At 39.4% G+C, this 274,385-nt stretch overlaps 5 protein-coding genes across 14 annotated transcripts; 4 read left to right on the top strand and 1 right to left on the bottom strand.

The window, feature by feature from the left end:
• Positions 1–17,587: 17,587 nt before the first annotated feature.
• On the top strand, positions 17,588–21,759 carry HCAR1 (hydroxycarboxylic acid receptor 1). Its single transcript, XM_001374185.4, has one exon. It carries the CDS (start codon positions 20,554–20,556, stop codon positions 21,580–21,582), a length of 1,029 nt encoding a protein of 342 aa, XP_001374222.2. The 5' UTR covers positions 17,588–20,553; the 3' UTR covers positions 21,583–21,759.
• Positions 21,760–41,579: 19,820 nt separating this feature from the next.
• HCAR2 (hydroxycarboxylic acid receptor 2) lies at positions 41,580–43,775 on the top strand. The gene has a single exon (XM_001374136.4). The coding sequence runs from the start codon at positions 41,716–41,718 to the stop codon at positions 42,799–42,801; it is 1,086 nt and encodes a 361-aa protein (XP_001374173.1). The 5' UTR covers positions 41,580–41,715; the 3' UTR covers positions 42,802–43,775.
• A 32,874-nt stretch (positions 43,776–76,649) lies between these two features.
• On the bottom strand, positions 76,650–194,489 carry KNTC1 (kinetochore associated 1). 5 transcript variants are annotated; one of them, XM_007489898.3, is made up of 64 exons: positions 194,118–194,489; positions 191,308–191,454; positions 185,616–185,736; positions 179,686–179,801; positions 179,220–179,298; positions 177,540–177,617; positions 173,874–173,908; positions 173,458–173,568; positions 170,855–170,948; positions 167,658–167,710; positions 167,299–167,414; positions 165,154–165,205; positions 164,336–164,434; positions 163,051–163,094; positions 162,887–162,952; positions 162,711–162,786; positions 161,658–161,783; positions 161,471–161,560; positions 161,175–161,228; positions 159,821–159,882; positions 159,055–159,166; positions 155,564–155,707; positions 155,310–155,366; positions 155,111–155,212; positions 152,674–152,790; positions 152,437–152,580; positions 152,071–152,169; positions 150,264–150,367; positions 149,828–149,927; positions 149,245–149,379; positions 148,647–148,766; positions 144,621–144,693; positions 141,046–141,113; positions 137,611–137,891; positions 136,469–136,641; positions 135,256–135,353; positions 132,259–132,397; positions 132,042–132,098; positions 130,471–130,634; positions 128,788–128,892; positions 125,328–125,456; positions 122,617–122,733; positions 121,021–121,130; positions 119,236–119,446; positions 115,687–115,776; positions 113,232–113,403; positions 113,083–113,141; positions 112,755–112,971; positions 110,802–110,875; positions 109,838–110,048; positions 109,403–109,512; positions 107,303–107,349; positions 103,561–103,639; positions 102,708–102,826; positions 101,642–101,777; positions 100,759–100,854; positions 98,586–98,642; positions 97,936–97,990; positions 97,763–97,826; positions 95,437–95,566; positions 90,167–90,256; positions 89,466–89,611; positions 88,325–88,415; positions 76,650–78,223 (listed from the first exon to the last, which is right to left on the bottom strand). In XM_007489898.3, the coding sequence occupies exons 2-64, from the start codon at positions 191,434–191,436 to the stop codon at positions 78,200–78,202; spliced, it is 6,627 nt and encodes a 2,208-aa protein (XP_007489960.2). In that variant the 5' UTR covers positions 191,437–191,454; positions 194,118–194,489; the 3' UTR covers positions 76,650–78,199. The 5 variants fall into 5 exon arrangements, with proteins under 5 accessions (XP_007489960.2, XP_007489958.2, XP_007489959.2 ...); XM_007489896.3 differs by having other exon boundaries at positions 152,674–152,793; positions 194,118–194,488; XM_007489897.3 differs by having other exon boundaries at positions 152,674–152,793; positions 194,231–194,488.
• Positions 194,490–194,620: 131 nt separating this feature from the next.
• RSRC2 (arginine and serine rich coiled-coil 2) lies at positions 194,621–214,327 on the top strand. 6 transcript variants are annotated; one of them, XM_056821834.1, is made up of 11 exons: positions 194,643–194,792; positions 195,943–196,093; positions 200,461–200,617; positions 201,633–201,676; positions 204,143–204,355; positions 205,186–205,359; positions 206,290–206,412; positions 209,704–209,783; positions 211,337–211,569; positions 211,883–211,972; positions 213,069–214,327. In XM_056821834.1, exons 3-11 carry the CDS (start codon positions 200,537–200,539, stop codon positions 213,246–213,248), a joined length of 1,218 nt encoding a protein of 405 aa, XP_056677812.1. In that variant the 5' UTR covers positions 194,643–194,792; positions 195,943–196,093; positions 200,461–200,536; the 3' UTR covers positions 213,249–214,327. The 6 variants fall into 6 exon arrangements, with proteins under 6 accessions (XP_007489955.1, XP_007489956.1, XP_016287909.1 ...); XM_007489893.3 differs by lacking the exon at positions 195,943–196,093 and having other exon boundaries at positions 194,621–194,792; positions 204,165–204,355; XM_007489894.3 differs by lacking the exon at positions 195,943–196,093 and having other exon boundaries at positions 194,635–194,792; positions 204,165–204,355; positions 211,340–211,569.
• Positions 214,328–220,565: 6,238 nt separating this feature from the next.
• On the top strand, positions 220,566–248,055 carry ZCCHC8 (zinc finger CCHC-type containing 8). The gene is made up of 14 exons (XM_056821833.1): positions 220,566–221,221; positions 229,217–229,257; positions 230,791–230,865; positions 231,305–231,410; positions 233,249–233,326; positions 235,041–235,144; positions 235,274–235,339; positions 236,289–236,349; positions 236,760–236,902; positions 237,085–237,227; positions 238,457–238,575; positions 241,201–241,287; positions 242,200–242,320; positions 246,589–248,055. The coding sequence occupies exons 1-14, from the start codon at positions 220,976–220,978 to the stop codon at positions 247,398–247,400; spliced, it is 2,202 nt and encodes a 733-aa protein (XP_056677811.1). The 5' UTR covers positions 220,566–220,975; the 3' UTR covers positions 247,401–248,055.
• Positions 248,056–274,385: the final 26,330 nt, after the last annotated feature.

Here is a 274,385-nt window from a genome sequence, read left to right as displayed (position 1 = left end):
TATTCATGATGAGATGGATTGGTACTAACTAGGCTAACAATAATAATGAGCATTTATTAAGCACCTGCTGTATGCTAGGAATTGGGGAATTTTTTTAAAAACCAGAAATGGAATAATATCTGTGCCTATCTGATGGAATCCAGCTCACCACTGACAGGGTTCCAATCTCCAGCCAGAGGTCTGCAAAAGTCTCTTCAGCAGGTCACCAACACTAGAATCTGAATCCCGATGCAAATCGGAATGGGAATGGGAATGTCCTCCAGACCCCTGGTCTCACCTTTATAAACAGATTTTGCCACCCATTATCCCTTCCGCATCACATCGCAGGAACCAATCACAGTTCCTTAATTTGCCTGGCACTGCCCAGAGGGAGGGGCAATGCTTGTGGGATCAATTTCTTGTCTTGTTGGTTTCAACTTCCTTTCAATGTGGGCGTGTGCATCCCTGCACATCTCAATGGTAAAGAACCTCCAGTTGCCTGATCCATTAAATTAAAACAAAAGGAGGGAATTCCAAGTCTCGAAACAAGGGGAGGTGAATTCCTTTCTCACGTATTGCGTCTAAATAGTAAATGTCAGGCCATAGAAAAGTACAGAACTTGATCTAAAGTAAACCAAAGATAGAAACGATCACCCAAAAGGAAAATAAAATGGATCATTTCAAGTATATGGACAAGAAATACTTTTTTCATGGATAAAACCAGTGCAACTGGGAGAAGAAGGAAAGCTGTTGATGGGAGAGGGGGGGGCATCTTTGAATTAAATGTCTCTGATAAGGGTTTGCTATCCAAGACATAAAAGGAACTCATGCAGAAATATAATGAAGACTCAGTTCTGATCCCTGGTTTCTTGCTATCACTGTCAATCTAACATTGGATAATAGTAGTAATAGTAGCACTAGTAGTAATCATTGTTATCCCTGTGACCAAGGATTTTACATTCTTACAGGGATGATAACAGGGTTACTTGCTATCACTGTCAATCACCCACGGAATCAGTCAGTTACCACATCCATTCATCTCTGGTGTCAAGTCCACTTCTGTCTGCTATCACAGCCATCCCCCTTGTTCAGGTCCTTAGATTTCTCACCTGGACAATTGCAACTGGTCTCCCGTCTCTCCCTGCCTCTGTCTCCCCATTGCAATCCTTCCTACACACAGCAGCCAACGTGATCTCCCTAAAACAGGTCTGACCATGTCGCCTTTCTCTTGATCTCCATTTCTTTGGGGATCAGATAGAAGATCCTCACTTGCACCTTTAAGCTCTTTCCAGCTTGATCTCTTCCTGTCTTTCCAGTTTTCTATGTCACTCTCCTCCTTGGAGTGGCAGCCCGGCCGTAGTGGCCTGTGCACTCTTCCTACATGTCCTATGCTAGTTCCCACCTCCGTACCTTTGCACCAGCTTTCCTCCATGCCACCGATGTTCTCTGTTCCTGTGTTGGTCTCTCAGAATTGATGGGTTCTATCAAGAAGCAAAAGGCAGCTTCTTGGGGAAAGAAATTTCCTTTCCCACCCTGTGGCTATTGCCTTCCCCTCTACAGTTGTCTTGTATCTATATACTTTGCATGTATCTTGTATATCACTACTTGTTTCCATGTTATCATCTATCCCCTATCAAATGTAAACTCTTTGATCACAGGGGGTCCTCTTCCATATTTATATAGCACCTACTATGTGCCATATACCATGCTAAGTGTTTTATAAATACCACCCCCTATTAGAATGTAAAATCCTTGGTCACAGGGATAACAATGACTACTACTAGCACTACTATTAGTACTACTATCCAATGTTTATATAGCACCTACTATGTGCCAGGCAGTGTGCTAAGTGTTTTATAAATATTATCCCCTGTTAAAATGTAACAATCTTGATCACAGGGATAATGAGGACTACTACTACTACTACTACTACTACTACTACTACTACTACTACTACTACTATTACTACTACTACTACTACTACTACTACTACTACTACTATACTACTATTACCACTAACCACCATTTATAAAGCACCTACTATGTGCCAGAAACTGTGCTAAATGTTTTATAAATATCATCTCCTGTTAGAATGTAAAATCCTTGGTCACAGGATAACAATGACTACTACTAGTTTTACTATTACTACTATTATCCAATGTTTATATAGTACCTACTATGTGCCAGCAGTGTGCTAAGTGTTTTATAAATATTATCCCCTGTTAAAATGTAACAATCTTGATCACAGGATAATGAGGACTACTACTACTACTACTACTACTATTACTACTACTACTACTACTACTACTACTACTACTACTACTACTACTACTACTATTACTACTACTACTACTACTACTACTACTACTACTATACTACTATTACCACTAACCACCATTTATAAAGCACCTACTATGTGCAGAAACTGTGCTAAGTGTTTTATAAATATCATCTCCTGTTAGAATATAAAATCCTTGATCATAGGGATAACAATGACAACAATGACAATAATGATGACTACTGACACTACCCACCATTTATAAAGCACATACTATATGCCAGAAACTATTCTAAGTGTTTTATAAATATCATCTCCTGTTAGAATGTAAAATCCTTGGTCACAGGGATAACAATGACTACTACTAGTTTTACTATTACTACTATTATCCAATGTTTATATAGTACCTACTATGTGCCAGGCACTGTGCTAAATGTTTTATAAATATCATCCCCTGTTAGAATGTAAAATCCTTGATCACAGGAATTACAATGATTACTAATGGTACTACTTCTACCACTACCACTACTCAATATTTATATAGTACCTACTATGTGCTAGACACTGTGCTAAATGTTTTATAAATATCATCTCCTCTTAGAATATAAACTCCTTGACGATAGATTCTACTACTATTAATAATAATAATTTTCAAAAAAATTAAGCTCTTACTATGTACCAGGCACTGTGCTAAATGCTTTACAAATATTATCTCATTTGATTCTCGTGTCAGTCCTGGGAGATGGGCATTATTATTATTAAGCTCATTTTACAGATGAGAAAACTTTCATTTTTGTCTAGTTCAACCATGGAACATAGTAGGCACTCAGTAAATTCTTGTTGATTGTTTTACCAATCAACAAACAGTGAAAGAATATAAACTAACAGCCCTTAAAAGGATTGTAAACTATTTATAATCACATGAAAGATTGTTCCAAATCATTAATAACAAGAGAAATCAATGGGTGAGAATTCTGCGGTACCACTCCACTCAGTATATAGCCAATGACAAAGATGAGAAAAGATAGGATGGGTCACACGTGGGGGTGCTGTAGAAGATGGAATGCCATTCATTGGTGGAACAGTGAAGTACTAAAAATAGCATCCATGGGGTAGCCCCTAGAAGCCTGAAAGAAGTAACAGGTCCCCATGCCCCGAGACCCAATATACTGGTGCAATTTGGTGGAGTAAGCAGGTGTTTATGTCTTCTCCTCAAAGGAAATGGAAAAGGTTTTTCCACTGAGAACTAGGCAAAGACTTCATTCAGAAATCCATCATATTACTTTTTTAGTTTTCCTAGAAGAAGCAGAGGCTTCCTCAACACTCTCTAGAATAGGAGCATCCTTTCTAAAATGCAGTTCTCAGGAAAGAATCATATTCCCAGATGTAGTCTGTCTAGAGCAGCATCCAGAGGAACTATCACCTACTAGAGTGTCTCTTTAGCCACAAATAATGGTTAAGGTTTATCTGGCCACCCCACACCAGGAGCTCAAAGCACAGACTTCCTGTTCTTCTCACGCATAGTGTCCAAAGAGAAATCATAAATAGTCCCCAAGACTATTGTATTCAGCCATTACTATTTGTTGAGAGCTAGATCAGCATTGCTGATATCTTTAAAAAAAACAAACCTTTTAAAGTATCCCTTCCTTTTTTAAAACCTTTTAAAAACTCTCATCTTAGACTTAATACTGTGTACTGGCTCCAAGGTAGAAGAGTGGTCAGGACTAGGCAGTGGGGGTGAAGTGACTTATCCAGGGCCACACAGATAGGAAAGGTATGAGGCCAGATTTGAACCCAGGATCTTCCATCTTTTGGTCTGGCTCTCCATCCACCGACCAACCTAGCTGCTCCCTTCTATTCCGAAAAACATCTCACAAATGAGTACATAGTGTTTGTCATTTTCAGGACTCTGAAGGAATTTGGTATGCATTTAATTTTCATAGCATCATTAGTTTCCCCATGGTCTTGTTCTTTTCTTTCATAAAAAACTCTTACCAGGGACAGCTAGGTGCCTTAGTGGATAGATCAGCAGGCCTAGAGATGGGAGGTCCTCAGACACTTCCCAGTTTATATTGTACTTCTGCCTTAGAATGAAAACTTAGTATCTATTTTCAAGACAGAAGGTAAGAGTTAAAGAGAGACAGAGAGAGAGAGAGAGAGAGACAAAGAGATAGACAGAGACAGAGACAGAGAGAGACAAAGAGAGAGAGAGAGAGAGGGAGAGACAGACAGACAGACAGACAGACAGAGAGACAGAGAGACAGACAGACAGACAGACAGACAGACAGACAGACAGAGACAGAGACAGAGAGAGACAAAGAGAGAGAGAGAGAGGGAGAGACAGACAGACAGACAGACAGACAGACAGACAGACAGACAGAGAGAATGGGGGACAGCTAGGTGGCTCAGTGATTGAGAGCCAGGCCTTGAGACAAGGCCCTGGATTCCAAACTGGTCTTGATACTTCCTAGCTGTCTGATCCTGGAAAGTCACTTGATCCTCATTGCCCAGCCCTTTCTGCTCTTCTGCCTTAGAACCAATACTGAGTCTAAGACAAAAAGTAGGATTAAAAAATATATATATCTTTTGAAGCTTATCTCTATTTCTTAAAACATATATTTTAAATATGCATATTGTAATAACAAACATATTTTAAAATGAATAAAAGTTAAATTTAAATGTATTTTAATTTAATTTTGTTTATTTTATTATTAATTTATTTAAATTAATTTAAATGTATACAACATAAATTATATTTTTCATATGTATTTTATTTATATATATACTTTAAAAAATATTGCTATTCAAGTTTCTAAAACCAGGGATTAAGCTAAATTATAGTTGAGGGCAACTAGGTGGTTCAGTGGATTGAGAGTGAGGTGCAGAGATGGGAGGTCCTGGCTTCAAATCTGGCTTCAGACACTTCCTAGCTGTGTGACCCTGGGTAAGTCACTTTACCCCATTGCCTACCTTACTACTCTTCTATCTTGGAATTGGTGCACAGTATTGATTCTAAAGAGTATGGTAAGGGTTAAAAAAAAAAAGATAAAATTACAGTTAATCCAATGAAATGTTGATCTGTATATATTTCATTTGCTCAAGGGTAGTTGTGAGGGGGGTTATGATTGACCACCAACAGAGAAAGAAGGAAACTTTCTCTCTGAATTACTGAGTTTGCCCATTTGGGGGCTCAAAACAAACCAAAGATATTTTATTTCATTTTATTTATTCATCCATTTATTTATTTATTTAAATATAAGAATATATAATATAAAATAGACATCAACAAATACGATTTATTAATTATTTATTCTAATTCCCCCAAAGAAAGGAAAAGATTAAATCACATGAACTTGGACAATCAGGGGTTTCCCATGACCCCCCTGGGTCGCCAGTTGTGTTAGAGGATCTGAGGTTTGGTTAGGAGATACATTTTCTCAGTGCTTAGGTTGGTTGCTTTAGAGGAAGTTACCCTTGAAGGGAGGAAGTGGGGGAAAGGGTGCAAATGGGCCCCAAGAGAAGTAACTGGCTCTTCCATTCCCCAGGGAAGGAAAGGCTCATTTCAGTCAGAGATGAGTGAAATGGAAGATGTTATTTTCCCACCCAAATTTGCAGATGCCCTGAAATCTATCCAAGAACTTTTGGTGAGGGGAGAGGCAGTTTGTGGAGCCCAAGTGAAGCATTCTTCAGACAAAGAAGGAAATGGGGTTGGGGGCTTCCTGGGTTGCTCATTTGCTAGAGAGCTGGGCTTGGAGACTAGAGGGCCTGGTTTAAAATCTGGCTTAATATTTCCAAGCTGTATGATACTGGGCAAATTCACTTAACCCTCATTGCCTAACTTTTACCACTCTTCCACCTTAGAATCAATACTTAATATCAATCCTAAGACAGAAGGTAAGGATTTTTTTGGTTTTGTTTTTTAAAGAAGGTAATGAGAGATGACAAGAGTAAGGAGGGAGAGCATTCCAGGAATAGGACAAAGCCAATATAAAGGCATGGACTATCTGCATAAGCAAATATTCAATCAATAAGCATTTTTTTAAAACTCTTACCTTCTGTCTTGGAGTCAATACTGTGTATTGGCTCCAAGGCAGAAGAGTGGTAAGGGCTAGGCAAGGGGGTCAAGTGACTTGCCCAGGGTCACACAGCTGGGAAGCGTCTGAGGCCAGATTTGAACCTAGGACCTCCTGTCTCTAGGCCTGGCTCTCAATTCACTGAGCTACCCAGCTGCCCCCTCATTAAGCATTTATTAAGCATCTCTGGTGTGCCAGACACTGTGTTTGCTGTAGTTCAGTCATTTCAGTCATGTCTGACTCTTTGTAATGCCTTTTGGGGTTTTGTTGGCAAAGATACTGGAGTGGTTGCTATTTCCTTCTCCAGCTCATTTGAAAGATGAGAAAACTGAGGCAACCACAGTGAAGTGACTTGTCCAGGGTCACACAGCTGGTTTGCTATTTCTTTCTTCAGCTCATTTTACAGATGAGAAAACTAAGGCAACCACAGTGACTTGTCCAGAGTCACACAGCTGGTTTGCCATTTCCTTCACCAGCTCATTTGACAGATGAAGAAACTGAGGCCAACAGAGTTAAGTGACCTGCCCAGGGTCACACAGTTAGTTGGTGTCTGAGGCCAGATTCGAACTGAGGAAGAGGAGTCTTCTTGATTCCAAGCCCTGCACTCTATTTACTGCACCCAGCGGTGGCCCAATCAGTGTCTAATGGAGGAAGACAGTGTACAAAACTGTACATTTTGTTTGTAAGACTGAAGTCTAATTGCTACACTAAAAAAAACAAAATCACTAATTCTTGAAGTGCTGGATGTAATCATATGTGGGAGGGGATCCGTGTGTTTTTGTGTATATGTGCATTTGTGTGTATATTTGTATGCACGTGTGTGCATGTGACGGGGTGTATGTGTGTGTGTATCTGAAGCAGGCTTCATCATAGGGAGGGTCTGGGCCTCCCAAGAAGGGGCACAAGAGGAAGGAAGGAAGCGTTTGCCAAATCGGAGGTAAGAGTGATGGGAATGACGTGGAAAAATGAGAGGCGGGAATGGTTAGACAAAGGATAGACAGGTGAGATATTTAGACGAATGATTTTTAATTTGGGACAGAAAGCAAGAGTGAGCCAGAGAATAATTTTGTCTTGCAGTCTGACCAGCTACAGGAATGATGATGATCATTCCACAGAACCCGAGATTTAGAAGTGGAAAGGACTTCGGAGATGAGGGAGTCCAACAGGTTCATTTTACTGGGGAGGAAACAGAGGCGAGAGAAGTGAAATGATTTGCTCGGTGTCTAAACCAGGTTTTCCAGCTCCCAAGCCCACCAAACTGCCTCATTAACACAGGATGGACCATCATCCTTAGAGCCAGGACAATTTGGAGGCAAGTCACTGTCTGTCTCCGAGCAAATGGGAACAGTTAGTGGTCTACAGTTTCCTGCTAGAGAACTTGGTACACCAAGGAAATCACAGACCCGGAACAATTTCATGCTGTGATAAGAGTTTTAAGGTTTGCAATTCATTTTCTGGCAGGAGCCCTGGGGAAGAAAGCAATCTGTGTGTTTCATAATCATTATAAAATTAGAGAATTTGAGGCAGAGGTTAAATGACCTATAAGAGCTACTAGAGGGTACCATATTGCATAGGTCATTGGACCTAGAGTAGAAAAGACTCGAGTTCAAATTTGACCTCAAATACTTACTATATGTGTGCCCCTGGTCTGGCATCAGGAAGAACTATTTTCATGAGTTCAAATCCAGCCATAGACACTTACTAGCTGTGTGACCCTGGGCAAGTCACTTCACCCTGTATACCTCAGTTTCCTCATCTATAAAATGAACTGGAGAAGGAAATGGAAAACCAGCTGTGTGACCTTGGGCAAGTCACTTAACCCCATTTGCCTCAGTTTCCTCATCTATAAAATGAGCTGGAGAAGGAAATTGAAAACCAGCTGTGTGACCCTGGACAAGTCACTTAACCCCATTTGCCTCAGTTTCCTCATCTATAAAATGAACTGGAGAAGGAAATGGAAAACCAGCTGTGTGACCTTGGGCAAGTCACTTAACCCATTTGCCTCAGTTTCCTCATCTATAAAATGAGCTGGAGAAGGAAATTGAAAACCAGCTGTGTGACCCTGGACAAGTCACTTAACCCCATTTGCCTCAATTTCCTCATCTATAAAATGAGCTGGAGAAGGAAATGGAAAACCACTCTAGTATCTTTGCCCAGAAAACTCTTGGTCACAGAGATGGGCATCACTGAAATGATTCAACAACAATAATAATATCCACTATTGCAATGTCCCTCTCACAATCACAGTGTGGTAGAAAAACTATTGAATTTGGAGTTCAAGGGCATGGTTCAAATCTCAATTACGGCACTGATTTCTCATGTGATCTCTTTATCTCTTCATCTGTGAAGGAGGTTGAACTAGTTGACCTCCAAGGTCCCTTGTCTCCGGCTATGCCCTTATGGCATCCCCTTCTGTAATCTACAGCTTTTGTAAAGTGTGTTAGTTTGTGAGAAGCATCAGAGTGGGCAAAATGACTCATTTGAAAGAAAGAAAGAAACATTTGGCTTCATTTTCCTCAAACCTTGGCTCCTGGCCAGAATGGCGGCAGAAGAGATGGGAGGAAGTATCGGAGCAGACCGTAGTAAAACAGAGAAGAGGCTTGGGGAAGAAGGGCAGGTGCTATTTGTGTAGGAAAAGGGAAGCCCTTGTAGCTACAAGAATCATTCTGGGAATTGCAACGCCAGACGACAATATTCTAAAAAGAGGCCATCACTTGCGGTTTGCCTTCTCTCCTTCGGATGAACTTCTATTTCTTCTTCTGTTTAGAGGTGAGATTCTGCATTCCAGGCTCCATCCCTGGATTGTAACTCTTTGAGGACGGGGACGCGTTCATGTTTCTCTCTGAATCGCTACCCTCTGCTCAGAGCCTAGCCTCCTCATTACTTGCTTGTTGTGGCTCAGATCTTTGGAAGCAGGGCTCCAGGTGCCGCCACTCAAAATCGCCAAGTAGGACCAGGGATGGGCACCTGAAGCCTTGTTGCCCTTCCAACGTCTTGTCCAGAGATTGAGAGCAAGCTGACGTTACTGTTGCTACCATGTTACTGTTGCTACATCAATCTTCCTTCCAAAAGCTCCATTCAAAATACCCATGATTTAGAGGCCTGAGCAACCTAGACCAAGTGGAGAGCTCACTAGCGAGGGCTCATAACCATTCCTGCTCTCTTAGATCCATTTTTGTCCTTTCCGGGTCCTAATCCCTCTCTATCCTATCCTTCCATCCTGCCTTCTAGAAGCCCTTTTCTTTTATTAACAAATTGCCTTTCTCTAAATAAAGGAACAGATCTGTGGCCTCCCCTTGGAAATTATTTCGAGCAGTTCAGCATAAATAAATTCCTTTCCATCGTGACCCTCATGGTCCACGCCAATCATCCTGACAGCCTCACTTACCAAGACTGAAAATCATCAATGGGTCTAATGACCTTTGCCCCACTTTCCTACAGCAGTGAAGTTGCTGTCCTCTCCCTACATACCAATGATGACTTGAGCATGAGAAGTGGCTGAAAAACACATCATGTATGACATGTGTGACCAAAAAAGGAGATAGACTAGGCCTGTCAAGACAGCAAAGGATAAAAAATGATTAGATAATATCAAAAAGATATTCAAAGAACTACGGGAGGGGCAGCTGGATGGCTCAGTGGATTGAGATCCAGGACTAGAGATAGGAATTCTAGGCTAAAATCTGGCCTCAGATACTTGCCAGCTATGTGACCCTGGGCAAGTCACTTAACCTCCATTGCCTAGCCCTTATTGCTCTTCTGCTTTGGAACCAGTGTTTAGTATTGATTTTAAAACTTAAGGTAGGAGAGAAGAAGAAAGAAAGAAAGAAAGAAAGAAAGAAAGAAAGAAAGAAAGAAAGAAAGAAAGAAAGAAAGAAAGAAAGAAAGAAAGAAAGAAAAGAAAGAAAGAAAGAAAGAAAGAAAGAAAGAAGAAAGAAAGAAAGAAAGAAAGAAAGAAAGAAAGAAAGAAAGAAAGAAAGAAAGAAAGAAAGAAAGAAAGAAAGAAAGAAAGAAAGAAAGAAAGAAATCAAAGAAGAAAGGAAGGAAGGAAGGAAGGAAGGAAGGAAGAAGGAAGGAAGGAAGGAAGGAAGGAAGGAAGGAAGGAAGGAAGGAAGGAAGGAAGGAAGAAGGAAGGAGGGAGGGAAGGAAGGAAGGAAGGAAGGAAGGAAGGAAAGAAAGAAAGAAAGAAAGAAAGAAAGAAAGAAAGAAAGAAAGAAAGAAAGAAGAAAGAAAGAAAGAGAAAGAAAGAAAGAAAGAAAAGAAAGAAAGAAAGAAAGAAAGAAAGAAAGAAAGAAAGAAAGAAGAAAGAAAGAAAGGAAGGAAGGAAGGAAGAAAGAAAGAAAGAAAGAAAGAAAGAAAGAAAGAAAGAAAGAAAGAAAGAAAGAAAGAAAGAAAGAAAGAAAGAAAGAAAGAAAGAAAGAAAGAAAGAAAGAAAGAAAGAAAGAAAGAAAGAAGAAGAAAGAAAGAAAGAAAGAAAGAAAGAAAGAAAGAAAGAAAGAAAGAATTATAGTATTTGAATACCTCTGGAATTCTCTACAAGATTCCAGACTCTAGAAGTTCATCTAGAAGGTATGTATTCAAGTACCATGGACAAGAACTACTCATAGTAAGAAGACAGATGAGCCTTTAGATTATACACATCCATTTAAGTATTGAAGTAAAATGAAGGGGCTGGACTATGGAATTTCCAGGGTCCATTCTATTTGTTGTAATACATCCACTGGGCTCACTCCCTCAACTTGCTCTTATATTGTCAGGCCAGGTCTTCTAGAGATACTGCTTCCTGTAGGATGCTAGGTGCTACTGTGGGAGAGATGGAATTTTCTAGCATTGTTGCTCATGAGCCTCCACCAAATGTGCTCCCCACTGATTATCAGTGAAATTAATTTTAGAAAGGGCATTTACTAAGCACATATATAGCAAGGACAGTTATTGCAGGAACATTCTTTCCAAAGTGAAGGTACAATCTCATGTTGTACATGCCAGGTTCTTGGAGAAAGTGGGTTCAGACAGAAAGCATATGCGGCCCAAGAATGTCTGGTTACTAGAAGACCTTTTTTTCTGTTCATAAAGTCCTTGTGATGAAAAAGTGCTCTAAATCTCTTATAATCAGAGAGATGCAAATCAAAACAACTCTGAGGCATCACCTCACACCTAGCAGATTGGCTAACATGACAGCAAAAGAAAGTAATGAATGCTGGAGGGGATGTGGCAAAGTAGGGACATTAATTCATTGCTGGTGGAATTGTGAATTGATCCAGCCATTCTGGAGGGCAATCTGGAACTATGCCCAAAGGGCAATAAAAGACTGTCTGCCCTTTGATCCAGCCATAGCACTGCTGGGTTTGTACCCCAAAGAGATAATAAGGAAAAATACTTGTACAAGAATATTCATAGCTGCGCTCTTTGTGGTGGCAAAAAAATTGGAAATAAGGGGATGCCCTTCAGTTGGGGAATGGCTGAACACATTGTGGTATTGTTGGTGATGGAACACTATTGTGCTAAAGAAATAATGAACTGGAGGGATTCCATGTGACCTGGAATGACCTCCAGGAACTAATGCAGAGGGAAAGGAGCAGAACCAGGAGAACGTTGTACACAGAGACTGAAACACTGTGGCATAATCAAATGTGATGGACTTCTCTACTAGCAGCAATGCAATGATCCAGGACAATTCTGAGGGACTTATGAGAAAGATGCTATCCACATCCAGAGGAAGAACTGTGGGAGCGGAAACACAGAAGAAAAACAACTGCTTGATCACATGGATCAGTGGGGCTATGATTGGGGATGTAGACTCTAAGTGATCACCCCAGTGCAAATACCAATAATATGGAAATAGGGTCTGGATCAATGACACATGTAAAAGCCAGTGGAATTGTTTGTCAGCTATGGAGGGGGTGGAAAGAACATGAATCTTGTAACCAAGGTAAAATATTCTAAATTAATTAATTGAATAAAAATTTCCAAATTAAAAAAACAACAAATAAACCTAAAGTCCTTGTGAAATTCCTTTAGGTATATCTTTCTTCCTGGCTCTCCAGATCAATGTCCTTGTAGAGTCCTAAGGCTACCTTTCCTTGTTGTATCTAGTTTATCTGTGGTGCGACTCTTGGCTCCCAAATGCAGATGTTGCTGCCACTTTCTACTGTTGTAGAAACAATCCTACCATATGTGATAGGATTCCAGATTTTCTAACCTTTCAAAGTTAACTAGGTCATCCCAAGATCATCACCTGGTCAATGTAAGAGAAGGGGTAGAGAAATTCATTATTTTTTAAAATAACCCTTACTTTCTGTCTTAGAATCAATAATATATATCAGTTCTAAGGCAGAAGAGTGATAAGGGGTCAGTAATGGGGGTCAAGTGACTTGTCCAGGGTCACCCAGCTAGGAAATGTCTGAGGCCAGATTTGAACCCAGGACCTCCCATTTCTGGGCCTGGCTCTCAATCCCCTCAGCCACTCAGCTGCCCCTGAGAAATTCATTATCCCTCAACTTGAATTGCATCACCACTGGATTTGATGACTATAGATCTGGGATGTGAGATTTTTTTTTAATTTTTAAATATTATTTTATTTGGTCGTTTTCATACATTATTCACTGGAAACAAAGATCATTTTCTTTCCTCCCCCCCCCCCCTCCCCGCCTTTCCCTCTCCCATAGCCGGCACATGATTCCACTGCGATGTGAGATTTTTAACTTTCTCACTGTGTTGTCCAGGCTGGGAGAGGTATTTGATTCTTTCAACCAATCACAAGACATTCCCAGTGCTGCTGTTTCCTATCTTCATCCAATGATCATAATATTTCCGCTCTTCTCCAATTAAGGATTTGGCTTTTTAATTAAATTTTATTTTTTCAATTACATGTAAAAACAATTTTTTGACAATTGTTTTCTGATATTTTGTGATTCAGATTCCTTTCTTTCATATCTTCCCCCCTTCCTGAAGTGGTAAATAGACTGATATAATTTATACCAGTCCTTTTATACAATACATTTACCCATATTCCCCCTGTCTTTATATCACACATACAATAAAATTAAGAAGGAAATAAAGTGAAGGATGGCATGCTTTGATCTGCAATCAGATTCTAGGAATTCCTTCTTTGGCTATGGATGGTTTTTTTTTTTTAATCTCAAGTCCCTTGGAGTCTTGGAACCTTATTTGCTGATAATAGTTTAGTCCCTCACAGTTGATCATGGTACATTATTTCTATTATTATTTACATTATTTTCTGGATTCTGCTTCTTTTATTTCGCATCAGTTCATGTAAGTCTTTCCAGGTTTTTCTGAATTCACCCCTTTCATCATTTCTTACAGCCCAATAGTTTCCCATTACAACCATATACCATAGCTTGTTCAGCCATTCTAAAATTGATGGACACTTCATGTTCCAGTTCTTTGCCAATACAAAAAGAGACACTAAAAATATTTTTGTACAAGTGGGTCCTTTCCCCTTCTCTCTCATCTCTTTGGGATACAGACCTGGTAGAGGAATTGCGAGGTCAAAGGGTATGAATAACTTTATGTGCCTTTGAACCTGGTTCCATATTGCTCTCCATAATGGTTGTACCAATTCACAGTTCCACCAACAGAGCATTAGTGTCCCAATTTTCCCACATCCTCTCCAATATTGACCATTTTCCTTTCTGGCCATGTTAGTCACTCTGATAGGTATGAGGTGATGCTCAAAGTTGTTTTAATTTGCATTTCTCTAATCACTAGTGATTTTGGAACATTTTCTCATATGACTTCTTTACATTTTTTATTGATGGATTTAATCAAGAAGTTTGAGTCTTCCAAGATTCCATGAATTGGGGTTGGGGTGGAAACATCTACCCTTATACTCTGATTCTATGGCTATTTACGGCATTTTGTATTCAGATACACAAAGAGAGGTCTTAAGGAATAGAAGCAGTGTAGCAAATTCACAGGGTAAGGAGCAATTGGAAAAAGAAATCATAGCATCCATCCAAAGAGTCTGGATCCCATATAAGATTCTGCCCAAACCTCTAATCTTTCAATCTGTAGTGATTTAGAATCCTTCCTATTATTTACATTTGGTCCAATAAGACAGATGATTGAGTTTAGGATCATAGAATTTGTAGTTAGAAGGGATATCAAAGACACTTTAGTACAACTCTCTAATTTTATAGATGATGAGGCCCGGAAATGTTAAATGACTTGCCCAAGGTCACTTGTAAGTGGTAGAGAAGGTATTTGAACCAGGTCTTCTGACTCTAAACTATAAAGGATAATTTTAGTGTTGTGACCTAAATAAACTATATTAATTATTGGCTGCCATGGATATCCCAAATAACAAAAAAAAAATTTACCCAAGTCAGTCTGGAAATTTATGGTGATTTAATTAATACAGTGGAAAGAAATTTAAGAAGAAGGGAGAAGGAAAAGGGTGTAGATTAGAGGCTCTAGAAGGTAAGATTTTGGAGAGAAAAAGAGGAAGTAATCAGCCTAAACTCCAAGAGAGTTGCCAAGATGCCTGAACCTGAATTAGCTCAAGGGCAAACTCACTGCCAAAACCCAGACAAAATAGCTGCCACCACGCCAAGATGTCAGAACGCTTAGCACACTGCCAGCCAGAGACACCTCTCCGGGAAGAGGCCGAAGAGAACAAGTGACTTGCCCTATACAGACGGTTTTATGTCACTTTCCTGCATTTTATCTGTACCAATGTTAGCTTAACTTGACTTAGGATAGCCCAGGGGTCTGTCTGCTGTTTCTGCACATGTCTGTTGAAGGCCATTTTCTCAAATACTTAATCCTTGAGTATGGTGCAGACATTCCTGACCTTGTTAAACTAAGTAGGGTGGAGAAATGTAGAGTTCCCAAGACTTGATTCTGTTAAACCAAGTATCTCCATTGTTACTAATCAGGAGATAGCTAAATCAGATCTTCTAAAGTGCGGGTTGAGTAGGGTAGAGTAGTTTTAAAATTCACACAATCTCAAAGCCCTCTACCCAGAAGTCCTAGGTTCAAATCTTGGTTTTATCCCTGAATAGTTTTGTGGCCTTGGATCAAATGAAAAAAAGATTTGTAAAGTTATTAGCACATGCCTGGCACATAGTAGGTGCTTAATAAATGCTTGTTATCTCCCTCTCTCCTTTAGGACAGTATTTAATCTCTCTCAGCCTCAGTTTCCTTATCTAGAACCCAGAAAAGCCCATCAATCTCCTAGATAAGTGGCACAATGGCTAAAGCAGTGGCTAAATCCAACCTCAAATAATTTAGCTGTGTGTCCTAGGGCTTAGTCATTTAACCACCATCTGCCTAAGTTACCTCATCTATAAAATTCAGATAAAAATAGAACTTTCCAGAGGCAAGTAGGTGGCTTAGTGGATAAAGACCCAGACCTGGGTTCAAATCTGACCTCAGGTACTTCCTATTTGTATGACCCTGGGCAAGTCACTTAACTGTGCCTAGCCCTTACCACTCTTCTGCCTTGGAACCAATACACAGTTATTGATTATGAGCGGGAAGGTAAGGGTTTGTTGTTGTTGTTATTGTTGTTGTTGTTGTTGTTGTTGTTTTGTTTTGTTTTATTTTGTTTTTAAGTAGCACCCAGATGGAATACTATTGTGCTAAAAGAAATAATGAACTGGAGGGATTCCATGTGAACTGGAACGACCTCCAGGAATTGATGCAGAGTGAAAGGAGCAGAATCAGGAAAATGTTGTACACAGAGACTGATACACTGTGGCACAATCATATGTAATGGACTTCTCTACTAGCAGCAATGCAATGGCCCAGGACAATTCTGAGGGACTGATGACAAAGATGCTATCCACATCCAGAGGAAGAACTGTGGGAGCAGAAACACAGAAGAAAAACAACTGCTTGATCACATGGGTCGATGGGGATATGATTGGGGATGTAGACTTTAGATGATCACCTTAGTGCAAATATCAATAATATGGAAATGGTTCTGGATCAATGACACATGTAAAACCCAGTGGAATTGCTCAATGGCTATGAGGGAGGGGAGGGAAAGAACATGAATCATGTAACCATGGAAAAATATTCTAAATTAATTAAATAAAAATTTTCAATCAGCTGGAAAAAAAAGAAAGAAAATTGAACAATGCTTGTTATAACTGAAAAAAAAGAATTACTCCTCCACACAAACATTTGGCATTTTTGAACATTGTCCACAAAACTTGCACATAGCTGCCTCTGCCAGGTGCTTCTGGAGGAAGTCTCTTGATGCTGAGGGTTGCTTCCATTGATTGAATTGGTTCTTCCTTTCAGGCTATATGCAAGCACACGTCTTTGGATGCCATATGCTCTACAGAAGACAATATACAAGCATAGTTTTCCCTACTCGCCCCCTTACCCGCATCTCAGAAAACAGGTGCCCTCTCTGGGTGCTGGTCTCTTTTTTAAAATAGAAAGAGAATGAGATGGGCTGTTCGCTTGATTTTATAAATAGGTCCATAGCTTGCTTGCACATAGGTGTTTGCATGCTGTCTCCTCCATTAGACTGAGAGCTCCTTAATTAAGGGCAGGAACTATCTTTTGGCCGTCTTTGTATCCTCAGCATTTAGCAAAGAGGTAGCACACAGTAGGTATTTAAGAATGTTTGGTGACGGACTGACAAAACCTAGAAAAAGTTCACATCTCACCTCAGACACTAGATGCGTGGCCCTGGGTAAATCATTCAACTTCTTTGCATCTCACTCATCAGTAAAATGAGGACATTGGAGCCAAATGTCTTTACTATTCCTTTCAATTGAAGTCTATGATTCTATGATCTCGTGAAATACTATGGTCGTTTCTGATTTAGAATGGAACCAGGAGGTTGACTGACCATATTTGAAAAGGAGGAAGCTTTTGCTTATGGAGGAAGGAATGAGCAGAGGTGTAATTTGGTGGAAACTATCCACAATCTGGAGAATTTGCCAAATCTCTTGTATGATAGATATTCAACTCTTTTTAAAGAGTTTAAAGAATTTAAAGAGGCAGCAAGGTGTCATGGAAAGACTCCTGGATTTGGAGTCAGACAACCTGGATTCAAATACTGTCTCGGTTTTTTACTGCCCGTGTGACCTTAGACAAGTCATCTCTCCTCTTGTGCTATTTGGTTTTCTCATCTGTAAAAGGAAAGAGTTGGACAAGATGCCCTACAATCACATCCAAGCTGAGTCTATGATCTCCCTAGTCTGTGATCTTGTGTCCTATTTCACATTGGTTGAGTTCTTTCCCATACTCTCATACTTTCTCAGGGTATACATTTTTTTTGTAGTTTAAGTTTATTTATTTAATTAATTTGGAATATTTTTCCATGGTTACATGATTCATGTTCTTTCCCTCCCCTCTTTCACCCCCCTCCCATAGCCAATGAACTATTCCACTGGGTTTTACATGTGTCTTTGATATTATTGATATTTGCCCTAGGGTGAACGTTTAGAGTCTACATCCCTGATCATATCCTCATTGACCCATGTGATTGAGCAGCTGTTTTTCTTCTGTGTTTCTGCTCCCACAGTTCTTTCTCTGAATGTGGATAGCATCTTTTTCACAAATCCCTCAGAATTGTCCTGGGTCATTGCATTGCTGCTAGTAGAGGAGTCCATTACATTTGATGGTACCACAGTGTATCTGTCTCTTTGGACAATGTTCTCCTAGTTCTGCTCCTCTCACTCTGCATCACTTCCTGGAGGTCGTTCCAGATCACATGGAATTTGGAGGAAGGATTCTTAATTCTCTAAGAAGCAGGAGTCTGCAATCTAAACTCCTAGCCAGAGAAGGGAGATGTCCTGGGCAGTACCAGCTTTGAGAGAAGACAAAATTTGTGAGGTTCTAAGTTCAAGAGTTGGGAGACTGGGGCAGCTAGCTAGGCACAGACCTGGGCTCAAATTTTGCTTCAGGAACTTCCTAGTTGGGTGACCCTGGGTAATTCACTTAACCCCAGTTATCTAGTCCTTGCTGCTCCTTCTCTCTTAGAACTGATATTAAGCCAAAAGGTAAGTTTAAAATAATAAAAAGAGTTTGGAGACTGAACCTTCTGGAGAGAGAAGGGGATTTCCTGATGTTGTGCGGTGCTGCCTGTGAAGACTGCCCACGTAGCTCCTGAACAGTGTACTATCTGGAGAGTAAATCCAGTGAGTTACTCAAATAGCAAAGATCAAATGAAAAAAAAAAAAGTGGTTCAGAACCCATTGCATTTACTTTCCAGGGGAATCAAGAAATAAACATAAAGCTCCTATTATGTGGCAGGCACTGACCTAAGCTCTGGGGCTATAAGAACAGGGCAAAAGACAACCCCCACCTTCCAGGAGCTTATAATCTAACAGGAAAGACAATGTGCAAACAAATATAATCTAAAGCAATAATAGATATAGGCATATAATGTAATAGATAATAATAACAGATAAAGAGTAAATAGGAAATAATGAACAGAGAAAGCACTAGGATTGATGGGATAGCTAGGTGACTCAGTGGATAATCAGATCTAGAGATGAGGAGGTCCTCAGACCCTTTCTGTGTGACCCTGGGCAAGTCACTTAACTCTTGTTATCTAGCCCTTACCTAAGCTCTTCTGCCTTGGAATGGATACCTAGTATGAATTCTAAGACAGAAGGTAAGGCTTTTAAAATAAAAATTCTTATTTGGGGGGGAGTATGGGGGCACCTGGGTGGCTCAGTGGATTGAGAGTCAGGGCTAGAGATGGGAGGTCCTGGGTTCCAATCTGGTCTCAGACACTTCCTAGCTGTGTGACCCTGGATAAGTCACTTAACCCCCATTGCCTAGCCCCCTTACTGCTCTTCTGCCTTGGAACCAAAATACAGTATTGCTTCTAAGATGGAAGGTGAGAGGTTAAAAAAAAATTACCCTGAGATCATCTCTAAGTCCATTCTGTTCTGAGGGGATCAGTTTTGCCCTTTGAGAACTTCAAGCAATTTGTGTGTCTATCTGTAGCCTCCTGTGAGTCCTTCGTCCCTTCTGCCTCTTCTCTGAAGGAGATGAAAGGCTGTCCCATGCCCAGCATGCACTTATTACCCTGACTGTTTGTATGGGAGCGAGGTGATGCCGTCCCCCATTTGGAGCTGGACATGAGCTAGACGTTGGGAACACGAGATTTTCCCCGGAACAGCCCGAGGTGGGCACGACGCGCTGCAAGGCGAGGTTGCCCTTCTTGGGTCAGACTCCCAGGATCTGGCGAGGTCCGCGTGCGCCTGGCATGTTTGGAGTAGGGCCTCTCCGGGTTACACTGTGGTTAACATTTGTGTCTGGTCATTCGAGTACCCAGACCAGCTGGCCACATCCCTCAGGCCCCCCCTCCTCTGCCAACAGAGTGGAATCCAGAAGCAAAATATTTTTCGGCCTCGGTCACTGTGGCACGCTGGGTGCCAACCCGCCAGGCCCTGCTTCCTGCTAGCGTGGGGGGCTTGGGCTCCCCAGGACAAATGTTTCCATTTCATGTCTTTAGCACATTGCCCAATCCAGGGGGCGGAGGAAGGCTGTGTGGCTGGGGGAGGGGGCCCAAGTGGTCCCGGTGGCTTCCCCCAGCACTGCCAGCCCCTGGAATTCTCCAGAATCTTCTCAGAATGTGCCTCGGGCCTCTTCTCCTCCCTTGCGCCCCTGTGCCGAGATGTGAACACGGGCAGACGTCCACGGGATTGCAGAGCTGGCCCTCTCTTGGGCCACCCCCTGGGGTTGGAGGAGAGAACTGGGCAGTCAGTCAGAGGTTAGGGGGAGGATCACAAGCAAAGAGGCAGGGAGCAGCTCCAGGAAATGTTTGCCTTTCCCCGCCAGGAGGGATGGCAAACAAGCCTTCGGTGCCTTTCGGGCAGTTTGCGCTAGCCAGACGAGAGGGATTCCAGAGAGGAACGGCCGGCCCAGAAGGAACAGTTTTCCAACCACTCTTCGGGAGAGAAAAAAGAAGGCGTTGCGAGTGGGACCAAGGGATGCCTGGGATCTGTGTGCTGCTGCTGCCCGGGAAAGGACCGCTGAGCCGGCAAGCTCGTCGCGTGCCCTCTGGGCACTCCCGTGCCACTTTTCTCCCAGGGACGCCACCTGCTTGTGAGGCCCCTGGGTCTGGGCCATTTCCTGATTGCTGTGTCCGCTCTTGGGCGGGAGAGAGCAGCCCGGCTGTGATGTGGGACCCCTGCAGCCCAGGGTGGTGAGGCCGATGCCAGCCTACTGCCAAGGGAGGTTCGGATAGCCGGCGGACTGGCAGAGCGCCCCGGCTCTCTCTCCACCATGAACGGAACGTGCTGCCTCATCCAGGGGGACACCATCGCCCAGGTGATGCCTCCCTTGCTGGTCCTGGCATTCGTGCTTGGAGCCCTGGGCAACGGGCTTGCTCTGTGCGGCTTCTGCTTTCACATGAAGTCGTGGAAGCCGAGCACCATCTACCTCTTCAACCTGGCCGTGGCCGACTTCCTTCTGATGGTGTGCCTCCCCTTCCGGACCGATTACTACCGCAAGAATCGCAAGTGGGGGTTTGGGGACGCCCCCTGTCGGCTGGTGCTGTTCATGCTGGCCACCAACCGGGCCGGCAGCATCGTGTTTCTCACCGTGGTGGCCATAGATCGCTACTTCAAGGTGGTCCACCCGCATCACACCTTGAACGCCATCTCCAACCGGACGGCGGCTGGCCTCGCCTGTGCCCTCTGGGTCCTGGTCATCGCGGGGACGCTCTACCTGCTCACCGAGACCCACCTGTGCGTGCAGGGCCACACGGTGTCCTGTGAGAGCTTCATCATGGAGTCTGCCAACGGCTGGCACGACATCATGTTCCAGCTGGAGTTCTTCCTGCCGCTGGCCATCATCTCCTTCTGCACCTTCAACATCATCGGCAGCCTGAGGCAGAGGCAGCAGCTGACCAGGCAGAGGCGGGTGAAGAAGGCTACCCGGTTCATCGTCGCGGTGGCTGCCGTCTTTGTCACGTGCTACCTGCCCAGCGTCTCGGCCAGGCTGTATTTTCTCTGGACGATCCCTTCGAGTGCCTGCAACGGGTCTGTGCACGTGGCGCTTCACGTCACCCTCAGCTTCACCTACATGAACAGCATGCTGGACCCGCTGGTGTACTATTTTTCCAGCCCTTCGTTCCCCAAAGTCTATACCAAATTCAAGATCTGGGGCCCGAGACCCAAGCCCGCAGGAGAGTCAAAGGCGCAGAACCCCAGGGGGACGCCGGCGTCCAAACTCTGCCCCGAGAGCTGCATCGGGGTGGAGAATCACTCCAGAAGCTGTCCAGAAGTGCAGTGGGACCTCCAAATATTCTGAATTCATGAGGACGGGAAAGACAAAAGATAGGGGATAGGGAAGCCATTTGTGGGGAGTCAATGGGGGCAGCAGGGAGGGGAGAAGAGGAGGTTGCCTTGGAAAATACAGCCTTCCCTGGGGAGCTCCTCAAGAAATGGATGGAATCCCCACTATTAAACCTCTTTGCCACGTTCCAGATGCCTGACGTGAGTGTCTGTGGTCTCTTTTATATTTCCTAATAATGACAAGAGAGTGCATCCATGAGCATGGGGGGGGTGGTGGCAGAGAGCCTGGCAGTCCTGGGAGCAGAGATGCCAGCAGGATCAGATGCCCGGCTCAGTGGAGAAACAGAATAGCTGAGGACAAAGAATAGGACTCGTCTCTGATCTCCCCCCTCCCCCCCCCCCCCCCCCCCCCGTAACATAGACTGGAAAGCCTAGTGGGCTTGGAATGAGCTTCATCCCACCTCTGGAGCCCTGGGCACGCCAGGTTCCTCCTCTGTGAAATGGGGATAATCCCCTGGCACCGCTGGCCTCAGCAGGCTGGCGGCACGGGGATCCAACCAGATGATCCACGGCAGAGCTTTGCAGACTCTCCGGTCAGTGACCAAGCTGGCTCTTGTTGCCGTTTACCAGCATCCCCAGATTCGTCCTTGGAGAGGAGGTGAAAGGCTGCTGCCACGTTTGAACTGACGCCCAGCGTGGCTGTTCTGGGACTGCTCGGCCCCAGCTGCCCCGTTCTGGTTCGCTGGGGCTTCTCGTGTCCTGGGGAGAACAAGGCTGAAACAATCTGTTCTGAGTCAATACCGGCTGCGTGTTTTGCCACAAACCTTTGTATTTCACATCGGCTGGTGGCCCTGGTGTTTTCTCGGGGCAAGCCCAGCCCTTATTCTCCAGTCCTACCTGGATGTCAAGATTTGTTGGCGTGACCTGGAAGGTGACTGGATGGGGGGGGGGGGGGGGGGCTGGGAAGCCCCCTAAGAAAACAGGGGCCCGGGAGCTTAAGTGAATGTCCCCAGGTTGGAGGGTCAGTGGGAGAGAGCTAGAAGCATCCTCAAGGCCACGGACTCCAGACCGTCCAGGGTAAACGCTTTTGGTGGGGGGTGTCAGATAATAGCATCAGTTATAACTAACCAGAGTGCATTAGTGATTAGAGAGCTGGCATTTGAACTGGCCTCAAGATGGGTGGGATAGGGAGCAGCTGGGTAGCTCAGTGGATAGAGAGCCAAGCCCAGAGATGGGAGGTCCCAGGTTCAAATGTGGCCTCAGACACTTCCTATCTGGGTGACCCTGGACAAGTCACTTAACCCCCATTGTCTAGCCCTTACCACTCTTCTACCTTGGAGCTAATACATAGTATTGATTCTAAGATGGAAAGTGAAGGTTTAAAAAAAAAAAAGATGGGTGGGATATCAGAAGGGGATGATACTGTAGGAGATTTAATAATAATAATAAGAACAACAACAACAGGAGCAGCAATTGATTTGCCAAGTGTTTTACATCCATGATCTCATGTGATCTTCACAACAATCCTGGGAGGTAGTTGCTATTATTTTGATTGATTGATTGATTTCAGAAACCCTTACATTCTGTCTTAGAATCAATACTAAGTATTGGTGCCAAGGCTGAGGAGCAGGAAGGGCGAGGTCATGGGGGTTAGGGGACTTATCTAGGGACATACAGTTAGAAAGTGAACCCAGGACCTCCTGTCTTCAGTGGCTCTTTATCTACTGAGCCACCTAGCTGCCCCAAGGAAAGTACTATTATCATTAAACTTATTTTATGGAGGAAGAAACTGAGGCTGAGAGAAAGGCTCAGTGATTTATCCAAGGTCACACAGCTAAGAAGTATCTGTGTCCAGATTTGAACTCTACATCTAGCACTTAAGGGAATAATAGTAATAATAGTAATAGCCAACATTTACATTGTACTTGAAGGTATGCAAAGCACTTCATATATATTTTCTCATTTGGTCCTCACAATCATTCTTGGAAGTAGATGCTGTTATTATTTTTATTTTAAAGAGGAAGAAACTGAGGTACACAGGGATTAAGGTGACTTGCTCACAGTCGTATAGCCGGTAAGTGTCTGAGGCTGGATTTGAACTCTAATCTTCCTGACTCTAGGCTCAGTGTTCTAACCAGTGAACCACCTCTCTGCTTCAATCCAGGATTTCAAAAGTTGTAATAGCTTCCCTTGGCAATCAAGTATCTTTCTAATAAGTAAAATACACTCTAAGTATTGATTACTTTTGTGCATAGACTTATGGGAGAAAAACTTGACAATTGCTGTAAAAAGATTTTGGATTTGGAGTCAGAAGTAGAGTTCATTTTCCAGGTCTATCATGTCCTCTACATGATGTTGGATAAGTCATTGCTCCTCTGGGGAACTCGGCTTCCTCATTTGTAAAGTGAGGTAGGTTGGAAAGTCATAATGGTAAATTGGGATAGAATAGTGCACTGAGAGTCAGGAAGATGTGGGTTTATATCCCTCCTTAGATCTTTCCTACCTGTGTGACCCTGGGCAAATCATCTAACCACTGTCTGCCTCAGTTTCCCACTTATGGATAAAGAGGTTAGATTCATAAGTATATATTTTGAATCAAAAGATACCCTTGTTGTTATTTAGTCATTTTTAGTCACGTCTGCTTCTTCATGACCCCATTTGGGGGTTTCTTGGGAAAGATACTGGAGTATCTTTTTTTCTTTGCCATTTCCTTCTCTGGCTCATTTGATAGATGAGGAAACCGAGGCAAACAGGGATAAGTGACCTGCCCAGGGTCACACAGCCAGTAAGTGTCCGAGGCCAGATTTGAACCCACAAAGATGAGTCTTCCTGATTTCAGGTCCAGCCTTCCATTCACTGCTCCACTTACCTTACCTGTCCATGGAAGGTACCGTCGAGGTCACCAATCCTCACCATTTTACTTAACAGAGAAGGAAGTAGAAGCTGCAGGAGATTCAAGGACTTTCCCAGGCTCATGCATTTAATGAATGTCTGAGGAAGGATTTGAATTCAGGTCTTCTTGATTCCAAGTTCCATTCTGACAGCTCCCATAACACTTAGCTACATTTTTTTTTTGATGGCCCCTAAGTTATCTCGCTTGGCTTCTAAGGTCCCTTCTAAGGTCTTCTCTATGCTTGAAGCCTACGCATCAGAGCTGTCCCAAAGTAGGAAGAGTGCTTTGGCCATTAAAGGACCGGTTTCCCTTTGCTGGAGGTCTTCGAGCAGAGACTGGAAGACCTCTTCTTTGGGACGTTTAGGTCTGGGTTGGATGGTTGGCCCTCTGATGTCTCTTCCAAACCTGAGATATTATGATGAGATCAATCAAGCCACAAGCATTTATTAAGTGCCTTCTATATGCCAAGGACTGGGCTAAGCCCTGGGAATACAAGCCCAGTAGTGAAACTTCTCCTGCCCTCCAAGAGCTTCCATTCTCCTGGGGAGTTATATTAGGTGTGGCAGCTGGGCAAACCACATCTGATTTGGAGGCAAGAAGACCTGAATTTGAATCCTTCCTCCAACAAATACTAACATGTGACTAGTCGCTTAACCTCTGTTGGCCTCAGTCTCCTCATCCATAAAGTGGGGGTAACAATAGTCTTGGAGCAACTAACTAGATGGCACAGTTGATAGAGCACTGGACTTGGAGTCAGGAAGACTCATCTTCCTGAGTTCAAATACTGTCTCAGTCACTTACTAGCTATGTGACCCTGGACAAGTCATTTATCCCTGTGTGCCTCAGTTTCCTTATCTGTAAAATGAGCTGGAGAAGGAAATGGCAAACCACATCAGTATCTCTGCCCAAAAAACCCCCAAACGGAGTCATGAAGAGTTAGATATGATTGAAATGCCTGAACGATAACCAAAAATAATAGTCCGTACCTCCCGAGGCTATTGTGAGATTTAAATGAGAGACAATTTGTCAAGCTTTAAAACGCTATATAAATATGAGCTATTTTTAGGCAGCTTGGTCAAGACAGAGCAATAAGGTTAGAAGCTGTTGGAGTTGTCCAGAGAGGGTGAGCCGTTTCCCTCCACGCCTCAACCACATCTATTTACTGGCTAGGTTTACTAGCCATGATGCCTGCCAACATTAAGACTTTTCCTTGAGTGGGAGCAGGACCCAGATTGATCCTGGGGAATCTGATAAGTGTGGGAAAGGGTGAGAGTCGCTCTCTCTGGGGAAGACCCAGCTGTGCACAAAGGGTCCCAGAGCCTGCTGGGGCTCTTCGGAAGGGGACAGAAGCTTCTCTCCAGTGGTATCATGTGGTGCCTTCCCAAGAGGAAGTCAACTTTAGCTCCATTTCTCACAGACGTGAGGTCCATCATTTTTAATGTACGAGTTGCAAAGCTGTAGAAAAAAGGATTTTCTCCAAAACAAACCCTCCTGTTATGAAAGAGAATAGGATGCTAGAACCCAAACCTGGAGCTAGAAGGGAACGTAAACGACATTTAGCCCAACCCTCTCATTTTATAGATCAGCATACTGAGGTGTAGGTTGGGGAAGAAACTTGGGATAGTAGACTTGGAGCTGGGAGAGACCTTAGAGGCCATCAGATTCAAGTTGTCCATTTTACAAATGAGGAAACTAAGGCACAGAGTGGGAAAGAGACTTAATATCTAATATTTAGACTGAGAGGGACCTCAAAGATCAGCAAATTCAAGTTGTCCATTTTGTAAATGAGGAAACTAAGGCACAGGATAGGACAGAGCTTTAGGATCTTGGATTTAGAGCTGAGAGGGACCTTAGAGGCCGTCAAATTCAAGTTGGTCATTTTACAAATGAGGAAACTAAGGTACAGAGTGGGAAAGAGACTTAAGATCTTAGATTTAGAGCTGAGAGGGACCTTAGAGGCCATCAAATTCAATTTGTCCATTTTGCAAATGAGGAAACTAAGGCACAGAGTGGGAAAGAGGGATCTCAGATTGAGAGCTGAGAGGGACCTCAAAGGCCATCAAATTCAAGTTGTCCATTTTGTAAATAAGGAAACTAAGGCACAGGGTGGGAACGAGACTTAAGATCTTAGATTTAGAGCTGAGAGGGACCTTAGAGGCCATCAAATTCAAGTTGTCCATTTTGCAAATGAGGAAACTAAGGCACAGAGTGGGAAAGAGACTTAGGATCTCAGATTGAGAGCTGAGAGGGACCTCAAAGGCCATCAAATTCAAGTTGTCCGTTTTGTAAATGAGGAAACTAAGGCACAGGGTGGGAAAGAGACTTAGGATCTTAGATTGAGAGCTGAGAGGGATCTTAGAGGCCGTCAAATTCAAGTCGTTCATTTTACAAATAAGGAAACTAAGACACAGAGTGGGAAAGAGACTTAGGATCTTAGATTTAGAGCTGAGAGAGACTTTAAAGTCCAACCAAGAAGCTGAGTGGCTAAAGCACTGGGCTTGGAATTAGGAAATCTTGAGTTCAAATTTGACCTTGGATATGTACTAGGTGTGTGACCTTGGGCAAGTCACTTAACCTATGGCTACCTCAGCTTCCTCATCTATAAAGTGAGAATAATAATAGCATCTACCTCCCAGAGTCGTTGTGGGGATCACAAGAGATAATAATTATAAAGTCCTTAGCATAGTGCTTGGCATAAAGAAGCTCTATGTATAGAAAAAAATAAACAACAACCAAAAATTCCTTTTCATGTTATAGATGAAGAAACTGAGGTCCAGGACTGGGAAGAGATTTGTCCAACATCACCCAAGAAGTATATATTAAAGCAATCAAGTCCTCTGACTCTCTTCACTTGCCCAAAGAATATTTTTTTAACCCCTTATCTTTTGTCTTAGAATTGATACTAAATATTGGTTCCAAGGCAGAAAAGCAGTAAAGTCTAGGCAGTGGAAAGTGAGGTGACTTGCCCAGGGTCACAAAGTCAGGAAGTGTCCGAGTTCAGATCTGGACCCGCTCTAGATCTGTTTCTCTATCCACTGAGCTATCTGGCTGCTCCTACTAAGAAAAATTTGATTATTATTCTTTAACCTTCCCAAAACTCCTTCTATCCTGCCCCACCAAAGAAGACTTCTGCTTTCTTAATCTTCATTCCTCACAAAATTCCACTATTGTAAAGTAGGATCCCTCATCCAACTGACTTGCACTTGGAGAAACTGAGGCATGGAAGCACCTGGCTTAGAGCTTCCAGTTCTTGAGTAGCTGGTTCCTCCTCTGACCTCTGAGTCACACTGAGTTTGAGAAAATGGATATCCTTAAGATACCAATCTGTGAAAACCCTTACTTCTGTTTTTAGTTCTATTTTTAGATGCCGTCCTTTTCTGGGTTATTCCTCCATTGCTCCAGCTTAATAAATACCAGTTCTGGTTCAGAATCTCGTGTCCGATGTGTGGTAATTACTATAAAAAGGTCCATTGACTTGATTCAGCTCTGGCCCCTCACTTAGCATCATGGCTGAGCACAGGATCCTGGCACGACTCGACTCTGGTGGTAAGAAATTCCTTCATTTCCCAGAAGCTCCTTCTCTTTGAGGGACCAAGAGGTTCTTACCAGGGGACAACAAAACCAAAATGTGACACATAATGGATCTATCCAGAAATAAATTTTTGAAAGGATTCGGGTCACTCTAGAGGGAAGGGGCCGATTAACCTAGCCTATTGGTCACCAAGCACTTATTAGTTAATAATAATAGTAGCTAGCATTTATATCAACACACTTTAAAATGGAGTATTATTTCATCTGATCCTCACGATAAACCGTAGAAAGTCATGTGGTCCAATCCTCTAATTTTACAGATGGGGAAACTGAGGCACAGGAAGGAGAAGAAACTTAGGATCCTAGATTTAGAGCTGGAAGGGATTTTAGATACCATCAAGTGCAACCCACTCATTTTAAAGATGAGGAAACTGAGGCAACAAAAAGGAGAAGAGACAGGATCATAGATTTGTTGTTGCTCAGTTGTGTCCAGACACTTCATGACCCCATTTGGAGTTTTCTTGGCAAAGATACTAGATTGATTTGTCATTTCCTTCTCCAGCTCATTTTATAGATGAGGATCTGAGGCAAACAGGGTTAAGTGACTTGCCCAGAGTCACACAGCTAGGAATTGTGTGAGACCAGATTTGAACTCAGAAAGATGAATCTCCTTGCCCTTAGATTTGGTACTCTATCACCTAGATTTAGAGCTTAAAAAATTTAGAGCACCAAATGCAACCCATTCATTTTTTTAAACTCTTACTTTCTGTCTTAGTAAATAAACTATACAGCAGAAGGGCAAGGATTAGGTAATTGAGGTTAAGTTACTTGACCAAGGTCACATAGCTGGGAAGTATCTGAGACTGGATTTGAACCCAGGTATTCCCAACTCCAGGCTTGGCACTCTATCCACTGTGCCACTTAGCTGCCCCTCAACCCATTCATTTTACAGATGAAGAAACTGAGACTAAGAGGTTAACTGACTTGCCCAGGACCACACAGTCAGTATGTATCTGAGGTAGAATTTGAATTCCGGTCTTTGTAACTCTTGAGCAACCCTCTCTCCATCAGGCTACCCAACTACCTAGCCAAGAGAAGAGTATTTCTGTCCATTTCCCAAGTATCTAAGTGCTTGGGGAAAAAAAAAAGTAAAATTCAGACTCTATTTACTGTAGAAGGAATGAACTCTTCCAAATAACAGGGGCTTGGTGGCCGAGAAGTTGATGAGAAACAACGATCACAACCCCAATGGTGTAAAGAAAAACCTTATCAAAGGGCTTGAGATTTCAGATCAACACAATAACCATCCTTGACATCCTGCCCCAAGTACAAAAGTTGGGTGTGCACTGGCGGCTCAAAGAAGGATGGAGCTTAAACAATGGCACCAACTGGCTGCCTTGACGCATCCAAAAGAAGAACGAATTCCTGTGAGTTTGGGACGAGGTGGGGGAAGCCCCAGGAACCACAGAGAAGTCTACTGTTGGATCTCATTTGCTTAGGCTGGAAGTTGAGGGAGCAAAATTAAAGCACTTCCCATTTCAGCACCTGCTCAAGCGTCTTGGAACCACAGGGAAGGAAGACCCTGGGAGGAAGCCTCCATGGCGAGGACCTACCATTCTTGTTTACTCCTCTGGAGACTTCAGGGAACTTCCCCTTGGGTGAAATCGGGGCCTCTCTCGTGGTCAAGCCAGAATGAGTTCACTCTCCATTGGAGAACTCCTTCACCCTGTGTCATCTAGCATATTTCCATATCAACACCTTCTCTGATTTCTATTTTGTGATCCACCCAGGTAAATGGGTTTATTCACTAAAAAAACCCCAACAGATTGGATAGATAACTTGGAAAAGCAGAGAAAAGAGCAATAACCTATAAAGCAATCATCTCACCCAGCTAGGCGTCAGAGAGCAAGATCTATTGAGTGCATGGATTGCAAAGAAATGTATGCAAGCTTAAAAGTATGTTACATGTGCATTTTTTGGACTGTTGATTGTTAAACATTTACCAGCACCTCCCTAAAACTCAGAGACCCCAATGGACTTGCCTGAGATTACCAGCAAGTATCTGAGGCAGGATTTGAATCCACACCTCTTCTAACTACAAGCCCAAAGTTCCTTCCTTACTTCTCTTATACCAGGCTGCCTTCAGGCTAATTGGGTGGCATTGACTCAAATGAGAGTCTGGAGAGTCCTGGGGCATAAAGGGCTGAAAGTTAATGAGTCAATGTCTGGATTGGCCAAGACTGTGGCCCACGGCCTCCGCCCTCTTGCCTATTTAGCTTTCTGAAATAGTCTTTCAACATGACTCAGGCAGGATTGCAATGGAGGCCTGAATGATTAGCACCAAAAATAGCCTTAATAATCACCATTGTTTTGGACCATCTACAGAAGACCCCCAGAGCCCACCTTTGGTACCCTTGATCCTACCCTGCCATCTTGGCAAGGAACCTGCCTCTTTCCACCTCTAACTCTAAGAACATTAAACAAATCAATACCAAACAAATCCAAAATTCCTGGAAAGGAGAAGTCAATTAATTAGCCCATGACCCCAGTCACCATTCCTTTCTGAATTCCTGGTCAGAACCCAACCCTTTATTTAAAAAAGATAAAAGAGGGAAGTTGGTACCCCGAGGGAAATTTGGACTTTCAGTATGGAGAGGAGGAAAGAGAGGAGACCCCTTTTCTCAAAGCGGGGTTCAGGGGAGATAGTAGATGTAACGAGTTGGCTCAGAGAGAGAAGAGGGGATTTGGAGAAAGTCTTTTTTCCAACTTCTCTCTTTGGCTTCTCAAGACTGAGAGACCTCACTGCTCTCCCAGCCAGAGTCTTCTCCTCCTCCAGATTCTACTCCTGGGGCCCCTCCCCTGTCAAGGTGATCAATTTCACGTACTTTTCAGCCTGGCACTTTTCTCTAGTGCCTCTGTCACAACCCCAACCTAACATCATTTACTTTTATGTTTGTTGTCTTTCTACAGTTCCAATCATGCAGGTGATCCATTAGCTTCTGCCTCAATCTCCCCAGAAGTGATTATAAAGACCCCTGCTCACCCACCCATCCAGCTTATTCTGCCTCTTTCTAAATATTGTTATATGATAAATTTCATGTAAAATGCTCATCATCTCACCAATTAGAATTTTTTTGTACATAGATTATGTTCTAAGACATTTGATTTAAAATACATTGGTCAATATGGAAATAGGTCTTGATCAATGACACAAGTAAAACCCAGTGGAATTGCTCGATGGCTACAGGAAGGGGATGGGAGGAGGGGAGGGAAAGAACATGAATCATATAACCATGGAAAAATATTCTAAATTAAATTCATTAAATAACATTTTTCAATTCAAAAAATAAATAAATAAAATAAAAGACTCTGGTGAAAACCCAGCAGAATAGCTTGTTAGCTATAGGTGGGGAGGAAGTGAACAGGAATCATGTAACCATGGAAAAATATTCTAGATTAATTAAATAAATAAACTTAATTTTTAAGAAAGGCAAATAAAATAAAATAAAATACATTGGTGGGGCAGTTAGTTAGCACAGTGGAGAGGATGCCAGGCCTGGAGCTGGTAGGACTTGGGTTCAAATCTGGCCTCAGATAATTCTTAGCTGGGTGACTTTTAAAAGGATGATCTCATATAAGAAAGAAGAAATATGCTTACACCTGAAATTTCTTGGGGAGGGGCTTAGTATTGATATTATGAGGGGTATATGTTGTCCTACACCACAGGAACTCATTCTCTTGCCCAGCGGCTCACGTTTGGTTCAGGTCTGTTTTGCCCTACTCATCCTCCTTGGGTCTCTTTGGATTATGGAGAGAGTCTACTGGCTAATTTTTTTGAGCACCTGACTAATACACACGCACTTGAAAAATAAGAAATACTTATTCTTGAGAGTATCTTTTAAACCCTTACCTTCCATCTTAGAATCAATACATCACATTGGTTCTAAGGCAGAAAAACAGTATGGCCTTAGAGCATGCGGGTTAAGTGACTTGCCCAGGGTCACACAGCTGGAAAGTGACTGAGGCCAGATTTGAACCCAGGACTTCCTATCTCTAGACCTGGCTCTGAATTCACTGAGTCACCCAGCTAACTCCCATTATAATGTGTTTTGTCATCCATTAAAATGTAAGATCTTTGAGGTTAGACTTGCCCTACTTACTTGTATCCTCAGTATTTAGCGCAGGGCTTGGAATATTGGTGTTCAGTGGTTTTAGTCAGGTCTAACTTTGTGACCTCATTCAGCGTTTTCTTGGCAGAGATACTGGAGAGAATTTCCATTTCCTTCTCTGGCTCATTTTGCAGATGAGAAAACTGAGGCAAACAGGATAGAGAGTTTCTGAGGTTGGATTTGAACTCAGGAAGAGGAGTCTTCAGGACTTTAGTCACCTAACTTGGCACATGGTCAATGTTTACAAATTATTTTTCACTCATTTACTAAACTTCACCCTGGAATTTAAAGCCCTCCATAATCTGGCTTCTAGATTTTTTGTCCTAATTCGCATTCCTCTCCTTCATATACTCTCTATTCCAGCCACACTGGATTACCAGATGCTCCCCTAATCTTATGCATTTGCACAGACCATTGCCCCACAGCCATAATCCTTCCCTTCTTCCTGGCTTTTTAGGATTCTTCTCTCCCTTCAAGGCTCAGAAGAAGGGCTTCCTCCCTTTAAGGCTCCCTCAGTTTCCCTGGCTGAGAGTTTTCTATCCCACTTCACTTTGGGGCACTGTCTGGATTTCTACATTTCTTGCCTTAGTTCCTGCCTTCTATCTATTGGGGTAGGAGGCCTAGCTTGTGTACATATATCCAACCCTTCCTCTTTCCATAGTAAAAGTTAGCATTTACATGATACTTTAAGTTCTGCGAAGCACTTGATGAGTCTTCTCAAAGTTTAACCTCCCCAAGTACCCTAGAAGGTGTTGCTACCATCCTCAACTTACAGATGAGAAATCTGAGGCTAAGAAAGATTAGGTCATTTGTCAGGATCACACTGCAAATGTCTGAGGCAGGATTCAAACTCAGATCTCCAGCCTTTAAGTCCTATATTCTACCCAGCATATCATTGTGCTGCCCCACCTCCCACAGATATTTTCTGTGACTTTATGGATTGCATCATACTTTGTCCTAATATCCCCCACTTCACTGCCTCAGCCTGGCTTGGAAGTGAACTTGGGTTCTCAGAGGCTATGCCAGGATCCTACCAAACTGGAAAGTATCTGAGAATGTAAGGGGGCAGATCTGTCCTGCCCTGACTCTGCCAGCTACTGTCGGATGGCATATCCTCCAAGAGAATGCCAAGCTATGGAAGAAAGAGGGGCTTGTGCCAGTTTAGTTTATTAATAGATTTTTTAGGGTTAACTAGAAGAGCTTACTCAGAAGGGGCCAGTGGTCCTTGGAGGCAGAAGAACAAAAGCAGATCCCACCCATACTCAGGACAGGCAAGGTATTATGTAGAAACAGAATTGTACCTTTGCTCTTTTTATGGTGGTGAAGAATCAGAAATCGAGGGGATGCCCATCAAGTTGGGGAATGGCTGAACAAAGTGTGGTCTATGATGGTGATGGAATACTATTGTGCTAGAAGGAATGATGAAAAAATGAAGGACAGAAAGAGCTGAAAAGATCTGCATGAACTGATGCAAAGTGAAATAAGCAGAACCAGGAGGACACTGTACACAGTAACGGCAATACTGTAGAATGGTCAAACGTAATAGACTTTGCTACTCTCAGCAATACAACAATCCAGGACAACTCTGAGGGACTTGGGACAAAGAAGGCTCTCCACCGCCAGAGAAAGAACTGTGGGAGTCAGAATGCAGATGAAAGCATACAATTTATCACTTGTTTATTTGGGGGTTTGGTTTTACAAGATTATTCACTTACAAAAAAAACAACAACAGGGAAATGTGTTTTACATGATAATAATACATGTATAATCCAGATTGAATTGCCTGCCAGCACCAGGAAGGGGAAGGAAAGGGAGGGAGGGAAGGAAATAAGTTGTCACATAACTTAGGAAAACTTGTGTAGACATTTGTTATAATGTGTAATTGGTAATAAATATATAAAAGAAACAGAATTATATAGAAATGGAACAAAGGGCAGCAGCAAGGTGGTTCAGTGGATTGAAAGCCAAGTCTAGAGATTGAAGGTTCTGGGTTCAAATGAGACCTCAGACACTGTGTAATAGGAAATCTTGTGCCTTTGAACTACATTTTCCAGGAGCCTACTGACTCCCTGTTGTTATGTGCTGACGTAGACAGGAGATAAATAGGGTGGTCTTCTGTGGCTAGAACTCTTTTCTTCCTGGGTTGTGACTTTGATGGAGCAGGCTATTTGAACAGGTAGATTAGTCATGGGCATGTGGTTTTATTTTCTTACCTTTTTATTTTTATTACTTCTAGTGATTACTAATAAATCTTATATAATATAATATTTGAAGTCATTGTATATTAAATTTAGTTTTTTATTTTTAATTTTTACAAAATTAATTTACAAAACAATAAATTTACAAAAATTTAATTTTAATTTTTAATTTTTACAACACTTCCTAGATATGTGACTCTGGGCAAGTTACTTAGCCCCCATTGTCTAGCCCTTACTGTTCTTCTTCCTTGGAACCAGTATTGATTCTAAGACAGAAGGGAAGGGCTTAAAATACAAAGAAAAGAAACAGAACAAAGAAGGCGTAGTGCCAGGGACAGTCTAAGGTTACGTACAAGTTTTCTCACGGGATAATTGAACTTCTTTTGCTGTTTACATTTACTCAAGGTGGTTTACTTTCTCTGTGAAGTCCTAAACCACATTCCTAATCTCTGGTTCCTACCGTACAGAGAATAAGCCTAATAGTTTCATCCATAAAATGAGATTAGACTCAATGGCCTTCCAGCTCTAGATTTATGGCCATGTGATATTATGCTCTCTCTGTACCTTAGTTTCTTCATCTGTAAAATGAAGGGATTGGACTAGATGGCCTCTGAGGTCCCTTCTAGCTCTTCAAACCTGTATGAGAAGCCATTCTGCCCATTCCAATCTAACTTTCCAGTTTATGACCCATAATCAAATCAATTGTGTTATTGTTCCTGGAGAGGCTGTGTCAATTACTCCCCAAGGACCCTTCCCGTCATTATATGTATCGGATCCCGCTAGGACTCCAATCACCATTCCCTCTCCAGAGCTTCCAGAGCCGAAACAGAAATCCAGTGAGAAGAAAGTGAAAAATGTTTTCCCTTTGTCTCTTGGCCATTACTGGAAAACGTTCTGTTGGCTTCGTGCCGAAGAGCATCTGTCCACTGGAAATCACGCCCATCCTGATCAGTCCCTCAAGGATGGCGGCTAAAACACACATCTTCTCCCCGACTCTTGACAGAAGGACTCCTAGTCAAGTCACTTTCTCAAATGGCTTTTTCAATAGCCAACTGTTTGGCCACTTAATTGGCCATAAATTGCAAAAGGGTTTTATCTTAACACGAGTATGCAAGTGCTTAAAAGGAATGGTAATGGGTTCTAAAGCCTCCGCTTTTCTTCCTAGGATGGATTCTGCCTGCATGTCTGCTAAGGATTGGTCTTAAGTTTGGAGCTGTTTATCATCAAATTGGACACAGAGAGCTGAATTTAGTGATGAGGAAGAAGGGAAGGAAATAAGCATTTATATTGTACCTACTATGTGCGAGGCCTTATACTAAGTATTATACAAATATTATCTCATCTGAGGCTCACCACAACCCCTTCAAGGGAGGTGATGTTATTATCCCCATTTTGTAGTTAAGAAAAACAAGACTCCTAGTGGTGAATGACTTGCCCAGGGTCACAGCGAAATTATTCACTCTAGTTCAGGGTGAATAGATTTCAGGGAATCTGTGAACTTGGCTGGGGGGGGGGGGGGTGGTTGACATCTTAATTTTCTTTGACCTTTTACTGAAATTTAGTCTTCGTTTAAATTTCTTTTTTTTCTTTTTTTTAAATATATATTTTATTTGATCATTTCCAAGCATTATTCATTAAAGACATAGGTCATTTTCTTTTCCTCCCCCCTACCCTCCATAGCCGACGCGTAAGTCCACTGGGCATTACATGTTTTCTTGATTTGAACCCATTGCTTTGTTGATAGTATTTGCATTAGAGTGTTCGTTTAGAGTCTCTCCTCTGTCATGTCCCCTCAACCGCTGTATTCAGGCAGTTGCTTTTCCTCGGTGTTTCCACTCCCACAGTTTATCCTTTGCTTATGAATAGTGTTTTTTTTCTCCTAGATCCCTGCAGATTGTTCAGGGACATTACACTGCCACTAATGGAGAAGTCCATTACGTTCGATTATACCACAGTGTATCAGTCTCTGTGTACAATGTTCTCCTGGTTCTGCTCCTCTCGCTCTGCATCACTTCCTGGAGGTTGTTCCAGTTCGCTTGAATTTCTTAAAAGCCTTCTTTTGAGAATGGGGTCCATGAGCTTCTCCAGACTGCCAAGGATTTGCACAGGACGCTAAAAGTTTAAGAGCCTCTGCTCTGGTGAGATCTGGAGATGAAGAATAGATGTGAGCATCCCTGGGGAGGATGACAAAAATCTTAAATGGGCAATTGGTCTGCTTCCAGGAAATGAGCTAGGTTTCCAGGCCCTCGTTCTTCCCCTTTCCTTCTATGGGTTCTTGCTAAGTCTGTTTCAAGATAACCAGCTTCCTCCCAACACATCAAATTCTCTTCTTCCACTAACACACATGCTCTGCTTTCATTTTCCAAATCAGATCAATTCCACAAATATTCATGAAAAGTCAGCTAGGGGCAGGGGACTGGGAGCCTAAAGATGAAAATGACCCAGGTCCTTGGGGCCGGGGTGGAGAGGAATGGGACTGCACCTCTGTTGTTCTTTGAATGTGGCAGTGTTCATGTTTGCTGATTTTTGCCAAGTTAATAGTTGTAAAATTTTAAAATTCTAACTTAAAAACATGTAAACTTAAAGTTAATTTAAATTTAAAAAATTTTAAATTTAAATTTAAATAGTTTAAATTGAAAAATTAAATTGAAATTGAAAATTGAAACTGAAATTGAAAAAATGAATTAAACTTAGTTTAAGTTTTACATTTAAATTTATTTGTTTGTTTTTTTAAACCTTTACCTTCCATCTTAGAATCAATACTGGGTATTGGTTCCAAGGCAGAAGAGTGGTAAGGGCTACGCAATGGGGGTGAAGTGACTTGCCCAGGGTCACACCGCTAGGGAGTGTCTAAGATCAGATTTGAACCCAGAACCACTTATCTCTGGAACTGATTCTCAATCCACTGAGCCATCTAGCTGCCCCCTTATATTTAAATTTAAACTTAATTTAAGTTTTAAAATTAAATTTAAACAATTAAAATTCTTTAAATGTAAAGTAATATAAAATGTTGAAAAAATAAATAGTTATTATATACTTAAAAATACTTAAATTGAAAGTAACAGGCTCATTGTTTCCCATATTGTCCATTTGTTTCAGTCACATCCCATTCTTTGTGATCCCATTTGGGGTTTTCTTGGCACAGATTCTGGAATGGTCTGCCATTTCCTTCTCCAGCTCACCTGACAGATGAGGAAACTGAGGCAAACAGTTAAGAGACTTGTCTAGGGTCACACAGCTAGTAAGTATTTGAGGCTGGATTTGAATTCATGAAGATGAATCTTTCTGAACTTTGGCCTGGCACTCATCTAGCTGCTCAGAGTTTCACATGGAATCCTTTTAATTTTCAGGTCTCTGTATAAAATGAAATCTTCACATTTGTTCTTTCCGATAAACAAGTTCATATTTTAAAATTCTTAAGGAAATAAAGACAAAGTGGAGTTTCCAGCATACTCTAACTGGACCGTCTCTGAAACATCAACCAAGTCACTCATGATTAATGGCCTGACTTCAAGCTAACCTGAGATCTTGGATGAGCTCAGCGACTTCAGGCGCCCTGAACATGCTCAGCTTTCCACGGGCTTTCCATCGGTTTTGTTTTTGCCTTATAAAATGATTCACTGTGACAAGCTTCCTGAGCCCTCTAATTGGAAGGAAGACCCAAACAAGACTAAACAAGCCCACAGTACTCGCTTTAACGCAAGAATCAGCCCCCAAAATCCAAGGAGAAAAGGAATCATTTGCTACCTGAGAGTTTGGATCTTTTGCTGAGGACCTTCGCAATCTAGTCCCGTCCCCTTGTTTTTACTGATGAGGAAACCAAACCCCAAGGAGGAGGATGAAGTTGCCCCAGAAACACAGATAATAAGTATCGCAACGGAGGCTAGAACCAACCTAAAAGTAATGGTGTAACCCTCAGAGCATCCTAGGTTTACAGTTGGAAGGGGACCTCAATGGCCATCTCTTCCAACCCCTTTATTTACAGATGGGAAAACTGAGAGCCATAGAGATTGCATGCTTGCCCAAGAGGATGGTGGCAAGCATCAGAGGTGGGATTTGACCCTAGTTCCTCTCACTCCAGAGTCAAGGTTCTTTCTAACCTAGAACCTCTAGACTGGGGGTCTCCAAAGGCCCTTCTGTATTTTCTCTCCCACACCCCCAACATGGGAAAATTAGTCCCCTCAATTTTGAGACTCGCTCTATCTTGGGTCGAATCTAGCCTCACTTTAGACTCATATCTAACGGTCCCCCGTTCCATCCAAACCATCCAGCAACATGTCACAGCATCAGTGTCTACCCACCTTCCCTGCTGTCACTTGTGCCTCACCTCCTTACCTTTTCATCTCTTGTTTAGGGAATAATAAATTAATAAATTGTCATTGAGAAAGTTGAGACAATTTACTGCCCTCTTCCTCTATTTATAATTGCCATGTCTGCCAAGATCAGAGCTCCCTTCCCTGGCCATCTATCCTAGATATGTGTTATTTCCCCCTCATAATAATAATCTAATACCTCTTAGGTGAGGGGCATCTGGGTGGTGCAGTGGATAGAATAGTGGGTCTGGGGTCAGAAGACCTGAGTTCAAATCCAGCTTCATATACTTAATAGATGTATGACTCTGACAAGTCACTTTGCCTTGGTTTCTTCATCTCTCAAATGAGTCAGAGAAGAAAATAAAAAACTACTCGAGTATCTCCACCAAGAAAACCCCGAATGAGGTCACAAAGAGTGATACTCTTTCTAGTTGGGTGATCCTGGGGCAAGTCACTCACCCCTGTTTGCCTCAGTTTCCTCATCTGTCAAATAGGGGTGGAGAAGAAATGGCAGACCATTTCCGTTATCCCTGCCAGCAAAACCCCAGATGGAATCACAAAGAGTAGGACATGATTGAGAGGACTCAGTAACCACAAAATCTCCCAAGTGTTAGACATTCTATATAGCTTTTGAACAACCCTGTAAGGTAGGTGCTATAATCATCTTTATTTTATAGATGAAGAAATTGAAGTAGACACAGAGAGGTTAATTGACTTTGTCAGGGGCCACACAGCTTAATAGCTCTTAGCTTAGTAGCACTTAATAAGTGTCTCATACTGGATTTGAACTCAGGTCTCCCTAACTTCAGGTCCCTCTGTCTATCCATTCAGAGCACCATCTAGTCCGTGGCCCTGATGTTCTTTCTGTGACATTCTATGAAATGTTACTGACTTGTGCTATTAATATAGGATGTTGTCTATACAAAATGAAATTCCCTCAGAATGGGAAACCTTCAGAAACTGCTGACTTGTGTTTGGGCCTTTCTTTGTAACCCAGGGGCTTAAAAAAATGCCCAGAGTAGGCATGTGAAAGATGCTACTTCTCCTTGTTGGAAAAACCAAGACAAGCTTACTTTAATTCGGGTTTCCTGTAACAAAATGACAGGCAAACAGCACAACTCACAAAAAGGAGGGTTTTAGATTTGGGGAGAGGGTCAAAGGGAACAGTAAGGGAAGATCCAAGACATTTGCCCTTCCAAAGGGTCCTTTACCTCTTTTCCCAGGCTTCCCAAAAAGTGATCTGTGTGTTGGGGGGAGTATGGCATAATTTAAAGAGGTTTTCTTTCTTCTTTCCTCCCTCCCGCCTCTCTTTCTTTCTCTTAATTTCTTTCTCTTCTTCTTTCTTTCTTTCTTCTTTCTTTTCTTTCTTGTCTTTCTTTCTTCTTTCTTTTTCTTTCTTCTTTCTTTCTTTCTCTTCTTTCTTTCTTTTCTTCTTTCTTTCTTTTCTTTCTTTCTTCTTCTCTTTTCTCTCTTTCTCCTCTTTCCCTCATCTTCATCTTCTTTCTCTTCTTTCTCTCTTTCTCTCTTTCTCTCTTCTCTTTCCTTTCTCTCTTTCTTCTCTTTCTTCTCTCTTTCTCTCTTTCTCTCTTTCCTCTTTCTCTCTTTCTCTCTTCTCTCTCTTCCTCTCTCTCTCTTTCTTTCTTTCTCTTCTTTCTCACTTTCTCTCTTCTCTCTCTCTCTCTCTTATTCTTTCTTTCTCTCTTTCTCTCTTTCTCTCTCTCTCTCTCTTTCTTTCTTTCTTTCTTTTCTTTCTTTCTTTCTTTCTTTCTTTCTTTCTCTCTTTCTTTCTTCTTTCTTTCTTTCTCTCTTTCTCTCTCTCTCTCTTTCTTTCCTCTTTCTCTCTTTCTCTCTCTTCTTTCTTTCTTCTTTCTTTCTTTCTTTCTTTCTTCTTTCTTTCTTTCTTTCTTTCTTTCTTTCTTTCTTTCTTTCTTTCTTTCTTTCTTTCTTCTTTTCTTTCTTTCTTTCTTTCTTTCTTTCTTTCTTTCTTTCCTTCCTTCCTTCCTTCCTTCCTTCCTTCCTTCCTTCCTTCCTTCCTTCCTTCCTTCCTTCCTTCCTTCAAACAGAAGGACAAGGACTAGGCAAACAGGGTTGAGTGACTTGCCCAGAGTCACACAACTAGGAAGTGTCTAAGATCAAATTAGAATCCAGGACCTCCTGACTCTGGGCCTGGCATTCTATTCACTAGCTGTTTTCTTTTTTCTTGTTTAAATTATATTGTTGGAGACAGATAGGTGGCTCAATGAATTGAGAGTCAGACCTAAGGATGGGAGGTCCTGGGTTCAAATTTGGACTCAGACACTTCCTCACTGTGTGACCCTGGGCAAGTCATTAAACCCCCATTGCCTACTCCTCACTGCTCTTCTGCCTTAGAACCAATGCATAGGATTGATTCTAAGACAGAAAATAAGGGTTTAAAAAAATTATTGTTTAGTCTGACAGATGTGTTTTTGCCAATGGCATAAATAAGCTGATTATCCCTAATAATTTCCATAGCTGGAATGGACTTGTAAAGGCCACATATTCAGTTTACAGATGGGTAAACCAAGTCCCAGAGGGGTTAACTGTGGCCAAATTAATACAGGGTGCAAGTGACAGAGGTGGGATTTGAGCCTTTGACCCCACACTCCTGAACTGGCTGAACTGAACTAGACTCTAGCTTTCCATAAAGAATGTCCTTCACATTCTTAGTAATCAAATGGCAATCAATGGGGCTAGATTTACCCTTCACATTTTCACCAAATATTGTGGATTCTGTTAACTGTGGGGATTTTTATTATTTGTTTATGCAAACAGCTGCCACAAGGTTGCATAAGCTCTCTCTGCTCTCTGTCACTCTCTCTGCTCTCTCTTTTTTTAAAGCTGTTTCGTAGCTTCCTGGTAACCATTCAGTCATCTATTTCGACACTTCTGACATAACATAAAGGCAGGCCCACAACTACTCACCCTCACACACACCTCTTTCCTTGAGTGCTCATTAGGAGAAGCAGTCAGCCAGTTGTAGAGAGGAAACTCCTCGGTGGAGGGCTCTGCTTCACAGCCAAAGCCATGAACAGCAAAAACTGCTGTGTCTTTCGTGATGAATTTATTCCTCGGGTGTTGCCGCCTGTGCTGGGCTTGGAGTTCGTGTTTGGAGCCCTTGGCAATGGTCTGGCTCTGTGGGCTTTTTGCTTTTCCCTGAAGTCCTGGAAATCCAGCCGGATCTTCCTTTTCAACCTGGCCGTGGCTGACTTCCTTCTGATCTTTTGTCTTCCCTTTCTGACAGATAACTATGTCAGAAAATGGGACTGGAAGTTTGGTGACATCCCTTGCCGGATGATGCTCTTCATGTTGGCCATGAACAGGCAGGGCAGCATCATCTTCCTCACAGTGGTGGCTGTGGACCGATACTTTAGAGTGGTTCATCCCCATCATGCTCTGAACAAGATATCCAATAGGACAGCAGCCGTCATCAGTTGCCTTCTATGGGGTGTCACCATTGCCCTTACTGGCCACCTCCTCATCACTTCCCATGTGAAAAAGATGGGAGACTCACAGTTCTGCAGCAGCTTTGCCATCTGTCCAACCTTTGGCTGGCACGATGCCATGTTTCTACTGGAGTTCTTCCTGCCCCTCGGCATCATCATATTCTGTTCCACCAGCATCATCTGGAGCCTTCGGAGGAGGCAATTGGACAAGCAGGCTAAGATCAAGCGGGCCATCCGATTCATCATGGTGGTCGCCATCGTCTTTGTGATCTGCTTTTTGCCCAGTGTGGCTGTGCGTATCCGTATCTTCTGGCTCCTCTACTCACAGGGCACCAGTAGCTGCAAGATCTACCGCTCAGCAGACCTGGCCTTTTATATAACCCTCAGCTTCACCTACATGAATAGCATGCTGGACCCCCTGGTATACTACTTCTCCAGCCCATCTTTCCCCAACTTCTTCTCCAAGCTGATCACTTGCCGTCTTAGGCAAAAGTCAACAGGAGAGTCTGATAACAACCGGAGCACCAGTGGAGACCCCACAGGGGACTTGTGCCTGACCAATTCCAGTTGTGCAAACACCATCACCCGACAGAATTTGCCAGATGCATTAATGACCAATTCTAGTGTGGCATGGAACTCCACAAGGATAGACCCAACGTCTCCTTAAACTATCCAGGTGTTGGCAGAGAAAAGAGAATGAGGCTACTAGAATCAAGATCTCTGGAAATGGGGTCTTGCTGTTCTGTGGACCAATACCAGTGGACTGGCTCATAGACACCTGTTGTCTTCGGTGCGATCACTCGAATGGAATAAAAGGATCTATTCTGATCTGCTGCCACAGATCCTTTAGGGAAAAGGATGGAAGCAATGCTAATCTTCTGGAATGCTTGGCTTAATTTATGGATCTCAAAACATGGTCTAGATGCAAACCTAACAACAGTGGAATCGAAGGCAGAAGAGGCCATAAATTTTTGCCAGCTCTCTCCCAGCCATAGAGGTGCTGATCAGAGCTCGAATTTTGTTCCTCTTCTCTTTCTGCATGCGGAAGGAGTGGTGGGTGGGGAAGGAAGCATCCTGCATTTCAGGAGCAATGTCCAACAAGACTGTGTTCTCCTTGGTTCAAGCAGATCCAAGTGAAAGGAGGGGAGCCCTGTCCTTCCAGAGGCAGGTCAGACCACCAAAAACCTGGGTTTAAGGTGGGGTCGGTTCATCTGGGATCAAAGAGACACCCTACTTTCATTGAATAATATCTGTATTTTCCAGTGGGGAAAGGAAGAGAATGAACACAAGGAAATGTCGAGCCCATTAGATGGTGGGGAATTGAACAGTGATACTAAATGGCATTTTCAGTACTGCTAATGGGTTACTAATCCATTCAAGGCTTGTTTACACTTGAGGGTTGAGTAGCTAAAGGAAAAAAAAAAACTCTGGACTCAGAAGAAAACTGCCTCTTGTTTGCTTTTGTCTTTAAAAGGGAAAATGCTACTACCTGGGGTTGGAAGGGAGGTGGTTTTGTGGTGTGTATGTGCTCTTTGCCACTTCTGTTGTACAAAAGTTACCATCTTTTCATTGCTCTAATAAACTTAGGAAAGATCCCAGCCTGTGTTTGCATGTGTCTGGGTGATGGGTCACAGCAATGGACCTCTGTTCTTTGGGCTGAGTTATTCTGAGTTATTGAATGTGTATGGTGGGTCAAAAAAACAAAAACAAAACTCAGATGAGCATCTGAGTGAAAATAAAATTCACTGGGGAAAAGAGAGCTCCTGGTTTAATAGTTTCAGCTCTTCATCAAGGAAAAGTACTGGTTTGTGGGGGTTAGTCACCTGGGTTTCTGCTAAACTCTTTTCTGGCTCTCGGGCACTCCTGGATTCCTTGGCAAGTAGAAGCTTGTCCCTGACCTCCTTAGATCCTGATAGGAAACTTACAGATGGTCCCACCCTATTCTGGCTAAACAGAGATAAATAAATAATGAGAATAATCCCCATATTTCAAGGCTCCCTTGGACAGGCTCACCGTAGAACAGGTCCGAGAATCACAGAGCTGGAATCGAACTTTGAAGCCTTCAAGTCCAACCACAGAAGGAATCTGAGCCTACCTCACTTAAAATCATGGCCAAGGTTATTGGGTGTAAATTGGGTGTAAATAGCCATTTTAAAAAAGCCATATCTTCTTAGCATCAATTCTTTTTTTTTTTAATTTTTAATCCTTGCTTTCTATCTTAGAATCAGTACTGTGCATTGGTTCCGAGACAGAAGAGCAGTAAGGGCTAGGCAGTGGGGGTTAAGTGACTTGCCCAGGGTCACACAGCTAGGAAGTATCTGAGGTCACATTTGAACCCAATCCTGGCTCTCAATTCATTAAGCCACCTTGCTGCCCCTTTGAATTATTTTATAGTGGTTGTTTTTTGTTTTTTGTTTTTTTTAAAAACCCTTACCTTCCGTCTTGGAGTCAATACTGTGTATTGGCTCCAAGGCAGAAGAGTGGTAAAGGCTAGGCAATGGGGGTCAAGTGACTTGCCCAGGGTCACACAGCTAGGAAGTGGCTGAGGCCGGATTTGAACATAGGACCCAGTGGTTGTTTTTTTAGCTTTATATTATTGACCTAAATCTTGAAGGAAGCCTGGAATTCTAAGAGGTGGAAGGGGTTCAGGGAAAGCATTCCTGTGAGAAGGCATAGATCATCTCCTTTACAAAGAGGAAGAGCCTACTAACTAGAAAAAGACCAGGGACTTCCCCTAACCTGAAATCCATGACTCAGTGGTGGATTCAAGATCAAAAACCTCTAATTCTTGAAACAGCATGATTCTGCAAGTGTCTGCCAAACCATCTCTCATGCAAGGAGGAGGATTGTTTCCCTTGAGCAAAAGAAATAGGTAGGGCAGAAAAGAAGTCTTTTCTCTTTCTTTCTATCATCCACTTCAAGGGATCCAGCTGGATAAATTTGTCCATTCCTGGACAAGTCCTAAAGTCTTAAAAAAAAAAAGGCCATCCTTAAACTGAAAAAAAAAAAAGCCTTTGCAACTCTTCTGTTTTAGAACTAAAACAAAGCTTCCTAGCTGGGTGACCCTGGGCAAGTCACTTAACCCCCTTTACCTAGCCCTTATCACTCTTCTGCCTTGGAACCTATACCCAATATTAATTCCAAGAAGGAAGATAAGGGTTAAAAAAAAAAGAATTAATACTAAGACAGAAGGTAAAGATTAAAAACAAAACAACCAAAAATGAAAATCCTGAAATTACCCAGAATAACCTTAGCCCCAAAGAAGGGATATGAGAAGATACCCTCGCTCCATCATTCCTTTGCAGAGATAAAGGTAGGAGTGGGGTCCATAGATGTAGAACATTGCAAAGAATGCCAGGTTTTTCCAACATATTGATTGGTTTTGCTGAATTTTTGGTTCACTGCTGCCTCATTCAAAAAGTCTCCCGCAGTAATACCAAAGCCTATTTTGAGAGATGGCTTGATTGGTTCTGCTCTATGACAACAACTTCAAATAATCATGATATCCCTCTAATGTCCTTCGCTCCCTTTAATAAAGTTGTGAGTCAATTATCCATAGAGGTCTTGAAATGATCTCCCCTTTGGGATAGCCTCTCTTCGTGTAATGAGATCCATGGTTCAGTGAAATAGACTCTCCTCTGTATGAAATAAGACTTTTATGTGTTCTAAACATCCTTTTTCCAAGAGCAGGTCTAGTATTCCAAACACTGGAGGAAAAATGTTTACCTATCATGATTTTCTAAATTTTAATCAATAAATTTAAACTGTTTTTTTAGAGACTTCATCTTGCCTATTTCCCTTGATCATACGGGTAATATTTCTCTGGACCTTCTCTAGGCAGCATAGGGCTTGGGCACTGAACTTGGAGTCAGGAAGACCTGGGTTCAAATCATACCTCAGATGTGTGACCTTGTGCAAGTCATTGAATCTCATTCTTTGTCAGTTTCCTCATGTGTAAAATGAGAGGGTTGTACTCAGCAGCTTATGATCTTGTAAATCTAGGACCCTCAGGACTTTGTGTTCTTCTTCAGGTGGGGTGAAATTCCCAGAAATACTTGATGCTTTAGGCAGTGATGCGGTAATTGTATTCAAAGCTAGGGAGAAATGACATTTACACAGTGCTTTGAAGTTTGCAAAACACTATGTACATTATCTTATTTAAGGTCTATAATGACTACAAGATAGAAACTGCAGGTATCATCAACCCCACTTAATAGGTAAAGGAACTGAGGCTCAGAGAGGGCCAAGAAGCACCTTAAGAATGGATATTAGGGGCAGCACAGCAGCTAGAGTACCTGACCTGTGAGATCCTGGATTCAAATCCAACCTTGGAACCTTCCTAGCTGTGTGACCCTGGGCAAATCATTTAACCCCAAATGCCTAGCCCTTATGACTCTTGTCTTAGAACTGATACTGGTAGAAGGTAAGGCTTTTGGGGGACAAAAAAGGATAATTATTGCTTTATTCACTAGCTACCAGAGCAGCAAATGATAGACAGAGGGTACTTAATAAATGCTTGCTGAATTAAATTGAGTGACTTACCAAAGGTCTACCAGGTGTTGAATGTTCTGACATTTGCTTTCAAACCCAAGCTTTCCTGACTCCAAGTCTTCTTATTAGTTCAGCCAAACTGTCTTTGGAAAATGTCAAAGCAAGAGGACATAACATCAGGTTTGTGATCAGGGAGATCTGAGTTCATATCCAGCCTCAGTGCTTACTAGCTGTGTGGCCCTGGGAAAGTGACTTAACCCCTGTCTGCCTCAGTTTCCTCTACTATAAAACTGGGATAATCACAGAGTTGTCAAGTTCAAATGAGATATTTGTAAAGTGCCTAGTATATGGTAGGTACTTAATAAATGCTTGTTGCCTGCTTTTTTTTCTAACACTTTTCCCAGTGATGCTGGGCAGTTAGATGACATTTCTGGATGCAGCAGATAAATAGGATATATCCTCACAGATTAACTTAGAACATTATTTCTCTAAGTACTATCTCTAGTCCCTTGAGAGTCCCTGAAACTCCTTTATTCATTCATTTATTCATTCATTCATCTATTTATTTATTTATTCATTCATTCATTCACTCATCTATTTATTTATTCCTTTCTTCCTTTATTTATTTATACCGTTAAATTGAAGGGATTAAAGTAGGTAATGAGGAAACTAAACTATCATTTTTGTGGTTGATATGATGGTATTCTTAGAGAATTCTAGCAAATCAACTAAAATGCTGGTAAAAATAATTATTAACTTTAGCAAAGTTGCAGGTTACAAAATAAACCCACATAAATCATCAGTATTTCTGTATATTTCCAACACATCTCAGCAGCAAGAATTAGAAAACAAAGCTCCATTTAAAATCACTCTAGATTGGAACGACCTCCAGGAATTGATGCAGAGTGAAAGGAGCAGAACCAGGAGAACATTATACACAGAGACTGATACACTGTGGCACAATCAAATGTAATAGACTTCTCTCCTTGCAGCAATGCAATAATCCAAGACAACTCTGAGGGACTTATGAAAAAGATGCTATCCACATCCAGAGAAAGAACTGTGGGAGTGGAAATGCAGAAGAAAAACAACTGCTTGATCACATGGATCAGTGGGGATATGATTGGGGTAGATAGACTCTAAATTATCACCCTGGTGCAAATATCAATAATATGGAAATAGGTCTTGATCAATGACACCTATAAAACCCAGTGGAACTGAGTGTTGGCTATGAGAGGGAGGTAGGAGGAGGGCAGGGAAAAGAACATGAATCTTGTAACCATGGAAAAATATTCTAAATTAACTAATTAAATAAAAATTTCCAAAAAATAAAATAAAATGAAAATAAAATCACTCTAGACAATATAAACATTTGGGAATCTATCTGCCAAGACAAACACAAGGAATCATATGAACACAACTACAAAACACTTTCCACACAAATAAAACAAGATCTAAACAAATGGAAAAACATTAATTGCTCATGAGTAGGACAAGCTAATATAACTATAAAAGTTAAACATCCTTTTGTGGTTGCCATCACTGTAAAAATTAAAATTAAATCTCAAATAATAAAATATTATATTTTAAGGGATTTATTAATAATCATTAGAAATTAGGGAATAAAGAGCATACAAAATAAAGACCATGTGCCCATGGCTGATTAGCCATTTCAAAATTCCTGCACTTAGCTTACCACCTCCACCATGTTGACTGAAAGCCCAAGAAAGAGGCTAAAGAGGACCACCCACTTGCTAATATCCTCTGTCTACAGGAAGTACCTAATGACAGGATATCAGTGGGCTCCCAGGAAATGTAGTTCTTTTTTAGAGTAACAGATTCTCAATTATACATAATAAAAATGACAATCCTACATAAACTAATTTAATTATTCAGTGCCATACCTACCAAACTATCAAGAAACTTTTTTTTTTTAATAGAATTAAACCCTTACCTTCTGTCTTAGACTCACTATTGTGTATTGGTTCCAGGGTAGAAGACCAGTAGGGGCTAGGCAATGGGGGTTAAGTGACTTGTCCAGGGACACACAGCTAGGAAATGTCTGAGGCCAGATTTGAATCCAGGACCTTCCATCTCTAGGCCTGACTCTCAATCCACTGAACTCCCCGCTCCCCACCCCGAAACCCTTTTAGAAGGATCTGCAGAATTAAAATTATTTTTCTAATAATACTAAAATGTCATTTGCCTATTAAAATACTCCTCTTTCCCAGCTACATATCTGTGTGAAGCTAAATTTTCTTAAACAGCAGATTGAATGCAGAAGCAGACAGGAGCCAGACATTAAACAGATTAGTAAAAATATGTAAAACAATGTTATTCTTCTCATTGTTTTTGTTTTGAAAAAGATGATTCTTTCTAAATCTCAGTTATTCATGTTAAATATAATAGGTTGATTATTATTTTAAATGAATACATATTTTAAATTTTATCAGTTTTAATTTCCAACATGGCAAATGTTGGATAGATTTTTTTTTTAAATCCCCACATAGATTTTAAAAAATCTTTAGGGTCCTCAATCTTTTTTTTAAACCCTTACCTTCCATCTTAGAGTCAATACTATGTATTGGTTCCAAGGCAGAAGAGAAGGGATAGGCAATGAGAGAGTGAAGTGACTTGTCCAGACACACACCAGGAACTTTCTGAAGTCAGATTTGAACCCAGGACCTCCTATCTCCAGGTCTGATTCTCTATCCACTGAGCCACATACGTTTCCCTTCAACCATTTTTAAGTGTGTAAAAAAAGTTCTGAGACCAAAAAGTTTGCTAATTGATGACAAAATACCACATGGATTCTCTCCCAGACTGTCTTGCCTGATACTCAAAAATAAGTCAGCAATGCTTGAGGTTTATGACAACAGTGCTCAGAGCCTTAGGCAACGGATACTCATGGACAAGTCAGCAATACTTGAGACTGGATTTGAACTCAGGAAGATGAGTCTTCCTGGCTTGAGGTCCAGAGTTCCATTCACACCTGGAACTGTTGAAATGGAGCGGGCTTCCTGGAGAGGCAGTGATTTGCTCTCCTCAGTGACCCTGGAGTTGGTTTGTTAGGTGGAGATGCCTTTCATGCCTGAGTTAGAATGGACAGTTGTTGAGTCCTTCCTTCCCTTAGGTCCTGCTGCGTGGATTGGTAATGACCTTAGTCCTCCATTTTATCCAGAACCAGCAGCAGCTATTTTCTTCACACCTTCCACCCTTTAGCTGTCACCTCATCAGCCATCTCCCCCTGACCTAGCCACTCACTTGTGACCCACCCAGCTGTCCAGTTATGGAATCAGAATGAAATCAGTCCACTCATTACTCCTGGAAAGGTGGTGTGTGTTGATTAACTTTCCTATGGCTCCACTGGCCATCCTTGCAACTTTCTAAATGAAATATCTTTTTTCTGGTCACTCTTCCTCTCTAGATCTATTAGGATGTAAACTCATGGACTTGTGAGAAGAACGCTATCCACATTCAGAGAAAGAACTGTGGGAGCGGAAACATAGAAGAAAAACAACTGCTTGATCACATGGTCTGATGGGGATATGACTGGGGATGTAGACTCCAAATGATCACCCTGGTACAATTATCAATAATGTGGAAATAGACCTTGATCAATGATGCATGTAAAACCGTGGAATTGTACATCGAATGGGAGGGAGGAAAAGAACATGAATCGTGGAACCATGGAAAAATATTCTAAATTAATTAAATAAATAAAAATTTCCAAAACTTGAAAAAAAAAAAGAACGTAAACTCATGGAGGCAGCTTGGTTGCTCAGTGGACAGAGAACAAGACCTAGAGACTGAAGGTCCTGGGTTCAAATCTGATCTCAGGTACTTCCTAACTGTTTGACTTAACCCCCATTGCCTAGCTCTTTTCTGCCTTGGAACCAATACTTGGTAATGATTCTAAGATGAAAAAAGGGTTACAAGACAAAAGAATGTAATCCCCTTTGAGGGCAGGGACTGGCTATGTAAGTCCTATACTTGGTACATGGTGAACTTAAGCCTATAGCTTTTCATTCATTCTCAAATTCAGTGATTTTTTAAAATGACATCTAATTCACTATAACATATTTCTACTTTATAAAAATCAGTAAAGTCCAAGAAAATCTGGGATAGTGGAATTGCTCGTTGGCTCCAGGAGGAGAGGGAAAGAACACTAATCATGTGACCGTGGAAAAATATTCTGGATTAATTAATTAAATAAGTAAATTCTAAAAAAAAAATCTGGGATAACAGCTGACTTTAGATAACATTTTAAGGTCTTTTCATACTTCTCATTTGACCAACCCATAGCCCTGTGGGTACATACACATATACTTATCCCCATTTTACAGGTGAGAAAACCAAGGGCCAAACTAAATAGTTTGCTCATGGTCACATACCTTGTGAGTGAGAATGTGGGATTCCCACCCAGGTGGCTTTCCTGGCTCCAACTTCTCTAGTACACAACTGAGTAAACAGTGGAAAGAGGAGACAGAAGGGTAGATGGTACAGAGAAAAGAAGTCAGAGGATCTGGGTACCAGTCAGAGTTCTATCTCTTCCTAGGTATCTGTGTGACCCTGGTGCAGTCATTTCATTTCTCTAGGCTTCGGTTCTGTCTGTAATTTTAAGGATGGTTAAATTAGGTTTCCTCTAGGGTCCTTTGAGGCATCCTTCAATGAGTCTATGAACACCCTGAGGCCATTAGACAGCACAGTGCATGGAAAGATGGACCCAGATTTGGGAAGACCTGAATTCAAATCCTACCTCAGACACTAGCTGTGTGACTCAGACACATACTGGCTGTGTGGCTAATAATGATGCTTCCATCTCAGAGTTGTTGTAAGAGTCAGATATGTTAATAAATGTAAAGTGATCCATGGTTGCCTCTAATAGGGCCAAGTTGATGCCCATTCATCCAGCTTTGGTTTTACAGCATTGGATCACACCTGCTTTGAAATCAGAGCAACTAGCTTTAATTCCTACCTCTGATATTTGCTACCTGTGTGACCTTGGACAAGTCACTTATTCTCTAAATCTTATTTTCCTCAACTATAAGTGAAGAAATTGAGCTAGATGGCCTTTGAGGTTCCTTTCAGCTATAGATCAATAATCTAATGATCTAACCTACTCCCCCCACTTTAGAGATGAAGAAAGGAAGACTGGGGAAGGTTAAAGACACTTTCTCAGGGTCATACAGGTAGCAAGTAACAGGACTGGGATTAGAACTCAGGTCCTCTGCCTAGCAATATCATATCTCAAACTATATTACAAAGTGGTAATCATCAAAATAATCTGGTACTGGCTCAGATATAATGAGGTAGCTCAGTGGATTGAGAACCAGGCTTGCAAATGAGAGGTCCTGGGTTCAAATTTAGCCTCAGAGACTTCTGAGCGATGTGATCCCTTTTGCTTAACCCTTAATGCTCTTCTACCTTGGAACCAATATACTGTATTGATTCTAAGATAGAAGGTAAAGATTTTTCTTTGAACCCTTACCTTTCATCTTACTGTGTATTGGTTCTAAGGCAGAAGAGTGGTAAGGGCTGGGCAATGGGGATCAAGTGACTTGCCCAGGGTCACACAGCTAGGAAGTGGCTGAAGCCAGATTTGAAAAGAACTCATTATTTGAGAAAAAATGCTGGGGAAACTGGAAAACAGTACAGTAGAGACTGGGGATGGCCTAACACCTCACACCATATGCCAAGATAAGATCGACATGGGTACAGAAGTTAAAACATAAAGGGTGCTATCGTAAGCAAATCCAGGGAGCATGGAACAGTTTACCTGTCGGACCTATAGCTAAAGGAAGAATTCAGGACCAAACAAGAGACAGAAAGGATTATAGAATGGAAAATGGAAAAGATTTGCATAAACTGATGCACAGTGAAGTGAGCAGAACCAGAAGGACACTGTATACAGTAACAGCCACATTCCTTAATGAATCAATGTGAATGACATCCAAGACTATCCCAGAGACTAATGCTAAAAAATGCCATCTGCCTCCAGAGGAAGAAGTGATGGAGTCTGAACGTAAACCAAGATATGCTATATTTTACTTTCTTCTCCATTTTTTTTTGAGATCTCTTTCACAAAATGACTAATGTGGAAAAATGTCTCAGATGGCTTACTGTCTCAATGGGGGGAAGTGGAGGTGGGTGGGAGGGAGAGAATTTGGAACTCAAAAAAATGTTTAAGTGAAAGTTAAAAATTGTTTTTAAGGGGTCAACTAGGTGGCTCAGTGGATTGAGAGCCAAGCCTAAAGATGGGAGGTCCTGGGTTCAAATCCGACCTCAGACACTTCCCAGCAGGGTGACCCTGGGCAAGTCACTTGACCCCTATTGCCTAACCCTTACTGCTCTTCTGCCTTGGAACCAATACCTAGTATTGATTATAAGAGAGAAGGTAAGGGTTTAAGGAAAAATCAAAGCAGGTAAGTGGTTCAGTAGATTCTGAAGTCAGGAGTTCAAATCCAACATAGTACTTGGAAAGCATAGTTGGGCTGCAATTGGAGGCTGTATCTCCACAGAGGCTTCCCTGGAGGGTGGCAGGAGCCAGAAGAAAGGGTAGTGGGCTGTGGGGTGTTGTTCTTTCTGAGCTCTCATCCCTTCACCATATGATAAAACCAACTTGGTCAACTGTTTCCTACGACCCCATGGAGATGAGATGGTGCGCCGTGTACCATCCTTCGGTCCATTGGGCCAACACGTCTTACCTGGGTTTCCCAATCAGCTTTCAGAGCATGCCAAATCTATTTATTTAAAACCACTTATCAACTCCAAATCGGAGCAGAGCTTCAGGTGAACCGCACAGCAGAGAAATTCGACTTCAGGAAGAGGAGGAGGACAGCGTTAATAACAGCTTGGTTTTTCCATAGGCAAACAATGTCCAAATGCTCTCTCCTCCCCTCCACCTGCCTTTTATTTTAGTGAGGGAAATTAATCACAGAGCTATGTAGGATGCAAATTAATGGATCACAGAGAAACTACTTTTATTGGCTACCTTTCATGATAAAGAAATCTCTCAACCTCTTCGGTTCCCATGGTAGCTGAACATTAGCGTGGTTAATACTTATTAATTTTTTCTTACATTTAAGGAAATAAAGCAAGACTGCTATAAATAATAGAGCGGATCCAGAAAAAAAATCAAACTCCTCTCAACCTCAATATATCCAGCTGCCTCCTCCTCCTCCTTCTTTCTTACCTTATGCCTTATAATCAATACTGTGTATTGGTTCCAAGATAGAAGAGCGGTAAGGGCTAGGCAACGGGGGTCAAGTGACTTGCCCAGGGTCACACAGCTGGGAAGTGTCTGAGGCCAGATTTGAACCTAGGAGCTCCCATCTCTAGACCTGGCTCTCAGTCCACTGAGCAACCCAGCTGGCCCCTATTATTATTTATAATAAAATGTTCCAATCTGTTTTTTATTTTAAAAGCATAGTATTAAATGAACACTCTAATGCAAATACTATCAACAAAGCAATGGGTTCAAATCAAGAAAACATCTAATGCCCAGTGGACTTACGTGTCGGCTATGGGGGGTGGGGGGGAGGAAAAGAAAATGATCTTTAATGAATAATGCTTGGAAATGATCAAATAAAATATAATTTAAAAAAAGCATAGTATTAGATCTGCTATTTTATCTGTGCAGGGGACTCCTGGATAGAGACATTTTTCTCACTATAGGTCAATACCTTCTCTGAAACTTGTATTAACCTATCACAATGAGAAGTTAAGTGACTTGTCCATAGTTACACAGTAGGTATCAAAGGCAAGACTTGAATCCGGGGCTTCCTGGCTTTTAGACCAGCTCTCTCCCGACTTTGGCACATTGCCTTCCTTTTATAAAAGATGTGATCAATCTAGGAACTGTTTGTTTTTGTCTTGGTTACCTCAATGGGCAAATGCACAGTAGGATTTTAGAAATAAATTCTTGTTGAACTGAATAGAATATTTAACATCACAAATATCTAATAAACTTTCTTTTTTTCTTAGAAGACGTAGATTCTAGAATCAGAGGTGCCGGGGAAATGGAAGAAGAGAATTCTGAGAACCTTTGGTGGAATACATAACAACAGAAATATTCTTTGAATAATAATTGTGAATGTCCACTGTCAGAGAAAGAACTGATAAATAGAAATGGGCATGACAGTTTTATATATAAATGCATATATCGTTATCAAAGGATGCTTTCTCTAGAGTGCGGTAGGGAGGAAAGGAGACACCTGGGAACTTTAATGTAACAAAGAAATAAATAAATTTAACTAAAAAGAGGGGAGGGAGAGAGACAGAGACAGAGAGAGACAGAGACAGAGAGCACCTTTGGGGGACCAGCCCTTAAGTTCATTACTGATGACAGTCTTGTTTCTAGGTTTGTTATCTCCTATATTACACAGGAAGTTTCTTAAGGATGTGACTTAGCCTACTCTTTCATAGGATGTATAGCTAGAAGGGAGCCACTCCTCTCATTTAAGCATTTTTCTTTACTACTATGAGTCTCTGTTTCCCTATTCCCAAGGTGAAAGTATTGGACTAGAATAGTAGGGTCAAACTCAAATAGAACAGAATATGTGCTACATATTGACTGAGAAAACCACAAATTAACATTATCTATGTTGTATTCTCAGAGCAAGTTGGTTGTGTAGGGGACAGAGTGCTATTTCTGGTGTCAGGAGGCTGAGCTCAAATCTACCCTCAGACGCTTACTAATTCTATGAGCCTGGGCATATTGCTTAGCCCCATTTGCCTCAGTTTCCCCATCTGTCAAATGAGTTGGAGAAGGAAATGTTAAATTGTTCCAGTATCTCTGCCAAGAAAACCTCAATGGGGTCACGAAGAATCAGACAGAACTGAAAAAACAACATTCTATTTTTATTTATTTATGCCTTTTATTTATATATTCTATATATTTGGGTTATCCATTGTATTCTTATTTATTTTGCTAAACATTTTCCAATTACTTTTGAATCTGGTTCCTGCCCAACCTAGAGCTTTCCTGGTCCCATAGAGGTGGCTCAGGAGTTTGACACCTCAGGACTAAATGACCTTTTAACTCCTTTCTGACTCTAGATGTATGATTTTAAGCAAGAAGTAGAGTGATTTGAACCCAAAGTTTCTCACTCCAAAGCCAAAACTCTTTTTCTTTTGTAGTGCCCAGTATATGTCTCTAAGGGAAAAAATATATTTTATTTTTTGGATAGCATATTTAAAAAATATTTTCCCCTTCAGTTGTGTGAAAAAACAACTTTTAACTTTCAATTTTATTCCTTAATTTTGAACTGACTTCTCGCCCTCCTTTCCTTTTTCCCTTCCCCACTCCCTGAGATGGGAGGCAATCTGATATAGGTTTTTTGCGTGTAATAATATAAAATCTTTCCATATTAGTGGAAGAGAACTTGAATGCAAAAGAGAAAAGGGAAGAAATAAAGTGAAATCTAGCATGCCTTGGTCTGCATTCAGACTCCAACAGTACTTTCTCTGGAGGCCGGTGGCAGTTTTCCTCCAGAATCCTTGAGGATTTCCTTGGATCGTTGTATTGCTAAATAATTGATCAATGTTCATGACACATCACATTGCTGTTTTCGTGTACCATGTTCTCCTGCTTCTGCTCACTTCACGCTGCATCAGTTCATGTAGGATGTGGAAAATGTACCTTTTTTGGCACCCCCAAACAACCTTTGGATTTTGAAGGGGAAAAAGATGCTCCATCTTAAGACTGAAGCTATAAACTTGCTTTTCCCCCCTGGTTGTTCTTTGTTTATCTGTAAACAAACTTCTTGGGTGGTACAGTGATTAAATGAGCTAGGCAGAGCCATGTGGACAAGCCGTACTATGTGGCCATTCTAAACACAGGTGGTGGCTCCTGGCCTCAGGAAGCTTACTTCTTGTCTGGCCTGAGGTCAGAGTCCTCCAATCAAAGAAGCTTGGGAAAGAAGCATAAATTGGTGGAGAGGAAAGGAAATCACTCTCTCCCCCCTTGGAATCTCAGATTGAGGAAGCATTCTGTTTGGCACCAGGCCAGCACAGCCTACTGAGGAAGAAGGTGGCTAAGAGAGTGGCTGGCCACACGTGGCTGATGCTTTTTCTTTCTCTGCCTTGCTTTTTATTATTATAGGAGTAAAAATGAACAAATACTCCTAGTATTTAAAAATATGTAGGATTTTAATAATAAATCAAAAGAGAGGGAAAGAAAAAGGATTCTTTCGGTTAAGTGAGCAGAGCAAAGAGAGCCAGAGACTCACACCTGCAGCACTTTACCAAAAGCACCAGCTTCAAAGAAAGAGCCCTGCGGTGTGGATCTCAGCCAAATTTATCTCCTGAGCATCCTCACGTAAAATGAGACGTAACTTAAAAGGATGCTGGGAATGTAGCTCAGGTGTGGCAAATTTTCCACCTGCACATTATGTGGTAAATAATTATAAATTATAAATTAAGATCATACATCTAGAGCCAGAAGGGAGTTTAAAGGTCATCTAGTCCAGGGGTGTCAAATTCCTGAGCCACCTACATGTGTCCAGGAAAGCACTAGAGTGGGCAGGAACTAGACTCAGATGTAATTGGGAAATATTTAACAAAATAAATAAAAATACAGTGAATAACATAAATATAAGACATCCACAAAATATCTATAGGTAAAATGCATAAGTGAAGTATCTCTCCAGAGAATTTTAATCATAACAAGGTCTATCCAAGTTTTTCTTAAATCATTCTGATTGTTTCTTGCAGCCCAATAGTATTTCATTTCAATCACTTACCACAATTTGTTCAGTCATTTCCCAAGAGCTGCTATAAATAAAAAATACATATATATTAAAGAATTTGCTGATCTCTTTTGTTTTCATTCCCAAGAGATCCCTCCTCCCTTGCTATTTAGAGTACTAGCCTTTCACACAAAGAATAAAACAGCAATAAAAAGAAAGCCACAACAGCAAAATTAACTAATGGCTCCCCAACGCCTCCATCACTGATTGCATTGAGGGCTCCACACGCTTGTCTCCCACCTCTGCAAAGAAAGGAGAATGGAGTGTTTTCTCTCTCCTTAGCGATCAAGCTCAGTCATTTTAATTTCATATTTCATTTTGATTGTGTTATTGTTGTCGTTGTCCTTATTATACTTTGAGCCACAAAAATTAGACCAGAAAGTGGTTAACCTTGTCCACAAAATCTGCATAAACCTCATCATAAAAACTTCTAGAGAAGCCAAGCCAACTGAACTTGAAATCTGATAACCAGACAGCCAGGCTTAAGGGACCGCTGTGTCTATAAAACGACCTCTTGTGAAAACATTCCAAGGCTGAGGCAAAGGCAAAACTTAGCCAAGCTGAGCTGAATAAAAGTGGCTGAGCTCCCTTCCTGAGGTTTCAATAAATATATATTTTTATGAGTTATCCATTTGTGAGTCGTGAATTCTTACGGGATTTCCGTTATCCTCAATTTCCCTCGTGAACTGGGAAGGGACCAACATGTACACAGATAATACAGAAAAATTGGGAAAAGCAGATTTCACAAGGTTCATAGGAAACATAGGTAGGAATCTAAGAATTAGAATGCTGGGGCAAGGGTGGGGGGTGATTAGGAAAAGGTAGGTGGCTCAGTGCATAGAGAGCCAGACCTAGAGATTGGAATCCTGGGGTTCAAATTTGGCCCCAAGACACTTTCTGGGTGGCTGAACTTAGTTGAGCCGAGGAGCTGATTTCAGAGGCCTTTTCTGACCTCCTTTTAAAGAGAATTTTCTCCTATGTCACCTCCCCTAAGTTCTCACATCTACCAATCACAGTAGACGTTTTCACAGGACTGACCATTCTTAATTCTCTGGGTAGACTAAAACTTCTGAGTAAGTTCACACCTCTTTGCCCCTTGCAAGTTTGCAAGTTGCCTGACCTTTATAGGTACTTAGCACCTTTTTGTGTTAGATCTAAAAATAGATTTAGCTTAAGGCTTTTGCCTCACTATAAATATGAGTTAAGTACTTTTCCACTGTTCAGTAAGGAGTTCACAACTTGATCTTCCCCTAAAGTATGCTTAAGTATGGGTGGAGTAATGTTAGAGTTCTCACATTCCTGATCAAGTACCTTCATTGTTTAAAATGGGGAATGGTCTTAACTAAATGTTCTAAGGTAGAGTCTGAGAATTTTTAACATTCACAAGTCTGAGAAATTTTAAGATTCACATTAGGTGACCCTGGCCAAGTCACTTAACCCTCATTGCCTCGTCCTCACCACTCTTCTGCTTAGGAGTCAATACTTAATGTCAATTCTAAGACAGAAGGTATGGGTTTTAAAAAAAAATACTTCAGGGGAAATCAGCTCAGCAGAAACAGTGGCTACTCAAAAATGAAATTCTGAAGATGAGAAGAGCGACCATTCCACTGAAGGGGACAAATGGAATGAGACCAATGTGGATGTGCAGGGAGCTCTCTAGTCAATTTAGATTTTAAAAAATTAAAGAGATTAGCCTTGGTAAGGAATAAGGCCACTTTATCATGTGAGCCAGGAGAAAAAAATAATAGATGCAGAAGGAGAAAATAATAGATGAAGGAGAAAATGATAGATGAGGATGAGAGGAGAAGAGGGAGCTCACAGCAAATGGCTTCCATTTTGGGGGGTAAAATATAAGGCAAGGTTCTTTGCTGTGCGAGAAGGGGGAGGTGAGCCATAAGTGGTTTGAGGAAGAATTGAAAGGTTTGGAAGGGCCACTGTGGAAAGTGGGATGGTGAGTTGACAAAGCAGCTAGGTGGCTCAGTGGAGAGAGTGCTAGACCTGAAGTCAGAAAGAACTCATCTTCTAGCCTCATATATTTATTTATTAGCTATGTGACTCTGGAAGAGTGACAACTCCATTTGCCGCAGTTTCCTCATCTGTCAAATGAGCTGGAGAAGGAAATGGCTAACCACTCCAGGATCTTAGCCAAGAAAACCACAAAAGGGGTCAGGAAGAGTCAAACACAACTGAAACAACAGAACAACAAACAAGATAAGTATTGCTAGATTATATAAAGTGGAAGAGAGTAACATGTAAGAAAAACCTATCTAAAATTGAACTCATTTGCTCCATCTATCTCCTGCATGTGCCTCATTACTTACACGTTGTCTCCATTATCTAAATGGAAGCTCCCTTAATAGAGAAAAAAACTTGTACAAGAATATTCATAGCTGCACTTTTTGTGGTGACAGAAAATTGGAAAATGAGGGGATGCCCTTCAATTGGGGAATGAACAAATTGTGGTATCGGTTGGTGATGGAATACTATTGTGCTCAAAGGAATAATAAAGTGTAGGAATTCCATGGAGACTGGAACAACCTCCAGGAAGTGATGCAGAGCAAAAGGAGCAGAACTAGGAAAACATTGTACACAGAGACTGATACATTGTGGTACAATCAAATGTAATGGACTCCTCTACCAGCAGCAATGCAATGACCCAGGACAATTCTGAGGGACTTATGAGAAAGATGCTGTCCACATGAGCGGAAACACAGAAGAAAAACACCTGCTTGATCACATGGGTGGATGGGGATATGATTGGGGATGTAGACTCTAACTGATCACTCTGGTGCAAATATCAATAATATGGAAATAGGTCTTGATCAATAACACATGTAATAGCCAGTGGAACTGTTTGTTGGCTACAGGAGGGGGTTGGGAGGAGGGGAGAGAAAGAACATGAATCATGGAATAATGGAATCATGGGAAAATATTCTAAGTTAATTAAATTATTTTTTCAATTAAAAACAAATAAATGGAAGCTCCTTGAGGACAAGGGTTGCATGAATTATCTCATTTAATAAGTGCTGTTATCTTTATTTTAAAGAGGAGGAACCTGATCCTCAGAGAAGTTAAGTGACTTGCCCAGGGTCATATAGTCACTGTCTGAGGCATGATTCAAACTCAGGTTTTCCTGACTTCAAGATCCATATTTTAGCTACTAGAACACATCTAACACAGTCATAATAATAACTTGAATTTACATAGAACTTTAAGGATTTTCAAAAATGTGATCCTCACAAACCTTTGAGGGATTTAGGGTCAAGTGTTGTCACTTCTTGACCATTTCCAAATAATGTCACAGATACCTAAGCTCCCCCACCCTTAGCAGCAGTAGATCTCAGATCAGGAAGACATGGGTCCAAATCTAGCCTTGGACACTTACTAGCTGTGTGACCCTGAGCAAGTCATATCACCACTCTCTGCCTCCATTTCCTCATCTATAAAATGGAGATAATAATAGCACCTAGTTCCTAGGACTGTTATGAGGATCAGTTTAGAATATTTGCAAAGCACTTTACAAGCCTCTAAGTTCTACAGACATGCTGGCTAAATATTGTTATTATTCTGGTGATATTCTATTTCTTCATCTTCACTTCTTTTCTCTTGTTTTTTTGAAACGTTTATCTTCTCTCTTAGAATTGATATAAGTATCAGTTCCAAGCCAGAAAAGCTGTGAGGGCTAGGCAATGGGGGTTAAGTGTTTTGTCCAGGGTCACACATTCAAGAAGTGTCCAAGACTAGATTTGAACCCAGAACTTCCTATCTCCAGGCCTGGCTCTCTATCCACTGAGTCACCTAGCTGCTCCTAATACATCCATTTTATTTTATTTTATTATTTTATTTTATTTTATTTAAACCCTCATCTTCCATCTTAGAATTCATATTGTGTATTGGTTCCAAGGCAGAAGAGTGGTAAGGGCTAGGCGAACAGGGTTAAGTGACTTGCTCAGGGTCACCCAGCTAGGAAGTATCTGAGGCCAGATTTGAACCAAGGACCTTCTGTCTCCTGGTCTGACTCTATCCATTGAGCCACCTAGTTGTCCCCAGTCTAGCCTTTACCCCCAGAAATAGACAAATATTACAAACCAGGGCTTGGTTGATTGCTTTTTGTTGATTGTCTAGAATTAAGAAAGTGATGGAGAAAAATGTGGATAGTGGGGTTTAAACTTAAAAGTGTGACATGGGTTTCTGGAGAGCTGGTTGTTAAACATTTATCAGCATAGCCCTGCTCAGAGTCTGGAAGTCCCTGTTTGTTTCTGTTACCACTCTTCTCCCGCACCTCTCAGCCGTTTTTGGAAATGGAACCATTTTAGCAAGTTCTTATTGTGGGGGCCGGGTGAGATGGGGTAAAGGGGTCAAGAGATGAATTATGAGTGTTCTTTGGTTTGTTGTTCTTTGACACTGTTTTTAATAGATTTCTCCACTTCAGTAAACACTGGCACTTAACTCCTAAGTCACTGTGTAACCTGTAAACTTGGAAACCAAATGACTGAGTCACTTGCAGCCTAAACCTGTGTCAAAGTCAACCGATTAGGAGAAACGGATCCCTTCTTTACAATGGCTGCCAATGGGGTCAGTGACATTTTTGGAAAATGGAAGGTGATTAATAAAGGCTGGGAATGAAGCGATTTAAGGAATTAGGTGTGACTCATTGGAATTGGAGCTGAAGCCACGGAGGACTCCGTCCCAAGGGGAAGAGGGACAAGGCGTGTAAATTCCACGTGGGCCTCCCATTTGGGTACTTTTTTCACACCCTGCAGGAAATTCCGAATCTTCCATGTGGATGGTCTAGAAAGAGGCGGTTTGCTTATTCAAGGGGCCCTCAATTGGTTGGAATGTGAATTGTTTCCAAAACAACCAACAAGGGCCATTAAAAGGAGGGGGAAAAATCCCATAGCAAAACATGAAATCCTGCTGACTTTGAGTGGGAAACAGAGGCAAGGAACCTCAGCTGAATCTAAATGACAAAGCCCAGCGTGAGTTATCAAGCCTGAGGGTGGTATGAGGGCTGTCCACACATGTAAAACCCAGTGGAATTGCAGGTCGACTATGGGAAGGGGTGGGGGAAGTGAGGGAAAGAATGGGATTCTTGTAACCAAGGAATAATGTTCTAAATTGACTAATTAAATAAAAATTTTTTTTAAAAATGAGGGCTGTTCACTTGCCAGTGATGAGTCCAGCCAGAGGATGGGAGGAAGGAGAAATCGTCTTTGCAAACCGGCTTCTCAGACACTGGTTCTTTTTGTCTTCCCATCCACATAACCTGAGATGGGGTGAGTTCACCGCCATGTCTAATCTTTTTATCTGGGACCAGAGAAGACAGAATCTGTGATTTCACTGGTGAAGAGAATGCTCCGTGACAAAATGCCTTCTTCCAATGCAGATCTAGACCTACTATCGTGGAGAATAATAATAATTGCTAGTATTTATATACTACTGCTTTCTTAGATAATAGAAATAGCTAGCATTTATACACTGCCTACTGTGTGCCAGGCACCATGCTAAGTGCTTTACAAATATCTCAGGTGATGCTTATGACCCTGGCTATTATTATTCCTATTTTACAGTTGAGGAAACTGAGGCAGGCCGGTGAAAGGATTTGCCCAGGGTCATGAAGCTAAGTGTCTGAGACTGGTCTTTCTGATCCCAGGTCCAGAGCTCTATCCAATGCATGAGCCAGCTATGTCTAGGGGGGTAAAGCCCTCTACCTTTGCCTATTAATATTTAAGCATAAAGTCTGGGGTGTTTAAAAGGAAGATCAAGTTCCCTGCTCCAAAGTCCTCCTCTGATGTCTCATCCTGAAATGACTAAGCCCCCTGCTTTCCCAAAGGCCATGTACCACAGGAAAACAGTGCCCTGCAGGCCCCACAGGGAGCTGGAAGGCAGCCAGGCTGGAGGACAACAGTCTAAATACTGGAGGAGACCCCGCTGAGTTAGGGCTGGCTCGTGCACAGGTTGGCTGCACAGTGATAAAGGTTTTGGTCCCAACATCTCTCAAAGACCATTTGCTAAGTTCTGGACAAATTTGCATTCTATGTCAGTTCAGGGAATTCACTAAAGGTAGAAATGACAGGCCTTCAGAGAATGGACCCACAAAAGGCAGAAACAGAATGCATACAATGAATGAATGAATGAATGAATGAATGAATGAATGAATGAATGAAAAAAAATATTTCATTACTGTCAGGCAGCTAGATGGGACAGTGGATAGAGTGCTGGGCCTTGAGTCAGGAAGACCTGAGTTCAAATCGAGATTCTTCTTTTTTTAGCTCTGTGACCCTGGGCAAGTCACTTCACCTCTGGCTGCCTCAGTTTCTTCAACTATAAATGAGGGATAATAATAGCACCTACCTCCCAGGGTTGTTGTGAGAGTCGAATGAGATAATATTTGTAAAAACACTTAACAAAATGCTTGGCACAATGTATATGCCTTGTAAATGCTAGCTATTGTTGTTATTATTACTCTTTTAAACACTTACTTTCTTAAAATTGATACTGAACATCAGAGGCATGGCAGAAGAGTGGTAAGGGCTAGGCAATGGGGATTAAGTGACTTGCTCAGGATCACATAGCTAGAATGTATCAGAGATCAGATTTGAACCCCAGACCTCTGGTCTCCAAGGAGGCTCTATCTACTGAGCCACCTAGTTGCTTTTATTTATTTATTGGATTTTTATTATTTATTTGATTTTTATTATTTATTTTATTATTATTAATAAGTTTTATACTTTATTATTATTATTAATGTTTTTACAGGGGCAGCTAGGTAGCTTAGTGGATTGAGAATCAGGCCTAGAGACGGGAGGTCCTGGGTTCAAATTTGATCTCAGACATTTCTTACCACTCTTCTGCCTTGGAGCCAATACTGAATATTAATTTTAAGACAGAAAGTAAGGGTTTATTATACTATTACTTACTGTATTATTTTTAAAAATAATAAGTGTTTATTATGTACCAGCGACTATGCTAAATGCTGGGGATATAAATATAAGTGAGGACAAGTCTCCACCTTCAAGGAGCTTACACTCTATTAGAGGAAAACAATCCATGGAGGGAGAAGTTGGAGGTGGGAAGGAGGAATTCCAGGCCTGCGCTGGGCTATGTGGTTTGGATGTTTCCAGGAAGAATCATGGTGGTCTGATTCTGGGCAAGCTAAGATGAAAATTCACCATCAGAATGCGGGGTCCAGGGTGGGCGGAGGAAGATGGCCAGAGTACAGACAGCCGGTTTGGAAATGGAGGACATGGCATGAATCTTGTGGCTGGTGGGAAATGAATCCTCTCCCTTGTGACATTCTTTCCACTGCCCTTATAGACGCTGCCATGCCCCTTCCAACTCCTGGGACTGGCAGACGAGGTAGAAGGAACGTTCATGAAAGAGGAGTATCATGGCCTGACCGTGGAATCAAGAAGATGCGGGCTCAGTTCCAGCTTTGACTAATTATGGTTGTATGACTCTGGGAAAGTCACTTTACAGGACCCAGACAAAGCTTTAAAGTGACAAGGGGCAGCTAGGGGGATCAGTGAATACAGCACCAGGCCTGGAGAGGGGAGGTCCTGGTGTAACATTTAAAATGATTGAGAGCCTTAAACTGTAGTTGAAGGCCATAAACTGTAGCAGTTAAAATGGTGGAAGATACAAATTATGCTAGATATAAGAGAGGGTGAGTAAATTGTGACCACAGAAAATATGTTTCACTACAGTGTCTTGGTTTTTAAATCAAATATAAGGTGGTCGCCAGGGAAATATTCCCAATTATTCAATATGCCCAAGTCAACTGGGTTTTATAGAGAATTTAATTAATAATACAATGAGTAATCAAAGAAAGAGAGAGAGAGAGAAAGGAAATAAGTATGAAGGGTTTTAAGCCAACATGACCTAGACCTGAGTCTTAAGAGAGAGATCAGTCAGTTAGTCTTTTATCACTCACCACAAGGTCTGTCTAAGCAAGGATTCTAGGGACACCAGGCCAGCTCCATCTCAGCTGATTTCACCAAAGAGAGTTCCAGCCAGAGTCCTCCTCAAAGAGAGATCCAGCCAGAGACTGTTTCAAAGGGCCTCTCTCCAGAGCCTCCAGAAGGACAGAGTCCCCTCAGAGGAGCTCCAGCAAGACCTCCTTAGAGATTGTCCTCCAAGAGTTTCCCTTCTCCAGAGACTCTCTCAAGAGATTCTTCCCAAGTGATCCTCATAAGAGCTTTCTCCAAAAGGATTCTCCCCTCAAGAGATTCTGCTTTTTCTTATATAGGGGTTTTTCTCCTATGTCACCTCCCCTAAGTCCTTACATCTACCAATCACTGTAGACATTTTCCAAAGGACTGCCCATCTGAATTCCTGCTAATTCGACTAATCTCCTCAGTAAGTCTGAACCAGAGAAAATGCTGCTGTGTGGACTAATCCCCTCAGTAAATCTGAACCAGAGAAAACACAGCTGAGTCGACTAATCTCATTAAGAGAAAACCTGCCCGACCTTTATAGGTACCTAGCATCCCATTGTATCAATTCTAAAAACAGGCATGGCTCAAAGAACTCCTTGCCTCATCATAAGCATGGGTCCAAGTACTTTCATTGTTTAGCAAGGAGTTTCCTCCCCTAAAGCAGTCTTAAGTACGGGTGGAGTAGAGGTCCTCCCATTTCTGATCCTGGCGAGTTCTCACATCAAAATGGGGAATGTTTCCAGTAGGGAATTTGTTCCAATGGAGGATTCCTCAATGTGGAAATTTTTAACATTCACAAGTCTGAGAAATTTCAAGATTTACACTGGGTTCAAATCTGATATCAGACTTTTTCTAGCTATGTAAGCCTGGGTCACTTAACCCTCATTGCCCAGCCTTTGCTGCTCAATATAATACTTAGTATTGATTCCAAGATAGAAGGCAAGGGTTAAAAAAAGACTTATGGATTGCTAATCTTTTTCAGCTGGAGGGAGTTTCCTCCTGGGGAGATCCCCACATGGGTTAAGTCAGAGACCTCAATTCCCCAGAATGAGCATCTTCCTCCACAGTTAGACAACTCTCTCTTCCCCTTTACATTTCAACCATCTTCTCTCCTTCCTTTTGTCTGCTATCTTCTTCCCTCCTCATTAACACTCGCCTCCTAACTTCCCCTTTGCTAGCTTGCTTCCCTTTTTCAAACAGCCCAAAGTAAAAATCAAAACAGGTTTTAAAAATGAACCTTCCAAACAACTCAACTCCACTGATCAAGCCAAAGAGAAAAGAGACAGACCTCACTTGGTTCCCAGAAAAATGTCCCTTACCGGGGTGAATGGAGATGAAATTAGGTGATAAGGACTGGATGGAAGGAAAGGGTTTCTATTATTTTTATTGCAAGGTTCTAGAGTCTAGTCTGATGGGGTTTAGTCTATGGATCTGTTTTTTTTTTTAATTGTGCTTTTACTATCTTGCAAAACACATTTCCATATTGGCCATGAATGTGTTTGAAAAATAGGGGTCCAAAGACTTTGACTGTCATTAACTGTGGTCTAAGACACACTCCCTGATCTTGTCCATCTTTTTTATTGATTGTATACTACATCCTATTCACTATGAACTGATCAAAGGTCAGGAGAAAACACACAGTGTACTGATAAGATGTGTAGCTCCATTGTCATCCAATATATAACAATAAACCAATTTAAAAAATGAACAAACCCTTATCTTATGACAGTATAAACTCTGAGACAGAAGAGCTGTAAGGGCTAGCCAATTAGGGTTAAGTGACTTGCCCAGGGTCACACAGCTAGAAAGTGTCTGAGGCCAAATTTAAATCCAAATCCTCCTGACTCTAGGTCCATCACTTTATCCATTGGGTTACCTAGCTACCACAATAAATCCATCATTAAATGGTCCGTGACCATATAGGGGATGGGATGGCTTGTGTGTTGTAATTTCTTCATTTGACTTCATGGAAAAATGATATGAGTTATGAGTGACATCCCTTAAAGGCTAAAAATAGTGAGTCTATAAAAAGAATGTTGGACAAAATGAGTTGGTGCTAATCATTCTTTAGTCATCACATTGTGTTCTCCCAAATTCTTTTGTGGTTTGTTAAAAAAAAAAAAGGTTATGATCTCTGGGCTAAAATGTTATGTCCTTGAGGGGAGGGCCTGATTTGGTTTTCTCTTAGTATTTCCAGTACCCAGCATTATGCCTGGCACACAGTAGGTGGTTAATGAAAGCTTGCCGAGTGATTCTATGGGCATACTGTGAGGGGCATAGTAGATACTTGCCAAAGACCCAGGCTCGATTCCTACCTTCAGATCTTTCCAATTTGGGAGATCGTAGGTACATCACTTAACTTTCCAGGCTGTTTCTCTGTTCATAAAATAAGACAAATAAAATGTGTTCTGTTCATATTCCTTTGTTGTTGCAGGGAAAGTTCATTGCAGTGGGGGGGGGGGAGGGCAGCTAAGTGGGTTAGAGGCAGGTTTGGATGTGATGATGCAAAGAAGAAAGTTCCCAACAATCAGGGCTCAGTAGAAATGGAATGAACGAATTCCCTCCAAGCCCAGTACTCTATCTGGTGCACCACCAATGGATATTATTGAGTGCCAGGCCCAGAGTCAGGAAGACCTGGGTTCAAATGTGACCTCAGACACTTCCCAGAGCGAGCCATTAAACCCCATTTACGGTGCTTTTGCCTTTCTGCCTTAAGACAGAAAGTAAGGGCTTAAAGAAAAAAAAAGAACAAAACTGAAAGCACTGTAGAAATTGGAGCTTTTATTTATGATAATCAACACGTCTAGAGACATGCTCTTCCAAGTAATTTGAAATTTGTTATTCATGAAGCTTTTCGTAGCAAGCTACTTTCCTTAAGCCTCCCAAGAAAGCTCTGTTCCCATTGGTTTTTCTCTTGTGCTCATTCTTCCTGTTCCCATGTGGGGTTTTCTTGGCCAAGATACTGGAGGGACTTGCCATTTTCTTCTCCAGCTCATTTTACAGATGAGGAAACCGAGGCAAAGTTAAATGACTTACCCAGGGTCAAACAATTGGTAAGGCCAGGTTTGAACTCAGGAGGATGAGTCCTCTTGACTCCCAAGCCCAGTGCTCTATCTACTGCACCATCAAGCTGCATTCTAGAATTTGTGCTGGGGGGACTTGGCAAGATCTATGATGATGTCATCCATTTAGTAAATTTATTGAAAATGCATTTACTTGTACTGGTTAGTTTGGTTGAAATGCTTTTGTTCCCATTTTCTTTTGAAATCTTTTTAAGAGGAATGGATTCCAGAATAGAGGAGGAAGGAGTTGTAAATTCATTCAGAAATGAAAACGGGCAGGGTATCAGACCTGCAGTCAGGAAAGCCTTGGTTCAAATCCTGCAGCAGACATTTAATAGCTATGACCTTGGGCAAGTCACGTAACTCCTGCCTGCCTCAGTTTACTTATCTGTAAAATGGCAATAATAATGGTACCTTCCCTTAGGGTAGTCATAAAGATCAAATGCGATAAATATAGTCGCAAAATTCTTTGCAAACTTAAAATGCTATATGAACAAAATAAGACTAGCATTTCATTGAAAACCAGCAACTAGTCCTTTGGAGTAACAACCATAAGTCAGGTCCTGTGCCAGGTGCTGAAGACACCAGAACAAAATCACATTACAGGCTTGCCCGCTAATTGTGTGGGTAACAAGACAATCCACAGATAAGTAAATAGGAGATCATATGAAGTAATTTCAAGAGGAACAGATAGATCCTTGACATTTGGGGGCTAGGGATGGTACCCGACTCCTGCTCTGAAGGAAGCTGGGCATCGAAACAGACTCAACGAATGTGGGAACCATTTAAGCTTTGAGAAAGAAGCGTCCTTGGTACATTTTCCAAAGATTGTCTAAGGAAGGCAGGCTAGGAGAAAAAGCAAATGCCTCTGAAGAGCCTTAGACAGAAAATACTCTGTGCTTGGTCTCCTAAAAGCTCTCCTGGCTATATGAGACGGGACGAATTGGCATTTTGTAAGACTCCCTCATTTTACGTAATAATACTGTGGCAAAGCTCATTCTCTGGTGTTAAGCAAGATCCAGTCTTGTAATTCATCCCTCATTCATCTCATGACATTGTAGAGCAATTTTCAATGAGTGTCATGGTCTTCTGACTTACGTACAGATGCATGGATCCTTTAGGCTCATCTTTGTTTTTCTTAATAACTAAATCATGGAAGCCTGGATATGCAGAAAGAGCCCAGAATCTCCGGAGTGACCTCAGAGGCCAACTACTCTGATCTAAACTGGACTAAGGGTCTCTTAAGTTCCTAACAAATACTTTTAGCTTTGTTTAAAATGGAGGGAATTCATTCATTCCATTTCTACTGAGCCCTGATTGTTGGGAACTTTCTTCTTTGCATCATCATGTCCAGACCTGCCTTTAAGGCTTTCTAGTTTTGCATTCTAAGGTGAAGAAGACTGTCTTCAACTTGATATCCCTTTAAATACTTGAAGGGGAAGGGAGCAACACTGATTAAGCATCTGCTATGTGCCAAGCATTGTGTTAAGTGCTTTACAACTATTGATAACTTTGATGACAGAAGAGCATAAACATTGATTAAGCTCCTACTATGTGCCAAGCACTGTGCTAAGTGCTTTACAAATATTGATAACTTTGATGACAGAAGGGAGCAACACTGATTAAGCACCTACTATGTGCCAAGCACTGTGCTAAGTGCTTTACAAATATTGATAACTTTGATGACAGAAGGGAGCAACACTGATTAAACACCTACTATGTGCCAAGCATTGTGTTAAGTGCTTTACAAATATTGATAACTTTGATGACAGAAGAGCATAAACATTGATTAAGCTCCTACTATGTGCCAAGCACTGTGCTAAGCGCTTTACAAATATTGATAACTTTGATGACAGAAGGAAGCAACACTGATTAAGCACCTACTATGTGCCAAGCACTGTGCTAAGTGCTTTACAAATATTGATAACTTTGATGACAGAAGGGAGTAACACTGATTAAGCACCTACTATGTGCCAAACACTGTGCTAAGTGCTTTACAAATATTGATAACTTTGATGACAGAAAGGAACAATATTGATTAAGCTCCTACTATGTGCCAAGCACTGTGCTAAGTGCTTTACAAATATTGATAACTTTGATGATAGAAGGGAGCAACACTGATTAAGCTCCTACTATGTGCCAAGCACTGTGCTAAGTGCTTTACAAATATTGATAACTGATGACAGAAGGGAGCAACATTGATTAAGCACTATGTTAAGTGCTTTACAAATATTGATAACTTAGGGGGCAGCTGGGTAGCTCAGTGGATTGAGAGTCAGGCCCATAGATGGGGAAGCCCTAGGTTCAAATGTGGCCTCAGACACTTCCCAGCTGTGTGACCCTGGGCAAGTCACTTGACCCCCATTGCCTAGCCCTTACCACTCTTCTACATTGGAACCAATACATAGTATTGATTCCAAGACAGAAGGTAAGGGTTTAAAAAAAATTGATAACTTTGATGACAGAAGGGAGCAACATTGATTAAGTACCTACTGTATGCCAAGCACTGTGCTAAGTACTTTACAAATATTATCTCCTTTGATGACAGAAAGGGATGAGCATTTACTAAATACCTTCCGTACTGAGCGCTTCCAACTCCTTTGATGAGAAGAGATTAAGCATTTACTAAGCACCAACTATGAACCAAGCAGTTTACAAATATCTCATTTGATGATAGCTATTCTATCCCTTCTAAGGTTTTTCTTCTCCAGGCTAAACAACTGTCATTTCTTCAATCAATCCTTGTACGGCTGAAGATGGTCTGAAGGCCCTTCACCAATCTGGTCCATCTCTTCTGGGCCCACCCTAGCTTGTATAGATGTGAGAGCCATTACCATTACTATATAGACTGAAGAGTCAGAAGGGTCCTCAGGAGCCATTTAGTTCTCAGAAAGAGACCTTTCTATAACAGCAGGAGAGAGAGTACCAAAATACTGGATGTGCAGGGCCTGGGTTCAAATACGGATTCTGCTATTTAGTACCAGGATGGCTTTGGACAAGTCACTTAAACCCTACGTGTGTGTCTGATTCTTCATCTGTAAAACGACAGTTGGGGTCACTGACCTCTGAAGTCTCTTTCTATTTGAAATGTATGATTACTGGCAAATGGTCATCCAGTCTGTTTAAATATCTCCTGTGAAGGACCCACTCCTCTCTCTGTCTCCCTCCTCCTCTGCCCCTCCTCTCTCTCTCTCTCCTTCCTTTATTCATATATGTATATACACACACATTCGTATTTATACCTATACATATATTTCTATACATATTTATACACACATATTCCTACATATATACATACACATATGCTTCCATTTATATACACACATACAATTTTAATATAATTAGCAAATACTATATTAAAATATAACACTATGAACATATTTATGTATACTATATTTATCTATGTATTTGATTATCACATATATGATACCATATTAAAATGTCATATGATGTGGCACATATAACACAAATATGAAATAATACAAATATAAAAAGTCAATGTTATTTCGATTCCTATTTGATTCCTGTTCCTTCCTTCCTTCCTTCCTTCCTTCCTTCCTTCCTTCCTTCCTTCCTTCCTTCCTTCCTTCCTTCCTTCCTCTCTTCCTTCCTCTCTTCCTTCCTTTCTCCCTCCCTCCCTCTGTCCCTTCCTTCCTTCCTTCCTTCCTTCCTTCCTTCCTTCCTTCCTTTCCTTCCTTTCTCATTCTCCCTAGGTTCCCTCTGACATCCAGCCCAAATCTTCCTCATTCCACTTTCCACTCATTGCTCCTAGTTCTGCCCCACCCTGAGGTCAAGTCCATGTCCAATCCCTCTTTCACCTGCTGGACCTTCACAGATATTTGGGGAGCTGACACTAGTTAGCCTGTCTCTCAGTTAAACCTGCCTGGTCCATATAACCATAGATTTAGAGCTGGAAGAGAATTAGGAGACATCAGGGCCAATTCACATTTTACAGATAGAGAAACTGAGGCCCAATAATGTCCAGTGGCACACCCAGTGTCACTAATAGGCATTAAGAGTCTACTATGTGGGGGTAGCTCAGTGGATTGAGAGCCAGGCCTAGAGATGGGAGGTCCTAGGTTCAAATCTGGCCTCAGCCACTTCCCAGCTGTGTGACCCTGGGCAAGTCACTTGACCCCCATTGCCCAGCCCTTACCACTCTTCTGCCTTGGAGCCAATACACAGTATTGACTCCAAGATGGAAAGTAAGGGTTAAAAAAAAAAGTCTACCGTGTGGTACTGGGTACCATATTAGACCCTGGGAATCCAAAGACAAAAATTAAATAGTCCTCAAGGAACATGTTTTTTTGGAGGAAGAGGCGTGGACATATATACAAGGACATGCATAACAGATTTTTCTGATTACAAACAACATCAAGAACTTTCCTGATAATGCAATCACAGGTCTGGTCCAACTAAAAAATCAGTGGGGAGAGCTAGGAAAGGAGGAAGCCACGGTTCAGGCAAGGTGCTATGAGACATTTCAGAGAGATCTTCCTCTCAACTCCCAGGCTCAGGGATGATTTCATGCTCAGCTGCCTTCACCACTTTATAACAAATGGAGCCTCTTATACGCACGTGGGGCAGCAGGTCATAAGGCGCAGAAATAAGGAGAGAGCAAGAGGGGAATAGGGAATGGAGAACTAGCTCCTAGCACAGTTTAGCATACAGTAGGTATTTAATGTTTGGTGATTGGATAAAGTATGGAATACATGAAGGGAAAAGGTAGGAATAAGGCTGGACAAAGATGAGGGAGAAAGGAGAGGGAAAAAGGATTTATTAAGGACCAGGCACTAAACTAAGTGCTTTATAAATATCATCTCATGGGAGCTAGGTGCTATTATTACCCACATTTTATAGTTGAGGAAACTGAGGAAGACAGAGGTTAAGTGACTTGCCTCAAATATTCACACAGTGTCTGTGGTTGGATTTGAACTCAGTTCTTCCTAATTCGAGGTCCATTGCATCGCTTGCATGCCCCCTAGTTGCCTCAAATGAAGATAGTTGCAAAGGAAAAAAGACAAAAGCTAGCCGATCACTTGGGAAACTATGAAAATAAACTACATGAAAAATCAGAAGACCTGAATGAGGGAGATTTCAGAGGAAGTGAAAATCAAAGATCAATATTAATGGAAATGACAAGATTTCACATCTCAATGTGTGGGGTGAGAGAAGAGTCAAGATTATGAGACTAGGAAGACCATGATGTTAACAGAAAAAAGAAATTGGAGGAGAAAAGGGCTTTGGGAGGTTCCTGGGGTTTTTTTGAGGGGGAGCTGAGGAAAAACGAGTTTCATTTCAGACATGCTGCCCTAGAGATGCCAGTAAGCACCTAGGTGAAAAGATCCAGCAAGCAATCAGAATTACAGAAATGGAATTCTAGGGATGAGCTGGGAATGGAGACAGATCTGGAAGTGGCCTACATGGAGATGATAACTGAGTCACAGAATAGGCGTGACTGAAAGGAAGAGAGGGCCAAAGACCTTGGTTTAGAAGGATCCAGTTAGAGAGAAAAGATGGAAGATTCATTGGTAGGATGAGAACCCAGAGAGGGGCGAGTGGGTCACAGGAGTCAAGAGGAGAGTCTTATGGACCATCCAGCCAGAGGTCAAAGAGGATGAAGAAGAAAAAAAATCCCCATGAATTTGTCAACAAAAAGATCATTAATGGCTTTGGGGAAGAGTGGCTTCAAAAGAGGGTTGAGGAAGGAAGCCTAAATATAAATAACCATCAAAAGCTTCCAGATCAATGAATGGCCTCAAGATATCAGCATGTTTATTCACTTTCAAATATTATTCATCTTCATTTGCTGATCCAAAGGTCAGGTTGTCATAAATCCTAGAAGGTCTTTAATGGATTTATGTAAGGAAGAATCACAGGTTCATAAAGGTCAGGCAATTCATACCCTTCATTTTATCTATAATAATAATACTTTAAAATAAGTATTATTATTTTCTAAAACCTCTACCTTTTGCCTTACTAATTCTTTCTTTTTTTTTGCCTTCTGTGTTTAGAATCAGTATTATGTCACTGGTTCTAAGGCAGGAAAACAGCAAGGGTGAAGCAACAGGGGTTAAGTGACTTACCCAAGGTCACATAGCTAGGAAGTGTGAGGTCAGATGTGAATCCAGAACCACTCGACTCAAGGTCTGACATTCTATCCACTGTACTACCTAGCAGTCCTGAGACCCTTCATTTTAAAGATAAAGAGAGGGAGGTGTCAAAATTAACTTGTCTGTGACAGCTGGGCAGCTCAAAGGGTTAGGTCAGGCCTAGAGACTGGGAGGTCCTGGGTTCAAATGTGAATTCAGTCATTTCCTAGCAGTGTGACCCTGGACAAGTCTTTTAACCTCCATTACCTAGCCCTTACTGCTCTTCTGTCTTGGAACCAATACACAGTATTGATTCTAAGATGAGTGGGAAGGGTTTAAAAAAAAAAGAGCAACTTGTCCAAGGTCACACAGGTTCCCAGTGGCAGAATGTCAGCCTTTTTCTTAACTACTGGGAGAATTTGCTCTAACTCAAAGCTTCTTACCATCGGGAAAGGGCTTTGCTTTTTCTTTTTCTTGCCTGCTCTTAGCACAGGGTCTTGCACATAGTAAGCACAAAATGAGTGTGTTGATTAGTGGGCTGATCAGTTGGCTGATAAATCCTCCAGGAAACGATTGAACCGTTTTCTTAGTCAGGAGCCCTGGAGGAGCCAACGGAGCCAAACCCTCAGCCTGCTCCAGGGGGCTGAAGCATCACCACAGCTTCTAGGAGAAAGCAGGGGCTAGCCACGATGGGGAAAGAAGCTAAAATCAAGAAAATGAAACATGGCGCCCTCCCTTAGGCTGTGGCGTACCCAGCAGATCACGTGGTGCCATTTGCGCATTAAATAATGAAGCATTTCAAACACGAACCTCCCTCTGGAAATGGCAGGATACACTGAAAAGAACCATTATAGCTAATTATCTGCTTTATCTTAGTAAGAGAAATCTGTTCTCCCAAAGACGTTCTGTTGGGCCTCAAGGATACAAACATGTGCGGGCTTAGCTATCGGAAGCCGATGCTGAGCCATGACATCCATTTTAAGAAGAGGAAATAAGATCCTTTTTAGCTCGTGGGAAGCACTTGGCAGAGCCTCAGGATGCATTTCCATTTGTTAAGTTCTAGTGCCCCCCACGGGCCTCCGTTCCCAGCATCTGCACCCAGGAAGAGGGCCACGTAACATCCTGAAGAAATGCCACCCTCAGAACTCCCATTTTCTTTCTTGGTTTGTTGAACGAGTTCACATAACTAAAATGCTTTCTAATTTTTCATTAACTCTAAGAAAACTAAATGTCAATTTATATTATAAAATTATAATTGACTTAAACAGCCAATGTCATTTATGTATTAATCTAATGATCAAGATACTTTCTACTTTTTAATTTAAACCCTTACTTTCCATGTTAGGGTGTGAAATGGTTCCAAGGCAGAAGAATGGTAAGGGCTAGGCAATGCGGGTTAAGTGACCTGCCCAGCTAGGAAATGGCTGAATCCAGATTTGAAACCAGAACCTCCCAGTCTCTAGGCCTGGCTCCCAATGACCTACATGCACCCCAGAATGCTTCTAAGTAATTATATAGCATAGGATTCAGGCCTAGAAGGGACTTCGGAAGTTCTCTAGTCTAACACCCTCATTTTACAGATGGAAAAACTGAGGTCCACAAAGGTCATTGACTCGCCCATGGCAAAGGAAGATGATGAATACAGAGAACCCTGCCCTATACCAGCTTTCTCTGTCCTACTCCACCCCATAATCAGACTAGATCCTTGAAGGTAAAAGACACTTAGGGAGGAGCTTTAAAAATAATTTAAAATGTTTATTGCTGTCTTTTATTTTCACATCATCATCACTTTCGAATATATCTCTTCCTTAACCAGCAAGCCATCCCTTGTATTCCCAAAAGAATAAAAAGGAGGAAAAGAAAAGCAATTCTGCCAAATTAACCAACAGACCAATGGAGTTTGACAGCCACCTCTGCAAAGAAGAGATGTATATTTTCTCATTTTTCCTCTTGGGCCAAGCTTGGTCCTGAACACATCTCTCAATAGGCAAATACAAAGTGGGAGAAACAGAATTCCAGAATGCAAATGGGGATTCATCCTTGATTTTAGAGAACGTTGTTGAGAATCAGGTCAGGCGTTCTTCCCTTTTCTGTGTCCTGGACCCCTCTGCCAGTCTCAGAATGTTTTTAGATGCATAAAAGAAAATACAAAGGCGAACAAAGGAAGCCAATCATATCAAAATGAAGTTATCAAAATGTTTTTTAATGCACAGAGCCCAGGTTAAGTCTAGGTGCTGCTGCTTCCCACAAAAAAGTGCCAAATGCCACCAGATCATTTTTTGACCCTTCCTTCTCTGTCATTCATTGATTTTCCTTTATAATCTCCCTCATCTTCCCAGTCTCGCTGAGAGAAGAAAGGCTGGATTACTGAAATAGCTTCCAAACTGAAGAAGGATCTCCTGCTCACCTTTGGCTGTCTGTCTGCTCGTGTCCTCATAATCCCCAGCCTGTGAGCACATTAGGATTGTTTGGCAGCTTCAATCCATGGCTGACTCACGCTGAGCTTCCTTTTGGACCTCAAATTTGGCCAAAGGTCTGGGTCTAAGCAGTCTCCTGCCTCCTCTCCTGGTACAGTCACTCCAAGTGAGCCACCTGTCTTTTCCATTCTGTCCCTAAGAAGGAAGGAAGGAAGGAAGGAAGGAAGGAAGGAAGGAAGGAAGGAAGGAAGGAAGGAAGGAAGGAAGGAAGGAAGGAAGGAAGGGCAGAGCTGAGGGCAGGCCACTGGAGGACCCAGGCCAGAGGGGATGCTCATTCCTTTGTACTTCTGGCTCTCGACTCGTCTTCATTTCAGATCGCTAGCTTTGCAGAGAGCATGTTATTCTAAAAGTTCTGGCTTGAAGAGATGTGGGATAAGAAAATAATATCACTAATAATAATAGCTAGCATTTATCTAGAGCTTTAAAGTTGGCCCAGGAATTCTATGCTATCTCATTTGATCCTCACAACAATCCTAAGAGGGAGGTTTTTGAATTATCTCCATTTAATGGATGAGGAAACTAAGGCTGCTCCTTATAGCCTCTGACATTTCCTGAGGCACCCTGAGAGTCCCAGGGCTTGCCCATGGGCACACACAGAGAGCAATCTGCCAGAGGCAGGACTTGAACTCAGATGTTTGTGAATGAAGTCAGTTTCTCCTCAACCATGATCTGCTGCCTACTTCTGGAATGGGCATGGGGGGGGGGGGGGATCAGAATTTTTGGAGCAGGTTGTGACGTGATTTGGTCTTTAAGGTAAAGCTGAGTCAGTGATGATTTCTCAGTGGTCTGAACAAAAATAAATTACAGTATATCCAACAGTTTAGTCACATGAATCACAAATGTCTTAGGCTACAAACACAGGAAAATAAATAGGGAATCTTAAGTCTTTGTATTAGTAGTAAAGAGTTATCCTTCCAATTGCCTTCGACCAAAGTATCATATTTGAGATAACAAAGCATTTTAGGGATATGTGAGCATGAACAGAATATACATTCCGAAGGAGAGAAGGGTGGAGACAATCAACAAACTCTATAAGCACAAGGGACACATCACAGGCGTCTGGCACCTCGGGAGCTCAGGTTACTACGGATGGGCCAGAAAGGGGATGCCGCACCCTGCTGTTCCAACTCCGCTTTTTCCTCTTACTTGACAAAGGCTACACGTTCTATTGCACAGTAATACTGAAACATAGTCACAACTGTCGTCAGTTAATGTCGAGTTCAAATCTCCACTTCTTGTGAAAGGCTTGCGATGATTACTTTGATTCACTTAGAAACATCTGAAGGGGAAGGAAGAGAAGAGAGTAAATAATCCAGAGTATGATTTCTTGAATTTTTTTCAAAAAGGAAAAAGATTCAGCAACTACAAACATTATTTAAGAACTGGACTGGATTACTCAAATGCATATGCAGGGAATGGTCATCTGGCTGTTTGAGGTTATTAGGCAAGACAAAGGAAACAATGAAACAATCTCCAGACATCATGCACAATTTTCTTCTATTTCCTAATTTTATTTTCTAAATTTTTCTATTTGAATCAACTTTCCCTTTCTTGAGGAAAAGCAGTCTTGCATCATCAATACACAAATGTTTGGTCTAATCAAATGAAGAATACAATAAGGACCAAAGAGTTTCAATAAAGCTTTTTTAATACTGTATTCTAAATAAAAACTTACTTAAAGTCATTGGCACATTGGGAACTGAAGATTTCACTGCAGAGTCAGTTCCTGGATTTGAATCCTGCCGCTGACATTTAATACCTTTGTGATCATGGGCAAGTCCCTTAACCTCCCTGGGTCTCAGTTTCCTCATCTGTAGAATGAAGGGGTTAGCCTAGATGGCCGCTGAGGTTCCTTCCAGCTTTAGTGAGTATCCTATGTTCCACTCTCCATCAACACAATTTGAAGCTGTAACAGCCCAGAGAGCTTCTAAGTGAGCCACAATCATGCAACTGGTAAGTGTCAGAGTCCAGGTCCAGGATTCCAACTCATCACACGGATGTACCTCACTAACATCAAACTTCAGTTTCTCAATAGCATTAACATTTTTGTTGTTTACTTATCGAGACAACATTGGTTCTGTGTTCAATGAGGAATTACGGAGCTGAAACAGACTTCGAGATATAAGAATTTAAATTTAGGTTTTATGCTAAATATGAGAATTCTAAAGTAATACTCTGGTCACTATTTTAAAAATATTACAGCTTAAGTCAAAATTGACTTTTAGTAGCTTTATTTACAAAGAGGTGGAAAGAGTGAAAGTGGAAAAATGTAAGATAGAGACAGAAAATACTGCCTAGCTACAAAATACCCCAGTTTAATCCTAATGGCTCCAGACCACAAATGCGAATCTCATCAGAACAGAAAGTCCTAACGAGGAAGCTGAAATCTGAAGAGCCAGGAGACACTAAAGAATCTGCCGAGAACCTTCAATGCCCACGAGGCTAAACTGCCAAGAATATCACCTGAACTCACACTGAAGGGAGTGTCCCACTGAAGCGCCAACCAGCAGAGAAGAACCGAGGGAAGTAATCACTCCACTCTCCACCACAGGATCCAAGGAGTCTTCCTCCTCCAGTCCGGCTCACCAACAGAGTCCCAGACTGAATCCCCGAGCTGGCTTTTTTAAAGCAGTTTTCTTGATGTCATTTCTGGTCGCTCCCCCACTTTACAAGAACCAATCACAGTCTTTCAATTTGCCTACCACTGCCCAAGGGTGGGGGGCAGTGGCCTCTGGAGTTGTCACCCACGCTAGCAAGTGACTCTCATATTTAGTGACTGGTAAGGTACTAAGTAGGGGTACCTAAGTTTTTTATTGATTTACTTAAAAGTTGTTGCAGACAAAGAGAATTTGATTCACTCTTCACAGAGAGGAAGAACTTAGGGAGCAGCTGAGCCGGCTGCCAGAGTGGCAAAGCTGGAAAGGAGAAGAGGCTGAATCTTCCAGGCCTAGACTCACCAGGACATTTTTCTTTTTTGAATGTTTAATTTTTTAAGATTACATTAAAAATTTTTAACATTTGTTTTTTAAAATTTTGAGTTCCAAATTCTATCCTTCCCCCACCCCCCTCTGAGGTGGCAAGTAATGTGATATAGGTTATGTACATATGCAGACATGGAAAACATATTTCCATCTCAGTCATGTTGTGAAAGAAAACAGACCAAGAAAAAAAAAAGTAAAAATAGTCTGCTTCAATCTGCACTCAGACTCTTATTAGTTCTTCCTCTGGAATCAAGAGTCCTTTGGAATTGTCTTGGTTTGATGTCTTCATCAGAATAGCCAAGTCTTCAACAGTTCATTATCATTACAAAATTGTTCTTGTAACACGATGGTTCTACTTACTCCACACTTTGCTTCAATTCACACAAGTCTTTTTTAGATGTTTCTGAAAACATCCTAATTGTCGTTTCTTATAGCACAATAGTATTCTATCATAATCATAACTTGTTCAGTGATTCCCCAATTGATGGATATTCCCTCAATTTCCAATTTTCTTACCACCAAAAGAATTGCAATGTCTATTTTTGTACATATAGGTCCTTTTCCTTTGGAGTACAGTACAGACCTAGTAGTGGTATTGCTGGGCCGAAGGGTATGCAGTTTCATAGCCTTATATGTTTCAAATAATTCTTCAGAATGGTTCACAACTCCACCAACAATGCTGTAGTGTCCCATTTTTCCATATCCCTTCCAATAGTTTTAATTTTCCGTTTTGTGTCATATTAGCCAATCTGGTAGCTATGAGGTGGTAAATAAGTTTTTATCTGCATTTTTCAAATGTGGTGCTTTTGAGTATTTTTCATAGGAGCATAGCTTTGGTTTGTTTAAAAAGTGCCTATTCATATCTTCTTACCATTAGTCATTTGGGAAATGACTTGTATCATATAAATTTGACTCAGTTCTCTATACAGTTGAGAAATGCCTTTATTAGAGAAACTTGCTGTCAAATATTTTCCTGATTTTTCTGTTTTCCTTCTAAGGTTGACATTTCCTTCTAACCCTGGTACAGTTAAGTCACCTTCCTTCACATTTTTTTCATTACTCTGGCATTCTTTCCTTTTATTCTTCCAGATGAATTTTATTATTCTTTCCTAGCTCTATAAATTTTTTTCACAGTATGGTATGACATCAAATAAATAAGTTAATTTAGGCAGAATCCTCAGTTTTTATCCTATTGGCTTGGCCAACCCACAAGCAATTAATATTTCTCTAATTGTTTAGATCTAACTTTGTGAATATTGTATAATTGTGTTCATTTAGTTTCTGGATTTGTCTTGGCAGGTAGATTCCCAAGTATTTGATATTTTCTCCAATTATTTTTATTTATTTATTTATTTAAACCCTTACCTTCCGTCTTGGAATCAATACTATGTACTGGGTTCCAAGGCAGAAGAGAGGTAAGGGCTAGGCAATAGGGGTTAAGTGACTTGCACAGGGTCACACAGCTAGGAAGTGTCTGAGATAAGATTTGAACTCAGGTCCTTCCATCTCTAGGCCTGACTCACAATCCATTGAGCTACCCAGCTGCCCCCTCTACAATTATTTTGAATGGAATTTCTCTATCTCTTCCTGCTAGGTTTTCTTGGTGTAAAAAGGAGGGTTGGGAGATTAAAATAAAGGCTCTATCCACTGTCTTAGATGGTATTTCAGTGGAGATCACAAAGAGTTTCTGGAGAAGGATCTGAATATGGGAGGGAGTAGGAGCTTGAATGAGCTAGCACCTACTCTCCCTTTACCTCCCCTGAGAGAGGTGGAGAGTTGAAGACAGGTCTCCCATCCCAAATAAACTCAAGGGTAACCTCAGATTGCCCGGCACAGAGAGAATCTGGAGGTAAGCCTTGGTGGAGGCTTTGCCTCAACTAGGGATGGTCTTAGAAGGCTCTCTGTTGATCTTGGTTCAGACACCTCCTCAAATGTAAAACCAAGAAACCTGACAAATCTGACTCTAGTATATAAGTTTTAATGATAAATTTAAGGCAAGTTGGGAGATGGAAAGTGGGACTTGTTATCCCTAATGGTATTCTTAATACAATCTTTCACCTAGACAGCTTAATTTAGCAAATCTAGGTTTCTCTGTCCCGAACCCCAGCTAAATAGTTCAACCTATTTAATATTTATCTAGCCTAAAGAATCTATAAGTAGATAGGTGCAAGAGGGCTGGAGGGGAAACAGAGTCAGACTCTCTCTTCAGTGAGTCCAAGACCCCCTTTTGGGGTTGAGGGATCTTCTCCTCAGTAGAGATGTTGGAGAGATTAGACAGATGATGGCTCTGCAGAAGAATTTGAATATTGACACAGGATATTCTCTTATGGCTCTTGTTGAGACCTTCAGCTAGGAAACACGTCCTGCTTGGTTCAGGTCTCAGCTCAAAAGCCAAGAATTCCATATAGATCTTTCTCAGGTCAGTTTTCCTGTCCCAGCATGCCTCGCCCTCCAACCGTTTTCTGCCACTCACCCCTGATGCAAAGATTCCAAAATCCTCTCATGCACTGATCATTACAAGTCCCACTTTTTGTCTTGTGCAATCTTTCCTAAAGTTGCACTGGGATTAATTTATGTTTACTAAAATCTAATCCTAGCTAACTAATGTTCCTACCCCCCAAAATGACAAATCTGTCTTCTCTAACCCATCTTACACTATGCTAACTAAAGCTAACTCTAAGAAGGGTTTGTGGAAAGTTTTGGGTAGGAAAGTATAATTAGGTTACATGAAATTGCAAAGTTGGAAAAACAAGGGTTTGACAAAATTATCTTGTAACAATATTTGTATGAAATAGCTAACATAAGCAACACAACAATTTTCTACTTCTAAGTTGTTTAAATAATATCCAGTATTGTAACCATTAATACAATTCTATCTCATTGTTAGCCTATTCTATTCTAACCTAATCTTATCTAATACAATTTTGTTACCTTACTTACTGTTACATTCTATCTTATCCCTATTCTTTCCCTTACTCTGTCTGGCTGTGTGTTTTAATTTCCCTATTGTCATTATTAACTGTAATACAATTACTTTGTAAACCATTTACACATTATTTTATACGTAGAGTCCTGACTTCATTGTCAGTCAGATAGAAAAATCTTTTTATCTTTCCACCCGCCTGAGACTTTGCAGGACTTTGTATTTACATATTTATAATTTGCAGTTTGCAAACCTGTGGACATCCATTTATTTATACCGGTGTCCCTATACATCAGTTTGTGCTGTGTTTGTGTCCTGTTATGTAGAGATGCATGTACATACTTACTAAAAGTTGCTATAGTCCTTTGTCTGCGTGTTGACTGAGATCAACTTCATTCTTGCTGTTATGTGTATGTTGCATGCGTGTCCCTAAGTGTGATGTTCAATGTGTTAATGGCACACCTTACGTGACTTCCATCCTCTGAAATTTCTTCCTGCTTGCTTGTGCATAAAGTAAGATTTAGCTGTCCATTGCAGCTTGCACAGTTCCTTGGATGAACAGGTCCTTTCCTTCTCCTTTTTGGGTCCTTTTCCTCTCTTCCTCTTGTAGTCTTAACCATTTTGTCTGCTGTCTAACATCTTGACTGATGGGGCCTGTCTTTTCTTGCTCCTCTTCTGCACTGGAACCACTGTGTGTGTGTATGTAGATTGTGTGCAATGGTATTCTAGCAGTTTTATTTCAGTCCTCTTCAAATTCTGTTTCATCATTATTATTGCCTTGATCTTCTGCATTAGTTTCTGGTTTGGGTCCAATTCGGATTCTGTGTGTTCTCTGTTGGTCATGGCTTTCTGTGGCTTTACATTGGAAACATGAAACCAGGGCTCTTTCCCCAAGATTTTTATAGATATAGGGTTTGTTGCAATAACTTGAAATGGTTCATTCCATTTTTTGTCTGTTATAGCTTTTTTTGTGAAAGTTTTTTATATAGACAGAGTCTCCGGGCACTATTTCATGTAGGGAGTAATCCAATAGTACTCTTTGCTGGATCAGGCCTAAGCTATGTAGCTCTTTTAGCCTTTTTTGTAGAGTTTTTAAGTATGTGTGTAGTTGACAGTCTCTGCTTAACATAGACACATATGCAAGTTTGCATGCTCTCCCTTGCCAAAGTGGCTGTCTGTAATGCATTTCATAAGGAGAGATGTATAAGTCTCCACTTGGCTTTGCCCTTAAGTGAAATAACACTAATGGTAGAACTTCTGTCCATTTAAGGTGAGTTTCTGTACAGAGTTTTCCCACTAGAGTTTTAACTTCTTGGTTTAGTCTTTCCATTTGGTCAGCACTTTTGGGATGGTAAACCGTGTGGTAGTTCCCTTCTATTCCTAAATTTTTGTATACTTCTTGTAGGACTTGTGATGTAAAATGAGTCCCACGGTCTGAATAAATCTTATGGGGTATACCAAACCTAGGAATGATTTCTTTTAGTAGGGTTTTTACCACAAGGACAGAGTTGTTCTTTTAGCAGGGAAAATTTCAGCCCATCTCATCAGTCTGTCTAATTATGACTAAGCAGTATTTGTATCCTTTGTCCTATGGCAGATTCATGAAGTCTATTTGCAAACATGCAAAGGGAGTAAAAGCTAAAGGCCGACCTCCTAGGGCTTTGCTTCTAAAATTCCCTTGATTGAACTATCTGCAGAGACTGCACTTATGACAAACTCTGATTGCAAAAGAGGATATCCTGGGAGCTGTCCAGGATCGTCAGACACTATCTAAAATGGCTTGGGTTCCAAAATGCCCTTTTGAATGTATAGCATTACAGAGATGATAATAAAATGCTCTGGGCAAAATGAGTTTCCCTGATTCTGAGAACCATATCCCTCTAATCAATTTGGCACCACAATTTTCTTTCCATGACTGAATTTCCCTTTCATTGTAGGCTTGTGTTATATCATGTTCCTCAACTAAGGAGAAATTCAGGACATGTACAGGTCCAAACTGTGCAGCATATCTAGTTGTGACATCTGCTCTGTTGTTCCCTTGGGGTATTTTATCTTTCCTATATGTGTGACCATGGCAGTGGATCACTGCCACTTCTTTGGGTTGTTGAACTGCTTCTAGAAGCTGTAATATCAGGTTCCGATAAGAAATCTGCCTCCTACATGAGGTGATGAAACCCCTGTGCTTCCATATTTGTCCGGTTGCATGCACAATGGTGAAAGCATACTTGGAATCGGTGAACACACTAATCCTCTTGACCCTGCCAATCAAGAGTGCCATGGTCAGTACTTTTAACTATGCCCCCTGTGTGCTAACATGGATTGGTAGAGATGTATGCCACAGTGTCTGATTGTGTTACCACAGATGATCCTGTGAACCTCCTGCCATACTGCATGAATGAGGAGCCATGCGTGAAAACCTCAAAGTCTGGATTGGATAAGGGTGTGTCCTTTAGATACTCTATGGTGTTCTGTACCAAATCAATGGTTTTTAGGCAATTGTGCCGTGGCTCTCCTTCCATGGGTAGATCTGGAACTAACGTGGTAAGATTCAAAGGTGAGCAATGTTTTAAGAGGAGGTTCTCATTGCTCAGCAACACAGTCTCATACTGAGACAATCTAGCTGATGTAAAGGCTTGGAGATTGCTCTTTTTCAATAGGCTTTCTATTTGGTGAGCTGAGTACACGTTTAGCTTGCATCCCAATACCAAGTCACTTGACTTTTGCACAATCAGGGCAACAGCTGCTATAGCCCTGGGACAATGGATCATTCCCTTAGCTACTGGGTTGATTTGGGAGCTATAGTAGGCTATTGGTCTATGGTTTTGTCCTAGAGTCTGCACTAAAACTCCTGAAGCAATCCCCTTTACTTCATGGACAAACAGATGGAATTCCCTGCTGTAGTCTGGGATTCCAAGTGCAGGAGCTGTTATCATAGCTTGCTTTAAGTGTGACATTGCATTTAGATGTTCCTTTGTAATGATTACATTGGTAATATATAGAAATGCTTATGATTTACGTGGATTTATTCTATGTTCTACAACTTCATTAAAGTTCTTCATTGCTTTAATTAGTTTCTTAGTCGATTCTCTAGGATTCTCCAAGTATACCATTGTATTGTCTGCAAAGAGTGACAATTTTGTTTTCTCATTTCTAATTCCTTTAGATTCTTTTTCTTCTCTTATTTGTATAGCAAGCATTTCAAGTATAATATTGAACAATAGTGGTAATAACAGGCATCTTGCTTCACCTCTTGATCTTATTGGGAAGGCTTCTCCTCATTATAGATAATGCTTACTGATGCTTTTGGATAAGATATCACTTATGATTTTAAGGAAAATCTGATTCCTATGATTTCTGGTATTTTAAGTAGGAATGAGTATTGTATTTTGTCAAAATTTCTGTATCTATTGGAACACTATAATTTTTTTTTGTTTTGTTATGTTAGATTAATTATTCTGATAGTTTTCCTAAAATTGAACCAGTTCATTCCTAGCACAAATCCCACTTGGTAATAGTGCATGATCCTTGTGATATATTGCTTAATCTCCTTGCTAATACTATATTTTAAATGTTTACATTGATATTCATTTGGGAAATTGGTTTATAGAAATTTTTCCTTGATTTAGATATCAGTACCATATTTATGTCATAAAAGAAGATTGGTAAGGACTCTGCCCATTTTTCCAAATAATTTACAAAGTATTAAAATTCCTTTATAATGTTTGGTAGAATTCACTTGTAAATCCATTTGGTTCTGGTGATTTTTTTTTTTAAAGAAACTCCTTGATGTCTTCTTCAATTTCTTTTTCTAAGATAAGATTTAGTATTCTATTTCCTCTTCTGTTAATCTTGGTGATTTGTATTTTTAAAAATATTCATCCCTTTCACTTAAACAGCAAGGCTGACATATAATTGGGTAATACAACTCATGAATTGCTTTAATTTCCTCTTCATTGGTGGCAAACTCATCCTTTTCATTTTTGATACTGTTAATTTGGTTTACTTCTTTTAAAAAATGATAATTTCTTGAAATATGATATCTAGAATCTTTTTTTAATCGTGGCTTTCAGATAGTCCAGCAATTCTTAAATAAGTTTTCCTCAATCTATTTTCCCAGGCTAGTTGTTTTTCCAATGAGATATTTCTTTTTCTTCTATTTTTTCTATCTTTTGATTTTGTTTCATTATTTCTTGATAGCACATGAATTGATAGCTTTAGGGGTTCTTTTCTTCTGTGAATTTTTGTACTTTCCCCTCATTTGCCCAATTTTGCTTTTTAATGAGTTGTTCTTTTCAGTGGATTTTTGTGCCTCCTTTTTACCATTTGGCTTAGTCTGTTTTTTCAGGTGTTGATATTCAGTATCTTTTTGCATCTCCTTTACCAAGGGATTGACTCTTTTTTTTTAATGATTTTTTTTTTTACATAACTCATTTCTTTTCTCAATTTTTCATCTACCTCTCTTATTTTATTTTTAAAAATTCTTTGTGAGATCTTCCAAGGCTTGAGACTAATTCACATTTTTTGCTGGGACTTTTCATGTAGCTGTTTTTATTTCATTGTCTTTTTCTGAGTTTGTTAGAATCTACCTTCTTATAGTAACTTTTTATGGTCAGGTTATTTTTTTGTTCGTTGCTCATTTTCCCAGTCTGTTTCTTCAGTTTGGCTCTGGTCCTGGGTGGAGGGGGCTCTGTCTCAGGCTTTAGGTTTTCTTGCTACTCTTTTCAAAGGTATTTGGGGAGGGGAGTGTCTATAAATTTTCAGTTCTTCCAAGGTAGTATGATATAAGGAGAGGTGTGATCATGGTTCTCCTGGGCTGTACTCTGGTCTCAAGAGACCACAAATACTCTTTTCTGTTTTAAAATTATGACTAGAGTTCTCACTCCTGCTAGTGCTTCTCCTTATCCTGGGACTGCTACCAAAACTGTGTATGGGAAATGCAACAGAGTCTTGCTCCCAGTGGCAGCAAAGGATACCCTAGTAATCTCTTTCTCACCAATCGTCCTATCCTCTTATAGTCTATGAGCTGAGAAGCTAAGGCTACTTTTGCACATGCCCCTAAGGCCTCTTACCCAATTTACTACACTCTTACTCCAGGGAGACAGACTTTTCCTGCCAACCTTCTAAGTAATCTTGGGATGGAAAATTGTTTTATCCTGTCCTTTAGTTGGTTCTAACACTCCAGAATTTATTTTAAGGCATTATTTTCATTGTTTGGAGAGGAATTTGGGAGAGTTCAAGCAAGTCCCTGCCTTGCATTTTCCCAATAGATCATGCTGCTGAAATCTATATTTCAAAGAATCACTAAAAATGTAAGCAAGTTTTGAAATACATACAGCCAAGGATTATAATCATAATCACACACACACACACACACACACACACACACACACACACACACACACACACACGATCTTAATAGAGAAATGTACATTTAGGAAGTGAAGGTTATTTCTCTGGTTCTATATGCTCTCCTTACCTTCACGAGGTCACAAGGAGTGATATCTAGTGGTACTGCTTTTCCACACTGCTTTAAGTATTCCATTATAAGGAGTGAGGCTTCATCCAAACTATAGATGCAACAGAAAAAGCAATTGTATTAAATGGTGGCAATATAAATAACATATAACTCCTACCAACTAAGGTAATGCTGGAGAAGAGTTTTAGGAAATAATCTAAGTAGTTATGGACTAAAAATACAAGCAAGGGCATATCATCCTAACAAAATTTTGGCAAATCCTATTCTTTTAGGGGAGATTGTTCCTATAGCATGATCCTATAGCATGGGAAACTGATATAGAATCAGATATTCAAATAGCCTTTTCCCTGGAATAAATCTAAAGTTTAAAGAATTTCCATGACATAGTTGTCTACAGTTTCTTATTTCAGACATAGGTGTGTGAAGATGAGATTAACTCTCCCCTGCCTATCTTTAGATTTAATCACCAGAAGTGTATACATCCCACTTATCTTTAAATATGAGGAGGTCTGTGATCTATGTGTGCTATAGTGGGTAACAAATCAAAAAGGACTGACTGCCCCCTGGGTAGTCCTAAGCAAAGCGATAGCTGCAATTGGTCCATGTAAAGTGGAAGGAAGGCATAGGAAGTAATGAAAGGAATGGTCTTTAAACACAGGAAAAACTTCCTGTGACAAACTCTTTAACCTTTGAACTTGGCCATGGAGGAGCTCTGGCTTGGGACCTCGGACTGATCTTGGATCTTCCCTTAGGACTATCACATGGATGAGTAAAAAGGCTGACTTCTTTCCTGGCTCCTGGAAGGACTAGCATCTGCAGAGGCCCCCTCCCCCATCTTGGAGGAGGAGGCCATGTGGCTGGAACCTTTGCTTAATTTAACCCTAGGCCCTCTGGCTAGGGCTTTTTGGAGCCCTGCCATAGTAAAGCCAGGGCCTGAGCAAATAGTTTAGCTCATTAAGCTAGATTTCTCATTCTACCTTCTTTCTCTTTAATCTACCTAATTCTTTCTCTCTATTTTGTAAATATACTACTTAAGTCATTCTGACTTGAGTAATAATTTTGCCAAACATATTTCTCATCTTATTTAGTTCAACCTTTTTATTTTAACCCTTACAGGTGACATCCCAGGATGTTCACATACCTGTCATTGTTGACTAGATAGTCCACCAACTCCTTGACCTTCTGGGTACTTATCACTTGTAATTTCAACAATGGAAAGTATTTTGTGTTTGCCAGTATCCCAAACTGCTTCTTATTTATGATGTGATTCAGAATAAAGCCCTTCACCTGTAAAACAACATGTCTTCCTATATTTGAAATGTGGCACAGAACTCAAGTCATCATTCTAAGCTAAAAAAATTTTGGTAATCAGACATTTGACTGTAGTAAATCTTTCTTTTGGTAACCAAAATCCTTTGTAGTACATAATGACAGTAAAGACTCATCATCTATTTTCATTTTGTATTTCATAGGGAAAAAATTTAAATAGGCCTAATAGCTAGACATATACATTTTTAATATATGACTAAGCTAAAGAATAATCTAAGAAGCAGTGATTTTGTCAGTAAAGAGAATTCCTCTTTCACTTTCTAAGAGGTCTTAATAAGCAATCATCTGAAGGCAAAAGAGGCTAAATGAAGAAATCCCACAGCTAGGAAGAATTTGAGGTAGGAATTCAACCCAAGACTTCCTGATGAACTAAGATTCAGCATCTTATCCCTCTATAACAGGCTACCCCTTTTCAATATGTAAGTTAAAATGTTGTAGACCTCATTTAAGGCCAACCATTATTGACTAAGATAAAATCTGCTATATCAAAAGGGCACTGAAGTTGTTACTCACTTGACAGGCAAATCCTGCTAGCTGGCCAGTATTCATATGTTCATCTATTTGTTGTAAAATAACCTCAGGATTACACCATCCCAAGAAATTCTATGGAAAAAAAATGTAGGGTGAAAAAAATCAATGGTGAACATTTAAAAGGGATGAAAAGAATGCATCCTCAATAGTAAATAAGTTATGCTTGGAAAATTTCTACTTGAAAATTGCAAGGCCTTAAGGAAAATCAAATAGAATTGCTCATCATTGATGAATTATAAGAGAATTCATTTTAGTTCAATCTAATCAGTTCTTACTAGGCAAGGCACTGCTAGGAGGGGATAAAAGAGAAAAGTTCCTCACATTTTCAGAGGAGAAAAAAGGAGATCAAATATTTATACAAACACAAAATTCTTTGAAGAGGAAGGGTACAGCATTCTGGGGGAGGAGGGGAGGATCAGGAAAGGCTTCTTAGAGATGGTGGCCTCTGAGTTAAGCCTTAAAGGACATAGGGATTCTAAGAGGTAGACATAAGGAAGGGACACATTCAAAGTTCAGGGAATAGCCTGTGTAGAGCTACAAAGGTATGTGAGAAAACTGTGGAAGGAATTGGGACTGAAGTGGCTAATTATGGGAGATGAGTGAATCAGACTGCCTCTATCTTGTGCTTTAATTCTGGAGCTAGCTTAGTCCCCTTTCTATTCCTTTTTTTTTTTAAACTTTAAACCCTTATCTTCCACCTTAGAATCAATACTGTGTATTGGTTCCAAGGCAGAAGAGTGGTAAGGGCTAGGCAATGGAGGTTAAGTGATTTGCCTAAGGCCACAAACCTAAGAAGTGTCTGAGGCCAGATTTGAACCCAGGACCTCCCATCTCTGGGCCTGCCTCTCAATCCACTGAGCTGCCCCCACCCCTTTCTATTCAGTTACGGGTCTAGTCAACATTCTGTCTTGTGAGAAAAGTTTATTTAACTGTGGGAATCGGGAGAAAACAGTATTGCATTGTTTGAACTTAGCCCAGTTTGAACTTGGATCTGTTGTTTGGAGACCAAGGATCTTAGTCATGTTGACCAAAAACATAGTCAGATCCAAAGATTGATGAAGGAATTTTCTCATAATTATACATCTCAAGCAACCTATGTGTCTTATCTGAAAACTGGCCCCATATCAATCATTTATTGTTACCACGTTCTTTTGATTGTTTATGGATACTTGGGGAGGAGGAGGATACCTCTTTTTTTTTTTATCCAGGGAATTGCACCTGTTCACTCTCATCCTGGAAAGTTCTTAATCTTTCATCCAAATATAAATCAGACTACTTAATGTGCTAATTGTACTTTTAACTAATTGGTCCTATATGATTGTTTTTAATGCATAAAAATTTGTCCCTCTCTGTATTTGGATGTATAGTCCTAAGCTAAGGAAGAGGCCTGGTCCAGATTTGTTGGGCAACTGGCATTATATTGTTTAATAATGCTCAGAAGATTGAACTTCGGTATCCTCAGTCATTTTGTCTTTCATTCATTACACATTCAATGAACCTCTATTAAGCTCCTAATAGAGGCCAGGCAAAGTGTTGGACATGGAGATACACAGAAGCAATGAGATACTCCTTACCATCTTGGACATAGTTTGTCAAGACTGTGTGTGGGGAACACTGCATGCAGTGTTAGATACATCACTGTCATAGCTAATATTTACATAGAGTTTACTATGTACCCAACACTATTCTAAGGGCTTTACAATTATTCTTTCATTTGATCCTCACAAACACCCTGGGAAGTAAGAGTTTTCATTATCCTCAATTTTTTATAGAGAAGGAAACGGAGAGAGCAGTCAACGAATTTGCCAAATTCATAGAGCTAGTAAAGATCTGAGGCTGGATTTGAACTTAGGTTTTCCTGACTCTAGGCCTGGTGCTCTATGAACTATACCACTTTGTTTCCTGAAGAAAACTGATATGTTGATTTTGTTTTTAATTGTGTTATAAGAAATACTTCCTAAGAAGGGGATGCAAAAGGTATGGTCAGAAGTGAAGGTCATATAAAAACCAAAGATATCAACACCCCCCCCCCAAAAGTCCTTACACCCAAAAGGGATTTATAATCTAATAAGAGAAATAAGAGAGAGGCAAAAACAACTACTATAAAATGTGGACCTTTTCTTGGGTGCCAAATTGGTTGAGATGAAATTGTATCTCGGCCTAGTCTCCCTAAGAACCTAATTTCCAAGACAGTATAATACGTTAGTTTATAAGTAATTAGTATAAGGGAACAATAGTAGGAAGTAAGATTGCGAAAGGGGAACACAAGAGTCACAATTGTTCCACGAATTAAAGAAGCATAATAGTTACTTGAAAACTGTCTCATAAACTTAAAAGGAACAGAGGAGCTTCTGAAAACCACTTTATAAATGAACTGGGGCCAATACTAAGACTATGTGCTAACTTAGAGGAAGCCAGCGAGGGCCTAATATAACAGTCCCTTGATCCACTAACTGCCCTTCATCTGTAAGCTACAAATAAGCTTGGGACATGTGCAATCAAACCACTAGCATATTGTATTGTAGTGTCAATAACTATGAGGTGCTGGTATGTCAATGAATTGAGCCTAAGGTGGTATAGATAAGAGTTAGTCCATTTCCCACCTCCAAATATAAAAATGGGCCTCAAACACTTGCCCCTAGAATACATTTCCACTTGCTAGGGTTCCAGGCTGCCCAAATATTCCCAACTCCAATCCATGGCTACATAAGTGGCTCTTTGTGCCCCAATTCCCCCTCCTCCTCTTCCCAGACACTGCCTGCCTCCTTCTCACTTCTACCTCCTGGCTTCCTTCTAGTCCTACCTTCTGCAAGAGGCAAACTTTTCAGATCCCCTTCAAAGCCAGCGCCTTTCCTTTGAACTCACCTTCAATTTACCTTCTATATGTTTTGGATGCAAGTTGTTTTTCCAATCAGAAAATAAAATCGTGAAGGACAGGAAATGTTTTTGCCCCCTTTTTACCTTTGAATTATCAGTGTTCACCACAGTGCCTGGCACATAGTAGGGATTAAATAAATGTTCACTGATCTGACTACACACATAGAATATAAAAATCCTAAAATAAGTACAAAATGCTAGGAAAGACTCAAGAAGAGAAAGAACACTTTAAAGAAATCAGAGAAGGCTTCATAGAAGAGGTTGTGTCTGAGCTGAAGGATAGAAGTCATTCAGTAGCTAAAGCAGGGAAGAGGGAGAACACCTTCGAGGTGAGCAGGATGGTGTGAAAAAAAGATACAGCCATAGGTAAATTTAAGGCAGTTTCTGGGTGTGGCAAATAATCCAATTTCTCAGAAATGTGGTGTGTGAAGAGAATAAGAAGAGATAAGAGTAGAAGGACAGGTTCAATGCGGATTATCAAAGATCCTGAATGTTAGATTAAGGAATTCTGCCTTCATCCGAACTCTTTTTAATAGCTGTTAATATTTGTACTGTTACATAGCATCTCTTTTGTCGTGCTGCGCTATTAATTAAATCCTGTAGCTCTTTAATTTTTACCTTTTCATTGTCTCTCCAACTGGACTGTAAGTAATAAATTCAGTCTTTGTTAAAAAAACAAAATCATGTATTTCTGAGAATCTTGCTTCAAATATTTCTTTTCTAAAACCTATTACTTTGACTACATTTAAAAAAAAAGAAAATATGGTTAGGTTGAATGGATTTTTCTGGCCCCTCAGCCATCAGTCCCTATAGGAAAATAAGGAGAGCTGGCTTCTGGGCTTATGACAAAAAAACACACCATCTGGTAGCAATGCTCCGAAGTGCAGTCAGACACAATCTCTTCCAATAGGGATTCTTAGCCTTTGTATGGCTTGTACCCCTTGGGCAATGTCTGGTGAAACGTACAGACCCCTAACTCAGAAATGTTTTTTAAAGCATCCAAAAAATGCAGAATACAAAGGTAATGAATCATATTGAAATAATTACCAAAATGTTACAAAAACAAGTTGATGGAGAGCAGGTTAAGAATTCCTGCTTTAAAGAACTATCAAAATAAGGATCAGAGGCAGAAGAGACCTTGAAGATCATCAAGTTCAACTCCATTTTACAGAAGAAATTGAGACCTAGCGACAATGAAGGACTTGCTCAAGGCCATGCAGGTAGTAAGGAGCAGAGCTGGGATTTGAGTTCAAGTCAGTATTCTTTCCCTAACAACAGGTAACAGCTAACATTTATATACCACTTGTGGATGCCAGACCCTGTGACAAGCACTTTATAATTCTTTTCTCATTTGATCCTCACAATAACCCTTAAGAGTTAGGGGCTATTACTATGCCCACTTTTATAGATAAGAAATCAGCAAATAGAGGTTAAATGACTAGCCCATTGTTACACAATTATTAAGGGTCTGAGGCTAGATTTGAACTCAGGTCTTCCTGATTCCAGGCCTAGTGTTCTATCTAACACATGACCCAATATTCTGCTACTAGTCTAAAAGAAAGCTCTTCCATGAAACCCTCTTGGACTGACCAAAGGAGAATGGCTGCCCCTTCTCAGCCCACTCACCTTGGCGGGGAACTTTTGTGTTTATTCTACCCTTCATCTCCTCCCAAACACACACTTAACCTAGCATTCAAGATGGGGTTGGTTCCAAATCCAGTACACTAGTCACGGTGATGTAAAAACAAAATGCAGAAATAAAAACAAAAGTTGAAAACAACTGAAATGGACAAACAAAAGGACATTAGCAACACTACAGGCAATTTTCTTGATCAAATTTGAGTGTTGGGAGCATGCCTTGTTACTGCTACCAATTAGTGGACAAAAACACATGGCAGCTCTCAGAAGGGAAGTTTGGAAGGCTGAAGAGATGACGACAAATGCAAAGAAACCAGAGTTGCTACAAAAATGAAAATGCCTCAGGTGAGCGTCAGCCTCCCAGAGGGAGCCACTGGGCCCCACTTCTGTGGAGAACTTGAGGTAACTAAAATGGAACAGTCAGGACAGGGTCAGGGTCAGGGACAGGGAGGGAGGAAGGAAATTGGGCAACTCTTTAAGGAGTACTGTCTTGAAAAAAAATAATTTCAAATGTGTTTTTTTTTTCCTTGTAAGTACAAAGTTAATAAGGTCAAGACAGAGTCCCTCTCAAGTGCTCGGTTTTGACTACCAGTTTTCAGAAAACAGGAAAGAGATCTGACAGCCGAGGTCTTATCGGCATGTGGAAAAACAAGTAAAGCCCTGGGCCAGGGAGATGCCAGGTAATCCTGGAGGGTGTGACAGTTCCTGGGTGAAAGGTCCCTCTACTTCCCTGGTACCTGAAGCTGCTGGTCTCTCTTGTCTGAGTGGGGCATCAGCAGAAGGCAGGCCAAGGCAAAGGCTGGAAGCTCCAGTTGGCTAAACTGCTTGGCAACTCCAACCATATCAAGATCCATGGAAACAGGACACCTTGAAGAGAATAGGAAATTATTTCCTTAAAAAAAAAAACCAACTATGGCAAAAGACACTAAAGAACCTTTAGTGATTTTCCACAATTCCTTTTTACCCCTCCTTAAGTTTTCATTAAAAAAAAATTTTTTTTTTTAAATAAAATTAAAAATGCTATTGACTTGGAACAGTTAGGTGGCCAGGCTTAGAGACAGGGTACAAATCTTACCTCAGATACTTAGCCATGTGACTCTGGGCAAGTCATATAATCACAACTGCCTAGCCCAGTGATGGCAAACCCAAGGCACAGGTGCCAAAAAGGGCACATAAATCCCACTCTGTGAGCACTCCTACAGTCACCCACCAGAATTTGTTACTAGAAAGCCAGAGGAACTTGAGGGGGAGCTGATCCCTTTCCCCTCTCTATGTGTCTGAGGACATTTCTCCCTTCACCTGGCCCTGTGCCCAGCAGATAATGGGAACACCTCCTCTCTCCTATTTTGGGTAAGGTGCTGGGGGAAGGGGGAATTATCACATGCTGTGTGAGGGTGCAGCACAGACAGCAGCCTGTTGAATCTGTGATGAAGGTGATTCCTCAGTATGGTTGGGGGGGAGCAGATCTCAAAGCATAGCACAGAGCTGGAGGGGGGCAGAATACTCAAGCCACTCTCCTCCCTCCCCACATGGGCCTCTCATCACCCACCCCTCTGCCCAACAGCCCAATAGGAGTGCTTCCTCCTTCCCCTGTCTGCAATAAAGGGGGGGAGCAAGGGTCAAGGCATGGTTCTTGGTTGGGGGGGTGAGGGTGGTGGCATTCCGTCTCTAAAAGGTTCACCATCACTGGCCTAGGTGATAGGCCACTCTTCTGCCTTAGAACTGATACTTAGTATTGATCTTAAGATGGAAGGTAAGGATTTAAAAACAACAAACAAACGAAACTATTGACTTAAAAGTTATCTAACAGAAGCAGCTGATAAGTCTGGAGACAGGAGGTCCTGGGTTCAAATCTGCCCTCAGATACTTCTTAGCTGTGTAACCCTGGGCAAGTCACTTAACTCCAATTACCTAGTCCTTATGATTCTTATACCTTGAAATCCATTCTAAGTAGTATCTTTTAGTATCAATTCCAAAATGGAAGGTAGAGGTTAAAAAAAACAAAACTAATAATAAGTAAGCCAAAGTCATTCACAAAAATGGTCATAGGCCACCATAAAAAAAAAACTCAACAGTATTATTCATCATTAAGCATTATTAAGTGCTTACTATGTCCTAGACACTGAGCTAACTATGGGATAAAAAGAAAGGCACCAACACTGTTCCTGCCCTCAAGGAGCACACGCTCTAATGGGGCAGACAACTTTTAAATGACCTGGAATGGACAAGAGGCAGACAGAAAGGATGGAAGGTAATCAGAGAGGGAAGAAACTGAGCAAGTTGATAACCACATGCTGCCAAGGGCCTTCTCTCCTTTAGCTCTCTTCTATTTTGATTTAGAGCTTGTTTGTACATAGTTGTCTCTGGCATTAGATTATGAGTGCCTTGTGGGCATGGACAGTCTTTTGCTTTTCTCTATATCTCCAGAATTTAGCACAGTGCTTGGCACAAGTAGGTGTTTAAGAAATGTTTACTGAGCATTTCAATCAAAGTAAGAAGGCTAAAAAACCCCTAGTAAGATAACAGAATGCTTCTTCTGTCTCTAAAGATCATAAGTCTTAAGTCTGAAAATATTGCTTGTCTTACACTAACCACATACTTGGTGCTTCACAAATCCTTTTGGGAAAACAACCATTTTATTTATAAAAAGTAAACATGTACCCAGTGATATGCTCCTTCCAACTGCAGAAAGGATAGGATCACAGATACGGGAGCTACAGGGTACCCAGAAGTCACCTAGGTCAACCTCCAACATTTTCTAGATGAGGAAACTAAGCAGCAAAGGCTATGACCTGGCCAAGGCCAGGTTGGCAGCGCTAAGATTTGAATCCAGGTCCTCTGACTCCAAATTCAGCAGGCCTCCCACTGTCTAACACTCAGTACCACACAGAGCAGCCCAAAAGCAAGAAAGAATGCTATGCCATGAGAAAGACTTACATGGCACGTTTAACCTTGAAACAAACGTAGATGATTGTCAAGAGATCTTCTTAGGAGCAAAAGGTTTTCTAACTCACAGTAGTTTTACCATTTTTCTGGAAAACGTAGAAGTCACATTTTACTTACTCTAGAAGAACCACCAGACTCTCACGACAAGCCAACAGCTGAGTAGGATTCAGGGGGCAAGAGGCTGTGAATAAAATTTTGAAAACCCAAATTAAAAACACTGATAACACAGACTGATGTTCTTCTCGTTAAATTATAACACCTAGGTGTTAGGAAGCCAAAGAAAAAGGTACCTGAAATGAGTGGTATCTGTGAGACCCGCTGCCAGGCTCTCCCAAAGTAAGGGATCTGTAGGAACCAAACACATCACACAGATTCAGGGTCTTGGGGAGGTTTTGTCACCTCCACAAAATCACAAGTCCTACATAGCACTGTCCATAGTGACAAATTCCTAACTGCCTTCCCATTCTGGAAAATGCCATCTCCTATGGATGGCTCGTACTGGTGACTCCACTCTGCCAAGAGAGTCAGCAGAATCATGGCGGCCCAGGCTTACATGCGACCACTCCACTAGTCAGAGAACACATGGCAAGGTCCTGACCCCTCCACCTTCCCCCAGCAACAAGCCTTATTTTGGGACAGAATTCACCTTCAATTCCTTCAGTAAGGAGAAAAGGGGGTTAGAAAGGGTGCTACTACAGCATACTAGATGGCCACATACCCTGTGATGGTGGATATCACACTAAAATATCTACCTTAACCCAGGAAAATGATACCACACAACATTCTCTTTGAAAAAGTACATATACACTTCCCAGCTGTGTGACCCTGGGCAAGTCACTTAACCCCCATTGCCTAGCCCTTATCCACTCTTCTACCTTGGAACCAAGACAGAGTGTTGATTCTAAGATGGAATGCAAGGGTTAAAAAAAAAAGTACATACCTGCCACAAGGAACGTATATTGGAAATTGCTGTTAAAACATTCCTCAGATAGCTAATCTGGAAAAAAAAATTCAATAAATAATTTATCATTCCATAGTTTCAAAAGGGATATTTGAAAATGTATAGTCTTACCAAGAGTACATGTATAAATATGTACATTATACATAATAAAAACTACCCAGAAACTGTGCCAACATTTTACAAATTAATTTAATAATAATGATTATAGCATCTATACAGCCTTTAACATTCGCAAAGAACTTCCCATACACTAGCTAAAAAATCCATACAACCAACCTGGCAGGTATTGTACCCACTTCACATATAAGGAAACTGAGGCCGAGTGAAAGTTTAACAACTTGCCAAGGATCACACAGCTAATACAAATCTGAATCAGTATTTGAACTCAGGCCTTCCTGACTCCAAATTTAGCTCTCACACTATACTCCCTAGCTGCCAATAAATGTCCTAAATTTCTTGTGTCCTATTCAAAGCCTCATGCTGGCCTACAGGTGACCCTGGGCTCTCAAAGCCTGTACCAATGGAGCACAAACTAGGATATGCTAGCCAAGCTTACAAGCCTTCAAGTAAAGGACCAGAATGGTCCTTTGTCATTTGAGGCCCAGTCAAGTTAAGGTCAAGGCTCATCACCAAAGGTTTGATCACCAGGTGGCTCATATTTTCAATAATTCATGAAGACAATCTATTAGAGGCAGTTAGGTGGAAAAGTAGATACCAGGAAGTCCTGAGTTCAATCCTGATTCAGACACTTACTAGTTGTAGGACCCTGGGCAAGTCTCTGCTTCCCTCAGTTTTCTCATCTGTAAAAGGGAGATGATAATAATAGTACTTACCTGCTAAGGTTGTTGTAAGGAAAAAATGAGATCTCCGTAAAGCACTTTGTGAGTCATAGGGCATTATATAAATGCTAGGTATTATTATTACTGTTGTTATAGCACAAAAGAACTATATCCTCCATCAACAGAGGAAGTATCCAAACTTATGAAATCATAGCTTGGTGAAGGGCCAAAGTCTGTTTAATAATAGCTCTTATAAACAAGTTTGCATTAAGAGATTTAACACCAGATTGCCCTGACAAGGGCAAAGTGAGAAATGTTGGAGGAGACGTGGAAAAACAGAGACACTAATGCACTGCTGGTGGAGCTGTGAACTGATCCGACTATTTTGGAGAGCAATTTGGAATTCTATCCAGGGAGTTCTAAAACTCTATATATCCTTGGGCTCAGTAATATTTTTGATGGGTCCCCATTTGTTCCAAAGTATGTATATAGCAGCTCTCTGTAGTGGCAAAGAATTGAAAAATGAGGGGATGCCCATAAATCGTTTAAATGAATTGTGGTATATGATTGTGATGGAATACTATCACACCATAAGAAACGGTGAACAATTTTCTAAAACTGATTTTTTAAAATCCTGGAAAGAACTATACAAGATAATAAACAGCGAAATGAGTAGAACCAGGAGAACATTATACACAGCTACACAATTAACAATAGAAAAATAAACTGAGAATATTCTCTCCAGAAAGTGAAGAGAAAGCTAAAACATGAAGAACTTAATATGATCACGCTGGCCTCCCTGACCACATACTATGTGATGCAGAGAGGGTAGGAAGGGGTTGGGACACTAGTGAGCTATTCTATAGATATGAAGAAAATGAAGTTAAACATCTAGGAGATCTGTGAATTTTTTTTTTGGGGGGGGGGAATATCTTCTTTTTCTTTATTATATGGAAATATTTATTTTGTTTGGATTTGTAAACATTTGGAATAAGTCGACAAAACAAAATCAAGTTTGTACCATATCCATGTGTGGATACTGAGCCTGTCTAATGGAGTTTTACAGAACAGGATAATGTGTCTTAAGTTACTGACACCTCCGTGCTTTTTCTCTCCCACTGAATTTAAGTCTCAGCTCCTTGAGGGTACAGAGGGACTTCCCACAGGAGATGGAACTTATTTTTCTTTCCATCTCTCTGAAAGCCTAGCTTGGAACTTTGCATGTAGTGGGTGCTAAATAAAGGTTTGAGGAGTACTATTTATGCTTTCAAATCACATATCTGCATTAAGTAGTAACATCAACCATCAATTTAAAATCATAAGAAATTCTCTGCTAAAGTAAACAATGTCTCTACTGAAGGGTAGAACCTTACCATGTTGAAGCCAAGCAGCTTTTGTAACAGCCCACTCCAAAGCTGAGTGTCATATACCTTGTATTCCAAACTAAGTTCAGTCACCAATCTCACAGCCTGAAGCCAAATAAAAGGATTCATATCAATCATTCATAAAGCTCTGGGCCAAGTCCCGGGGACACAAAGACACAGAAACAGTCCCTGCCCTCAGGGTGCTCCTATTCTCTCATTAGGTCACTAGGGACTTAAATGACTGCCCATCAGCATCTTCTTCCCAGTTGCTGCTGCTGAGCTTTCAGAGCAGGAGCCAAGACCAAGCTATCAACTCCCGCCCTCCCATATGGACACTACCTAGTCTGCCCTGCTTTACTTGTCAACATCCATCTTATGCCGGATGCATCTGTGCCTTGCAGCTCCAGAACTATCATCAGACAAATACCCGTGCTATTACTCAAAAGGCTGCATATCCAGCTTCTCCGTTATGGCTTCAGGAACCATCCCTGGAACTTTCCAAATCAAGATACCCTTTTCCTGAATTGTCCCCTCCTTCACTCTTCCTCCCTGGCTTTCCAGTGTTGTTTCCCCATTCTGAGAAGCAGGGAATGTATCTTGTATCCCTAATGCTTAGGACAGTACGTGGCAAAAAGCACACATTTAATAAATGCTTTCTTTTTCATTCATGCACTGAAAAATTAGAGAGGATTTTTTACTCTTAAAGGAACTAAACCTGGGTGTATATATATATATATATGCACTGACTAATTTTATTTTTATACATCAGTGACCTCCAAAAAATCCTCAACCTGTATGTAATGAAGGGAAAAAACTGTAGACTCTTCCCACAGCTCCCATTTAGCCCACAAAATGGAGTTTTAAATTTGTCTGACTGACTCAAACTACATACCATAGGTTCATGGCTATGATTTTTCCATAGGCCCTTAATCATTCCTTCTTTAGGACTGTTGTGAAATGATTCATATGTGAGAGGGATGTTCAACATTTCAAATGCGGCCAGGAAAGTGATGCATTTCAGAAAACATCTGGGGGGGAAAAAAAAGGAGGTATTTGTAGGGATAGAGTTTTAGCAGTTACCTCTAAATGAAGAATTCATTCTACCCATCATACCTAAATGTATTTTTTTTAATTCATGTTTTCTGAGAAAATTGTGGGTTTCTAAACATATAATTAAAAGATCTAAGCATAATATGTGGCAATATTTTTAAAAACAGGAATATTCCTAAAAAATTTCTTTCAATTAGAAATATTTTAGACATTTAGTTATACATAAGAGTACAGTGGTAAAGAAGGCTAAAACATACTGTGAGTGAAGGTATTTAAAAGATTTTTAGATATTTTTGTTAATGTTAGCACCATACCTTCAAATGATCAATTATATCTAGTAATATTTATTTATTTAGTCCCAAAGGCAAGAATTGATTAAAAATGAATTGGGAAGGGGCAGCTAGGTAGTTTAGTGTATAGAGAGCCAGGCCTACAGATAGGAGGTTCCAGGTTCTAATCTGGCCTCAGACACTTCCTAACTGTGTAACCCTGGGCAAGTCACTTAATCTCCATTGTCTATCCCATACCACTCTTGTGTCTTGGAACCAATATATGTAGTACTGATTTTAAGACCAAAGGCAAGGGTTTTTATTTTTATTTATTTATTTTTTTTAAAAACCCTCACCTTCTATCTTGGAGTCAATACTGTGTATTGGCTCCAAGGCAGAAGAGTGGTAAGGGATGGGCAATGGGGGTCAAGTGACTTGCCCAGGGTCACACAGCTGGGAAGTGTCTGAGGCCAGATTTGAACCTAGGACCTCCCGTCTCTAGGGCTGGTTCTCAATCCACTGAGCTGCCCCCTGGGTTTTTATTTTTTAAAAATGAATTGGGATCACAGATTATTCAAGAATAATCTTGTTAATAGTTACAACTGTACATGTATCTGCTCCAAATTCGATTCCACTTACTTTACTTCCTCGTAAGGCTTTTTGAAGAGAGACTCAATGGTTTCTCTGTCGGCCAAGCATAAGAGACAGTGAAGAGCTCGTCTTCTATAGGCAAATGTCAGCTGACCAACAGTAAAAGGCTGAAAACCAAAAAAAAAGTTTTGGGAATGTGCACCCTCCTGCCTGATGCAGCCAGCTCAGACGTCGATAAACACAACCTGGAGAGTGCTCAAAGGCCAGGGGCCCCAGTGAGAACCACTTTCTTTTGCTCCTTCACTGTATGCCATCTGTTAGTCCTGCTGATGGGCAATGGCATGCACACCTGTGCTGCCAGGCATGTGAGAAGAGGTGACAGCAACCTACACTGAGCGGTAATGACCTATCCTGGGCCTTGTTCACGGGGTTTGTAATGTATGACTTGTTTTCCATTAGGTCCAGGTCTTACTTTATCATGAGTCATACACATTTCCTAAAGAAAGTAAATCCAAAAATGTGAAAAAGCATGCCACATGAGTAATGGTTGAAGAAACTGGGACTGGAGAAAAGAAAATGAGGCCCAAAGGCTGCCTCTGTATAGGAAAGGTTCTTCTGGGGAAGAGAGGTGGCTCTGGCTGGCCCCAGAGGATGGAAGTAGGAGCAAGAACTACAAGAGGCAGAGAGCCACAATTTAGCTTGACCTGTGGAAAAAGTTCCTCCAAGTCTAAAAGTGGACTCCTCACTGGAGGTCTTTAAGCAGAGGCAAAAGATTGTCACTGAGGAGTTCACTTTTCAGATATGGCACAGACTAGACGACCTCTAAGGTTGGCTGCCAATCTGAGACCTAAAGGTTTAAATGTGAGAGGCAAAAATGAGTTTTACTTAGGAGTAAACTTACAGATACAGAAGATGTGGCAACCAAAAATAACATCCTTGAACTATAATCAATGGGACGTATTTGGAGGAGATATAGAACTCTGCAAAATACAAAGATGAAAAAACTTATTTACATTTAAATCATAAAATGCGATGAGAATATATATATAGTGTAAATGATATACTTCAATTTCTATAGGAAAAGTATCATAGGATAATTTTATTTCTATATATGTATACGTTTGTATAAAAATATATGTACACACACACACATACCTCTTCCCTTAATCAAAAAAATGACAAAGAAAATTTTCTTAATGAATTTTAAAATGGAAAACAAAAAAAAAGGATTCTACTAGCCCTGAATGGCGTTAGTCCTTCTTCTGTAACCTTACAGCTAAAGAATAAAGATATAATATTCCTGATAAAGGAGTAAGTTGCATTTTTGCACTGTACCAAGTGCTAGGGTCACAAAGGCAAAACAAGCAAACAAAAACAAAAAACAAACCCAAAACAGCCCTTGCCCTCAAGGAGCTTACATTCTACTGGAGGAGACAATTTGTACACAGATACAAATGAATAGAAGGAAAACGAGGAGCTGGGGGATATTAGGAAAGGTTATATGTAGAAGATCATTAAAGTATGTTTGTTTGTTTTTTAAATAAAATGAACAGAATACAGTAGAAAGGCTAGACAGAAGCAGGGTAGTTTTGAATATTACATGTTGAATCTATTATTATATATTTTAAAAGAAAGGCAAGCTATATATGATAGAGACCTATAATTTCAATCTTTTTTTCCTGTTAAATGCTGAATAAAATAGTTTTCTTAAAGGAGTATTTTAAGCAGAGATGGAAAGGGAGAGGACTCCAGGCATGTGGGACAGCCAGTGAAAAAAGAAAAATTGACCATAATTTATAGAAAGGGAAGTATGCATAAGGCTGGAAAACTGGGTTGAGGCCAGGTTGGGAAGGGTTTTAAATGTCAGAGGGGTTTAATTACAATCAGAAAAGCAGAATGTTAAAAATTGTTTTTATATGTAATATGTAATTTATATGTAATTGGTAAATTAAATTCAATTTTATTAAATTAAATTATTAATATATAATATTATATATTATAATAAAATAAAATAAATTATTAAATTAAATTTAAATAAATTTAAAAATAAATTGGTAAAAAAAAATAAATAAATTGAAATATTTAAAAAACATTGTAGAATGTAAAATTCAGTGGAATTGCACCTCAGCTGTGGGAAAGGGAGGGACAGGGAGAGAGGGGAAAAAATATGATTCTTGTAACCAAGAAATAATGTTCTAAATTGACTAAATAAAATTAAAAAAAAAAACAGCATTGTAGAAACAGTAGAGAGCCAGTGGAGTTTACTGAGCAGAGGGGACATGATGTGGACAGACATGTACTTGAGGAAAACCACTTTGGCAGTTGGGTATAGGATGTAATGGAGTAGGGGGAGCCCTGAGACATGAATGCTAACTAGGAGGCAACTGCAATAGTCTAGGCAAGAGGTGCTAAGAGATGGCACTCTGGGGAGTGGCTGGGTGAGAAGAGGAGAGAGTCTGGAAAGATGGGGAAAAAGGGAAAGCAAGAGATTACAAAATTTGAAAATCAAATGGATCTGTGGGATCAGGGAGAGGAGGCATTGAGGGAAAACCTGGATGATGGTACTCTTGACAGAAATAGAAATGAAAGAAGGTTGGGTTTGGGGGAGAGTGGGGGGAATGAGTTCTGCTTTGGATGTAGAGTCTGAGATGCTGATGGGACATCCAATTCAAACGTCCAACAGAGCTCAAGTGAGAAATGGGTTCGTTATGTGGATAAGGGGAGCAAGGAGCCTAAAAACGATCGTTTTACCCATGGGAGCTGATGAGGTCACCAAAAAGGAGAAAAGACAGAGCTTTGGAATATACCCAAAGAGTTACCATATGGACAATGACAGAGACAGCAAAGACAGAGAGGAGGAATTAGACATCAGTCAGGAGTTAAAGAGATCTCTTTTCCTCGCCCCCACTTCGAGTCAGTAAACTCAAGTGGCACTCTGCTGCCTTTAGGTTCTAAAACAGTTCTGGAAGAAAGGGGTTATCCACAAAGAAAGGATGGCCAACTGGATGAAAGGTTGCAAAAAGGTCAAAAAGGACGAGGCCTGAGAAAAGGCCATTGGATCGGACAAGTAAAAGACCAACTTTAGAGAAAGCAGTTTCTGGGCAGTGATGGGCTTGTCAGACTACAAAGGGTTGAAAAGCCAGGGGAGAGAAATGAAGAAGGGATGAGTGCAGATAGCATTGTCTAGGAGTTGAACCAAGAAAGAGAGGAGACATAAGACAAGAGCCTGAGGAGATGGAAGGGACTGATAGAATGATGGGACATCCAGGAATGTTTGAAGGCAGAAGATTAAGAGCCAGTACACAGGGGGATACTGGAGGTTTAAGAGTGAAAAAAGGGATGACTGAGGGGGAAATTGCCAAACAAGCCAGGAGGGGACAGGCTCAAGTTCACAAATAGAAGGCTGGCCTTGGCAAGAAGAGTTGGGCTGACAAAGTGAAGAGGGATAAGAATAATTTGAAGATATGGCAGGGCAGAGTGAGGATTTTCTTAAAAACCCTTTCCTTCTGTTTTAGAATCAATACTAAGTAAATATCAGTTCAAAAACAGGAAAGCAGAAGGGTGAGGTAATGGGGGTTAAGTGATATGCCCAGAGTTACACAGAAAGGAAGTATCTGAGGCTAAATTTAAACCCAGGACCTCCCCTCTCCAGGCCTGGCTCTCTATCCATTGAGCCACCTAGCTACCCAGAGGGTTTTTTTCAGGGCAGCAGGGAAGAAAGCAGTGGAGAGGGGTCAATTGAGGGGGCTCTCCTTCCTTGTTTCTACCTCTTAGAATCCCTGGTTTCCTTAAGGCTAAGCTCAAATAACTAGAAGAGGCTTTTCTAGGGTTTAACCCTCCCTCCCCCCAACAGCTTCCATAAACTATGGAATGGGCAGCAGGGCAGTTTGGTTCTGCTTTTCTCTTTTCATTCCCAGCACAAAGCACACTGATTGATAGAAAGGGATTTATGTTCATCAACTGGAGAATGGCTTAGCAAAATGAGGTAGATAATGTAATGACACTACTGAGTCATGACAAATGATGACTATGAAGAGCCACTGAATTTGAAGGCAGAAAAGGACCTCAACGGATCTCTAAACCAACTAAGAGAATTCTGAACAAGAACAGATTTGTATGAAGTGATGCAGAGTGAAGGAATCAAAGTTAGAAAAACAATATATACAACATCTACAATATAAATGCAAGGCACACAAAATGAAAACAGAATGTTATATGATCACAATGGTCAAGTTTTGTCCTAAATGGGTGAGAAAATGCAACCCCCTCTTCTTTCTCTAGTGGTGGGGAACAAACAGGTGTGGAACTCTGCATGTACCATCAGATTGTGGGCATACTGGTTAGTTTATTAAGATAATTTTTTCTCCCTTTCTTTTTGTAATCTATGTAAACGGGATGGTTCCCTAAACGAGGGAGGGGAGAATACATTCAGAAATGATGATACAAATAGAAATGATACTGATAAAATATTTTAAAATATGTCTGAGTTTTGCATAGCAAAAACAATTATCATCTTTGAAAAATCAACTCACTTTGTGGTAAGATTTTCCAAGATCTGGACTTTGTGAAAAAATGTAATTTAAACAAATTGAAAACATTATTTTTGTAAAACTGTCTTTTATAAGTAAAGAAAATTAGTATACCTTTGGAGGGCTTCATCCCCTTGAAGATTAAAGAATTCTGAAGGTATCTTAAAAAAAATTAAAATAAAAAAAATCAAATAATGACACATGCAAGAAATCCCTTAGACTTATAAGAACACTATCCACATCCAGAGAAAGAACTGTGGGAGCAGAAACACAGAAGAAAAACAGCTGTTTGATCACATGGGTCGATGGGGATATGATTGGGGATGGAGACTCTAAACGATCACCCTAGTGCAAACATCAATAATATAGAAATAGGTCTTGATCAATGACACATGTAAAACCCAGTGAACTGCTTGTTGGCTACGGGTGGGGGGTGAGAGGAGGTGAGGGAAAGAACATGAATCTTGTAACCATGGAAAAATTTTCTTAATTAATCAATTAAATTAAGAAAAAAAAAGAAATCCCTTAGTTTGTATGGGTATGGCTCCATTTCAAATCAAATGCCATATGTGGAATGTTAATAAAAAACAAAACTCATCTTTTGCTTTATAAAGGGATTTTTTTCTATTATAGGCCCCACCACAGGATTAATTTGACTAAAACATATTTATTAGTTAAAATCCATCTCTTCTGTCATAGTATCAATTCAAAGGCAAAAGAGCAACAAGGGCTAGCCAACTGGCGTTAAGTGACTTGACCAAGATCATAGAGCTAGGAAGTGTCTAAGGCCAGATCTGAAGCCAGGTTAAAACAAGCCCTCCCAGCTGTAGGCCTAGTGCCCTATCTCTCTCTCTTTTTTTTTAATCTAAAGTATAAAAATCCTAGGAGAGTTTCCTGAGGTATGTGACAAAGTATGTGACAGAGGCAGGGTTTGAACCCAGGGCCACCAGACTGAGGCTCTCATTACTCCATATTGTCTCTTTTTAAAAAATATATATATTTATGTATAACCACAGACTTTTAATATGGCTGCTTATGATCCAGAATAATCCCAAGGGATTTATGAGAAAGAATGCTATCCACATTGAGAGAAAGAACTGTGGGAATTGAAACCCAGAAGAAAACATATAATTTATCACTTGTTTATTTGGATATATGATTTGGGATTTGGGTTTTAAAAGATTACTCTATCACAAATATGAATAATAAGGAAATAGGTTTTGAGTGATAATACATGTATAACCCAGTGGAATTGCTCATCAACTCCAGGAGGTGGGAGCGAAGAGGGGAAGTAGACAACATGAATTACGTAATCAGGGAAAAATACTTAAAAATAAAATTTTAAAAAAAGAATATGCCGCTTGAGTAGCATCTAGGTGGTACAGTAGAGACAGTGCCAGGCCTGGAATCAGGAGGATCTGGGTTCAAATTTGGCCTTCCTAGCTGGGTGACCCTAGACAAGTCACTTAATCCCGACTGCCTAGCCTTTGCCACCCTTAAATCTTAGAGTTGATACTAAGACAGAAAGTAAGGGTTAAAAATAAGTAAATAAAAAAAGAATATGCTGCTTGCTCCTGGTACAAAGAAGTCTTAATGATGCTATCTGCCATATTCTACCTTAAAACCCTAAAGAAATAATGAAAAAAATTCTTTATTGGGATAGTAAATTCTGTACTGAACTAGAATGATTTCTAGGGTCACTTTTACTAAAAAAAAGGAAAAAGAAGAAAACCAACTTTGGAAATTCTTAATCCTAAAAAGTTAAATGGCCTAAAAAGAAACACTATGTTAAAAAAATTTTTTTTTTTACAGCCCAAAGCACATAAAAATCAGGTAACAAAATTCACCCTATTCAGACTTTTTAGGTGTGAGACCTGTGGATGAAGCACAGAAATTTAAAAAGGTAATTCTCTCACGTGGGGAAATCTTTAACTAAATGTTGCCATGTGGCAAAAATAAGGAATAACCAATTGTCCACATGCCTTATTGGCATCTTTAAGATGTCAAGAGGATGCTACAAAGGGACTTCCTGTGGCAAATTCATGTGAGGACAAGAAAGGGAAGTTCATAAGAGGCAAGATCTAGATGGGTGCAAACTGTGGCTTTGGAGAAACTTTATAAAATGAAGAGCTTTACAACTGTAGGTGGATTGGGGCAGAGGTCATGAGTTTCTATGTTTACAGCACCAAATCCCCAGTGGTAATCACTACTTACTTCATTGGTCTGTGTCGCTGGACATAACCATTTTTCAAGAAGCACATCCCATATTTTTTCCAAATCCAAGTTGTTAATTTCAGCTATTTCCTTGGCTGCTGCATGAATATCTATAGACACAATAAAAAAGAAAATTAAAAAAAATAAAACCCCTTACTTTCTGTCTTGGAATCAATACTGGGTATTGGCTTCAATGCAGAAGAGTGATATGGGCTAGGCAATGGGGGTTAAGTGACTTGCCCAGGGTCACACAGCTGGGAAGTGTCTGAGGCCAGATTTGAACCCAGGACCTCCCATCTCTGGGCCTAGCTCTCAATTCACTGAGCTACCTTGATGCCCCCCAAAAGTAAAATTTTAACCAACATTTTGAACACAAGAAGAGGGGAAATCTGGGCAACTTTATTCTGTGCAAGCCAGAGACAGGCCAGCTCTCACCAGGACAGTCTTTGTCAGCAGGTCCCTGGATCCTCGGCAGGATGCTGCCATGCTCATATAGACTGGCAATGAGTTGTGCTGGCTTCCCTAGCAGTCTCAGATGCTCTGGAGAGCCCAGGCCATGTGTGATGAGCACAGTCTCAGTGCCTGACCTCTGGTACTGCACCCTCAGTTTCTTCAGTAAGGCCTCAGCTTTCTCATGAGTTTCATCCTTTGGGGGGAAAAAAATCATAAACCAAAAGGCAATCCTGTATTACAAAGAAAAACTGGTATTTGGAGAGTACTTGAAGTCACGCTGCGCTGTCCTCACAATGACTCTGCCTGGGAGGGTGTGCTGATGTTACTCTCCCTTCTATAGATGAGGTAGCAGGGGCCAGAGAGATGAGATGACTGACCTGGATACTGGGATTCAGCTTTCTGATTGATTCCAGGCCCACTGCTCCTTCCACCAATCACCTGTGACCCCTTCTGAGAAGTGCTTCTTTAAGCCTGGAGGGCCATTCCAGGAAGCAGCCCCTCTTTCAGCCATCTCTTGGCCACTAGCCCAGAACATCTCCTTGCCAGCTCTAGTTCTCTGACTGGCTCACAGGCAGGTGCCTCAGTCTCTGAACAAAGCAAAGGATTCTCCTTCAATGGGGAGGTGTTTATTGATGTACTAAGTTATCTATTAGTCTGGACCTGAGGCTTTACTGGTGTAGGCAACACAGTGGAAATTCCTTTTCCTGGGTCAGGTCAGCACCTGATCTGACTTCATTACATTAGAGAGCTGCATGGGGCACTGAGTAATTCAGGGCCTTCCTTGTTCATAGCCTGTAGCTACCATGTGTCAGAGGAAAAACTTGAACCAGATTCTTCCTGACTCTAAGGCAGTCTAGCCACCATGACATCGTAACTCCCAGAAGGTACCTTAAGTCAGTGTAGGCCACACAAAATATAAGACAAAGACAACGTCCAAAGGACCAACCTGGGATGAAATATTCTTTAACCATTTCTCGGCCAAATAAAGGCAAAATTTCAATATAGTTATCTTGTAGCAACCTAAAAAAAGAAGAAGGGGGAAATCACCATTTCAAATAATTCCTTTTTTTTTGTTAAGCTATAAAGTAACATTTCCAGTTTATTTCATTTACATATTTGATTGTTTTTTTATTTGATTGCACAAATTACCTACAAAATACCTTTGAAGAATATAATCAGTCTTTTACATTTTTCTAGCTTAGTCAAAGTGATTTTTGTGACCATGAGGAGAGCCCTAGAACATGAATATACACACAAGCAAGTCTCATGGCCCTGTATTTCATTTGTGGAGAATGGCTGATCAATTTTTGGTACTAAGAAAACAAAAGGATAACATGGAGGTGGTACAGGAATAAAGAAAAATAAGGGTGAGTACTGTAAAAGGAAATTCTTGGTTCTCGGTCTATTCTGAGTTTACACTTGTAAAAAGGGAATCCTTTATTCTCTTTGTCTAGTTGGAGTTAACACTTTGGTTAACAATAACCTAAGTACCCCTACTTAGTACCTCACTAGATTGTGAAGACAGGATTAACTCTCCTTTGTCTACCTTTTGATTGAATCAACACAAGCTTGAACTAGGTGGAAGAGCTCTGTAAACCACTTAAGAGAATTCACACTCTCAGAAACTCAGCCAGGAAAGTGTGAACCCTTATGGTGAGAATTCACACCTCCAGAAGGTGAGAAGTAGATCCCACAGACACTACCCCTGTGGGAAGTGCTAGACCATTTGGAAGCTGTGATTGGCCCCTGTGAAGAGAGGAAGGGACAAGAAGCCACTATCAAAGGCCCTGAATTTCTGGGGATGGGAGGTCAGCTTCAAGTAAGAAGTCAGCTTCAAGAAGAAAGTCACCTTCAGCTGGAGTCATCTTCTTGACCTGCCTCTTGGAGGGAACTTGGGTGAGTGCATAGCTGGTTTTCCCTTTCTATCTTCTGGAGAGTTTAATTCTGGTTGAAGGTCAACAAGTCCTGGCTGAGTTGAGCACTGGAGCGATCTACCCTTTTGTATTTCTCTACTTTCACTCTTTCCACCTCTTTTGTAAATAAAAGCTATTAAAGGTCACTTCAACTTTGAGCAATAATACTTTGAATTGGCAACCACCATTATTATTTATAATTTTCATATATTTTAGTCAAACCATTAATTTTCAATCCCTACAGTACATCTGGGAGATGAAGGTATAAAGCTGAGAGATTGATATGGTATAATCAGCAGGGGCACAGGAACCATGCTGTCATTGGAACAAACATGGAAATGTGACTTGTTTCATTGTTCTGCCTGTAGAGAAAATACTTTCTCATGGGAACACATTTTCCCAGTTTCTTTAGCATAGAAGTACAGTGATCCCTCACCTATCGAAAGAGTTACTTTCCAGAGACCCAAACAATAGGTGAAAATCTGTGAAGTAGTGGGAGAGCAAACAGACCAATGCTACAGTCACTGAGCCAATCAGTATCCAGGATACAGAACACAGCTGTGGTTAGTCACCTTTCATTCCATTAGCCAATAGTGTGCCATTTACAATCTCATGTTGGCAAATCTGCGGAAGCGGTAGTGGTATACTGCATTTCCATTATGTACAGTACAGTATTCATTCACAAAAATCTCATGATATAGCAAAAACTCCATGATACAGAATTAAGATATATATTTTTTAAAACCCCACAATACAGAGAAGCCATGACAAGTGAGGGACAATTGTACCTTGTTCGTTCACAGGCTTTTGCAATAATGCCAAGGTCTTTAGAGGCAAAACAAAGTAAGACAGAAATGGGATCTAGATTCTACACCTAGGGAGTCAATAAATCATAGAACTACATCTTTTCTGTCAATGTTTCAAAGACCCAAGAAGTTGGGTGGGTGACTTCAATGAAAGAACCACAATATCAAAAAAGTTGCTACCTTCTGGAATGTCCTGAGCAAGATTGATGGCAACAGCAACAGCCCATTCAGGATTAGCTATAGATAATAAATAGGACTGCAAAGTCTGGAAGGTTTTAGCTATTTCCTTGTTATTCGGGGTTGAGCCTTTAGCCTGCACCTGCTTCAGCAACTTTGGCTTCAAGCTTTTTTCAAAGACTTGCTTAACTGTCGACACATACAAAGAATCCAAAGAAACCTTTCAAGATAAAGAGAGAGGGTCACAAGTTATACAAGTAGCACAAAATTCTTGTAGCCAGAACCTGAACCAGTGGATTAAGAATAGGCCTGCAAGAGTTTTGCCAATTACCTTCATTAGTTTAGCAATCAACAGGAATGTTGGGAAGGACTCCTCCCGGAGCTCAGCAGCTATGAGAGAAATGGAGAAAACAGTTTGTCTAAGAAATCAAGGGGCATGTTTTCCACTTGTTGAATCAAAGAAGCCAGTGAATAACATACAAAGTATCTTCCAGAAGTTCTGCACTTTCCCAAAGAAAATCAGGTGAAAAGGCAGCCGAATCTGAGCAGCTGAGGACATGGTCATTGTATGGTTCATGATGTACTCATGTTCCAGATTCCCAGGAGGAGATGCTCGTCTATAAGATTTCAAATGCTTCATCAGACTCAAGCCCTATATAGAAAGAACAATGGTTTCCTATCAGATGAACAGAGATCCTTGACTTTCTTTGAAAATTTTCTGCTTTTAGATGTTTAAGCCCTAAAGAAGATGACTGATTTCATTGAGAATGTTAGTCCCTGGTGCTTCTTTCACTCCTGGTTGACCATTCCTGGTTTCTGTGTATAAGAACATAAAACATGTCAGAAGACACCCGACCCCAAGGCCTTCAAGCACAAGAGCCTGTCTTTCGTAGTGTTTCATGGAAACACACAGCAGTTGATCTCTATAACAATATTTCCACCAACGCTATGGTTATAGCTTAAACCAGCCAGTGTTAGCCTTTTGAACAGTCTTCCTTTTGGTTTCTAACAAACCTTTTAATGTTGTGAATGGCTCTGCTTAAGACAGGAGGACATGAAGCTCATCACAAGGTCAACTGCTTGGTGATGAATATTTAATCTACAGTTATTCTCCAAGACTGTCTATTACGGTTGAGGGGCAGGGTGCAAACTATATCAGACAAAATAATGGATACCTGAAATACTGAAAGATAAGGGAAAACAACTTAGAAAAATTTCAGTGATGAACCCACTAAAAGCAAAATGAACTTTTAATAGAGAAATGTATACTTTGTATATTTAATAGAGAAACTGCCATGAAATTACTAAAACTTTTGGAGAAGACTTAGTTTTGTGCATTTTGGGTGCACTTAATACTCCTTCAAATCTAACCCCAGCTGAAACACACATTTCTTTTGAACAACAGCATATCACTTCAGTCTCATGTTGTGTTTTGATTTTCTTTACCCATCTACCCAGTGATCTCAACCGACAAGTCCAATATTCTCTCTGCAGCAGGTGATACTGGTGATCACCTCCTCCTGCATACTCTCTAGGTTTTTTGGACTCTGTTCTCTCTGTTTTCTTTAAATCTTTCTGACAACTACTCTGGAGTTTTCTCTGCTGGAAATTCATCCAGGTCATGTTGACTAATAATAAGTATTCCTTAAGGCTCTGTCCTGAGCCTCCTCGTCTTCCTCTATGTTATCACACTTAGTGATCTCATAAATTCCTGTTGGTTCAATTATCATAACTATGGAGATAATTCTCAGACCCAATTTCTCAAGAGCTACACTCACATTTCCACCATCTGCCTCTTGGACATTTTGAAGCACAAGTCCTTTAGAAATCTCAAAACTCAACATTTTCAGGACCAAACTAATTTTCTTTCTTCTCCAAACCCATCCCTCTTCCTGATTCCCATCAGTACTACCCAGGCTCATCACCTCATTATCATTCTCAGCTCCTCATTGCATTCATCTCACAAAATTAATCCACTTCCAAATTCTGTTTTGTTTCTACCCTTGTTGCATATACATCACCCCCTTCTTCCCACACAAAGCACAAAGCCATTATTCTAGATCTTCTTGCCTAAACAGAGCATTAGCCTCCTCCTAATGGGTTTAGTGACTCAAGGCTGCCCCTACCTTCAGTCAATCCTATGCTCAGCTACAAAGTGCTTTTCCAAAACACTGGGCTAAGTCACATCCCTTCTCAATTACCTTCTGGGCCCAAGTACAAAATCCTCTGTGTTTGATATTTTATATTCTTCACTTCTTGGCCCTTCTCACCTCTCCAGTCTTCTTGTACTTTATTCCCCTCGAGAAATACATTATACTCACTACAATCCAACAGTATATTATATAATTATAGTAGTGTAATCCATTACGATTGTCCCTCATACATGACATCCCATCTCTTCTCTCCACTAACTGGCCCCCATGTCCAGTACTTCTCCCTTCTCATTTCTACCTCCTTTTCCTGGCCTTTCAAGACTCAGCTCAAGTGTAAGCCCTCCAGTTACTACCTTGTCCTCTGCAATGACCTTATATCTGCTCTATCTGTAACTTTTACCCATCATTCACATGTTTTCTCTCCCATTAAAACATGAGCTTCTTGAAGTTTAGTAAAACTTAATTTGGCCTTTCTTTGTGCCCCTAGCATGTCTAGTACTTGGAACATAGAAGTGTGGGACAAATGCTTATTTGATTGATTAATGGGCTGATCTATCCTTTAATGAAGTTTCAAATCCTTAGGAGCATCAGGAAGTTAATTTACATTTGGAAAACACCAATTTATGAATTTAGGGATAAATGGGAAACATGGGCAATAAGGAAAATTTCTGTTAAATACTATGAAACTTTTATAAAAGGGAAGGCTACTCAAGAGAAGTGGAAAGTCCATCATCTAACATAACACAGGAGCTCAGTTAATGTTTATGTATTTTCTGGTATACCTGATTGATATCGAGATTGGTGACCTTTTCATCAGCTTTTTGCATAATTTTCAAGACAACTTCAATAATTTCATAGTCATATGGATCCAACTGTTAAAAAACAGACATGAAAATAGTCACACTGGATAATATTATCTGCTTGAAAAAAGACTGTAGTTCCATTAATTAAAACTGTGGCTATCTATATGAAGCACTCTCATGTATCCAACGGATGGCAAGTGCTTTTATAAATCTTAAATTGTTATGAAAACATGAGCAATCAAAGAATAAGTACTCAACTTTTCTCCATTCTAAAATCAGCATTACCAGAACAAAATCTGAACCCTAAACAGTAGCTTGAGGTAGAAAATCTCACCCCCCTTTAAAGAATGTCTTTTTGTTTTTCGATTATCATCATTTTCAGGTACAACCAAAATATACCCAATGAGCCTTCCCTCTGTAATACAGAAAAACAATTATGCAATTAGTAACTTTATCTAACCAGCATACACAACATCGGTACCCACAGTTTTCCACATCTCCAACAAAAGAATGGAGGTGTCATTCCTTACCTCCTAGGCCAAGGGTGATTATTACAAATGCAAACTGTGTGGCTTCATTTGAATGTTCTTTTTGTTGAGATTATTAGTTAGTTCTCTGGAAATGGCTTGCTTTACTCTGTAACAGTTCAGCCAAAGCCCCACATTGTTCTCTGAACTCCCAACTATCTTTTCTTAAGATGTCAGCACTTCCATTTACCACAATGAAATCATTGAACAAATGTTCACCATTCTCTGTTCAAGGGGCACCTATTTGTAGTTTTTTTGCTACCACAAAAAAATGCCCATGCATAAGAGACCTGTTTCTTATCTTTGATCACCTTGAGCCCTTCATCTCTGGATTAAAGGAATAGGAACAGTTTAGTGGCATTCCTTAGCTAATTCCAAACTGACTTCCTGATTGGTTGGGCCAATCAAACTGTCACCAGTAGTGGATTAGCATTCCCGGCTTCCTGAAGCCTCTCTAATATGATTTTCATATTCTGTTTTGTTTTTGCTTTTTAAAAGATGGTTCCAGATAACCAAAAATCTGGGAAGAGCATATCTATGCTTTAAACCTAATAAATTTGGGACTCTTGCTTAAAGTTACAAATATTTTGTTTCTCCTATTTATTATGAAAAATTTGGAAGAGTGAAAAAATGACCATTTGTTGGGACAAACCAAGCAAGAAATTTAGGATCTGCAAACATGATTCTCACACAAGTTCTCATTACTGTTTTTAGGAGTAGAATAAGTGAGCACAGCCTGGTGAGAATTACTCAGGCGAATTCCTGTCTCTAAGAGAAAAAGAAAGCAGCTGCTAAAAGGTACAGTTTGCTTATTCTGTACTGCCACCATGTGGATCCCTGTCTATGGGAGCCAATGGCCTGGTAAAAGCCAAGTAACTAACTTTCAGCATGTTCAGTGGTTTAACAAATATAGAAATGCAGCATGTCCTAGAGCAGTGTTGGTGAGCCTTTTAAAGATTGTGTGCCCAAACTGTACCTTCAAGCCACCTATGAGCCCCCACATTACCCCAGACAGCAGAGGGAAGAAGTGCTCATATTAGGCTGCTGGACAGTGACAGGGCATGCAAAAAATGACCTCAGTCGTGGTGGAGAGGGAGAATAGAGCAGACTCCTCCATGTAACTGGGGCATGCACACCATGTCTTCACCAACATGATCTTAGAGCATTAACAGTCTTTCCCAAGATAGGACATAACTTCCAAAGTTTAAGTAAATCTCTAGGTTCTTTGCTTAGCTTGTGTTATCCTTGACTCTGGATTTCATTTGCACTCACCCCTCCAAATCCAATCTGTTGTCTGATCTTATTATTTCTACCTTTACACCTCTCATATATATATAATATATATCCCCCTTCTCTTTTCACATTGCCATCCCCAAAGTAGTGCTGACTCCCCTCATCTCATGTCTAAATTATAGCCATAGTCTGTCTACCTCTAGTCTCTCCCTACTCCAGTCCATTCTCCAAACAACTGCCAAAGTGATTTTCCTAAAGTGTAGGTCAAATCACATCATTTCCTTGCTCTTTTAACTCCAAGAGCTACTTCTTCCTTCTAGGATCACACATATATACATATATAGCCCCAGATTTGGTATTAATTTTTTATTTTTTTATTTTAAATTTAAATATTTATTTTTTACCAATTACCTGTAATAACAACTTTCCACATAAGTTTTCCAAAGTCATATGATCCAGATTGTCTTCCTCCACCCTCCCGCATCTGGCAAGCAATTCAATCTGCATTATGCATTATATAAAAATGCATATACATGCACTATCATACAAAACATATTCCCATATTGTTTTATTTTTTCCATATGTTCATATTATTTACTAAGTGAGCAATTTTATAAAACTAAAACCCCAAAACATATACCCAAATAAACAAATGAAAAGTTGTATGCTTTCATCTGAATTCCTACTCCAATAGTTCTTTCTCTAGAGGTGGAGAACATCCTTTTTTCTCTCTGAATTGTCCAGATTTGGCATTTGAAGCTCTTTACAAGCGGACTTCTGGATTTTTCCAGTCTTCCTAAACTTTACTTCTCTCCATGCTCTCTATGACCCAGTCATACTGGCCCACTTGTTACTACTTGTACTTGACTTTGCACAGATTGGTTCCCCCAAGCCACTTGAGCCTCCACTGTAGGGATAGCTTCCTTCAACTCTGTATGTATCTTGTATGTGCTTTTAATTTACATATTCTCTCCTCCGTTAGAATGTTGCTTTTATGGTTTTTGCTTTCTTTGCATCCCCAGTACTAAGCAAAATGCCTGGCAACTATTGATTGGAAACAGAATTTTGGACCTCTTCTAGAAACAGTAATTAGATAGAAAAGCCCCAAAATAATCATAAGCAGTACTTTTTGTGATAACAAGAAAGCTGGAGAGCAAGTATGTATTTTTTGGGGAAGGGCCGAACAAATTAAATATATAGCGGTATTAGTGTGCCACAAGAAACAAATACAAGAAATTCACAGAAAATGAAGACTCTTATGAACTGTTTCAATGCAAAGAAAAAAGAATCAAGAGAATGATATATAACAATGAGAACCAGAATGAAATCAAATGAAATGCTAATGAAAACAAAATAAAAGGCAGCTCAATTTAGATTAAATGAAATGACCAAATGACCTTATAAAAGAAGTATTTAAAGTGCTTTCTTTGGTTGGGAGGAAGTCACTGAGTTATATACAATTGCTTTTCTTTGTTTCAAGGATGAATTCTCTTGGAAGGAAATAAGGAAATCACTGGTTTAAAACCAAAAAAGCATCAATAAAAAAAGAAAAAATTTTTAGTGGTTTGAAACTTGAAAAAATAGAATTTAAAAATATGATTCTATGCCCCAACCCTTATTTCCAACTCAAATAAAAGAAAAATGTCTCCATGTGTGAAATGTATTAAATTATCCATTAGTGACATTTAAATGTGCTAGTGTGAGCAGCTGCAAAAGAAATAAATACAAGACAGAAATAAAAGGACACATGATAAAACAGTCAACTCACCTTGTGCAGAATGCCACTAAGACTCACAACCAAATTCCTCGTGCTTTTCAGTAAGGGCACAATCTCAACTGCTTTGGCCAGAACTTTGGAGTGGGGCTGTTTCAGAGAAGACATGGCCTTGTCTTCCTCACAGGGGTCAATATGATTATGGTGAAGAATCAGGGTTTCGATGAAAAGTTGAAGAGCTGCATCACTGTCCAAGTCATATGTGCTTTTAAGAAGGGAAAAATTTAGTTCAATATATGAACCCAGGCTCCCTTAGGTTAAATGCAGAAGGGCACCGAGGCCGCAAGTCCAGCACTTGGATTACCCTTTTCTCCTCTCACAGTCTGACAGCATCAAGACTGCTTCTACTTTGGGGAATCTATTGAACTGTTAGCAGGGTACTCCATTAATTTTAAAACCGCTCTAGGACTTAATATCTAACGGTCTTCAAAGGGTTGCTGGGACTAAAAAACTGCCCAAGGTCAATAGGGTCCTGAGTTTCACCAAACTGCGCTAACCTGGTCCCCAAATAAGACAATACAGTCATTCTCTCCTGGCCTAAATTTTCAGATATTATTACAAAACAAACTATTTTTGAAGGCAGCTAACAGATTAATATAAATATTACTAATATTGGGTAATATTTTACTCTTAAAACTAAAAATATTAAATCCGCCCCAGAAAATGGCCAATAACTTTTATTATCATTTTTTGAAACTTTTACCTCCCATCTTAGAATCAATACTGTGTATTTGTTTCAAGGCAGGATAGGCAATCGGGGTGAAGTGACTTGCTCAGACAACCGAACTTAATCAAATTAGTTGGGGCAAAAAGGCAATATACAGATGCCTTCTCACTGCAGAGTTCATAGTGATGAACACTTGCCCCTTATACTCTAATGTGGCAGACTGTAGATATAAACTAAGATAGATAGAACTGACATTTCTAGGGTTGGCTAATTTTGTGAAGTGTTTGAGATCCCTCAAACCTTCGGAATGCAGACCTTTGAGGAGGCAGGAAAAGCCACTGTGAATTGATGACAAGTTAAACTGCAGACTAACGCAATCTCCACATTTAGCTGCTGAAACTTGCTGTTATTGGAAGCTCCAAGCTACCACAGAGCATCAGTCTGCCTCTGGGGTCAGAATGGTAGCCTGCTTTAATCACTCTCATTGTCAGGAGAAAACTGTTCACATTGGGGAGAGGGATAACTAAAGGAAGAACCTGATATTCATTTAGCATCTGTTAATTTGTGAATCAGGACAGTTAGGTGACAAACTGGACTTGGAATCAAGACTTATTTACCCGAGTTCAAATCCAGTCTCAGACACTTACTAGCTGTGTGACTTTGGGCAAGTCACTTAAACCTTTTGGCCTCAATTCCTCATCTGTAAGATGAGCTAGAAAAGAAAATGGCAAAATCAGTTCAGATTTTTGCCAAGAAAACCTCAAAAGGGGAGTTAGAATTGGACACAGCTGAAAATGACTAAGCACAACTTGTCAATCTACAACTTTCAATCCCTTGCTTTGGGTATTTTCCCTGTTTAGAACTGATAATCCCTAAATCCTGGGCAACTTCTAGGTCATTCCTATGCATCTATCAATGCGGAAGGAAAGAATCAAAATAGATTTGGTTGCATCTGTATGCCAATGGATTAATCTCAAGAATCAAGAGTACAGAGGGCATTTTTGTAAGCCACATGAGTATTAGGATTGGTATTCTTTCTAGCTAGGTGTGCTGGTAATATAATGTTCTACGAATTCGCTGAAGTTGGTGCTCCATGTGCTCTCAAAGATTACCTGCAGTATTCCAGAATGAGAGTTGTGTCCACATCTGAATTCTGAACCAGTGTGCTCATGAGTTCTTTTTTCCTTAGTGAATGCTCCCTGAACACTGGTTGAAAAGAAATCTAGAGAAAAAGCAAACAGACATCACCAAAAAAAAAGGGGGGGGGGGATTCTTGAACATCAGTAGAAACAGGTATGGAACTTCAAGTAACTGCAAATATAAACATGTCTAATTTTTCTATTTTTGCAAAAGCAAAATCAGAATTTCCCCAAAGCTCTTCAAATCCTATTTCCTCTGCTCCTCCTGAGTCTAAATATGCAAAACAACAGCTTGTAAGACCATTAATAGCCACATTTTTGCTATAATCTTGTGATGCGTGGCCAGAGAAGGTACATGCAAAATATGATCTTGGAACTTTCTAGTCATCCCATCTGGGGCTCAGAGATACTGGGCAAAGACGGTCAAAAATAGGATCTGAAGGGGGGCAGCTGGGTGGCTCAGTGGATGGGGAGTCAGGTCTAGAGACAGGAGGTCCTGGCCTCCAATCATCCTATCTGGCCTCCAATACTTCCTAGCTGTGTGACCTTGGGCAAGTCACTTAACCCCCATTGCCCATCCCTTACCACTCTTCTGCCTTGGAACCAATACACAGTATTGATTCTAAGATGGAAGGTGAGGATAAAAAAAAAAGGATCTAAAGCATATACCCCAAATTACAAAGTAGGCCAAAGAAGTATAGAACTAGAGCTGGAAGCAAGATTAGAGGTCATCCATTTTATTTTATTAAAGCCATACCTTCCTACCTTTATCCTTACCTTACCTTACCCTTATCCTAACCAATACAAAGCATTGGTTCCAAGGCAGAAGAGTGGTAAGGGTTGGGGTTAAGTGACTTGCCCAGGCTTAAGTGACAGGCAGTAACTAAAGTCAAATTTGAACCCAAGACCTCCCCTCTCCAGACCTGGGGCCATTCATTTTAAAAGTCATGAGTCAAAGGGATTCTCAGTTAAAAGGAACACAGAAGGTTGTCTATCTCCCTCATTTTACAGATGAAGAAACTGAGCCCCGGAGAAGTGATTTGCCCAAGGTCATGCAGGTAGCTAACTGGTAGGCAGGATTTTAACTCAGGTTCTCAGATTCTAAACACCATCTCCGCTCTACCCTGGATGGGATCTTCTAGAGCTGATAATTTCTTTGCCCCACAAAATTAAATCTCCTAAATTTATTGCATTCAGAAGCTACCCTGGAATTAGAATCAGGGGCCTTTGCCCTTTGCCCTGCTTCCTCTGTCTGGCCTTGGGCTCTCTACTATTCTGAGCCTCAGCTTCCTCATACGTAAAACAACATTAGGATGGATGATCTATTTGGTACAAGCAAACCCATGATAAGAGTCTTGAACTGTCCAGTGACCAGCTTTTTGTAAAGAAGGTCATCCTCCCCTCTGCTGAAGGCCAGGCATGATCTCGATGAAGGTGTTAGGATAATGCATGCCATGCACATGCACACATACATGTAGGAGAAGAAAGTAGGGCTCTCCCCTCCCGTCTCTAACCCAACAAAGGAAGGCTGCTTCGTACATAAAGTGAGTGAAATACTCAGGCACTCACCCCAAGTTTCCCAAGGCGAAGGCCCCACTGGGCATCGGTGATTAATTCTTGGAATTTCAGCCTTATTTCTGTTTCCTTATAGAGAGAAGCCAGTTGAGCTCCAACCTGGGATACAGCCTAATGGCAAAAACAGGACAAAAATTCAGTTGTAAATTAAAGACTATCCCCTCCTGCTAAATAGACCTCTCTCCATAGAAACATGACATCTTGCTATAGGAATGATTTCAAATTCATTCACTAATCAGTAAGTATCTACTGTAGACCTACTATGTGCTAGCACCACGCTTGGCACTAGGGACACAGAAAGGAGTAGAACACCTCCTGCCTCCACATGGACACATATACTGAGGAAATCTATAAAAGAAAAACAAGGTGGACAGGGAGGAAGACACTGACAATTGGGAGGGATTTAAGAATGATATGACCGATAGTATATATAGGCAAGTTGGTGGTCCAATGGATAGAGTGCCTGGCCTAGGGACAGGAAGAACTGACTTCGAATCTGGCCTCAGACACTGATGCAATGTGTGAACCTGGGCAAGCCACTTAATGGCTGTCTGCCTCAGTTTTTCCATCTGAAAAATGAGAGTAATAATAGCCTCCCAGGGTTGTTGTGGGGATCAAAGGAAACAATATTTGTAAAGCACTTTGCACAGTGCCTGGCATGAAGTAGGCATACTATTATTATTGTGTGTTACCTGTTACTTTTCATAAATCCTCATCATCTTTGTGTTTTGGGCTATCTTGGTAAAGCCAGGAAATTCCACTTATTCTGATTAAAAACAAAAAACCTCTGAGAACACAATGTAAAATACATACAATCAGAAAGCTATTTCGTGGGTAAACACTCCTTTCTGGCTCTGTGGCTCTGGAATCACATGGGCAAAGGGAGGTGGATAGAGAACGGAGAACTGTCATTTAGGAGACGGTGTGGATGAGGCCTCCACTCTGGGGTAGGAATGGAGTGGGGAGGGCTAGGCACAGTCCTAGTCTGGGCATGGATGATGGTTTGATTCATGAAAACTGGGCCTCCCTTCCTGACTACGGGAAAAGGAGTGGGTATGAGATGAAAGGAAACGAGTTCTGTTTTGGACATCTTGAAGTTTGAAAAGTTTCTTCATCCAAAGAGTCCAACAAATGTCTATTAGAATTCTTCCACTGGGATGTGACTCTGCTCTTATAAAGGAAGCCAATGGAGTCCCTTCACAGAAATTTGCTTTCTAATTGCTTTTACTCAAATAGAACTGCTGGGCAGGGGAAAGTAACATTCACACTCTTTATTATACCCAGGAGTAATCCTAACCCTGGGTTTAGAGCTGAACGTGAGCCCTCTGAGGACCTCACATACCAAATCAATTGTTTCTACCTCCACAAAATATCCATGTTGGACATCTCTTCAATCTCACAACTCCCAGTCAAGCAGGCAACAATCAATTAAGCCTTTACCAGGGGCCAAGCATAGAATACTAACAGAAGCAGAAAAATCATCCCCCCTTAATAGATTTTATTTTATTTTATTTTATTTTATTTTATACATTCTGCATTAGAATCACTACAAAGCATCACTTCCAAGGCAGAAGAGCAATAAGAGCTAAGCAACTGAGGTTAAGTAGCTTGCTCAGGATCATACAGTCAGGAAGTGTCAGAGACCATATTTGAACCCAGGACCTCCTGTCTCTCTATCCACTGAGCCACCTAGTTGCACCCCCTTCAATACATTCTAACAGGAGAACACAACATGTAAGAAGGATCTGAAAAGCAAGGGAAGAGGGAGGAAAGGGAGGCATGCCAGAGAAAGTTCTACAGACAGGAGTCAGCAGTACAGCCCAGAGAGGGAACACTACCTGTGGCCTATTCCAACAAGGGGAGGCTCTGGGAGGTCCCAGACAATCAGAAGGGGCCTCAGGGGTGCAGTAAGTTTTCATGGTAAGAGATCTCTCTGCCATGGTAGAGAAAGTCCTTCCCGTGGAGATTCTAAATACAGGTCTCAGTTCTCCATTCCCCTCCCTTTGTTCAGCTAGCTCCAGATCTCCCAGAGCCAGAAAGGAGACTTCTGCTTTCCCACAAAACATTTTCTGACGGTAGCTGACATCATGGCTTCTATTTTTTGTAGTTGTTTTAATCAGGATAACTGAAATTTGGCTGTTACAGATGAGTCAGCAGCACAGCCTGGAGAGGGGACGCTGCCTGACTCAGGCCTTGTCACCTCTCACCTAACTGGTCTTAGGTCTCTCCCCAGGCCAATCCATCTCCCCAAGTACGTTTTCTGAAGCACAGATCTAACCATCCATCACTCCCCCACTTGATGAACCTGGAATGGGGTGCCTCCGGGATAAAACACAAACCCCTTGGCTTAGCTTTTAGAGTACACTGCCACCTAGGCTTGACCTATCTTTCTCACCTCCCAGATGTTGCTCATACATCGCACCATCTCCCACCTTGTTGCCTTTGTACTTGCTCTCCACATACCTGGTCCACACACACTTAGTGACTTGGCTTTGCTAAATTCCTCTTCTGAGTCTTCTAGGCACAGCTCCAGGAACAACTTTCTCCAGGAACTTTTTCCTGATGCCCCCAGCTGCTAGTGCCCTTCCTCCCTAATTACTTAGACTTTATGTGCTTTCCCTCCCCTGAAGCACTAAGCATACAGCAGATACTTAAAATGCTTATGGACTGACGTGTGAAAGAAACAAAAGAGTTCCAAGTCATACCAAAATCTTGCTGTAATTCTGCCATGTGGTATTGATGACTTTCCAGATATTTTCAAAGACATCTTTCTTCGGTAAAAGAGTTAAGTAACCCAGGGCCAGGTCATGATCCACTAGACGACAATTAAACACCTAAAAGAATAAAGCACAGAAATAAGCAAAATCTTCCCATTAAAACAAGTAAATTCCTAAGGGTCTAATAGCCCCTAATCTAATTATGTGTTGTCTATGAAGAGTTGTTCTCATTTGCAATTTTGGCTTCAGTTTGTTCATTTTAACGAATCATTTACTGGTTAAATTAAGAAGCTATACAAGTCACTGTACACTCCATGAAGGAATGGACCATATCCCTCCTAAACTCGTATCTCTGGGACCTAGCATAATAATGCTCCACATAGGGTACACCTTCAACAAGTGTTTGGTAAGATGAAATAAAAAGCAATGAAAAACACCAATCATTAATTCTACCAGGTAGAAACAGACAAAAAAGCACAGTAAACTATGAGAGCTTTTGAGTATTGACAGGAAGTTAATGCAGAATGAATGCAACAACTACAACTTCATATTTTTGGAACTGGCCTAAAGGGCAGTGCCTTGTTTCATATAACTGTTAATTTTAAAAGATTTTTCAGGCTAGAAAATACGAATGGATTCAAAGGCCAAATAAGATATTAGATCCCTGTTCTCTGGGATATTAAAAAGACCCAACCAACAGAAGCAGAAAGCCAAATTTGGGGAGCTTGTAATTTGGCAGTGGAGGATAAAGAAGCAGTAGAGGAGAAAAAAAAATCTTGTTGTCCACAGGGGCAGAAGTGATATCTGTAGACAGCTATGACACTGGAAAAGGAACTGGTAGATGGATCATGATTGGATTATGGTACAGAGATACTAATTATGGTAGAAAATACCATATTAGTTGGAATACAGGCCAACCTTCTACCCCAAATCTGACTTGAACAAAGCCAGGATGTGGCCCATAAACTGGTGATTTTCCAGGTTTTTTCCTATATATTTTTGTCTAAAAAAAAAAAAATCTCAGTGCTTGCTTCAGCAGCACATATACTAAAAGAAATCCCATTTTATAAGAACATTCTACATTTGGACTAATGTGGAAAGATAAATCAAAACACCTGATACATTTTATAGGAGATCGGGCAAACATGAAAGGACCAGGTAGCAAATCCATCTCTATAGAACTAAGGATTCCTAGCTTATATCAGTGGATATAGTCAATCATCTATTGGGGCTTGGCCTGTAGGCCTGTGGTTAAGCTGACTGTTCTTTAGTGTCCAGAGGAATGCTTTTCTCAACAGAAGAGCTGTGCTGGCATTCCCACTCATCCTCATGGAGCTGGTTTCTCTCTAAACCGGAAATGATAAATGCCTCCAACTCTTCCATCTACTCAGCAATTGTTTGCCCTAAGGTAAACAGTTATCCTCACTATCCTCACCAGAATCCCCTGGCCCATTCATTCACCTCCCCAATATAATGTAAACTTTCAAAGAACTTATATTGGACTTCACTCTAGAGCCATAAATAAAATACCCCAAACTTAGATTGGGTGCTAAATACATGTCTGGTGCATTTACAAACTGAAAACTAAAATGCTGGGTATATCATGGTACTAAACTGTTTCTTCATCAAAAAAATCCAACAAATGTCTAATAGGAGAATTCTTCTCTTGGGATATGGCTCTTCTCCTATAAAGGAATCCAAACCTTTCACAAAAATGTGGGTATAGTTGGTGTTGCTGCAATAGAACTATTCCTCAGAGCAAATAACTGTGTGGCTGGGAAGGGGGAAAGTGACAAATACTATTTATAATATCTAATCATAACCATAGGCTCGGAGCTAAAGGGGACCTCAGAAGGAAATTAGCCTGACCCACTCATTTTACTGATAAAGAAATGAGATTCAAGAAGTTAAAAGTGACTTGCTTGATGTCACATAGGAATTACTTAATGACATTAGTATTATTTTACCTAGGTTTAATTAAAAAAGCCCAAATAAGAGAATCTACCAATAAGCATAAGCATCTACTGGGGCAGTTAGGTGGCTTAGTGACCTGGAGTTGTGAATTTTAGATTTACTCCACCCTGCTTAGTCTAACAAACAGGAATGTCTACACCCCTACTTAAGGATTAAGTGTTGAGAAGGATGGTCTATGACAGACATGTGCAAGCAAATGACAAATCAGAAACAACTGACAGACCCCCTGGGCTATCTTAAGTCAAGCTTAAGCCACCATTGGTATATGTGAGGCGCCGGAAGTGATGTAAAAAAACAGTCTATATATTTCATGTCACTTCTCTGCAGGCTTTTTTTTTTTTTTGGCGGGGAGAGGTGGCTGGTGGCAGCATGCTGAGCATCTTGGTGTTGCTGCAGCTATTGTCTGGGTTTGGTGGTGAGTGTCCCTGATACAGTCCTGGGAGAAGCTTAGTAGTGTGGTTCAGGTGAGGCATCTTCCCTGAGCTCTCTTGGAGTTTAGGCTGATTCCTTTTTTCCCCTTTCCCTTTCCTAAAAGCACCATCCTCCTTGGAGGCTCCTCATCTCAGAGGAGGCCTTGTGGCTGGAAGGTCTCTGAACTCCCCTTGGCTCAGGCTAGGCCAGAGAAGTCTTATACCCCTTTTCCCTCTCTTCTTCTTAATTCCTTCCCTCTACATTAATTAAACCACCATAAAAATTCCCAAACTGACTTGAGTATTTTTATTGGAATTTGAGTTAATCCCTGGCGACCATAAGGATAATATATTAGTCAAGACTCCTAAATTTACCCCTTACAGAGTCAGGAAGAGACAACTTCAGATCCAGCCTCAAACACTTATTAGCTAAGCAAGTCACTTAAACCTCCGAATGCCTTAATCCACTAGAGAAGGAAATGACAAACCACTCCAGTATCTTTGCCAAGAAAATCCCATGGATAAGCATGGTCCATGGGGTCACAAAGAATCAGACACGATGGAACAATTGAAAAATAAGAACTCTCTCTCCAATCCAAAGCTTCTCCCACCCACCCACCAAACCACACTGAAGAGGCTCTTCTGTCCAGGCCAATTAAAAAACTCTATTAGCTGAAGTAAAAAAAAAAAAAAAGAAAAGAAAAGAAAATGGCAAGGACAGGGGAGCTTTCCAGGGACTGAATTAGAAGTTGTGATTTCACTGATGCTGCAGGGTAAGGAAACCCCCGGTCTGTAAAACCTGCAGTCTTCAAAGAGCCATCTAGGAGGCTGAAAAGTTGAGTTACTTGCCTATGGTTGCACAGTCAGTATATGTAAGGGATAAATCTTGAATCTAGGTCTCCTAGCTCTGAAGCCCAATCTTTATCTGCTGGACACACTACCACACTCTACCTATGATGTTATGATTGTGATAAAATGCCTTAAAGATAAATTCTTGAAAGTTCAGAAGACACAGAGACATGTGGATAAGCTTCAAAGGAATGACTGACACCAAAAATACTCACTTTGTGTAACAGGGCCGCAGCATTTTCTCTGACCAAGTTCGTGGATTTTTCTTTCATGCCAACAATAATGTTTTTTGTACTGATCAACAGTTTCTCTTCATACAGCTTTAAGAAAAGACACAGAGTTACTAGTGGGGTAGGAAGGGATCAATCTTAAATGTTAAAATGACTATCTATACATAGGGATGGATCTTAAAAAATGTTTGTTCTTCCCAGCTGTGTGATCCTAAGCAAGTCACTAACCCCAACTGCCTAGCTCTTACAGCTCGTCTTGATTAAAGGTAAGGGCTTAAAAAAATGCTTATTTATTGACGACTCAAAAGAAAGTAGCAAGCAAAGGAGAGCTACTATTGTTATCTCTAAGTTATTATTTCTACCCCAGACCCTCAGGACAATAGCTCCCATCTCAAGGCAGCCCTTACTCAAGGTATTGCCCAATGATCTCACTTGATTAATCAACAAGGTTTCATTGAAAACTGTCTATACTTTGCCTCCTTTGACACTTGCAACAACCCTTTAGGCTAAGTGCTGGAGAATCCCCTTATTCCAAATAAGGAAACTGAGGCTCAGAGAGATCAAATGGCTTGGCCAGGGTCATACAGTCAGTGTAAGAGACTGCACTGGAACCTAGACTTCCAGACTCCAAGTCCAATGTTCCATCTACTACTCCACAATGAATGCCTATCAGATCTCAGTACATAGTAGACAATTAATGTGTTTATCTAATGGAATGGACTGTCTACTGATCTTGTCCCAACAAGGTAATACTATCTCATATGGAAATCCCCAGCCAAGGTATTAATAATAATTTGTCCTTCAGGATTTTTCAGTCTCTGAACATTTAAATTAAGCTATCAAGTAGGGAAACTATTATAGGAATTTGGGTCACAATACTAAGAGATAGGAAAAACTTTGAATTCTCTTATCACAGATCCCAGACTAAATCAACTGTGCCCAAATTCCTTTCAATAGATCACATTTTTGTATTTTGGGGGGACCAGGCCTATGATTTTAAGAATGCAAAGGTGCTTCCAGTAAGAAATATCCTTTGCCAATGCAGGCTAGCATCTTTACTGCTACTGATGGTCTTAGTCAGAGGGTCACTAAGAATTATGTTGTGGGAACTACATGGTTCAGTAGATTGAGAGCCAAGCCAAGACATGAGAGGTTCTGGGTTCAAATCTAGGCTTCATGGGAGCAGCTAGGTGGCTTAGTGGATTAGGAGCCAGGCCTAGAAATGGGAGGTCCTGGGTTTAAGTCTGGCCTCAGAAACTTCCTAACTGTGTGACCCTGGGCAAGTCACTTCACTCCCATTGCCTAGCCCTTACTGCTCTTCTGCCTTAGAACCAATACACAGTATTGATTCTAAGACAAAAGGTAAGGGTTTAAGGGGAAAAAATCTAGCCTCCAGACACTCCTAGTTGTGTGACCCTGGGCAAGTTACTTAACCCTCATTGCCTATTCTTACCACTCTTCTGTCTTGGATCTAATACTCAGTATTGATTCTAGGAAGTGTAAGAGTTTTAAAAAAAGAATTTATATGACTTGCCCAGGGTGACCCAGCCAAGAGGTGGCATGAAGCTGGATTTGAACCCCGGTCTTCCTGACTCAAAGGCCAGCACTCTCTTCATAATCCTTATTCACACCTATCCATATCCAAGGCCCATTTCCTCTATGCCCTACCTTCTCACTCAAGGAGATATTCATGCAGTTGGACATTCCATGCTGAAGGCAGATGCCAAAGGAACCTACTACAAATTTCAGAGCCAGCTCCCACTGGCTCGATTCCTGTAGGTTCTGAAGCAGAGCTAAGACAGGGTTGATGATTGGTAAAAGAAGATTCTTTCCTGGAAAATTACAAATAGTTTAGTGAGTTAAAAATATTCCTCCTTCCTCACAAAAAAAATCAGAAAAGAAATGCAGATCAGGTTGTTAGCAGTAGATTTAAAAAATATTTAATTTTATTACTTCAAAACCTCAAGGGTCTCCGTGTACGAGAAAAAGATCACGACCTCTATAACTTACAACACAGTCTTGGTGCACTACATGGATCAAAAAACTGCTTACTCTAGGACAGATCTTGGCAGTGCTGAGTCTCTACAAACTTAATTAAGATGATTCTTTGTGGAGACTGATAGAGTATCACTGCACCTCAATTTGAAGTCTTTCCAACTTGGCAGGATCTGCTGGTAAAGTGTACATGAACTTTTTTAGCCCCTCCATACCACTACGCAGCATCAGAGGTGGACTGTGGTGGCAAGCTCTTTCACTGTGACAGGGCTGGACCTAAGAAATCCGTGGTGCATAGCAATCCTGATAAGGAGATTCCCCTACCAAGGGAAGGTATCCACTCTGACTCAGAATCTTTTTTTAAAAATGTATTTAATTAATTTTAACTTGGAACATTTTTCCATGGTTAGATGATTCATGTTCTTTCCCTCTCCTCCTCCTTCCTCCTGTAGCCAAAGAGTAATTCAACTGGGTTTTACATGTATCATTGATCAAGACCTATTTCCATATTATTAACATTTGCAAAAGAGTGATCATTTAGAGCAGCAGTTCTCAACCTCTCAATTTGTAGCAATGAGAATACATGATACATATCAGGTATTTACATTCCGAATCACAACTGTAGCAAAATTACAGTTTTGAAGTAGCCATCAAAATAATTTTTTGGTTTGGGGTCACTGCAGCATGAGGAACTGTATTGCGGGGTCACGGCAAAGGTGGAGAACCACTGATTTAGAGTCTATATCCCCAATTATATCCCCATGCGATCAAGGAAATGTTTTTCTTCTGTGTTTCTACTCCCACAGTTCTTTCTCTGGATGTGGATAGTGTTCTTTCTCATGTCTGACTCAGAATCTTAAAGAAGTACTTTAGAGCTTACAATAACAGGCTTTGGGAAAAACATGCAGTAACATCTGCATTCAAGATCCCTGATGTCATACTGAAAATACTGTTGACTACGTATATATGGAAAATCTGATTTTGATGCATCATTAAATGTGGTATAATGAAGGATTTCCATAGCACTTGACTTATTAAGAGTTGTTCAATGAAAATTATTTCAATTGACCAGCTTTCTAGAATCTCTAACTTTTGAAATGAAATTAACTTGCCAATTGACTCATAAACAAAAGCAATCAAAGATTATAGTGAAGGTGAGTTTCCCACTCTGAATTTAAGATTTCATTTAAATCCACAAAAATAGGAACATTAACCAAAGTTATATATTTTTGATTTTTAGATACCTTTATGAAATGAGCAATATGGCAAACTGGCAGAATCCAAAGGGTATCTTTTGCCTCCTACAAAAGAAAATTTGAGATAAGTATCAGGGGAAAAAAAACTACAAAAACCTTTAACGTGGATTATTTAAATGCTACATTATAGAGCAACAAAACTTGATGGCTCTTGGAAATTAAATTAAGACATGCATAAAAAAATAATAACATCAATGAATGTTACCAGACTCATGTATAAGAGATGAAATCAGCTCATAGATAACTGGTAGCACCAGTTGGGATTCGAGAACAATTCCATCTTCACTGAAGAAGTCATTGTATGTCCATTCTTCATAGGGGTCTCTATCAGCTCCAAAGGAAGTCTAAATATCAAATGATTGAAAAACACAAATAAAAAAGATTACACACCCAATTCCCAAATGCCTTCAAAAGAACCAATACTGGTCACACCAATGCAAATAAATTGGTTTTCCTGGAAGGATAAGGAGACATTGTTAAGCCTTGATGTGTGAATAATTTCTCTAATGCCAACAGTGATGACCTTATGATTTGTAATATGATGCAAACTCTTCTTTTAAACTAGGTAAGAGAATCTGGATATAGTGAAAGCTAGGGTTAAAATACAAGCCTGTGCAAATAAACTGGGGCAAAGCAAAGAGGAGGGCAGCTGTTTTCTAAATTATTTCTTGATAGAAGAGAAGCAGGTCCAGAAGGATGGCAGAGAACATGTAACAAAACTGGCAGTAGGTCAATGTGGGTTATGTATGGGAATGGATTGTTATTGTTAAGCCTTAGGAGTCAAATCCTGCCTCTCAGGATTTGGGTGATCTGGGTGATCTTATACACTTCAGTGCCCTGGACCTCAGTTTCCTGATTTGTAAAATGTAGAGGCTGAACGGAATGACTTCATGGGTCCCTACTTGGCCAGGATCTAGAATGCAATGAAATTAAAGGAATCACTGGCACTGCTGGGAAACTGGATACAAGGACTCAGATTAAAAATACATTAAAACAAAAGACATGCTCTGTCTTGACTGTAAGGAGAGAATGTTTACTCTGCTCAAGAACAAGGAGTCTCATATGTCTTTGGGTCACAAACTGAGATAGGGAATAAATAAACTTTTTCATCAATACAAGTGGTTTTATGAGTGGGGGACCTTGGTTAATAATTTGTACTGGATATCACACTTAGAGGAAGTCTGAAGTCAGGAAGATCTGAGCTCAAATCTGACCTCAGACACTCACTATATGTGTAACTCCAAGAAAGTCACTTTTTGTCTGCTTCAGTTTCCTAATTGTAAAATGGGGCTAATCACAGCACTTAAATCCCAGAGTTGTGGTGAGATCTAATGAGATAATATTTTTAAGGCACCTAGCAGTGCGTGGCACATAGGAGGCACTTAATAGATTATTTCTTTCCTTCCTTCCTTCCTACAAGCCAATTTGGGGGATGGAGGAATTCTGGATAAATAATCATTTTAAACAGTTTGGCCCAAATAACGATACCACAGATGAGAACTTTGTGTATCAGTTGCAGTAGATTCCCAGAAAGAAAAAACAGATATGCCTCTGAAGTGATGGTGATGCAGCTGCTGCTTATTTCTGTTTTATTTTCCCTTATTTCAATAATAATAATAATAATAATAGAATCATTAATCTAATCAAGAATTTCAAGAAATAGCCTCAGGGTACATATCAGTCATGATGGAGAGGATGGAAACTCCTTGGCTTTTAGCTCATCAACAACCTTCCTAAACTGTGGCCCCCAAGAACCAGACACAAAGCTCCAGATGGAGTCTAACTGGGGTAGATTATCACCTCCCTACTATTCTACCTAAGGCTTTTCTTAATGGCTGCCCTTAGCTTTCCAGATTTCCCTATCACTGTTCACTCACAGAAAACTTACAGTCCATTAAGATCCCCAGATGAACTGCTGACTAGCTATATCACCATTATCTTGTAGTAGCTGGTTTACAGAACTCAGAGTCTAAGACATTATACTGATCATTGATTTTTTCTAATCTAATTTCAGTCTAATTCATCTCAAGATGCTCAAGTCTGTCAAGACCTTTTAGATATGGCTGCAATCCATCTAAGACCTCCCTCTCGGTTTGGCATTTTCTGCAAATATGATAAATATGTCATTTATGCCTTTCTCCAAGTCATTGGGAAAAATGTCTAACAACAAAGCGATCCCTGAGCCACTCTCCATGGGAGATCCTTGACTTATGAAATGACATTGACCCGTTAATGATTATTCTTTGGGTTTACCCATTCAACCAATTCTGAACCAGCTAATCCTTTTATTGCCCAGCCCAGATGTATCTGAATGTCCCCCAAACAAAACATGAATGCTTGAAAAATACTCTGCCTTGGTTCTAAGACAAGAGGCAAGGGCTTAAAAGGCATAATAGAATAAAATCTAGATAAGATACATTTACTGCATTCCCTTAATCTGTCAGCTTAGCAAATTATCAAAAAAGATGATGAAGTTGGCCTGGCAAGACTTGGGAAATGAAGCTGGTTCTCTGAGATCATTGGTCCTTTATCTAGATCATAGGTTCTTATCCAGAGCCCATAAACCTAAAAGACAATAACAGTGCCTTCTTTTTTTTTTACTAGCCTCTAACTGAAATTGAGCATTTCCTTTGATTATTTGAAAACATGATTCTGAGCAGAAGTCTCCAGGTATCATCAGATTAGTAAGGGGAATGAGGGGGTAGGCCACAAAAAAGGTTAAGAATTCTTTTTCTGCTACACAGAAACCATCCATTTAATAATACCTTCTAGGACTTTGCCAGAAATAAAGTTACACTCAATGATGCTGAATCCATTTTTCTCTAACATGTATATATATATATATCATGAGATTTTCACTATCACCAGCACACAGAGTACTGGACTTACATTGATCTAATCAGATCTATTCTGATGACTAAAAAAAGCCTAGATCTTTTCTAGGTGCAAGAGAAGCAGAATGGGGGGTAGGGGAGAAGGCAGCCTATTTTCTCAAGGGAGCCTACTCAGACCTGCTGTCCCTAGCTTCTCTTCAACCTGGGATCTGTCTTCTTCCTTCCACTCTGCCTCTAAGCCAATCATCTTTCCCAGTCCAATGGAATTTGCATGAATAATTCTGCAGGTCACTTAAAAATGGAACAAATTAGGTCAATAGGAAACTTTAGAAGTATCCTAAACAGGAAGAAAACAAAATAGACAATACCTTTGTTAGAGTTCCACAATCTTCCATCTGGCACTGTCTGTAAATCTCCATGGCAGTTAAAGTATATTTACACATTTCCAGAGCATCTAGTAAAAAATCTGGGAGAATTTAAAAGATTTATTATCAGTCTATATTTTAAAATTTCTTCTTACCTAAAAAGTTAACTCCACTCAGCCATTTCCATTAAAAATTTTTAAGGTAAAAAGGAGAAGTGTTGTCTTCTTTAGAAACACAGCCCCACATTTTTCTCACATTCTTGTTTCAAAGTGACATGTTAGGGACAGTTCCTGGGTTCAAATCTAGCTTCAGACACTTTCTAGCTGTGTGACCTTGGGCAAATCACCTAACCTCCCTTGCTTAGGCCTTACCATATTCTGCCCTGGAACAACACACAGTATTGATTCTAAGACAGAAGGTAAGGGAGAAAGAAAGAAAAAAAGGAAGGAAATGATCTGTAGAGGACTATGAATGTGAAACATTGCATATACTGTCAGATCCAATTGTTTTTTGAAACTCCCCCCACTTCTTTCTTTCTTTCTTTTTTAATCTATGTTATGAGAAATGGCTCCCTGAGAAGTTGAAAAATGTATTTGGAAATAAAGATGAAGTAAAAACAAAAGACATCAAAAAATTTTTTTACAAATAAATTGGATAGGAGGTTAAAAAATTGAAAAAGAATATCAGATACTGAGGTAAAATTTTTCTCACTCTTACAAAGCTGAACACAGATAGACATAGAGAGAACTATAGACAGAGAGACAGATAAAGTGAGAATTTACAAAAATTATTTCTAGGTGCCAGATATGGTACTAAGCACAGAGGATCTGAATAAAAACTCACTACTCTCAGCATTGACATCCTATTCCAATGGGAGAAGACACTCCATAAATGGGAGCTGGAAAGGTAGGAGAGGTTCCTGGGCAAAAGAAGCAGGCAAAAATAAGGAGAAGTACAGAACAAGCTGAGGATGAATCACCGCTGAGATTTTTCTTAAAATGGCAGCTCTGGAGAGGGAGGTACCTCAGGAAGAGCAGAACCTCACATCTTCTATAGTCAAAAGGAAAGGATCTTCAAGAATCAAGCACGAGAGAAAACATTTAAGTCCCATATCGTAAAATGGGGCCCACACATACTTCGAGTTTAATCTCTTTTACCACAGCAGAGAGAGGGGAAACTCCATACCAACCACACAATGTTTCAGTGCTACAATCACCTGGGCTACAGACAGTGGCTGCTTGGCAGGCCAACTGATAGATCTCCAGAGGAAGGTTCAACTCGTCAGGCACAATCATTGGAGTGTCGGTCCCCAACATCTGACAAAGCTTCTGACATGCCAAAACCAGCACTCTTCCCGTGTTGGGATTGCTGTGACATTGAAACAAATCCCTTTGGGAAAAAAAGGAAGATCCACAATTAGCACACTGGTCTGAGGAGCTCGACCAGGGTCTTTGCTTGAAATAATGGACCACCATCAAGATGAATGATGAAATGTGGGCCAAATGGAACAGCTAGTTCCATGGATAGAGCGCTAGGCCTTGGAGACAGGATCCTGTGTTTAAATTTGCTCTCAGACATATCTTAGCCGTGCAAACCTGGGTGAGTAACTTAATCCCCAGTTGTCTAGCCCTTCCATCTCCTGCCTAGGAACCAATACTTAGTATCAATCCTGAGATAGAAGATAAAGGTTTAAAAAAATGCTGGCCAAAGTTTTTGTTACTTGGATACATTATAAAGAGAACTGCTGCCTTTTCATATTTTGTTTAAGAAGAAAACGAAGTGACAAACTACAGAGTGAGGCAAGGCCAAGGATGGGTCTTGCTTGTGTTACACATGCATTATATGTCTGGTTTCAGAGCTCTGAAGGGTTAGGTACATCCTGGGTATAGAAGACAGAACCTGGAATTGGAAGTTAGAAAAACCTAAATTCATTCATGCCTTGACACTTCCTGACCATATGGCCCTGGACAAGCCTTTTAACCTGGGTTTCCTCATTTGACTCCTGGCCCAGTGATCCATCCATTGTATCACCTTGATGCTTCCTAGGCCAACACAAGGTTAAGTGACTTGCCCAAGGTCACACAGCTATTAAGTGCCAGAGGGCAGATTTGAACTTAGGTCTTCCTGACTGATTGAGCCCAAGGCTCTACCCACTAAACCTCGACCTGCCTCAAGCTCCTAGGTCCCAGTCTAAGATACTGACTTAAATGTGTACAATAGGCCATCATGACAACAATCTACCGTGACTCACTAAAATGCTTTTACACAATAGGACTCATCCAAATTATAGATGCAATGGAGGAAAAAAATGCCATTTTCCAAACAGTGCCTAGAGCTGGGACAGGAGCATCACATCACCTGCACAGCCGGAGGGCTTCGTCAACTCTCCCTGAATTTAAGGCCTTCAGCACTACTTTAGCCTCCAGGTCTTGCTCTGACACCAACAGACACAGAGTCTGCCTGTACAAACTCGACTGAAGAGATATATTCTTTGAATGACTAGGAGTCTCCTCTGGGGTCCTCCTAGTTTTTTGCCAGGGCTGGGAAACTTCCTGAGAGTTAATGGGTTCTTTGTGAAGTCCAGCTACCAGTGAATGATTCCTGTAGTCATCAAATGGAAGGAAGAGCTCAAAATCTTCCTGCAATAAAATAAAACAAGACAAGATTCCCAAGAGTTAGCAACAAGCCCTTTATTCACTCAGTTGTTGTTTTTTAAACCCTTACTTTCTGCCAAGCAAAGGCTAGGCAGTGAGAGTTAAGTGACTCACCCAAGGTCACAAAGATAGGATGTGTCTGAGGTCAGAATTGAACCCAGGTCCTCCCAACTTCAGGCCTAGATCTCTATCCACTGAACTACCTCAGTTGTCCCTATTCATTTGGTTTTCACAATCCTTCTTATGTGAATCCCACTTCTCATTAGGAAGCCAGCTCCATCTAAGTGGGCCTGTTTCACCTGTGTCTTTGTAGCCCCGGTTCATCAGGCATCAAGCATGTAAAAAGTTCCTATTATGTGCCAGACCCTGAGCTAAGCCCTATGGAGACAAGAGCAAAGAACAAATGGCCTCTGCTCACAAAGATTTACGTTCCAGCAAGACACCGATCAACATACTGAGAACGTGTAAAAGACAATAAAAAGGAGGTGAAGAGCAGACAGTTTGAGGGGGCCCTGACCGTGGAGGGGTCAGAAAGGCTCCCTAAGAAGGTGGTGTTTGCACTGGCCCCTGCAGGCAGACAGGGATTCAGTGAGGGGGAGGGCAAGAGGCCATGTGCACCATGCAGAGGATGCAGATGGGAGACAAAGTGTGGGGTATGGGGGACCAACACAAAGTCAATTTAGTGTTCCCCATTGAGAGGGGAAAAAGGACCAAAAAAATGAGGAAATGGAAAGAGTCTGAAAGGGGCAGCGTGGTGGCTCGGTGGCTGAGAAGCCAGACCTGGAGAAGGGACATCCTGGATTCTAATCTGGTCTCAGATACTTCCTAGCCATGTGACCCTGGGCAAGTCACTTAGCCATGATTGCCTAACCTTTACCACTCTTCTGCCTTGGAGCCAAAACTTAGTATCAGTATAAGACAGAAGGTATAGGTATAAAAATAAATCAACAGATTTTAGATTTTATTCCAGAGGCAACAGGAAACCAATGGAATTTATCAAGTAGGAAAGTGGCAATACCCAGGGCCTGGGACAGAGTCCATTCTTGTAGTTGTGATTTAGATATTTTCAGTTGTGTTTGACCCCACATGACCTCATTTGGGGTTTTTGTATCAAACATAATGGAGTGGTTTGCCATTTACTTCTCCGCCTAATCTTTCAGATGAGGAAACTTGAGGCCAACAGGACTGAGGGACTTGCCCAGTCACAGAGCTAGTATGTGTCTGAGGCAGGATATGAACTCAGGAAGTTCCTGACTCTAAGGCAGGCATTCTACACACTATGGCACAAAATGCTTATGGGTAGACTCAGTTTTTTAAATTAAAACAAGATAATTTACATAAGTTATATAAATGATGTTAATATCAGTAAGCAATTATTATGCCTCAAGTAAAGAAATTTCCCTGTTGAAATTCATATTTAGGGGCAGAATAGTGATAAAGCACCAGGCCTGGCATCAAGAAGACCCGGGTACAAATCTGATCTCAGACACTTTCTAGTTAAGTGACAAGACACTTAGCCATGATTCCCTAGCCTTTACCACTCTTCTGCCTGGGAACTGATACTAAGACAGAAGAGAAAGATGGAAAAAAATTCATAATTAGGAAATAAAGCATCATTGGGGGGGGGGGGGTTCCTAAAGTACTAGAGAGTCACCTATGGACTATCAGAACACTTATAAGATCACTAAACAAAGAGGCCATTCTGACAAAGAAAAAGAAATACAAAATCTTTTATTTTTCATATTTAGAAAGGAAAACTATAGTTAAACTAGTTTTATACCAATAAGATTGGCTCTAACTCTCTCCAAAGCTTACATTTAAAGGTTCACCAATCAATTCTCTTGCATGTAAAGATAGAAATAAGCAGAGTGACCTTAGTGAGCCCCTGAGAGCTGCTTCTTGATGCAGAAAGGTAGCCAAGGGGAATGAGCGAGGACTCCTCTTGGAATCGGGAAGACCTGACCTTAAATTCCATCACAGAAACTCATCAGTTGTGGGAACCATGGCCAAGCCTCTTAAGCTCACTAGGCAACATCAAAGCCTACAAGTTGCATGTTGACGATAGATAGGATCTGTCACTGTGAGACAAATTCCTGCACCCAAGACATCAAAGACACTTGAGGAAGCGCCAAATATAAACAACGTGTTCACACAAATGTAGGGTCTGGTTATCAGCCTTTTTTTAAGACCTTACCTCCTGTCTTAGAATCAGTACTAAGACAGAAGAGTAACAAGAGCTAAGCAATCTACCTAGCTATTACCCAAGATTATCAAAGTGATTTTCCCAACTAAAGTTGTTAAACAATATTTTATATTTATAAATATAATTTCTACTTAGTGTTAAGAAGAAAATCTTTTCTACATAAATGTTTCTGAAAAATAGAATTAGGACCCAGTTTGTTAACTGTAGTTACTGGAAAAATATGCCACAATTAACTAAAAACCTATTTGACAATTGCCTTTTTACAAACCCTTGGTTTGAAAAAGTAATCTCTGTGATTTGGTTTCTCTCTCTTGTTCTCTGTTTCTCAATTTACCCCTCCACTCCGCCTCTCTCTAAAGAAGGAACATAACAATACTTGTTCAGGACTTTGATGCCTGAATCTGAAAACAAGAAACTTGTGAAAGCCAACTAATCTGTTTTCCAAGTACACTACAAAATGCCTTGTCAGCCAAGGTCCTGAGCCTTCCTGCTAACAAAACAAATTCAAGTTAATTTAAGCCAAAGCCTGCAAAGCCAGATTTTAGGACACTGATTTTATTCAAGGTGAACCCATTCTTTTTAATTAAATTTCAAAGTAAAGATAATATTGGCTAGAAATCAAGTAAACCAGAGTCCTTGAAGATATTATCAAATGGTATATATAATAGAAGTGGTTGCTTAGAACTTCTCTATGCCATCATTTCCCTTCTTCAAAGTAAAGGAGTTAAATGAATCAGTGAAAAAACACTTACCAAGTACTTATTTCATGAGCCAGTCAAAGGGAAGAGAAACTGTAAAGAATTAGTCCCTGTTCTCAAGAAGCTCACACTCTATTGGGAGGAGGCAACATATACAGGAGAGTTCATTAGAACTTCTAATAGGAAGATCTGACACCTAGCTCTGAGAGTAGCATCTTTGGCAACTCAGATTCCTCACCTGTAAGCTCCTAATGGTTTTAAATAGTTTTAAGTTTTCTTCACATTCATCCATCTTCAGAGGATTTTCTGTAATTAAAATTTTAAAATAACCATAACAAATTATTACAAGAACCTTAAAATTAGCACATAGATTCTAAAGAGATCAGAAAAGATGGAATGTAATATAACATAATGTAAAAAATATAATTAACTTAGTCTCTCCTCATATCATATTTAACAGATTTTCTTTTTTCTTTCTTCCTTTCTTTCTAACCCCTGCCTTCTTTCTTAGTATCACTTCTAAGACAAAAGAGTGGCAAGGAATAGGCAATCAGGGTTAAGTGAGGCCACATTTGAACTCCAGGCCTGGTGTTCTATTCATTATTCTACCTGGTTGCCCCTTGTCTTTAACATATTTTCATAGGCACTGTGGCTAAGCGGATAGAGTAAAATATAAGCCACAATTATCCAGTAGGATTAGAGACAAAGGAAAGTGAAGAGATTAGAAATGGGTCGAAAATCACAAATCCATTTAAATTTTTTTAACAATATATTAAATTTTGAAATGAATTGCAGCATTTGCTCTCAGAGCAAGGTTATTTTCCTAATGATCTTGCTTGGGATAACGATAAAATGAGTTTGCATCTCTGTACCACAATCAAACGAGGAAGAAGGCAGACAGGTCTGAAGTATACTAGATGCCAAGGAGAGAGTCTGGGATCAAAAGTTTACTTCCTTTTATATTATGACAAGAGAATCTCTGGTTTAGCCTGCTTGCTGCCACTCTGCACTTGTTCTGCTTTCTGACACTGTTTGCTTAAAGCAAATAGGTCATACACATTGCTAACGTCTGCAAAACCAAGCTCAATACATAAACTTTAAGCTTCAATTGTGACCGAGTTCCCTGATCTTGCCGATACAGAATCCCTTTACCCCTCTTCCTGACATAGATACCCTTATCTTCTCCAGCTTTCTGTAAAATTCCATTGTACCCAGCCTGCTTTCATATTCACGTTCTATATAAGATGGATGAAATTGGCATTCTGGGCTCTTTGTTTTCCATACAGAGTATAAATTAAACCAGCAGATAACTCTCTGGCACTGAACTGGTGACTGGATGTAGCACCTAATAAATGGACTCCTTGGATAATTCTTACCACAATATGACATATACAAGAAACTAGGAACTCTTGCTCATTAATACAGAACAAACCATCTAAGAAGCTATCTGAGTTAAGTCAAGAAATCTTCATGAAGCACCATCCAGGTGCCCAAGGATACCAAGAAAGACAAAAAAAGGCCCAGCTCCCAGTCCAGTAGGGGGGAAAAGATGCAAACAAATATGGACAACAGAAATCCATAAAGGCTAAAGTTGAGAAAACAAACAAAGGGAAGGTATTAGCATTAAGGGGAATCAGGAAAGGCTTTTTTTTTTTTTCCACAAAGTGAGACTTTAGCTGAGCCCCAAAAGAAGCCAGGGAAATTCAAAGGAAATGAGGAAAGAGAAAATTCTTGGGATAAAGATAGGGAATATCTTGTGTTTAAAACAGCAAAGAGGCCAATGTCGCTAAGACTGGAAAGAAGGAAGGAGTCAGTAATGAAGGGTATTAGGAAGCAAAAGAGAGTATTTTCTGTCAGGGCCTGGAAGTAACAGGAAACCCCTGAAGATGATTGAATGAGGGTGGGGAAGGTGACATAGTCCAATCTGCATTTTAAAGATCAATTAATTAAAGATCAATTAAAAAAACCAAAAACAGCTAAGTTGAGGATGGCCTGGAGTGGGGAGAGCTTTAAGGGAGGAAGACCCAACCACCAGCAACTATTGCATATTGCATAATAAAGACACTGGGTAATAATGGCCTATACCAATAAGGTAGCAATATCAGAGAGAAGGGTTTTTTACAAGAGATATATTGCCAGGACTGGGACATCAAATAATTTGCCCAGGGTCCACTAAATAGCTAGTAACTGCCAGAGGCAGGATTTGAATCCAGGTGCTCCTGATTTAAGTAATACTACTATAAGCATCATCAAAAGAGCTGACAGTGGGTTATTTCTTATATGTTCATCAGAACAGCAGAGAGGGATAGCTGTTACATGGAGAAGTAGGGTCAGCCCAGGGGGAAAAGAGCAAGAATGAGTTAGGAGACAAGGTAAAGTTTTCAACACACTTGTTTAGTGATCCTGGGTAAATAACTTTTCTGATCTGGGCCTTGCTTTCTTCACCTATAAAAGAGAAGGCTGACTAGGATAGATAGTTTCTTCATGATTCTATAAACAAGCAAAGTTGAGAACTATGGCTCAATGATGAAACCCTAGCCAGCATTAAGAAGGTCCTTTAAAGGCTGAAATTATAGAACCAATTTCGATATAACAAACATTTATTACACATGTAGGTGGCAAAGGCATAGTGCTTTTTAGGTATGGCAGACAAAAAGGCAAGAAAGCCCAGAACCTGCTCTCAAGAAGCTAATGGTCCATGGGAAAAAGTGAAAAGTAAAGTAGTGGAATCAAATGTAGACTACACTTTGCAAAAGTTTGGCTGTGAAGGATGGGACACAGAGTACCTAGGTCAAGAAGGAACGTAAGAGGTTGGAGAAATTCATGGCACCAGGAGGAGAGTTTAAGTTAGAGCTGAGGACATATTAAGAAAATGGGGGTCCAGAGAAAGAACTGTGAGAGTAGAAACCCAGAAGAAAAACAGCTGCTTGATCATATGGGACTATGGGGATATGGTTGGGGATGGAGACTCTAAATGATCACCCTAATGCAAATATCAATAATATGGAAATAGGTCTTGATCAATAACACAGGTAAAACCCAGTGGAATTGTGTGTTGGCTATGGGAGGGGGGGTGAGAGAAGGGGAGGGAAAGAACATGAATCATGTAACCAAGGAAAAATATTCTAAGTTAATTAATTAAATAAACTTAATTTAAAAAAAAAAGAAAATAGGGGAGAGGAAGACAGAAAGAAGAGTCAGGAAATATAGGAGAGTATCCCGACAGGTGGTAGATGATAGCCCTAAGAATTACAGGACACCTGAGATGCCAGAAACCTCAACAAAAAGGTTATGGAGCAATGGTGGCCAAGGCAAGGGTCTAGAAGTGGCAGATAGAAAGAGGATAGGCCAGATCTTCCAAAGACACTCTGAGATTCAGTAGGGAGTAGGAGGAGAAAGAGTTGATATTAAAGGGGTCTAGTTAGAGATGTGGAATGTTCCACATTCAACTTCATGCTAGGAGTTTAAGTTCAAGGACAAAGAAGAATGTAGTAACAATGGAAGAGTAAGGCCAAGGTGTAAAGGAAAACAAGGGAGAATGGGACTCCACTGGGGAGGGGGGGTTAGCAAATGAAAGGCATTCCTGATGATTAGGGATGAGAGTATAGAGAGGGAATTGCAAGATGAAATTTGTACCTAGGCTGCTCTATCTGGATGCCAGGTAAGTAGGAAGCTGAGAGGTCAGCAGAAAGGACGGTTAGCCTTAACAGATGGGCAACATTGAGAAGGCACATGTGATACAGAGCCCCAGCTTCCAATAAAGTTACGTCACTATGCTACACAAAGAAAAAAGAATCACAGTGAAACACTTACCTTTCTGAATGTCACGTAGTGCTTTTATAATATTTACAGTTGTCCTTGCTATAGATATCCTCTCTAGCTTCCCCTGAAATGAAAGTGACCCAGTGAATTTTTACCCCACCTTGGATTAATTTTAAGAAAAACGTAGAGAGGAATATATAATTTTTAAGACAAAAAAAATGGTCCTATTGATATAGTCCCAAGAATAAACTCAAAAATCTGGCAACTAGTAGTATGATCCTGGGCAAGTCATTTAACCCCATTTACCTAGCCATTGCTTTTGTCTTAGAGAGCTGTTACTAAGGAAAAAACTGTGATAAATAAAAGCTACAATGAGCCATTTAAAAATACCTTAGGTTAGGTACAGTTATGTTGAAAGAATTATTTTACAATTTTCAAATCTTCCTGTTAATTTCCCAATGATTTTTGCTATAACAACATCATAAATGCCTACAGAGAATTATTACTTGTTATCCAAAGGCACTAGCTGCTACTTCCTGTTTGCTATAAAGGGCTTCATCTGGATACCTTCTTCCACTCTTCTTTCTGAATCTTTCCTCCATAGCTCTCTTTATGGCAAGTTTTCTGTCACTATCTTGGCAGGATGGGTTGATATGGATTGGGAAGTGGCCCACCCCACTTCTACCACATGACACACACGAGAATGAGATATGGCCTCCTTGGCCCACCAGTGAATAAAATGGAGTCAGTCTTGTAGTGCATGGACAAAAGTCCAATCCCCAAATCTATTCATGGCAGAGAAAAGGGTCTCATACTTCTGATCCTATTTGCACAAGTTCTCTGACTTTCAAAAAATTCCCTCAAAGGGTCAATTAAGTTAAATGAAAATGGAACCCTTCCACCAAAAAGTTCCCTGTGGGCTCCACAATTGGGATCCACATTCAAAAGAATCACCAAAATGACTTCTGCCTGCAAAACCTTTTAATCTTTCTTTTCCATCTTTGTGGTTTGTTATTGTTCTGCCATTTCAGTCATGCCTGACTTTTCATGACCTCTTTTTGGGGTTTCTTAGCCAAAATACTGAAGTGGTTTACCATTTCCATCTCCTACTCATTGTACAAATGAGGAAAATGAGGCCAACAGGGAGAAGAGACTTGCCTAGGGTCACACAACTAGGAACTGTCTGAGATGGATTTGTACTCAGGAGGATGGTCTTCTTAACTTGATTCTTATTCACTGCACCACCTTATTGCCCTTGTCTTTCTGTGAAGCATCTGATAAACCTCATAAGCCTCAGCTTCTAGTTTGGATCTCTTTGGTTATTTATTTTTTGGATTCTTATGAAAACAATATAAATATCAATTAAGATACACCTTTTCCACATTCTCAGGTGAGGAATGATGACTAGGAGTTCATAGGAATCCACCATATTCTAATAGTTTTTTGAAACGAGTTCTTGGCAGGTGGAGCAGGGAGTGCTGTGGGAAAAGTGGGCCTCTGAGCCCCAGCCTTCTAGTGCTGCTGATGGTAGCAGTAATAACTGACAATGACATGTAATGCCTTCTTTTTTTTTTAATCCTTATTTTCTGTCTTAAGATAGAAAGGTAAGGGCTAAGCAATGAGGGTGAAGTGACTTGCCCAGGGTCACACAGCTAGGAAATGTCTGAGGCCAGATTTGAACCGTGGACTTCCCATCTTTAGGCCTGACTCTTCAGCCACTGAGCCCCCCAGCTGCCCTGACATGAAATGCTTTTAATAAAGTTCTACTCTCACTGCAACATGGAAGTGATAGACTAAATTCTCAAAGCCTGTGACAACCATAGGGAAGGCTTCCCAATGAGCACGGGTTGTGACGGACTTTGTCTCCGAAAGACAGACCCAGCTACACATGGAGAAGATCAGCGCCAACAAAGGTGTACGCTGCTTTACACCAGCCTCCCACTGTCTACAAAGGTACTGGAGGGTTAGAATCTCTATTAGCGGAGGGAGTCCATAGGCCAACAGATTAATGGAGCCTTGAAGGAAGAGAAAAATGCTTAGTGAACTGAATTTAGGGCTAATGCTTCAGAAAAGAACACATCCTCAGAAGACAAAAAGGATCTGCTTGGCCTTAGAATAACACTCTGAAAGGAGTCAGATAGATCACGGGCTACAGTAAGCTGAAGTTAAGGTAAAGCCCACCGAAGTCTCACCTCAAGTACGCTCAGAGACTGCGGAATGCCATCGTTCACTTTATTTCCTTCATGAGTTTTTTGTTGCATGTGATATGCATCTTCAGTCACAACACGGGGAATATGGAAATGGGAATACGCACTGCGTGAAAGCACTGATATACCTAGACTATTTACTACCTCAGGAAGGGGGTGAGGGAGGGAGAGATCTGAACTGTTTCTCCATGGAAAGTCTGCTAGGTGGCTCAGTGGATAGTCGAGCCTAGAAATGGGAAGTCCTGGGTGTAAATGTGGGTGCAGAGGCTTCCTCGCCATGTGACCTGGAGCAAGTCATTTAACCTCCACCGCCTGGCCCTTACTGCTCTTCTGCCCTGGATCAGATACTTAGTATTGATTCTAAGACGGAAGGTGAGGGTAAAAACAAGTGACTTGGGTAATATATAAGACCACACTTCCTTTCCATCAATGGAGTTGGACACTGAAGTGGCTTATTTCAGCAGTTGTCAAATGTCCATCTTTGGGGTTTTTCCAAGGTAATAAAGTCACCTACCTGGATGGTTCAGAGATTCATTTCCCTGAAGAGAGGGAGAAAATCAGATCTCATGAGATCTTTCCTCGTCCTCTATCAACTGTACACTGCCACAACACGATTCTATGGCTTATAGTGCTAGAATAGGTGGCATCTACAAACTTCACATTCATGAGATTTTTACCCACAGAATCTCTCGTATGTAATCCCGAAAACAAGTTCAGTTGGGGGAAGACGATGACTCTAGCAGTTGGATAGATGAGGAAGGGCTCTATGGAGGGGCGGGAGATGGTTCCTGAGCTGAAAGGTGAGGAGCAAGTGCATTCAAAGCCTGGCGAAGGGCCTGTGCAAAGGCTGGGAGAGGAGAGATGGACTGTTGCAAGCAGCAATAGGAAGAAAGCCAGGTTGCTTGGAGTATCCAGGGTGTGAAGAGGAGTAACCTCATTAATAAGCCTGGAAAGGTGGGCATGGCTCTGGTCTAAGGGGCAGTTAGTGTCAAACAGAGGAGTCTGTTCTTTATCTTAGTGCTTCTTCGATGAGAAAATGGTATGGTCAGTCCTTGATTTTCAGAAGATCACTGGCAGCCTTGTGGAAGATACTTTGGGGAGCAGTGAACTGTAGGGTGATCAGATCATAGATTCAGAGCTGGGAGGAACCTCAGAGGCCTTCTAATGCTGCCCCTTTAACAGTGGAGGAAACTGAGGCCCAGAGAGGGTAAGTGACTTATCTAAGATCACATAGGAAATCATAAAAGGCAGGATTTTAACTCAGGTTCTTTGACTTCAGAACTCTTTTCACTATACCATGCTGGATAAAGTCCAAAAGAGAGGTATTGAGGGTCTGAACTAGAGTGATGGACGTTGGGTGGATGTTGTTTTCCACAAGAGAATGTAAGGGTAGGACCTGTTTTGTGTCTATGCTGAGTAGCTGATTTTAGGGATTAGGAAACTGAGGCTAAAAGTTAAATAACTGTCTTCTGGTAACACTGTCCTCTGTAGGATTCAAATCTGAGGGACTCCTGTTTTTGAGTGCAGTGTCTTTCACTATAACTACCAGATGTCATCAGATAATTCCCAGGTGGTATATAAGTCCCCCTTTAATTGGATAAGCAGGACAGAGTGGGAAGGAGGGCCCAAAGTACCTCTCAGGTCCTTCAGATTTTCTTCTCCTTGGGATTATACTCAATCCAACAGAATAGGAAAATGGGAAGTTATCCTATAACAAACACATTTGCCTAGAAACTGACATTAATCCACCTCTGAAGATAAAAAAAGATGGCTCTTAGAGAGTCACTAACTCTAGGGGATGTAGCCCCAAATATTCCCTAGAATGGACCGATTTCCATTTGCAAGCTGCTTCATCAAATGTAAATGGTACCTCTTGGGAGTCATCTGGCTCTTCCTGTAACACTAAGCGTGCCCATATAATCACTCTCTCTGCAGTTTTCTCAGCTTCAGCAGGAGGCAGGGATTTCAAGAGATAAAGGCATTCTTCACCCTATGAAAATTACATTTAAAGGTCAAAAATGGACATCATTTACAATGCAAATATTCATCCTCTGCTCCTTGCCTTTTGCTTTTCATTTGCTTAAAAATGAAAAAGTATCTTTTTAGAGAAATTAGATTAATAGGCCAAATTTGTGTAGACAAAAGATGTGTAAAACCATTCTAGGGGCAGCAAATGCTATCCAGAGAATTGGAATCCCATCTCCTATATGCTAAAATTAAACTTAATTTTTGCTGTGTTTCTGTTATAAGAATCACCAAAAACAGCAACCCACTAACATGCAAAGTATGAAACAAGACCTGGATCTGTTGGACATCAGAAAAATCTTTTGTGCCTTTGGCCCACCAGAAGTAAAGAGTAGGAAGCTACTTGTAAAGGCCATGGCCACAAGAAAATCGGCTTTCCTTCACTACAAACCACGACTCATTTATTCATGAGTATAATTAACCAGTTTTAAAGACCACCATACCTGTTCCCTGCTCATCAAGTCAATGACTCTTAAGCTGTAGATTTCATCTTTAGACAACAGATATGCTTGGGCTACTTTTAAAGCATCCTCAAGAGAGGTTGGGCCATCTTGTTTAAGAATGTATCTGATCACTCTCTGAAATAAAACATGAAATGATCATACCATTTTTGGGGGTAAACACTGTTTTGTGGTAGAGACTACTGAAAGAGCCCAGAACCTCACAAGGTTACTGTATTTTCCTAAAACATGCTAGAAATTTTTTATCAAGAAAAAATAATTATTTAAAAATCATTCTGAATCTGTTTTTTAAAATTGGAATCAAAGAGCATAGATTATTGGAGGAACCTTAGAGGACATCCAGTTCAATTCCTTCATTTAACAGATGAGAAAACGAGGCCCAAAGGTGCCCAAGGTAACCACAGAGGTCAAGACAAAGACAAAATTCAAATCCTCATAGTCCAACTTCCAAACTAGTACATTATCAAATGACTCGTTTAGAGGAGGAAAATTTCATTACATTTTCTGTTAAGAATAGAAAAAGTTGAAAGGGGCAAAAGGAGAGTGAGCCCTTGAACTTTCTTACCATTATCTCCTTGTTTAAAAGATTTGTATCTCTTATTCCATACCCTCGTAGAAGCTTCTTCATTTCCATTAACTTGTAACTTTCCTGCAACAATTTCACTCTAAAAAATAAGTGTCCTAGTATTATGAAATTTATCTTCTTATATACTGCAATAATAATAATAATTAAAATAGCATTCATACAGCACCTACTATGCACCTGGCATACTGTGCTTGGCACTTACAAATATGATTTCATTGGATTCTCTATGCTGTGCCAGGCTCTGTGCAGAGATGAAGGAATCACTCCCCCAGCCCCATCTCGACAGTTCACACAACCAAATCCTGCCTTCTTATGTGACTCTTGTCCACATTCTCCCAAAGGTCTGGTATATTAGTGTTAATATTGCCCATTTAATTGCATGGCTTACATTTTCTCTAACAAAATCATTTCTTACTTGGGATGGTCCATTTCCAAGTGCTTTTTAACCAGCTGCTCTACAGCTGTGCTCCAGGGCACCACAGCTCCATACATGATCTGCAGCACAGCGTCGAAGATGAGCTACAAGAATAGATAGGCTACCATCACAATGGATTCCCATATTGCAGTGTGGTGCCTCCCAATCTCAACTGTATCCCACCATTCATTTATGTCTTACTGTTCTAGTCAAGTTTTCTAAACAAGGCCATTCATTCCATGTCAGGGTACCATACAGGCACAGTTTCAGATTATGACTAGCCCAGGAAGCTAGGGAATTACACCAACAAATACATAAGCCACAGTCTGGAAAGAAGGCGGGTCCATTTTCTTGCAGCTATGGCCATGGCCTTTATAAGTATGCATTTATTTTGCTATATTTGTTTTGGACAACTATTCTGGCTTCTTTCTTTAAAAGAAGTCACCATTTTCAAATTATGTTTTCCATATATTGGAAATTATGTATCATTATACTGTTAAAAAGATCTACACTTCTGTCCCTAATTTACCTGTCCAGAAATTAGCTTCTTCTATTTTCCAAAAGTTCTTCTATAAACCTGACCCTTCAGTCAATCTGCTCTGTTTGAGGTTGCCCAAATTTATCTCATATCTTCTTTCACCTATGCCTTCGTTCATGCTGGTACCTGGGATGCAACTCCATTGACTTTGGCTATCAAAATCCAACCCATCCATGAAGGTTCAATTTAAATGTTGCTTTGGCCTTAAAGTTTTCCCATACTCCAAGCAGAAGTGAATTCCTCCTTGGGAATTCTCTATCGGTTATTTTTCTGAAGGCATTTATCTAATACTGCCTTTTATTGTAATTATGTATCGATATGCCTCATCTCTTTCTTTAAAAAATATTTAATTAGGGGACAGCTGGGTGGCTCAGTGGATTGAGAGCCAGGCCTAAAGACGGGAGGTCCTAGGTTCAAATCTGACCTCAGCCACTTCCTAGCTGTGTGACCCTGGGCAAGTCACTTAACCCCCATTACCTAGCCCTTACCACTCTTCTGCCTTGGAGCCAATACTTGGCTCCAAGACAGAAGGTAAGGGTTTAAAAATATATGCATATATATATTTAATTTTTCCAATTACATATAATAAATATTTTCAACTTGTATTTTCTGAAAGTATAAGCTCCAAATTATCTTTCTCCCTTCCCTCCCTGCTCCTAGAAATGGTAAGCAATTTGATCTGGGTTAGAAATGTATGACGATGCAAAACCTTTTGGTCACTGTTGCAAGAATACTCATAAAACCAAAGTCTCAAAATAAAAATACAAACAAACTAAAGTGAAAAATAGTGTGCTTTGATTTGCACTCCAACTCCAACAGTTCTTTCTCTGGAGGAATATAGCATTCTTTGTCCTAAGTCCCTCAGATCTGTCCTAGATCACTCTATTGCTGAGAATAGCCAAGTCTTTTACAGTAGATCATTGTACAATATTGCTGTTACTGTGTACACTATTCTCCACATCAGTTCGCGTAAGTCTTCCCAGGTTTTTCTGAAATTATTCTGCTCATTATTTCTTATAGCATAACAGCATTCCATCACCATCATTTACCACAATTTTCTCAGTCATTCCTCAACTGATCCATGCCTCATCTCATACACTGAATTATAAAGTTATTTGAAGGCAGAGACCACAGTCTGTATATCTCTGGACTTCCAATAGTATCTTGTATACATAACAGGTGATCAGTAAGTGTTTGTAGCATGAATAAAGAAACTTTTAGAAAAATCAAAATAAAGCACACCCAAACCCCCAAGTCACAAGTACTTACATCTGTATCAGACAAACAGCCTATGATTGCCATGGCTTTGGATTCCCAGGAAGTTTCAAAGAGTGATGCCGACTTGCAACTATATCTCTCCAACATATCCTGAAAATGAGAAATACATTAGGAGAGAAAAACCAACTGGTTACGACCAATAAGTGATGGCTGCTGAATAGGCAAGCCCCATAATCCTTGAGAAAAGAATGACAATTCAGTCTGCATTATGCTTACACAGCACAGTGGGAAAGCTGTATAAGCCTGAAGAAATGCCAGAGCTGATGCCAGGGCCTTCTCTCAAGAGTCCATCAATCCAGCTTACTGCCAAGCACAGAGACACACCTTGGACAGGCAGGTGCCTCTGGATATGCTCACCTTTATGTACAGCAAAAGAAGTGGCTCCTCTTCCAGGTTATACTCCTTCATGTACAATTTGACATATTTCTCTAAGATAGAAGGAATAAGTTCTGGGGCCAAAACTTTGTCAAGCATTCGAAATACAATAGTAGTTGTGTTCTCCTAAAAGCCAGAAGATGGAAGACAAGGATGTACTAAGCTCTGAGCAGGACAAAATGCTTTGAAGGTAGCAGTTCTTGGAATCTGACATTTTACCTTCTCAAATTCAGACAGAGCTAATTTGCAGTTGTATTTCCTGTACAGTTTGATCAGTTCTTGCAAGTTATTCACCAGCTCCCTCAAATGGCAAATTTCTTCAGTGTTTTCACAATCCTTCTGAAATAAAGTATCATCAAAATGAAAACATCTTCTAAATTACCGGAATTAGCAAAGGCTCTTACGCATCAATCAACAACCTTCGCAAGGACAGTTGTTCTTGTCATCCACTCTGCTGATGACTCCTTCACAGGTAGCATAATTTCCCACAATTAAAGTGGGAGATCAGAAACACTGCCTTCTCCTATCTGTTCAGCATCTAAGAAGTATCTCATAAATGCTTTTCTATTCATTTCTTTATTCTAGTAGTGTTTTAAAATAGTCATTGTTGTCTACATGTGCCAAAGGTTATTTTAAAAGTAAATAGTAGGGGGCAGCTGGGTAGCTCAGTGGATTGAGAGCAAGGCCTGGAGACAGGAAGTCCTAGGTTCAAATCTGCCCTCAGATACTTCCTAGCTGTGTGACCCTGGGCAAGTCATTTAACATCCATTGTCTAATCCTTACCACTCTTCTGCCTTGGAACCAATACATAGTATTGATTCTAAGGTGGAAGGTAAGGGCTTAAAAATAAATAAACCAATAGATTAATAAATATATAAAGTTAAATACTTTACGTTTTTATAAGATTCAGTATAACTCTAACCTAAAATTATATAAACATATTAAAGATCCATGATTATGTCAACATGGGGAAAAGATCCCACACATGCTTATAACTTGGTAGATAAAAGAGTTGCTTAAGGCACATGGAGGATAACATCACACATATAAATGTCACATAGCTAAGTTAGATATCAAAGGCAGGATTTGAACCCAAATCCTTTTAACTTCAAATATAACAAATATAACATCAAAGGACCCTTCCTCTAGGGAAATAATCATCATTATTAACAACAGCAATTTAGAAAGCTCATTAGATGCAGTTAGGTGACTCAAATAGGATGAAAGCCAGGCCTAGAGAAGGGAGGTCCTTGTTTCAAATCTGGCCCCAGACACTTCCTAGTTGTGTGATCCTGGGCAAGTCATTTAACCCCCATTGCCTCGCCCCTACGGCTCTTCTGCCTTGGAACTAATATACAGTCTTAATTCTAAGATGGAAGATAAACGATTAAAAAAAAAGATAGCTCATGGTTAAACAATGTTTTAAGGTTTACCGAGCACTTTATATATATTATCTCATTTGATCTTGCAGGACAAGGCTCAAGAGAATCAGTTTAGGGAACTAAAAAAGCTAAAAATCAATAGCATGAGGTTTCTATTTTTTTCAAAATATTTTTAACTAAGCTAACTATAGGCCCTCCCACTTATTAGGACAGCTTTCAAATTTGACAGTTTCAAGGATTCTAAAAATCTTCAACATGAACTTAAAACCATCTATCTGTCACACCATAGTATAGAGCATACTGGAAAAAATGCTGGTCTTGAAAACAAGAGACCTGCATTCAAATCCTGTCTCCAATTCAAAAGATATATACTAAAACAACAAAGAGTCACTGACAAATCATTTAACTTCAGTGAGACTTCATTTCCTCATCTAGAAAACAGTAGTATTAATACTGGATAGTCCTACCTTACAATGACCTTGTGGAGATAAGATAATATTGGTGAAAAATGCTTCGACCGTGCCTGGCACACAGTAGGTGCCACATAAAAGCTTATTTCCTTCAAATCCCCCCTTTTAAAGGGTAGAATACAAAAATTCTCCCCAAGTACAAAACACCATCTTACAAGACGCTCAGAATGTCATGTTTAAGAGAAAGGCATTTAACTCCTTTCAGAATACATCAGTAAAGGGTCAAGAATTCCACTCCCTGAGGCTGATGTACTGGGAATAAAACTTCACCTTACAATGATGCTCTCCATAGAACGACAGGCCCACTGAAGGTTTCTTCAGTGAGAACTTTTGGAAACTTATTTTTGTTTTTTAAGGCATAAAAGCTCCAAGATCTTCAAAATGATGAGATAAACTTTGACAAGACTTAATCATTCAAACAAGGGCTGAAACTGGACTAATAGCGCCTTGGAAAACCAGTATTAACTTTGGTTCTACAATGGATTTCACTTTTATAAGCAACCTACTACATTTCCCTTAAATGTTTCCCTTAAATTTGGAAATTTCTTTCAGTGGAGGACTCTGTAGTATCCTTTTGAAAACTTTCAAGTGGGCCAGAAAGTCAGTTAATGAAATACTCTTAATCTCCTATATTAGAAACATCAAGTTAAAAAGAAAATACATACCAGATATAAAAAGACTGAAAAACTGTGAAAACGTAAGACAGTTCTACTCCTGATATACTAATTCCCCACCACATACCCACAGATATCCTCAGTTTTCTTCCACATGACTGAACATAATTTTATCATCGAAACATCATACCAGTGAGATGCAGTGACAGGAAGAGATCAGTCCTAAAGAATCTGGATTTTCAGATGTAAAAAACACTTGTGCCACTTCAAGTCCATTCTCCGGCCAGTTTGCCTAGAAACAGTATCAGACACCAGAAGAAGTTTATAAAACCACTGAAGGAATTACATAAAACAAAAGTCTTTTTCAGCATGAATTACACTTTTATTACCTTATCAGTTAATTCAAGATTCCTTGCTGCTTGCTCTAACCACTTTGCAAGGATTCCCTGAAAAAAAGATGGTTCCCAAAATAAACACCTGATTGTCGGTGTGCACACAGTAGGTAATCAATCTGGAGTTGAAACCTCCAAAGAAGCCCATTTCCAAATAAACAAGAATAAACAGCTGTAATAAAGAATTGACTTTTCAAATAGAGAGCCAAGGAAGGAAAACAAAGGAACATGGGAGCAGGCATGCCACTTACCTGTCCTTCTGGTAAGATTCTTTTAACAAATGGAATCACATCACTCTGAAGCCAAAGACAAAGGGCTCGCATGGGGATACTTGTGCTAATTGAGCTCAGCAAACTGTCCAGCATGTTCACATTAAATCTGCTCTCAAAATCTGCCTAAAAACACAGAAAAGGATTTGTCCTATGAATTTCTACAAACTAAGAACATTCAAAAATGAAACGTAGCAACAAAAGAGCAGCAGAGCCATCAGGAAAGTGCCTCAATCCATCAGTACTGGCTAATCAAGGGAAACAACAACCAGGTACCTAGACAATTCCAAAGGACTCATGATAAAAAATGCTATCTACTTCAAGAGAAAGAATTGATGGAAGGGAGAGCTAGGTGGCTCAGTGGATTGAGTCAGGCCCAGAGACGGGAGGTCCTAGGCTCAAATCTGGCCTCAGACACTTCCCAGCTGTGTGACCCTGGGCAAGTCACTTGACCCCCATTGCCTAGCCCTTACCACTCTTCTGCCTTGGAGCCAATGCCCAGGAATGATTCCAAGAAGGAAGGTAAGGGTTTAAAAAAAAAAAAAGAATGGATGGAGTCCATATTATTCAAAGCAATTTGATAGAGGTTGTTATACATGTTCTGTCATACAATACATATTTCTTTATTCATTATATCATATATACAAGAAAAAAACTCATGGGGAAAGTAAAATGTGGAAGAAGAACCTCTATCAAATTACTTACCATCTCAGGGAGGGGGGAGAGAGAATCTGCATCACAAAATGTCAGAAAACAAATGTTAAAAATTGTTTCTACATGTAATCAGGGGAAAAAATACAATTAAAAAAATTTTACTGGAAAATAATATCAAGGCACTACCAAGTCCCTTCTGTTTGTTCCCCATGATTGTCGGTGAATTGTGAGATCAACACATTTCCTACCAGGTAACCATTATGCTCACAAAGAAGGAAAAAGATTGAGTTTTTTTAGGTTTTGAGACTAAAGTTCATAAAAATCTTATGGTGATGAACACCACATGATCGGGCTTTTCATAGCAAATATTTTTTGTCATTGACATAATGATGAACTGTACAACATTCTACTGACAACAGAAAAAATGAAAGATGACAGACAAATACAGGAACTTCTGTCGTGCCTATTCCGGTTCTGATCTCACTGACTCTAGTCTATAGGCACGTCAGGGAACTTTGTATACTTAGGTTTCCTTATTTATAAAACAGGGACCAAAAAAAAGCTGACTTGTCTGCACATTCAGATGGCAAAAATCATCTTTTATGACTAGAAGCAGAGGAGGGTTGGCCATGTACCAAAAGCAAGACCAGTGGTGGAATAGGCAGAGAGCTACACCAGTAGCCCCAGAAGGTAATGAGGCCCACAGGAAGGATTCTGACATGCTGAGTGGAAGTTCTATGGAAGATTTATGGGAGGATGTGAAAGTCAAAATAAATGTTTTTTAATTAATAGAATTTATATATATGTGACCCAGTCGTTTCCCCAACCAACATCACAGAAGGCATCATCCAAGAGACTTACATGTTTGTACAAATAATGTCTTTCATGTTTCCACCTTTTGGTAGACTCTCTGGCGGTAACATTCACAAATTATTCTTCAAGTATTAAATCTGTAGCTGTGTGTGCTGTTCTCTTGGTTCTACTCAAGATGTTCATTTTCCCATTAGTTTTTTAAAAAATTAACCTGTTCATTTTTTTTTAAACCCTCACCTTCCATCTTAGAATCAATACTGTGTATTAGTTCTAAAGCAGAAGAGTGGTCAGGGCCAGACAATGGGGGTTAAGTGACTTGCTTAGGGTTACACAGCTAGGATGTATCTGAGGCCAGATTTGAACCCAGGATGTCCCTTCTCTAGGCCTGGCTCTCCATCCACTGGTGGCCCATGGTGCAATAGTATTCTATCACAATCACAGACAATTTGTTGAGCCATTCCCCAAATTATGGGCATCCCCTCAATTTCTGGTCCTTTGCTACCACAGGAGGCTGCTATAAGTATTTTGGAACATATAAGTTGTTTTCCTTTTCCCCTAATCTCCTAGAGAAGCAGACCCCGCAAAGGTATTGCTGGGTCAAAGGGCATACATAGTTTTATAACTATTTGGGTATAATGTCAAATTGCTTTCCAAAACAGTTGGATTAATTCATAGCTCCATTTTTGGCAGGACTGTCCCCATTTTTCCACATCTCCTCCAACATTGTCATTTTAGCCAATCTGATGTGTGTGAGATGACGTTTTGTGAGAACTATTTTGATTTGCACTTCTCTAATCAGCAATAAGTTAGAGCATTTTTTCATATGCCTATATATGGCTTCAATTTCTTCAGCATGGATGAAAATTTATACAATGAGCTAACTGGCCATTTAGCCCAAGAGAGGAAGAACCCTCACTGAAGCCACCAAAGTACTAAATATTCTTAACATTTCCTATGAGAAAAGGACATTATAAACTAAGAGCATTGATAGGTAAGTGATTATAGTTGTTACTGAGGTTAGCAGTAAAATGTACATGGGTTCTGAACACATGTAATATAATCCCAATTTAGAGAAAGAGTTGAGTTTTCTATCAACAGAAAACTTCAATATTTGAGGGGTTTGAATACGTGACTTCAGAGGGCAACTATTTATCCAATATGAGAGAAGCAATGCAGACCCCTCAAGGACCAAAGTAGTGTCAGATTTGGGGTCTTCTCACAACCAATGTAAATTTAAACATGTTACATTAAATGTTTTCATCTAATTGTCTATGTTTTCGGAAAGTTGCTATGATCTACAAATCAAAATGTGCTTAATAACACAGGTGGAATCAGCATTCTAGGCTTGTTTTATTCTGTTAAAGCATCTAGAAAGCTAGATATGACTACAAAGGTATATGGGTGGGCTATAGAATGCTATCTTCAAGGACTATAGGAAATTGTTTCCCAAAGGAAATTTGGCTGCCTCTAAGGAGCTCAATGGAAAATACTTGTTCATCTTGATATAATTATCAGATCAGATCAATCCTTACATAGGATTTCCTCTGTATAGTCCATCCCACTGAGTCTCACTGACTCTACTTTAATCTCCTAACTTGGTATAACCTTCATTTGATTTATTTTTGTACACATAAAAGAAAAATTCAATTTTGGTCTCACTTGGGAAGGTGCTGCATCACAGATCTAAAACAATACTTGTGCTTGAACTGTCTCCTTCCATATAGATATATGTAATAAAGAACATTTGGGTCAAATGAGAAAAATTCAGAGTAATGAATTGAATATTCAACAATTATAATGGAGTCACACAGTTCCTTCAAAGTTATTTTGTGACCAATGAACCCAATTTTATATTTTTAAGGGGGCTGGCATTAAATATCGCCTGCTTCAAGGGATAAGGAATTGAAATTCCACATGTCATTCCTGCTAGGCTAGTCTCCAGTGTTCATTTAATTGTTTTTCCACAAGCTATCAAAACATACAAATAAAAATCTAAAATCTCTTACCCGATGGCGAAGCCAAAGAAACTGAGCACAAAAAAGGTTTCCCTCTTTTAGCTGAAGATAGATATCCTTAAGAATATCTTCATTTTTCAAAAATTCAATCCAACTGTTTCCACTGGCATATCAAAAAGAAAAAAAGTGATAATTGACAGATTGAGGATTGAGCCTTTTAGGGCTAACATTACCCTGAAACACAAATTACACATGTGATACAGGAAGAGAGCTAGGTAGTACATATATATATATATATAAATCCAGCCTCAGACCCTTACTAAAAGTATGACCTGGGAAAATCACAACTCTTAATTGCCTCAATTCCTTATTTGTAAAACGGGGATGCACTAGAGAAAGAAACGGCAAACCACTCCAATATACTTTGCCAAGAAAATCCCATGGACAAGTCTATGGGGTCACAAAGAGTCAGACATTATTGAACAATAGCATGTAATAGAGCAGAAAAACAAATACAGGAGAAAGACTGAAGAAAACTGAACAAAGAGAGGGGGTTCAGGGGTAAAAATATGGGGGAAATGTGAGGAATAATAAAGGATTCAAACCAAGGCTATCAAAAAAGAACTTTTTGAAAAAAATAATTTCTTCATGAGGCATTCAGTTGGACTATTTAGCAGGATATAAAAATTTCTATATCCTCGAACCATCAAAAAGCAAATTCTGTTCCCTTTTCCTAGTAAATAAAAGATTCATCTATAATGATATCCCATATATTCAATGCATAACTTAAAATTTAAAAACTGGTAAAAATATAAACCTGAATTTTTCTGGTCCAAATGCTCCATAAAAAGTAGCCAACTTTGCACGGGCTTTTAATACCTGTAGTGGAAATAAGACAATATACATTGTTCCCATATAATATTAAAAATTTGAACACAGCTATTGAAAAGGTATACAGTGTTTCAGAAGTAACGCAGTCTCACACTCACACACTCACACACTCACACACACACACACACACACACACACACGAAATCTACCCAAGAAGTCTATTTTTTATTCCTCTTTGGGATACAGAGGTGAGGTCAGGTTCTCACTATGTTGATGAAACAAAATTTACTTTGGTCAAGTTTCTACTAAGCTGGAAAGACTTCAGATGTGGGTACAATGAAGTAACAAATACATTTTGTGCCAGAATCATCTCAGCTAAACTCAGAGAAACTCATCACTAGAATGGACATCAAGGTAATGAATCTTTTAATCTCTTGGCTACAACAATTCTTAAAAGCCAGCTACTTAGTCCAAGAGTGAGCTGATTTTTTAGTTTATGGAAAGAGTATTCACTGTGATAAAAGCACAGATCACTAAAGCATATATGAAATTCACATGAGTGAATATGTACTCATGTACACACACATATATTTGCATATTTTGAATCTAGATGCTAGTGAAATTAAATAATTATAAGTAACATTACTTAGAAAATGATATAATAAAAATATTTCTAAGCCCACTAATTAGAGTGTCATTTCAACACAACGAAATATTTCTAGCATTTCCTAGGAATATTATTTTTTTTTAAACCCTTAACCTTCTGTCTTAGAATCAACATTGCATATTGATTCCAAGGCAGAAGAATGGTAAGGGCTAGGGAATGGAAGTTAAGTGACTTGCCCAGGGTCACACAGCTGGGAAGTGTCTGAGGCCAAATTGGAACCCATCTCTGCACTTAGCTCTCAATCCACTGAACCACTTAGCTGTCCCATTCTAAAAATATTATTAGTGACACATCTTTATGGCAAAAACTGAGCCAGGCTCAGTCAACTGTTTTGTTGAAAATAATAAATATAAGTAGTAGGAAGATGTGTTATACAAATTGTTAAACAAATGTTGTTGTTGCTATTATTTCACAAAATATTACTGATCCTTCTGGTCAGTAATAAACCACAAAGAGGAAAATCAATGTTTGTAAGCACTAGTTTTTCTCAACTGAAAACAAACATTAGATAAACTTATAATAACTTATGAAGCCATGTCAGACATTTGAAAATAAGTTCTCCTTTTTTGATATGTGTGTAAACTTAAAAGATAAGTCAGTAAGAATATAAGCCAAATCTTAATTTGTAAAAAATATTAACAGCAAATCAAATGCCGTTCCATTTACGACCTACCTCTGTTAAGCCATTTGAAAAGGTAGTAGGTATTTTATCTTCTTTCTTCAAAAGCTAGGATGATTGAGAAAGAAATATACAGAGTTAGTGGCATGTGTCCTAAAGAAGAACCCTGCAATATTCTCCTTTCTTTTTCGTTTTTTGAATTAAGCATTAAAGAAAACTTTTAATCCTTTAATCCTCAATCAACATTAATTGTTCTTAGTTCTATGGAAAAAGAATTGAAGTTAATAACCTAATACTGTTTAGAGAGGTACATACAACTAAGGAGCAAAAGAAGACGTAGAAAAGCTTACTCTGACTTTGGCATAATTCAGCATTTCTTGAGTTGTCTCGAAGGTTGGCCACTGAGCCTTTAAGCAGTAATCCACCACAAACTGGTCATCCTGTTTTATAGAAGATACACCTTAGAATGTATGAGACACACTTTAAATGCATGTCACTGGGTTAAAATATACTAAATACATGGTATGAACAACATACCTGGATTTTACATAAACTTTCTTTAGCTTCATCCACAAGCTGTTGCCAAACTGTTGGCCCATGAGTGCCTACTGAACACAAAGCCATTCTCTCCAATAGGTCATTTGATTTTACCTTATAAACAAGCTGTTAAATGGAGGAGACAATTTTAACCTGTGCAATGACATTAATACCAAAGCATATCTTATAGACTTCTCTACTAGCACTTCTTAGGGCCTTAAAGTAGAAAAGTCAAGATCGCCGCCATTAGCCAATGCTGAGAGCAAAAAAAAAAAACCATACTTGGGAAATATTTAATGAAAGAAATAAAAATATTATACAACAGATAATGGTAATTTGAAATTTCCTAAGTCAATATGCTGCTGGCTCCTATTTGATTCTGGCACCACTAATGCATTCAAGGGTTTCATATCTTCCTTGCAACAAAATATGCACCCCAGAATGAAGCCGCCACCTATAAATTGGCCCTAAAATATCCAAGTGTTTTGTACCTTCCTCACAAATCCATGCCCCCCCAATCCCCACAATGAGGCTCAGAAACATAGAGAAAAAGTGGCAGACACATGTAACTTTTGAAGAGGAATGGAAGAAAAATGCGAAATTCTTCAGTATCTGCAAGAAAAGTGATATAATTAAGAACTGCCTCAGTGACGTTTTTCCACTTTAATATGTGCTGAGGTTTTAAAAACTGACTCTGTATTTCTGTTTAGCTTCTAAACTTTAAGGAATGTCAACACTTCTGTGCTAGCTAAAAACAGCAGAAACTCCCAGGTCTTCTTTTTGTGACTAACATGTTGTTTGACAGGCTAAACTTGTGTTCTTTGGTTCTGATGGTCAGAAAGAGTTTGGAAGCAGATAAGCCACTGAGCCCATCTCTTCCTTGTCTAAATACGACCCTCCTTTTTCACTCAGCTTTTCCTTGAAGAACTCCTATGAGAAAGAAGCATTGGCCAGCTCTAAAGGCAGGAAGGCCTTCCCTAACATCCAAACTCAAATTGCCTCTTCAACTTCTGCCCATTGCTGTGAATTCTGCCTCTGAGGCCAAGTAGGTACCTCAACATCCAGTCCAAAACTGATGGCAAAGTTTTCAGCTTCTGTAAACTTGTGCTTGTGAAGCAATCTACTCAATCTGGGAAAGTGGAAAAAAAATACTGTAAAATACACCACATCTAGAATTAAATATCGTTAACTAAAGACCATTTCATTAAACAATAAGAAAAGGAAGTTACCTGTTTTCTGGTAAGGCTTCTGTTAGACACCTAAGTACTATCATGGACACTGAGCCTTCAGGGGACCTGAAAACAACAACAGTAATTACTAGAAATACTCCTCTAGTTTCCTTCAGAAGATGAGCAAGTTCAGATGGCCTAAAGAAACAGAAAATATTACCTACTTGTGGTCATTTTCATAAATCCCTTCCAGAAGGTAAATTGTATCCTGCAATAATCAATAAACAATTAAGCACCTATTATACTCTGTGTATTGTGCAAGGCACTAGAGAAACAGAAAAATCAGAGTGGCACTGCCCTGAAGGAACTTAGACTCTAGAGCAAGAAACATATATATATATACACACTTTAAGTTTATGCAAAATACATGGTACAAGCAGCTGGGGGTTGGAGGGCAGAAAGCCAAGAAAAATAAAAAATAATCATGAAATATTTAAACAAGAAATTAAAAAAAGCTAATTCACTTCAATCTTTAGCTTCTTTTTTTTAAATTTATTATTATTTTTTTTATAAAAACCCTTACCTTCCATCTTGGAATCAATACTCTATTGGTTCCAAGGCAGAAGAGTGGTAAAGGTTAGGCAATGGGGGTGAAGTGACTTGTTCAGGGTCACACAGCTGGGAAGTGTCTGAGGTCAGATTTGAATTTAGGACTTCCCATCTCGAGGCCTGACTCTCAATCCACTGAGCTACCCAGCTGCCCCCAATCTTTAACTTCTATAAATAAGGAAGAAACATAAATTAATTTGCTGGTTGCAAGGAGGGAAGTCGTTTTCTTTTCATTTTGTTTTTTAATTTGAAGGGTTGATATATTTTTCTTTTTTGCAAATATATTCAGGACCCGTATGGCAATTAATGGAGATTTTAATTAATCTGAAACTAAGTCAAGAATTTAATTAAATTCCACTTGGAACACAGATTAGCAATGGGTTCTTAATCTTGAGGCCATAAATTCAGGTTTTTAAAAAAATGTGTTGATAACTGTATTTCAATCTAATTTATTTCCTTTGTCATTCTGTGCAACTGCTCTTAGTTAGGCATTTCAAAATCTGATTCTGGAGTAGCAAGCTAGCATGGTGGATACAGTACCAGGCTTGGAGAAAGGAGGATCTGGGTTCAAATGTAGCTTCAGATATTCCCTAGCTGTGTGATCCTGAGCAAGTCATTTAACACTGATTGCCTAGCCCATGCGATTCTTCTTAGAACTGACAAATAAGGGATTTCCTTAAATAAATAAAAGCCTGATTCTGAGGAGTTTATAGATTTTCCTAAACTGCCAAAGAATTCCATGACACAAAAAAGATTAAGAAATCATTTAAAAAGGTTTTCTGTATATATATATATATATATATATATATATATATATATATACACAGAGAGAGAGAGAGAGAGATGCATCACCTCCTTACCCCACTAACCACCACCCCCCCAAACACACAATTAACTTACTGAGCTGATTCCCATCCTGACAAGTGAAGAAACAGCAGAAACTTCCAAAGAATAGAGCAGGGTCATTGTAGGCAGTGAATAAACCATGAGGTTTCTCATCTTAACAAAGAACAAGATCAAAGAGAAAAGGGAAAATTATTGAAGTCATTACCATCAGACTCAGAAGATATAGATCTGCTGAAAATCTAGTTGGCCAGGAATTATATGGTATCTTTCTCTGAATGTACAGGACCTATTCAGCACTGATTCCGTAGGTGCAATTCCAATATTCAGTATATATGGAACAGCAAAAATTTTATACTGGACTTCCAAGCCAGCTCATTTTTATTAACCATCAAATTGAATCCCTACCAAACATACCAACTAATAGAAAAAACTTATTATGATGACCTAAAAGGGGAATCCATGGGGCCAGAGCCAAGATGGCAGCTTAACAGCAATGAAAGCTGAAACCTCTCTGAGTCCTTCCAAATCAATCTTTTAAAAGTACCTCCAAACAACAAGAGTCAAAAGAGGTAATTGATTGGTCTTACTTTCCAACATGAAAATTATGAGTGGTTCTGTTTAATACTGGTATTGATAAGTATCTCCTATCTTTTGCCAAATATTTTAAGATACAGAAAAATCATGGGCATAAATTTAAGCTCCAGAAGGAAAAACAAGTAGTTCCATATTAATTGGTCTTTGCTATACATGTTTAAAATCAGACAGCTGGTCTGATCCATTGAGTACTAATTAATATCAATTTTTGAGTCCTGCTAAAGATGTTTTTCAAGACTCCCTCATAACAGGAACTAAGTACTCAAAAATGTCTTTACCTGATTACTAGAAGTAGTCAGAGCTATTAATTTCAGATTGATAACACCTTCCCTAAAAAGAAAAAAAGTGCATTTTCATTAAATCAAGAAAGTAAACATTGTTGGCTGTTATTAGAAAAAATGCTCTTTTCAGTTTGAGAACAAAAACTATCTTGTATAAGAGGACTCAGATTATTTTTTTAAATCACCAGGCTAATACTGTTTCCCACTAACCACATCCAAAGAAGGAACAGTTGGAATTTTACTGCAGATCAAAGTATGCCATCCTTCACTTTATTCCCTTCATGTTGACATGGGGAACACAGAAATACATATTGCAAGAAAGCACTGGTATAACCTACATAAGACTATTTACCACCTCAAGATGGGGGAGGAAGGAAGAGAAAATGAATCACAAAATATCAGAAAATAATTGTCAGGGGCAGCTAGGTGGCTCAGTGGATTGACAGCCAGACCTAGACATGGAAGGTCCTAGGTTCAAATTTTTTCTGACACTTTTTAGTTGTGTGACCCAGAGCAAGTTGCTTAACCCCCATTGCCTAGCCCTTACCCTTTTCTGCCTTGAAACCAATAGATAGTATTGATTCTAAAATGGAAGCAAGGGTTTTTAAAAAAAGAAAACTGTCAAGAATTGTTTCTACATGTAATTGAAAAAAATAAAATTTAGTAATTTAAAAAATTTATATATTTGTCTATTTATTCTTAAGCCCTTATTTTTTGTCTTAGTAACAACTTTAAGACAGAAGGGCAAGAATCAGGCAATTGGGGTTAAGTGACTTGCCCAAGGTCACACAGCAAGGAAGTGTTTGAGGCCATATTTGAACCTAGGTCCTTCTGATTCTAGGGCTGGTGTTTTCTCCTCCATGCCACCTAGATTACCCTTTATGTGTTTAAATATGGGCTTTATTTCATTCAACAGAGAATATGAAGGACCCATCCAGCTAAAAACTCAAGATAAGACTTTTTTTATTTTGCTAAGTTCCACTGCTACAAGGGAACTTTGTAGCCCTCTAACCTTACAAAACAACCCTATCCTCCTTCTCAAAAGGGAAAGAACTTCCAACTCCAGGCCTGGACTAACTTTACTGACAAAATGTAAAAGCTTTTTACCACCAAAAGTAATGCAATTCAAATTAGAAGAGAAGCAGGGAAATGGGAAGACTTTCAGGGAAAGAAATGGGCTCTCTAAAAGTAACTTGGGACACTAAGATTGTCTATTTATACAGGGTCACTGTTGGTTTTGCGAAGACTAAAATTAACTCTCCCCTGATTGTGAAGATTAAATTTGTAACCCCTACCTATTTTTAGATTTAATCACCAAAAGTATAAACATCCCACTTAATCATTAAGTGGGAGGTCTGTGACCCACATATGCAATAGTGGGTGACGAATCAGAATTAAACTAACTGCCCCTGGGCAGTCTTAAAGCAAAGCTTAAACTGTGATTGGTAGATATAAAATTAGGGGAAGACACAGGAAGTGACACAAAAGGAGTTGTTACTTCCTGTGAGAGACAGTTCTTCATTCTTTGGAGTGGAGGCTGGACCCAAGACCTTGTTCCTGGTGAGGCTGTTCCAAAATCTCTTCCTTTGAACAGAAATGTGGTGAACTGCTGGATTTTCTGAGAAAACTAGCCTCAGGAGAGACTTACCTCTTAAGAGAGACTTCTCCCACGTCGTCGCCTTTGCCGAGGCCTAAAGACTAACTCTCCCTGCACAGGTTGAACCAGGGGCCAGGAGTAAATTAGTGCTTAAGCTAGATATCTTACCTTATCCTCTCTCTGATTTTCTTACTTCACTCTTTCTATATTTTGTAAATAAATTGTAAATAAATCTCTCTTTGGAATTAATATAAATTCCTGGTGACCACACTCTTAAATAATCCAGTCTAACCCTTTTAAAATTAATCCCTTTTTGCCCTCACAGTTTCCTTACAACAATCCTATGAGGTAGATAGAACAAGTATTAGCCCCAGACACAGTAGGTGGTGCAGTGGACAGTGCACCAAGTTAGGGCTAAAAAAATAAAAAAAGTATTTGCCCCAGTCACAGATGAGTATTTTGTAAGCATGTCATAATGTCAAAGAAGATAGAGAAAGGGAAAGGGTAGATAGAAGAGAAGGAATCTATAATATGCTTTCATTTACCAAGTGACTGATGAAGAAGAATCTGCCTCTGTGGTAAGAATAAAATCTTCAAAATGGGTACAAGGCCAGTTCCATACAGGAATTAGAGTATAAATGTCCCATAAGCTCAATACATTCTATTTAAAAAAGAGAGAAGGACATCTTACAATTTAAAACTTATTTTGGTATAATAAAAACAATAAAAATTCCTGAACTCTGAACAAATAGATATGTATGTTGAAAATACAATATACACAGCTATGGAATGAAAATATAGTTTGCTTTTCTAGCAATACCCTCATTTCTTTTTAGTGCATATATTTGTGGGCATCATATTTTACAACATCATTTTTAAAATAGGAATAAGATCAGAGACGTACCATAGTATCCAAAATGAAAAGCAGATTGTCTGCAAGTTGAATCTTCTTAGCACCTACAAAAGAAAAGAAGTAGAAGAGTTCAAGTTGGGTGTTGACTACACTATATAATGACAGTCCAATAAGCTTTTTGATACATTTATAGGATATCAAAATTATACAGGAAAATGTATCTGCTGGAAAAAAAGGAAGGTTAAGATACATCATTTAATTAGCTCAAATACTGATGATGAAAGACACTTTTTACTCTCAGCCAAAATAAGCAAACCTTTTCATAACAGTCACTCCAGAAAAGATGTTCCCAATGGTCATTGGCCTATAGCCAGTTTTTTAAACAACCCTTAAAAAGTGAACAATGAGGAGGCAGTGACAAGGAAAAATAAAACTCAAGTTATTACAATCACGTTACTGAAAATGTATAATAAATAATTTCAGTTCACAAACTTGTCCTTATTCAGTAAATTTATTCATGAGGTAAGAATTTGTATCATCATTGTGTGTCCTTCCCTACCCCTTCATCCACTATGTAGATTTTAATGGGGCTAAATCTCGTTATTGTTTACTTATGTGGCAATGGACAAGTCAGTGATAAGAATCCCTTGTTCTCTAGGTAAAAGCCAATCCATCGGCAGGTGTGTAGACGAAGCAGCTCTTCCAGGCGGAAAGGACATGCCTGAGTCTGAGCTCTGCTGATAAAGGATTCAAGAACCCAGTCATCCCTCCAAGATTGATTGCTTTTATACAACTCTTTTTCTTCTCTGATATTGCCATTTCTCTGGTGCATGTTATTATAAGGAAAAGTTAAGTTAAGGAAGAAAGTGTGTAAGTTTGCAAAGGGGAGTAGCATGAGACCAGCAGAAAAGATTCTGGAACTTTGAAGGCAGGGTTTGACTTATACTAAGGCTGTCTCTCTCTCTGGACATATCTAGAGGTGGTGGCTGCTTTTCCTTAGTGGCTGATCCTATCCTTGTTCCTGTTGTGACATTTAAAAGAGTGTTTGCCATAAACTGTTACAGATAAAAGAGTGGTTGGCATAAACTGTGATCACGGAAATATGATTTCAAGACATTGTCTTGAGTTAAATCAAATATAAAGCGGTTGCCAGGGAAAAATTCCCAAATATGAAATATACCCAAGTCAGGTGGGTTTATATGGAGATTTTAATTAATACAAATAAAGGAATTAATGAAAGGGAGAGAGAGAGTAAGAGGAAATAATGAGAAAAGGGGTAGGCCAGCCTAGGCCAAAGCCTTAAGAGAGATATCAGTCAGTCTTTAATCCACTCACTACAAGATTTGTCCCAAGCAAGATTCTAGTGTTCAGAGAGATCCAGCTACTCCAACTAGTCCGAGCTCCAATTCAGCTTTGGCAAACTGCATTTTCAGAGGCCTTTTCTGACCTCCTTTTAAAGAGAATTTTCTCCTATGTCACCTCCCCTAAGTTCTCATATCTACCAATCACAGTAGACGTTTTCCAAAGGACAGACCATTCTTATTTCACACCTGAGTAGACTAAACTTTTGAGTAAGTTCACACCTCTTTGCCCCTTACAAGTTTGCAAGTTGCCTGACCTTCATAGGTACTTAGCACCTTCCTAAAAATAGACTTAGCTTAAGGCTTTTGCTTCACTATAAGTATGAGTTAAGTACTTTTTCATTGTTCAGTAAAGAGTTTACAACTTTATCTTCCCCTAAAGTATGCTTAAGTATGGGTGGAGTAGAATTCTCACATTCCTGACTAAGTCCCTTCATTGTTTAAAATGGGGAATGGTCTTAACCAAGTGTTCTGAAGTAGGGTCTGAGAATTTTTAAGATTCACACTGTCCTGCTTGCTGTCTTGGGGGCTGTATTTCATCAAAGCAGAACCTGGTGATCCTGACCAATGTCTGCAGAGCTTGTGAGACCAGATCTTGGTCCTTTTGGATCTAGGATCTTCCCTAAGCCCTACTAAGCTTACACAGAGCAGTTCCTTATACCATCTAAGGGGCAGTTTTAGTTGTAGCTTAGCCAAAAACAGGGACTGGGTTTTTTTAGGAAGTTAGGAGAGAATCTGAATAGAAAACCGATTTTATGAAGACTCTCTATGTGGAGACATTAGATCTTTGGGGGTATTAGTTAGAAATTTAGTTTTAGGGTTATCCCATACCCTTTTTACCTATTCTCTTTAATTAAACCTACTTTCCCATTTCACTGAGTGATCTTCTGTGTGTGATCTCAGCCCAGGCTCTGCCCTGGTCAGTCTGTTAGCCTTTTCAGCTCATAATCAACCTACTGGCACTGGCCCAAAGCAATCCATCCAATCCATCCCAAAAACCTCTGCCTTTTTACAATGCCTCTAACACCTCACACCAGAACTACTATTGCAATAGCTTACTAGCAGGTCAGTCTGCCTCAAAAGTCTCTCCTCATTCTGATCCTCAGCAGTCAAATTTCTCTTCCTAATAATGTGTGGGTCTAGTCATGCTACCTCACTATTTAGGTGGGATTCCTTATTAACTTCAAGACAAACAGAACATTCTTTGGCCTTTGGCATTCATAATTTGGCCCCCTCCGGCCTTTATAATCCTCTTACATCTTACTCCCAACGAAGTGCACTTGAATCCAGCAACCCTGGTCTCCTGGCTGTTCCTGGAACAACACACTCCAACTCATGATTACATGCAATTTTTCTGACTGTCTCCCATGCCTAAAATGCCATTCCTCCTCATCTGGGTCTCTGGCACACACTCCCCCCCCCCCCCCCCCCCGCCTGCCAAAACCTTACCTTCCATCTTAGAATCAATACTAAGTATCAGTTTCAAGGCAGAAGAGGGCTGAAGGACTAGGCAATGAGGATTAACTTGCTCAAGGTCACACAGTCAGGAAGCATCTGAAGCCAGATCTGAACACAAGTCTCCCATCCCCAGTCCTGGCTCTCTATTCACTAACTACCCAGCTCTCTTGGCTAACACTTAATGCTAGTAGCTTCCCTGCAAGATGATCTCCAATTTATTCTATCTCTTGAATACATACATACACAAGAGTTTGCATATTACCTCCCCCATTATGTGCTATGTGGGGCCAGGAACAGTGGCTTCAGCCTGTCTTTGTATCCTGAGTGCTTGGTACAGTGCCTAGTACATAGAAGAGACTTAATAAATGCTTCCTGGCTTGAGTCACACTGAAGGAGGACAAGAACAAACACTAATAGCAGCTTCCTTACCTTTAATCATGTCTGAATCAATAAAATTCTTAACCATCGCCACTTTGTTCTCAGGATCTAGCTCCCACTTAGAGAGGACAAAATCACCAGTTCCCTAAAAGAAAGGAAAAACTATAGAATCATTTGCAAGTTTGCTTCAAAGAAGTGTAAACAAGTAGAAAAAAAGGCAGATTGACTGTAATCTAGTCATCAAAGTTCAATGAACAGTTTATAAAAAACTACATGATCTTGTCCTGTTGCTTTATTATTTGAATTTGCCATCAAGAATATTAATGGGGAATAAAATCCCCAAAGTGAATTGTTTCTGTGTATGTATATATTTGTATGGAAAGAGAAATTGAGACTGAAGTGCCAGAAAAAGACAAGAAAAACAAAGAATAAGAGACTGAGCCAGAGACACATTGAGGCCACCAAGAGAGGTACTTGGAGACCTACAAACATCCCATAACTCAGAAATGTTGGTTGTACCCCTGCATGACAAATAAGAGGAGAAACTACACACTTTCTGGAGATTCCTTTTCTACTTATAATTGATCTCATTGTCATCTTAGATATTAAAGAAGTTATTAATTATCCTATTTTGCAGTCAAAAGAATAGTTTCTAAGAGTTTAGCAAAATGAATTGTTCTAAAATGCTGCTCAATGACAGGTAACGAAGATGCTTCTAGTAGTATCTACAAGTTGAGATATATATATTTAGTGATATTTAGCAAAATCAACTATCAGCTGCAATGTATTCAAAACTGCTTGACAGAAACAACTACAGAATTAATTTTAACAATTCAAATATCACAAAGATCAAGCAAAGTCAAATGTGTTTAAAAAAAAAAAACTGCCGAACAAGACAAATATTTTCCAAAGGGGATCAGCATAGACAGTGTTCCAAAAGAGTTTAATGGAAGAGGGATATCCTATAGAGGGAAAGGTTCTCCAGATGTTTCTATTTGCAGATAGCATTATTCTGGCTACATCAAACTTTAGAATACTTCCAAGTGCATTGTGGATGAGACCAAGGGACACTCAAAAGAGATCAATCTATCAATCCACTTGGGAAAAACCAAGCACCTGAAAAATGTTAATTGCTCAGATTATGACATGGAATTGAGATCCTCCATTAGTACATTTTTTTCAAAACGGGATGGACCCAGAATTGAAAAAGAATAAAGTGAATTATTGAAAAGCACTTTCAAGAATCCAAGTTCTTCCTTGACAAAAGCTCAGCTTTTCAACACTAAATTCTCCTGGTAATGTACCAAAGCTCAATTCTAATTATGTGCAAGAAATACCATAAAAGACATCTTGTAATTCGAATCTGAATCCCAGAACTATAATTCCCAGCACCCCATTCTCCTCATATTACATACTGATGTAGGCAGAATATAAATTTTTTGTAGTCCCGCCTCTCACTCTCTTCTTTTGATCACAGGCAGCTATGGACACTGGCTTTTTGAGAGCCAGGAGAACTTACTCACGTGGGTTTACTTTTCTTAGATAATTAGGTTTTTATACTTCTATTCCCTTTTTATGCCTTCTACTTCAAGTGATTATTAATAAACTTTATAATATTAATACTTGGAGTGTTGGACATTTAAATCTTACAATCTTAAAGACGTGATTACCAAAAAAAAGAGACAGTTCAGTTAAATAAGAAAAGTGAGAGATGCAGTGTGACACTGGTTCATATTCATGAAATGCTAAAAGACCTCAAGATGGATAGAACTGTGGTGTAGTATTTATAGAAAAACAAGGACAAAAATAGCTTAGGATAAGAAGGCAAAGATGTGCTATGATCTACCCTTCCTTTCATTAACAAGAAAATCCACGCCAATAAGATCAAAATGATGGTGAAGTGGTATAAAAAAGTGTTTTCACTAGCAAATGTTAGCAAAAGTGTATACTTGTGGAGCAGCTAGGTAGTACAATGAATAGAACACAAGGCCTGGAGTAGGGAGGAACTGGGTTCAAATTTGGCTTAAGCATTTCTTAGCTGTATGACCCTAGACTAGTGACTTAATCCCTGTTTTGTTTGTTTCTTAAGTATGCATGTACAAGCAGTATGGCAAATTAAAATGCTGACATTCTATTTTTAAGATTTATTTTGCCCCTCCCATAAAAACAATGATGCTAGTTTCAAAGAAGAATAAAGAACATTTAGGACAGTCACTATCAGAAATTAAATCTAAAACACCATAGGTCACTTTCTGCATAGAAGGCAGTTTTTGCCATGCTTAGATTAAGTTTTTGAAGAATTTCTGATTATGGTGTAAAAACTAAGTTTATTCTTTCACACTCTTGCCCAGTTTCCTTTTCCTTTTTTTTTTCAAACTAATATTTAAGGGTTGTCAGCAAGAAAGAGGTTATGAAAAAAGGCAAAGCAAATAAATCCCAGGCAGAAGTGGAATAAATGACCTTAGCTTCACTAACAAACAGTATCCTCTAATCAAATGACCTAGACAATGAAGTAAATCATATCAAAAATACGAAGTTAGTTTTGCCATAAAATCTTCTCAGTTTCCAACTTATGTATTAGTACATGATAATCATTTTTATATCAAACTATTCATTGTATCTAATATAAAATGAGATATGCAAAAAAGAATTACCCCAATTATCACTTGGTTTTCACTTGTTAAATCTCCAATCACAAAGCTTAAACAACCACGGTCATGATAATTTTCAGTAGTTATAAAACTGGTCTTGGTTTGTCCTTGTAACTGCAAAAAGTTAAAAAAAAAAGTTAAATTTCTCTATTTAAAAAAAGCATATATTTGGCTTGTGCAATCATTTTTATAAAATTTTCTCATTCTAAAACTTCAAGGAAATTTGAAAAATGTGGCTAATTTAAAAGCTTAATATGAACTTTGAAAGCTATAATACAAAGTGAAACTGCTAAAAATGACTATGACATTTCAATGATTTCTAAAAAAAATAAAGACCAAAAGAATAGAGTATCTGATACAAAATACTTAAATGGAATGTTACAAGACCAACAGGATTTCGTTTTCATTAGTCTTCTTACCTCCTTTGCTGCTATGAAGTCCTTCTTCTCAATGGCTACATTAAAAAAAAAGGCAAAAAAAACCTTTAGTATTAGCAAGCAACATGAAAGAAAGCAAGGCAAACCCCTCAGATACTGTTCACACATTTAAAATAATGGCTCCACTACCCCACAAAAATACAGCATATGCAGCAGGAGGGCACAGTAATTTACTTGAAGTTCTCTGTTTAGTATCTTCAATCTAAGAGAATATAATATATGGAGTGAATATTTTGGAAAATGACATTATATCAATATTCAATCCCAGAATATAAAACCACAAGTACTATGAAAAATGACTTTAGTAATAACTATATGCCGGGGGCCATCATACCTCGACCGATTGACAACGTGATGGTTCAAGGAAGGAAGATTAGCAAAAAGCAGACCCCAGAATGAGGCCCCCCTACTGATCCCCCTTTGTGACTTCTTTCCCTAAATTTTCCCCATTAGTGGACTTGTTATGATTATTATTCTCTCTCCAATACAGGAGAAATAACATGAGAGCAAATACTTATAGGATCAATACATATATACCCTACTTCAAGCCCCTTAGGTTATTACCCCAAAAAGATTGCAATTACAGAATAAAAGTTCATATTACTGCCCATGACCCGTCCTTTCTCAAGCATAAGACATGCTCCAAGGCCTTACAATAAACACCAGCTGAAAGATTGAGTACTATAATGAATCTTGTCCTACAGTTACCACACTCAAATGAATTTGTTGGAACAGAAGCCAAGCAGTATTGCTAGGCACTTCAAAGTAACACAAGAAAAACAGAACTTGTAAATTGAGGAAAACCCCCAAAATTGGTCTGCCTAAAGTCCTCACATCTAGATACAAATATGTTTTGTTGTTCATCTCCCAAGCAATTATGATGGATAGTGAAAGCTGACCAAAAGCAGGTCAAGGGGTACTAACCTACAAATGGCTTTATTCACATTAATCAAATCTATCACAAAGTGTTGTAGAAACCTAGTAAATGATCACAATTCTTTGTTGTAGTAATATCACAAGAGTGTTGTTTAGGTGATTTGATAATATTCAATCAAACTGTAGAATGTCACATACGTAGAAAATTGATTATGTGTGTGTGACAAAAAACCTATATAACAAACATACCACGGCACTATGGCAGAGCACTGTGTGTGATGCCTGCATATGTGGGCTGAATGCACGGTGTATCTCATCTCATTTATCCAGCCATGACATCATACTTGGGCAGACAGACCCTAGTCCTCAGAGGGGCTGCTGGATGGGCCTCTGTAACTATATGAATCCATATTCTCTACATAAATGTATTTTAAGTGTATTTATAACATCTTATCTTTTGATATTTTTCACTGGCATGAAGATTTTGTTTGGACTTTTTCTTTCATGTACATTTACATAATGCTGCCCTGGCTACCCTGCATAATTTAAAAAATGAAATCCATGTGGTATTAACTTAATTTTTATTCCAAAATTTCCCATAATATTTTAATAATTAATCTATTTTCATATAATTGATAAAATTATAATAATAATAATTTAAATATTACAGTAGATAACTTTTTGAATGATATTTTGTTAAGCTTATTTTGAGTTTTAAAAATTCCAAAACCCCTAGAATGAAATTAAAGTATATTAATTCACTGATTTTTATATTTTATTTGGTACAAGTAGTATTTTACTTTTTATTAGCTCCACTTTCTTCCTTTAAAGAGGCATCATAGTATAGTAGTTAGAGTGATGTACACAGTTAGGAAGAGTTGATTTTGAGTTCTGAATCAGATACTAGCCAAAAGACTGTGGGCCTGTACTCCAACCCTGGGTTTCCTCATCTGGTAAAAGGGAACCATGATAGCACCTACCTCAGATTGTTATTGTGAGGACCAAATGAAATATACCTATGATGCTTTCTCCACCTTAAACTTCATAAAAATATTTCTTTAAATACCTAAGAGGCTTTATAAAGATATTCTAATTTTACTATTTTTTAAAACTTAAATATAAAAAAGACCAAATTTTGATCATTGGTATACAAATAATGGTACATTCGAATTTTCTATAATTCCATTAAAGGAAATATATCTGATTTGGATAAATGTTATCAAATTCTTAAGCATGGGAGAGCAAATATAATCGCAATAAATAAATGTTCCTTGTTTCACCAAAAAAAAAAAGCTCCAAAAAGCCCAAAAATCATTTAGAAACATATGGTCTAGTCAAATGGTTCCCAAATACTGAGACCCAGATCCTGGGGACTCATGGAACCAATGTAAGCTATCCTCAGTTTTAAATGCACAATAAGCATAATAAATTTGCTATTACATATATTTCTCAAATAATATATACGAAAAATATTACTACCAGTATGTGTCCATCTAACAGATTATTTTTCTTTACTTTAGAAAGTGTAAAGATAGAATTCATTCTCCCTTTGTTTATTTTTAGTTAATCAAATCAAGAACTTAAAGTACCCCTACTTAGTGCTAGGCAAATTGAAAGACTGCAATTGGTTTCTGTGAAGAGGGGGAAGAGATAGGAAATAATGTGGAAAAGAGGGGTTTAAAAGAAGAAAACAACATGGTATGGGCTCTCCTTCCTTCCTTCGTTGGCTTTTGGAAAGACTCTACCCTTGGATTCTGCGTCGGTGAGTAGAACTGAAGAGACATGCTTTCCTTAGAGTCATTCTGCGTTGGTAGAACGCTGGCTGATGACACCACCAGGACTTCTGGCTGAGGACTACCATGAAATATACATGGAGATCGGGACTTGGGGAAGCCTCTGCCGGGGGCTGAGCCGGACTTCACTGGAGCAGCACTTAGGCCTGATAGGCTAGACCAGGCTTGTCTCTTTCTTATATTTTCCACTTCCACTATCTCTACCTTGTTGCAAATAAAAGCTGCTAACAATCATTTTGACTTGGGGGTAATTTTATAAACGACAACCACAATATTATTTTTTAACTCTCATACTGAGTCAAAACCTAAATGTAATTGTTACAAAAGTCAGATAATCATCAGGGTTGGGAACCATTGATCTAAGTCATACAAAAGAATCAGGAATTCAGAAGATAAAGATATATTTCTAGTCCTACCACTGACCAATCATGTTACCTTGGATAAGGTATTTGCTCAAGCCTCTAGCTGAGTCAGAGAGCTAAGTCTAGAATAAGAGTTCAAAAACCAACCTCAGGCACTTATTAAATGGGTGACCCTGGGCAAATCAGTGAATCTCAGTTTCTCATCTATAAAATGGGGATAATAATAGTACCTACCTCCCAGGAATGTTTTAAATATCAAAAGAGAATAACAATTATTAAGTGTTTAGTACAGTGCCAGCACATATGCTTGTTGTCTTCCTTTTAGGCAGATTACTCTGCCTCTAGGAACTTGCTAGGCACCCTCTAAACTCTGTCCGTACTTTTGCTGAGGACATTTCTACTGCCTAAACTCCACCTTCAAGAGCTTTTCCATTTTTCTCTATCCTTCAGTCCGTGACTCAAATCCTAACTTCTCAATTGAATCTTCTTACCATTCTAGCCCCTAGGCTCTCCTATTACCAAATTCCCATTCCTGTATTACTTCTACCACTCATTTGATTTAAAGATCAGATGCAAATCAAAAATATGTCATTTATGTGCATGAGCTGTCGTCTTACCTTCCTGAATCTGTGTAAGCTGTAGATCCATAATGCAAAACAATCCATTGTAAGTAAGAAGGAACACATGATATTTACCTATTAAAGTGGGAGAAGAAATGAGTAATTATGTTTTCAAAATATTTTTAGGAATAAAATTATTACAGATTTAGAAGAAATTAGCCAATCACAAAAGGGTGACTGCTACATATTTTACACAGTAATGATGGCATACTGGTAATGAGCAAATAATGTCTATACAAAATTTAAGTTTACTTTATTAACTTAAATGAAAGTTGAAAATATGATTGTTCTACTTAAATATGAGTGAACAAACATCAAGTGTCTATTAAGATTGAGAAAATAAAGATAAAAATAAAAAAGTATTTAGCTTTAAAGGCTTAAAAAAAAACACAAACCTTTACCTTCTATCTTAGTATCAATTCTAAGACAGAACAATGGCAGCAAGGGCTAAGCAAACAGGGTTAAATGACTTGCCCAGTCAGAACACTAGGAAATGTCAGAGGCCATCCTCACAACTCCAGGCTTGGCACTCTTATTTGCTGTGCTACCTGGTTTTTCCAAAAGCTAACATTCTAAAAAAGCATAAACATATGATTTTTGAAAATATACAGATCAGTTCATTTAACATCCATTGAACCACAAAAAATATAAGAGATTATGATCATGAAATTTAGTTACTCAAAACCTAGGAAAATAGTATTTATATTTAAAAAATAGTGAGTTATTTGCAAAAAATGATAATAATAAATACTAGTTGAGTCTTTGAAGCTTTTCCTACAATATGCTTCATTTCTCTAAAGTGTTCTCAAAAGATACTTTGAAAGTGTCAGTTTATATTAGCCAAAATATATAAAATTATCATGAACTAATAAAACCTACACATTTTTTTTTACCAGAAGAAATGTTCCCACAGGTATTCAGTCTACTAAATTCTCAAAATAGTAAGCAGTGTGCCACTATGCTAATTAGCTCAGATGAGTTTTATTTTTAGAAAAATAATTAAAGAAACAATTAATTTGCTCATACAACATCTGTGGTATGAAGGAACCTAGTATATACTATTGGGAAATATTTTCTCCTGACTAGAATGTTATGAAAGTTCTTGAAAAAGGAACAAAAAGTTTTAGAAAACAAACATTTATCATATTATTGGTTACATCAATAAAAAACTAATATCCACAATAGCACTGGCTGAAGAGCCTCAAAAGCAGAACCAGAGAATGGACTACAAGGTAATTGCAACCATCTAAGAAGAAATATGGAAGAGCTAAAATAAATCAAGATTCTTGATGAGACCTTGGAGGAGATTAAAAAATTTTATAATACTTTATAGGTTGAAATTAAATCATTTAAATATCACTAGTGGGGCAGCCAGGTGGCACAATGGATAGGGCACGAGGCCTGGAGTTCATGTGACCTGGATTCAAATTTGGCCCCAGACTCTTCCCAGCTATGTGACCCTGGGCAAATCACTTAGCCCCCTTTGCCTAGCCCTTGACCTTTTGACTTAGTTACTGAAAAGGTTTAAAAAGAAATGTCTCTAGTTAGTGACTCAGAAATTTCAAATGATTGAACTGATAGTTTGTTTAAGTTTTGACTATTTAAAAACAAATGGATTAGCTATTTTAGAATTACTGCAGAGTCATTGTATAGTTCAAAAATCACACAAAAACTCACCATCCTTTGCGCCACCTTCTTCTATGATCAGATCCTGATAAGTACATTGATTTTCATCTGGTGCTTGCTGAACAAATGCCTAATTACAAATTAATTGTTTAATGATAATTGTTAAAAACAAAAAAGCTCAAAAAATGGAAACTGACATATTTCAGACCCAAAAGCATCATTAGGAATAATTCTTCTCCAAAATACAAAATGTTAATTATCTGATAAAAAACATTTTAGGCACACTCACTAGGAATATCTTCCTCCCATTAAAACATCTCTTCATTGTTCACTTCTTCATACACAACATTTCCTGGCAATGATTTCTAACTTTACTGAATGTAAACAATTTGTCTCTTTAAAAGGAAAGTCAGTTTTACAAAATAGAATTTTATTCAGGACTTGATCTGGCAATAGCCAGTTAGGAAATAATTTCCAATATAATTCATGAAAAGGAAAAAATAAAAAGAAATCATACATTAGTAAGCAACGTCTGGTTTGATGTCACATGAATAAGATGTAAGTTGCCACTTCTTTCACCGACCAAAAGAAACTCTCCTCCTTGACACAAGCCAACCACATCCACTTTAGTATCTGAAAATATCAAATCAAAATATAAGTTTCTTCCAACCATCACATTACTACTGCTCTTTATAAGCAGTTTATTCACAGATGTGAATAGAATTTGGGAACTGGAGGGACCTTAATGACCTCTAGGCCAACACATACATAAAGGGATTCTCCACTATAACATACCTGCAATGTGGTCATGTAGGCGCTGCTTGACTATTTCCAAAGAAGGAGAATATACGAGCTCTCAAGGCAGCTAATTACACTTTTGGATACCTCTCACTATTGGGAAACATTTCCTCCCATAGAACCTAAATCAGCCTCTTTTCATCTTTCACTCATTGTTACTAATTTTGCCCAGATTCTGTTAGATACCTCCTACACACCCCAGCCCTTCAAATACTTGAATAAAACTCTCCTATCACCCTCTCAGCCTTTCCTGTTTCAAGTCAAACTTATCCTATTCCTTCATCTGATTTTTATTATGGCCTGGACTTAAGGCATACTGATCTCCCTCCTGGTTGGACTCCTCCGAAACCCTCTCCAGCTCATTAAAGCCCTTCTTAAACCCACTGCACACGATGTACCCGCTGAGATCTGATCAGGGCAGGTAGATTTCCTGGGCCTATAGTCCCTTCCTTCTTCCTGGAAGCTGCTCCTTCATCATGTAGCCCTGATTCTTTTGTGGCTGCTAGGTCACACTGCTGATTCATAGTGATCTTGGAGTCCACTAAAACTTGTAGATATTAAGGACTATTATCCTTGTTAAGGTGATGTTTCATCCCCAACTTGTTATTTATCCCTAGTGAATTTCATCTTATGAGATCAGTCCAGGGCTCTGCCTTGTCAAGATGTTTCTGGATCCTGCCACTATTGTCTGCCCAGTGCTAATCATCCCTTTCCAATTTTATGCTACCTGTGACTTCAAAGAAGTTATTAATTTTATTCTACTGCAATTTAATGAGTAGGCGGGTATCCAGAAATTTACAAATGCAAAGTAACATGAAGAGAGGGGAAAACTCATACAAATTGGAAGATCAGAAGGGATCAGTAAGAGAAGACAACTACGCTGAACCTGGAAGGAAGAGGATGTTTCTAGGATGTGCAGCTAATAAAGGACATGTTCTAAGGATGGAGGATGACCTGTATAATGCCAAGAAGAAAAAGAAATGGTTGGCTTAGAAGGCAGAAGTAGTACATTAATGGCAAAAATGGGAAATAAAAAATTATGTTGAAATGGATAATATGAAAAGATATTTCACATGACAGCACATGAATAATCTATTTAATACGTGCCTTCAAAAGGAGTAGGAGAAGGGCAAGAGGGAAGGAGCGAATTTGGAATTCAATTTTTAAAAAAGTAAACTTGAAAGATTTTTTTTAGATGGAATTGGGAAACATTTAACAAATACATTTTTTAAAAAGGAAAAAAAAAGTCATCTTGGAACTACATTTGTAACAGATCAGTGTCCCAAGGAGCTTATATGTTATCCTCAGGGCAATGGGAAGTACCTGAAGGGTTTTGAGCAATGCAATAACCAGATTAGACTACTAATAGTGATGATACTATGGCCATTAAAAAGAAGATGTGGGAGGGAGGTGGCTCAGTGGATGGAGAGCCAGGCCTAGAAATGGGAGGTTCTAGATTTAAATCTGGCCTCAGACACTTCCTAGCTGCGTGACCCTGGGCAAGTCACTTAGCCCCCATTGCCTAGCCCCTTAGAGGGGAATGAATGAATCCATCAAGGAAGAGAGTACAAAGAGAGAAGAGAGCATAAGGAAATATTCATAGTAAAGGAAAAGAGACAGATGGTAAACCAGCAAAAAAGATTGAAAAGGAACAATAAGAAGGCAGGAGTAAAACTAGGAGAAAAGAGTCACAGAAAGAAGATAATAGAAGCAAGAGTATTCAGAGAGAGGAGAGTCAACAGTGCCAAAGCTCAGGAAAAATGAAGACTGAGAAAAAGTCAATGGATTTAATAATCAGTAACATTTGAGCCAACAGTTTCAGTAAAGTGATGATGACTGGAAGATAAACGTTAAAGAGATCGCCGGGTGAAGAAATAGACGCAAAGAGGAGGGATGACTAAAATTCAGCAGCATAAGGAGTTATATTGGATGATAGCTTGAGGAGCTGGAAGAGCCAGATGAAGGTTTCTTTAGAAGTAAGGGGATACCTGAGGTATGCAGGCAATAATTCAACCAATGACATAAATTTTTATTTGGGCAACAGAAAAAGATTCCTAGGGGTAGCTAAGTGGAAGACTGGATAGAGGTTCCTGAGTTCTAATCTAGCATCAACACTTACTAGCTATGTGACCCTGGGCAAGTCACTTAATTTTCTGCCTCAGCTCCTCATCTGTAAAGTGAGTTGGGGAAGGAAATGGCAAACCACTCTAGTTTCTTTGACAAGAAAACCCCAAAAGGATTCACAAAGAGTCAGACACAGCTGAAAAGATTGAAACAATTCAACCACAAAAGACTCCTGGACATAGGACGAAAAGAAAGATGTGAGAAATGGTATGATTAAAGGTACAAGCTCCCAGAAGAAACAGGAGAGAACAGGATGAGGGACACAAGAAAAGCTAGTAAAAGAGGAACTTCTCCCTTAAAGAAGACACAGGAGGACTAAGACAGACTTAGATAAGAATAAGGACAGATGAGGAAACTCATGGTAGATGGTCTAGAGCCATGTTGGCAAACCTATGGCAGGTGTGCCAGAGGGGGCTGTTCGTCTCCCCCTCTACACGGCACCTGAGGACATTTCTCACATCACCCTCCCCTCTGCCCAGCAGCCCAATGGGAGTGCTTCCTCCCTCCCCTGTCTAGAATAAGGCAGGGGGGTGGAAGAGGGGCTCACGTGTGGCATGAGAGTTGCAGTTTGGGCACTCGGTCTCTAAAAGGTTTGCCATCACTGGTATAGTTTCTCATTAAAGTAACAGGGTGAACTACTGAGAAAAAATGATAGGGGTATTAGAAGCTTAGAGAGAAGATTTAAAACAACTGCTCCAAGAAACATGATAAAATGTCAACTAGGAAAGAATGTGGACTGGCAGCATGAAAGATAGGTGAGCAAGGGGTTCAACACGAAGGGCAATAAGTAGCCAAAATGATTAAATTTAGGGCCAAGACTGTGAAGAATCAAAGGAAGAATGATAGACCAGAGGAATGAAGGTCACGATAAGGGAAGGCATAGATTTACAAGTGGAATAAAGAGGGGGCATTTAGGTGGCTCAATGGACAGATAGCCAGATCTAGAGATAGGAGGTCTTGGATTTAAATATGACCTCAGACATTTCCCAGCTGTTTGATTCTGGGCAAGTCACTTATCCCCATTGCCTTGGAACTAATACTTAGCATTGATTCTAAGACAGAAGATGAGGGTTGGGGGGGGAGAAGAAATGAAATAAAGAGATAAAAGGAAAGGAGATTATTATCAGAGAATGGGATAATTCAGTCTGCCTCAATCCTTGCTAAAAGTTTATCCTCTAAAGTAACACAATAACAAAACTGTAAATATGTTAAAATTTTCACCTCTTCTATGATTTCAATGTTGAACAAGTAAAGAGTCCTTTAGAATGTTACTATAGATGTGTTTCCATTCTGTAATATGCCCTCATGCCCTCTATTCCATATTTTTTTCATTCCTACATATCAGTTTCCAATCATTTCTCAAACCTCTAAGTTTATCTAAAATATCCCATGTGCATGAAACAATCTTTTTCTCATCAAGGTCATATCATGAAGTCCATGTTGTGAATTTCAAAACTATTCCACCCTAATCAGACCATTCTTTAGAAGATGTGATTTAGCTATTTCCTGATCAGTAACAATGGAGATACTTGGAATAACAGAATCAGGTCTTGGAAACTCTGCATTTTCAACCCTACTCAGTTTAATAAGATTTTGAAGGTCTGCATCAAACTCAAGATTTAATTATCTGAGGAGATGGCCTTCAACAGAAGTGCAAAAAAAAGAACAGACCTCTGGGCTGTCCTAAGTCAAGCTAAGTCCTCATTGGTACAGATAAGACGCAGAAAAGTGATGTAAAAACGTCCATATAAGGCACGTCAGTTCCTGTCCTTTGAGCTCTTTCCCTGAAGAGATGACTCTGGATGACAGCGTGCTAAGCCTTCCAACATCTTGGAGTGTGGGGTGGTGAGTTTTGCCCTGGAGCTGATTTCAGGTTCAGGCATCTTAGCTGAGCCCCTTTGGAGGTCAGGCTGATTCCTTCCTCCTTCATACTCCAAACCCTTACTCCCTTATCTCTTGATCTCCCTGCCAGATACTAATGGGGGGAGGGGGGGAAGGGAGAGAAAAAAACCTGCTCCTTCTTCTTAATCTTCTCCACTATCAATTAAATTACCATAAAATTTGGCAGCTGGCTTGGGTATTTTATTATTTGGGATTTCCCTCAGCGACCACTGAAATTTAGATCTTTTCAGTCTCAACCATAATTTCACCCTTTACAATGTGAAATTTTTCAGGATTTTCCAACATATGACAGCATAATCTCTAACTAACCACTCAACTATCTCTTATATAAAGTTATCTACATATATTTACATTGGTTATATAGTTTTATCTTCTCTGTTAGACTGTTAAGAGTGCCAGAAGACAGACTTTCACCTAGCTCTAAAGATTATAAATAGCACACTTATTAAATTTGTAGCTAAAATAAAACTGGAAAGGATAGGTCACACTGATTTGCAAAATCTAGATCAGAAGGATTTTGAAAGACTGGAATGATAGTCAAATTTAATAAGAGGACATGTTATAAGAATAAAAAAGTCTTATAGAAAAAAATTAAAAATCAACTACACAAATAGCAACAGAAAAAAACTGGCTAGAAATATAGTACATGTGACGAGGTCCTAGTGATCTTAGTGACTTACAAATTCAAGATCAATCGATAGAATGATACAGTGTTCAAAGAAGTTTTGATTTTAGGCTGCCTTAATAAAAGTATCATGTCCCCAAAGGAGCTGATAATCACATTGTACTCTGCTGTATTTAGAACATAGATGGACCGTTGTGCTTCATTCTAAGTACCAAGTTTTAGAAAGAACACTAATAAACTGGAGAGTGCCCTCCAGAAGACAAAAGCCAAGAATGTAAAAGGCCCCCAAAATCATGCCAGCCATGACATGCCAAATTTGGTTGAAGGAAATAGGGAATCTTAGCAGGTTCAAGACCACAGTTTTCACATGTTTAATTGGATAACAGGTATTTACTTTTTAATTCTTCAGTTTCATTGGTGCCTTTTATATATATATATATCTCACCCTGAAAGTCAAAAGGCAAATTACGATTATTTTGCTTGGCCTCACAAGGCCCTCTCAATGGAAGACAAAGAGAAACATATTTTGGCTCTCCAAAGGGAAAAATCTTCCCAACGGAGCTGCTCCCAAGTAGAAAGGGTAGTCTCTATTCCTGGAGGTCCTCAAGAAAAAAAATGCTTATCAGGGATATAGGAGAAGAGAAAGTCAGGCTTAGCAAAAGGTGAAGAGACTTGAAACTCCACAAATCTATGAGTCAATAAAAAGCATCCTTTAACATGTGTTTCAGTAATGCTTTATGGTATCCTAAATGTACAATACTATATAAGATTTGGAATGTATAACTATAATGATCTATCGCCCAACACAGATGGCATTCAAAAAGTTCTGTGCTAAAATTTTAAGCACTTCAAATTCATTGAAAATAATTCTGCCTAAACTGATTACCTAAGATATAATGGGACAAAGTCATAAAAAACAAGATTGGGTGGAAATGGAAAGTTAATATTCTAGACCTAGATGACTTCTACTTTGTTTTATCCCTATTCGTTATACTTACCAAATTGAAGATGCAGTTGGAGAGACCGACAAATATTGTCAAAAAGTGTCACTGACTGATCAACCACGATAACAAACCCATCACTTGAGCTGCATGCATGCAACTTGGGAGAAAAGGAAGCCTGTAAAAGGAAAAAACATACCTCTGAAATTCACAACTTTTTGGGTTCAGCAAAAACATGATATTAGCTAAAATACTGTTAGCGAATTGGGTCTATAGGAATTAGGCAACAAATGATTAACTAAAAGAAATGATGTCATAATGGAATTTAGTTAGAATGGAATGATGAAAATAACCTATATGCATAGAACATTACCTATCCCATAGGAAGTATGATGAAAATAACCCATATGCATAGAACATTACCTATCCCATAGGAAGTATTACACGTTCTATAACAGGACGGATTTCTACCAATGCAACCATTCCAACCCTAGTTGTCCAGGCTTACAACTTCTCTTTTAGCTCACATATCTTAAAAGTAAAAAAAATCCAGTGGATATTTTCTCATTTTCATTTATCACTTCCATTTTATTTGTTTATTTATGTTTAAATCCTTACCTTTTGTCTTAGAATCCATATTTAGTATCACTCCCAAGGCTAAAGAGTAGTAAGGGTTAGACAACTGGGGTTAAGTGAATTGCCCAGGGTCACATAGGAAGTGGCAGAGGCCATATTTGAACCCAGAATCTCTCAAAAATAAAAAAAATTCTTAGATTTTAATTTAAAATCTAATCCCCCCTGAAGTAAGTATTTAAAAAAAAAAAATATATATATATATATATATATCAAGTTTAGCTCAGAATGTAATGTGCAGTTATGGGGATGTATATGTCAATTATCAAAAGAATAGAAAAATAATAAAAAACATAAGAAAAATTCAAAATAGGCCTTGTATAGGTCCAGTTTAAAGTAATTTCTATCCCACAAGTATGTAGGACAGAATGCAGTAATATTTCACTTAGCCATTTGTAGCCAAGACTACAGGAAGTTGCCATAATATAAGAAGAAAAGAATTAGAATTCTATTTTAATGGGGAAATGTCATTCCCTCGTCTGATTTTTTTTCCTCAGGGATATAGGGAGCCAGCATGATAGTCAAGCTTTGTACTTGTTTGAGTACTTCGAAAAGAGTGTAGATACAAGGAAGTCCTACGACTTAAACATAAGTTAAGCGTCGCAACCTCGAGTCTCACTTTAATATTTCTTGTGTGCTCTATTGGCACTATTTCCATTGTTCAGCAAAAGGTTTCTGTCCTAAAGTAATCTTAAGAAGGGAGGAGGAGGAACCTCCCATGCCAATGGGGTTCACATTCCAATAGAGTTCCCACTCTCAATAGGAAATTTTTCAAGTATGAAATTTCCCAATGGTGAAATTTCCAACGTTTATAAGTCTAAGAAATTTTAAGGTTTACAATTGGTACTTCCTCAATGACTACTTTATTGCTATTAAATTTCCTCTCATTAGTTTCAGCTCTGTGTTATTGCCTATTAAAATCTCTTTAGATCCTTTGTCATTTAAAGTGTTTTGCTAGCTTTATGTCTTCTGCTTACTTGATAATTGTACCATATATACCTTTATCTTAATCATTGATAAAGATTTTAAACAGTATATGGCCAACCACAATATGATATTGAATCGTTAGTGACTTCTTTAGGTCCTGCCACTCAAGTAATCTGGCAAGTAGGTGATGCAGTGGGTAGAGTGCCAGACCTCAAGCCATGAAGAGTCATCTTCCCAAGTTCAAATCTAACCTCAGACATGTACTACCTGTGTGACCCTGGGCAAGTCAATTTACCCTATTTGTTTCCATTTCTTCTTCTATAAAATGAGTTAGAGAAGGAAATGGCAAACCACTCTATAATCTTTGCCAAGAAAATTGAAATTTCACCATTGGGAAATTTCATACTTGAAAAATTTCCTATTGAGAATGGGAACTCTATTGGAATGTGAACCCCATTGGCATGGGAGGTTCCTCCTCCTCCCTTCTTAAGATTACTTTAGGACAGAAACCTTTTGCTGAACAATGGAAAGGGCTTTGACCTATGCTTAAGCATAGAACAGGAAGTTCTTTGAGTCATGATTGATTTTAGAATTGATACAATGGAGATACTTGGAATGACAGAACCAGGTCTTGGAAATTGCAATCTCCACCCTACTCAGTCCTAACAGGATTTAGGAAGGGCTGCAGCATAGATCAAAATTTAATTATTCCAATCTCTACCCTACTCAGGGTAACAGGATTTAGGAAGGGCTGTAGCAAAAGATCAAGATTTAATTATTTGAGAATATGACCTTCAACAGACATGTGCAAAGCCACAGACCTCTGGGCAGTCCTGGGTTAAGCTAGAGCCACCAATGGCACAGGGAGACATGGACAGTGATTGGTAGATGTGAGAACTGAGGGGAGGGAACTTGGATGGTTTCCTTAAAGATAGAGGGGTCTGAGGACTGAGGGGTGGGTTGGAGAGTTTTGGCTCTGAGTGGTTGGAGAGGTGCTCTGAGAAGCTTGCTCTGAAGGAAGCTGGAGGTGGAGGCCCCTGAGACTGTTTCTCCATTTTGGTCACGTGAGTAATAGGGACTGATCTCCTTTCTTTGCCCCAGCTATCTAAGGGCTTGGGCCTTTTGGCCCAGCCTAAACAGAAGGGGTATTTAAGCCCTATTCCCTTCTCTCCCCTTTCTCTCTCCCTCTCTCTCTCTATCTCTAATTCATTTCTTCCTCCTGTTTGTAATTAAACTCTATAAAAGGTTGACGGCTGACTTGAGTTTTTATTTAGGAATTACATAGCTGAATTCCTTGGCGACCTTAAATTAATATATATCAGTCTTTTAAAGTGATTTCCTTGACACACAATTCATCTGAAAACTACAGTCAACAGTGTGAGAGAGCAGCCCAAAACATTAATAAATATTAAAAATAATTAGCAAAGTATTCAAGTCTATTCAATTAATAATGAAGCTATATTCTATGCTTATAAGACATCTCCAGTATTATATTCAATAAGGAGTATCACAGTTCAGGAGAGATATTAATAAGCTGAAGGTTGTCTAAAGAAGGAATGCCAGTTTTACATTTGAAAATTAAGGTAAATTGAGATAAGATTCTAAGCATGATCAATTTATTATTTTAGGCTGGCAGAAGTCAATATAATGGACCAAAGGTCTCAGTGAACAGAGATCCAAGGGAAGGCTGACAAAGTCTTTTAAATCTAGGTGTGTATTCCTTTTGATTGGCTTATCAATACATCATTTGGAGCTGCCCTTGCAATGGCAAGGCAATTCTGACTGGTAGACATTTTAATGAGGTTGGTTAAGAGTCACTTCTACTCTTCCCCTTTACTTCCTCTTGGGAGACAGGAGTAATCCTCAAGTGGTAAAATTAGCCTATAAGCATGGATCTACAAAAAGGTTCTGATTAAATCAATCTAAAATTGAGTTAAGTGGGTGGTAGGTGAGGTTATAAAGGAATTTTAATTCAGGATAACTGGATAGTGGATGAGGTTACAAAAGCAGATAATACAAAGGTAAAGATTCAATTCAAGACAGAACTGGGTCCTACCTAAGTGGAAGTAAAGGCTTGGCTTTTAGGCAAGTTCTTCAGGAATGAGGCACTATTATGAGGGTAAAGAGTTTATTAACCTATGCCAGCTTGACTAAGTCTTAAAAAAAGAATTAAAATCAATTTTCAATTTTATGCTAGAATGTTAAGTAAAGGCCTTTGAGGTAATACTAAATGAGAGGATCAGTTGAAGGAACTATCTGGAAAAGAGAATCCTGAAAGGGGACCTGAAAGCTGTCTTCAATTACCTGAAGAGATGTTCTATTGAAGGAAGATCAGACTTGTTTTGGTTGGTCACTGAAGGCAGTATTAAGGTGTGTGAAGATAGAATTAATTCTCCCTTTGTGTATTTTTAGCTAATCAAATCAAGAACTTAAAGTGTTCCTACTTAGCACTGGTAGGTCACTAGGCAGGAGAGTTCACAAATCACTTACTAGAGTTCACACCTTCAAAGACCACAACCACTGAAGACAAGAAGAGGAAGATTTTGGCTGGATGCAAGTAAAAACTTCCTAATGATTTAAGCTACTCCAAAGTGAAAAGGGAAGTCTCAAGAAGAAACAGATGTGTCTGTAGGAGATAGCCTACTCAATGGTCTTGACAGTCTTTCCACCTTGAATACATCCTGCCCATCATTCCCAGATTCATGGTCCATGAAAGTTTGGTTTGTACTGCTAACACACTCCTCCAGCCTGTCACACTCCATGTGTCATACTGCATATGCTCAGTCTCTCAAATATGTCCAGCTCTGTCCCTTTTTGGCTAAGTCCTGTTTTCCAAATAAGCTCCCTCTCTTGCTTTGCCTACTGAATTCCGAGAGAGAGAGCATGCTGCAGAGGCACACAGACTTGGGTTTGAATACCATCTAACTCTTACTTGCAATGTCTGTGAAATAAATACTTCACCTTTCTCACTAGTAGAATGGAGATAACTAACTAACACCGGGCTACTATGAGGCTTCAGTGAGATAAACTATATGAAGCGCTTTAAGAAATAAATGTCATGCCAACTCTTTCATAAGGCTTCCTCTATTCCCACCCAGAGAGGAGGTTCAATTCTAAGTAATAGCAACAAACTACAAACAAGGGCTTATTAAGTTTGCTACTAGTTGGTAGTCTGTGGATATGACAAGAAAAGTCAAATATTGTCTGTACTGCAGGAGTTTACATTCTATCCAGGAAACAAAAAGATAATAGATAAGTGAATACAAAACATGTTATAAGGTAAATACAAAGAAATTTCAGGGAAGGGAAAGCACCTTCACTCAGGGGAATCAGGAAAGATCCCATATATAAAATGACACATGTACTGAGTTGTGGTTACATGAAAGATGGATTTAGAAGGGAAAGTATCAGAATGCTACTGTTACAAAGTATGAATGTAATAATAAAGGCCTGGATTAGGCTAGTCTAGTGTGTTCAGAAAGAAAACGGTCACAATCTGCAGGGATCAAAAAAACACTATCCACAAGCAGAGGATAAATTGTGGGAGTAAAAACACTGATGAAAAGCAACTGCTTGACTACAGGGGTGGAGGGGATATGACTGAGGAGAGACTCTAAATGAACACTCTAATGCAAATACCAACAACATGGAAATGGGTTTGAATCAAGAACACATGTGATACCCAGTGGAATCACGTGTGGGCTATGGGAGAGGTGGTGGTGGTGGGGGACGGGAAGAAAAGAAAATGATCTTTGTTTCCAATGAATAATGTTTGGAAATGACCAAATAAAATAATGTTTAAAAAAATAAATAAAGTACTAAGGCAGAGGAGAAAAGAAAGAAAGAAAGAAAATGGTCGACATGAAAAAGACATTATTAAAAAAGAAACAAGACTAAGTCTTAGCTTGAAAGCAAAAGGAAAAGCAGTAATGACAGATGTTACTGTGGCTTCACTTCTTGGTGATTTTATAAAAATTGTGGCATCATTAACAGCAGAACAAAATCTAGAAAGGGCCAATGACTCTGGGGGAAAGATGGTTCAGTTTAAAACACAATGAACTTGAAGTGATGGTTCATGTTCACACCCTACATGTCAAACAAACAGGATAGAACCGTTTGGACTGAAGCTCACCTGAAAGGAATTATTTTACATACTCACAGTAGATTGTTTGAGAAAGCAGAATCTTACCTTCTCAGAAGATATCTTGACTAATGTATCCACTTGATATAAAGTTGTTCCATGTTCTTCTCCTGAGCCAATACTTAGGCAACCACTTCCTGTGTCATCACTAGTTAGAAGTTCAATATCATCCCACATATTTGTTATATTTTCTTTCTGTGATAATGTTTTAAAACATTGATAAATAAAATTTGAAGTTACATGATATGGAGCTTTGGTCCCCAAACATTTATCCTTCCAGAAGTATGTAACTTAGATTTTATTTTATTTTTTTAGTTGGGGGGAGCCTATAGCATCTAACCCACCCGGGCAACCTATCACTGAATGCCACCATGGAAAACTAAAAAGGGGGCTACATTTGAAATCAAAGTTCCTGAGTTCAAATTCCTGTTCTGCCCAGCTGGATAACTTTAGCCAAGATGCTTCATCTCTCTGGGTTAATTTTCTCCAAAGGAGATTAGATGAGCTCTAAGGTTCCTTCTGATTCTAAACCTGTGATTCAGCAAAATAAACTAAAGAGTTTTGGGACCTGCAATCAGAAAAAAATTGAATTTAAAATCCACCGATATAAATCATTTATTCTCATCTATAAAATGAGATTATCCATGCAGTTCTTACCTCAAACAATTGTTAGATCAAAATATTAATATATGTTAAGTATTTTGTAATCCTCTTTAGTGCTAGAAAGTTGGAGCTCAAGACTCCTAGCCTGAATGCAGAAATAGACCTTAGAGATTGTCCAGTCCAATCTCTTATTACCAACCACTAAGATTCCACTGTGTAAGTGATTATACATGGGTATCACACTAACAAGCTTTGATCATAAGGCTTAAGAGTTGGAAGAGGCCTAGGACATACCTTCTAGTCCTCTCATTTCATAGCTGAAGAAGCTAAAAAGATGTTGAGTCAGTTTGCCCAGGGCTACAATGCTAGCAAGTTACAGAGCCAGGATTTTAACTGAAGTCTTCTGAGTCCCCTATTATGTTCCTCCACTACATAATTATAATCAATACTGAACATAACAGAATCATTTAATACAAACACATAAGCAAAAGGATATGCATTCAAAATGATTTTTTCAAAAACTTGGATGGATTTGTTATATAGACTTCTTTGTGACCTTAAGGAAGTCCTTTCCCCTTTCTGAGACCATTTCCCAATCTGTAAAATCAAGGAATCATTTCAGAAGCTCCCTTCCAATTCAGTCTCTAAATCTAGGATTGTAAATGGGCAGCTGGCCCAGCATAGAGGATGTTATTGAGTAGGGTGGGGAAGTGAGAACATTTTAATCTAGTGATCTACAGTCATAGCATTCAAAATCAGGGGGAATATGAGTTCACTTAGTCTGACTGACAACTAAAATAAGAATTCCCTTTCCAAATAATGCATATTTTTCAATATAGACAACTCTTTACTCAAATACTTCCAGTTTTGGTCATCTCTAATTATATCTAGAGGCATCTAAAGTAGCACAGGTTAGAATCCTGAACCTAAGAGTCAGGAAGTCCCGAGTTCAATTCCAGTCTAAGACATTTATCAGATGTGGGGATCGGTTTTGCCTCAGTTTCCTCACTTGTAAACTGGAAACAATAATGGCACCTTCCTCCCAAGCTTGAGGTAAGGATCAAATGTTCAAACATGTAAAACTCTAGAAACTTGTTATATAATAACAATATATACAATTTTTTAAATATGCTATATAAATTTCAGCTATTATTATTGGGGCAGTTAGGTGCTATAGTGGATAGAGCACAGGAAAGTATTTTATAAATGTTTACTGACAGACTGAGAGTAAGAACTCATTTTCCTCTAGCACCTGGCAGAGTTTGACACCAGTAAGCACTTAATAAGGGAAGCTAGGTGATGAAGTGGATAGAGCATTGAGCCTGGAATCAGAAAGATCTGAATCCATATAGCTCCTGACACTAGCTATATGATCCCGGGCAAATCACTTAACCCCAATTTGCCTTAGTTTCCTCAGTTGTAAAAGGGACGGCAATGGAAAAGGACACAGCAAAGCACTCCAGGATCTCTACCAAGAAAATCCCTCAGATTTATGAGAAACAATGCTTTCCACATCAAGAAAAAGAACTATGGAAGTAGAACCGGCAGAAGAAAAACAATATGATTACCACTTGCTTATATGTATATGATTTGGGATTTTGGTTTTTTAAAAGATTACTCTTTTGCAAAAATGAATAATTTGGAAATAGGTATCAAGTGATGACATTTATATAACCCAGTGGAATTGCTTGTCAGCTCCAGGAGTGGGAGGGAAAGAAAATGAATCATGCGAAGGTGGACAAATATTTTAAAAATAAAAATAAAATCCTTCAGAGGTGGAGTGGAACACAACTGAACAAAAGCAACAAAAATCGTATCTACGTTTTTCTTTACAAGAGCTAAAATCTGCCTCTCAGCAGTCTCCATAGTCTATTCCCCAGGGCACCTAGTTCTGCCCTATGGGCAGTTTAAACCTCCTTCCACAAGACATACCTCCAAGTATCTTAAGGTATGTCCCCGGTCTTGCCCTCACCCAGGTTTGTCCTTTCTTGGTTCTTCCAAATGATCTATACATATATATGCATTTTAAAAAAACTCTTACCTTCTGTCTTAGAATCAATGCTGTGTATTGGTTCCAAGGCAGACTAGATGTATGGGCTAGGCAATTGGAGTTGTAGCTTGCCCAGCTCATACAGGTGTTAGGTATCTGAAGCCAAATTTGAATTCAGGACCTCTCGTCTCCAGGCCTGGCTCTCTACCCACTAAGCCACCTAGCTGCCCCCTCAATCAACATTTATTAAGCGCCTGCTGTATACCTGGCACGGTGCTAAGCGCTGAAAAAAGCTAAGCGCTGACAAAAGACAGAGCAGTTATCCTCAAAGAGCTTTCAATCCCAACGTCCTCAGTAGAAACGGCCTGCCCTCCTCACCTGAGACCGCGTGGACAAGGTAGGAGGGCCTCAGAAGCAGCGACCCTAGTCTGCGTATCCCAGACCGCACCTCCGCCTCCCAACCGCCACGAATCTGCACCGTCCCTGCCCCCCACCCCCAGCTCTCAAACTTTAAATTGGCGGGAGAAATCCCGACCCAACCCTTTGCTACGGTGGCCAGAGCAGGCCAATGATCTTCCAAAAGCGAAGGCAGGCTAGACCAGTTCCCATCCTTTTCATTAGTCCCCCTAGAAGACCGCCTCCCCAGCTCGTTCGGGCCCCGCCCCTTCTTTCTAGTTTCCCGTCTCCCCACCCCCTTCGAAAGAATGACCAATCGCTGCGCAAGTTGCGTTGCCGTAGTAACTCTTGTCCCACCCCCTACTTCGTCCCGCCCCCAGGATGCTTTGCGGCGCCCCAGGCCCCAGCCCCTTTGTGCCATCCGGGTCTCTGGCGCGAGCGGCTTAGTCAGTCAGCGGCGAAGCTTTGGCGGCGGCGGCGGGTACTGGTGAGAGCGGCGGGTGGAGGCGCGGCCCCAGCGGCCAGGATTCTGTGAAACATGGCGGTAAGTTGTGAATCCTAGAGCAGGAACCAACCCGGGGAAAGGGAAAGGAAAAGCCGCTCCGCCAGAAGGGGAGGCCTGGCTGCCGCGAGAAGGAGTGCGCGTCCGTGGGTTTGGACAAAATGGCGCTGCGGTCTCCTCCAGGCCCCGCCATCATGGCTGCCCGCCGGAGGGTGGGGGAGGCGAGGCGGTGCCGGGCGAGCTGGAAGGGAGGGGGGGTGCCGCTGGGAGTGCGTGCTTCCAGAACTTTCCCGGCGGCACCTCGCGGCCCCTGGGCTGGTCCGGCAGGAATAGCTTGATGCTGCTCGGCCCTCTGGGTGGGGGTGGGGAGAAGGTGATGGTGCAGCCAAAGGAGGAAGACGGGAAACGAGAGCGCAGGGGCTCCCTCGGCCTTTTTTTCTTCAGGGGAAGGGGGTAGGGAGGGAGGCGGTGTCTACTAGGAAATGGGGGAAGAAAGAAGTAAGCTGGGCCTAGACAGCCCCCCTGGCTGCTGCTGTTACTGCCGTCCACACATGAAAGCGCCCTGGGGAACCCATCCTGACCAGCGTTTGTTTTGTGCGTGTGTCTGGATCAGAGCCAGGTAAACTTGGCCGAAGGGAGTTGGGGAGGCGCAGGTGTCCCTGATAGAAGCCATAGATATGACCTGGAGGGGACCCTCCAGGTCCCCTCTCATTTTCCTAGGATTTACATACAGCTGAAATCGACTTTTTTTTTTTTTGAAAGGTCATCCAGATCAGGCCCTTCATTTTCCGGGGATTACAAATTTTCCACTTTTGAAAGGGCTTTTTTCCTTCCCCACTCCAAAGCTCTTTTCATAAGATATTTAATTTCCACCTTGAGGGGCTTTTAAAAGATCATCTTTTCCAAGTCCTTTTCATAGGATCATAGATTTAGAACTGGAAAGGATTTTAGAGGTTGTCCAGTCCAGTCCCCCCATTAAGAAGCCATTGAGTCTGAGCCCATTATTTTCATATATATTTGCAGGTGGAAGGAACTTTAAAGGTCATTTAGTACCCTCATTTTCATAGGATAATAGTTTTTATATCTGGTGGGGGCCTTGGAGGCCATCCAATCTGATCCCCTTTTCATAAGCTGAAGATTTACAGCTAGAAGGGACCTTAAATTCTAGTCCCACTCCCTCTCGTTTTTACAGATGAAGAATGAGGCCTAAGGCAGGTTCATGGACTTGCTCAAAGACCACATAAGTAAGCAGCTGATGATACAAGATTCGAACTCCAGTTGTCTGAATCCAAGGCTCTTAACATTATACCCTGCTGTTCTTTCTAAGATCCGAATTGTGAAAGGTAGATAGATATTGTGCCTCTTATCAGGGTCTGCCCCATATATGTGGCTAGATTTGAATCTGTAAGTCTGAAAGACTTCAGTGTTATTTTGTACAATTTCTTTTAAGACTCTCTTTATCTTAATCTCCTAATTAAATTGATCTTGTCCTTCCTTATTTTAAGTACTGTACTCTAGTTACCTTCCTTGAACAACAAGCTTGTATTGTTCATAGGACTCTACAGACTGATGGGTGTGATTACATAATTTCTGTTAGTCTTCTGACAAAGTTTGAGCTTTTTGCATTCCTTTCTGCTGACAGGTATGGGGGGGAATCTCTTCTGTGAAATTTTTTTGGAATAATATCTTTTTGAAGATCTTCTCCCCACCCCCAGTAATCTTAAGAGTATATAAACACTGTGCCTGGCACATAGTATGTATTTATATGCTTTTCAAGTTAATGCATATATACTGTTAAGAAAATCTATTATTGCCTTGATTCCTTCTGGCATTAAGCTATTCTCCTTTCTAGCTGTAGTCTTAAAATAGTTTTTTAGAATATTAGGAGTTTTAAGTATTGATTACACTAGCTATATGTGATCAGGAAGTTAGAATCACATTTTCAAATGGCAATTTGTTGCCTCTTTTTTTTCTCAAAAATGAATACATAAGTAAGTGTGTAAAAATAACTAGCTGAAACATCTCTTGGAACTAGATTTTGTTTCAGTGAACTGTCTTTCGTTCTTAGAACTATGGAACAAAATGTTAATCTGTCAAATATCTAAATATCCAAGTAAACTTTTTCCTGGTTTATTCCTTATAAATATACTATAACGGTATTTCCAGTGAATAAGACCATGAGCCTGACAATGTGTGTTCTGCTAAAATGACATCAAGCAACAACAATCTTTCAATTAAAAGTTTTGTATGAGATTTCATACTCCAAATAAGAAATTGTTGATGCTTTTTCTCAGTAGTTTTCAAGCTAAGGGAATTTATCTTTCTACATTAACAAGTTTCTGTTAACTTGATGTACCTGTAATTAACTTTTATTTTCTATCCCAGAAGTCACAGTAACCAGTTCATGGTTCCTACTTAATTATTAACTGATGATGTTTTATATTCTTTTTTTTATCAGCTAATGGTTTTCTTTTCTCTATAGGATAAGTAAATGCCAATAACTCTAAAGGCTTTGGGGCAAGGCATGTGACAATTCTGGTAATTAACCCTAGCTCCAAAGGTGTTTTTCCCCCATCTGTTCAGCAGGCAGTGGTTGGGTTGATTTGGGATGGACAAAAAAATTTTTTTTTTTTTTACATATAAGGAAACTTGAGACCCAGGTAGGTTAAGTGACTTGCCCAAGATCACAAGGGTAGGTTCCTGATGAATTGGGTTTTGAACTCATATCAGGATGATCAAGCTCAGTCATTTATTAAATGACTACTCTGTCTTGCAAGGAAGGTGTTTTGCTGCCTCTTGATGATATAGATTCCTCAGCTTGATATTAAAGCTCTTTGCATTCTGATTCCAATTTACCTTTCCAGATTTTTTTTTCCTCTCTCTTCTGCTAATTACTCCCCCTATCTTCCTCCACTCCCATCTGGTTGTATATTCCTTGAAGCAAGGAACATTGTTTTTCCTTTTTTCTCCAGCCTACTGCCTAGGCACCTTGAAACACCCCATTCCTCAATGACTATCAATTTAATTTGGAGATAAAACATACATCTAGGTAATAATAGATATTCTAAAGTAATAAATTGCACAGATGAAGTTGAATATGGACAAACTAGGGAGGATCATCAAATAAGTAAACTTGTTCCTGTCAGAGTCAGGCAGCTAAGGTTTTTAATTAAGATTTTGAGTGGAACCTGTTGCTGAACCAAGTTCCTGACTTTCAAACCCTACATTAGTGTTGTCACTCAAATAGAAAATAGAGGTCACTGAGCTGTTCATAAGGATCTCTGAGAGCTGCATATTAACCTAGAAAACCACATGGTAATATTACATATATTGTGGGTGGATCTTGTTTTTGTTGACGATTTTTGTATAACTATAATATTATGCAATATTATTTTAATCTGGGGTTTGACACCTTTGCCCTACATAATCTATCCCATTTTAGCTATCTAACTTCTTAACTTCTACTGCTTCTGAACCTAGTCCCATATGTCATCTTCCAGGTCCCATTGTACATGTGCACACAATCATTCCTTGCCATTTTTTATCCTTCTTATGGAGCTTTGCTAACATTTCACACCTTTACCATTTTATCTAAATTGTATTCCTTTTTCAAGCCAGCAGCTCATATTCTCTTTCCAACATAACATCTATGAAACCAAGTTCCAAGTTTAAAGCCTAATGTACTTGGGGCACATTTTTTAAAATGTTCTTTAAGGAGTAGCTGGGTGGCTTAGTGGATTGAGAGCCAGGCCTAGAGACAGGAGGTCTTGGATTCAAATGTGGCCTCAGATACTTCCTAGCTGGGTGACCCTGGGCAAATCACTTAACCTTCATGCCTAGCCCTTACCACTCTTCTGCCTTGGAGCCAATACACAGTATTGATTCTAAGATGGAAAGGTAAGGGTTTGTTTTTTTGTTTGTTTAATGTTCTTTATTTAATTGAATTACCCAGTTTAGTATTCAATATGCTTGTTGATATTATGGACCTTCAGAGTTTTTGGTGAAAGCTATTTGGATTGATAACTTTAGAGGAAATTAATTCATATCACCTGGACAGAACCCATTCTATACAGCTTAGTTTTGTGGTGGATAGTTCAGGTTGGGCCTGACTGAAGTCAGAAAAATTCATCTTCCTGAGTTAAATTTGGCTTCACACAGTTAAGTAGCTGTGAGACCTTGGCCAAGTCACTTTGCCCTGTTTGTTTGCCTCAGGTTCCTCATATGTCAAATAAGCTGGAGAAAGAAGTGACAAACCATTCTAGGACCCCACCCCACCAAAAAAAAAAAATCACAGTCAGACATGACTAACAACAATTTTATGTTAATTTTGTAATAACTAGCATGATACATTTTTTTTATCTTAATTCACACCTGAGGAAAGCCAAAATTATACAGCAGTATTGGTACTGTTTGCATGAAAAAGTAGTTTAGAAATCTAAGTTCATTATCAATCAATATTGATTATACCCATAATAGGAAAGTTTTTAAAAAATTCTATTGGTAGACATTATTGTCTTCTCTTTAATCAGTGCTAAAAAATAGTCTTCAACTCCCCATGCTCATAACAATGGATTAATAAAACTAGAACTTTGTAAAACACATTCTGGATAAATCAACTAAATTAACATTTAAAAGCTGTAGAATAACCTATCTAATGGTCATACAAAGAAGAGAATTGGATAGTATATTGATGTTAAATTATATTAGTGACTCTTTAGATCTAGTCATTCAACTAGTTATAAATTCAGCTTTTTTGAAATTATATCAAATAATCATCAAATAAGGATTGATACTGAATTTATCACTTGTTGGTATAGGAAACTCCTCTCAAACTATATGATCACTGTCTTAGTAACTCAAGAATTACCTAAAATGCTTAGTTAAAATCTAAGTAAACTATATCTACAACATTTTCCTGACATATTTATTAATCTTGTTGCTTCCTTCCTAAAGGAGTTTCAGAGACTCCCTTTTCCTTCTAGGATAATGAAAGGAAAGCATTTACTAAGTGCTTAACGTGTTCCCAGCGTTGTGTTATGGATACAAATATTAAGGCAAAACATAGATATTCAGATACACATTATTGAGTCTAAGGTGGCAGGTAAGGGTTTTAAAAAATATAAAACTGCCCTCAGAAAGCCTCTGATAGGGGAAAATAACAATAAAGTGGTAACCAAAGGAGAGTCTTGTTCTGCAACTTTTATAGTACTAGTTTCCTATAGCAATTATCAACTCTTAGGAGAGGGTAAGTGAATGATCTTAATCAATATAGCCAGTGTATCAAGAGTAGGAATTTGAACCCAGGTCTTGCTGCCTTTTGAGTCCTATTCACACTGATTTTTATAATTATACATATAACTACATTGGTCTAGATTTGTATGAATCAATAGCAGGATCAGAACCTAAATAGCATAGTGGTAACTCCATATTAACACAAAATTAAACATTGTCTTTTTTTATTTCATTTAATTCAACACACATTAACAATGTGTGTATAGTTAGTCTATATCTTCCTTCCTCCTCACCCCAAAAAAGAGTCAATCACTTCCTCTCAGGGACCTTTTATTGGAAGAAAGCCTTTTCTGATCTGCTTGCTACTTGGAATCAAAACATCCCTTGGATATATGTTTTTTGTAACTAAGCTAGAATGAATGTTTATTTTAAATAAGATGAAAAACTTTACAGTAATCATTGTTCCCTAAATATTTAGGCTAGTGACACAGAACGAGATGGAATAGCCACAGAAAAGTCATCTCCAGATAGAGATAAAAAAAAGGAGCAGTCAGATGCCTCTGTTTCTCCTAGAGCATCAAAACATCATTATTCAAGATCACGATCAAGGTCAAGAGAAAGAAAACGAAAATCAGGTATGAATATTCTAAAGAGTTCACAGTATTTACTATATTCTGTATAGACTTCATATAAATTATTCTGATATTTGATTATTATTTGTTATTTTCATCAACTTGACCAAAAGTTAAAAATGCAGGCATTTTTCATATTTCCTGGCTCAGATCTATATGGTGTAAGCACCCTTTTTTTTTTTTTAAGGTAAGTTTTTATAACTTACCTTAACCCAGAAGTAGTACTGCTATGTGCTCCTCCCCAGATTTTCTATCTCCTTGGAAGTATTCTGTTTTGAAAGTGCTAATTGATCATTAGTTGTGCCATACAATATTACTTATGAGACTATAAATAATACCTACATGGGGAGAATGGTGATTTGTGGAGAAATAGTTAATTAATAACCTAAATCAAAAATACTTTGATATTATTTTAAGCCATAAATTGATACAGAGGATAGGAACTTACATATTAATACCTCAAATTTTAAAGTACAAAAACTTCTCTGGAATTGGCTTTTGATAGAAATTTTTGTCCAAAAGTGTAGATATCTTACTATGTGTTCTGTCTTTTCTCCATTATACTAAGTAGCTTCAGGCTGCTCTGATTTTTGAGATTGGGTTTTTTGTTTTGTTTTTCCTACCTAAAGCACTACTTTTAATTTCCTTCCTATAATCTGTGAACTAGAAAACTTAACACTTAGTCTTCTAAGAACTGTCTTTACAGTAAAATAGGAGAGGCTGGCATTTCTCAGTCAAAGTTATTCAAGACTCAAGAATTTGTGGCTTTTTAACTGATGAGAGCCTTTCAAAAAATTGGTTATGAGATTTAAATAGTTGAAATTGTCAGATAAACTAAAGTGTCTGTATAAAACCTGTATAGATAATAGTAAATAGGTAAACAAGTTAAAACCTCAGTCTTTGGAAAGTGATCTATAACAAGGACCTCTATAGAATTTGTTTTAATGCTTAATAAAATATTTCAAGACTATTTTACTAAACACTTGCTTGAATTAGTGATTTTTTTTTCCTCCCACAGATAATGAAGGAAGAAAACACAGAAGCCGGAGCAGAAGCAAAGAGGTAATTAACACTTTGTAGAGTATAGGTAATTTTAAAATACTTTTAAAATATCTGGTAGAAATGTTTGTGTGAAATATATGACCATGATATGGTAAGTACCCAAAACTTTGAAAATTTGGAAGGTTAATTGGGTTATGGAGTATCATAGAAAAGCATGATTTGGATTCATCATTTTAACAAGAAGATAGTTGTTTATGGGAAAAATACATTCAAAACCTTAATTTAAATTTGTTGTGAAACTTTTCACAATGAAAATTTTCATATGAAGAAATATAATTGATTCTTTAGGGCTATCACACAGAGCTTCCATTAACCTGAGGTCCCGAGTCTTCTGATGCCTTAACACTGCTCAGGACTTTAAGTAACAACCATCTACCTAGGGATACATTCATTTTGTTTTATTTTTTGGAAAGAAAACCAAGAGGCCTCTTTTCTCAATTAGTTCAGTTTTTCTAATAGTTGTATTGAACTTGAAAAGACTGCTACAGGGTCACAAAAGTCAGTGAGGGGCAGCTGGAAATGTGACAGTAGCAGCAAAGCTTGAGGAAAAAGGCAAGGGGAAATGAGAAGAGGCAGCAGCTGTGGTACAGAGGAGATAAATGGCTCACCCACCAGAGAAGACGTGGATAGGGCCAACCAGGAACAGCAGAAGTAGCAGCCAGAAAGGGAGGAGGAGTCCTTTGGGGGCTGGGTGAAGGGACTCCTAAAGCTAAATGTGGGGCAGGGACTTCACCTCCTCCCCTAATGGAAGCTCTGTTAAAAATTTTAATTTAGGAGAGTTTTTGTGAAAATGACTATTTTGTTTAGCTCACATGATAACATTTCTATAATAAATCATACTCAGCGTGCTAATGCGCGAAGAGACTGAACTGAAGACGCTGCAGACTCAGATAGCAAAATTATAAGCCTACTTCATGATAAGGTAACTATTAGTCATTCAAACTCCTATTTCCCTTAATTAAATATATCTTAAATCAGTTAAGGGTTTTGATGGGTTTTTTTTATTAGTAATAAAGTAATATGTATGAAAAACTGAAACTGAAAATTGACCCTCATTTTGAAAAGCCTTTCTAATTTGCCATTATACTGCAGAGTCTTAAAAAAATCTTAAATGTTATTTTAGTGGGGAATTGGCAGTAAAAGTAAAATACACATGTCACAGATTCTAACTTCTATAAAATTAACTATTCTATGATCATTTTCATAAACTACAACATGCATGTTTAGATAGTGACACTGTCCAAAGTATTTTAGAGGGAAAATGCCAAGTGCAAAGAAATACATTATTGCATGTATTTTACTGCATGGGGTGACACTCTAATATGATGGGAAGCAAATGGAACTGGGTTAGGAGACCTGGGTTCTAGCCCCAGCCCTGACACTAATTGTGTGAATTTGGATAAATCACAGTGTCTTAGATCTGTTCCCTCATCTGCTAAATGTGGGGTTGGACTCAGGCATCTTGAAAAATGCATTCCAACTCATTTTTTGAAATACATGATTTTAAACTTGAATAACAGCTGGATCAGAAAGGCAAATCTAGATATATCTGTCCCAAGGGGAGTAGAGAATGATATGTAACCTTTCTTATATGGTATGAGTGCTGATAAATCTATAGTTTTAGATGAATCTATGACGATATTCAAATTATATAGGGTGGTTTGGTTTTATTTTTTGTACTGGAGAAAATGATATTATGGCATTGGGATCAATTGTGTTATTCCTATCTTGAATTCTAGTACCCTTTTAAAAATAAAAGTGCTTGCCATTTTTTACCCTAGGTACCTGTACCAAAATAAAAATCCCAAACCTGTCTGCATATATCAAGAAGAAAAATGACTACTACACAATTTAAACTCCAATGAAAAACATTGGAGACAGTCAGAACTGACCTTACAGAATACTTTGACACTATAGCTATAAAAGGAAGAAAATGTTATCTACTTAAAATAATTGAAGGGTACCAAAAAATATTTAATAAGCTAAGTCTTCTCTAGAATAGTCATCTATTTGAAACTGCATTTTCTAATGCATTTCCTAGTTTTCCAAGTGTCTCTAATCAACTATTGTTTATTAACACAATTCAATGGCACTGTGTACTTTAGTCCTTAAAGATCCATACATTTATAAGTGATATGTACATCTGGGGTGTATCTAAATAGTTGGTTGTATTCATTTGGATAAATTTATACATCTATGTTTTATTAGACCTGGGGTGAAATTGAAATTGTTTTCACTTTGCTACTGAAAAAAAAAATGAAGGGAGGTTACTACTACACTTGGGAGGGTAGGGGGAGATTTGTAAAAAGGGTGGGAACTAGTAATATACACTTGCAACATTGGGTGATTGAACATAGATTATTATTGACTGAGCCACACTCCTAAGGTTACTAATGTTGCATCACAACATATTTTTGTCTTCTGATACCCATACTAACTCTCTTTGTTGCACTATTTTCCTGAAAGAACCAACTTCTTCTTAAAACAGGCAAGAAGACATGAATCCAAAGACAAGTCCTCCAAGAAACATAAATCCGAGGACCATAATGACAAAGAACATTCTTCTGATAAGGGAAGAGAGAGACTAAATTCATCTGAAAACGGTGAGGACAGACACAAGCGCAAAGAACGGAAGTCATCAAGAGGCAGAAGTCATTCAAGATCTAGATCTCGTGAAAGGTAAACTGTGTTTTATGTTATATAGTCAGATTATAGGGTGCTAGTTGAATAATTTCTTCTAAAGTGTTTGGGACTTTTAAATACACATTAACCACATGAGCCCCAAACTATTTCCTGTCTCTTTCCAGAGCTATTAGGTTAAAAAATATTTGTGAAAATTCCAGACGTGGTTAATAGTTTTAGAGAATGGAACCTTATGGCACTAAGGATTTGAGAATGGTCAATAAAAAATATTGTAGGAGAGGGATCCCTTGGTGCCGTAGCATTACTTAGCAGTTAAATAACACATCTTTTTACTGGATGGAATGCAATAATTAATAGTAAAAAAGCAAGTGCCTATTTTGTGTGAGATACTTGAAAGTTTTTCTTTCAGTAGAGAAATATTCGGCCAAATTTTTAGAATTTTTAAAGCTAAATATTGCTTCATGAACATAGAAGACATTTAAAGACATGTTCAAAATTTTCTTTGTGTTTTAGAGGAATCTAGAAGCCACGTCACCACTTAGATTTTCTAAAGGCATAAGCATTATAAATTTAGAAAGTGCTCAAAGCCTTGTTTCTTGTTCATTTATGATTTTTAAAATGTCAGCGTCTCAGAATTTTATAGTGTTTCAGTATGAGGCAACATAATACATAGACTAAATGGCATCCCAAAAATTTGTAAGTGGCTTTTGGAGAACAAGAAGTATTAAAATGTTCTTAAATTTTATAGGTTACATTGCTATGAAATTGGATTGTATTTTCTCTCCCTTTAGTAATAGCATATACTTTTTTTTAACTACTTGTAACTTAAAGATAAGTAAAAATATTCTTTGTATTTGTGGTTTCAGGCGTCATCGTAGTAGAAGCAGAGAACGGAAAAAGTCGAGGTCAAGGAGTAGGGACCGGAAGAAGTCACGGTCCAGGAGCAGGGAGAGGAAGCGTCGGATTAGGTCTCGGTCAAGGTCAAGGTCAAGACATAGGCATAGAACCAGAAGTAGAAGTAGAACCAGGAGCAGAAGCCGGTATGTGTTCATATATATATTTAGTTTAGATCCTAGAAATGAGATTTTTGTTTCCTTGTGGGTAGGTTGGACATAGATGATTTCTAACGTCCTTTTCAAGTCTAAATACCATATTCTAGAAATGAGCAAGTCCTTTTGATTGTAGACATAGTAGACATTGTGGATGTGTATTATATAATATTGTTATATCACAAAATATGGGTTTTGTTTTGGGGGTTTGTTTGGTTTTTTTCCTAAATTATGAGTTAAACTTGTGTTTTGGAGAAGTGGGTTTGGTTACAAGGTATGTAAGAAGTATCAAAGTAGCTAACAAGCAATTTGTAGTTTTAAAAAATCCTGAATCCTTGCTATGCTACTTAATCTTGGTATAGCCTTGGGCAAGTCACTTCAACATTCTGGACCCTGGTATCCTCATCTATAAAGTTGGGAGATTGTTCAAGATTTCTTCCAGCTCTGATGCTAGAATCTAAAGAAAAAGGGCCAGTTTTTAATCTTTTTGTCTAATGCTACTACTTAGTTGTTAACACTGATTATCAGTTTTTAGATGAGAAGATTGGCTATGTTTTGGGGTGTTGATTGTTTTTTTTTTTATAAAGTTTTCTATGAGTTCCAAGGATTTGTATTGTTCTCAATAGCTGTCCAAGTTCCTAAAATGAATTCTTAAAAGAAAGTTTATATAATATATATATATATAATAAATATATTCTAAAGAAAAAAAACACCAATTATTAATCTCATCAGATTTTTATGAGGAAATGAAGTTCCATTTGTATTTTATGTTGCTGTAAAACTATATGAAACAAATAATTGGTGAAAAAATTTTTATTTTCAAATAAATGTTAAACATAAAACCTCTAATGTTTTCTGATTCTTATATATAGTACATCAATAAATTAGCACTTGATAAGACTCCTAAATCAATAATTACAGGGAAAGAAAGAAGAGAATTGAAAAACCACGAAGATTTAGCCGAAGTTTAAGTAGGACTCCCAGTCCACCTCCTTTTAGAGGACGAAACACAGCAATGGATGCACAAGAAGCATTAGCTAGAAGGTAAGCTTATTGCCTTTCATCATTTATCTTTTTCTTAACTTCGCTTGACATCTAAAAAAGATGAGGGGTTGCTCCTATTGAATCATGGGAATCAAAAAGTTAAAATACAATAGATTCCATTAGTAATTGTTTTAAAATATTGTGGCCTTTTGCAATACAGAAAGTTATAATTTCATTAACTTTTACCTCATAGCATAGATTCACTTATTTGCAAAGCTATGAAGATTGGAGTAGTTGCAACAAATAGCTCCTTCCCTTTTTCTGCCTCTTCTTAATTTCCTAGGATGTTTTTATTTCTTTCATTTTTGTTTTGTGTTGGTTTGGTTTTGTTCTTTTTGGTTTTTGGTTTTTTTTTCCCTGAAGGATCTAAAAGTCTCAAGAGTTAGGATTGAGTGTACAATGGGCCTTAAATTCTTGAAACTATTTTCACTTACTAGACAAGAATATTTACTTTTTTGATTATAAACTACACTTCACATTTCTGCTTAAGGATTTAAAATAAAATACCTACACTAATGCTTGACCTTTGTTTAGAATTCCCTGAAATGTGATGTTAACTTTTGAAGGAGGGAATAATTGATATAGTTATATGCTATGTCAATAAATAGAAAAACCATTTTGTGAATTTGCCCTTTTATTTTAATAAGACCCTGTTAAACAGGGAAAGGTTTATATTTTCGTAGATTTTATTACCTGATTATGTGTGGTTCTTGGGACAACACACAAGGGAGAGATCTCAATCATATCTACAAAGATAAGTCTTTACAAAAAGACTTACGTGCAAAGGCAGGAGAAAAATCACTGCACTTCATATTTGCTATTTTTCCCATATTCTGCGAATTCTACACTAGCTTTTGTTGTTTTTTCTTTTTAAAATTAAGTTTCTATTTTTTTCCCATTGCAAAAATACAGTTATCACAATGTTACCTGATGTACTGCTGCCCTGTGAACCCAGCCTGGCAGAAACTGTCTCCAGCTGAACAGCAGCAGCAGCAAAGGTGTGAGCTCACCCCTTCCTCATTCCATTCACCTTAGTGAATGGTGTTGATTTCAAAACTTGCAATGGCCATTTTAATGCAAGTAGTATCATTTATTAAGCAGTTACTCATCCTTTATATTTGATTTTTTTTCTTATTGAAATTCAAAGCAAGAGAATAAGTGAGTATTTGTTATCAAACCCATAAATGAATGAGTCAGATGGCAAAAGGTGATGCTCTCAAAATGTGAGAATTTTCTTAGCTTTTCTGTGTTTAAATTTATAGTGAATGTTACATAAATGCAGATGTGGATTTTTTTTTTCAAAACCTACCAGTTTACAATTTATTCCTACACTATCTATACTTATATTTTTCACTTGCAGATTCTATTGGGATTTGAGGCTAAGGTCACACTGGTAGTTCACAATTCTTTGCCCATTTTTTGTGACTTTACCAATTCTTCATCTTCAGGGTATGATCAGTTAAGCCATTCAGTGGTTCTTGAACTTGGAAAAGATAACTTAGTTAACGAAAAATGAGTACAGTATAGGAAATCCAGAAAAATAAGGATAAAATGTATCTTGGTAATAAAGTATTTAAACAGCTTTGCAAATAGTTTCCCATACATTTGTTAAATTATAACATTTTCACTGCCCCCACTCCCTGAAGCTCATAAAAGTGATGGATGTTATCTTGCATTTGCTCAGAAAGGTTAAAATCATACTGATTTTATGTAAACCTCTCAACAACTTACAGAGCAAATACAAGCTGCCTATTCAACTGAATCAGACAGTAATTTTTGCCAGCCTACTGCCATAGCATATTTCAGGTAGGTGGGCCTGTTAACTTACAGCACTGAACTCTTTATTCCTTTTTTTTTTTTAATTCCATTTCAAAAACTGAAAGTGAAGTGCTAGGAACCAGATATTTCCTTCTGCCTGTGTAAATAGCCTGTAGTTCTCTTACTCAATTTGGCCCTGAACAAGGAATTCTTTCCTTGCAAAACTGCATTCTAGAAGTGCAAAACCCCTACCCCCCGGGGGGGAGTAGGTAATCTTATTTTTTCCTTCCTCTTCATGCAACTTTACTTATAGAAACCCTCTTGAAGCTTGAATTTTTGGAAAATTATTGTGGTTTCTCTAGGAAAACATAAAAAAAACATTCAGATTTTTGTGGACTATATAAATACTTAAGTAAGTAGAGAAGGGAGGAATTGTCCTGTCCTTTTGTTTTCTGTTCCAGAACTGATTTCACGGGTTCAGAGAATGCACTCCATTGATATATAGAAGCAACTAGTCTGGGACTTAGATATATGCTTTCTATAATAAATACTTGAATCAAGAATAGCATAGATATTTTAAATTATATTTCTGTGAATTTTTCAGATGTTTTTGCCTTCTGAATATTTTAGGCTATTAATAAACTTTCAGTCAAGCCTTGTATTAAGTGAACCATGAGTTAATCTTCTGTATTTGACTAAAGGGTCTTGGAACATTTATCTAGTCTAGTCCCCCAATTTTATAGAAAATTTAGACTCAGAAAGTTGAAACAACTTGACTAATCTCACAATAAATGAGTGGCAGATGGAGGGCTCAAACCTAGGGCTCCTCAGTTCCTAGGTGCAGTGGTCTTTAGACCACATGTTTACCATAAATTAAAAGCAATCAAATGAAATAACTGAAACAAGTTCACTTTTTGAAAATCTTCACAAGAGTAACAGAGCCACTTGCATTAAGATGAATTTGGGAATTGTGACATTTGTTATTTCATTGTATTAATTTGCAAGGCTGTGATAAATGCTTAAAAGAGTATTCAGATACAAAATGGTGAGGAGTTAAATTTTTCTTTTTATGAAACTGTGTCTACTTCCCCTGAAAAACATTCAGAAAATTCTGAAATCAACATTGTTTTCTACTTGCCAGATTTTAACTGTTTCTGAATGTTGACAAGTGAGTTTTATTTTTAAGGTTTGACTTCTTTATAAGACTGCCAGTATGTGAAAAGTTAAAGCCACCATATATAAAACTATCCCAGTTTAAAAAAAAAAATGGGTCTTAAAATAGTTTTATCTCTAACATGGACATTAGCACAGAATCTATTACCAGAGAGATTTCCCTTTAAAGTAGAAAAGATAGTTGTTAAATATTCTAAGACCCATTGAAATAAATTCTAAAGGAAATTTAAGAATGGGCATATTTAAATCATTTGTTTATTTTCTCTAAAAATTAAAAGAAAACAATGTGTGATTTAATATCTTATTTAGGAGTTCTTTTAAGTATTTTGTAATTTTTTTTTTTCTGTTCTCAATCAATAGGTTGGAAAGAGCAAAGAAATTGCAAGAACAGAGAGAGAAAGAAATGGTTGAAAAACAGAAACAACAAGAAATAGTCGCAGGTATCTTTTTTCATAAATTGGTGATTTAGCCAGAATTTTTATAAGTAACCATTATAACTATTCAGACTTACTGAAGTTAAAAGACTCTTTAAAGTCCATGTGTTTGAATTTTGGCTCTGCCTATGTGATCTTTAGTAAAGTCACTCTTATCTTCAAGTTCCTCAAGTAAAAGTGAATTAAGATTGACTACATGTTCTCTAATGTTCCAACTTTGAGTCTATGATCCTGAGACTGACTATATTTGTCTTAATGTCATTTCATATTTCTTTCCATTGATTTGTTATAGCTAAGTTACTTATGTATGTTCTACTTGTAGTTTGCAAACCTGCCCTAGGTCAGGTAATATGAACTTAATTAACTCACCTGAACTATTGCAGTATTCCCCTACCTGGTCTTACTTTCTCGACTCTGCTTATGGCTCCCACTGCTGCATTTTATTTACATGAATTCTAGTCATTTCACTTACCCACTCAAAAGAATCTACAATAGCTTCCTATCCTTCTCCAGTCCATACAAGATACTCACACAACAAACACTTTGTTTCACAGACTGCTTTCTAAATAAATTTACCTTATCTAAAGCCCTACATTTTGAAGGTTCACTGCCTTTTTTGCTCATGTTGGTACATATGTCTGAAATACTGCCTGCCCTGATAGCTATTCTGTTTTAAAGGCTGTCCTCGAATCCCACTTATTCCATGAAACTTTTCCTGATCCATTCAAGTATACGTATTCTCTCCTTTTAACTTTCACATGCCTAGCTATCTTATATTATCTGCTACTGTCACACTTTTCTCCTTTATATGTCATAACACCCCTGACTGAAATTGAAGCTAACTTTGATTTAAATATTTAATGATCCATCATTTAATGGCCAGTCACCATTGTCAGTCATGTTTAATGATTGGAGTTGTGGATTTTTGTCTTGAATTACAAGAAGCATCCTAATTAATTTCCCTTCATTCATTTACAACATTTATAGTCCCAAGAAAAGTCAGACAATAAACTTAAGCACTTACTACATACATGTCAAGCAAGCAATGAGATTATAGAAAATTGCAAAAGACAGTCCCTGCCCTCAAGGGATTCATATGGGTGGGGGGGGGGGGACTTAAATAAATAGAAGCTAAAGGTTGAGGAATACCTAGTTTGTAGCCATGATGAAGATATGCAGCTGGATGGAAAATGATATGTAAGATGTTCTTTGATGTTAACCCTCTACAGTCAGACAGGGGAAAGAGGTTTCAGGGCCAGTGGAGTGTCATGTAAATATGAGTTTCAGAGTTCATGTAGTCTTGCTTAAGATGAGTTACTGAAGACAGTGCTCCTATTGGAGACAAAAGTCCAGGAGATTAGTAGGTGAGAGATGATAAGATGACTGCACTCGAAACATAAGATTTGCTTCTGTGGCTATTTAAAGGTCATAAAAACTGACTGTTATGAATGAGCTCAAATTTTTAAGAATTTAACTTTTATTAACCTTCCAAGTTTTGAATTAAGTATTGCTCTGCTTGTAGGTAGTCTTATATCTTAATGTTTACATTTCTTTTTCAGCAGCTGCAGCTACTGGAGGATCTGTCCTCAATGTTGCTGCCCTTCTAGCATCTGGAACACAAGTAACTCCTCAGATAGCTATGGCAGCTCAGATGGCTGCACTACAGGCCAAAGCTTTGGCAGAAACGGGAATAGCTGTACCTAGCTATTATAATCCAGCAGCTGTGAATCCAATGAAATTTGCTGAACAGGAAAAGAAAAGGAAAATGCTTTGGCAAGGCAAAAAAGAAGGGGTAAGCTTCTTTACTTAATGGAGTCTCTTTTCTGACATTTAAAACAAAATTGGGGGGCAGGATGTTATCTCAAAAAATTACATGGGGCCTTACTTGTTTTAACTATTTACTAGACAATAGTTAATTATTAGCCATTTAGTAGCAGTTGAGTCTAGATTATGGGAAATTCGTGTCCAGCTCATTCTCATCAGAACCAAGCCTTAGAATGGGATTTTTTACACAGTGGTAGTGTATTTCCATGTTTTAAATTGTATCACAGACTTTAAATGACAGCTAAAGTTGAAAGTATGCATGTTTTAATGTCTCCTTATAGGATAAGTCACAGTCTGCTGAAATTTGGGAAAAATTGAATTTTGGGAACAAGGACCAAAATGTCAAATTCAGAAAATTAATGGGTATTAAGGTAAGCAGAATTGTTTGTGTGTGCTTATATAAGTTAAATTGGTTAAATTTTTTATTATCTTTATATTCAAAGTAACAGTTTTCATGTAACCCAGTATATGGTTTCATTTGTAATACTTATTGAGAATTCAGTGTGGAAATAGGCTCATATAAATCTGTTAGTTGTTTGCAAAATCCTAGTGCTCTTTGAAGCCTATAAACATTAATATTCACTATTATAGTTGACATGCTCTTGGTTTGAATTTTGCAGATTATTTTCTGTTGTTAGTTTATATATTCAGAGTTTTGAAGTAGGTTCTTTTTTGTTGAAATACAATAACAGACTTATAGGCCATTAGCATTAACCATAGATGAACCACAAAAAACCCAAAGGGAAATATATCTCCAGTAGTTGTAAATACATTGTCATAAGTTTGCACTTTTCTAAATATCAGTATGGGGATTACAGTGTACATTACATGTACAATTTGTAGATAGCTATTTTTTTTTCTTTTTTTAACCCCTACATTCCATCTTAGAATCACTACCGTGTAATGGTTTTAAGGCAAAACAGCAGTAAGATTGAACCCAGCACCTCACTTCTAGGCCTGGCTCTCAATCCTCTGAGCCACCTAGCTGTCCCCATGTAGATAGCTATTTCTATAGTAGAGAAATAGTGCAGTTTTCCCTTCCACATCTCAATTTTTCCCAAAACAGTTTGAACATATCCTGGGTTGGCAAAAGAAATACGAATTTTGGGACAGGGTGCAGAAGTGACACACAAAAGTACAAGAAAAGTTTAGAAATTCAAAAATGCAAACTAAACCCAGAATTTACAATAGGGTACTATATATACCTCATAAAGGGGGGGGGGGGATCAGACTTCTGATATGAATAGTAGAGGGCCAAAACATTTTATGCAGATTTCCCAGATCACATGGTGCTTTAACCCTAATCCCCCAAGGTGTGGGAGGGATAACTATTTCTAATGTAGGTCATTTAAGGATGTGTGTATACGATTCTGGGAAGAAAATTGACTAATTTTGTTGGCTTGTCAAAAAGTGTTTCCCAATAAAGTTTTGGAAACTTAAGTCTGAATAAATCTGTTTGATTTCCAGAGTGAGGATGAAGCTGGTTGTAGTTCAGTTGATGAAGAAAGTTATAAAACTCTGAAGCAACAGGAAGAAGTATTTAGAAATCTGGATGCCCAGTATGAGATGGCAAGATCACAAACCCACACACAAAGAGGAATGGGATTGGGCTTCACATCTTCGATGCGGGGAATGGATGCAGTTTGAAAAAACATGATTTTAAAGTTTGGGACTTTGTGAAATTCTTGTTCTGATGTCAGGTCCTTGTTCACCAAACGGCTAGCATTCTAGCTTGCATGGGTGTTGCATTGACTTTAATTTATTGAAAAATACAATTTTTTTTGTAAATATCAGATCAGTGATACTGGTGTTAGTGTTGTAATCAGGTTAAACCCACTTCCATTAAACTTGACAGAACTATAGAAGGACAATATTTTTTAGTTAACAAGTTCTACTTTTCAAACAAATGTAAAGCTGCAGGTGGGGTAAAATCTCATACATGGATATTTCGTGTCCACTGTCTTGTGTACTTTTGTACTTAACCTTGTACAGTTATTTTCATCTCTTGAAACATGAAAGAAATGTTGTGTAGATGTTCTTTAGAAGATCTGGCCATTGGGCACATAGTCCAGCACAAAAAGCTGGATGGTGATGATAATAAAAGATGTTTTTCTCAAAATTGGTGTTACTTTAAGTTCCCTGAAATCCTTGTTTGAATTGGTTTCTTTTATGGTTGCTACAGCATTTTGGTATAGTTTCTAAAATAAAGACCACTGGGAATTCCCTTTAATAAAATAGAACTATGCTGTAGCAAATACCATAATGAGGAAAAATGGAGGGTGGAGACAGCAAAAGCTGAATTGAAAACTAACTTTCTCTGAAACAGTACTGTTCTTTGCTGCTGGGGGGGGATGGGGATGTACAGTATTTGTTAAATACTCTGTTATTCAGGTAATAAATAGATTAATGCATTAAGGGTATAAGCACTTTTGTTACAATAAAGTGCCTTAGAACAGAACAGTGTTATGTATGCACTTTGATTGATCAGCCTGAGTTTGGGCCGCTTCACCTCTGAGGTATCTATCCAACCTTGCAAACTAGGTGCATTATTAAAGACATACAACTCTTGAAAACTGCTTTGTCGCTAAATGGAATCAGGCATAACTCTGGAGTTTGTGATTTTGTATTGTTTGTTAGATTGGCAGAACATCACTGTAAAAGGATCCAAGTAACATGGCCATGGTTTTTGTGTTTTTTTTTATTTCTATTAAATCCAGTTCCTTATGCTTTTTCTCTCGTTACTGCCTGAAAGAAATCAATTAGGTGCACCTTTACAAAATAGATTCCAAAAATGTTGCCTATGATGCTAGTTTATATATGTGTTTGAATCCCATTTTCCTGTTGCCTTTTATGACATTAAAGATGGCTTCCTTCAGAAAAAATATTAGCTAAAGAATGGTAATAAAATCACACAATGCAGCAAAAAGAAAAAATGGTGTTTTTCTGGTAAAGTAATGGAACCCCTTGGTGATAAGATGACAGGTGCAATAATATATTTAAGGGGAGCAATTTCAATAAGTAGAATGCATTTTAGAGTTTCAAAATAAGTTCATATACATTACTAGCTCCTCTGACAACTATTTGTTGATAATGTGCTAGATGGTGACTTTAACAATTGGTATGAGGAAAAAAAACACTTGAAATAATTTTAAAGGAATAGTGAGAACACATTCAATATTTTGAGGTCCTGAAATTTTCATTTCTCTAAAAATTCTTATAATAATAGACACATACCATGATTAAGGACTCAACCCTCAAAAATGAACTTGACCCAGTAATAAGATTTCATTCCAAGTCTTCTGATTAGAATAAAGTGCCTTTATTACCCCTTATGTCAAAAGACAATTTTAGACATGCTTAGGGAAAAGAGCAAACATGACAAATTAGTTTCACATTCTCAGACCATGTAGCTAAGTATGGGAAAATGGGAACCAAAAAAGCTGTGCCAAATGAGAGCTTAATATGTGGCATATTTAGATTATATATATATATATATATATATATATGTATATATATATATGTATATATATATATATATACACTATTCTACTTAAAGCTTCCTCTGTACAATCTGAGTACTTAATGAGTTAAATTTTAATTCTATGGTAGTTGGAAAGAATCTTGAGTTTTTGTTAATGTCTTTTTTTATTGTATAATTGAGGAAAAAAGTAAGAAAATTTTTAAGAAAAAATCAAATGGATGAAGAAAGCACTTGTGCCACCTGGCAGTTTGTTCAGGCTCTATACCCATCTCTTGTAAATAGTATAGTAAATTGGTTTCATAATTTAAAACAGACTGCAAATTTTTCATTAGCATTAGCTGTGCCCTGCTTTGAAACCCCAATTTTTTATCACCAGTATTAATAATGGTTGTAGGAGTTACGAATTTGTTAATGAAGCCCATTATGCTAAGTGCTGGGAATAAAAAGGGGGAAATGCATGTTTCCTACTCTAGCACATATTCTAATGAGACAATATGCAGACAACCACATATGTAAGATGGAACTGGGAGGCAATTTCAGAGGGCAGACACTGGAAAGGCTAAGGAAGCAATTTAGCAAAATGTAGAATTTACTGAGTAGAAAAAGGCAAAGATGTGGTAAAGTATTCCAAGGAAAACGGTGAAAATAAAGACCAAAAATTTAAATGCCATGTGAAGGGTTTTATAATTAATCTAATAGATTATGAAGAGCCACTAAGAATCATGGCACTGTGGTCTCAAAAGTCAAAATTTAAGATTCCCTAAATGGCAAAGAGAAAACGATGATTAATTATGGCATACTAGCAACAATGTCATTTGAACAGTCAATGAATTAGTAATATGCCAAAAGTGAGGAAAATGGAAAACAATTTGGAACTATACCTCAAAATTACTTAATTGTGTAAATACTTTGACTCAACTATGTCATTGCTAGGCCTTTGCAGTAAAGAGGAAAAGTATATTAGGTATATATACAAAAATATGTAAAACAGCTCCTTTTACAGTAACCCAGTAATTGGAAACTAAAGGGGTAGCCTATTGAAGAATGGCATGTATTATTGTAGCAAAAGAAATTATGGAATGTACAGTATCAGGAAACTGGGAAAGCCTCTATGAAGTTATTCAAACCCAGCAAGACTAGTAGAACAAGTCATACAATGACAACAGGGAGAAAAGGAAATGGCAAACCACTCCAGTATCTTTACCAAGAAAACCCCAAATGGCATCAGGAAGAGTAGGACACAACTGAATATTATAGACTAATACAGAAGATTTTAGAATGGTCAACAGGGGGAAGCTTGGTAGCTCAGTGGATTAAGAGCCAGTCCTAGAGATGGGAGGTCCTGGGTTCAAATTGGCCTCAGTCACTTCCCAGCTGTGTGACCCTGGGCAAGTCACTTAACACCCCCATTGCCTAGCCCTCACCACTCTTCTGCCTTGGAACCAATATACAGTATTGATTCCAAGACGGAAGGCAAAGGTTTAAAAAAAAAATAGAATGATCAACAAATGATAAACCATGAATCTAAAAGAATGAAGATGAAACACCACTCACCTGACAAGTAATTTAAAACAGATATTTTCAGATATGGCCAATTTGGAGATTTATTTTGCTGTTCTGTGGAGCTATGGATTGAGAACTCTGTTTGTTGACTCAATTAGGGGGAGAGGCAGGAAAATGAAAGGGACAGATTAATTTTTTCAAAAGATATTTGTGCTAAGATGCATCCATTTCAATATGTTTTATTGCTATGCTGTAGTGGTGTTCTGAATTAAAACAGGCACTGAGCCACACTGCCAAAGAAAAGTAATGAAAATACACAGCGTCTGGTTATTTTAAAATGGCATTTGTATGGTGAATATTTAAATATGTTTTATCTGTTCAGGATTTAAAGCAGACATTTGTATTAATGCTTTCAATTTTAAGGCATGGGTAACAAAATTTAAGGGTTGGTTTTTTTAAGTGAGGAAAAATGGACCATTAAGTGTTGGACTGGGTCCACTACAATTATGTCACAATCTCAATTCAGCCCTCCCTGGAGCAAGGCAATCCTTTTTATACTTCTCTAATCAATTCATTATTTCACTTACCACAACTATTTTTCCAAACCGTTTCATCTCTATAATATTCCTATAATTGTTCCTCGATCCAACACTCATGTGAGGACTTTACCTCATTTCTTTGAACAAAATTAGCCATTTGCCAAGGGTTCCCTCTTCTTCCTCCTGTTCATTTCACGTTATTCAGATGATTACTGCATTTTCTCATCTACCTGTGTTTCACATGAAGAGGTGGCCATTCCTTTTGCCAAGCCAAACTCTTTTATATGCACAGAAGATCCCTTTCTATCCCTTCTCCAACAGCTTGTGCCAACCCTTTCATTCCTACTATCTTATTAATTTTCTTGATGCCTGATGTAGTCATTAGCTTTCACTTGCATAATTTACTTTTTAAGGTATTTTCCCAAGTGAGCTTTTATATATTTTTTCTATTTGTACATATTTTTCTATTTTCTACTTTCTAAGAAATTATTTTCATCAGTGAAGTTTTATGCCTTTTTTTATTTGACCAATTTCTGTTTTTTGAGGCATTTTCTGAGTATTTTTTGTTTTTCCCAAGCTTTTGTCTTTTAATATTTTTTTGCATCATTTTCATTTCTTTTCCTTGTTTCTCCTCAGCCACCCTTATTTTATTTTTAAAATCTTTTGTTAGCTCTTCCAAAAATTCTTATTCTCCTCCCCTCCCCAACCCCAATGGCAAGCAATCCAGTATAGATTTTACATGTTTTATAGTGTAAAACATCCGTTAAGTTTTCAGTGAAAACATTTCCCAACTTTGGGACTTCTACATCATGCCTCCTCAGGAACCTCATCATCTTGCAAGATCAAAGAAACCTTAGTATTCATACATGATCAGTATCCTCTGACCTAATTGAAGGGCAAAGAGCTTCTCCTCAAACCTCCATTTAAGGAGGGTACCCAGCTAGCCATCTCTAAATTTCCTATCATGCTACACTTCACTGGGTTGTTTCATTATGTCCCTAACTTTCTTTACCCTATTCTTCAGCTTTCTTTTATGTTGTCTTCATTAAAATGTAAGTTCCTTGAGGGCAGGGACAAATTTTCACACATTTACTCCAGTTTTTAACACAATGCCTTGCCCATAATAGATAAAATATATTTATTAACTGACTGACATGCAGAAAAAAATTCTTTGGTTCATCCCAGGAGCCAAGTGAGAACTTGGATTACTCCCATCTTCACAATGACCTCCAAAATCATAAATAGGTTTTGGACTAATTTTTCCAATTGTAAATATACTATGTTGTAGAATGTCAGCTTCTTGAGGTCAGGGACTATTTTATTTCTCTCTTTTATTTCTAGCTTTGGATCCCAAGTTCCCAGCAACGTGCTTATATGTAGTCCAAAAAAAAAAAAATCATCTAGTCTTGTTTTGGTAAACCTATGGCACATGTGTCAGAGGGGGCTGCTCCCTTTCCCCTCTCCACTGTATCTGAGGACATTTCTCATATCACCCCCCTCTCTGCCCAGCCGTAATTTTTGGTCATGAAATTCAGGTAATTTGATAAATCTTAATTTTTTTCTTCTCAGTCTGCTTTTTAGGTAAGTTGTTTATGCTATGAGATACCTTACATTTTCTTCTTTTGCAGTCTATAACTTTGCTTTATTATTTTATCATGGAGTCATTGGCTTCTGTATGATCCATTCTAATTTTCAGAGAATTGGTTGTTTGAGCAAAGTTTTATACCTCTTCTGGTAAACTGTCAATTCATCCTCTCTTCCATAATTCTCATTTCTTTTCCAATTTTTCCTTCTAGTGAGCTCACTGCATTGACAAAAACTTTTAACTTTTATTTAAAACTTGCTTCATCTCTTCCAAACTTCCTAATTGAATTTTTGCCTTCATTGCACTTTTCTTTGAGGTTTTGCTTGTAATGTTTTGGAGTATTCTCTTCTGGGTTTCTGTCTTAAGGATCTGTCAGTTTTTTATGGTGAGACTTCATTTGTTCATTCTTCCAGCCTTCTTCCTCACTTGACTTGAGGTTAGGACTAGGCTCTGTGCATTTCCATTGGGAAGGTCTGGACTGTTGCTTTCTTGGGATACAAAATATTATCCTCAGGCCGAGAATCTGGATGCTTTCAGTGCTCCTAAAGTGATATGATTCAAAATAAAGGCTAATTTTTATCCCACTGATTAGAGCTCTACAAGCTCTTGACTTGGGTTTGAATCTAAGCAACAGCTGACAGTTGCTGAACTCTATCAACAAGTTGGGGAGCTCTGCTGTTCAGTAACAAAACTGCAGACTCTCCTTGGTTCTGGAATTCCTGCCCTCCTCCTATACGGCCCATGGCCTGTGCTAGAGGAGGTAGGTGTGGGACAGATCCCCATCTGTCTTATCTAAATCTATGACCCAGAACTCTAGGTAACTAAGCTGTTCTGTTGGTACTTGTCCCTGTTGTTCCCTTGAAGGGGCTAAGATTTCCTCCTTTACATAGCTTCTCAAACTGGAATGCTCCCCATAGTTGGTGGATTCTACACCATGTTATCCCCAGACAAAGAGCTGTTATCTCATGCAGGTCTAGGCTGGAAAAATGAGAACATGACTTTGCCTGGGATTTCCCCATCTGATGTGTTTTCTAAAATTCTTTGGAGGAATTGAAGAAGAAAAGGGAGCTCACAATACTACTTTCTGCTAGTGGAAAGATGACCACTTCTCTCCTATGTGAAGAGACCTACATGCTATTTCACAGGGTTGTTATATTTAGTTTTGCTCCTCTGCTTTTTTTCTTCATTCTTTTTTGGAAGTGATGATTTTCTGGGAGGGTATGGGGAAAATACTGGGAAATAAAGGGGATCTAAAAAAGCCACATTAATAAAATTTCAAAATAAAGCAGTTGTTGCCATTTCAAGCAAAAAATAAAACAGGGAAAAATACTAAATAACAAAACTTGCTTTACATAAAATTAAAAAAAAAACAATAACCTTACCTTCTATCTTAGAATTGATCCTAAGAATTGTTTCAAAGGCAATTGAAAAAGAGCTAGGCAATGGGGGTTAAGTGACTTGACCAGGGTCACACAGCTGGGAAGTCTCTGAGGCCATATTTGAACGTAGGGCCTCTGATCTCCAAGCCTGGCTCTTCCACTCTCCCAAGCTGCCCCCTATATTTACATTTAAATCAAGAGATTCTTAACTTGTTCTGTGTTCCAGATCCCTCTGGAAGTCTATGGTAGCAAACAGACCCCGTCTCAAAATCATGTATTTAAATGCACATAATTTTATAAAATACTAGGACCCGAAAGGAAATCAATTACATTGAAAGTCATTAAAATGCTTAAAAAAACAATTTTACAGAGCCCAATTTAAACCCCCCTCCCACCCCTCATTAAATTCCTTTTTCTGCCGCTCCCTCCCCCACCGTGCATTCTTTCTCAATCCCTTCTGCCACTCCAAGGTCGTGTTCCGCTGATGTTCTGAACTTTCTCCTCTTACTTCACATTCCAAGAAGGCCTCTCCAGAGGTACGTTCCAAACGCGCCTGCGCACGCGATCCGGTTCCCGGGATTTCCGAGCCACCAGGAGCCAATCCCAGCATGCAATGTGAACAATGGGCGCCCAGATTCTTTCCCACCCCTCCCAGTCCCCTTGTACTGTGTCAAACCACAAGTCCCGGCATGCCTGGCGTCCCAGCCGTCCCCACTCCCGCCTTCGGCGGACTATTGTCTTCTGGGAGGTGTAGTCCGGCTAGCTAGTTTAAAAGCAGGTCTTCAGGAAGCTGGCCGTTCCGGGAAACCGTCCTCAGTGTCCCCGGTCGGAGGCGCCGCTCTTCCCCGTCGCCCCGCCCCTTCTCCCGTCTCTCCCAGAGCGCCAAGATGGCGGCCGAGGTGGACTTCGGTGACCGGGAGCTGTTCGAGGCGTTCGGTGGCGACGACGAAGCGCCCCGGGAACCCGTTCACATCCGATTCGGGGCAGGGGAGAGCACGGAGGAAATGGCTGAAGGCGAGAGGGACGAGGACGACGAGATACCGCAGGCAGAGGCGAATGGCGTCGAGGACGAGGAGCTGCGCGAGCGGCTGCGCCGCTACGAGGAGACCATCGAGCAGCTCCGAGCCGAGAATATCCTTCTGGCCCAGGGTCTTTCTGTCTGTCAGTCCCGCTGCTCCGAGAGGCCGCAGCGAGGCTGGGCAGTCAATCCGCCCGCCCGGGGAGGCCTCAGGGCCCGGTGACGTCAGGCCCGCCTTCCCGTCTGGGCGTCCCCCGGGGGCCTGCGGGGGCGCGGGAGGGAGGGGTCTGGGGCACCCCCGCGCCTAGTGGCCGCACCTCTGCCCGCTATCTTTAATTAGGCGCCTACTGTGTGTGTGCTGCCTGCTCTTAAGCCGTTCAAGTTGTGACTGGAGAGGAGACCACGTGTAAGCAGATGAGTTATAAATTAATCAGCCTGCTTTTATTAAGCGCCTGCTGGATGACAGGCACTGGGAGGTGCCCCTCCTGCCCTCCAGCTGCCTAAGGTATGACGGGTGGGGAGACCCCGGGTAAACAAATAAGTTAATCAACGGGGAAAGCTAAGTGGACCCATTGGATAGAGGACCAGGCCTGAAGACAGGAAATCTTAGGTTCACATTTGACCTCAGTCATTTCTTAGCCGGTGGACCGACCCTGGGCAAGTCACTTAACTCCCATTGCCCAGCCCTTTCCATTCTTCTGCCTTGGAATTAATCCACTGTACTGATTCCAAGACAGAGGGTATGGACTTAAAAGCACACTGATTAATTTAAAAAAAAAATTAAGTACCTGCTGGGGCCTGGCACTGGGGGGGGGGGGGGGGGGGGCAGACGCTGCTTGTCTTTCTAGGAAGAGAAATTCGAGTTAGTTGACTAGTAGTACTAGTTAATGTTAGCATTTATTTAATGCTTACTCTAGGACCTGAGAATGTCCCCCTGACTTCTAACTCCTTAAATCTGTGGGGTAGAGAGAGAAAGAAAAACAATTGAGTTCCTCATAATCTGCAGATATTTACTCTTGATTATTCCCAGCTTTTTCCATCTATAACTTGTTCTTATATAGCTGTTTGCATGTTACCCCTATCTCCTCAAAGTCAGGGACTCTTTTTTTTTTTAATTTTATTTTTTAACCCTTACCTTCTATTTTAGAATTGATACTAAGTATCAGTTCCAAGGCAGAAGAATAAGGGCTAGGCAATTGGGTTTAAATTTTCCCAGGGTCATACAACTAAGAATTGTCTGAGGACACATTTGAAACCCAGGGCCTCCCATCTCTAGGCTTGGCTCTCAATCTACTGAGCCACCCAGCTGCCCCTTAGGCACTGTCTTTTTGCCTTTCTTTGTACTCGTAGGATTAGCCTAGTGCTTGGCATGGAGTAGGCAAGTAATGCATGTTTTTTGACTGACTCTCAATTTCCTTATACTCCAGGAACCTGGGGAGTTGAGGGAAAGGGAAAAGAAAACACTGAAGCAGATGATTATTAGCTAATCCAAAAACATTTATTAAGACCTGCTGTGTGCTAGGCATTGGGGGCCCAGGGATAAAATCTGTCCCTTCCCTTCCAGTTCTACTGATGGGAAGACCATCTGTAGAAATAAAGATAATTAGTTAACTCAACAAGCATTTACTAAATTCTGGGGATGCAGAGATCAGAATAGTCCCTTCCTTCCTGGAACATATGTGCTACTGAGGGATAGAAGGGGAGAAAATACTCCCAACAACAAAAGTATACTTAGATGAGCACACCCTCCTGGTCATCCTACAAAGAAGACACTATTTATTGGCTCTAGACATTTTCTCTGGTTGTCCCCCATACCTGAAATGCTCTCCCTCCTCTTTCCCTGTTGACTTCCCTGGATTCCTTCAATTCCCAATTAAAATCCCATCTTCTACTAGAAACATTTTCCAACCTTCCCCCCTTAATTCCAGAACTTTGTTTCCATCTTTTTTTCCTATTGATCCTGCATATCCCTTGATTTGTATATATTTATTTTCATGTTGTTTCCCCATTAGACTGTGAGCTCCTTGAGGGCAGGGCCTATTTTTTTGCTTCTTTTTGTATCCCCAGAGCTTAGCACAGAGCCTGGAACAAGTAAGAGCTTAATAAATGCTGAGCCAGCAAACTGGGGGTGCCCAGCCTGAAAGGATACAATAGGTACATCAAAAAAAAAGATGTGTGTATCTACAAACACACACAGAGGTATCCCTTTCATGTTGAGGCATTAGGGGTATGGTGCCCTTGTGATTCAGAAAATCCACATAAAATTTTGCTGGTTTTTTTTGTTTTTGTTTTTAGTTCTTTTTGCAAATTTTAACTTTTAAAAAAATTGTTTATATTTATGGTATTAAAAGATAAAATGTGTTAAGATTATACAATACTATACATATATCTTATGTATTTCTGAGTTTCTAAACTTTTTCTGTGTCATCTGCAATTTCCACAAAAATTCCTGCTTAATTTCCTGTGCCACAACCTTCAATATATTGAAACCATAATGGGGAAAGGATACCTGTAGTGAGTGTGTATATGTGTTTATAATTTGTGTACTATTGTAATTGGCTGATTATTTGTTTGGGGCCACCTGGTAATTTTTCTCCCAAATGGGAAGGTGTACTAGGTTGGGTACTGTCTAGCTGAATCTAAATGACTTGATAATGAAGGTAGTTTGAGGATTTTCCTTTTGTATCCCCAATGACTGGTATATAGTGGTCAGCCCAGTGCTGTGTACACACCAAGTTAGGTTTGTTTTCTACCTGATTAGAAGTTTAATGAGGAAAGATACAATCTATCTAGATTTTATATTTTCTCTTGTAGTTTTCCCACAAGTAGTCAATTCAGTTTTTATTTTACTTAGTGCCTTCTATGTTCAAGTACTTGAAATACAAAACAGCATTTTATATTTGATTCTTGAAGTAATAGAGAATCATTAGAGTTCAATAAATATGTAGGGATCACATGGTTAGACCTGTGCTTTTGGAAAATTTGGTAGCTTAGTGGAAGAATGGATTGGAATGGGGAGAGACTTGAAGCAGAAAGATCAATTAGAAGATTTTTTTTTGGCACCATCCATGTATGAAGTGATAAGAGACTGTTGGCCGTGAGTGTAGAGAAGGGGACAAAAACAAAAAATGTGACAGTAGAAATGAGAAGATTTGGATATGGATTAGATACATGGGATGAATAAAAAAGAGGAGCCTCAATAAGTAGAAAGACTATGATACCTTTGACTAAATAAGAGAAAGGTTTGAGAGGAGAAGATAATGAGTTCTATTTTAGATATGTTGCATTTCAGATGTTTACAGACAAAAGGCAGTTGGGATTGGAGCTCCAGACTAGAAAGGTGGTAGACTCTGGGAATCATCCTTACAGAGATGGTAATTAATCCCATATGAGCTGATGAGATCTTCTATAGGTAATAATTTAGAAGAGGACTGGAACCAGGACAGTCTTCAGGGATACCCATTGGTGGGGGGTGGGTGAGGGATTATTTGAATGAACTTTTAGCATAAAAGACTGAGAAATCAGAGGGAAGAGGAGAACCAGGAGAAAGCAGAGGGGAGAGTATCCAAGGGAAGATAGGTGATCAGAAATGTCAGAGACTGTAGAGAGATCAAAAAGGAAGAGGGTTGAGAAAAAGCCATTGAATTTGGTGGTTAGAGTACTGGTAACATTGGAGAGAATAGTTGAATGGTAAAGTTAAGAAGCCAGAAGGGGCAGCTGGGTGGCTCAGTGGATTGAGAGCCAGACCTAGAGACAGGAGGTCCTAGGTTCAGATCTGGCCTCAGACACTTCCCAGTTGTGTGACCCTGGGCAAGTCACTTAACCCCCATTGCCTAGCCCTTACCACTCTTCTGCCTTATAGCCAATACACAGTATTGATTCCAAGATGGAAGGTAAGGGTTTAAAAAAAAAAAACCAAGAAGAAGCCAGATTACCAAGGGACTGAAATTGAGAGGAAAGGAAATGGAGGTCCAAACTGTAGAAGGCCTCAGGTTTAGCTGTAAAGAAGGGGGAGAGATATGAGCTGATAGTGGGGATGAACAGATCAAGTGAAAGTTTTATAAGGTTGAGGGAGAAAGGAGAGTGTTTGTAAGCTTTGGAAGCAGCCAGTAGAAAGAAAGATAATAGAGCAGAGAATGTAGGAATAATAAGTTTAAATTTCTTGGAGAATATCTGAAGGGGTGTCCTCAAGGTTGCATAAGAGAAAGATTTGCCTTAGTAAGTAGGGGGACCTCCTTTTCATGTGGGACAGGAAGATGTCTGAGTGATGGGAAGGAGCTCTCAATAAATGGTCTCAGTTGTTCAGTCAAATATGAGACAAGGGCCTCAACTGAGAATGAAGGAGTGATGCTAGAGAGGCTTGCAGAGAGATGAAAAAGTTTGCAATATACTCTGTGGCTAGTGGGATAGCAGATCCAATCAGAACTGTAAAAAGACTACCTTGCTGTGCTGAGGACCCACTTGGTAGTCTGGTAACAAATTTATAGCAGACCCAGCCGGTCTAGTTTCACGATTTTCTCCAGCTCTGAGCAGTGGCATGGAAAGTGAAGGTAGACTGATGATGGGAATGATCCCAGGCTACAGAAATAAAGGGTCATCTTTCCTGCACTTAGGAACTTAACTTTGGGAATAAAGGAGGGGGAGAACTGTGGGAACATCAGTAAATCAGTCAACAATTATGAAATTTCCACTATTTGCCAGGCAACTATGCTAAACTCAAGGAAGATGGACAGAAAAGGTCTCTGAAATTACCAATAACTTAATTCTTAATTCCAATAGATTTTTATCAGTCTTCCTCCTTTTTACAGTATTAAATATGTGATAAGTTAGCAAGTAATAAAACATTTTAAAATCATTATATGCCAAGCACTATGCTAGGCCCTGGGGATACTAGTGTAGACAAACAAGACACTGTCTCTCCTTTCCATTTTTTAATGAAAAAGACATAAAAGGAGTCTGGAAAGGGGGCAAGTAGGTGATAGATTTGGAAATAGGCAGGAGAACCTTGTTTATCAGAGCCCTTGGACCCAGGCACAAGGGATTGAAGAAGATAGATGGTCAGAGTGTAGGTGATGTGGTCTGGAAATGACTATCAGAGCATGGTTGTCCCATACTTGTAGTCTCTGAATGAGCAAGGGCTTGTGACCTGTGATCTTGCAGCCTATTCGACTTAATCTCTGCCAACCAGGAGCTCACTAGATATCGGGTGTCCCCACTGACTTTGCCGTTGATAGGGCAAGCCCCTGGAAGCAGGGGCAGGTGAACCTGTGGTCAAAGTGCCATCAGGCCTCTTTGTGGCCCTACACTTGCAGCCCTGGTGAGCTAGAAGGACCCAGTCTAAAAAATCAAACTCCCTCTCCCATCCTCTATAGTCTTATTAAACTGGGATATTCTCCCTGTGGTCATCATGCCCCTCCTTCTTCTACCTCTTAGAACTACTGACTTCCTTCAAGGTTCCCCTCAAGTTCCACTCCTCTAGGAAGTCTTTTGGATTCCACTACTATGGATCCCCTGAAATGACCTGGTGTTTTCTTTGTATACATTTTGTATCTCCTTAAAGGTATTGGGTTCCCTTTTGGTAGAATGCCATTTCCTTTTTTACTTTGTTTCCCTGGTGCTCCTTAATCCAGCCCTCACTCAGCCCTTGTTGATGCCATGATTAAGAACAGGACCAACCTTCTGCTGACTTAGCAGACTTGGGGGTCCCTGATGCCAGGTGCTCACCATGTAAGAAAAGAGGTGGTTTTGCCCAGCCCTCCAGGAGCTTCTGCTCAGCCTTTGGTCCTCATGTACAGAGGTTCACGTATTTCTATTACAAGTTAGGGATAGTAGACCAAAGGGAGAGACACAAATTCTGTAGGAAAATTCAGGAGGAAAGGGCTTCTGAACGAGTCAGCCTCTAGCCCTGAGTCTTAGAAGAGAGCAAGATCATGACAGGCAGGGATGAAGGCCAGTCCAGTTCGGGTCTGCTGCATTGAAAGGAGAGCCTCAAGTATGCACTACACAAAGCTCAGGACAGAAGAGGGAAGTAAGTAGTGTGACCCAGCCTGAGCATGCTGAGGAACTGGTGGGAGGGCAGGAGTCAAGGAAGGAGGAGCAGATGAGGCTGACCTTGAAGAACTTCAAGACACTTGAGTTCTCAGCAGTCTTTTAATTGATGATCCATTGTCTTTATTTTCTGACAAGCTGTAAGGATTATGTGATCTATAAGTAAATAGTAAGCACAGTAATATAAAAGAAAAACTTTGCAAAATATCTTCAAAAGAGGACAGCTGGGTGGCTCAGTGGATTGAGAGCCAGGCCTAGGAATGGGAGGTCCTAGGTTCATCTGGCCTCAAATACTTCCTAGCTTTGTGACCCTGGACAAGTCACTTCATCCCCATTGCCTAGCCCTTACCGTTCTTCTGCCTTGGAACCAAAACACAGTATTGATTCCAAGATGGAAGGTAAAGGTTTAAAATATAAATTAATTAAAATTTTTAAAACGATATCATCAAAGCCAGGCTTGGAGCTAGGAGGTGCTGGGTTCAAATTTGACTTTTGACGATTCCTAAGTGATGCTGGGCAAGTTGCCTAGACTTTGCCACTCTTCTCTTAGAAGTAACATCAACTATAGAAGGTAAGGGTTTAAAAAATAACAACAAAAAATTCTGAACTGTCTTCTGAACTGTCATATTTCTTTGAGAGCAGAGATTATTTTATTTATTTGTATTTGTATCCCCAGCACTAAGCACCCCGGTGCATGGTAATAACATAAAGCTATAGCTGCCCATTGAGACTGATAAGTGCAGTGGTCAACCTTGCTCAAAGGGGCTCTCTGTGAAACATCTCTCTCCTCTTAAAATAGCAGTGGGGGACTCTGAGCCCTGAATAAAGTATGCACCATCACATCTGTCTATTGTGTTGGCTTGTTTTGACTTTGGTAAGTGATAGTGATGTAAAAAAGAAAGAAAAGCATCAATAAAACTTGTTTTTAAAAGAAATAATGCAGAATGAAACATTCTTGCTGGGGTTGTTTGTGTGGGAAGATGCCTAGCACTTTTCACCTAAGTCCTTAATAAATGTTTATTGAGAGGGGATCCTGGTCTCCTGAAATATTTTTTAAGAGGACTAGAGGTTTCATCTTGATAAATTACAATGAATAAACTTCTGAAATAAACATTTATATATAACCTAATTAAGAGTTGAGATAAAATTTAAAGAATTCTTCCTGTTTGGAAAAGATTCTTGATTCATTAAAGTGCATCTCCTGATTTTAAAAGGTGCAAGTGGAGCATCGAGGTGACTCTAAGATTGAGAGCCTGGAGTCAGGAGGACCTGGGTTGAAATGTGGCCTCAGAAATTTCCTTCCTGTAATCCTGGACAAGCCACTTAACCCCAATTGCCTAGCCCTTCTGTCATAGAGCTGTTACCAAGAAAGTAAGGGTTAAAAATAAATAAAAATTAAAAGTGCTAAAGTGAATGGAATTTTTTAAAATACTAAGATTCTAATTTTTCCTCTTGTGATATTTTTAAGTATATTAGTTCATGAGGAGGAGTATGTGTGTATGTGTCTTTGGGGGCAGGTGTAGCTGTCTTCCTTGTCTGTTTTTGTGGCTCTTGTAGGCTGGGTTCTTTTAAGTGATTGATTTGGGCTTAATTTTTATTAAAAATAACCAGTGCACTCGCCCAGCATTTCATATTTTGCTTTCCATGTGACATCTCACCAACACTGACCAAGCCCCCTTTTGTGTATCTTCACCTCTTTGTGTCATTTGTCTCTTCATGTGTGTGATTTTAGAATATATGTTGGAAGGGATTATCTCAAGGAGTGGCTCAGTAATGGTGTTCAAGATGAAGGGTTTTGTTGGATTTGTTTTAAAGAATTCTTAGAGCACTTTGCCCTCATCATTTTCTACCTTGTCAAAGTACAGATTAAATCTCCAATAAGAGATGATAAGCTCCTTGGGAGTAAGGACTTCACTTAATGAAGTGAGCGACTTGGTCACGGAAAGCACTTGGAGGGGAGGGAATGCTGGCCACCACATTCAAGAAAACATTTGTGGGTTTATGGGATTGCTTCAAACTGTGAAGATTCTTCCATTTGAATTCCTTAACAAATAATTAACATCAAGAACTGAAAAGAAAACTGAGTGTTCTGTCTCGACCAAGGTATGAAATTATGGAATTAAACCTTAACACCAGTGTCCTGTTTTTCATGTTAACAAGAGTGACTTTGTAGAAATAATGTTTTTTGGTTTATGCTATTGTTTTTCCAGACTATCTAGAATTTTAGAAAATTCAGTACAGTCCATGTGAATTGACCAATTTTCACATTCCTCTATATTTATATTCTTATTAAGCTTTGTTAGCAGCCCTTTGGAAAACATCAAGAAAAATTTGAATAGAAGACAAGTTGTCTTACACTTCATTGAGCAAAAATATTCCTCACCACCTAACCAGCCTAATAAATCTTTGTTGAATTAAAACAGCCCCTTATTTGGCTAATTTTCATTTACTTAAAATGCATTCCCACTGCTTCTGAAAAGAGTACAAAGTACCTCAAGATAGCCAGAGCACTAAGTAAAGAAAGTAAAGAAGTGTGGTTTTGAACAAATCTCTTTAGGTCTCAGAGCCTCATTTTCCCCATCAGTAAATGATAATATGTAGACTACCTGACTCAGAAAATGACTTTCAGCAACATGATTTAACTGAAATCTTGCTCTTACAACTCAAAAAATGCTTAGATTCTCAGAAGCATTCAGTACAGTTTGACATAGAAAGTCTTATAATGCAGCAATTGTTATGAGTAGGTTTTTAAGTACAACAATTGCATAGTTTTTCTAAGTTATCTTAGGTGATTAAAGGCCTAATTATAATATAAATGCTGGATCTTAAACATTTCATTCACAAGGAATTTAATAATAATACTTTTTTTATATATATATAAAAAAGAATTCCGGATATTCGGGAAAATGGCTTATCAGGAGAGACATAGATTTCCTCTACTCTACCCCATTCCAAAGATAGTACATATTTACTGTCTGACAGTGATAAAGAATTGTGTTAAGTGTAAATTTATTTGTTTATTTTTGCTGTTTTACAATTCCTATTAAGGAAACTCCTGGCCTCCAAGAAAATAAATCATTAAATTAGGAAGTGAAAAGTTAGTGGAATTTAATTTGTTGATTGTTTTCTTGCTGGTGATAGGGTATTTAAGATAGTCATACTGTTTTGAGTATTTTGGTTAATTGGTGAAACATCTTTTTCAAACATATAATTCAAAATGATTTTCTGCATTTTAAGCATTTAAGCATTTTAATCACAATATCCTGGGCTTAATTTTTCCCCTATTGGAATATTTATTTTTAAGTATTTTTAATTTATAATTTTAATGTATTCATGATATTAATCGTTTTGTTCCTTGCTGATTATATTCTATAATTTTTATTTTATAGTGGGAATCAGTGGAAAATGTAGATTCACTTTTTTCCATTTTAAACAAGAATGCATGTATACCAGCTAGAGTTGGCCAAAATGTAGGTTATTTCTTTAGGTATGCAGATACCTAAACGAAGATATAAAACAAAGGCTTGAGACCTAGAATATTAAACTGTAGCTGATTGAGTAAATAGTGTTATTATATATGTTCATAAATCCTATTGTAGTATCTACTATAAAAGTGCATTCTAAATTTTCTTTTAGTGGAATTTTGGTGAACAATTCTAAATTAGATGGACCCTTGCTACAAATTTTATTTATGAACAATGTTATCTCAAAGTAAGTAACTTAAAAACATTTCATATATTTATTAAATACCTTAGCTTCTGTAAATGCCACTTTCATGATACAGTATTTTTTTAATCCCTGAAAATTCTCTGGGTGGGAAATTGGTTAAATTGTATGTTTTTTCCTTTAACTCAATTTTTTCCTCTTTGAAACAATTTGTAAAAACTATCTAAAGTGGGATTATCTTGAACAAAATATTTCATTCATAGAATACTTTTACTAGTCCCAAATCTTTGAGCACTAGATGTTTTTTAAAAAGTGTTGTCTGTTCTTTACATTATCAGCAATTTAATACATTTTCCAGATGTATATGTATATTTATGAAATCAGTTTTTCAATAAACCTTTTTAAAAGCATGCAGAATATTGTATTTTTGTTAAATATTTAATCCTTGAGATAGTATGTTTACATTGTTTGTTGTCTTATATAGGCAGTATCATCAAGAAATTGAGGAATTTGTTTCTAATTTAGTAAAACGATATGAGGAACAGAAGAAAATTGATATTGAAAAGACTGCCTTTAATGTGCTGCCCCAGGTATGTCACATGACAGAAGCTCTATAAATATTGAGTTCTGTAGGTTCAAATCTGGCCTCAGATGCTAGGTAAGTCACTTAACCCTTATTTGCCTAGCCTTTACCTGTTCTTCTACCTTGGAATCAATACCCAGTTTAAAAAAAACATGTTCTGTTGATTTCAAATTTAGGGTCCTTTATATTATCATTTGCTGGCCTCTAATCTGGGACATCTGCCCTTTTAGCATCCACATTTGCAACCTAGAGCTGAACAAACTTTTCAGTTTATCAAACTATCACTTTACAGATTAGGAAATTAGGACCTAATAGAAGACCGGGGATGGGGGGCTAGGCACTAAGATCAAAGAGCTAGAGGAGAAAAGGGAATCTCATAACAGAGACCTGAAAGGGAAAAAGGTACTTCTAAGATCAGGGACCTGAAAGGGGGAAGAACATCCAAGATCAAAGTCCTAAAAGGGGAAAAGACCATCTAAGATCAGTCTTCTGATTTTCCACCTACTTTTCCTTTCTATGACAAGGGCATCTAAACGTATGCAAAGATGTATGGATTTAGATATTCAGTTATATTCAGGGTCAAGTGGAAAGATGAACTGATTCGAATTTGAAGGGTTAATAGAATTTAACCTGGGTTTCAGTTCTTGCTGTGTTAATACTGCTGTGATGTTCCACTGTTAGATCTATCCTCTCTGGCCTTATTTTCTTCATGTCAGTATTTGATAGTTGTTGAACTAGATGATAACTCTAAGGTGTCTTCCACCTCTAAATTTTTTCAGCCTATAAATTGATCTTAGACTGCCAGATGTGATATTTGGCCACAGTAGAAACTTTGGGTCAGTTAATAAATAAAGCTTATACTAGCCAACTTCCCAGACCCTTTCCAACTCCAATTCTATAATCCACTTGGCTGAGATTTTGATAACTGGTTCTGCATCATTTCATTTTTCCCATACCCCCATTTTTAAAAATGTGTGCAGTACAACACTTATAACTTGCTCTCCATTCAAGTGACTTGTCTTTACAGTCCACCCATTGCAACCATGTTATTGGCTTCTTCTAAAGGATCCTTAGCTACTCCTGTGACTGTTGAAGCCCAGAATTAAGTTTTTGTTTTTTTGTTTTTGTCTTCTGCCTGTTAAGATAGGGCAGTACTATAGTGCTAGCTAACTTTTTATTTAAAAAAAAAAAGTAACACTCAATGCACAGCACACACAAAGTGATCTGATAAATTTTCCTTTTGTGAATGAGAGCTGTTGTCAAATGTGAAGATAAAAATGACTCCAGTTTAAATTATGCATTTAGCACTTTGTTTAGCTATTTTCCCTGCTGTACTGCTTTAGGAAACATCAAAAAAATACAATATATTACCTCAAAGTAATAATAATTTGATGTTTCATTGACTCAGAAAGCACTTTGCAATTTGCAGAGACTCAGGGTCATCATTATGAAATTCATTTCTCATTATATTTGGGTATAAATGATGATTATTTTCATTTTTGATTTCTGGAAAATGTATTCTATTTGAATTTTTGATCCATCCAAAGTCTCTAAATTGCCACTTATTAAAATAGGATTCAAATATGTTATTGTTTTCATTAAAGATTCTTGTATTCTCTGTACCTGCTGTTTCTTGTTAACCCATTGGTGCAGTCTGTCCTTGTGCACCAACATCCCTGTCTATGTAAATAAGTAACATGTCAGAATGTATTAATACACATTGCATTGTACCCACTGATATGTTTTGAATAAAGGAATGTCTTCTCTAACACTTGGATTTTAGAATTTGATACTTATTAAAATTGGGGATCTTACAATGAAATTTATTTTTTTCCTCCCTTTTAGCCATCCAGTATTGTGTTGGAAGAGGATGGGAAAGTGAAGAAATCAAAAGCAGTAAAAAAAATAAAGGAAGCTTTTAGTGTAAGTTATTTTAAGTTTTTATATTTTATTTTTCTGCAAATAGGTTTTTCATGTGGAATTTAATGTAATGACATTTTTTAATAGTTGTGTCCCAGACTTCATAAAATGATTTTTTTAAGTGTCTAATATTTTCCAAGGTATAAAATCTTTCTAAAGGGAGACATGGTAGATGTCTGATTAATTTTTTTAAACTATTAAACTACATCTTGTAGGAAAGAGAGCTACTGATTACATGAGATTTTACCCTTGAGTAGGTACCATATAAAGGACTCAGGCCTCTTTTTGGTGAGGTAAGTGACTTGATGAATACATATTAAAGTGTACTCAGGTGTATTAAAGTGTGTTGCAGTGTCACATGAAATGAGAAAAGTGCAATCAATATTCAGAAAAGTACAACAGACTAATGGCAGCCCAACACAATGACATTTAATGAGGATAAATGTAAATACCTGCATTCAGAGCCTTAAAAGTTAACTGGCCCAGTAGAGACATAGGCAAGAGAGAGTTTAAGAACAGTTCATAAGAGGGACAGCTAGATAGCACAATGGATAGAGCACCAGACCTGGGGGTCCTTGGTTTAAATCTGGCTTCAGAAAACACTTGTGAGACCCTGGGCAAATCACTTGACCCTAATTGCCTAGCTTTTGCTGCTCTATTTTAGAACTGATACTAGGACAGAAGATAAGGGTTTCTTCCCAGTAAAGGAGTTTGGACAAAAAAGAAATCTGTTGGCTTTTCATGTTTGGATGTTAAATCTGAGCTCACTTTGTCCAATGAGAGCATAACGTCCAGACTATAGGAAGTTATTGTTCCATTGTACTCTACGTTGTTCAGCCTGCAGTTGGAGTACTTTATTCATTCTTCTATGCCAGGTTTTGAGAATGGCATTAACAAAATTAGAGAGGCATGTAGATGTTTACAGTCAAGGTGGCAATGGGCCTGGGAATCTTGATATGGGGGGTAGAATGATTGGAGTTATTTGTTTTGGAAAAGAGAAGGAAGACTTGGTGATGAGACCTGGGGAAGGATAGCAGCAGTTTTCAAAGATTGGAAAGACTATTGTGATCTAAGTCAGAATACACATGCTGTATTAGTAATGAAAATAGAACCAGGACTTCAGGTGGAAATTAGAGTGAGGCAGGATTCAATCCTTATGGAAGAACTGTATAATATAGAGCTGTCCAGAAGAGATGCCTCCTGAAGTGCAAGTGAGATGATCATCACTAGGAGTATTCAGGGAAAAGCTTGATGATGACCTGGAAGTGATTGTTATCAAAGGAATTCTTGTGATCATTGATAAATTCTACCAATTTGATTCTCTAATATTATGTTTCTCGACCTATGACTGATTGTACCTATGAACACCCCAAATTAGAGCTCTGAAACAACACCCTCCAAGAAGGTGGGGGAATCTAGAAATTAGTATTTGCTTTCTTCCCCAAAACATTATATTCTGTCTTAGATTGATACTAAGTATCATTTCCAAGGCAGAAGAATAGTATGGGCTAGGCAGTTGGGGTTATATGTAGAGATTAGCTTTTCCTTGCATAGCAAGATCTGATTAACTAAACAGGATTTATACTTCTAAACCTATTAGAAAAAAATAAAATGCATTCTTAAAGTTCAATTTAGTTATTCTTGTGTCATTTTAATTCCTCTATCTACTTCATATTTTTACTTAAATAGCACTATTTTTTGACTTGTTTTTCCACAGGTTGTAGGAAGTGTCCTATATTTTACCAATTTTTGCCTTGATAAATTGGGGCAACCTCTACTAAACGAAAACCCTCAGCTTACTGAAGGATGGGAAATACCCAAGTATCCTACACAATGAAATAAAAGAAGATTTATAACAACTTGCATTATTTACTTCTGCTTTAAGTGCACCTTTGATTTAGAAATTTAAAATGTCGCCATATAACTATTCCTTAATAAAATCCACTAAAGATACCAGCAAGTCTTCAGCCAGATTGTTTCTCTAGAAGGGCAAGACATACAAGTAAAGGCAAAAAGGTTTGTGCCAAGAGCTGTTGTTAGTTTTCATTGTTTATTGAACCCATAAAATACTTTAGTTAGAAAAGTGTATACCTAGTGCTTTTGTGTTGCTGGGTTATGAATGGCTGAGTAAGTCTTAATAAGAAAAAGGGCAGCTAGGTGGCTCCATGGAGAGAGAGCCAGGCCTGGAGTTGGGAGGACTTGCATTCAAATCTTGGCCTCGTACACTTCCTAGCTTTGTGACCCTGGGCAAGTCACTTAACCCCAGCTGCCTAGCTCTTGCACTTCTGTCTTAGAGTTGTTACTAAGACAGAAGGTAAGGGTTGAAAGAAAAAAAAAAGTTGATCAGGAAGCAAATATCAGGGGGATCAAAGGTGATATGAATACCACTCTCAATATACAGAGAGATCCATTGATTGTTGAAATTGTTTCATACCTAATTACTTGAGAGGTAGGACTTAAAACTTCTTCATATTATCTTACTACTTTATAATGGAAACTATCTGTTATTTGCCTTTTTCTGTGCTACTTAAACTGACTTTTGGAGAGATATTGTGTATTCTGTTGTTCTCTGTGCAATAATTTTCTCCAAACTTTCCAAGGTCTGAGATAGAAAGTAAGGAAAGAGCACCCAAATTCTTAGACATTAGATCATTGCAAAATGCTTTACATATTAACATTATTTTAAATATTTGGGTGTTGTTTTTTTTTTAAGATTGTCATCTCATCATATGATCTTGGGCAAGTCTCCTCACCTCTTTTTGTGTGTTTCCTTGAAATCTGTGATGTGAGGTGATTGGTGTACATGATCTCCAAGGGCCTCTCTAGCTCTCATAGTTTATATCATGCTCATTCTAGTAGATTTATTCTTATTTTTTGGTGCACAGACAGTGTTTTAAACACCATACAACCAATTTTGCTTTTTTTGTTCTGCTATTTACATTGTCTCTCTTTTTTCAACTTATAGACCAAAGGCTCACTGTTTCAATTGTGGTTCTGAAGAACATCAAATGAAAGATTGTCCGATGGTAAATTTCCTTTATATAAGACATCTCTTTGATGCTCCAGTTTCTTGTCTTTTCAGTACTTTTATAGGGGGAGAGTATTCAATTACTTTTCAAGACATCAAAGTTTTAACTAATATAATCTGTTTCAGTATATCAAATTTAAGTGCTGTGTAAGAATTAAAATTTTTAAACAGTCTTTTAGGAATTTGATACAGTCTAATGATGAAGTTATACTGTAATTACCTTAGAGCAAAATCACTTCTTCTCCCTCTTCTTCCTTTTCTTACTTTGTGCCTTAAAAATCTATACTATGTTTTTCTCCAGAGAAAGCATTTCTTTGCCTGACCCAGCTCAATATGATCATTGTTTTCAGGTAATTTCTGAATTTCTGAACCATACTTTTAATTCTCTTCAAATACATTCTGTTGTAGCCTCGGAATGCTGCTCGTATAAGTGAGAAGAGGAAAGAGTTTATGGAAGCCTGTGGAGAGGCAAACAACCAAAACTATCAGCAACGGTACCATGCAGAGGAAGTTGAAGAAAGATTTGGAAGATTCAAACCGGGAATTATTAGGTACATCTAATTATTCTACTTTTTGTAGAGACGTTTATTCTTTTTCCTTAATATGTTATCTTCGGGATAATTGAAATGCTACATACAAAAGTAGTCACTGAAGTGATATATAAAAATGTAAGAAAAAATAAAAATTCGCCATGTTGTTAAATTATTCTTTTTATCTTTTTTTTTTTTCATAGTGAGGAACTTCAGGATGCACTTGGAGTGACTGATAAGACCCTTCCCCCATTTATATATCGCATGAGACAATTGGGATATCCCCCAGGTTGGCTAAAAGAGGCAGAATTAGAGAATTCAGGACTTGCTCTCTATGATGGAAAAGGTAGAGGGTTTTTAAGTTTAAAAGAGCATTACAGTTATAGTCTTAATGTTCTTTTGTTAAAGCAACGGAATATTAAATACCTTGTAAGCATCTATGGAACCACTGGATGAATGTTTGAATGAATGAATCCTTATGATTTCACCAACTAGCAAATGGCCTTATGTTACAAGAATCAGATAGAACCCAGGGAAGTAATTATACTGAAGCATCCAGAAATGCCAGCTTCTAGTCAGTGAATGACTCTTTGGTTACTTTGATTTTGACCGCTTGATAGCCAGTAAACACATCTATAGGGACACAGATTCCTTCAGTCATTTTCAAAGGGCTTGATTTTATGATGCTCTTGTTATTACCCATGTTTTTTGACAATGTTGACAAAAACTTATCACCTTTCTGATGATTTCTTTTTTTTTTAACCCTTACCTTCTGTCTTAGAATCAATACTGTGTATTGGTTCCAAAGCAGAAGATTAGTAAAGGCACAGGCAATAGGGATTAAGTGACTTGCCCAGGATCACACAGCTTGGAAGTGTCTGGGACCAGATTTGAAACTAGGATTCCCATTTATTTTTAAGTTGGTCATCCTATGTAGATAGTCCTTCACTATTACTCAAGTTCTCTATCTTATACATCAATGTGATATCTTTATAAGAAAAAGCCAAGAAATAGAAGTACTTATCTTAGGCATTAGAAGGTAGGAATCCTTGGTTCAATTCCGAGCCTTATTGCTCTTTTCTGTTATCTTTATCAACGTGATGGCAGAACTATTCCATGACCATTCTAGCCATAACATGAGTTAGCTGTTGTAGCTGTTCAGTTCATCTACACCGTGGTGTTGATCAGCAGAGACCTGGAAATATCATCAATTGCAATGCTGAAAATAAAACAGCCTGATGGCAATATTGTGGAATGATCAACTGATAGACTTGGCTATTATCGGCAATACAGTGATCCAGGACAATTCTGAGGGACTTTATGATAAAGAATGCTGTCTACCTCCAGAGTCAGATTGGAGTCAGATGCAGATGAAAGCATACCATTTTTCAATTGTTTATTTGGGCTTGTGTTTGGGGGGTTTGGTTTTATAAGATTACTCACAAAAATGAACATAAAGAAAGTAGCTGAAACAGTTTTGTTGTCCTTAATCTAACTACATTTGCTATCTACTCAGTATGTGGATTACTATGTTAAATACCATCTGCCAACAACACTTTTGATGATTTGTAATAGATGCCACTGATGGGGAAACAGAAGCAGGCGAGCTGCAAAGTAAATGTGTCACTTATGATCTCTCCAAATTGGTCAACTATCCAGGCTTTAACATATCTACTCCCAAAGGAATTTCAGATGTAAGTCTATTTCTTTTTTTATATGCCATTATTCTTTTAAAAGTTGATACTGTTAAAATTTTAGTTTAATGCCTTTGGTAATTTTGTATTTTAAAAAATCAATTTTTCAGAGACAGCAAAAAAGTTACCCGTGTACATTTTGGGTTGTTTTTTCTTTTTAACCCTACCTTTTGTCTTACTATACATTCTAAGACAGAAGAGCAGCAAGAGTTAGGCAAACTTATTAAGGGTCACCCAGCTAGGAAGTATCTGAGGTCAGATTTGAACCCAGGTCCTACCACTTCTCAGTGTGCTCTACCCACTGTACTACCAAACTACCCCCATGAATGTATTTTAAATTAATTGTCTCAGAACAAAAACTATGCAAAAAAAATTCTAATTGGTGAGATCATGAGCATTTTATGTGAAATTTATCTTATAACAATACTTAGAAAGAGACAGCAAAAGCTGGATGGGTGAGTAAATGAGTGTCTATAGTCACTGTTGCTGGGAAGGCTGAGGCTGAGGCTAATGTATTGCTTGAATGTATTGATATGGTGCTGAATCAAGCTATAAAGCCAGTGAGGTGTTTGCATTAATTCTCACTCCAATATCATGGCCCCTTGGGTTTGGAAGATTGCTGAGCTGCACTGCCAAAAGAGGAGGAAGCAGTAAGAAAAGTAGAATAAGTTAAAGCTTCCATACCAGCTAAGTCATATTGGGCTATTCTGAGTAGCTGCTGCACTTCCAGCCTGGGTAAGAAAGGGAAACCTAGTCTGAGCAGGTTGGAGATGAGAAGGGATAGCGAGAGCTGATGAGACCTAAAAGTCCAGGACCTATATTCAAGACCAGCCTCCACATGTACCTAGAAAAAGACAGCTAACCAACTCTCTAAGACTTGTAGGTTTGCAAAGCTCTTGCAAACTTGCCTTGTATGGAGTGATTTTTCTCAAGGGTAAACCAAAAATTGCAAATATAACAAATATAGATGTCTATATAACAAATCGGTATTTGTGCTTGAAGGAGAAGAAAAGTAAGGTTATATTTAGTTTTCTAATATTATGGAATTATGATGGGATTGACATTGATGTAGGAGTCTAATGAAGTATCAGCTTTTTGAAATTTAATGATGTTTTTAAAATTTAGGGAGAAAGAAAAGAATGAGAATGGGGAAATGTTTTTAATTTTAAAACAAGAGAAGCTGGGATGTTTAAAGCATTTTATGAAATAGCCTGAGGAATAAACATGCATTATACGAAATACAAATAATGAATTCAAAGTTCTTATTATGGCCTTCCTTTTCCCTACTCTCACCTTTAAATCAAACATTTCCATAATTTTCCTTTTTCTGTGTCATAGTTCTTCAAAGAAATCAGTGAGTAGTAATAGCTGAATCTTTTCACTAAGGCCCAGCCTTCAAGAAGTTTCTGATCTTGAAGAAACACAGGAATGGGCAGCTGGGTGGCTCAGTTGATTGAGAGCCAGGCCCAGAGACAGGAGGTCTTGAGTTCAAATATGACCTCAGACATTTCCCAGCTGTGTGACCCTGGGCAAGTCACTTAACCCCCATTGCCTAGTCCTTACCTCTCTTCTGCCTTGGAATCAATACACAGTACTGTTTCTAAAATAGAAGATGAGGATTTTTTTTAAAATACAGGAAATAACAGCTTATAGCCATTTAAGACACAAGCATATAATTTCCCTTGGCCTATATGTGCTACTCTGAGTCAATTAGTCAGGGAAGGCTTTCTTGAGCTGAGCTGGGAACAGTATATTTAGTCTAGCATTGCAGAAGGAATATTGTACAGTGGGACAAATCCTAAATTTGGAGGCTCAAACCCTAACTTGGCTCCTCTCTAGCTGAATAAATTTGAGAAGTCCTTCACTCAGACTCTTTTTTTTACTTATCATTAAACGAAGATGCTTGGGCCTGATCTTTTATGAAGTCCCTTACAGCTTTATGTCTTAGAGTCTTGGGAAGAGCCAGGAGAAACACCCCTGCTATTCTGTATCTGAGAGAACAATGTTAGTGAGCCAAGGAGCTAGAGTGTTCCTCCTTGTGAGACAGTGAGAAGACCAGCCTTGCACATTTGGAGGAGCGGGAGATAAGGTTGGTGAGGTCAAATTGGGTGGGTCCTTGTAAGTCAGAAGAGGCATTTCGGTTAGAAGCAGTATTAGCCTGTTAATAATGTGTGGGATATGTTGAAGGGCATTGATGCTGAAGCTGGTCCAGTTGAGAGACTGCTACAATGAAATGAGGAAGACCTGGATTTCCCCTGTATCTACAGATTTCTGTTTGGCCAAATGAGAATGTCACGTGTTTCCTGGCATACAAGCACTTTGTGGGATTCATTTTGGAAGCTTTGTTGTGGTCCACCTCACTGCTCAGTCACAGGGAATATAAGGAAGATTAGTGATTTGAGTCCTCTGTTTGCCTCCCAATGATGAAGCAAATGAGTGATAAATAACTTGTTAACAATTGAAAGAAAAAAGGCAGAAGCACATGTTCTATTCCCAGTGAGGCAGGAAATCTAGAGATTGGTGTTTTATGGTTCATGGATACGAAGGATGAAAATGTTTTATCGTGATGGGAAGCAAATCATCAAGGACAATGTTCATTAAGTATTCCTGTTTTTCATTATTTAGGACTGGAGGATATTTGGTTCTATACCAATGCAGGCATCTCAGCAAAAGGATGTTTTTGCAAGTTACCTGTCTTCCAATTTCCAAGCAGTAAGTAGATATGGTGTGTTTAATATGTTATGTGCTCATTCTGTGTCCTTTCTGAGTCCTTCTACTTATGTATGCTCAGACCTCCTCCCAGGAGTGGCTCTTCTGATGGCTGAGCATAAGAGTGAGGTCAGTTTTCAGGTGGTCCCTGGGGGCTCTTGACAGCCATCACTCCCGCCCCCTGACCCCCCCCCCCCCCCCAGGTGATTTCTCTTCACTAGTTTCCATTTCATAGAACACCGATGATGATACTGAGATATAATCATAAGGTTGTAAATTTATAAATATTAAAGTGCTCTACAATGAGTTAATTGATTATCCTAGATTATTTAGCTGGTTTAGAAATCCTCCACTCAGACCACCCTCTGATGCCTTCTCATATTGAGGTGGCCTGAGATTGTCTAAGATCCTGTCAGTAGAGTGTGGACTCTGACAACTTAGACTTAAAGTGGGGTCCAGTGACCAACTGTCTGCCAGTCACTAGTGGGCCCACCTGCAGCTAAATTGGAAGGGATGCTTCTTGAACACAGGGTGATCTATCAGGGGACATGGGGTACAAAAAAAAGACCATTTACCAAGACAAATAGTACTTTCAGAGAAATCCCAGCTCCAGGATAGTTATTCAAGTTTTGAAAACTTGTACAGTTATCCATAAAGCATGTCTTTTCTTTTGATTTATATGATACAATAAAGAAGAAATAGTAGAAAAATCCACAAGAGATGGCTACCCTCAACTCAGTAGCCTACAAGCACACTTCCTAACATGTTCAATTTAGAGCTACCCTCACTTCTTTTCTGAATGTTGTCATTTATGGGCCTGAGAAGTCAAGTTCAGCTTTTGTCAGCAAAGGGCTGGGACTGGAGGATTCTGTGGTGCCCCACTGTTCTAAGAACTGGCTTATGTTACAACTTTAGACAAGTCCCCAGTGTGGCAGCAAAAGGGCCGCATTTCAATCTAGTCCTCGTAGCCCGAAGAAACAGAGGAGGGGGAGCAGCACAACAGCCTCCTCGACCACGGACATGGACCTTGACTCGGGTAAGTCTCATTTCATTCCAAAGCAGAAATATTGGTCTGTGTACTTGTTGGCTTCTCAAAGGCAGAGTCCTAGAGCGATGACAGGCTAGCTCTCCTAAGAAGCCTCAGCATATGTTAGATAGCCCCAACACCTGAAGGCACTCTGTTCCCTTTGCTCTTCCTCCAGAGAATATTGTTGTTAGCAAAAAAGATCTGTTTGGTTCCACAGGGACCTGAGTTCCATGCAGTTTTATATGTTTGTGAATATGCATAATACACATCTCTACAAATATATATTAAATATATGTGTACATAGGTTTCTGTAAAATCTAATGACCAAAAAATCATTCATTTCCCTTCTTTCTCTTCCAACTCTTGATTGTGATTCTGAGCAGTTCTTCTATTAATGGGCAGATGAACATTGATTAATCTCTTTAATGGTTTAGTGTTTGTAAAACTTTTATTGAGAGGCAGCTGGTGGCTCAGGGGATTGAGAGCCAGGCCTAGAGGTGGGAGGTCCTAGTTAAATCTGGCCTTAGTCACTTCCTAGCCGTGTTTCCTTGGGCGAGTCACTTAACTCCCATTACCTAGCTCTTACCACTCTTCTGCCTTGAAACCAATACAGTATTGATTCATCTAGTCTTCTAAACCCATAAACCCAAAACACACACACATGAAAAAGAATGTTCTGACTCTTTCATTGAGAAAAAAGGAAACAAATGCTCTTTGCCATAGCAATTGATAGAAATGCTCTCTCTGGTTGATGAGTTTTCAATATTCTCCAGTGCCTCAGACGAGTGGGACTGCTGTGGGGGTGCCTTGATCCCACTTGACTTATATGAAACTCCCATCACCAAGAAGCTCTAGGTCATGGCTTTTCCAAGCAGATACTTTTTATTCATAAAGAGCTTGGCAGATTCACTATTTTTGTGATTAGCTCAGAGTTAGGAGTAGCTGCAGAGGTGTGAGGTGGGGGCCATAATGAAAGCAGACTGCTTCTAGTCATGAACCTGGAGTCTGTCCTTTGCTGCCTCTGTCACTACAGAGGTCTATCCAGCTGCCTCTCTGAGCATCCATGGCTATATATATCTCTGTCTAGATGTGACAACCCGGTCGGATAAAGGAGATGAGAAGCACTATGTATTCAAACCCATGTATGCAGGCATCACACAGAGTGCTCTGCTATAGTGCCATGGTTTGTTTATTATATAGGTTTTTCAGGTACATACTTCTTTGACACACAATCAATTTTCTACATATGTGGCATTCTACATTCTGATTGAATATTATCAAATCACCTAAACAACACTCTTGTGATGTTACTACAACAAAGAATTCTGTGATGGATATGAATAATGTGAATAAAGCCATTTGTAGATTAGTACCCCTTGACCTGCTGAGAGGATCATTGTGCTTTTTGATCAGCTTTCACTATCAATCACAATTGCCTGGGAGATGAATAACAAAACATCTTCACATCTGGATGTGAGGTTAAAAAGTGACTTAAAGCAGACCAGTTTGGGGGTTTTTCCTCAATTTACAAGTTCTGTTTTTCTTGTGTTACTTTGAAATGCCTAGCAATGCTGCCTGGTTTCTGTTCATCAACAAATTCATTGGAGTGTGAGTGTAAGGAAAAATTTATTATAGTGCCCAAGCATTTGGCCAGTGTTTATTGTAGGACCTTGAAGCATATCTTGTGCTTGAGAAAGGAAGGATTATGGGCAATAATCTTTGGGCTTTGATTCTGTAATTGCAAGATTTTTGGGGTATTAATCTAGGGGGATTAAAGTGGGGTGTATATATATATATTGATCCTATGAGTATTTGATTTCATATTATTTCTCCTGAATTGGGGAGAGATTAGTGATCATAACAAGTCCATTAGTAGGGGAAGTTGGGGAGTGAAGTCACAGAAAGGAGGGGTTGGCAGGGGGGGGGCTCCTTGGCTCCTCGTTCTTGGGGGGATGCTTTGCAGTTCCCAGCTTCCCACCATGACCATGTCAGACAGTGAGGGTCTGTTGCTCCCCCCCCCCCCCAATGTCACCTAGGACTAGCCACCTCCCCACTTTGGGCCTCAGTCTCCTCCATTTGTAAAACAAGATGTTGAGACTAGACAATGCCTCCTATTCCTCTAGCTTGAGGATGATGATCCTTAGTGGTATAGTTATGGAAGGTACTGCTGACTTTGAAGACAGTTAAAAAAACACATGTATTATATTTAGCTTTTGTTTGTAACCCATGTCTAAGTGTTTTGTTGTGTTTTTTTTTTTAACCCTTACCTTCAGTCTCAGAATGAATACTGTCTATCGGTTCTAAAACAGAAGAGTGGTAATGGCTAATTTAAGTGACTTGCCCAGGGTCACAGAGCTAGGGAGTGTCAGAAGTCAAATTTGAACCCAAGACCTCCTGTCTCTAGGCCTGTCTTTCAATCCACTGAGATACCCAGCTGCCCCTTGCTTTTTTTTTTTAAGAAGTATATGTTAAGTTAACAAAATAGTAACAAAATTGCTCTATTCATGTCCCCTTCTGTACTTTAAATTTTTTTTCTTTTGATGTTCTTATTTGTTATGAGCCAGTATAACCCCCTTACCCCAGGAGCAGCTTTCTCTTGTAACACATATACATAATCAAGCAAAATAGAGGAGCACAACAGCTGAATCTCATTCTGGCCCTTGTTACTACCTCTGCCAAAAACAGGGGAGCAGTCTTGTCTTCATCAGTTTCTTGGAGTTCTAACTGGCCACTTTTGGGCAGAGCTCTCATGTCCTTCACAACTCTTTGCCCTCACTTGGTCATTGTGATTATCACTCAAATCATTCTGGTTCTGGTCTTTTCACTCTGCAGCTGGTAACAAAACTTTCTGGCCTTCTCTGCGCCTCTCACCTTCACCTTGTCTTCTTTAGCCATTCCCCAAGATATGAAGATCCTTGTATTTCTATTTCTTTGCTATGACAAAAAGTGCGGCTGTCAATATTTGTACACATGTGGGTCCTTTCCCTAGATCCTTGTAGTGGAAGTACTTGCTAGGAAGCAAATTCCTTAGTTTAACAGCTGTTCCATATATGTACTTTTCTCTTCGTTGCCTCGCCTTCTTCCAAGTTATCCAAACCTAAAACTGCTGTCTTTGGCTCTCCTGTGCTCTACATAGAGCAGAACTCCAGCCCCTGCTTAGGATCTTTGGATTCATTATCTTGAGTACTCTCACTTTCACCATAATTCATGCTGGCTGTTTCCCCTTTCCTTAACTTCTTAGCTCACAGTCATCTCCTAATTAATATTTCTTACTCTAGCCATCCCTACCTCTATCTGATCCATCCTGCAGGACCAATAAAAGAGTGCTCTTTGTGGTGCAAGGATCACAGTCTGGTCATGGCAATGCTCTGCCCGATGAGGATCAGCCCAGGGAATTGAGAATGCCTTGCCCTATGCCCTCTGGCTTCAGCCTGTCTTTTGTGGCTCCCTTTAGCCACTTCTTTGTGGCAGTTTGACTTGAGTAGTTGCAGGTACACTACTCATCCTATTCTTGCCATTGCACTGTACCAAAGTCTCCATCCTCCTTGAAACCCTCCCTGATCTCCCAACCCTATTCCCCTAAACTCAGAGCCCCTCTTTGGACCTCTCTGAGTACAGGGATCCCTTCCGTGTCCGGGTTTCACTATATCACAGGTCCACATAGGAAATGAAATGGGACTTTTGGAGGAGTTTTGCTGAAGCTGCAATGCGTGAAGGCAGCAGGTGACACAGAAAATGTTTAGAAACTCAGAAGGCCCAAAATAGCCTCTGACCAAATGTGTAACCCGAATTTGCAAGATGGTACTATGAACACCCTATAAAAGAAAAAGGAAAAAATTTCAGACTTCTCTGATACAAAGGGAGGGCCAAACATTTTACAGGGATCTTCCAGATTATAGGCCACTGGGCAACCCCCATAATGCAGAAGGGATGCCTGTACTTTGTTTGTACATGTCTCGTGTTTGTGTGTGTGATTTATACTTTTTTTTTCTCTCTCAGTGCAGTGCATATTAATCACTGTTAAGTACAGAAGCCCAGACCCAGTGTTCATGGTCAGAACACAGGGTGATTATGTTTTTGATCACAGCAGTTTTCAGTAACTGAGCCACGAAGGGGGTACAGCCTGCATTAGCAGAGGCCCAACACTGATGAAGACAAAAAGTCTTTGCAGGGAGTACAATTGCATCTCTAGAATTCCATCCCAGCTGTAATTGCCTAGTTGCTCAGTCACATTTTAATCATAACTTCTGAAAAAGTCTCTTCATTTTATTTTTTAGATATGGAAATACCCCATGGTTCTCATCTTGGTGAAGGATTTCAGTTTCAACCCCCACTGCCTCCTGGATCTCCCTTAATTAGAACTCCTCCTCCACTGCCCCAAGGGACTCCTCCTTGTACCCCTCCCAGCTTTACACCTCCTCTCCCCAGGGGAACCCCTCCTCCCACTCCTGGTGACTCCACTCAGACCAGAAGTGGAGCTGGATCCATGGATGAAGATACTTTGACCTTGGAAGAGCTGGAGGAGCAGCAGAGGCTGATTTGGGCTGCCCTGGAGCAAGCTGACAGTGCAAACAGTGATTCCGACCTACCCATCGACACACCTTTGACTGGAAATTCTGTTTCATCATCCCCCTGCCGGAATGAGCCAGAAACCCCTGTTACAGAAGAAAAATTGCCTGGAAAGCAGATGGCAGCTGACCTTAGTATATTAGACTCTTGTGTGCAGGTCTGTGAATCCGAGCCTTCAAAAACAATTCCTGACTCTGAGGAGGGGATGCTTTGTGAAGAGGCAAAGAAGGAAGAGCCTGCCCAGGCAGGCTCTGAGCATGTGCTGGACAATGGTGCTGTTGGGTTGGACTGTGAAGTCATTGAGGTCAGTGAGGGAAGCAGGCAGGATCTTCTCCCAGTGGTCCCCAACACAACCTCATCCACCAAGACAAGCAGCCCTATTCCAGACATGAGCAAGTTTGCAGCTGGAATAACTCCATTTGAATTTGAGAATATGGCAGAATCTACCGGTGTCTATCTCCGAATACGAAGTTTATTAAAGAATTCACCCCGGAACCAGCAAAAAAATAAAAAAACTTAGGATTAGCGACTTGGGGGGTAGTCTGAGCAACATTGATGTTCTTCCTCACTTTGTGTTCTTTGTTGCTTGGAGATGAACAATGTGGGCAACTCTTCTTGTATTGTTCTTTTCCCCAATGTTTAAGAAAGAGCTATCCAGAGCTGGATGCTGGTGGGAGCCAGCCCTGGCTTAGCTTAAAGACAAAGTTTCCTTTAAAGAAGGGAAAGACTGGGGATTTGCTCATTGAGCTTTTCATTCTCTGTGATAAAAAAAAAATGGGAAGAAAAAATGATGTCTGAGTTCATTTAATTGATCGTTCAGGTTTATACTATTTTTTTTTACCTGTGAGTTTCAGGAGTGATAGTTTTAAAATCTGTCCTTTGTACATTGTTTTCTCTTTCTACATTTTGCTAATTGTCCTTGTAGATATGTTTAACAATAATACCAATTTTTTAAAGCTCTGACCATTTTAAATCTCATATTTTGATGTTGGCAGTCAATTGAGAATCAGGGATTTCTAGCTTTGGCACCATTTGACGTATTTTTATAAGTGATTTTCCTGGGTCAATTTTTAATATCACTTTTACTTTTTGTAACCTCATTCTTCATGTAAACTCACTGCACAGATGTGTTCATTCTTGTGTACAGAGGTTTAATAAATTAGTTTTCTTATAAATCTTAAGCTTCTACTACACATAAGTGCTTCAAGGCTATTGGAATATGAGCCCGATTTTGAAGTAAGTATCCTGATGTTTAAACTAATTAATTCCTTATACTCTGTGCTTACAAGAGAGTGCCCTTGTGTTACAGAAGCTCTCTGAGGGAGGGAGCTTCAATTTGGAGAGTTTCTTGGAGTCACTAGTCAAAATCTAGAGCCTTTGAATTGGCCAGTTAAAAAATAAACAATTAAAGAATCCAGCCAACTGAAGCCAATATCCAGAAAGGAGAGTTGTCCAGGTTTCAGGTGAAGCATACAAATATAAAACTAAAGGAAAGTAAGATACTTTAAAAAGTTTGTATCTACTCTTGTTAAATGGAATTAAAACTATGCTAACTTTGTTCTTCTCTGGGAAGTGTCTTCATATGTCAAAAGACCATTTTTGTTCTATAATTAGAAAGTCATAGATGTCCTTTTTGCCTCTGGAAAAGCTCCATGGAGCTATATAATATTCCCACTTCCTAAAGGCTGAGAATTGCTTAAGTCCCTTAAAAAACTTGAATTAGCCTCAATGATTTAGGTTTATGCCATTTTGCTGGTATGCTGACAGAGTAGAATTTATCATTCTTTTGAGGATTTCTTTTTTTTACTTTGTTTTTCTCAAAATGTTTTAAACATATATATATTTTAAATTTTGAGTTCCAGATTCCCTTCCCTCCCCTTAAGAAAAGGCAAAGAATTTGATATAGATTATACATGTAAAATAATATAAACATTTCCATATTAGCCATATTGCAAAAGAAAACACAGACCAAAAACTCCCCAGAAAAACAAAAGTTTAAAAAGTGTGCTTCAGTCTGCATTCAGACTCCATCAGTTCCCTCTGGAGGCTAGCATCATTTTTCTTCATAAATCCTTCAAAATGGATCTTTATACTACACAGAATAGCTTAAGTCATTTACAGTTGATCATCATACAATATTGCTATTACTGTATACAATGTTTTCCTGATTCTGCTCACTTCACTTTGCATCAATTCATAGAAGTCTTCCCAGGTTTTTCTGAAACCTTTCAGTTTGTCATTTCTTATAGCACAATAGTATTTCATCACAATCAAATACCACATTTTGTTTAGCCTTTCCCCAATTGATGGGCATCCCTTTTTGAGGGAAATTAATTGTGAGAGTTATAGTATAACCTAGTCTTTCCTATAGATATTAAAGCAGACTTTTGCTTGGGGGAAATCTGGCAAATTTAATGGCTTTTAGAGGAGGCTTTTCTTCTATTTTTAGAAAGGCATCTAGAAGACAGAGTGGATAGAGTTCCAAGCAGGAGTCAGGAAGATTCATCTTCCTGAATTCAAATCTGGCCTCAGACACTTGCTAGTTGCATAAACCCCATTTGCCTCAGTTTCTCACCTATAAATTGAGCTGAAGAAGGAAATAGCAAACCATTCTCTTTGCCAAATAGGGTCATGAGGAGTTGGACACAACAGAATGTCAGAAATAAAATAGAAAATAAAAGTACTTTGACCCATGTTCTTGCTGGTTAAGGTTTATTCTAGTCATGTTGCCAAGAATGCCCATAAGGTAGTTTAAATGTCTAACCTCTCCAGATTTCATTAGTTCATCTTAACAAGAGTTTATCACCTGTTACCTGAAGGGTACTGTGTATCTAAAGGTACCTAGCACAGAATCAGGGTTTCTGCCTTTGTTATAGATGCTGGGGATTTAAAGATTTTTAGAACAAACTGGCTGCCTCCAAAGAGCCTATATCCTATGAGAGGATCCAACACATACAAAACTGAGAATATGTAAAATAATTTGAGGAGAGAGAACACTTGAGAACTAAGAGGAAGTATGTCTAAGCTGAGCTTTGAAGGAGAAGCTTCTAAACAGTGTATGTTCTGCTGGCTTTGGAGAACAAGTGAGACTGGTTTAAGTAGAACATAGATGCCATTCAAAGAGCAACTATTTCTAAGGGTTCTACCCATGATGCTTTAGAATAACAATGAAATGATCCCATTTAAGCCAGTCAGGAGAGAGGATGCTATCCTCAATTTTTACATCTATTGTGTATGTCACCTGTGGGTGGGGTATCATCTAGATGGAATAATATACTGCTGTTTAAACTTGTCTGTGATGATCAGTTGCTAGGTGTGAGAAGTAGTGCTAGTAACCTAGCAAGAACCTTGTGCATGATGGAAGAGTTTGAAACAGGTGGAGAATTGTTTTTAATCTTTGCCTTGGGTCAAAAGGAATGTCACTTACAATACAGGTTATTCAAACAGGGAGGGAGCCTTATGTCATTTACCTGTAGAAGTATGTAGATGGAAAAAGAGGCACTCCCCCGTGGAAATACAAAATAATCTTGGGGGAAGGTTCCCTTAAAAAGTTGAGTTTTCTTACATTATACAAAGTCTTGATCCATGTTCTCTTTGGCAAGGAGAAGCCTCTGACTGATAAGGAGGAAGAGGGCCACAGCTGATAGTTCTATAATCTCTGAGAATTGTGCAGTGCTGGATCTACTTTATCTCAATTGATCTTGGCAAGAATCTTAGAGTTCTTTTTAGGGACTAGTTGTTTCCATCTGAGAGATGAGGGAACTAAGATTTGAAAGAGAACCTAAATGACTTGCCTATGGACATACAACCACTAAGTGTCTGAGGTGAGATTTTAGTCCAGGTCCTTTTGATTCCTCAGTCCAGTGTTCTATCCACTATCTTCCTCCCCTTCCTTGATAGTTTGCCCTTTTGCCTGATAATTGCTGATTTGAACCTACATAACAAATGGAATATTGAAGTTATTTGTGACTCTTGAAATATTCAGGCTCTGGAAAACTCAGCTGGGTCTATTTTGTTTTTGCAAAAGTCTTTTACCCTCCTCTCCCAATCTCCCCTCCAAACCCTAACATATTTGATGTTTGAATTACAAATGAAATAGATTATGTTGTTGAGCCATTTTTCAGGGGTATCTGATTCTTTGTGATCCCATTTACAGTTTTCTTGATAAAGATACTGGAATGGTTTGTCATTTCCATATCCAGCTCATTTTATAGATGAGGAAACTGAGGCAAACCAGTGAAGTGACTTGCCCTGGTCACATAGCTAGTAAATTCAGGCCAGATTTGAACTCAAAGATGAGTCTTCCTGACTCCAGACCCAGTACTCTATCCAGCGTGACACTTAACTGTTCTTCCAGGATCAGTCTTCTTATGTGGTATTTCAAATTCTTCATTGCCTGACCCCTAAACATCAGTCAGTAAGCACTTATTAAGTACTTACTATGTGCCAGACACTGTACTAAGTTCTGGGAATACAAAAAGAGGCAAAAGGCAGCTTCTGTCCTTGAAGAGCTTGCACTCTAATGGGGGAGACATGCAAATATACATAAAATGAGCTATATGGAGGATAAATAGAAAACCATCCAAAGAGGGAAGCCACTAGGATAATGAGGGATTGAAGAAGGCTTTGTGGAGAAGGTAGGATGTTCATTGACACTCTAAGAAAGCCAGAGAAGTCAGCAATCAGAGCAGAGGAGGGAGAGCATTGTTCCACCTTGTAGGACAGCCAGAGAGAATGACCAGAGCTAAAAGAGTGTTTTGTGCATGAACAGTCACAAGACCAGTCACTGGTTTGAAGAATATGTGTCAATATCTTTCCAAAGATTGGAAAAGTAGAAAGGGCTTTGAATGCTAAGCAGCATTTCGTATTAAGAAGCCACTAGAGTTAATTGAGCAAGGGATGAAGGGGTGACATAGTCTGACCTCTGTTTTTTAAGAAAATCATTTTGGAGATTGGACTAGAGTAGGGAGAGAGACATGAGGCAAGCAGACCCGTTTCCCCCCCCCCAACAGTGATTGCCATAGTCTAAGTGTGAGGGGATGAGGGTCTGCACTAGAGGGTCAATGGCAGAAGAGAGGAGGGGGCATAATTGAGCGGAAAAATCCACAGACCTTGGCAATACCTTGGGTATGAGAGGAGGAGAGAGAGTGAGTCGTCCAGGATGATTCCCAAGTTAGGACCTGGAGGGACTAGGAGGATGGTGGTGCCCTCTACGTTAAAAGGGAAAACAAATCTATGGTGGGTATCAGGGGACGGAATGAAACTCTACAGAAAGGGAAGTAGGGGAGAGGGTTTTAGTGGGGGGTAAGGTAATGAGTTATGTTTTGGACATATTGAGTTTATGGTATCTACTATATATCCAACTCAAGATATCTGGAAGATAGTTGGAAATGCCAGATTGGAGATGTAAAAATTAAATTATATCTGTAATAATAAAAATATATTTTATGAGATTTATTAAGCATTATTAGAAATCAAGGATACAAAATAAAAATCACGTGCCCATGGCTGATTAGCCCATTCAAAATCCCCATGCTTAGCTTACTTACTACATCATTGCAATGGAAGAGAAGAGAGCATGGGAGGCCTTACTGCCAGTTAAATACCAATTGTGATCTAGCCAACTTGGGGACTCAGCTGAGATTATAGGGAATTCTGGGAAATATCAAGGACTTCTGGAATTGAAGTCTAGGGTTCCAAATCTCCATTTTTACAGAGGTCAGCAGAGAAGTTGGGAATAGGTAGAAGTGAGAATCATCAGCATACAGATGGTCATTAAATCAGTGGAAGCTGATTAGATCAATAAGTGAAAGTATAAAAAGGAGAAGAGGGCCCAGGATAGAACCTTTAAAGATTTCTATTTTTTTTAAATCCTTACTTTCTGTCTTAGAATCAATACTGTGTATTGGTTCTAAGGTAGAAGAGCAGTAAGGACTAGTGTAAAATTAATAATTTCTTACCCTTAAAAAAGAACTACATTTCCCAGGAGCCCACTGACTTCCTGTCCTTATGTACTTCCTGTAGACAGGGGATATTAGGCAAGGATGTGAAGGGTCCCATCTCTTTACTTCCTGTCCCGAGCTTGGGGTAATAAGGCTGGTGTTTGAACTGGCTGATCAGCCATAGGCATGTGGTTTTTATTTTGTATCTTCTTTATTCCTTGATTTCTAATGATCATTAATAAATCTCTTAAAATATAATATTTTTATTATTGAGACTTAATTTTAATACTAGGCAATGGGGGTCAAGTAACTTGCCCAGGGTCACATAGCAAGGAAGTGTCAGAGATCAGATTTGAACCCAAGACCTCCCATCTCTAGGCCTGGCTCTCAATCCACTGAGCTACCCAGCTGCCCCCTAAAGATTTCTGATCTTATGAGAAGCTAACAAAGGAGACAGAGAAGGAGCAATCAGATAGGTTAGAAGTGAACTAGGAGAGAGGAGTGTCCCAAAAACCTAGAGGAGAGTATCCATCCATCTTATGCTTTACTCTCCTCCAGGCTTGGACTTTCTGACCATATTGGTCTATTTGCAGTGCCTCAGGCAGGACGCTCCATTTCTCATCTCTGAGCTTCTACATTGACTGTGCCCCTTCTGTTTGGAACACCTTGCCCCCTTACCCACTGCCTTTTAGGTTTTCAAAGTTCAGTTCAAATCCCACTTTCTGTAAGACATCTTTTACAGCCCCCCTCCCCTCTCTTGCTGCTAATTATTCAGATTATCTTCATCTACTTTGGGGGGGAAGAGACAGAAGAGAGGAGAGAGAGAGAAGAGAAAGAGGGGGAAAAGAGAAAGAAGATAGAGAAATATGAGAAAGAGAAACAGGACAGCAAGAAAGACAAAGAGGAAGAAGAGAGAGAGAAAAAGAGAATCGGCTTATTTGAATGCTCTTTTCCCACTAGAACATACGCTTCTTGAAGGCAGTGGTTTGGGGTTTGGTTTTGATTTTTTTTTTAACCTTTCTTTGTACACCTAATGCTAGACACAATGCCTGGCACCTAGTAAGTGCTAAATTAAGACTTCTTGACTGACTGAGAGTATTTAATTACATGAAAAAGAAAAGCATATGTAAATAGAATTTTAAACACAGAGCTCTCTCTGTGTGTATGCATTTCCTTAATAATTTAGAACTCTTAAAAAATGAGGTAGAGAATGTCTTACAAATGTATTTAAATCTGACTAGAATTTTTCAGCTAAAGAAAAACACAACTTGTAGTGCTGATCTAGAAAAAAATTGTGTCTACTTAAAAATTGTCTATATATAGAATGATAAATTTGTGTAAAAAAAAAAGTTGGAAGTAACTTTGAGTCCAAGACATCTTGGCTGAATTTATTACCCTATATTAAACTCAAAGGAAATTTTCCCCACCCATTCCATCCCATTCAAGCACTTTTCCATCAGCATTTGGATATGAAAATGACTATATCTCCTATAGCTTCGTTAGATACAAAAATGCCTTTTCCATAGTATCAGCCCTGAAGCAACCTTCGACGTCATCTCTTCCCACCTCCAAAGTGACTTGCCCAAGGTCACAGAGTCAGAATTTGAACCCAGATCCTCTGACTACCAGGTCCAAGACTCTCTCCATTGTGGCATGCTGGCTTTCCTTTTTTTCAAGCTCACCATCCACAAATAGGGTAGGTTTGCAGATTCTGGAACTGGTATTTGAAAAGTTGTTCATTTCCAATTAGTCCCAGCGAAAGTACAATGGGTGTGACCCATATTCAGCCTTCCACCATTCCTTGCTGCTGAGTTTTCTTCTTTCAGTTTGTGACATCATCCCAGAGAGAGTTGTTTTTCATATTTCCAAGGTGTAGAAACAAGGCCATTAGTCATAAGAGTAACTCCTACTGCTGAATGAAGACAAGCCCCAAACAAATTTCCCACAAGTTTGTAGGAATTAGAGCCTACTTGCTACACCCATCTTTAGTTCTCACCTCTCCACATGGACAGAATTACAACATTGTTTGGTAGGTACATGGGTGGGTCCAAGTCTAGTGATTTTAAGCATAGATAAATGGGGAGGAAATCCAAAGGCTTCACTATGTTTCTGTAGTGATTGATTGCAAGTTTATTTTAAGTTCTTCTTAAACCTGAAATCAATTCTTTTCATCAAGAATTTTATTAGCATCTAGCCCTAGACACTTCCTAACAGTGTGACCCTGGTCAAGTCACTTAACTCTCATTGCCTAGCCTTGGAACCAGAACACGGTATTGATTTTAAGATCAATAGGGGTAGGGGTTTAAAAAAGAATTTTATAAGTACTTATTCTGTGCCAGATGCTAGGTTTGGGGGACATAGAGGTATACAAAAAAATTGAAAAAGTCTTTGTCCCCCAAAAGCTTACGTTCCACCCTTTTCCCTCTTCTTGCCCCTTCCTCCATAAACTGTTTTGAGCCAACTATGATGGCATTCAAAAGCCCACCTGACTCATTGACAAACTAGCCGATATATATTGGCATAATTGCATGTTCCAGGGAGAAGAGGATCCAAACCAGATATTGTTCCTGCCGGAGCAACACTACCCTCCCAGGAACCATACTGGAGTCCTCACTCTCTCACTGCCCCAATCACATCCACGCTGTGGATTTTACCTTTGCAGCATCTCTTGAATCTGCCCCTTTCTCTCCTCTGGCATTGTCACCTCTCTGATGCAAGCTCTGGTCACCTCATACCTGGACTCATACCAGTAGCTGCAGGTAGGTCTGTCTGCCTCAAGTCTCTTCCCACTACCATCCAGCCTTCAATCAGCCAACAAAGTGATTTTCCTAAAATTCAGATCCAAGCATGCCTCATCTCAACTCAGGAAACTCAAGGGCTCCTTACTACCTTCATGATCAAATGGAGAATGCTCTGTTTGGAGCCTTCTCCTATCTTTCTGGCCTTCTTACACCTTCCTCTCTCTCAGCCATGTTCTCTTGGATCCAATGACCATGGCCACCCCGCCATGTTCCATGAACAAAAGACACTACATCTCTCAGCTTTGGGCATTCTCTCTGGCTGTCTCCCAAAGCTGGAATGGTCTCCCTCTTCCACTCCAACTACTGATCTTAATTAAAACCTACCATCTACAGGCAGCCTTCCCCAACCCCTCCTAATTCCTGTGATTTTCTTTTAATTTTTAAAATTATTTCCTATTCCTCCTGAATATCATTTATTTGCATATTATCTCCCTTATTTGATTGTAAGCTTTTTGAGGGCAGGGACTATCTTTTGCCTCTTTGTGTATCTCAGTGTTTAGTACAGTGCCTGACACTTAAGAGGTGTTTAATAAATGTTGATTGATTGATTGATGGAGAACGGTACCTAGCAATCCTGGGATCCTAGTCAAACAATACAAAAACTCCTTCAAATTAACTTTAAAAAGATAAACTCTTACCTTCCATCTTAGAATCAATACTATGTTTAAGTTCCAAGGCAGAAGAGGGGAAAAGACTGGGCAATGAAGGCTAAGTGACTTGTCCAGGGTCACCCAGCCAGAGTTGAACCCAGGACCTCCCATCACTAATCTTGACTCTCAATCCACTGAGACACCTGCTTCAATTAGCTCAAACTAGCTGCCCTACTCAAATTAACTTTTTTTTCAAAAACTTTTACTTTTAGTAAGGCCTTAATAGCCTTATTGATTTTTAATAACTTGGGTAGATAGGTAGATAGATAGTTGTTATATTATTAGATAGAGTAGGAGAGTAGGCGAGGGCTTCAGCCTAGCAGAAGATACTGCCCTCTGAGGCAGATAGATTTAGGATTATTTTTAGAAAAAGTTTAGTTAGGATTGGGATCTGGGGTATAGGTACAAGCTATTATAAGATTACTTTCACTTTCCTCCTTCCTATTTCCTAATAATAAACTAAGTGTTTTGCATTAAAAAAAAACTTTTACTTTCAGTCTTAAAATGCCTTCTAAGATAGAAGTACTGCAAGAGGTAGGTGATTGGGGTTAAATGACTTGCCCAGGGTCACAAAGCTAGGATTTAGCTAAGACCAAATTTGAACCCACATCCTCCTGACTCCAGATGGACATTCTATCCACTGTGGTACTTAGCTGTCCCTTGAATTAACTTTTTAAAATAATCCAGTTGAGGAAGAGAAAACCCCCAGATCTTGGGATATAGGGCTCCATAGGAGGATCTTTAAGATACTGGAGGTATTGTGAACTGACTCCAAGGAGACCACCCCGGTGGGAAGGAATAGAGGCCAGACTGGGCAGAGATGCTGATAATTTCCCATTCTAACTAATTATTCTCACTAAGTATGAAGTTCAGCTTTTTCTGCATTCTGAAGGCATCCAGATGCTATTGAATTTCAGATCCTATCCCTGGGGCAGAGCTCCAGGTGCCCTGCCCTAATTGCAGCCTCGAAGGAAAGATGAGCCATAAAAATATCCCTTCAAAGGACCAAGACGAACACTGATATTATAGGGATAGAGCGGGCGTATTTAGAGAGGAAACACTGCCCCCAAAGAGCCAGCGTGGCTTCCATTTCGATCAGGGCATGCCAGAGTAACTTCATTTCTCTTTTTGTTAAAGTGTCTCCACTGACAAGTGAGGAGACTAAGAGACAGAGAGTTACCTAAAAGTTAGTGATGTGTTTAACCATGTATCTTACAATATTATGAACAGGATGGAAGAAGTAGGCTTGGTGACGATCTAATTCATTGGATTTGGAGCCATTTGAATGACTAGACCCCAAAAGTCCTGTCTGTACTCTTTTCTGTTCTTTGGATACTGAAAAACATCCACAGGATAAGAGAACTAGAGCTAGACACCATCTAGTTCAATCCCCGTATTTAGCAAACGAGGAAACTGAGGCCAAAGAAGACTATAGTCATAAAGGTAGTCATAATAATAGCTAATATTTACATAATGTGTACTATGTTCCAGGCACAATGCTAAGTGTTTTAGAAATATTTACTCATTTAGGATTCTCTTCCAACCATGACCAGTATAGAAGTATGTTTTGCATGATAATACATGTATAATCCAGATCAAATTGCTTACCATCTACAAGAGGGGAGAAGGAAGCAAGGAGGGAAGGGATCTGATAATTTTAGAAAACATGTTGAAAATTGTTATTACATGTAAATGGGAAAATAAAATATCTGAATTTTAAAAATATTAACTTATTTGATCCTCACAACAACCCCAGAAGGTAAATGCTATTATGATCCTCATTTCACAGAGGAGGAAACCATGGCAGACAGAGATTAAGTGACTTGCCCAGGGTCACACAGCTAGTAAGTATCTGGACTCAGGATTTCCTGGCTCCATGTCCAGTACTCCAACCATCGCACCAGTAATAAACAGCAGCGGTAGAGCTAGGTAATTGGGGCTAAGTGACCTGTCCAGGAATGCAACGATCCAGGACAATTCTGAGGGACTTATGAGAAAGATGCTATGTGGATTCAGAGGAAGAACTGTGGGAGCGGAAACACAGAAGAAAAACAACTGCTTGATCACATGGGTCGATGGGGATATGATTGGGAATGTAGACTCTAAACATAACCTTAGTGCAAATATCAATGGTATAGTAAGTGCTTAAGTTTATTTTCTGACTTTTCTTGGGACTATAAAATAATTGTTGTAAATGAATGAAGGGAAATTAATTAGGATGCTTCTTGTAATTCAAGACAAAAATCCACAACTCCAATCATTAAACATGACTGACAATGGTGACTGGCCATTAAATGATGGATCATTAAATATTTAAGTCAAAGTTAGCTTCAATTTCAGTCAGGGGTGTTGTGACATATAAAGGAGAAAAGTGTGACAGTAGCAGATAATATAAAATAGCTAGGCATGTGAAAGATAAAAATTATAATATGATATAAAGTTAAAAGGAGAGAATACGTATACTTGAATGGATCAGGAAAAGTTTCATGGAATAAGTGGGATTCGAGGACAGCCTTTAAAACAGAACAGCTATCAGGGCAGGGAGTATTTCAGACATATGTACCAACATGAGCAAAAAAGGCAGTGAACCTTCAAAATGTAGGGCTTTAGATAAGGTAAATTTATTTAGAAAGCAGAGTCTGTGAAATAAAGTGTTTGTTGTGTGAGTATCTTGTATGGACTGGAGAAGGATAGGAAGCTATTGTAGATTCTTTTGAGTGGGTAAGTGAAATGACTAGAATTCATGTAAATAAAATGCAGCAGTGGGAGCCATAAGCAGAGTCGAGAAAGTAAGACCAGGTAGGGGAATACTGCAATAGTTCAGGTGAGTTAAGTAAGTTCATATTACCTGACCTAGGGCAGGTTTGCAAACTACAAGTAGAACATACATAAGTAACTTAGCTATAACAAATCAATGGAAAGAAATATGAAATGACATTAAGACAAATATAGTCAGTCTCAGGATCATAGACTCAGAGCTGGAACATTAGAGAACATGTAGTCAATCTTAATTCACTTTTACTTGAGGAACTTGAAGATAAGAGTGACTTTACTAAAGATCACATAGGCAGAGCCAAAATGCAAACACAAGGACTTTTAAACAAGACATAGTCACAGGTATCTTTTTTCATAAATTGGTGATTTAGCCAGAATTTTTATAGTAACCATTATAACTATTCAGACTGACTGAAGTTAAAAGAATCTTTAAAGTCCTTTAACTCTAAATATTCTATTACCTGGAAAATAAGGGGATGCCCTTTGATTGGGGAATGGCTGAACCAATTGTGGTATCTATTGGTGATGGAATACTATTGTGCTCAAAGGAATAATGAACTGGAGGGACTCCATGTGAACTGGAAAGACCTCCAGGAAGTGATGCAGAGTGAGAGGAGCAGAACCAGGAGAACATTGTACACAGAGACGGATACGTTGTGGCACAATCGAATGTAATGGACTTCTCTACTAGCAGCAATGCAATGACCCAGGACAATTCTGAGGGACTGATGAGAAAGATGCTATCCACATCCAGAGGAAGAACCGTGGGAGCAGAAATGCAGAAGAAAAACAACTGCTTGATCATGTGGGTTGATGGGGATATGAGTGAGGATGTAGACTCTAAGTGATCACCCTAGTGCAAATATCAATAATATGGAAATAGGTCTTGATACTGAGACATGAAAAACCCAGTGGAATTGCTCATCAGCTCCAGAGGGGGAAAGAAGGGAGGAACATGAATCATGGAACCATGGAAAATATTCTAAATTAACTAATTAAATAAAAAATTTCCAAAAAAAAAATAAGTGACTTGCCCACTGTTAGGAAGTGACTAAGGCCAGATTTTGAACCCAGCACTTTCATCTCCATGCCTGGCTCTCTATCTTCTCAGACTCCTAGCTGCCCCTACAAGCCATTAACTGTTAACCAAGGGAGGTTTACTTTGCCCTAACATAGAACAGATAAGCAACAAGGATACTGTGGTGCAAGGTCCAACTTGTCTTCCAATGGAAAGGCATCTGGGTCAACAAGCCAGAATATGGTAGCTTCCATGCTCGTTGGGAATCCATCAAGTCTGAGACTTACAATGAACCTTTTTATGTCCTCAGGTGATCAGGCAATGGTAGCCCATCTGTTCTCAAGACCAGGTTTGTCTCCTTTGAGGGAAAGTCAGTAGAAGGAAAGGAGGCAAGGCCTGAGTCTACTTCTTGTTGCAAATGAGGGGAAAGAAGTTAGGTCAGGAAAATATTGGTAAATATTAGATCAGTCACAAGCGGCATTAAGATAAGCAGAGGACTTTGGATCCAGGAGCTAGGTGGCATACTGGACAGAGTGCCTGGCCTGGAGTAAAAAAGACCTGAGTTCAAATCCCACCTCAGACACTTATTAGTTGTGTGACCCTCAGCAAGTCACTTCACCCTGCTTGCCTCAGTTTCCTCATCTGTAAAATGAGCCAGAGGAGAAAATAGCAAACCACTCCAGTATCTCTGCCAAGAAAACCCCAACGAAGTCATGAAAAGTCAGACATGACTGAAATGACTGAACAACGACATCCAAGAGTAGAAAGGGTTGGTCTGGTTGTTCAGACCATATCTGTAGTCTTTGTGTTTGGTTTTAGATGTCAGGTTAGGGGAGGGGGGTGGAGAATATAACCATTCCTTTTTTTAGCAATGTATTTTATTTTACTTTTTATATTTGATAATTTTAAAAAGTTGTTTTTTATTATCATGCAAAACACAATTCCCCATTGGTCATTGTTGTAAGAGCAAACTCGTTCATAACCAAAATGGCAAAATAAAACCATAAATATACTGATGTGAAAGACGACTCCCACAGTTCTTTCTCTGGTAGTGAATAGCATCCCTGCTAAAATCTTTCAGGATTGTCCCAGATAGTTGCTCATATTTTTCCCCCAATTACATGTACAAATGCTTTTTGCATTTATTTTATAATCATTCTTTTAGGGGGTTGAAGTAGTATAGTGGATTGAGCACTAGGCCTAGAATCAGGGGTATCTGGGTTCCAATCCGACCTTAGACACTTCCTAGCTGTGTGACCCTGGACAAGTCACTTAACCCCAACCACCCAGCCCTTGTTGCTCTTCTGTCTTAGAATTGATACTAAGTGGGGCAGCTGGGTTACTCAGTGGATTGAGGGCCAGGCCTAGAGATGGGAGGTCCTGGGTACAAATCTTGCCTCAGATACTTCCCAGCTGTGTGACCCTGGGCAAGTCACTTGACCCCCATTGCCTAGCCCTTACCACTCTTCTGCCTTGGAGCCAATATATAGTATTGATTCTAAGATAGAAGGTAAGGTTTAAAAAAAAATTTTTTTTGATGAAGTGTTTGAAGGTCTATTATGTGGAAGACTTGTTCTGCTTGGCTCCAGTAGGCAGAACTAAATAATGGGTATGTGTTACAGATCAGCTTTAGGATTCAGAAAAAGAGAGTCCAACGATTCTTAAATGATCACTCCATGATCCATTTTCCAGATCAGTTGTTTTTGATATCAGTAATGTCCAACTTAAATTGAAATGGAACCACTTAACTATACATAAGCATCTCTCCTGACTATGGCAATATATTGATTTAGAAAACTACATAGTAACATTATCCATGTTCTGTGGTATTTTCATTTACTTTGTTAAATATTTCCCAATTATACTTTAATCTGATTTGGGCAGCACTCTCTTCTGGCACTTTTGTCTTTCATTAGCTTCTCTTTTTAAAATTCTAAAAATTATTTTATGATATTCCTGATTGTCTCCTGTAGTCATTGATTTTTTTACACCCATACCTTACTCCTTAGAATCAATACTGTGTATTGGTTCCAAGGCAGAAGAGTGGTAAGGGCTAGGCAATGGGCATCAAGTGACTTGCCCAAGGTCACACGGCTAGGAAGTGACTACGGTCAGATTTGAACCTAGGACCTCCCATCTCTAGGCCTGGCTCTCAATCCACTGAGCTACCCAGCTGCTCCCAAGACATTGATTTCTGATTGGCATATCCTAGATTTCATGGAGTTGGTTCCTTGAAGGCTAACCACTTTCTCTTCTAAGCTATGTTTTCTTTTAGCCAGACTTTTTATTTCACTGTTTTGTTTTTTACTTCATTTCTTCCAGGGATTTATCTAATCCTTGTGGAAAATCCATTTTTTGCTTTGAGTCATTGCTTGTAATTGTTACGGCGTTACTCCATAAATCATTCCAGACTCATTTCACATCATTCCCCCAATGAACAGTCTACGTTCCAGCTGAACTGGCCTGCTTCCTGTTCTTCATACAAGTACATGGTGTTCCTTCTCCAGTCACTGTGTCCAAACACTGGCTGTCTCCCATGCCTGGGATATTCTCCTTTCTCACCTCAGCCTCTTAGAATCCCCGAGTTCCTTCAAGGCTCTGCTCAAGCGTATTCTCATCACCAGTAGCCCCATTTGTCAGTTCTGTGACTCGAAGAACTCATTCATCCAGGCCAGGTCAAGCTGTCAAATCAAGAAACATTAATTAAGCGCCTATTATGTTCCAGGCACTGTTTTGTTTTTGTTTTTTTAATTGAAAAATTTTATTTAATTAATTTAGACTATTTTTCCATGGTTACATGATTCATATTTTTTCTCTCCCCAATTCCCACCTCCCCCCCAGCCGATGCGCAATTCCACTAGATTTTACATGTGTCATTGATCAAGATCTATTTTCATATTATTGATATTTGTACTAGTTATCACTTAGAGTCTACATCCCCATCAACCCATGTGATCAAGCAGTTGTTTTTCTTCTGTGTTTCTGCTCCCACAGTTCTTCCTCTGGATGTGGATAGAATCTTTCTCAAAAGTCCCTCAGAATTGTCCTGGATCATTGCTTGCTGCTCCAGGCACTGTTAAGTGCTGAGGATACAATGAAAAGCCAAAAGGAGTCCTTGCCTTCAAGGATCTCATAGTCTAATGAGGAGATAGCACCCAAACAACTATGTACATACAGGATAGAGGCAGGATACAATGGAGGTCACCTCAGAGGGAGGGTGCCAGCATTGAGGAACTAAGAAAGGCTTCTTACAGGTGAGAAAATCTTGGAGCCAGAAGTGGGAAATAAGTATGGTAGAGAATATTTGCTCCGTTTGGGTGAAGGTCAATGGAAGACCACCAAGAACTAGATGAGGAATTGGGGCCACAGATCACAAACCTGGCCCAAAGACAAGACATAATAATAATGATATGGGGGCAGCTGGGTAACTCAGTGGGTTGAGAGATGCTGGGGATATAAGCTGAGACTTGATGGAAGCCAAGGAAGCTTGGTGGAAATGAGGAGGAAGAGTATTTAGGTTTTCTTTCCCAACTCACCCTCACCCTGGTTGGCTGGATCCCTGACTATTTCCCAAAGTTCTAGGGATAATCCCTGGGGATTATAGATTTTAATTCTCTCAGTCATCAACCCTTTATGCCTTCATTTTCAATTTAATTCTTGTTTCCCTTCCCTTCTGAGCCAATTCCTCCTGTAGAATTTCAGTCCATGGAATGCTACCTATCCTTCTTCTAAATCCCTTGAAAAATTCCTCTGCTAAATGTAGGGTAGATTTCAAACTGTGCCTGACTTTCATCTTCTCTGTCTCATACTCGAGAAGGGAGAGGTCACTTCCTCCCAAGGTTCTCATCATTTCCACCTCAGCAACCAGTTCCTTCCTGTTGGTGGAAAAACCAGATATAGAAGAGAATTTCCCCTTATGTTTTTTTGCCTTTGGAAAGATGAAACTTTCACCAAGGAAAGTCAAAACATTATTAATTCTTTTGTTTTTGGCAGAGCTAGAGCTAGCGCCAGCAGAAGGCCTTCATGTCACTTTCTGGCCACCATTTCCAAACCATGATATCTACACTCTAGCCATTTGTCTTCATCCTCTCTCCCACCAGAGCTTTGGATTCTGATCCTATAGTCATTCTGGGTTTTGATAGGTGAGCTTTTCTTATCTTGTCTAACCAGGCCTCCAGATCACTTCCTGACTCCCATTTCCAAATCCTGCAATGAGTATTACCCCTTTATAGTTCTCCTTTATTTATTTATTTAAACCTTAACTTCCATTTTAGAATCAATACTATATATCAGTTCCTTTTTTTTTTTTAATCCTTACCTTCCATCTTGGAATCAATACTGTGTATTGGTTCCAAGGCAGAAGAGTGGTAAGGGCTAGGCAATGGGGGTCAAGTGACTTGACCAGGATCACACAGCTGGGAAGTGTCTGAGGCCAGATTTGAACCTAGGACCTCCCATCTCTAGGCCTGACTCTTAATCCACTGAGCTACTCAGCTGCCCCCCCTATATATCAGTTCCAAGGCAGAAGACCAGTAAGGGCTAGGCAATGGGGGTTAAGTGATTTGTCCAGGATCACACAGCTAGGAAGTGTCTGGGTTCAAATTTGAACCCAAGACTTCCAGTCTCTGCCACCCAGCTGCCCCTTACAGCTCTCCTTTATATGCTGTCTTCCTCCAGAAGAATATAAGCTCTTTGCAGGCAGGAACTACGTTACTTGATTTTATTTGTATCCCCAGCATCTCTCAACCCACTGAATTACCCAGCTGCCCCCCTATATCATTATTATTATGTCTTGTCTCTGGGCCAGGTTTGTGATCTGTGGCCCCAATTCCTCATCTAGTTCTTCTTTCTGCCTTGGTGGTCTTCCATTGACCTTCACCCAAACATAGCAAATATTCTCTACCATATTTATTTCCCACTTCTGGCTCCTAGATTTTCTCATAGAAGTTATACCTTATTGTGACCTAATTTTGATTATTTCTCAATTACATGTAAAATTTTTTCTTAACATTTAAAAGTTTTTTTGTGTTCCAAATTCTCTCATTCTGATCTCATTCATCTGTCTGCTCTTCTCCTTCCATGAGAAGGCAAGCAATTTGATATAGATTATATATGTGTAGTCATGCAAAGCAGAGAAGTATACCTTGTTAATTTAAAACACTATCCCATCCATCAGCCCATCCTCTTAACTCTCTTTTTTTTCTTTCTGTGGCACCTTCTCTGGACTTGCTTTCCCAAATCCAGTTCCCATTTACTACCTCAGAGGGGTTGTGGCTTTTAATATTCTCACACCCATAGATCCTCACCTGATTTTCTCTAATTATAATCAGTCAGGTGATATCAGTTAGGTTTTTTTTTTTTTTACAAAACAAGAGATTTCCTGAGAAAAATCTAGCTAGGATATAATCTTTTTTTAAGCCCTTACTTTCTGTCTTAGTAACAACTTTAAGACAGAAGGTGTGTAATTAGAAAATCTTGTACCCTTGAACTATATCTCCCAGCATCCCTTTCTTCTTTATCCCCACATTTGCATTTGTTACCCAGGTATATAGTTTTGTAACTCCACCCTTTTCTCTCTCTTCTCTTGTGACCATGGTTGAATTAGCTTCCTTTTTACTCTAGCTTTATATTTTAGTTATTATTAATAAATTTTATTAAATATGATACTTGAAGTATTTGGATATTAATTTTTAATTTTACATAGGGCAAGAGCTAGGCAGTCTAACTGACTTGCAGAGAGTCAGACAGCTAGAAAGTGTCTGGGAACAATTCTGAGAGACTTATGAGAAAGATGCTATCCACATCCAGAGGAAGAACTGTGGGAGCAGAAACACAGAAGAAAAACAACTGCTTGATCACATGGGCCAATGGGGCTATGACTGGGGATGTAGACTCTATGTGATCACCCTGGTGCAAACATCAATAATATGGAAATAGGTCTTGATCAATGATATATGTGGAAAACCCAGTGGAATTGTCTTGGCCGGGGGGGGGGGGTTGTAAAAATTAAATTTCAATTTCAATAACAAAATATATTTTAAGGGATTTATTAATAATCATTAGAAATCAAGGAATAAAGGGGATACAAAATAAAGACCACATGCCCATGGCTGATCAACCTATTTAAAATCCTGTGCTTAGCTCACCACTGCCACAATGTTCTCTTTCATCATGTCAAAGAGAGAGGGGCAGGACCACCCACTCAATATTTATCCCCTGTCTACAGGAAGTAAGTAATGACAGGAAATCAGTGGGTTCCTAGGAAATGTAATTGTTGTTTTTTTTAGGGTAACAGATTTTCACTTATGCAGGGTGGGAGGAGGGGAGGGAAAGAACATGATTCTTGTAACCATGGAAAAATATTCCAAATTAACTAAATAAAATTTTTTATAAAGAAAGAAAGTGTCTGGGGTCAAATTTGAATCTAGAACCTATAGACTCCAGGCCTGACTTTCTATTCACGGAGCCACCTAGCTGTCCTCCCTACCCCTACCCCTCTTTTTTTTTTCTTCTAGTGGATTGTCTAGCTTTTCAAAGCTCACAAAGTTGTATTTTATTGGTGAATTCTATCTTTGAATGCTCATTCACCGAAGATCAGGAAACAATAAACACAAACGAAGCAGCAGCTCCCTGTGTTCATGGAGTATGGGAGCTGGAAGCTGGGAGCTGGGAGGTGAGGCTGCTGCTGCTCCAATCTGCTACCTAGCAGTCTTCCTTACTTGAAAGTTGCCTGGGAAAAGAGTATGATATTCTCTGCTCCAGCCTTTTTTTTTTAAACCCTTACCTTCCATCTTGGAGTCAATACTGTGTATTGGCTCCAAGGCAGAAGAGTGGTAAGGGCTAGGCAATGGGGGCCAAGTGACTTGCCCAGGGTCACACAGCTGGGAAGTGTCTGAGGCCAGATTTGAACCTAGGACCTCCCATCTCTAGACCGGGCTCTCAATCCACTGAGCCACCCAGCTGCCCCCTCTGCTCCAGCCTTTTATATGCACAGTCTCCTTTTATCTTCTTCTGTATAATCAATTCTTCTATCTCCTCAGCCAAAAAGAAGGCAAGATGCTTTGTTCTTCCACAATCACTTGTTTCAGACATTTTTTAGTAGACTCATTTTGGGTTTTCTAGATAAATATATTGGAGTGGTTTCCCATTTCTTTCACCAGCTCACTATTCAGATGAGGAAACTGAGTCAAACAGGGTAAAGTGACTGCCTCAGACTCACACAGCTAGAAAGTGTCTGAGGTCATATTAGAACTCAGGTCTTCCTGACTCCAGGCCCAGGGCTCTATCCATTGCTCCTCCTCCAGTACCAGCCCTTTACTAGGTAATGGCAGCTCACCAAGCCACCAAGTGTTGAAACCAAGCAGGGAATATTGTATGCTCTGGATTAAGGGGCCCTTCAGCACAAATGCTTCAAAGGAAGCCCTCCTCCAGTTTCCCTTCACTTGCCTGGAATGGCAGCTGAGCATCCCCCAAAGCAGGCGGAGGGGATGGGGGACATGAGGAGACGCTACATTTTGAATAGCATGTACCCATCCAGAGCCACATTCTGGTTAAATGTACTTGCTGACAATGTAGTTATGGTTTTATTTTAGGGTTCTGGTTTTGTATGAATGTGCTCTTAAAACAATAACCAATTTGGATGCATGTTTTTCATGATAATAAAAAGAAAAGAGAATCAAAGTAATTGCTGAGAGGTCCGATTTGCTTTCCCGTATTAGAGCCTCTCATTCTTCTCTGTTGCCCGGAATATAACTTTCAAGGGGGGGGAAATGATGTGTGTATGCACTTCTGGACAGTACCAGTCTCACAACTGCTTCCTTAGAAATTCCAGGTTCAAAAGTTTAAGGATCAGCCTCAGAGAGAAAGGGAAGTGGGATTTCCGGGTAGTTCCAGCATCATGATTGCCCCTCTGATAACTCCAGCTTTAAGAATCTGAGGAACCAGCCTCTAAAGAGAGAAAAGGGGATTTCCTGGATAATGACACGTCCCAGGAGATTGGGGGGTTGGGGGCAGCCAGCTTCTTGGATGGGACACTAGAGTTTTCCTGGGTAACAGTAGACTTCGAATCCCTTTCCCAGACTCCCAAGGCGAAGAGTTCCAACACCCTGTCTTCTAGAGATAGATGGTAGAATTCCTAGGCAGTGCTAGACTTTTTGGAAGGTGAAGAGGAAAGCAGGGAAGAATATTCATACTTGGTCCCTCCCTGGTTGGAAAAAAAAAATAGCAAAGGGACAGAGCCTCAACATGCTAGAGAAAAAGACTTACATTTTTTTCTCCTCCATTACTGTGAGTTGTCCAGACAATGTAGAGCTTATGGGAAGAGAGTTGTGTCAGCAATTCCAAGTATGTTTTCCTTTTGGCAGGGAGTTCAAGGCCTTAAATGGTACCATAAGGCTGGAATCCTGTATGAGTTCCTAAACAAAGGGATTCACTGTAATGTTCAAATATGCCTTCCTTGTGACCACAAATTCATTTTCCTTCTAGGGAGTACTTCCAGCTCATAGGAAAATAATATCAGGCATTTATGCATTTCTGGCACTTAACAGAATATCAGGGCATTGGTTTTTTTTTATTATTCTTTTAATATTTAACTTTCAATTCCAAATTCCCTTCATCCTTCCCTCTCCCACCCATTGAAAAGTCAAGAAATATGATAGGATACCCATTCTATATATGACGTCAGAACATTGCCTTGCCAGCAACCCCAATTTTTTTCCCCTTCAGAGGGAAGTCCAAGGAAACAAGCTGACTCAGTGGATAGAGTGCTAGGCCTGGAGTCAGGAAAACTCATCTTTCTGGGTCCAAATCCGGGCTCAGACTCTTACTACCTGGCCAAGTTACTTTACCCTGTTTGCCTCAATTTCCTCTTCTGTAAAATGAGCTAGAGAAGGAAATGGAAAGCCATTCCAGGATCTTTGTCAGGAAAACCCCAGATGGGGTCATGAAGAGTTGGTCATGATTGAAAACTGAAGAGAACTGTTGGAGCAGAAACACAGAAGAAAAACAACTGCTTGATCACATGGGTCGAGGGGGATATGATTGGGGATGGAGACTCTAAACGATCACCCTGGTGCAAATATTAATAATGTGGAAATAGGTCTTGATCAATGACATATGTTATATCCAGTGGAATTGCTTGTTGGCTACAGGGGGAGAGGAGGAGAGGGAAAGAACATGAATCATGTAACCATGGAAAAATATTCTAAATCAATTAAATAAAATTAAAAATAAACAAAAAACAACTGAAGAACAATAGAGAAGCGTCCAAACCATAGGCTAGCCCTAATAAACTGGAGGACTCTATAGGCTCAGGAGATAACATAGGGTAGACTCATTAGAGAAGGAAAAGAATTGTATTGATTGTTTATGGACTACAGAGAATCCTTTGCGCTTTCTTGCTTGCTTGCTTGCTTGCTTGCTTGCTCTCCTTCTTGCTTTCTTGCTTTCAACCTTTACTTTCTGTCTTCTTTAAGACAAAAAGGCAAGGGCTTTTAGTTAAGTGATTTGCTCAGGGTCACCCAGCTAGGAAATTCCTTTGTGCTTTCTCCAATTACTGTGGGTTGAAATAAAGGTTGTCTTGTACCTGATTTGAACATTATTGTCTTGAGCACTTGTATGGGACCCCAGGACCCTTTGCCTACCATTCATCTCTTTAGACTTAGAAACAAACTTTGGTCAAGCTATTTTCTTGAAGAGAATTCCCAGAGGGAACTCCAGGTGGGGGCAAAATGAACCTGAGGAGTGACTTTTGGAGTGGCTTCGAAGATTGGCTTCCTAACATAACAGAGAACCTCCCAAGACTTTTCCAAGCAGATGACTACTCTCCGCTGCTGAGAATTCATGGGCTGTTGGTCTCCTAGATCCAAGTCTGTGAGCTTATGACAGAATCAAAAAAGCATTTCTAACAATTACAAAGTCTTGCGTATCTCTAAAATAGTAGAGGACCGCAGTGGCTAACACACACACCCCATTTTGTTTTTTATATTCATCATTTCCAAATACCTATTGCTTGTTCTCCTTCCTTTCTCATCACCCTCTCCTCCTTCTCTCCCCTCACAATCATACAAGATCCCCTCTGCTCTTAGCTCTTTTACTCTGATTTATTCTCTAAAAAGTTAAAAAAAAAAGAAGCTGACTCCCTTTTTATACACCAGCACAAAGGGATGGTTCCCATTCCCCAATAATTCCAAACAACTTATCCCTAATTGATACAATCACATTCAGGCAGCTGGGTGAAAATAGTAGGTAAAGCCTACCCTTGAGTTAAGAAGACCGGAGTTCCAATCCTGCCTTAGATCCTAAAAGGGTGACCCTAAATAAGCTGCTTAACCTGTCTCAGACTCAGTTTCCTAATCTTTATTTATTTATTTGGAAAATCTTATTTAATTAGATGATTTGGAATATTTTTCCATGGTTACATGATTCATGTTCTTTCCCTTCCGTAGCCAAGGCGTAATTCTACTGGATTTAACATGTGTCATTGGTCAAGACCTATTTCCATATCATTGATATTTGCACCAGTTTCCTAATCTTTAAAGGGAAGATAATAGTACCTACCTCATAGAATTGTTGTCAGGATCAAATGAGATTTTAGCTATTGATATTTTTTTTATCTGCAGCTACACACAGCATTCTATAGACTTCAAAGTGCCATATAAATAGTTATAATGATGATGATGATGATTATGCAGTAGACAGAGCCCTGATCTTAGAGTCAGGGAAGACCTGAGTTCAAATCCAACTTCAGACAATTAATTGCATGATTCTGGACCAGCCACTTAACCTCTGTCTGCCTCAATTTTCTCCTCTGTAAAATGGGGATCATGATAGTCTCCACCTCCCAGGGCTATTGAGAGGACCAAATTAGGTTATATTTGTAAAGAGCTTTACAGACCTGAAAGTACTATGAAAATGCTAGCTATTGTTGTTGTTGCAAAGGCGTACCACATTGTGTGTTCATCATATCCATCAAGGGAACTCCCTGATCAGGTCTACCATATACTCAATGAATGAGCTGCACTCACTGACCTCTAAGTTCTCTTCCAGCTTCAAGTTCAAATCCCTTGACTGTGCAACAAAGCAAGGCTGGAGAAAGAAAAAGAAAGACAAAGGAGAGGGCTTGCTATTTTCCTCACCCAGAAGAGTCGGCCTTTTGTGTGTGCACAAATTCCTAGATTTGGGAAGGTTCCATTCAGAGAATAGTTAACAAACTGGAATTACTTCTTTCTCCTCCTAGCCTAGCGTCACTGTTCTCATTAAAGGATTATTTTCAGATGAGCCCTTGACAATCCTGTTCTACTCAGTCTCAAGTCCTACCAAGGACCCCGCTCACCCCCATTACATTTTATGAGAAATGGAAGTGGAAGGCACTTTTTTTTTAATTGAAAATGTTTAATTAATTAATTTAGAATATTTTTCCATGGTTACATGATTCATGTTCTTTCCCTCCCCTCTCCCCTCCTAGCTGATGTGCAATTCCACTGGGTTTTATGTGTGTCATTGATCAAGACCTATTTCCATATTATTGATGTTTGCACTAGAGTGATTGTTTAGAGTCTACATCCCCAGCCATATCCCCATCGACCCATGTGATCAGGCAGGTATTTTTCTTCTGTGTTTCTGCTCCCACAGTTCTGGAAGGCATTTTAAAGTCTACCCTTGGATCAACATTAACATCAACTAGGTGGTGAGATGGAAAAGAATGCTGGACCTGGTCCAGGGAGAACTGAGTTCAAATCCATTTTCTAAGTGGGTGGCAAGTCCCTTAACCTCTGTGGATGGGTGTTCTAGGAGGATTGGTGCCTTGGGTGTAAGGGCTTCCCAGGCTATTTTCAGGGCTGCTCATCCACCTTTGGTGTCCACCTTTCATCCAACTCTCACCTGTGGCTTCAAGAAGCTGTAGCATGGCCAGCAGCTGTATCCTATGGTAGGCATAGTGACAGATGGGCTAAACCATGAGGAAGATAACCAGTGGGCCACAGACCAGTCAGTGAATTAGGAGTGTGTCTGCCCCAAACATGTGAAGACTTCCCCCAATGGAATGAGCAGATGAAAACAATTTGTGCCAATGGCCATGAAGGCAGTTTGAGAAGGCACTGTGGAGCATTAGAGCTCAGTGTGAAATTTAGATTACTCCACCCTACTTATATCTTACTTTATGGAGAAGATGAAATTGTAGTCTCCTAATTGAGCAATGAAGGTACTTAGTTCTTACTTTATAGTGAAGCTAGAACTTTAAGCTAAGTCTTAGTACAAAAAGATGTTAAGTAACTATAAAGGGTAAATTAATCACAAAAAGGTCAAGTAACTAACAAAAGGTGAACTTAACAAAGAAGTGTTAAGTTACTCAAAAGATATAATATAATCAAAGAAGATGAGAACTAAAGAATGGGTAGTCCTGGAGAAAAGCCTCTGATGTGATTGGTAGACGTGAAAATTGAGAGGAGGAGGCACAAGAGTAAAAGGTCTATCTATTTCACATCACTTCCTCTCTCTGGTACCTTTTGCGGGGGAGAGGTGACTGGTGGCAGCGTGCTAGGTCTTTTGGCATCTTGGGGTGGCTACAGCCATTGTCCGGTGGTGAGTTTCTGGCTGAGTTTTCCCTCCTTTACTTTCCAAACTTTATCCTCATAGAAGCCTCTAATCTCCTTCAGAGACCTAGTGGCAGAGATCTTGAACTCCCCCTGGCACAGGCCAGGCGGGAGAAATCCTATACCCTCTTCCCTCTTTCTCCTTAAGCCCTTCCCTCTATATTAATTAAAATTACATAAAATTCCAGACTGACTTGGGTATTTTATTTGGGATTTTCCCTGGCGACCAATTTAGATTTTAAATTAATTTAGATTTTAGATTAATTTAGATTTTAAATCACAACCCTTAAACCATCTTTACATCAGTCAGATGTCTAAGGCTCCAAGGACATCCACTGCATCCTGGGCCATCTCCACTTGGCTTGACTTTTGTCTTGCTACTGGACTTGGATGACTCTGGAAGAGAGAGTGAGCCTGGCAACTTGGTACAACTCTGCCTCACTTAAATCCAATTCGCAATTGAGTTGAGACATCATCCCATGATGTCACTGGTCAGAAAAAAAAAGGACAAACAGCAACCTCTACCTCAGTTTTTGCATCTGTGAAATAGGGATAAGAACAGTACTTACTTCCCAGGGTTTTGGTGAGGATGAAATGAGAAATTTGTTAAGTGCAACCCTTGTTGTTATTCATTTGTTTTTCACTTGTGTCCTATTCGTTGTGACCCCATTTGGGGCTTTTGTGGCAGAGATACTGGAGTGGTTTGCCATTTTCTTTGACAGATGAGGAAACTGAGGCAAATAAGGTTAATTCATTTGATCCGGGGTCACTCAGCTAGTAGGTGTCTGAGGCCAGATTTGAACTCAGATTCCAGACCTGACACTTTATCTACTGAGCCATCTAGCTGCCTTGAACCCTTCTCTGAAGGGAAATAAGTGTGAGATTTCTAGAAAGGCAATGTCTTTATTCATATGTAGAATGGGCATCCTATCATATTTCTTGACTTCAGGAAGAGTTGAATTCAAGTCTTGTCTCTGCCACATAATGGCTGTATGACCCTGGGCAAATCATATAATCTCTCCTGGCCTTGGGCAACTCTTTAATGCTATATAGGTTGTAAAAGCAGGTCTTCCTGCATAGGTGGAGGGACTCCCTTCAGGAGAGTTCCCTATACCAATTTAATTACAAGTCCAGTCAAAAATCAACATTTAAATGACACTTTATGGCTTTTAAGATCATTTACATATATGATTTCATTGGATATTCATGATAGACTTGGGCTATTATGAACCCCATTTTACAGATGAAGAAACTGAGGCTCAGAGAGGTTATATCCTTACCCATTGTCACATACTCTTTCATATCAGTCAGGAATTTCATATCCAGTACTCTATCCACTATCACATTCTGCCTCCATAATATCATCTTCAAAAAATCAGCCCATTCGTTGTAGCATCTGAATATTTAAAGGTATTTCTATATTGGTTCCTGCTACATGATAGGGAATCGCTGTAGAAACAAAGTATATGAAAAATTCAGAGACACATGGGAAGCCTAGTGTGAAGTGATGCAGAGAAAAGTCAGCTGAGTCAAATGACTACAGCCACGAAATGAAGACAGCACTAAACAGCCATGAACCCAGGTTAGACCCATGGGCAATGTTAGTGCCCAATGATTTAAGTTGAGGCACACATCCTTCTCTTCTGGCCCTTGGCAGTGAATGACAGCGAGGAAAGAATGGCGATTTGGGATTCTGAGTACCTGGGTTCAAATCCTGTGCTTGTACAGA

This window comes from Monodelphis domestica, chromosome 3 (assembly GCF_027887165.1).
Source record: "Monodelphis domestica isolate mMonDom1 chromosome 3, mMonDom1.pri, whole genome shotgun sequence".
NCBI lineage: Eukaryota > Metazoa > Chordata > Mammalia > Didelphimorphia > Didelphidae > Monodelphis > Monodelphis domestica.
This window is presented reverse-complemented; position numbering and strand designations above follow the sequence as displayed.

Coding starts and splice junctions, on each gene's coding strand:
- HCAR1 (XM_001374185.4), top strand. CDS start 20,554: ATGAACGGAACGTGCTGCCTCATCCAGGGGGACACCATCGCCCAGGTG.
- HCAR2 (XM_001374136.4), top strand. CDS start 41,716: ATGAACAGCAAAAACTGCTGTGTCTTTCGTGATGAATTTATTCCTCGG.
- KNTC1 (XM_007489896.3), bottom strand. CDS start 191,436: ATGTGGGATGATATTGAACTTCTAACTAGTGATGACACAGGAAGTGGT. Junction 159,167..159,820: donor TTTGGACCAGAAAAATTCAG/GTTTATATTTTT, acceptor TTGATATGCCAG/TGGAAACAGTTGGATTGAAT. Junction 152,170..152,436: donor TTCTTTTGCTGTACATAAAG/GTGAGCATATCC, acceptor TCTCATTTTCAG/GATATGTTGGAGAGATATAG.
- RSRC2 (XM_007489893.3), top strand. Junction 204,356..205,185: donor AGATCTAGATCTCGTGAAAG/GTAAACTGTGTT, acceptor TTGTGGTTTCAG/GCGTCATCGTAGTAGAAGCA. Junction 206,413..209,703: donor CAAGAAGCATTAGCTAGAAG/GTAAGCTTATTG, acceptor CTCAATCAATAG/GTTGGAAAGAGCAAAGAAAT.
- ZCCHC8 (XM_056821833.1), top strand. CDS start 220,976: ATGGCGGCCGAGGTGGACTTCGGTGACCGGGAGCTGTTCGAGGCGTTC. Junction 237,228..238,456: donor TGCTCTCTATGATGGAAAAG/GTAGAGGGTTTT, acceptor GATTTGTAATAG/ATGCCACTGATGGGGAAACA. Junction 241,288..242,199: donor TGTCTTCCAATTTCCAAGCA/GTAAGTAGATAT, acceptor TTACAACTTTAG/ACAAGTCCCCAGTGTGGCAG.